The sequence below is a fragment of the Prinia subflava genome, chromosome 8, assembly GCF_021018805.1.
Source record: "Prinia subflava isolate CZ2003 ecotype Zambia chromosome 8, Cam_Psub_1.2, whole genome shotgun sequence".
NCBI classification, from domain to species: domain Eukaryota; kingdom Metazoa; phylum Chordata; class Aves; order Passeriformes; family Cisticolidae; genus Prinia; species Prinia subflava.
Window position 1 is genome coordinate 24,838,462 of NC_086254.1, and position 288,358 is coordinate 25,126,819.

Below are 288,358 nucleotides of genomic sequence, written 5' to 3' on the forward strand. Positions count from 1 at the left end.
TTAAGCAAAACAAAACCGAGACATTAAACTGAGTGGAAGTTGCTGCTGGAGCCATCCATAACCTGACAGGCACAATTCAGTCACGCAGGAGGGGCTGCAGGAGTGAGCTTGCATTCGGGGAAAAACACAGCGAAAGGGGCCTCTGCTTGTATCAAAGGAAAATATTTTTCATGTCACTCTTCCTACTTTAGAAAGGCCTTAAGACTACGGAGCCTGTGTCTGCTTTTTGGACCTTCCAATGACCAGCAGAGGAAACTCTGTGTTTGCTCCTTCCCAGGTGCTGCCCACCACTCGTGCCCGTGGCTGTTGGTCCTGATGCCACAGAGCCTTCCTATCAGCTGAAGCACTGACCTTTAGGAAGTTATAAATGTTATTTCAGCTTTAATATTCTGATTTTCATGTCTCTGGAAGTGATTAACTGCACTAGCTTTACATCTTTAGGTCCTTGCCTATTTGCTCAGCACCTTCTGCTAATGTAACTTCATCATCACATGCTGCAGCACCCCAGGTTTCTATTTCTGCTTCAGTGAGATTGAAGTAGTAATAGGCAGAGCACACTGCACCATCAGTAGGTTTCATTGCCACTGAAAGCAAGAGGATTAAATCAGAAATTCATTTTGTTCTGTGTGTCATCTTTCTCATCTGTACAATGGAGACAACACAGCTATGGCTGGGAGACAGAGAGGCTTCCTCACAACAACAATTACACTCCCATCTGTTAATTTTTTTGTCAGCTATCTTTGCAGTATAGTTGTGAGATTGTTAAATAACCACATTCGTGTAACTAACAAAAAAGTAATCATGGCAAAGATCTCCAGGAATGTGCCGACAGACAGCAGACATGTTTCCCTGATCCAGACTCAGCAGTCAGCAAAAAGAAAAAGAATTGAAAGACAGGGAAGAGACAAGTTTGGATACAAAGGACAGGATGGCAGGCACGTTAAGATGACAATTCAAGAAAATTTCTTGGAACAGTCACAAAAATGGAAATCAGCTGGAAATCCACCATTTCCTTGTGTGCTGTACAAGAATAATGCTTAGACAGTGAGTAAAGACCATCTCGTGGTAAAATGTTACATCACAGCATGAGAAGCCCCGGTCCTTGTGGTGAGGCTGACTGTGCACCATTTCCACGTTGTTGTGTCAACACTTAACTCGGAGAACATTTAAAAGAAATCTACTGGATTTGACAAGCCCCTCCTTTATCAAAGGGCCAGGCCATTCCTCATGGAATGACTTTAAAGCCCTTTAAAGGACTTTTTAAAATTTACCTAACAAGTGTGTTGCTTGTTAAAAGCCCTAACATCTCTTTAAGTAGGGATTTCTTAGATAAGCTACTTAAATTATCAACAAAGAGTAACTTTCTTGATATGTTAAAAAGACTGATCAGCAACAGAAAATATATGAACATGCAGGCTCCCTGCACCTGCCCTGCACTGGTGCCCCTCACCTGACCTTCCATGGAGCCAACTGAGCCAAGGAAAACACAAACACAGCAAAGGCAGAGCGGGGCTGGAGATGTGTCACAGTCCATGAACGTGGAGGGACCAGCTGAGCCTCTGCCAGCCCCACCGGGAGGAAATTCCCATTCCAGGCACAAGGCAGCCCCGCCCCATCCCATCCCATCCCATCCCATCCCATCCCATCCCATCCCATCCCATCCCATCCCATCCCATCCCATCCCATCCCATCCCATCCCATCCCATCCCATCCCATCCCATCCCATCCCATCCCATCCCATCTTCAGAAGATATGGCAGCAGCGCACTCTTCATCGTCTCTCGTGGTTGGGGTGACAACACTTTGCAGTGACATTGGGGCTTAGGAACCGGCTAAGGGAAAGAGAGAGCTCTTTTTGTATCGCCTGGACACGGCCAAAGCGCTGGAGGGAAGGGCCGAGGGAAACTGAGGCAGCGATTCCCGCACCTCGGAGCGGCGTCCCCTGAGCTCCCGCGGCGGCTCCGTGCTGCCACCTGCGGGCAGCGCCGGGAATGATCGAGCCCGGCACGGGAGTGACCGCTCCGGGAGCCGGCAATGACCGCTCCGGGAGCCGGCAATGACCGCTCCGGGAGCCGGCAATGACCGCTCCGGGAGCCGGCAATGACCGCTCCGGGAGCCGGCAATGACCGCTCCGGGAGCCGGGAATGACCGAGGCCGGCACTGGAATGACCGCTCCGGGAGCCGGCACCGGGAATGACCGCTCCGGGAGCCGGGAATGACCGCTCCGGGAGCCGGGAATGACCGCTCCGGGAGCCGGGAGTGACCGCTCCGGGAGCCGGCAATGACCGCTCCGGGAGCCGGCAATGACCGCTCCGGGAGCCGGGAGTGACCCCTCCCGGATCCGACACCGGGAATGACCAGGGCGGGCAGTGACCGCTCCCGGATCCGACACCGGGAATGACCAGGGCGGGCAGTGACCGCTCCCGGATCCGACACCGGGAATGACCAGGGCAGGCAGTGACCGCTCCCGGACCCGCACTGCCCCCGAACTCCCGCAGAAACACCAGAGCCAACTTCCAGTCCTGGTTCCCTCTTCTCATCTCCTTGGCAGAGTCCAGGCTTCTTTTGAGGTCAATTCTTCCAAATTTCGGAGTGCGATTCATTCTAATTGTCGCATTGCTTCCACAACGTCACACCACATTTTAGCTTCATTAAAGGTACTCCTGTGTCAGGTCGGTTTTATTATAGAGCCTAAATAGTAAAAAAAAAAGTATCCACAGGTCTGGTTTTACTCTTTTCCTCTGCTTTTTATCTGCTGGATTGCTGCAAAACTGTATTTCCTCACATATTAACTATTTAAATCATAGACAATTTCAGCTTGCAGAGGAAACTCAGAATGCAAGTTTCCTCTTCTTACCCAAATAACTGAATTATCTCAGAACACTGTTACATAATACAGAACACTCTAGTATTATCTGGTTAAGACATGAATAATTCCTGTGTATTTAACAACTCCTCCACAATTAGTAAATTAAAATATTTTAAATTTGGCATCTGTTCAGAATATGTATTGCTTTGAAAGATATTAATACATATCTACTGGTCGAAAATATGTGAGTAATATAATGAAATCAAATTACCTTTGTAAAATATAAATCAGAATGGTGATGCAAATATTTGCATTTGCATAGTTATGCAAATTCTTAATCATGAAGAACAATCACTTCTGTTAAAGAGCATAAGGCCACTAGGAATGGCTCCTGAGGAGGTCAAAGCATTCTTTCTTGATTTCCAAAATGACACATTTATAGCTTCTAACTACTGAAATAATAATTTGAAAGTTCAGAGATAAAAATATCTTTTATTACTACATTCACATTCCACTCTATGTAGTCTGATTTTCAGATGTCAGCACAGAATGAGTCAGCTTTGTTATTAACAATTCAAATGAACAATATATATTCAGCAAATTGATCAAGGAATTTAAACAACTTCTAAAATTAATTTTGACAAAGCAATCTGCTGCTTAGAATTTATAACACAAATGGAAACAGCGCAACAAGAATAAAGTTAACAATATTATTCAAGCAATTATCATGAACAAAAGTATTCTTCAGTCCTGTCACTGGTAAGAACAAATGAACTCACTGAAATTTTACCAGCACAAAACAGACACAGAGCAATCAATATGAAACTTTTACAAACACTGAAGAAACAGCTCTGTAATGGACAAAACCAATGAGGGATTTCAATGAATTCAAGCCCTCTGACTTCTCAGGGTTTGCTACAGAACCGAAGGAGGTTTCTGGTACTAAAGTGGCAATTCCTGTTCGTGTGTTTGACTGAGATGATCGATGAAGGCCTTGGTGAGGCCTTTGGTGCAGTCTCTATAAATGGGATTATTTCTGTAAGAGTGCAAATATTTCCTGCTAATGCCAACATCCTCCTCCTGTGCTCACAGTGAGCACAGAGGCACAGGGGACACTGCAGTTACCCTGCAGTGACAGTGGCTCAAAGCTCCTGGCCCTGCTGTGGGTCACAGAACAGCTGCTGAATTAAAGAAGTTATCCTAGAACAGGCATGTAGACAGTTACCAGGAACAGGATGAAGATGTTATATTAATTAACTAACTGGCAAAAATTTAAAGCTTCATTTTCAACAGGCTATTCAAAGTAAAAAAAGTTAGAAGCTGCAGCTGCCTGCAGCTCACCTGGGGTGCACAGCACAGGAATTCCCTGTCCCTGACCACATCAGCAGAACCAGCAACCACAGCCTGCCCAAGGTATAAACCCAAACCATTTAACACTGGTCAAATTCCACACCATAATGAAGTTAATTTAATTAACACAGATGTTAATCTTGAAATTGGGGTGAGGGTTTGGCATTTCAATTAAATCTAGTGGTTACATGACTTAGTATTATTAATATTTGTTAGTTATGCTGGTGCTTATTTATAATGAAATGTAACATAAGAATAGCAACATTAAAGATGAATATTTAAAAAGTATTTAAGATTTTATGAGGAGGCTTCCAAGTATTATTTATAAATGACAAAAAAAAGTGTGAACAGTGCATAAATGGCAATTGTGATCATTGTAATGAATCATAAAAATTAATAGTACTTACTGCAATGACTGTAGTAATTATTAAGAGTTAAACCCAGTAGTTCTTACAACCTAAGGAAAGTTAGAGAATTGTGTTTGACAGCTGATTTTTTTCTGATTTTTAAGTATACCATAAACATGAACTTTCCTGAATAACACAGTTGTGCTTTATTGAAGAGCTAATTAAAATCAAAGTCGTGGGTGTGTTTGGATCTGGTGCTAAATGAAGGATCACAAACTTACATGGCAGCACGTGCAAGGCTGGTTGAAGGAGGGATAAAGAAAACAGATCCCACCTGAATTCAAAAAAGAGTCAGCTCAAGGTCACAGAAGGTTCTACATTCCCAAAATGTGGGGTTCTCCACATTTCTCTGCCACTCTATTCCTGCTTCATTCTTGTCATGCAGTTCTGTCTGCCCTGCTAACTGAGCTGAGAAAAACTCAGACAAAAGATTAATTTCTAAAATCTACTAAAGAAAAAATCTAAAAGATCAGTAGTATGAGGCACAAAAACCAGTGCTTTTCCATAAAATTGTGTCTTACATTCTCTTGCATCATGAATTCGATTAGAAATGAAAGTGTTTGCAGAAAGGAGATTCAGTAAATGTACCTTGTACTAAAAAATCATTGCCTTTGATGTGCTCACCTCAGCAAAGTATAAACATTGAAACTCAGGCAGCTCTCAGTGGTACTGAGGGATAGATTTGCCTCAGATCAGTCTGCAGTTCTGTGAGTAAACCTGGGAAAAACCGAATGCTTGGTGGAACAACGCATCCATTCTTCACTAAATGACTCTGAAATCAGCTGCTTTTCCCCATTCTGTTATTTCATGTATGTAATAAACCAGGTGAAAGTTGCCTCTAACTTTCCCACTTTGCAATGGTATTTAGGCTACACAGCAGAAACTTCAGTGAGAAGAAAGGTGAGCACAGAAGAGCTTCAACAGGGCTCCAAGGGCTTCCACCAGCATCTTCTCTGCCCTTCTGACTGGAGGTAGTTCCACATTTTGAACAAGGAGGACCAGTGTCTCTGTGCATTATTTGTCCATCATGTTGAGGATCCATTTAATGAGTTGTTTCTTGCTGTTTCTGCCCCAGCTAAAACAGGAACAATCTCACTGGCACAGTGTTCATTTTTCATAGCAGAGTCACCTTGGAATGATTTCAGGGCAACTTTGGAAAAAAACAATTAAATGTTGGGATGATTAACCAGATAGAGAAGTAAATATTTCAATAAATTTAACAAGTATGTAATTTAATTTACTGGAGAAAATGCTGCCAATATGTAACTACAGCACATCTTTTATCTTGCACTTTACTTGGGGAATGAATATCTCTTCTGTTGAATATTACATTACTAGCCACATTACTGAGTTTGATATTCTCATCAGGGGAAAACTAAGCATTTTTAGCTGGAAATTTAATTATCATATGCATTCTTTTTCTTTTTTAATTATTAGCAACAGCAAATCACTGACAGTCTCAGTCTCACCAGTCATCATCTCCAAAGCCACACTGAGGATCCCACAGGTCCCTTCAAGTTGTGCAAGAAGTGGACAGTGATATAGAAATATTTGTAAATGTCAGGTTTGGGGAAAACCCTTCTGGAACAGCACAGAAACTTCCAGGGTTTGTGTGAGTCAATTAATGAATATTTGCATGAACAACATCTGAAGATACGTTATTACAGCTCTAGAAAATCAAGCTTTCAGATGAAGGTATTTACAAGATACCAAAAAGAAATTGTTTGCATGTAGGAAAACATTAATAAAAAGCAAAATCTAATTACTGCAAAAACATAAACACTGCAGCTGTAACACTTCTCTCTAACCATACCATTACAGCCTCACCAGTGAAAACAGAAGTGTCAATGCTAATGTAAACTCAGCTGCTGATATATATTCATTAGATTCAGAAAAGCTCCAACATTTCTTCTTCTCACCACGTCAAGTTTCCTCTCAGTGCAGATAAAATCTGGTACAGCAGAAAGAGAGGTTTAGGGATACCTAGGCCCAAGGTGCATCTCTGTTCTTGTCTCTTACTCCACAAAAATCATCTGAAAATTTGCTATAAAGGGAGTTTAGGGACTCGATTGCAGGAGCAGGGAGCAGCCCAGGATGGTACCTGTGCAGTGACCCAACTCACATGACAAGAATTTCTGACACACAGTAAAGCCTATTCTGAAGTGTTCTTCCATTATTAGCCTCACTGTGAAACAGTAATTAAGCAGCAGGGAAGATTCACTGCCTTAGCCTTTTAGTCTTGATTCTAATTTACATGATTAAATTCTAACTTAGTCACTGATCACCTTCTGGCTTAGCACGCTTCGGGTTCTCATGGATTTTATTTTTGCTTTTGCTTCTTTTTCTGGGTGTAGCAGTTTTTGCCCTCACCAATCCACAGTTTTCAGCATGCTTACACATATTACTCTGTTAGCATAATGAAGAACAAAAATATCAATCAAATATTAATCTATGTAAGCAATTTAACACAAAGAAAATATGGTTCTGACAGGCAAATTCTGCAATACTGTGTGGAAGACTGACTTAGTTAACAACTTCCATAAAACTCCTGAAGATTTTCCAGAATATATATTAAAATTCTGCTTTAAAAGAACATTGCCATTTGGTGGGTATAAAATAAAATTTATCATTTCCTGGTTCCTGGAGAAGCAATGAAGTTTTACATGTAAAATCTGTATATGGAAAAAGGGTCACATTTACTTTAAAGTGTGCACAGTTAACCCAAAACGAGAATATGTTCTCATTGCATATGGTTTTCAAGTGAATAATAATTTCTTACTTTCCTTGCAGAGCTGGCTCTAGCTATCCTAAAAGTACTCTTTAAAATAAATTTTTCAGTTCAGACTGAATTTATTCTGCATCACCACTGAAAATGACATTTTGAGCTGAAATACTACATTTTGCTCTTTATCACAACACCCCTGAAAGTGATTGCACCTACTTTACACTCCTAAGCAGTCCACGCACAAAAGATTTACAAAGAAGGTAGACTCATCCCTCCAGCATTTCAATTTCACTGTTTATTCGTGAAGGATCTGCTCTAGAAATAAGCACCACTACACTATTTTAGTTGGACTGCTGTCACCAAAATTCTTATTTTCTTAAGGTAAATAAAACCCCAAAGCCAGCTGTGCCTTACACCACCACCACCAGAGTGAGCAGTATTTTCTTGGGGATCTGAAATACCTGTGTGCAGCTGCACTGAGCACATCTGAATCTTTTCTCACCCCTGTGAGTCTTCCTGTGCTGGAGGAAAGCGTAGCGCTCGTGGAAAGCTGCCCCACAGTCCCTGCACTTCACTGCCTCCTCCACGTAGGAATGCAGATTCCTCAGGTGGACACCTGGATAATTATTCAAAACAACTCGTTTTAATGGAAAGGTTTTTATTTTCCCGGTTTTGAACAAGAGTTGGGCTGTGTATAGCCCTGAGGAATGCAAATCTTGTAGAGGAAAACACAAAAGAACCGTCCGTGCTCTCTGCAGTAGGGGTAAAATGGACAAATTAGTTTATGATTAAACAAAAGCTGCAGCAAGATGTTGTAACTTCCCAAAGAAATCAAGCAGTTATAAGCCTGAATCTCACTGATTTCAGTGGAAATTGTTTAACAAATCAAATACTTCTGAAAAATCCAGTTTTAATCCAGCATTTTTGTGTATTTCTGGAAACTTAAAATTCTATTTACTGGTCAGGTCTACTGCTGCCAACACTTCTGAAAAAACAGAAGCTCACAGTGCCAGAGGTATCAAGCAAATTTAAAAAAAGAAAAAGCTAAATATTTGCCACTTTGCATTTTAAACAAATTAAAACATCAACCACAAGATGTCACCACATCTCCTTGCAGGAGGAACTTACCTGTAAAACTACAAATGCATTTGACTTAAAATATTCTGTGACAATATGAAGTCAGCTATAACATACTCGGTAAAATTTTGTGAAAATTAGAGATTTCCCCTCTACTTATCTCTACATTTTATTTTCAGTGTTTTCCCTTAAACTCACCCAAATCACTTTTTCGGGAGAGGAAAGTACTACAGTGTGGACATTGGTGTTTTGGCACATTTTCTCCATGCTTCTGTAACATATGGTTTTTCATGGTTCCACTTTGAGTGAATCTGGCTTGGCAAACGTAACATTCATAGCGTTTTTCACCTATTAAAAAGAAATTCAAATAACATATGCTTAGAAACTCTACTCATTTGATATAAATTCCAATTCCCACAGAATTCAACATTGACGTTCTAACAGCAACAGTTTCCAGACCAACCAAAAGTTAATATTAATTGACAGTGCACAAAAGAGCAAACAAATCTCCAGAAGTTTACATAACTGATTGCAACACAAAATCTTGGCTTTCCTGAGTCCACAAGTCAAACTGCTGAAGCATAAAGCCACTTATATAATTCTAAACTAGCAATCAGAAATTATTTTAATTATCATCTATTCTTCCTTGACTACTTCATGTACAAAAATGCAGAATTATCTTTAAATATGCAAGGAAAAAAAGTCAACAGCAGTAAAACATCATGATAAGAGTGACACCAGCAGCTATTGATAATGGTGGGAAGGGAAATTAGTAAGTTATTTTCTGGTCTTTACTCCCCAAAAAGCCACATCAGGTGTGACTAGCATTAAAAATGACATCAACACTGGAAACTGGCACAGCTTTGAACCAACTCCAGACTGGTTCTGTGGAAGAAGTGTCGCCATTAGTGGGTAACACTCTTGAACTCTTCCAGCTGGGCTTCTGTGTCTGACTCTTATAAAAAATAATTCAGTTTAATTGCACCAAACTGTCTTAAGATATGAACCAATGCGTGACAAGTGGGGATATTTGGAAAATTTGATTCAAACCACACTGTCACACTCTGATTCAACCTAAAACATTAATCAGAGCACAAATTACATAACTGAGCCAAGTTAAACCCTGAAGTAAGGGATTGATACCCACTGTCCCTGAGAGGACCTGAATGTTACAGTGTTATGACAAGAACACACTGCTTTCAATATTAAAGCAATTTAATTCTTTGTTGACCAAATTAGTTGCTGGCAATCTGGGGTGACAATAATATCCATGTTCTGAACAGATATTTAAAAATCTCTCATAGGTACTTTTCCATGTAAAGTCTACTAATTGAGAAATAAAAGTGACAACTTGACCCACAGAAAAATGAAGTATTTTTCTAATATAAAAGAAGTTTAGGAGGAACAGCAAGACTAACTACCAGCACTGCTGGGCTTCCCACTGCCAAGGCCAGAACACTGAAAGAGAACATGTTTTTACTCCAAACCACGAATTAAAAAAGGGCTCATTTTGAGGCTGAAATGAGATGGCTCTAATTCTAAATATTAAGGAGCTGAGGCCCTGGATTTGATCATTCCCCAGACTCCTACCTGTGTGGGTTAACATGTGCCTTTTCAGCTTGTAGGCATCTCTGCTTGCATAGCTGCACAGGGGACAGGGGTAGGGCCGCTCCCCCGTGTGTGAGCGAACGTGGCGCCGCATCTTGCAGGCCTCAGACAAAAATGAGACATTTTCTAAAGCAACATCTACATTAGAGACACATTTCATTAAAATATAAACAATTTTACATGCTACACCTGCTGCAATTTAAAACATTGAATTAACCTCAGAATTAGCACTCTCACATCCGTGTTTTTCCCTGCACAATCAGCCTGTTGTGGTTTCAGGACACTTCTCCACTCCTTCCCCACATTACCTTACTTCCATATTTAGTGTCCACGTTAGCAAAACAGGAAATTTTATAGTAAGAACAAAAAAGATAACATTTCAAAAAGAGCATGTCCACTGTCAGGCTACTTGGATACACCAAACATAAAATTCTTTGAAAACACTCAGGAAAATAAATGAAAGACCAAATTCATTATCTGGAGTCTATTCACCTTCAAGTCCCTGTGAAGCACCTTAGTTACAAAGTTTAATCCAATTCTACTTTTTTATGCTGTTTTTATGATATGTTCTACATAAATATTGTAGGTACACGATTAGGAGTTATCAAATGTTCAGTTCCTCCATTTACAAACACAGTTAATGAATTCACTGCTAGATTCCTTCAAATCTATATGACTATTCACTTTAATTAAATTAAACATGACTGCCAACCTTTGCTACACAAAAGTCAAATAATTTCTATGGCAGTACTGGAGAGCTTCTTCAGCTTTCCTCATTCAGGTAAAGCTTACAGGAATGAGAGTCCTGTAACTGCACTGAATGCTGAATAACTCCTTATTGAAACAAGGGAAAAACCAGGGTAATTTAGTATCAGCTGTCAGGGTTTTTAAAGATGCAAGCTATCAAAAATCTAATTATTAAGATAAGGTGTGTGGAGTAAAGTTCAGGACTGTTTACAGCTTTAGATCTGGACACAGCACAAATTCAGATATTGACCATCCACTAAACTGTGACAGTGATTCAATCTCAGGGGCATTTCTGAAAGCCTGTACATCCAATTCAATTGCAGTTTCCAAGAGCATCCTTAAGCAGACTCTAAAGTATTTTGTTCTTGACAAAGAAAATTCTAGTCCTGGGGAAAACCCCAAATATCATCAAGTATATAAACACAAGACATGAACTTCTTTTTAGACATTAGCTAGTATTGTCCTACAGTACATGGAACGTAGTGTAAGTGAGGACCAGGAATGCTTTTGTAGGACTAAAATCACACAAAAAGATTGTCTAGAAGAAATTTTAGCATAACAAAAAAGAAAAAGCTCTTAAAATGCAACTAATTAAAAAAACACCTAAATAATTGTATGATTATTAATTTGGAGTAACACATCTGCAAATATCACATGGACAAATAAGGATTCCAGGAATTCAGGTTACTTGTTCCTTCTTTGTAGGATGATGGGGATGAAAAGATTTGCACTGAAATGAAATGAAATGAAATGTAATGAAATGAAATGCATGGCACCATGAAGTTGTAGCCATCAGCCACCTTGCATAAACACTGCAGCAATGTAAGAGATGAACAAAATCCATCAGTGTGTCCCAGGCCATCAGCAGAGCCTGGACCTCTCATGGTTACAAATCTGGGCAAAAATTGTATGTACGTTAAAATCTTGGCAAGTGAAAACCTTCACACCCTCCCAAAAGATTCAGCAAGGCTGTACTTACTTCTACACTGGAGTATTCACAAATTGTGCACTTGAAAGGCTTCTCCAAAGTGTGTTTGTACCTCCTGTGTCGTGAAAGCTCCCCTCGGGTCACAAAGGCTGTGTCACACTCACTGCATTTATGGGGTTTGGTCCCTGCAACAATACACCCTGAGACTTTTATTTAACACCACAGCAATGTGATTTGTCTGCCTTAAATGAACATGCAGAATTTTTTAATAGAACCTTTTCTGATATTCTGATTTTTTACATTGAATAAATCATAGAACGGTTTGGGTTGGAAGGGACCTTAAAGCTCACTTTGTTCCACCCCCTGCCATGGGCAGGGACACCTTCCACTATCCCAGGGTGCTCCAAGCCCTGGTCAGCCTGGCCTTGGACACTGCCAGGGATCCAGGGGCAGCCACAGCTTCTCTGGGCAACCTGTGCCAGGGCCTCACCACCCTCACAGTAAAGAATTTCTTCGATACATATGCACACAGTTGGTTTTTTATAAACACAATTTATCACTTTGCTTTATATGTTTATATAGCAAAATGAAAACTCCACAGAAAATTCTATTCTGCGTGTAGGAATGAAGCAGAGCTGAAGTCACTGGTCAGCTGACAAGAATTGTTAGAATGGTACTTAACAAAATAAACAAAATAAACAAAATAAACAAAATAAACAAAATAAACAAAATAAACAAAATAAACAAACACACACACGCAGAGCTCCTAAGTACCAACCATGCCTGCCTGGAATGCCACAGAAAATCAGAGGAATTTCTGAGCATAAAATGATCACAGAACACAGCTCTAAGGCAAAGCCCCTGCCTGTTAATTCAGTTTTGAAGACAGCGTGGAACAGAAGTATTTCCAAGCATCAGGTACCTGTGTGTGTGTTCACGTGGTTGTGCAGCAGGGTTGCTGTACGGAAGGCCTTCGGGCAGAGGTGACACACGTGACGTTTCTCCTCTGAACGGGTTTTCAAATGATGCCTCAGACCTGATAACTTGACTGAGGTGAATGTGCAGAAAAAACAGTTTAAAAATTCTTTTTCTCCTGTTGGAACAAAGATGCATTTACGCTGTACATGCCACAAAATAATGGCTTTACTTTTCAAAAAATGGTACCAATTTCTAAAGAGTCCCTCTAGTCTGGGTAAAACTTCAAACATCTACATCAAAGGATTCATTCAGACTTAAGTGATTTGCCCCCAAAATTGTGTTATTTATTAGTGATACAGTTTGGAATCTAATCCCAGGAAATCTAACTCCTACCCTTGCTCTCACCTCTAAGACAGGATGAGACTTCCTCTCTCAATACCATCATCAAGACTTACATCCTATACAACAAACTTCTTGATAACAACTGTTTAATTAGCACTGAGTAAGTTTATGCAAAGATTGGGAAATGGCAGGTTAAGCTATTCCCAGCTTTCTGGTGTTCCTGAATCAGTAAAGTGCATATAAAAAAATCATAATGTAAAAGCCTCTTTAAAATTTCTGGTTGAATTTGAGGGGGAAAAAAACCAGTTCTTCAGAGAAGCCATAGAATACAGTTCGGGGCACAGAGTAATGAATTTCTTTTGAGAGTAACAAGTTAAGATTAAATGTGCAACACTTTCAGTTATGAAGAAGATTTGAAACTGTGAAATGGCAAATACGTCATATTTGAAGAGTCTTTCCAGAACAGTTGTCTCAGCTCCCAAGTGTGCTCTCTGTAATGATTTTCATGCTGAGACCAAAATGCATTTTATACAATGCTTTATACCACACAGAGATGTGCAGATAACACTTCACTTCAGTAACAGCAAACAAAACCACTTTATTGTCATTTATTCATTGTGGATTCGTGCCCACACAAAGGAACATTGTTAGCTTTGTTACAGCTGCTCAAATGTGCTTCCTATAAAGGCTGTAACTGAAACAGGGGACATTAACAATTTGTACAGTATCCATAGAGAAGCTCAGCCAAGATACCTTAACTTCCAGATAAAACACACACATTTACAGACTCAACATCATTGATGTCATCCAATTTTTACAGTACACACACAGTTTCTAGGGAAACAGATGCTTATCTGCTCTCTTCTGAGCCAGTCTTTAACTTCTGTAACATACTTTTATGTTTCTAACATCTTAAATCAGCCATTTTCTGTTACTCTTATTTAGGTTCTGGGAAAGGCTTTGCTGGCAGGTATTGATTAATAATTGCCCACCATCCTCTGCTGGCAAAGTGGAACCACTCTGAGTTCAACCATAAACCCTCAAACACACATATTTTGAAGCTGAATGAGTGAATCAAGACACTAAATAAATTACTAGGTTTATTCAAAGGCACTTATACAATATTAACTTTGAAATCTCCCTGGAGGTTTCAAATACCACACACTGTTCAAAAGACCATTAATTTATAAATGCCATCCAAAATGTCTCTCACAAGGCAGATGACATCAGCCTGAACAAGATTTTCAGGCACCTAGGGCTGAAGGTATTAGTTCTTCTTCCAAATTTCCACAGAATGTTGAGACTTAACCTAATCTAAACTTAACCATTACTACTGTGAGTATTTGATCTAAAACTTCAACCTCAGTTCAAAATTTTACTTAACTAGAAAATAACTTGCCTTATCTAGAAATTAACTACAAAGACTATTATTTTTACCTTTTTCCTGATGTGGAGCATGAGCCACAGATTTTAGATTCTTGAGATTTGTTACATCTGTTTGTTCTGATGCAGTTGGATATTCCTGCTCTTTACTTTCATTGAGTAAGTCTGACAAATCATCACCCCCTTTGCAGCTCTGACTCTTTGCTTCCCCAACAGAAGAAAAAACTTCCTTTCCTTCTGCCTCTTCAGATGGGCTCAGTTGCTGGATGTTATTTTCAAATGCAGTGGTATCATTATCTCTGTCAATCTATTTTTAAAAAGCATGTTTTACAACTTTCTCCATTAAAGGCAGTAGCTAGTGGCAAATCAACTGAGCAGTCTACAAAATGCAAGCCACAAATTCGTTCTGATTTTCAGTCTTACAAGTGAGGGACAAAATTGCAACAAAAAATTGGCATTTAGCATAAAGCAGCCTAACTGGTAAATTACAATTAAATATGAATAATTATTAAAATTATGCCCCCCTTCAAAATTTTATATAACATTTCAGAGCATTATTTTAAGATTGCAGCACTGAAACCTGTATCTATATTTTTAAATAAAAGATTTAAAATTTCATTTCAATATATTTACCTTTTAAAAGAAAGAGAGAAGTATGCTCTGTTTTTTGACAAATTTAGGATTTCTGCAGGCTAATTATAATGCTTTCTTTGTCATAAAGCAATTAACCAGGTTGTGATACTTCTTGCATTAGCTAGACTCAAATATGGCAATATTACTTATCTCAGAAATTATCTAGTGATGCATGAATTTTATAAGAAAAAAGGTAATATTTTATTGTAAAACCAATATAATAGCTAGCACAGAACAAAACAGCAGTGTTTGCATGCCCTTTTTAATAAAATTAATTTCAAATGGGACTGTGTTACATACCCAGCTTTAACAACGACTGCAGGATTGAACTAACTGAATTAAGGAGAAAAAAGGAAGTTTTGTAATGCCACTTAAGAGATGGAGCCTATCAAACCAAATAGTACCAAACCGGTGAACTAAATTAAAAATTCGTCTGAATTTCAAGTTAAATATCATTTCAATATCATCTTGATAATCTGGGTTTCTTCCAACTCAGAATATTCTCCAAATCTAGAACATCTAAACTTCTACCTTGTCCCTTTAAAAATGAGATGAAATTATAAAAATATGTACTGGGGACTTAAGCTGTACAGATTGGAATAAATAATACTAATGCTTAAGTTAGAATCAAATCGGTGTGATAGAAGCTAGCAAGGAACAACGTATCTCTACTTTCACCTTATTCGGGACTGGCTCCATCAGGAGCGTGTCTGGTGCTTTCTCTGTCGCCTTGCTTTCTGCACTCTTTTCTTGCCCTTCTTCTTGCAAAACATGGATCTGGGCCAGCCCCCGGTCATAGAACACGCAGATGCCGGCCCGTAGGGTCAGGGCCATGCCCGGGCACACAGCGCTCCCAGCCTGCCTCAGCCCCGGCAGCGCCCCTGGTTCGTCCTGCTGCCTTCACATCCCGAGGGTGGCTCGGGGTTCTTCACCCTCCTGGGGACACAGCGCCCAGCCAAGGCAGCCTGGGCCCTGTGGGCTGCCTGCCCGTCCTGCTCTTTTTACATCCCGAGGGTGGCTCGGTGTTCTTCACCCTCCTCGGGAGACAGCGCCCAGCCTGGGCCTTGCGGGCTCCCTGCCTGTCCTGCTGCCTTCACACCCCAATAGTGGCTCGGTGTTCTCCACCCTCCTCGGGAGACAGCGCCCAGCCTGGGCCTTGCGGGCTCCCTGCCCGTCCTGCTGCCTTCACACCCCAATAGTGGCTCGGTGTCTCCACCCTCCTCAGGAGACAGGACCCGCTCCGGCGGTCCCGTGTTCCGTCCGCACTGCGGTCCCCGGCTCTGCTCCTCTCCTCTGTTTGGGTCAGCCTGGCCTCGTCACCCTTTCCTCTGCCAGCCTTGGTTTCCCTGCAGCCCTGAGGCCCCGCACGCTGCCGAGCGATCCTCGAGGTTAAACACGAGGGCAAACCACGCCGCTGAGGCCCAGCCCTGCCCTGCTGAGCCCTCGGACGCCGCTCGCCCCCTCCTCGCCCAGGGCTCCCCGGCCCAAGGCCTCTCACGGCCGCTGCGGTTCCCCAGGGCTGCTGGGCGATTGTGCCCGGGCTGCCCCTCGAGGAGAGGCGGCAGGGATGGGGCTCAGCGCCTGCCGTGCACCTCGGCATGGCCTCCCCGTGCCGCTCCCTCAGCAGCGGCTGGAGTGGGACCCCACTCGTGGTAGCAGCTTTAGGGAACAGCTGCTTCTCTCCTGTTAATTCCCTACAAAACACAAAGCCCCGAACCTGCCGAGGTTTCCCTGCCAATGCACCGAGTGCCCGGCGCTCCTTGGTCCCCACACACGGCAAGGCCTGGCAGAGCAGCTGCCATTTCCTCGCCCTCTCAGTGAAGACGAAGATCTCTCAGCCTTAATTGTAGGTCCTTAACCTTCTGCTCCCACTTGGCTGGAGACCACGGGGCCGAGCTCAGTTGGTTTCCCCACTTGAGAACTATCTGAAGCACTTGCCATGCTTCTGCAACAGAAAGCCTCCAGGCAGGAGCCTGCGCTGGAGTGGCGCTGAAGGGCCGCCTGATGCTGCAGCCACAGAAGTGTTGTACAAAATTGGCTCAAGTGGCTTTGCAGAGGCGGTGGAGCTATGTATAAGCATCATTACACTGTACCTTAGGCCAGGATTGGTTATTCAGTGAGAACAAGTTGAAAGACTTCTCCAAAGGCATTGTGAAAATGCCTTTGAGGTAAACTTGCACAGTTTGAGTGACTTAACATTTAATCTTGTGTACCCTTCTAGACTAGTAATTTCCAGCCATCAAACATTTTATAAAACCCACTTACTTTGAATGCTCTATTATATGCCAGTGCAGAGGAGACATTTGGAGCTTTACCTCTAAATATTAGCTCCGTGCATTGCAGGGTACAGTACATTGCACACGGACTGCAGTCCAGTGTGGTCTAGGTCCTGTTAAACTCAATTACTGAACACTAATCAAAGCCCCAAAACAAGTGGTGGTTTTCCTTATCTGTTTAGGTAATCCACTACAAGTGGCATTTGTAAAATATCTGTAGCACAAACAGCAGCCCACACCACTGGCCTTGGAGTGGTACCCTCACATGAGGTGGGGTTGTTGGACCTCATCCTCAGAGACATCATCTGAAAATCCCATAAACGCCCTTGACAATAAACACTCTTATCCACAGTTCTGCAAAATCTTAAATGCAAAAATAATACACCATGTTTACATTTAACAACTGCAAGTTAGTCATAACTATTCTTCTGCTTGGAATCAACACAAATCCAAAGCAATTAGTCAAGGCTGAATATCTATTCCAGCAATTTAGTGCTGATATTTTGTTTAGACACCACATTATTCATGATCCACGAATCCATGGGCTCTCAAAACTAAAGAACAGGATGCAGAGTACACAATATATTCACATAATTAGGCTGCCAGTAACTGTGGCCAGAGATTTTACTTCTTACACATTTCTAAATCTTTTCAAGTCGCTCCGTATACTGTGCAATTATGATAGCTGAAGGGCACTGTAGGAAAAAAGTTTTTATAATAATACAACATCCTTTAGGTTATTTTAATGAGGTTTTCTGCGCTTCAACAGTCATCAAATTCTAAGAGCTGTCCTGCCTTGCACTTCTGCATTATTAATACCAGCACCATCCATGCAGGTACAGCAAAGGTCTGTCATTATTTCCGCTATTAACCGATATTTCCAAGGATTTATAGCTCAAATGCAGAATAACCCTTCAGTTCATTTTTTGCTGAATTTAAAGGAACCACTTGGATCAGCAATCTATGAATTCAACCAGTTTCTGAGTAGGTTTTGACACACTAGAGGTTAACAGCTCCATAATGGCCATTATGGTGTGTTGTGTACAGTCTCCAGTTACTGCTGCTGCTGCATTGTCTATCTCTAGCTGCAATCAAGCTTCTACCCACTCCTCTGGGAGTCTGGTTCTTTCTAACACATCAACAGCCTGCATGAAAAGTCTATCACGAAAAGAATAGAGAGCCGTTTTATATTTTAAGTCATAATTATACTTTGGGGGGTAAACGTTCCAAGTGAATTATTGTTTGTCAGGAGTATTTCATAAGGAACGTAAAGAATTTAATGTAGGCACATTTTCTTGTGCTAAAGTAATGTTACACAAAGAAACAAAATTCAGTCACAAAATTGCAGATAAATTGCTGATAAGAATCTACCAGTGCATGAAAGTGAATACACGGACAAGTAAAATCCTCAATCAGCAGAGTTTCCTTGGCTGCACTAAGGAAACACAGCAATATTTGTTCTGATCTGCAGTTTTCTACCCAAGTACAAACAGTGCAGCTTTTTTTTAAAGAAGTAAAATACTGGGTTATATGTTCAGGTTGTCAGTCTTAAATCTGAATAATGTCTTTTATAATATTAAAGATGTTTAATGCTTGTTAGGTGGAGCTGACTTTTTTAAAAGCTCCATTACCATATACATAAAGCATATTTGACCTTGAATGTAGTTTGAGGTTTGCTTCCCTTCCTGTGTTTCAGAAACTCACTTTGGATGACTGCAGAGGCTGTTTATGCATCCTCTCTGGTGATGCTTTGCACCTCTATCACAGGTTCCAAACTGCAGTCCTCCAATGCCAATGGAAGGATTGCCATCAATTTAACAGGGCTTGGAATTAGGCCCAGAATAGATAACTATGTGAAGCAATGACAGTGGGATTTATTTACACATTTTTGACCTGTCCACAAACTGTAGAGTAAATCAGGAATGCTGCAGTGCACTTGAAAGAGAAAAAGAAAAAATAAAGAGACCAAAGCATAAAACCCCAAAACAAATAGGTTCAAATTTAACTTCCAATGCTCATAATTGTTTCATTTAGGACACTCCACCTTGTAGTTGAAACCTCCATTCCTCTCCAGAACATGACTCCTGTTAGTCTAGGAGAAAACCCAGTCTTTGTTGTGACTTATTTTGACAGCTTTAATATCATTTCCCACCTGGCATCTGGAAAGCTTTCCATTTTCACTTTCCACCAATGTCTCACTTTTGTTTCCAAGTATGTGTCGCGTTCGCGCCGCACCTGTCAGCGGTGTGTGCGCCTTAGCACCAGGCTGCAAACACGCACGCCTTCCCTTTGCTCCTACCCCAGGGACAACCACTACCTTCAGCACCTCTTTTGCAGTGAGATATTGCCCCTCTCAATAATGACAGCACCAGATAACCTCCTTCACACCATCACCTGCTTCAGAGAAAGCAGAGATACTTTTACAGCCTTCTAATTCATCTGGCTCCTTTAAACGTTGCTCAGGTCTTGAAGCTGTCACTAAATGGTTGAAGAATTTTTGCTGTATTTTCTGGTGTTCCTTGTTCCTTTGGTGTCCCACTTTCACAAATATGAAGCATTTCTTCAGAGACCACCAAAAACCTTAATTAAAAAAACAAAAAGAAGAAAGCACGTCAGCTAATGAGTGAGATAAAAAGTTATGTTCTTTTTGATGCTGTTCTAAGCAACTGAATCTTGCAGATTCAGAATTAAGTCAGTGCTTCAGTGCTGGCCTCGAATATTCTCAGGAGAAAATATACAGTTTGATCATCTGGAAAGAAGAATATTATTAATTTTTTATTTTTTTCCCCCAGACCTCTGGTTCAGAGATGGAAGCTACAGTTTATTTTAGCAGACATCACCTAGAGATTCAGATTTGACTTGGATTTCTTGCCCAAAGAACACAATTCTCTGCTCCCTTTTGCTATAGTCATATAAAAACTAGTCAGACCTCACACCCAGGAACATCAGAACATACAGTCCTACTTGTTTCCTTGCTGAATCCCCAAAGCAGAGAGAAGATGGGAGCACAGCAAAGCAAAGCCAGATGGAAATCATGCTGGAGGGTATTGATTGACTAGTGTCTAGGCAGGCTATAAATTACCACTTCTCATGCAAAGAGGAGGGTGAGCAGAGCTGCAGAGCTGTCTCAGGGCACAGTGCTTGGACTGTGCTGTTCATGCAGGATCAGCTAAATTCGGGTTGTGCCTAAGGCACAGGGAAAGCCAGGCTTTGCTTTCTCTCCAGTGCTCATCTTGACTTTGAGGAGACAAATCATCTCTTTAAATATGAGTGATTCTTGCAGCAGAACAAAAGCAACTCTTATTAAGTTAAAAGACTTAATGCTTTCAAGTATTGTCTATGCTCTTAAAATCCTGCTTCATACTGTAAATGATTATAATTATATAGCATTACAAAAAAAAAAAAAAACCCAAGACCTAACAGAGTACAGATGTGGGATATATAAAAGGGGAAGTATTTAACATAAGCTTACTGGAGCTGAAAGTACCAGGGATGATTGATTGCTTAGACACAAGTCAGGGAAGTGGTCTAAAAATTATTAACCATAATTGCAATTTGTCTATTAACTGTTTCATCTAACATTATGATATATTTAGAAACAGTCCTGCCATCCACTAATACACAGTTTGCTGCTTGTGGCAAACAGCCGAGCTGCGTGCCTGGATCTGTTTGGAAGAAGGATGTTTATTGGGAAGCATATCACTTCTTCCATTGCAAAAGACATTAGTGTGGTTATACACTTAACTACACCTCAGTGACTTCCACTGTTTTTACAGAATACTCTTTAATCCAACAGATAACAAAGAAAGTTTTTAACACAACTGCCCTCAGTTAGTTATTACAGGTTTCTGTTGCTGTTTTTGCAAGGGTCGAAGAGTTAAGAGTTTAAAAGGCAGAAAGTTTTCCTCTTGTTTTGACTAAACTGGGGGAAACGTGCTGGAGCTGTGCAGAATTTGATTGCCAAACACAGAGAGAAAATACACAGTGAGAAAAGATAGTAAAGGTTTAACCCAGCTGATGTAAGAAACAAACTCCAAGGATGCCCATGTTTCCTTCTTTTATCGCATCGTTAATCTTTAATCAGGAAAACAGTTCTGAGAACAGCTCTTTGTGCACAGCTGAACAGACACCTAAACTTGGAAGTTAATAGGATCACTGAAGAATGAGACTATTAAATGATTGTCCTAATAAATCTGTGAGTGAGATGTACGAACCCAGAGGAGTTCAAATTCTGCTTCCACGTGGATGTGCAGCAAGTCCACGTTAAACCTTGCAAAATCAGCAGTAGGGAGGTTGTTGGTGGGTTCAGAAGAGCAGTGGGTTCCTGTGCACTTTTTTCCCAGCTCAGATAACAATTCCTCTTGGGCGTTAAATTTTCTAAGGAGTCCAAATCAACTTCTTAGTTCAAAACTCCAAAGAAATCAAGAAAATTTAAGGGAATATTTAACAACTTCTATATTAATGTGACTTCACTGAACAACAGATGGTGTAGTTTGTGATATTTATCAGCAGAAATACCTTAAATCTTCATTTTCTGCACTGCTACAATGTTGAACCATTACTTAAAGTCCTCAACCAGATAGCCCCAGGCCTCTCCATCAGGAACTGGTAATGGAAATACAGTATAGCAGGTTTAGTTGTAAATCTTTTCTGCTCCTGTACGAAGAAACAAAATCAGTCTTATAGTCCTTGTAATCTTAAACATCAAGATGAGGCAGTGTCTAGAAGGCAGATGAGAAACCTTGGTGACACGTTTTGTGAATCACAATTATTACTGTGTTCAGAGCTGCCTCTACAAACTGAAAGTCTCTTGATCTGTCATTCACACCCATCTTTTGTTTAAGATCTTCTGGGCAGAGCACATTTATGCTTCACCCAAAAAAAGGTAGTTAATGCTGTTTAGAGCAAATACCTGAACTCTACAAGGTTAGCAAGTGAGGGTGTTTTTTTTATTTTATTTGCAGAATGCAAGTTGGTTGCTGTACATTTGTATTAGTGGTTTAAGCACACACATAAGAAGCTTCTCTTTACATAAACAGTATTCATATGCATATATATCATCCTGAACCAGTAAATTTGGAGACAGTTACAGATGGTCAGTCAAAGATGCACATACAGCAGTCAGAATTCTGTCTTCCTAAAAGCATAACAAAAAAAGCATGATTTCCAGAGTGCAGTTGAACTCCTGATCTCTTTACGGAGTGCTGTTTGTAGAAATAATCATAATTGTGGCGTTTGTCTGGTAGGAACTGTTTACACTGACCAAACAAAAGTGCCTTTACATTGAAAAAAATCCCACTGTGGTCCACTGATGTTGCCTTACTCCTGTTAGAATGGTGCTAAGCAGACGTGTACAGTATATAGGATTTCACCTGACCTGTTAACACTTACATAAGAGTTTTCCAGTAAACAGAGGATTCGTTACAGGGGTTATTGGTTTTTGTGCAATGTTGATTTTCCTCCAGCTGCCAGGTTCAAGAACCAAAAGGTATGTAGTGCTTGACATAGGCACATTTGCTTTCTGACCTTTAGATGTAGCTTGGCTTTCGTTTCTGCATAATCAGCTTTTCTATCCTGTTGTTTAGTTTTTAGTGTTAAAAAATGCTTGAAATATTAATCAAAGCTGTTTTTCTGGGGAATAAGTATAGAACAAATCTCATTTGAGACAGAAAACACGATTCAGCCCAACTTGCTGCTTTTGTGTTGCTATTGAAGGAGAAAACACTTTATAGTAAATGCTTTTCATTGCAAGTAAGAATTTAGTATTTGCATTACAGTAACCTAGAGAGAACCCAGCAGAGACTGTCTGTGGCACAGACAAAAATGAGAAGAGATAATGATCATGTCTAATTAGGTTTTAAGCTCCTCTAGCTGAGAACTATCAACCAGACTAGGAGAATTCATAAGAACAGGGAGAAATTTGCATTATCACCTCCCAGCCCACTTCATAGGAGCAGATAAAGGCTCGGGGATGTAGTTACATGCCCAAAGTCAAATGGAAAATCCATAGCAGAGGAAGAGACAGAACCTAAACCTTCAGAATCTGCCCACACTCTTACTGGTTAAAGCCATCCTTCTTCAAAGGAGTTGGCTCAAGAAGGATGCACAGAACTGTGACCAGTGGCTCAGACTGCATGTAACAGGGACTGAAATGCTGAGGGAGAACACAGGTACATGGGAGGATTTAAAGAAAAGAGAAAAAGCCCAGAATTGCACAGGTAGAGCTGGGTAACCCTGAAAGGACAACTGCCAGCACAGTGCTGCTAGGAGGCAAAGCATCACAGAGAAATAGTGAACAGTGTGCAGGAGGAGGGAGCAAGGGGAGCCAGGGTTGTCTCATGCTAGAAAAAATACACAAATTCAGAATATAAACAGGCGCTTCCATGTCATTTCTTCAGGCCTGAGGAGGTGAGGTGTCTGTAAAAGGGCACAGTCAACAGAACACCAGTCATCCACGGGAAGCCAGAAACTCTTGAACAAGAGGTGCTTGAACTCACGTGCAAGGATTTGTCTGTTCCCTACCCAAGTGCGAAGCAGGAAGTTCTTGACAGCTGCAAACACACACCTCTGTGGTAAAGAGATTTCAGTCCAGCAAGGGTAACCATTTGTGTTTGCTGGATTAGGAGACATCTGGGCTTAGATGAGAAGAGCTCCCAAGCTAACAGAATTACACATACCTGTCCACTGGTCAGGTACCAGTGCCTACACAGCCCATTACTCACATATTCACACTGATCTTTGACAGTTTTTGTTGTTTTTTTTTTTTTTTTAAAGACAGAATTCCTTTAGGAAATAGTCCCCATACTAGAGTCACAGCTCAAGAAATGGTTCCAGAAGGGTGACTGCTTATCAAAGGTAAAATTACATGTCTCAATCCCATCTCCAGAGCTGAGTCTGTAAAAGTGAGCTCAAAAATAAAGTAATAGTCATAACAATAATGACTATTCTATCTGCCAAAGCAGAGCAACAAGCAAGAAACCAGTGTTCCCATGGTGTATTGTCAGTCTTGCCATGTACTGTGGCACAACCAGGACTTTCCTTAAAATATATCTCAGGATTGAGCACTTGAGCTGATACTAAACTCAGCATTAAAGGTTGGTCTCCTTGTTTAGAGACCTTAAACATGCACCAGCGTATCTTCCTGGCTGCTGAAATTTGCTTCCATTTGTTTTGAGAAATGGCTGTTGTCAAGCTGAAAATGCTGGACAGGCCAATGGAAGTACAGTCTAATCGTGATAAATCTGGGTATTTTTTTCCACTCCTCCACCATCAGAACAAGCCACTTCAGTTTGAACACGGGCCAGAAAAATTACACTGCCTTTTGTAGGGATCCACAAACATGATATCTTACAATCTGCCCAACCTTGTATTGATTTGGGTTGGAAAGGAGGTAAGAAGGAAGTGCAGCACCGTGCTGGTCCCAGAGTGAGCTCAGTCTCCGGTCCCAGAGTGAGCTCAGTCTCCGGTCCCAGAGTGAGCTCAGTCTCACGGTTCACACAGCACACGTGCAGAGGAGTGTGCAGCACATGTGGCAGGGCCCCCAGACCTCCTGCAGACGGGTCAGTGCCCAAGGGCTGCCTGCAAGGAGAGGGGCTGTGAGGCAGAAATGTCGCACGGGGTTCTGCAGGGTCTGGAATAAGCACTCGTCTTGCTCACAGAGTCTTTTGCAACTGCAGACAATTTGCACGGTTCATGTTTTCTTTTGGAAGCTGAGAGAACGATCCCTGCCCTGCTCTCTGTGAGCTTGCAAGGGCTGCCCTTGGATCTGTGGCACCCAGGCCAGCAGCTCTCAGAGTATCAGCTGAGCACAGCTCCACCAGAGAAATAACAATCCAGAGGCAGTGCTCTTCCGTTAGTAGAACAGCTCAGGGAATCTTTTAAAAACCCTAAAATTTTATAGCAAAATACCCAAGTGACAAATTCTTTGGAGGTGACAATATGTAGGAGAATTAGCAATGGGAGGGAAGCAGAATTTCTGAGTGTTATTATATTGCCATTAACTTTCAGATCTCACTGTGAGTGCTTTGTTGCACCTTGGTTTGTAGTGATGAGTTAAGCTTTCTAATGACACTTTTTTTTAAGCATCTAAAAACCTTTACATTTTTTGACTTCCAGTAAGTCTGTAAAACCTGAAGTGCTCAAAAACTTCTGTTTTGAACAACCTGAATAGTGTCCATCAAAGCAAACATCCTAAAACTCCTCCTTTTGAGGCACTTGTTGAACACTATCATCTTGAAATGTCAGATTCACACATATTTAAATGATTTGACAGCTTCCAAGAAGGCACCTGATAAGCATCACATTCAAGTGTCAAGAAGCACAGAGAAAAAGTGCCAAAAAAAGTTCAATCAGAAGAAATCGTATCAGCTATTAGATGAGCATTATAATGCAGTTACTACTAAAAAAGACTTCTCATTTAAATGGAAAATAAACTTTCCACACAAGACAACTATTTTTTTAAAGGTCTTACATTTCCCCATAGCACCTCCCATGTTTACCATTCATGAAATCTTCCAGAAGCTGAATCCAGACAGCAGCGCCCGCCGGTCCTGGGTGAACACCTCAAGACCACTGTAACTGAGCCATTGGAAGTGCCACATTTGGGTTTTTGTGTGGGAGACAGTGGGTGTTATGAGAATTCACTATCCTCACATAAAACCTTTAATGCCTTCTGTCGGCTGTCTAAAAGCTGAATCTCTAAATGGGAAGATTCTTGAAAAAAAATCCTGGCCTTGATTTGCATATGCTCCAGTTATTTCATTGCAGCAAATACTATGTGTGTTTTATATAGGGGCTTGAGGCTTACTGTGTGTTTGTGATATGCTTTGAGATCCTCTGATGGGAGGTGTTACCTAAATACAAGTAATTTGATGCTGAAGTGTCTAGAATTCCCAGTGGACATCTGTACTCGAGCCCTGCTGCCATCACAAATGAAAAACATTTGGAATCCTTAATGTGATTTTTAATGGACATATGTTCATAACACAGTGCCACCAATTTGGCATATTTAGTGTCTTCTCAAGAGAAGCCCACAGTTTGTATAGCAAGATTGTGGGAGGTTAGGATTGCAGTGTTAGAAAATTTGCACAACACCTGCCTGACTGTAATTTAATTGGCAGAAATTAATGCTCTGGGTTTGGGAATTTTTCTCCTCCTCTCAAAACCTAGAGACACTGGGACTGAATCTGCTGTACTATGATGTTGTATGTAAGCTTTTATATTGATTTTACTTGTGCTGCAATATGATAATTTTCTGGTCTACTGTCTTCCTGACAACTGAGAATTGCTGGCTTAATCTCAGTTATTTCTATGTACACTGAGTTACCTGGCCAGCAAAAAGCACTCAGTATTTCTATACTTCTCTGAAAATGGGGTCTGCTTAATATTACTAAAGATTATGCTTCATTTGATTTTTAATGAAGGTACTTTATGATGTGTTTTAAAAGGAAAATATTTCTGATCAGCTCCACCAGCAAGACAGTATATGGACTCTGAAGTCAAACAGCAGCTCTGTCATTATTAAATTGGTTTTGGATTTTATCTTTGCTTACATCACAGCCCTATCTGGAGCAGTCTTTAGCACCTCTTATCCTACCAGATTTTTGTTTTCCTTTTCAGGAATGTTTGGCCTTGCCATGCATCAAGGACAGCCCCTCTTACCTCACTGTTTTCTTCCCTTATTTACAAAACATAATAAAAGGCTTTGCGCAGGGGATAGAGGGTACAGTCCCAGGGGGTGTTCCTGCAGTGGGAGAGTCAGCTCTGCAGTATTTCAGACTTGCAGGGTGGGAAAGTGAGCTGCAGTCCTGATCCCTACTGCTCTGCCAGCCTGGATTTTTGGGGGTTGCAAGTCACTGCTGGCTGCCTCAGCAAGAACCTTGCCTCACAAACCTGAGCACCAGCTGGGTTTGAACACCCTTTATGCAAGATAAGTGGATTTTGTTGCTTTAGAGAACTCCCTGAAATTTAACTGGGAATCCCAGGTTTCCTGTTCTGCAAACTACCAATGACAACCATGGTAAAACCCCATCAATACAAAAAAGTCACAAGTGGGCACAAAAGTATCACCTTATCCAGGCTCCAGACTGGGTATAGATAGAGTGAGAGAAATGGCAGCAGAGTTATTCCTACAGTTCTATTTGACTGAAATACTTCAGTCTTCACACACCCAGACTACATGGACAAATAGACATAAAGACCGCCTTTCTTCATAGTCACAATGGTCTAAAATGGAAAAGGGGAACCTAAAGACAGGCCTGCAGAAACAAAGACGGGCTGAAAGTGTCTGAGATCACACTCAAGTGTCTGATATCACACAGAGATAACCCTCAGAATTAGAGGAGTAGTAGTGGCTGTTGATATCAGATAGTGCCACAAGTGACACAGATGCAGACTCAGGTCTGTGTGTGTGCACATGCACACACTTCACCCACAGAACAAGAGTGTGCAGCCCCAGTCCTCAGCAGTTCTGTGCTTTTGCTCTGAGTACTGATTTAGGGATGGGTTAATATTTTATGACACCTCCTCCCCATACACCTCCCAGTAAAATAAAACATAATATTTGAAAGAGGAGGTTAATTATTGAGACACTTGTCGCTCTGCCTCTCCTGATGTTGTAGCAATAGAAAATAACTCTTTCGTTTGCAAGAGCCTAAAACAAGCCACAAGCAAAACTTCCTTGCCTACGCTGAAGGAACCCCAACACTTAGATTTCTGTTGCTTGGGATTTTTTTAGCATTGCATAGACAAAAATAACAGCTGTGGGCCTTGTGTATGCCGTGGTTATTCAGGCCTGTCAGTGCTCACTGTCGAACTTTATACCCAGATCAGGCAATGTTCCCAAGGTGAGTAAACACTCCTTGGACGAGCCTCCACTTCACAGCCAACTAGTGACCATCTGCCTACAAAATGTGCCAACTGCACTTTGCCTCTGTGCGTGACCTCTGTGTTCCTGGTTCCAGAAACTCTTTGTACTCAACCTTTCCCACACACCGAGACGTTATGACGTTTTTGATTTCAAAGCCAAATTGGATCGAAGTTTGGTTAAACTGCTAAATTTTGTAACTGCTTCAAAACATCAAACCCAGGGGCTAAGAACCTCTGCTTTCAGCATTCATTAATCAGGCCTGTTAAATGATTATCCCGCCAGGGCTGCTTTGTTGACAACTCTGCATGATGACAATGTCAGTGGCACTGTCCCAAGACACATCCAGTGGTGATGTAAAGGACAAGCCTCCCTCACCTCAACTGGTGGGATGGGCACTACCACGAAGAATATTTAAGGAAGGAGGTGCATCCTTGGAAAGCAGCAATTGCAGGAGAGCTCCAAGGCAAGTGAAACGGGCTCAACTGAAAGGTACGGCAAAATCCTCTCTGGAATACATCTCCACCTTACATAGGCAGTAAGTAGAATTGCCTCTATTTATTCCACCTTAAATTAGTAGAATGGCCTCTATTTTTTGCACCTTGAAATTAGCAGTGATTCAAATTCCCTAGCTTGATTTTAAATCAGTACATAATCAAGTCCACTGCAAATTCTTTGTGCTACCTGTTGTTAGGCTTTGTGACACCGGTTAGAACATAGAGTTTGCTAACACGCCTAATCTATTTGATTTTAGATTGTGATCAGTATTTTACAGCCAGCAACAAGATCCACAACAGCTTCAATAATGCCCCCACAGCTGAAAGCCGAGATGAACGTCATGCCCAAGGTTGTCCAGGGGGATTTGGAGAGTCTGTCTCCAGAAGCAAGGGAATTCATCGAGACGAATGCCAAGCTGTGCCAGCCCGAGTGCATTCACATCTGCGATGGCTCGGAAGAGGAGAACAAGAAACTCCTGGACATCATGGTGGAACAAGGCATGATCAAGAAGCTGAACAAGTATGAGAACTGGTGAGTAGCCTAAATGAAGTCAAGTATCATCTCAGAATTGGAAAATTCATTTTCTGTCCTGTTTACTTTAAAAACTTCTTATAACTCTCCAGTATTTGCTTTCCATGAACATTTTGGAACTTTAGCTTACATAGGTGAAATATTCAGGAAAAGCAAACTTTTTCCTCTAAAAATTAGCATAAAGCATATTATTCAATTGGACTATCAAGTGTACATTTTCTCTATTGATTAGTTACATCAGGGAACTGAAATAATGTCATGAGACTTACTCAACTTATCATTAGCAATGGCTAAATATTACTGAGCAAATCTTCTTTTGAAGAATTCTACTGTTTTAGCCAATTAGTTTATTCATCGCATACTTTTTTGTGGCATTCAAATAGGTCTGTGGGTGTTCAAATATTATTCAGTACAGGCATTATTCATATCGTGCCGATGAGCTTTGACTCTAATGTATTCTGCAAATACTTTTTTCAAATATTTCATCATTTCTCCCCACTAACTGAACATGAAAGGAGAATATTAACAACAAGTGCATCCTCGAGAATTACGTGCCAACCACGAGATCTCCATGGGAGAAATCTGCAAAGACTTTTGAATAACTAAGTGCAGGAATTTGGCAATCTGTTTGCAGACTATTTGGGAGAGAAAAGGGCAAGATTCACCAGATAAATTATTCATTGTTAATTATATGCTTAGCTGTAGTGATGATGGTTATGACAGCCCAACTAGAACATTTTTATACTCGTGGAAAATTTCGATGCACAGAGGTGAAAATGTAAAACAATCCCCTCTATTGTAAATAGATGGCAAAAATTCCTTGGAGGGAAAAAAGAATCCCCTTTAATAAACTCCTTCACATCTCATGATCGTGCCTATACTCAGGATTTCCTTCACAATGCCTCTAACTTAAGGGACTATGCCAATCCACTAAGCTGGGTTCTGATCCCTCTGGCACTTAGACCAACACTTAAACTACTTTCCTTGGCATCCACTTAGCTTGAGGCATCATTTTTGTGGTCCCCATACAAAACAACTTCACACTGATAAGAATGAGAATTAAACAAGATTAACTTTTCCCTGAAAGTTAGCAACACAGAATAAGGCTGAGATAAGAGGCAAAGGAGTATTAACATGTAACAACAATTTCCTGGGCCATATTATTTGTTATTATTACTAGAAAGTCTTCAAAGAGTTTGTGTGAGAGAAAGTTTCTGACTGATTATTGAGATTATCTGTTATACTGTTTTGTCACTAATTTTTGCCTTACAAAGCATTGTTTTAGCAGCCTTTTGTGCTAGAGTGGTCCTATAGAAGAGTAGAAATGCTATAATGATCATTAAAGTCTAATTTCCTGATTTTTGGTGAAATGCAGCTGGTTGGCTCTCACTGATCCAAGAGATGTGGCAAGAATTGAGAGCAAAACTGTCATCATCACTCAAGAGCAGAGAGATACCACTCCCATGCCTAAAACTGGAACGAGCCAGCTGGGGCGCTGGATGTCTGAGGAGGATTTTGAGAAAGCCTTCAACACCAGGTTCCCAGGCTGCATGCAAGGTAGGCAAGAAAAAGATGATTGACACTGAACTTTGAGCATTGCTGAGACACTTACTACAGTTGCAAATTACTGTAATCTTTAAAGAAGAGTTTGAGCTGAAGCTTTATACCCCCAATAGTCACTTCACTGATTTCATACAGATCTTTGCCATAGACCCAAAGAGCTGGGCAAGGACAGTCCTCAGTCTCCTTCCAGCACTCTTGTTTTCCTAAAGAGTGTCAAAGTAGGAAAATTTGTGTGACTTGGTTCAGGAAGTCACACAGCAACTGAGGAGCAGATAGGAAGTGAAATGAGAATGAAGGACCCTCCATCCACAGCAATAATTTCAGATTCAGGGATTTCCACTAACGGAGAACTTGGCCTTCACTCCCCCTCACTCCTAGACAATCTGTCTGAACTGCTGCTTTCAGCATTTAAGATAAATCTCCTTGTTACACAATTAGACAAACAGAAAGCTGCGCCTCTTTAAACATCATCAGAAGCTCTCACAAGACAAACAGCTTTTAAAGGACTGAGAAACAACCACCATGTTAATAAAGGTTACTTCAGATGTTCCTTGTTTTGCTCTTGACCACATCTTGCTGCTCCCTGTTTTCCAGGACGTACCATGTATGTCATCCCCTTCAGCATGGGACCTATCGGGTCACCTTTGTCCAAGATTGGGATCGAGCTGACCGATTCACCCTACGTAGTGGCCAGCATGAGGATCATGACACGGATGGGAACAGATGTTTTGAAAGCCCTGGGCAACGGGGAGTTTGTAAAATGCCTTCACTCAGTTGGGTGCCCTCTTCCGCTAAAAGGTAAGAGCCATAAAAAATCCCAGGAGCCATTAAAAACCCCAGGAGCCATTAAAAACCCCTGGAAATTCCCAGGGCTGTGCTTTGGAGCCGAGTGCCTGTCCTCAGCACACGGGACACCCTCATCACAGAAGACCAGGGTGGTTTTGTAACAGCATTAGGTTCAAAACTCAGTTAAAGGAATCAAAGCTCAACGAGAGTTATGATGGAAAGCAGATTATTATCCCTAGTACTTACCAAGGATTTCCTTGAAGCATCTGGTGTGGGTTGCTGTCAGAGGCTCGATGCTGATGAAACAACAGCGTGATCAAGCATGGAAATTGCTGCATTCATGAGTACAACATTCTGTTCTGCAGAGCCATTAATCAACAACTGGCCGTGCAACCCGGAGCTGACGCTGATCGCTCATCTCCCGGATCGCAGGGAGATCATTTCGTTTGGCAGCGGCTACGGGGGAAACTCCTTGCTGGGGAAGAAATGCTTTGCTCTCCGAATTGCCAGCAGGCTGGCCAAAGAGGAGGGCTGGCTCGCAGAGCACATGCTGGTAAGAGCTATTAAATCTCGTGTGTTTGAACAGCCGTTAAACCCCAAATTAGAGCCACGTAAATCCATCACCCGTCTGGCCGTCAATGAAATTAGTCTCATATGGATAGTCCTGTAACTTTAGACAGAAATCTGTCATGTGCCAGGCTCGTGAGGAGTAGAAAACTGCTTGCAAGGCCAAGTACTAAACATTTAAAGTAGGACCTCTAATGGCATAAAACAAGCAAGATTTGGAACTTCTGAGAGTGACTGCTTGTAGGCAGACCCATGTACTTGAGCAGAGCCTGAACATCATCACTGGGCCAAATTATAAAGAGGTCTGTGCACTCAAAAACCTGAAAATACCTGATTTTCTAAGGGAGTTCTGCTGTGTAACCTCCCTGGCTTTTAATTTCTGCTGTCCTTTAAACATTCTACCACCATAAAATACCACTGAAAAAAAAGAATTTCAAAATGCATAAGAGAGCAGCCTTAGACAAAATATCTGTGGTCTTTGAGAAGAGCAGAAAGTATCCATGCACAAAGTGCTTTCCCCTCACTCCACTTGTGCAGCCAAAAGAATATTGCCTGGTTTTCTTCTGTCTCGAAAGAAAAACACAGATGTATGTAGTCTTAAATCAGCAAAATAAAAATAAATGTTTATGATATACAGACCTAACATTTAAAAAAATATAAGAATTTCTTACAGATATTCTAATGGCAAAAAAAATTGACTCTCTGATTTAAAAAATACAGCTTGAGTTATTTGTCAACAATATTATGTGGTATTTCTTCTGTAGGAACAAATGTGCATAATTTCATATTTTATCATTTCCACTTGATGGGAGACAATCTCCAAAATGAAAAGTGCAAGAAAAAAAGACTATGTTTAACAGTTGCATTAATTTTTCAATAGATCCTGGGAATTACTAATCCAGAAGGTAAAAAGAAGTACTTTGCTGCAGCATTCCCTAGTGCATGTGGAAAAACTAACTTGGCCATGATGAACCCAAGCCTGCCAGGATGGAAAATTGAGTGTGTGGGTGATGATATTGCCTGGATGAAATTTGATGAACAAGGTATGGAAATTAAATTGGAATGTTTTACAGGTTGCTGTAGGTGCAGTAAGACATGCTACAAACTTTGGAGAGAATTAAATCAGTATGATTTACTTATATTTTGTCATTTGACTTCCAGGCAACTTGAGGGCAATCAATCCTGAAAATGGCTTTTTTGGTGTCGCCCCTGGAACTTCAGTCAAAACAAACCCCAATGCCATTAAAACCATATTCAAGAACACCATCTTTACCAACGTGGCAGAAACCAGTGACGGAGGGGTTTACTGGGAAGGCATTGATGAGCCCCTGCCAGCTGGAGTAACAGTGACCTCATGGAAGAACAAGGATTGGACCCCAGACAACGGTACCTGGCCCACACCACGGCCCTCTCTTGGCTTTCTTTGAAATTAATGAACAAATTTAAATTAATTCATGACCTTTCCATTGTGTTCCGTGCAGGAGAACCTTGTGCTCACCCCAACTCCAGGTTCTGCTCCCCAGCCAGGCAGTGCCCCATCATGGATCCTGCATGGGAGTCTCCCGAGGGCGTTCCCATCGAGGGGATCATCTTTGGAGGCCGCAGACCAGCTGGTAAGAGAGGCAGCAGCCACGTTTCCAGGCTGAAATGCTGCCCACAGAAGGGTTAACACACAGCTGGGCACAGACACAGGTTTTGCTTTCACAGCTGCAAAGGCAAGGAAATAACCACATTAGTCCAATTTCTCCTTTGGCACACACACTGCCAGCCACTGGTCTTTCAGTGTCTGAGTTGTTTGATGTTAACACTAAACAGGTAATAATAGTAAAGGGCTGCAGGGAGATCAGGACCCACCAACATGGGTAGTAGACACATAGAAAATAGCTGTACTGGTCTCAATATGCCTCTAGTTTAAGTAGTTTAGTTAGCAAATATTAGAGAAATGAATCCGTTTTAGATAGTTTAAAGAAAAGGAAGTAAATTAAACTGTTCTGCTAAAGGTCACCTAAAGTTGGAAAAGAAATAGAAGTAATGCTATGTCTGAGGCTAATATGACCACAGGACCAGATTCTATTTCCACTAAAATCTGCTGGAGATTCTGATGTCCCAGATGTCTCCCATTGGATGTGTTCAGTAATCAGTAGCCAGTTTTGAAAACATTCATTTAAACTTCTTTCCTGTAAGAGGGCAGGAAATAAACTAAATAAATAATAAAAAAAATTTAGAATACATTATCCAGTAATATGCATTTAGCACTATCTCAGCAAAACCTGTCATAAAAATGTTTCTGGACCTCTAATTACTGAAGTGATTTTGTTCTTTATAGGTGTCCCTCTTGTATATGAGGCCTTTAACTGGAAGCATGGAGTATTTGTAGGAGCAGCCATGAGATCTGAAGCAACAGCAGCTGCTGAGCACAAAGGTAAATCAAAATTTAATCTGCCTACCTGTATTAAAAGCAAGCCCCTCTGGACTGCCTGCCCTCTCCTTCCCCCTGCTCTTTCACATTTCAGTCTTGGCAGCTAATTTTGCAACCTGTGCATTTTCACAATAGAAAATATTTGTACTGGAATTAACAGCCAAATTCTCTGTAAAAGTCAAATTAAGCAAAATAATCCCTTAGGTGGCAAGCACACAGAGCAGGATGAAGGCCCAGGGTTGCCAGAAGCCTTGACAGGGAGTTCTTGTTACAGTCTGGGATAAACAAATTTAAATTTTCTCTTCTGCTAGAGCTCAACATAAATGCATGAATGATAACCATCTCTTGAGGATCTTCATTTAAGCTGCTTGACCTGAGATTTAAGAAATTTAATAACAAAAATTAATTTAATTTGAACCGTTTGTGCATCAAGGATAATGCTTGTGTTGTTTCTTAAAGCTCTTTGGTTCAGAAGGATGGTGAAGGGATCATGGGTACTAAACCCTGGGAGGATCTGATCCTTTGTGCTTTAGAATAAATGTGATATTTATTCCCTTACCTTCTCCATCTGTGTTTGGAACAGGCAAAGTCATCATGCACGATCCCTTTGCCATGAGGCCTTTCTTTGGCTACAACTTTGGCAAGTACTTGGCCCACTGGCTGAGCATGGCTCACCGTCCAGCTGCAAAACTGCCCAGGATCTTCCACGTGAACTGGTTCCGGAAAGACAGCCAAGGGAGATTCCTGTGGCCTGGCTTCGGAGAGAACTCCCGCGTGCTGGAGTGGATGTTCAACAGGATTGAAGGGAAAGCCTCTGCCAAAACGACTGCCATAGGTTACATCCCTACTGATACTGCTCTGAACTTGAAGGGCTTAGATGATGTCAACCTGACCGAACTGTTCGAGATCTCGAAAGAGTTCTGGGAAAAGGAGGTAGAAGAAATCAAGCAATATTTTGAAGTGCAAGTTAATGCTGACCTTCCCTATGAAATAGAAAGGGAATTGCTTGCCTTAGAGATGAGGATAAAACAGCTGTAAGCTGATCAAACTCACAATTATTTATCAATTCGCACATGCTAAGACAGGGCAGACACGTTTTACCAAATCACCACTGGAAGCATAACAGCACACTGATGGGCAGGGGGTTATAATGAAAGTAGGTCATAGCTTAGTTAGGATATGGACACAGAGACATTCTAGAAATAACTCCAGACCTAATGATTTATAACTGCATCGGTTGTTGTGAATAGGTGAGCAGCTGTGGGAGTGCACGTGTGCAGGGTCTGAAACCCCTGCTCTGTCACTTACATGCACACAGAGCCATGATGGGTGTAAATTATTTGCCTAGTTCTGCAGATACAATCCAAACCAATCCAGCCTTCAAGTTGTAGCACATTGTTTCCATCATAGAAACCTCTGGAGTCTCAGACTCCGCTCGAAAGAGGAGAGAAAATTAGATGCTGTATATATGTATTACCTAAACGTATTTCATGTCTTAAATACTTTTTAGAAAAATGAAGTTGTAACTTCTATCAGAGTGAAAGATGACTTTATATTACTAATGCATATTTAAGATATTGCTATTATATATTACTCATGTTCCTGTGATTTCCAGATGTTTTGAATGGCTTGTTCTTAAACTATAAAATAAATGTTTATACAAAACATTACCTCATTTCCAGTATTCTTGCTGTTTATAAACTGCATGCATATAAATTGAGGCTCCTGTCAATACCACAGCACAGGGACAGATGTACATGTGGAAGTTAGATGTTGACTAGAGTTGATCTGCTACTCCTGAGCCAAGTTTAAGCCACATACTGTCTCTGCAGCTTTGGTTCAAGCCAAAGGAGTGATCCAACAATTATGATACCAGCTGTGAGCAGTCATCCAGATGGTGACACACTCTTCATAACTGGGCACTGTTAGTTACTGCAGGCATTTATAAAATAAACTACCCTCTAGGAAAGCCCCATCTTAGGACCTTGCTCATTTGTTAAAGTCATAGGATTTGTCCCTGTTCCACAGTACCTTGGCTTTTGCAAGAGTAATGAGTGCAGCTGTTGAAGTAAAGAGAATTTGGGAAAAAGTTTTCCAGATTTGTCGGGATGCCTAAAGCCTTAGAGCTCAATGAAAATCAGGGAGGGAACCTGTGTTGGCTTCCTTGTTGAGCCAAGACACTAAAACCAGCCTATGTTCTCCCAATTAGAGGTGTCATTTATGTGCTTCCCATGTCCCTGGCCAGTATCCTACTTTTTCACTTTGAATGCTTGATCTCCCAAACATACTGCAAATATTTGCTTAGCAAAAAGAAAATCACTTACATTGTGTAATAAGCCTTTTTACAGACCCTGCTTCCTTGCAGAGCAAACAGTGCCAGGGCTGGTCAACAACTGCCCTTCAAAGTTTGCTAGGAGAGGTCACATAATCTGAAAAGGCTCTAACTACCCCCTGACCCCATGTTTAACACTTAACACAAACATCATCAGTTCTGAAATGAATAATAGAGCCCAAGTCAATGCATAGGTCACAAAAGAACAGAGTGGAAAGCTGTGATGGAAGTGGAGGAGAGTGGTGCAGAGGTGATCAAAATCACATCTGCATCTCTTATAGGGTCATCTATATGTGTCCTCTCGAGTGAGCTCCAAATTAACAGAAAAATCAAGGTGGAAGTGAGTAAATAAGTCAGAAGAAGTGAGCCAAGGAAGACTGGAATGTGCACTCCTCATATTCAATCATTATTATCAAGTGTATAAAATAAAGCTGCTAATAAAGTAATTCTGCAAATAGCTGATGAAAAGCCTGGGACATTCAGAACTGGAGTGACAGTTCTGGGCTGGTATTTGGATACGTCTAAGGAAGAACAAGGAGAGCTGAGCAAAATCATCACGGTGATACCAGCGAGTTATGGCCAGCTACAGCCTCAGGGTTTCTCATGGGCCTCGAGAGAGGATCCCAGCCCTGAGCAGTGCAAACGTTCCAGGCACAGCTTGAAATGCTGCCCAGGAGAGGTACAGGAGCCTGGGGCTTTCCAGAGCTCTCTGAGCACTCCCAAACACAACCAGGCTCAAAAGAGTGTTCCAAGGAAACGACTCCCACTCCCTGCCAGAGGGATCCATGCCAGGGGCCCAAGCCCAGTAGGCATATGGACATGGGAAAATCAAGTGACACTTCTCCCATGAAATGCTGCTCCGTGAGGAGATACAGATGCCATCACTGAGGTCTTACAGCACACGCCCAGCTCCAGCAACACTGGTTATAAAATGCTAACTGCCTTGGGAACATCTTACAGCCCAAAACACTGACTTTCATATTCTGGCTAAACCCCTGCTTTCTCCTCCTCACCCCAAGAAATCAGGGAATTTCCCTTCCTTTGACCACCACTGCCCTCAGGTTCTGCTCTGGGTGTTTTTTCCGTGTAACACAACACAATTCATGGACAGTGCCTATCATGAGCTCCTCTGGCAAAAAATATTTAAACCATTTGTGGTTCTCCCATTGCACACACTTTAACCACATGCATCTTTTCAAACACTGTTCAGAGACACAGATCATTCCAGAAACCAGAAAATGGGGGGGAAAACCTGCTGTACTGTTAAGAACGAGAACAAGAAAATGAGTTTTTGCGTGAGTCATTCAACAGCTCCTTTGTATGTAAATATATCCTCAACCCATCAGCATCTATGGGGAGTACAATTTACATTTTGAATGATCAAAATGTTTAGTATTGGCAGAGAAAATGTTTAAAAAGAGAGAAGGCGGTGGTTTAAAATTTAGAAACTTAGTCAACTGTGCCAGATTATGATCTCAACTCTTCTCCCTCCAACAAATACTATGCTCCATAAAAACAAAATGCTTTTAAATTGAAATTTGGAAGTTCCCCTGATTTTGAAAAGAAAGAGGGGAAGGCAATAAATGCAATAAATTTCAACAAATTAGTAGAGAAATATAAAACTTGGCCTATTAAATGCAATTCAGAGAGGGGAAGAACAGGCAAGACTAACACATGAAGTGTACAGAGACATAACATTTGCAGCAGCTGTGTTATGAAATGCACTTGGTATTCTGGGAAGTGAGAAACAAAATACTTTGTTAAAACACTTGTGGATGTACCGGTGGCTCAGAACAAGAGAGACAAAATTAAAATCACAGTTTAACCATTAATGCTCTTGAGGACACGATCTCTGGTACTTCGTGCTGTGATTCCCTGGACAAGAGCACTGTGGTGAATGCACCACATCCAGGGAAGCTTGTGCTCAACAGCCTTAAATTTAGCACAGTCCCTCGGGCAAAAAGTCTGGCCTCAGTGCAAGTGCTCCTGTTAGCACAGATAAATCCAGAGCTCAGATCTAGACCTTGGCTCAATCCTTGCACAGGTTGAGAAGCCTCCAAGCCCGATGCCATCCTTTGGACTCATTTCTCATGTTTAAGGTCAAGTTTTGACTGTGTTTTGTCTTGTTCCTTCAAATCCCCTTCTCAGATGTCAGTCTCAGCAGTAATTAGCTTGAGTATATAAGATATCCAGGCACCTGGATTCTGTCAACATGATGAAGGTTAATCCAAATAAATAAATAAACCTGAAAAGCAGCGTCCAGCTTGCTGCAGAACTCATGTTGGAAAATAGTGAAACCCAACTTCAAACCTCTCACAATTCTGCGATGCTATTTTCAGGAAAAGAAGCAAAATTCAGAGAAATGGCATTTGCGCTCTGGGAAATGCTGTTTTCCAAAAACCTTGGCTACCATAGTAACATGATTTATTCCATCCTTGCGGCAGTATAGTCAGTCAGCTCCCCAACTGAACGACAATTATTGTAACTAGAGATGTACCTGGCTGGAAGAGTGTGGGAATGCTGCTATGGATGGCAAAGCAGAGCACTCTGAACTCCAGATCAGTAATTGCTAGTGTTGATCGTGGAGGACAGTTCTGGCAGAGGTTTAACCTCAGCAGTACAAAAGGGCACATTGGTCAAATGAGAGTTGGCAAATCCCCCTCACCGAGATTCCAAACCACGTCCCGCCCCATCTGTGTGTCCTTATGCAGAACAGCTAGGTGGGGAAAATGAGAAAGAAAAAAATCCTAATTGCTATTGTATCCCTTTACTGCATTCTGCAGCCACCACGGTTTTGTTGGCTGCAGAACTTTACCAGAGAAGGATTTTGTGAGCAAATTGCAGAAATCCACATATATTAATATGCAAAATTCAGGCTGTGTCTGATCCTTGCAAACAAAAACATGGTTATGGTGCCTTTGCTGTAAGAGGCCATGCAAAAGACCTCTGAGTTGTCCCTACCCAGTGTGGAGGACTTTGTTCTGCCTTTGATGCCATCAGTGACAATCACCTTGAAATTTGTTTTGTTCCTCCTCACACTGGTGCTTCTTGCCATGCCTTTTCTCCAGTGTAAATTGACCAGGCAGGTTCTGAGATGATTCTGTCTTCAGCTTTCCTTCAAGCTGATAAGCTGTAAGTAGAACATTTTCTAATACACATCCCAGAAATGTTCTTTGTGTCTTCTCTGGAAATGTCAAATGCTGGCCATTGGAAAAGGGAGAACATCTGGTTTAATCCTCCCGAAGGAACATATCAAAGTTTTTGTGCTGTTTTTTTATGCAGCCTCAAGGCCTTTTATTCAGCTAAAAAATCCTTTTGTAAAACTGCTGTGTTTCATTTTTGTTGTTTTTGTTCTTTGTTTGAACCAAGAATGTAGTTTTTGTTCCTTTTCTTGTAAAGCATCACAAGGCCATTTCCCAGGTTGAGATGGCCAAGGAACAGTCCCTCCCAGAAACTTGATCCTGATAAACAGCTGCTCTCCAGCACAAACCAAGCTCATGCTCCACAGAAAATAGCTGCTAGGCTCACAATAAATAGATCTAACCCCTGCTGTGTATAGATTTGTGGGCTTTGAACTCAGCTGATAGTCTGAACTTGTCATCCTTCCCATCTCATCAGAAATCCTAGAAAGGCCTGTCACCGTGGAGGAGGCTGGCACAGCAACAGCACAAATGCCAGCTCTGAACGTGAATAGAACAACAAAACCTCGTTTTACCCACTGGAAACCATCACTATATTTATCTGTGTCTTCCTGAACAGATGAGAAACTTCCCATGGTGTTCTGGAGCTCCAGATCCTGAGAGCAGCTATGAATAGAGGCTTTAAATTTATCCGAGGTTGGAAAGAGACTGAAGCCTAAAGCTACAAGAGGATGACAGTTCAGCTGGCTGGGAAGCCAGCAGAGCCTTGCAAGGGGCATGGAGAGAAATTCCCACCCACAGGGAGAACAACATCACCACCCATGTCCAGGAATGCTGCAGAAGTGGGGGGACTTTGAATGACGTGGAATCATGAGGGGTACAGCTCTCCCAGGAGTTATTCCTGCTGGCAGGAGGCAGAAAGGTGGTGAGACCCATGGGAAGCTTCTGCCTTGACCCTCACTGAGCACCCTGCCTCTCCTTTTCCTATAGCTCATTCAGGCTAAGGTAAACGTGCCTGGACTTTTGTGACACCTCTGTCCCCGGACTGCCTTAAGTGACAACTTCATGAGGAGCCACGCAGCCAGGACAGTGGAGATGGACAGCTGGCTTTGGTGGTCACCAAAAGAATCTGCACAAAAATAAACCCCAGAAAAATCCCACATTCAGCTTGGGTTTGCCTCTCAAAGTGACATTACCAACAGTTACATCAAGCTCCAGAGGTAACCAATAGGGGGGAAAAAACCTATAAATTAGCTATAAATTTAAACTAGGACAAGAATTGGGAAAGGGAGGGGGAGGCTGTTTGAGAGCTGTGGGTTGACTGGTGGTCTCAGAGTGCAAAAACAATAGCCTTCTGACACTAATAAGTAGAAGCAAGCCTTGGATTCTGTGGAGTTTTCTTGGTCTTTATTCTATAAAGACAGAAACCTGGCTCTATTTCATCATAGTTATCTACACTCAGGCACCCCTCCACCCTTGAAGGAGATTAGTAGTGATAATGCATCTGGTACCTGCCCCAGCAATAACAGATCTATGTGGAGAAGATTACAAGAAATTGTTTGGACTTCTGCCCAGTCCTACAAGTCCCACCAACCATTTCCAAAAGTCCCATCAGTTTTTACGGCTTGTCTCTCAAGAAGGCTGCAGAAACCTACATGAGGGAGAGACTTTAAAAAGATTTTTGCAGACATTTATTTCTGGCCAAATTATGATTGCTTGGAGGAAAAAGAAGCCACCATACAAATCTTGTTAGAGACTTCAGCAGGAACTCACAAACCCATGCAGAACCAAGATAAGCTAAAAAAAGCAATTGCATCCAGGAAGGAAAGACAGGCCAGCCAGCCAAATGCAACTCTTAATTCCAACCCGTGACAGACCCCTGGGGCAGCTCCAAAGCCACTTAGCACAAGTGTGGAGCTGGGCCAGGAGGAGTCGCTGGCACCAGACGAGCAGCTCTGGCAAGTCCCCGCTGCAATCTGATGATTTGCTGAGGGGGACAGACTCAGACAGGCTCGGTGCCCTCAGGACCAGTCCCCTTCCCCAAAATCCCCCAGGCTGAGAGCTCCAGGGACACGGTGATCCCCTGAGCTCCCTGCTCATGGGGGAAAGCAGGGTAACAGCACATCTGTCAACAGCACAGGAACACTCCGGCCCGGCAGGAGCCTGGCTCAGCCGTCTGCAGTCCAAGGTCTGAAGGGCAGCCTGCCTTCCAGGGATCCAGCAGCTCCAAGGAAATGTGTCCTGGAGCAAATGTCTGCGACTAGGCAGCCCAAAGGCCCCCTGCACACGCCCTGCACACACCGTGCCCACGCTGTGCTACACGGGAGGTGAATTTCCCAGGGAACCCAGGGGATAAAACAACACGCAGAGCATCTTGAGAGGATAAAGGTTAATCCTGTGCCCCTCAGCCTCTCCAGTGGGCCTCACCAGATGGACTGCCCTGCCAGCATGACACATGGCACTCCAGCACGGAATTACCAGGCACTGGGAATATTCACAACAGCGAGGAAAGTGCTTTCTTTTCAGGGACACGGTGCACAGAGCTGCCAGGAAGGTGACAGGACTGATTAGTCTTGTGCAGGGCTGCGGGACTGCTGACAACTGCCTGGCCTGGGGGTCCCCGAGCAGCACTGCTCAGTGCTGTAGGAGGAAGGTAAAGGAGGGGGACCAGATGGTTTCTAGCAATGACAGCTACAAAACTCCCTGCAGGCTGTGTCACACTGCTGCTCCACCTCCAAACAAGCAGCTCTCACATACAGCTACACCCTTAGACAGTGGAACCTGGGAACTTCTTCTGTTCCAGGTGTTGGGGAGCATCTCCCAGTCTCCTGGTCCAGGTGAGGGTGTTGGCTGGTTGCTGTCCCTGCTGCAGGCACAGCAGGAAGGCCCTGCTCCCAAGACATTTATGACAGCGCCAGTTTTTTAAACTATGAATTTGAACAGAAATCATGTGGCACCCCAAATGTCACTGCCAGGCAGAAGGGAAGTAATGAATCTCCAGCAATATTCCCAACATCATGATTTTAAAGCATAAAATGAATATGCACCAGAAGAACTCCTACAGCTGTGGCTGCCTTGGTGAGGCCATTAACAAATGCAGTTTAAGCAGCCAGCCCTGTCTGGGGGGGCTGCCAGGTCTTTCTCCCATCCTTCTCCCCCCATTGCTCTGCTTATTGTTTGCTTCATTGTTAATCCCACCTAATTTAAAAATAGGAAATTGATTTCTTATGTATCCATTACAAACCAAATCATTTCTTTATTACAGCGAGGATCATATTTCATAAGCAAGTCATGGAAAATTAAAACCATGCCTGTTGCTTTGATGAAATAATGGAGAAAAGTGCTGGAGGGGAAGGCACAGACAGCTGGGGGCTGTCATGCAACCAGTGGTGCAAGTTAACTCTTTGCTTTCATCCAGGGCTCCCAACACTGCCTGTTCCCTCCTCCAAGCTTCTGGTTATAATGCTAAGCACTCCCTTATCCCTGAACCTCCAAAGCACCTCAGAGAAGGAATGCAACCCCTCTGAACAAAGTGTGTCAGTGGTTGTGGAGGTTTTGTTGTTAACAGAAGGTTTGCAGCCTGCCTGTGTGCAGAACCAGATTCCTCAGTATTGACACTCCTGAAATTCAGGGTTTGTTGTTGCACAGAGTGCAAAACACGGGACAAACACCAGCCACACTCAGCCCTTGTAGCATAAATATTTCCAGGCCTTGGGCATATTAGACTGTGCTGCTGGGAAGGGAGACTCAGACTGAGAGAGCCACAATTGCCTGGAGAGGTCTCAGTGTCCATTGCACACAGGTTATGTCAGTACAGCAGGCACCACATCAACAACAAGTTAGCAGTGTACTCTGGCTTAGGGGGGATTATAAATTAAAACAGAGCCATCGTGTGCATTGCTGAGGATTTATGGACTGTCCTGTGAACCTCCCTGTGGAGCAGACAGGACATGGGTCCTCTGGAGAGTAATCCAGATAAGTGCTACAGCCCGAGGACATTGCAACATCCAACCCAAAGTTCATTGGCTACTTCATTAACGTGTTGATCTCCAGGAATTACAGCCAAAAACACCCTCTGCAATTTCCCCATCAGGAGCAGAAAGAACACTGAGCTGTCACTGCAGAATTCTTTTCCTAATGTATCATCTGTAGATGTATCCATATAAAAATGCCATTTCTGAGGACAAAGAATAAGCAAAACTGTCACGACAGACCACAATCAGGCTCCACGAGAGTGAAGAATAGCAGAAGAGATTATCCTAGAGCAATAATTCATGTCTAGCCTGTTCAGCTCTGAGCGTACCCTTCTGAGCAGGTTGGTTTCATTTCTTTGGGGTAAGAGTCTCCCATTTTGAAAAAAAGACCCCATTTTTATGGTGTCTTGCCAGTCTGTGTTGCTCTCAAAGCATGCCATAGAATCACTCAGGTTGGACAAGACTTTTAAAATCACTGAGTCCCCATGGCTCAGGGACTTGTTGTTCTTCCTGGAAGTCAGGGCCAGAGAGATTACCATCCTAAAGTAATCCTTACACCAGGTAAGAGGGCTGGAAACCCTCACCTGATCCTGCTCCAGCTCTGGGAGGAGCCCAGCCAGCCTCCAGCAGGTATTTGCCAGTTCCCTGCAAAGAGCTTCCTTACAGCTGAGCCAAGGGAAGTCCTTTAAAACTCTTTATGGTCCCTTTGTGCTGATGATTCTCAGAATAGAAAAACAAGTTTTGTAACTCAGTGGAAGTGAAGGAAACGAGCTCTTTCCAGGAACATCTTGCAGTGGCCCTGCAGCCCCCACCTCCCTCCAAAGGGCTCCTTTGAGGGACATACCATGCCCCTTTCTACCAGTTTTTGTACTGGCTGCTACCACGTTCAACCAACTTATTTATGCAATAAATAAAGAATTATCTGTATAAACTACTATAAGTTATGTCCAAGCAGCTCCAAGATCAACTAAAACAGCCTCTGTAAAGTTCTGCTATGTGAGAAGAATTCCAGTTTCCTCTTAGGGGGTATTGAGTCTTAATATTTATCAAGTATATACAGAATTATTTTCAAAAAGTTTCTTCTTCCGTCTTACCATGTATCACCCAAACAAAACACTCATTAGAACCCTTGGAGGATAATTTCAAAGTGATGTGATAAGTCACCAAAAAAAATTCAGGAACATTCATTTGCACTTGCCCGGCAGAGCCGACTCACCAGGCTGATATTTTAATGGAACCACGGGATGTTTTCATTAGCTGCATTTGCCACAATGACAGCAACAATAACTCCCAGACAGAAGTCGAGACAAGACTCAGAAATTGGGTCAAACCTTCGGGACAGAGCTGTCACCACAGACACAGTGTAAGTTACCCTCTCACTGCCCAAGCTCTGCAAGATGTGCTGTTCACTGGTTTGTCTAAACATGATAAAGAAGGGGAAGAAATGAGGGTCATTCTGCCTTCTGCTGTTCTTCACAATTACCCTGTGTTTAATTGATCTTGATTAATTATTTAAGGTAAAGGGAGCTTTCCTGACCTAACGGCAACATGTAAACTGATTAACTTTACAAAGCCAGCAAAATGATCTGCACGGTGAGATCAGCTCTTGTAATCCATTATTTAGGCCAGGTTATCCTGTGTCAGGGCCAAGGAGGTGCTGCCAGGCACGAGGCAGGACCGTGGAGGTGTGATGGGGATGAGGGTCAGACTCCCCCAGCCCCTCGGCAGCAGTGGGAAGGGAGGAAGAGCAGGGATATGAGGAAGAGGAGAAGCTGCCCTGAGCAGGAAGGCAGGTTTGAGCAGCCCAGCAGGACCCAGCTGCAGTTTGGCTCACAGACCCAGCACTGCAGAGCCCAGCCCCAGAGGCAAATGCAAACTGGCCCTCTGCCTGGTTTTATTTTGGCAGCCCTGTCTGTAACATCACCATGGGTTACAGGGCAAAAACCAATTTATTTTGTGCTGATAATGCCTATCTTAGCTGAAAATCAATCCCAGATAAAAGCTTCCCAAGAGATCCTGCTTAGATCCGCGTGTGAACATTGCAATGGGAGCAGCAGTGCCCTACCCAGGCTGATAAGCAACCTGGTACCACTGATTCCTTGTATAACTTAGTAAATTATGCCTATTGGAGGAAGGTGATTTGTTTGGAGATCTACAGTATCCCCCATCCCTTCTGGCCAATCACTAAGGCAGGCACACAGATAAATGAGAAGAAAACACTCCTCACCACTTTGTCTTCAGGGCAGAAGCAGATAAGGCTGATAAGGCAGCAAGTGAAATTCCCCTCCAGGCTCCCACACAGATAAATACCTACTTGGGCAGAGGCTGCTCTGCTGCAGCAAAAATTCTGCCCTGGTTGTTTGAAATAGCAGCACCTCCAGGCACAAACAGAGCCATAACCTCCCTCCTCCATCGAAAGCTGCTTGTCCAGAGAAGTTATGCTCAAAACAGGTGAGACAGGGCAACTGGGAGGAAAAAGAGGCACCCAGAGTCCTGCTTGGAGGCACAGGGACAAGCAGCCTTCCCCCAGGCTGGCTCTGTGTAAGGGTAAGGGTGCTGTTAGTTCACAAAATACAGAGGCAAGAGAGATGTGGGCACCACAAGCCACTCCCAGGTCTGTCACCTGAAGGTGACAACTCCCATCGGAACTGCCCCGTGCTGCTGCCACCAGCCAGGAGAAAAAGCACAGAAATCAGGAATATCCCCAGCCTGCAGGATGGACCAGTCCCTGTCAACTGGGCACAGAAACCCTCAAATCCTTCAGTCAGTGAGAATTTCCTAAATGACCTGGCTGTGCCACCAAAGGCTTTGACACCAGCTCCCTCCTTTTTAAACAGAGATTCATGAAGTCTCATAAGCCATATTAAAAAAGAGGCTTTCTGCCAAATTGCTGATACTTCATGTTTTGGGGTTTTTTTCCTCCCACCCCAGTTTCTTTTACATCTCATCAGCTCCTTCCCCATATTTATTTCTATTTGGTTTTCTACCTCTGGGAGCAGAGCAAGCCATCAAACCTGGATTAAACATGCAATAAAAGAATTCAAGCCTTGACATGGCCAAAATATTGGTTTCCAATGAAACAAAACAAAAGACCAGGGTGAAGTAACTATTTCAGCAGCTTGTGCAGCCGTGTAAATAGATGTTGCCAAGGGAGACTGAGGAGAGATAAAGATCCACCATCCCTCCAGAGCTCCCAGAGGAAATGTTCAGATCCAAACTCCATTTCCCAGCAGCATTCACCAGTCCAGCTTAAGCCAAAATGGTGGATAAGCCACATTTTAAAAAATAAATGTTTCAAAAAAGGACAGCAAAGTTCAGGTCTCCCAGCTGGGCACCAGGAAGGCATTTCCTCTCAGGGCAGTTTCATTTCCGAGCCGTGGGGCATCAGCAGTCTCCTCCCTGTGAGGAAGGGGCTGGGCAGACCTCAGGGCTGACCCAAGACAGAAGTGTTTGTTGTTTTTTATGGAAATACAGATTTCTTTGGAAAAATGTGTACCTCACTGGCATCCCCAGAGTTACCAGGCTGCCTAACTCCAGCTGCTGCCGAGGGGGGACAGGCAGGGGGGGCTGGCAAGGCTGCAGGAGCACAGCCCCACGCCCTGGGGTGCCAGGGATGTGCCTGGGGAGGTTCAGGGTGAGCATCAGGAAAGTTTCTCCTGGAGGGTTGGTGCAAGGCAGTGACACTGCCAGAGGGGCTGAGGAGGCTCTGTCCTTGGACATGTCCAGGCTGGGACACAGCTGACCCAAACCAGCCCTGGCAACAGCTCAGAGACCAGACCAGAGCCCTCCCAAGGCCCCTCTCACCCAACACTTCCATCAACAGGATGGGAAATCAAAGAGGTGAGTACAAGACTGACCACAAAAATTCAACCAGCAGCTCCAGAAAAGAGGCAGCTCTAAAACAAGTGACTTTATCCCTGCGGGTTAATTAACACTGAACCTGATAAAGCCTAACTACGCTTTTATTTTAATTAAGAGAAGGAGCCCCTGGGCAGCTCCCCCTCCACCCCAGGGACAGCCAGGCCAAGCAAAAACACCGAGGAATGCAGCTCCAGCTCACCTGCTGGCGTAACGTGTTTGTTGTCCCAGTGCTGGATTCCTGCTGCCCAGGCTGCACTTTGGTCCAGGAACATTTCACCTGTGCACGGAGCCAGCGCTGCAGCCAAGGCAAACACTCCTCTCCCAGGGCAGCACACACCATTTGCTGAGCAAACCCAGGACACATCGACTTTGTTTGTGTTCAGCCTTTCCTGCAGATCCCCAGGGCAGACTGTGCCAGTTTTGCAGGGATCAGAGGGGTTGTGCTGGCCTGGGGGGCTCTGCTGAGTGAGGAGGGGGCTGCAGAGCAGTCCTGGCTCAGAGGGTGGAGGTGCAGAGCATCTCAGCAGCACTCCAGGCCCAGGAGCTCCCACTGCCCCAGGGGCAAAACCAGCTGATTTCAGTGGTGGTCTGGGTTTGGAGGGGCTGGGGAGCAAGGAAGAGGCAGGGCTGGCTCAGGCTGTGGTGGGCAAGGATTGGCAGCCCAGAGGAAAACTTCTTGGGAAGAAAGAAACGCAAGCAGAGCTTGCGAGCACTTGTGAGTCCACACACTGCAGACACATTGGGAAATGCTTCCTAAACCATCAGATCCTTCCCAGGATTGCTGCCTACGGGCTGAGGGGTGGCACAGGGCTTAGGGAGTGCAGGGACCAAACACTGCACACACTGCCCCAGGTGTGTCTGGTGGTGCTCAGGACCCTGCAGGGTTTCAGAAGGCTGCAAGGAGACCTGTGCCTCCAGCAGAGACCCAAACACCCTCCAGGCCAGGCCAGCAGAGGCACAAAGCAGCACCAAGTCCCTTCCCAGGAGCTGGAGCTCGCCCAGCCAGGACAGACAGTGCATTAGCACAGGCTGGCTCGGGTCGCTTGATCTCAACCCTGCACAAAAGCAAGCAGGGTTTGGGGGTTCTGTAACTGCTGCTCTGTTTGTTTTACAGGTGGATCCTGTTTCAGGTAACCACTGAAGGCAAGTTCAACGTGGTGCCAGCAGCCCCCTGTGAACACACAAGCATGCACCCGTTCAGGAGGGACACACTTTGATGTCCCAGGCCACAAACCTGCTTTTGGCACAGCCTGTAGAACCTAAACCTCCTTCACAGGAGGCTGCACTCCCCCAGCACACCAACAGACAACTTTCTGTGGCTCATTAAGCTGCAGTGTCTTGCCCATGCACTGGAGCCCTTCTTGAATGGATGTCTAACCCCAGGAACCTCACGGGACACAGCAGAGAGGTGCCTCACCTCTGGATTCCTGCCCAAGAGTTTGATGCAAGCCTGAACAAACTTTATCTCCAAGGTGAAGTTGGCATCATCTGCACTCATTCCAGCCAGGGATCTCCTCCCACCCAGGCATCCTCCCAAGATAAAGCTGTCCCAGTTAGTATCAATAGATCCAGTTCACCACATATTGTCTGATTGTTTACATAATATGGGCCTTATCTCTTACTGTACAAACAGGGAAAGCAGGGCAAAATAACACATCTCTCCACTAAAAAGACAAACCAACCAAAAATTCTGTGCACAAAAAAAAAATTAAATCAAGATACTCTGGGCTGACACAAACTGTGCAAACAGGTCAGGGTGCCCTGGGAGGGGCACTGGCTGTGTGTTGGAGCTCTCATAACCACCCTCATTTGTCTCAGTAGAGCAGCACAGTAATTGCTGTGCTCCTGCAGGGTAAGGGGGCTCTGCTGCCCCAGGCTTGGCTCTGGGGGTCACAGAGCAGCCAGACCCTGCTGAATGGCAGCCGGGCCAGTGCCACCCATCCCAGCACTGGGGAGGTGTTCCCACAGCCCACATCCAATTTCTGTGCTCACATATTTAACGAGAAGCCCTTTTAGTTCCTGCAGACATCTTTACCTGTGGATCTCTGTGCTGGTTTCCACAGGAAAGTTTTTCAGCAGAAACATGCAGGGGGGAGTAGCTTTGCTGACCCTTTTGCAGACTGGGGCTGATGGGAACCACTCTCAGGGATGGCCCAAACCCTCCTGCCAGGTCAAACCCTCCTGTTCCAGGCAGGAACAGAAGCCCCACAGCCTAAAGGCTGGGACTTATGTGCATGCACAGGGGCAGAGCAGGAAGGAGTCACAGAAAATAATGGGATGAGCAAACCTCAGCCCTGCTGCTCTCCATCCTCCTGCTCATCATCCCCACCTCCCTACAACAGGGCTCACCAGAGCCTCCCCATCCCCAGGCAGAGGCAGCCCCAACACCCACCTCCATTCAGCAGCACTCTCCATCACCGCCAGGAAAATCCCTTCCTGCTGCTCCCCCTGCAGCTCCCAGCCCTGCTCCTGCCCTGCTCCTTATCACAGGGCCTGCCCACCCCCCAGGTGCCCCTCGTGTGCCATTCACCCCTCCCGCTGGCTCTGCCCACTCCCCTCAGCTGCTGGAGCAGCGGGTTATCCTGGCAGCAAAGGGGATGGAGAGGGGACCAGGCATCCCCCTGCCCCTGGAGATTCGGCACGGCAGAAAATGGGGATGCTCAGGGGGCACGAACAGCCGCAGGCCGGGTGGCCGTGATCCCCGAATCCTGCCCGGACAGCTTCGAGCATCCTTCTTCTCGCCCAGCCTGGCCGCCCACGTCCCCATACACGGTCCCCACCCTCCTCTCATCGCTGGAACCCAGGCTGAGCCATCCCGTGCCTCCGAGAGCCGAGCCCCTTTCTCGGGACAGCCCTGCCGAGAGGCTCCTTCGCTCGCCATCTCGTGGTGGCAGCAGGCAGCCTGCCACGGCCCGCGTCCCGCGTCCCGCATTTCCCATCCCGCATCCCGTATCCCAACATCCTGCATTTCACATCCCGTATCCCACATCCTGCATCACCGCATCCCGCATCCCACAGCCCTTGCAGGGGCCCAGAGTGCTCTGGGGGTGGGTAGGGGCTGGGCCACCCCCGTGTCGCTCCTGTGCCACCCCAGTGCCACCCCCGGGCCATCCCCGGGCCACCCCCGTGCCACCCCCGGGTCACCCCCTTACCACCATCGGCACCCACGCTGCTCTGTCCCCCAGACCCTCCTGAAACAAGTCCGACCCTGCTCTGGGGGTGTCAGTGATTTTCCACCCGTGTAACCCTGGCACAGATTTGGCTCTGCAGAGTCACTCACACGCAGGGCTCAGTCCTGCCCCGGGAATTTCCCCTGACTCCCATGGGAGATGCACCAGGAGATGAACACATGATGTGTGGGACGTGCAGGTATTTCACGTTCCCAGACTGTGAAGGGTTGGCTCCTCACACCCCCAGCACACCGGGCACTGCCCACCCTCAGGGAACCCAAAATTGCTGCAGTGTCACAGCCCAGGAACTCCCGGGAGCACCAGAGAGTTGGGAAGGAAATGCCAGGAGAGCTCTCTGTGACAGGGACACCAGGGCAGCTTGGCACTGGCACAGCTCTGCAGGACCCAGAGCTCCAAAGGCTCCAAAGGCGAACTTCCCATCTCCAACCCTTTTAAATGCTTTTTTCCATGGAGCCACTGCAGGACCCAGAATTGTCCCTCTGCCCTGTGCAGCCCCAGGCTGCAGGCTGAGCTCTGCCGTGGGGCCAGCCTGCACCACCACTGTGCACACACTCAAATTTCACCCTCAGCCAAATGGTTTTCTCTAAACTGACACAGGGTAATTTGTCCCAAGAAGAGCAAATGCCTGGAAGCCCTTCCAGACCTGGATACCAAAGTGATGATTTCTGCAAGGTGCCCCTCATGCAGATTCTTCCAGGACCTGCTGTGCCACCCCAGCTCCCCCCTCCAGCACTCCCAGTCCCCCACCAGGCTTCCCTTTTTCTGGTTTTCCCCTCTAATTTGGGTAGAACAGCACAAAAGGAGCAATTTTGCTCCCCACCCCCTTTCCATCCTCCCTCCTCCCCTGTCTGGCAGGTCTGTGTTATTATTAAGACACTTGAGATTATGGTTGTCTGGAAGTCAAAGAATGACAGGAAAGAACCAGATGCCATCCACTGATAAATTACAAGGGCATTATGTAGAGGCAGCTGTACCATAGAAAAGCCGGGGTTTTATACCACACCATGATTTTCCATGTGGCATCGTGTGGTTCCAGCATCTGGGCGTCGCCCTCAATGCCTCCCATCTATTTTGCTGAGCACTGTCATTATGATAATGAAGAAATTGCAGCAGACGTGTTAATTGTGGTTCCTGATGGCTATTGAGAGAACTTGAAGGTATCGGAGTGGGCTGGCAGGGCCTCTCTCACCTCACGGGGGGTTTCTCCACACTGTTGGCAGTGGACAAGGGGAATTTGGATGGCTCTGAGTGCTGTGAGCACCATCCAAGCCCTCCTGTCCCAGTGGCTAGCCCTGATCAGGACTGGTGGGTGCTGGTGACTGTGATGAGATAAAGTTGCAAATCTTTGTTCAGTTCCCACTGCAGAGATTTGTAAATTCCCTTCCCTTGCTTGATTTTCTCATTATTAGCACAGAGCAGCCGCGGGCTGTGCTAGAGGAGGGGTGGCACAGGGGCAGGAGGGTTTGAGCCTCTGGTTTGTCTCCCCTTTGCTCAATCCTTAGCTGGCAGAGCTGTTGTACAGGCGATCCAGCCCTGGGTGTGGGGACAGGGACACTGAGACAACCCCTCCCAGCCCGGGGTGATTCACAGCGATATCTCACAGTGCTTTCTCTGGGGGGTGGTTTCCCTGCCTCAGGAATCCACCACAGGTACGTCCTCCAGGTGGGACGAGGATGGGCAGAATTGCTGCCCTGTGAGTCACTCTGGGAAAGCCCTGTCAGACACCAAACCCGACTGCTCCAAATTCCTGCATTCCTGCTCCACTGCTGGTGGCAGTGGAAGCCTCGGACCCACCAAAGACTTGCAGCAAGGCAGGGGAAGGGTGCAGCCCCAGCCTCAGAGATGGGGGTTGGATCAGAACAGCTTAAAAGCCTCCCAGAACTCCACTAAAGCTTTTATGAGTTCCACAAAAGCAGGTACCCCCACTTTCCCCTTCTTGACCCTTGCCAGACACGGTTTCTTTCCAAGCAGCTCTGTAAAGGTGGGACTGGCTCTGCCAGGGTGAGGATGGTCTGACCAGCAGGAGCAAAGCTCAGGAAACCCTCATCTTTCCTTTCCAGCTCTCTGCTGAGGAGCAGGAGCTGGCAGCAGGGTGTGCCTGTCCCTGTGCCTCCTGCTTGGGCCCCAGAGTGTCCCAGGGCTCCCCTGGCACCCTGGGGTGTCACTGCCAGCTGGGAGAGCTGCAGAGCCGACTTGGGAAATGAGCTCGTCCCACCCTCACCTGCCCTGCGCCTTCATTGCCCACCCCTCAAGCAGCCCTGAGGCAGGGGGTGCTCCCCACTGGACCCTCCTGGTGCTGGTGCCAGGGAAGAGCTTTGCTGGAAGGCCACAGGCAGAGACACCAACACAGAACTGAACCTCTCCCTCTCCGAGGGCAGCGCTGCCAGCAGGAACATGGCTCTGCTCCCAGTGGGCAGTGGAAAACACGAGGAGCAAATGTATATGGCTGCAGCTTCAGTGGAAAACTCCTCTGGGAGCCTGTGCCTGGTCGTCAGCCTGTCCCACGAGGTGCAGCGTGCCAGGCTTCAACATAAACACGAAATTAAATGTGATCCAAGAGGTGCAGTGAGATTCCCAGGGAAAGGACAGAGGGTTGGGATTGTCCTGTGCTGATGCTGCTGACACTGCCAGACAGCGAGGGGAGCTCCAGTGAGAGGACACTTTGTTCTCTAGCCTCAAAAGCATTTGAGATCACACTGAAACAAAAAAGCATTTGTTGGGATCAAACAGCGTCCGTGCCAGTTATTGCCCAGCCTCCAGGACAGAATGGAGGAGCTGAGATGAGCACTGGGCATTCCACCAGGGACAGCTGGAGCAGGGGACCCTCCCGCAGGGGTGGCACTGTCCCTCCAGGGGCATTACCTCACTGCCCAGGTATGGCCAGCCCGGGGCTGGGAGTGTCCCTGCCTGGGATGGGGACAGTGACACGGGGTCTGACCCTCCAGTCCTGCCCACACGTGGGACCTTTGGAGGTGCCACAGGGTGGTCTCCAGTGGCAGCTCCTGCTCTGGGCTGGACACAGCCCCGTCCCAGGGAGGGTTCCCACAGAACTTTCTCTGAAGTTTCCTCTTTGCTGTAGGTGTCAGTGGGCTCCTGCCAGAAAGCCACCAGTCAGCAGCACTGCGGGGTTAGAAATGGCCAATTCTATGGGTGTTCAGCTTTAAAAATCTCCCCTACCCATATGAAAACAAAAAAGGACGCACCTCACTTGGGTGTCCCTGTCCCCAGAGTGGAGCCCTGGCAGGGAGAGGGGCAATGTGCCACCCTTGGAGCACCAGAGCAGCACCTGGGGGGCCACTGATGACGTCCAGAACTGCCTGTGTGTGCCCTGCCTGCCCTGCATGTCCTGCAGCCCCACAGGCTCCTGCACAAGCTGGGTGCCATGGGCAGCCCCTCACGGGCTGGCACTGCTGGGGGTGGGAGTTCAAGCCGTGCCAGCATCCCTACACAGATCCTGGCAGTGCCAGGAGCTGCCCCCATTGCCCCTCGTGGGGACAGGCACATCCAGCAGCCCCCACGGAGACCCCACCTTGGAAGCAGCACATTGGCACGGGCTCCTTCTCCTTCCTGGCAGAAGCCCTCAGCAGAAAGAAAAAGCCTGGGGAAGCAGGGGTGATTTTCCTACAGAGGGGGGAAAGGAGAAAAAAAAAAAAAAATAAAGGAAAAAAGAGAAAGAAGGAAGAGGGAGGCTGCCCACCCCAGCTCAGGGCTGCCTGGCACCTGTGTCCCGGGGCAGGCGTCCAGGCGCTGCCGCGGGCGCGGTGCCACGGCAGCAGATGGGCACCAAGGCAGCAGCCCTGGGCCCCCATCCTGCTGCAGCAGGGAGGGGACGGCTGTTTAGGGCAAATTTCCCAGCTGAGAATGTCAAAACAGCTGCCAGTCTGGAGTTTATACACCTATAATTAAGGGGGTATGTGATCTCTAATCCAGCTCAAACGGAGCTGGATTAATTGGCGGACCTAAAAATAGCATCCGTGACCATGTAAGGCAAGCTTTTGTGTGTGGTTTAAATTAGGAAAGTGGGCTCTGGCTGTTTGCAGTGAGCCGGCAGAGACGGAGGCATCCTTCTGCCTCCAGACAGCCTGTGAGGGCCTGATCCTGCCCAGGGACAGGGGGAGGCTGCAGCACACTGAGCTGGCCCTGCCTGGAGCCAGGGAAGGAGGAAGGGCAGCACCGGAATCCCAGGGATGTGTCCTGGGGGAGAGAGACTGCCCTGCTCACAGTGAGCCCTGACAGCCTCGGGTAGAGCTGCTCAGGTTCTCCTCCCCACACACCCCAGACCCAACTGCTGCCCACTTTTCCCTGTCACATCATTCATAAGAGTCCCCAGCAAGCTGGCTCGCTCTGTTTGTGATGCCCAGAGGTTTTGCCTGGTGGAAAGGGACTTTCTGAATTACTGGAGCCTGCAGGAGACACCTCCACTTCCCCACACTGCTCCTGACCAGCTTTGAAGAAAAGCCCCTTTGACTTGTGCTCCCCTTCTCAAACACTCCTCTACCCACACCCGGACTGCAGGGTTAAATTGCTGTTAATTTTTGTTTAATTATCTGCAGTGGCACAAATAACTAACAGCATCGATTTGAACTTGGCACACAAAGGAAGGTTCCAAATGGCAAAGCATATTATGAGATCGAATTATTAAATGTAGCTAATGAGAAAAATAATGATGTGATGCCAAGCTATAAAAGGTTAGACTTTAAAGTTGTCACAGTTCATGAGCAAGAAAGATTTAATCACATTCTTAATCAAATATTTATATGATAATGTGTTTTAATCAGAATAATAGCAATTAATTTGGAAAGGAATATATTGTACGCTTCCTGTTCGTGTTTTACAGAGGTTTTTTGTGGTGAGGTTACAGAGCACATATTTCCTTGCTCAGCAATAGTTCCATCCCAGTTGGAAGGTTTTCCAGCTGCCTGTGATGGGGACAGGATGGAACAAGGATCAGGAGCACCTCAAGAGCTGTGGGTGCCCTGCTGGGTGCTGGTTCTGCTCCATCCCTCCCTGGCACTGGGCAAAGCGGGACCACGCTGGCACCACCACTGAGCCAGGGCCCCTCGCTCTGCCCTTGAAGCATTTACTCTTCACAAGTGATTTAACTGCTGCCTCTTTCCCTCTGGATCCTGCCAAATCTCCCAACTCCCCTTGGAAGCTGATGCTGTCACCATGATTTCCATCCTAAAATGTTTGCTGGGACACGGTCAAAACTCTGCCTCTGCTGTCCCTCCTGCAGGGCCCTGCCTGGCAGAGCTCAGGGCTGCAGCTGAGCACTGAGTTCTGCTCTGGGCTTTGGTGGGGTGTGTTAAAATCATAAAAATGGGCAGATTAAAGCAGCAGCAGACCCCACCCTCAGGGTTTGATCCTGAGTGCTGAGGAGAGGGGAGGTGGCTGTGCTGCTCAGTCCTGCTGAGACACCACCAGGGAACACCACAGGGAGGGCTGAGGAGGCTGGACAGGATGGGAAAATCTGCCAGCTTGAAGAAAAAAAATATCCAAAACCTTTCCCAAAAACTCAGAATGAGGCTTGTTTGAGATTGAAAGCAGCCTGGAGGATTATTTCCAGCAGGCACTGGGCAGCCAGAGCACCATGAGGAGACATCACCTCTGAGGGAGCTCACTGAAGTCCTTCCAGGTAGGTGAGAAAGCACCCACAGAATCCCGGGATTTGTTTTAATGGAACATCCAAACCACCAGTGTTCACTAAACATGGGAAAAGCGCTTCAAAACACAGTGCAGAGTGAGAACTAAAGGGAGCATCCCTCACCCCAAATCCCCGGCAGGGACATTTCACCACTCCGTGCAGGGTTCAGTGGAGCTGGGGAGAAGGAGGGAGGAGACGAGGGCTGCCAGGACAGCAGGGACCCCTCACCACTCACACAGCCCAGTGGCATGAGCCTCACCTGTCCTGGGTGCCAAACTCCATCCAAAGCCCCTGGGAATTCCATCCAAAGCCCCTGGGAATTCCATCCAAAGCTCCTGGGAATTCCATCCAAATCCCCTGGGAATTCCATCCAAATCCCCTGGGGATTCCATCCAAATCACCTGGGAATTCCATCCAAAGCCCCTGGGAATTCCATCCAAAGCCCCGTGCCTGTCCCAGGTCAGACCAGCCTCCTCCCAGCCCTTGGCACAGACCTCATCCTGTGCACAGCCAGGGCTCTCCCTCCTCCTCCTCCTCCTCCTCCTCACAGCCCTGGCCAGGGTGGATGTCTCTGCACTTCTCCCTCTCTCACTTTTTTAACACTTCATCAGAAGCTGGAATTTTTTTTTTTAAGTGCTAAATTTGCTGTTTCTGTTGGAGTCGAGATGAAAAGCTTTCACTGAACCACCTCTGATTGGAATCACTTCTGTTGCCTTCAGTTTGGCCAGATGTTTCCTAATTACTTATCTGTCAAAACTTTTTTTTTTGCTTTTTTTTTAAATGCACAGACATTTCCTCTAAGTGAGAAAGAGCGTAAGGCTCTTGTTTAGTGTCTTTGCCCGAGTGAAATAAGCCAGGCTAAGCTTCATCATCAAGGCTGGATTTTATGCTTGAACATGCAATTTCAACATCAAAAGCTTGATCTTTTTCATTATTCAGTGCTGCCTTTTTAGACCAACTTCAGCAGGAGCCAAATGGCACATCCTAACTTGGGATTTAAAACTTTTATTTTTTAAAGCTGGGTCTGAGTCACGCAGCTTTCTCCTGAGCTTGAGCTGGTTTCATGTAATAACTCAGGGCCAGAATCTGCCACGATTACTCACGTCAGTGGAGGCTTCCTTAGATGAGCAGTCTGATTGAACTGGTGCTCCTTGGGCTGAGGAGTGATCGCAGAATCAGGCTTCATCCTTCTCCCACCACAGAAATATTTTTGCTGCTTTGAGTCAGCTGCTGGGTCCTGCAAGGATGTCCTGTCATTGTGCAGAAATTTGGAGGTAGGAAGATGAAGGAGGAAGCCCTGAGGGCTTGAATTGCCCACACTGAGCTCAGCTGGCCCAGCTGGGATCCTGATCCACTCTGAGGAGGCAGAGTCTCCTCATGTCAGTCACTCAACACCTTCAGCACTGATTTGCTGATTTTCTGCTGTCAGGAATCTTTTGTTTTGGGTGAAGGTGCCAAGGATCCTGAATTACTGAAGGAAAGAAGGGGAAAACCAGCAGAACTGAACCCAAATTGCTCCATGGGTGCTTTAAAGGCTTTGTTGTGTCCCTCTCCATGAAGAGAAAACAAACAGCCAACACCTCTCAAAGTGCCCCTGAATAACACACCAGCACACCAGAAGGGGACCGAATAACCCAAATATAAACCCATACAACAATTTTTCAAAAGCTTTAAATGTCTTCAAAGCCAAGTAGCATTCTTTAATGAAAGCAGGATCAAGCCAGAAAAGCTTTAGGAGTTTAAAGTTATTTGATAGCTAGTTATTTTCCTTCAAAAGAGACTAAGTAAACCTCTGCCTGTAGCCTTCATCACTCCACCAGAAATGCTTTGTCAGGGTATTTGTGACAAATTAATTATAGCGATAGAAAATCTCAGTAGAAATGAATATTCAAAAAGTTTTTTTTATTATTCTGTTGACTTCAGGGAATGCTCTCCTGTTTCTAAAGCTATGTGTTTTCCTCATTAGCTCTCCCCCCTCCCCCAGTTCTTTTCAGAAACTTTCAGAAGTGATTAGAAATGGTTTTATTTTCAGCTCGCCTGGGGAATGGCATTTGCAGTGGAACAAACCACTGATGCTGGAGCCTGGCTGGCAACAAGAAATGGCCCATCAGCAAAGTTTCCAGAGAAAACATCCTGAAATCACCGTGCCAGTCCTGGCCACCTGGCACTGACACACAGCAGGAGGCTGTGGGGCTGTCCCACAAAGCCTGGAGGAGCTTGTCCTCACAGCAGCTCCATCCTCAGTGGATCCTGGCCTGGTCCTGCAGACAGAAGAGCAGGGATGGGGCAGAGCCAGGGCAGCTGCAGAGCACCAGAGAAATGTGGTTCTCACTCCCTGCAAAGGCTCTGGCAAAGCCCAGAGCTCCTCATCACCTGCTCTTGTTGTTGTCTGTGAATTGCAGACTTTTCTTAGGCTAAAGGCATTTCAAGGAGCCTTCAAAATGCTCATTTGTGCACCTCTTTAAGACTGAGAAAAGCAGGAGGACACTGCAATCCATCATCACCCCCAGCTCCAGGTCACCTCCCTGCCTCTGTCCCCTGGGCACACTGGTGCTGTCCCCAAGCTTACCCAGCTTGGTCCTGCACATAGCACTGAAATACTGGGCTGCAAGTCCTGGAGTGTCTTCTTGAAAGGTTGTTTTGGGCTGCCAATAAAGAGGAATAAACGTAGATAAAGCTTCTCCCAAGCTGTGACTGCCTGACCCCACTCAGGGGGCTCCCACCACCAATGCCCCCACATGGAGCCACATTTCTGGCTCTGCTACAGGAACTGGGCAGCAGAAAAATCCTCCTCTCCATCCTCCCTTCCCCCTGATAACTCAATTAACAAGCTGCCTCATTAGCATCCTATACTTAATTAACAAGTTGAATTAATAAGTAGCCTGGTTTGCTTAATTAATAATTAATTAATCCTTGGTTAATAAGGACAACAGAAACTAGTTCATAAGGGAATCATTTCAATAGCTGGCAGTGAAATTGAGGATCCAGGAGGAGGTGTTAAACGGCTGCTGGATCCTGACACAGAGTGTCCCTCCCTGGGTCCAGTGGGGGCTGTCACCTTCAGAGCTCTTTCTTCCTCCTCCTGCCCCAAATCCAAGCTGGAAGGGTCCAAAATTCTCATTTGGTTCCTGCCTGCACTGCTGATGCTCTGCAGAGGTGCTGCAGCCTGGCTCCCCTGGCCCTGCTGGGGCTGAGATAGGTTTCCCACCTGCTGGCACTGGCAGTGCAGAAGGGGAGGGATTTACCTGAAACCAGCAAGAAAAAAGGGAATGTGTTCAAAACACAGTCTCAAACATCCCTGCCCACACCCTGCCTGGTACATTATTTTCAGGGAAAACTCTGAATGCATTTTCGTATTCAGGTTTAAGCCTGCTCCACAAAACCATCCAACCCAAATGTGCTGGGGCTGGGTGAGAGCTGGCAGACCCCTGCCCAGGGCCCTGAGCACAGGGCAGGAGGAGCAGAGCCCAGGAGGAAATGCTGCTCCTCGGGCTCAGGCTCAGCTCATACCCAGCTCAATATGTTGCCCACAGTTTGACAACATATATTTGGCAATTTTCACTAGGAAAGTGTGAAGAATTATGTTGATGTTTCCTTCTCATCTTGATACAGCAGGTGTCTTGTTTCCATATGAATGGTCTCAAGGTGTACATACATATATATCCATATATTAAAAACACTCATAATATCACGTAGCATTTCAAATTCAGCTAAATAGAAGCAGCTGATTTTTCCTGATGGTACTGATTTGAAATTCTCCCTCCACAGACCATTTTGGAATCACAAACAAAAGAAAAATCAGAGTTATTTCCCACAGAACAGATGCAGTGCACCCATCTCTAGGAAAATGAATTTTTAGTTTATTGTTGCTTATGGTGACTTCTGGTTTCAAAGAAGATATTGAGCGTAGCAACAAAACACGTTTGCAGACAGATAATTACCATTATTTTCAATTATAATGCTGTCATTTCCAATCCAAGTATTTCAAGACTGGGAAATACAAACATTACTGTTATTGCCATATTGATAAATTATGTTGTTGATTTATTCTGAGAATGACAATTAATGGTGCTCAGTTCCAAAATTTGTTGGACAACCTGAAATGAAACACAACATAAATTTGTTACTAACAATCACAGTAAGGAGGGGGCTGGGGCAGGAAGGTATTTATTGATGAAACACTCCAGACACAGAATCTATAAGCAAAATTGGACTGGAAATTGTTTCCTTGAAGAAAGGTGTGAGGTTGTATTGCACTGCTTTGTGAAATCAGTGCTTTTCACACCTCTTATTTAGATTTTTTTGTGTCTGGTGTCTCAGTTATTTTCCCCAGTGAACTTCATGGAACCAGGACGTGGAGCCTGAACCCCCTCATCACTTTTAAGACAAGTGAGAGACAGGTGAAGCTCCTTTCTCAAGGCTTCCAGCAGGCCAGTGGCAAAGCAGATGTGCAGCACATCCAGCAGGGCATTTCTCATGTGGGTTCCTCTCTGTGTCTGCTCAGCTCACAGAGCTCCAGGGCAAAACCCAGCAAGGGCTGAGTGGGATTTGTGCCTTGGCCAAGCTTCAGCTCTTTGGTGCACCAGGCAGGAAAGGATGGGGAGAAAGAAGAGAAGGAAAGCAGAGGTGACTTCGTTCCCTCTGGGTTCCAAATAACAAATGGAGCTAACTGAGGTCAAGGACTCATCCAGGGCAGCACAGGCACAGTCTGAGAACAAAATCCTGCTCCCAAGTGCTTCCCACAGTCAGTGCTGCAGGAACAGCCTGGAGAGGTTTTCAAGGTATTCCCCAGTTGCTGTGGCTGCTGCCTGGCAGGGGAGTTCCCTCTCTGTGTCTGCACAATCCGCTTGCATTCCTCGCTTGCTTTACCTGCTTTTTGTTACATTCTGTCTGTGGGCTGCTGGCCTTGCCTTGCAAACAGCAATAACCACCTGGATGGCATCTGGGGAGGTTTGGGCTTATCTCAGATGGTCCAAAATCCAGCAGTGATGACCCTCAAGGCAACTTAATATTTTCTGTATTGCAGCAGATTCCCATTTCCTACCACCCTCACCCTGAATTTTGCCTTTATGTGGTTACGCAGCAATGATTACAGATTTGGGAAAGAACTGCAGTCAGAGAAGGCACAAACCAGAGAGAACACACCACTCCCATCCCTCTGAGGAGCTGGGAGCTGCAGACAAAACTATAAATTCCTGTCCAGTGAAAACTGTATTCACCATCCCAAACAAATCCACGTGCATCACCACTGCCCAGGGCTCGGGTCCTGGCTGGGAGCACAGTGGACCTCAATGATTCACACACCTCCCAGACGCCTCCCCAGGAGCCTGGGCTTGCTGGGGCACTGATCCTGGCCCTACAGACACAAGCCTAGTTCCAAAGAACAAGCAGGAAACTGCACAGGGAGTCCTGAGCCTCCTGACTGGAGGTGTCCCATGGGAATGGTCACAGCACTGTCCCCTCTGAGTCTGCAGCTGCTGATTGCAAGGCTCCTGCTTTTGGATCAGCCGTGGTGTGTTTTACCCAAACTTCACCTCCCACAGGTGCAGCAGGGCATGTGATAAAGCCCACGACTGATTTTTAACCTTCTTGTTCTGTCTTGACACATTTTTCCTTTCCCCCCACCCCTATTTTTCATTAAATCCAGGCCAGCAAGGAGGAAGGGAGAGTTCAGTGCATCTGTTCATCACTAACGTTGACAAACAACACGTAAGAGCTTCGCTAACCTGAAAAGTATTGGCATATCTAACCAAAACCCACTTGATTTGCCCTGGAAAGCAGAAACTGTGAGAGGCCATCACTAGCAGGTTGCCCTTGCATGGGAAGTAATTGAATCTGGAAATGGGAAATATGCGGCAGGAGAGCTTGGCTGTCATTTTACAAAAACAATTAAATGCATGAAATGTGTCTTAATGATATAATTAAGGCAAAATTCCAATCCTCCATTAGTGGTGGCATTAATTATTGCAAGCACATTACGTTCAGTATCGCTGAAAATGATGAAATCCTTTGTTATACAGCTTTATTAACAAACAAATAAATAAATAAAACCTGATTATCTGCTCCCCAAGAGAAGCTGTGATGCAAAATTACTTTTGAACAAACCTTGATTAGTTTTGCCTGTTCAGACTGATGGGAAGAGAGGTCAAAGCACCTCGGGGAAGCTCCAGTAAAGCTCTGCACGATGCTGGGACCCATCACGGTGTCACTGGAAGAGGCAAAATTGATTAATACCATCACACAACTCCCCTAAAACACACCCATTTACACACCAGCTGCATGCAGGACTTGCTCCCAACCCTCCTGAAATCTGTTGTCACCCCCAAGACCTGGTTTGCAGCAGGGCAAGATCTCACCTGCCTTTACCAGAAGCAGTGAATCACAGCCCTCCAGTTTCAAAGTGATTTTACACTGCTCTGCTCTGCTCCCGCTCCCTGGGGCTGTCTCTGGGAGGGTCCTGGGGGTTTGGGGTTTGGCACAGCAGAGCCGGGGCTCCAGAGCCAAGCCCTTCCTGCCTTCACTGCAGAGGAGCCATGGATCAGCTGCTGAGGGGCTCCTGGGAGCTGCTCAAAACTCTGTTGTACCTTAGGACAAATGGGATTACTGATCTCAGAGGTGTACAGGTATAAAACCCACCTTTCCAAAGGAGGAAGCCATCAGTAACATTCCCTCATGGGTACCTGTTTGGGATTATAACCAAATTTATTATATATGGAAGCCTGTTCATGGTGATTTTCAATGTTGAATCCAGCACAAGGAACAAAAACTGGAGAAATTAGCCCCCTCCAGCCAGCCATGTGACTCCTAGGTGATATCTGCCAGAGGACAAGCAAACACATCAGCTGAGTGATTATGTGGATACCTGCTGAAAGAGGGGGATTTTCAATTATGCATGGTTGAATTTCTATGTGTCCAATTCCCGTTATGCAGGGGAAAATCAATTAGTGAGAGTCATTTGTTTCTGAACACACTGGTCGGAGAGAAACATTAGTTCAGAAACATTAATTTCTGGACAAATGTTTACAATTAAATTGCAATTTTGATTCCACTCGAGTTCTAGCCTGTCACCCTGTGTCTCAGACAGAAATTACAGTACCCAGGAAAGGCAGGTGGGGGATCACGGCGGGGGGAAGTGTCACCCCAAAGACCTTGAGATGCACTGGGGACAGGGCTGGGGCACTGGGCTGTTTGTGCAGCTGAGCCTTGGCCCTCAAGCCATGGACAAATCCTGGGCCAGCAGGGACCCAGGAGCAGAGAGACAGCACAGAGTGGGGATGGAGAGCAGCAGGATGCAGTGCCTCAGGGTTCAGGGGGAGTTTTTCTGTGTAAGGCTGATAAAACGCAGCATTTCCTTAAAATCGACACACACCCGTGCTGGATGAGATTTGTCCCATTTGCCCAAGGCCTAAAGCCAGTCCAGAAGCTGAGGACCAAGACAGAAAGCAGCAGTGAGCAATGTCCTGGGGTGCCAAACTCCCACGCACACGCAGCGACTCGTGGCTGTGCTTTTACCCACACAGGGAGCTGACAGCCAGAGCACAAAAGGAAAACCACTGCCTTTTCCCATAAACCAGAACTTTTAGAGGAGAGACGAAGCCCATTTTCCAAGCTGACATTTGGTTCCAGCAATTACTCACAGGCAGTTGCATTTGCTCATGACTCAGTCCCAGATCTCGGTTCCGAGCCGAAACCTCACCGAGGACTTGGGCATGTTCTGACGGATGGGAAGAGCTGAGTAAACCTGAGCACATTTCTTTGAGTTAATCTGCTTCCTTAAAGCCTTACCTCATACCAGCCTTTTCTACAGCATGAGGAATCTCAGTTAAATTCCTTGGTGCTGCCCCTTTGGTCTCTGACACAGCTACTCAAACACCCCAGAATGGATTTCCTTTGAAGCATTGCCAGGCTCTGGGTACCACATCCTCCTGCAGATGGAGCGTGCTGGAGATGCCTCACCTTCCCTGAGATCCCCTGCCCATAAAGCACCTGCCTGCATCACCTTCCAGAGGGGTTTTCTGCAATCAAAGTTGCTCCTCTGCCACAGGTTACTCATCAGATCTAAATTCTCAGCAGCAGGGTGGAAGTGCGTCCAGGCACTGAGCAAATACACAGAAATTGTTTATATAAATAGCTTATTTGGGCATTTACAGTAAAACCTGGCCTGGAGGAAGTAAATGGAGTTCCAGTCTCATGCCACTCGTACAACAGCACTGTAAATAGTTGGTATTTTTTCCTTCAAGTGCAGGAATTATGCACCCAGCTGACCTTGCACTGGCACAGGAGGGAAGGAAGCGTTCCAGACCTCCTGTTTGCTAAGCAATAAAACATTACAGGGCTCAGAGATCAGAGGGAAAATAAACAGATCCTCTCACTCAACCTCCTCCAACTCCCCCTGTTTTCCCCTCCACAGCTTCTATTTGGCTCAGGCTCCTCCATGCCCGCGGAAGGGCTGCCCTGGGAGCAGGGAGGCAGAGCAAGGGCCAGGCTCGTGGAGAACCTCAGGCTTTCCTCCTCAGAAGAGAAAATCTACAGATCTGCTCAGCAGAGCAGAGAGAAGCAGCAGCTCTCGAGAGAAAAATAGAGATGAGATAGGCAGTGGGGCCCACCAGGGTCATTCAACATTTGTTTGTTAACCTGGTTCTGCTCATCTGAACCTTTCAGAGCCTGGGTTTGAGATTCAAGGAAAAAAAAATCTGTGTGTGCACATTAATAAATTGTCTGGAGCAAACCTGTGCTTGGAGCCCATCATCCTCCCTGGGAAAGCCCTTGGTGTGCACTGATCCCAAGTTAAAACCCAACCCAGCTCCCTCACACTCACAGCAGCTCTGCAGAGACCCTCCCAAAACACCACAGAGCACCCAGAAGGGGTTGGTGTTCCAGCACTGCAGCTTGCATGACTATTTTAGAGCTGGTTTGTTCTGGAGGCTGAATTCCCATTTAAAGGGCCCAAATGGTAGAAGCCCATCCCTTGCTGGGAACACAAAGAGGACCCGGAGTGGCAAACTGGGAATTCCCACCTGTCCCCCTGCAGGGACTGCCTGGGACGTGCAGCCACTGCCCACAGGCCCAGGTGCACCCACCTGAAAGGTCTCTGAAGTTGCCCAGCGGCTTCTGTGGTATGAGGAAACAAGATGGGACATCTGTGCCACACTTCCACTGCAGCAAAAGCCACCTCTTCTCTCCTTTTCATGCCCCAACAGCAGCGAGGGCACAGCAGGAAGGACAGGGTGGGATCCTGGTGCTGCCTGCAGGGAGAGGCACAGAGGGGTTTTATCTCCCACCTCCAGCCTCTCTGCTTTTAGAGCCAGGCTGCTGATTAGCAATGCACAGCAACACCAAGCAATAACTTTGTACTGCAGTTACTCTCTTAATCAAATGCAGCTTCACAGAGCCACGCTGATCTAATTGTTCAATGTCCAAGTTCCCTGCCTTTGCAGAGATAAATACTCTGAGGAGCTGCATTTTGACTGGCATCCAAAACTCACCACTGGCTGCTGTGATTGTGATTTATTGCTGCTGATAACAATCAATCCCAAGGCAACTGAGTGCATTTGAACTGGTTCAGGACTGAGCAAGGGGGGAACGAAAGGGAGCTCCCAACTGATGGATCCTGCAGCCAATGCTCTCCCCCATTTCTGCACTGCAAACCCCACTCCAAGCTCACTGCATGGAGGGCTTTGTGTCACCTCTCCTCTGCTAGAGCAGAGCCATCAGTGTGGCCAGCCAAAGCTCTAAATTTCATTTATGCACCTTTCAGTCTTACCTGGCAAGAGGCTCTCTGTGGGCAGGAGACAGGGAGAAAACTCAGAATTGGTGCAGCCAGAGCCTGCCCTGCCAGGGAGCATGGGGATATCTCCAGCAGACAGCAAGCCCTGCTCACCCAGGGAGCAGGACAGGTTCCCCAGGGGAGAGGGCAGAAGGAGGGGGGCCCTGGAGCTGCCGTGATCAATGGGCTTTCAGCCACAGGGGGAGAAAAATATACCCACAGCTCTGGCTGTGTGTGGCTCCAGCACAGCCTCAACCCACTTCTGGGTACCCTTAAAAATGCCTTCAGTCCCAGTCTCACCTCCAAAAAAGGTGGCTGCTGTTTCAGAGGATTTATTCTTTCTTCATCCAGGCAGCATCAGAGACCCGGTGAGGAAAAACTCTGCCAAACCTCCTTTAGCTGTGACTCGGCAGAGGAGCAGAGAAACCCCAGAACAAACACCACCCTCCCTGCAGCTGCTGAAATTTGCCTCCTGGGCAGTGGCAAGATCGTGCCCACCTGGGGCACATCCCCCAGCTGGGCCAGCTGCCCTGCCTGCCCGCCCCTGCCCCTTCCTGCCTGTCCCCTTTGCTCCCTCACAAAGCCCCTGAGTGCTCCTGCAGTGTTCCAGGGAGATGGGAGAGTCTGCAGGGCTCCTGAGCAGGGGACAGAGGGAGGGGGAATCAGTTTTGACCCCATCAGACCATAAATGAAAGGCCCCTTGGGCAGTTCTTTTCCAGTCTGAGCATGTCTAGAAGCCCAAGGCAGGAATTATTTGCTCTTCTCTCCTGTCTGGTATTTTGCTTTTGTTACTAATACTGTTACACAGTCCTGTTTTATGCCAAAGCAGTGGGAATTTCTACACTTTTTATTTATTTTTTAATAAAAGGGATAGCAGCAAATGTTTGGAGTAAATTCCCATTACAATTGGGAGAGTCAACAGCAGGATCCCTCTGAGAGCACATTGCTTTCCTAACAAATCTCAGTGAAACCCATCACTGCAGGGAGAATCTGTTTCCAGATGCTTTACTCAGGGTTTCTGTCCCTGGTCAAGGCTTCCCCTCCCTCAGGGGTGAGACAGGGCTCTGCCTGCACAGCAGGGAGAAAAGAAACTCCAATAAATCAGCCCAGGGAAATGCAGCTTGAGCAGGTTAAAAAGCCAGGCTGACTCCAGGTTTCACACCTTCCCCACCTCAAAGCACCCCAAGGCTTCCCTGTCTCTCCTGGGAGGGAATCACTGCTGGGACCAGCCCTGAGCACCAGCACTGGAGCTGGAGGAGCCCCAGAGGGGTTTTGCTTCGTGCCCTCCAGGAATAAACCAGATTAAACTCAGACATGAGCTGAACAATGAATCACCTGCCAGGAGAGCAGGAGCAGCATGGGCAGGACTCCCGAGGATGGCAGAGAGGCAGCAGCAGAGGGAGGCGTTAGATCAGGACAAACAGGGAAAAAAAAAAAAAAAAAAAGGTGCTTCTATGATGTTTAAATTCTCTGCAGTTGGAATTTGCACCTTCCAGCCAGTGCTCCATGGAGGCCCACAACAGCTGCAAGAAGGGCTTCGATGCTGGAAGCACAGGGAAAATCTGAACCTGATTTCTTAACTCCCGTTCCATTTGCAGCACAAATGTCTGTTTAAAATCAAAGGCTTTGCCACCTGTGGTTTCCAAAAGTCACAAAATTGTTTCTTCCATTGAAACCCAAAAATTTAAAAATAATCTTTTGCCAATCAGTGATGCTGCAGTGTCCCCAGATCTCCTCAGCAGACATGGAAAGGTAGCTTAGTAACAGCTACCTCTGCCCATTCCCACGCACTGCACTGGTTGAACTTGATTTCTTTTCTTTTTTTATTTTTTTGTCATTTAAAAAAATTCCCTTTAGGAAAATGTGGTTTCAGCTGAGTTCTCTTTTTCTGTGGGAAGATGTTGGTTTCAGCTGTGATTCCAAAAATGTGATTTCGAAACAGCGATTCAAACCAAACCCAGCCCTTTCCCTGCCTCTCCATGCCTGGGGCAAGGTGGATGTATTCCACTTGGATATTTGTGATCCTGGGGTTGCCTGCTCTCAGAAATTTTGTGTTCTGGCATTTCTTTGGGTTTGAGATGGGAAAGAGGGACTGGAGCTGCTCGAGCCAGCGCTGGGGTCACAGCATTGGCACAGCCTTAAAATCATCTGACTTCCTACCACAGGGAGAAGTGTTCCACCCGAGGCCAGCTGCTTTCCAGCACTGCATCAGCCCAGGTTGTCCTTCCAGCAGCAATGCACAGAGGACACCAGGAATCCCACAGAACAAACCACAGCAGGGAGGTGAGTGGCAGCATTCCACAAGAGGATTTGGGGTTCTCCTCCCCGGGCTGCAATCAAACTTTCATTCCTTACAGATTCTCTCCCAGCTGACCATCAGCTGGGGCTGTGTTACAAAGAACTGGGGAGGCAGAGCATCCCAGCATCCTGCTGGAGCCCACAGGAGCTCCTCATGCCCAGATCAAAGCCGAGTCTCTGCCAGTTGCCCACCCAAAGCAGCTGGAGGGGCTGCCAAAGCCAAGGGTCACCTTTAACACTGCTGCCACCTGAGACTGAGGGTCGTGACCAGCCAGAGAGAAGGGCTGGGGACACCGAGGGCTTGGGCAGAGGTGGCAGCAAAACCCAGGGATTAGTGACTGCACATCCCTCAGCCCCAGTGGGGAACCCACGGGTGAATCCACAGGACACCCACCCTGCAGACACACAAAAGAAAACCCCCTGCAAACAGTCAAGTTTTCAATCGCTTTAATGTGATCACTGCAATCTGACCACAGTTTCAGAAAGGAGGAAAAGGGAAAGAAAAAAAAAGTCACACAAATTCTCTGTGCTTAGGATTTGAGTCAATCCACGCAGTTCTTGTTGACTGACGTCGTTCAAGTTAAGAGCTTCTGACTGTCAGGGACGCTCTCGGCTGAAAGGCAGGAGGAGAGTGTTGGGCAGAGTGGTGCAAAGCAGGAATTGCTTCTTCTGGGCCAGAGCTGTGCCCCCTGCTCCCCCCAAAAGGCAAAAGGACCCAGCTGTGCCTGCACTCACACACACAGAGCATGCAATGCCCCAGGAGGCAGCCACAGCTCCACGGGGACAGCACCGGTGACCACACAGAGGTGGGGCCGTGCCTCAGAACCAGCAAGGGGGAACCCCCACAAATATCCAAAACTGAGCAGATTCATTTTCCAACATTCCAGAAGAAAATAGGAAAATTGAAATTACATTGTGTTGACAAAGCCTGATTTTTCTTTTCTTTCTATTTTTCTTTTCTTTCTATTTTTCTTTTTTTTTTTTTTTTTTTTTTGGGTAACAAAGCAAAAGGTGAAGGCAAATTTTCCAAAGTATTGTAAAATTTATTGTATAAGTATTGCAGCTTTTAGAATGACATATAATTGCCACTATCAGTTACTGGTACACAAGAAGCGTTTACAACAGATTTTTGTAAATTGGCATCAGAGTACATATTCATACTAAAACAGCAAAATATAGATAAGTACTGCATTGCATGTGCTGTCAATAGTTTACATAAGTTTAAATTGAACAGAACTCAGGATACAGGACTGCCTATAACAAACTCCAAAGCCAACACAATGCAACTGGAAGTTTAAGAAAATATTAATACAATGAAATGTGTCTATAAGGCAGGCAAATTAGGACTTTAATGTTGTCCTTCATGAGCTTCTATAGTACAGCAAAAATTTGAAGCGCGGCTTCTGGAAAATTTCTTTTTGTTTTTTTTTTGTAGCTTTGTGTTGTACACAGAAAATCTCTGAGCAGTACAGAAGAGATTAAAATTCATTCTGTTCTGGCCTAGCACTGTTAATGCTACACATCTGATTCAGTCTTTTCCCAATCCTTAGGAAAAAACATTGGGCTTTGATTTATTCTTTTTAATATAGCAGTTAGTGCAATTTTATAATTCAATACACACACAAAAGGGTGATTCTCCAGAAAGCAACCAGATTTCCTTAGACCCCACTTAGGACAGAATGAATTTTGTAACACTTATGGAAAACAACACGCTGGATTAGTAAAGCTGAATCTTCAAACCAAGGGTTGTGACGGGAACACGTGTGACCGGTGTCAGCCCCAAATGAAACCCATCCTTTCTCCCCACCAGAATCAACAAAGCCATGTTCCCATTCCAGGCCAGTGGGGTTTGGGGGCCACTTTAAGGATGCTGTTTGCCGTACTGTAAGCTAAGAAACTCTGTAAGATGAACAACCCCTTTTAAAGCTAACGCGACATAAAACTCCGAGCAGAAAGGCAGGCTAGGACGTGAGGTTGCTAAGCATCAGCAATGCCTTGATTCTTCTGTATTTCTTTAAAAATAAATCACTTTTAAGGGGCCTGAATCTCTGTGCTGGCAGCTGCAGGACACTCTAGCACCGCTCTCCACTGAGCTGCACCAAGGCCAGAGGGAATGGGGCATCAGCAAGGGTGTGCAAAGCAAATTCCCTGCCTTGGTGGCAATTTGGGATGAGGGAATGGGGGAGAAATGGAGCCCGAGGCGAAAAGTAACATTAAATAGTAGTAATAATAATAATAACAATAACAGCAACAATAATAATAATAAAAAAGAACAGACCATTATTTCTAAACACCCACTCAGAACTTGGAGTTGATCTGGGCCCCAGATCTGGTATCCGCACTTGAAATACGCAGTTCTCAGGACTGCAAGGAGAGGGGTGGACAGAAGAAAGACAAAAGGAAACAACAACTGAGCTCTGCTGAGGAGCTGCACCCACGGCCTGCGACCCGGGGGTCTCCCCACTGGAGCTGCAGCAGCCCAGGGAAAGGTGGCAGCTTGGGGTTTGTGCATGGAGGGGCTGAAAGGCATCGTTCAGAACAGAAATTTGGTGTTGAGGAGCCACCCCGTTCCACACTCATCAAGCTCCCCAAACTAGAGAAAGAGGTAAATGAAACTGGACCCAGGAACTCAACAAACTGCTCGCTCAACTGCAGAGCTTGGGGTGATGCTACACAAATAAAAGCTCACACTGGGAGAGGATTGCGGAGGGAGGAGAAAAAATAGGGGGGAAAGAAAAAGAGAATTGGTTGAAATTTTGAGGACTTTCAAGCATGAGAGCTGGGTTCAATTGCACTGCATCTTCAGACCCTCTCCCACCACCCCTCTGTGCCTATCCAGCCCCTGCCCACTTCCCTGACTCTTCCTCGGGGTTTGGTGGCCAGGTGACACCCTGTGACAAGACAATCTCGCTCCTTAACAAACTCTGGTCCCCACACCACCTCTTCACTCACTGCTCCGTTTTAAACATGTGATGCATATTCCACCCAAAATCTGCTGAGGTAACCGTATTTTTTTTAACAGCAAACAAAACTAGTTCAGATCACTGAACAATCCCCCCCTCCCTCCCCCAAAAAACAAAACAAAAAAACACCCCAAACACCCAACCCCAACAACACTATTCACGCATTTTGGCTCAAGAGGGCAGTAGATATTATATTTCGCTTTCTCTTTTGGTTGGTATCTCATTTACAATATCCACCACAGATTCCTACCTCCCCGGGTAGGATAATGTGCATAAAACGTGTTCAAGTTCCCTAAGAACAGTCGGAGCAGAGCAGCGGCCAAGGGAGCAGCAGGTGTGGCCAGGCACAGGGAGCTGCTCCGGGAAAAGGGACTGGAAAAGTGAATGCAAGGTCCAAAGGAGCAAGAGACCAGACGCTGGTTACTTGTAACACTAACGATGATTTCAAGTCCCCCTCTCTAATAAGGGAGGGTTACCATTTCTTTAATAAGGCACTAAATAGACATGTTACATAAAGGAAAGATACATTTTAAAAACTCGTACAAATTCATCAGTTTTGTACCTTTCGTGACAAACTAGATTTATTCCTTTGCGTTACTTTTTTTTTTTGTGGCTTTTTTTCTTTTCTTTTCCTTTTTTTTTTTTTTTTTACGTGATCAAAATTTAGGTTATGTGACTGTAAAACTATGAAGATTTCAAGAGCTGTGGAAAAGCAGTTTGAAGTACTGAGAAGGTACAGGACTATTTCTAGGCAGAAATTTAAAAAAAAGGCAAAAAGCAAAAAAAAATAATGATCAAACTTCAAGTTCAGCTATTCATCATCTTCTTTAAAATATATATAAATATTGTTCAAATGGTCAGAACTTCAAAACCGTTCTCATGGTTACGCTTTTTTTTTCTTTTTCAAGTAATAAAAAAGTTGCTTAAAAACAAGAGTTATTGCCTTTATATCTTTCATTTATGTCACTCTACTAGATAGCATCCTGCAGGAAATCAAATCACACCCCCTTGTAAATCCCTGGCTGTCTGTGGCTCCCTTCCTGGCGCTCGCAGAGACGGGACCCGCGGGGGGAATTTTCCCTTTCTCCTTCTCCCCCTCGCTCTCTCGGGTTTCCCACTCACTCCCTCCGTCACCTACGAATTCACCGTGAGGGTGAGGCCCCTACCACACACCGAGGTGACAGAAAATGTAAACAAGAGCAGAGCAGGACAGAACGCTTCCAAACCAAGAGGAATGAACCGCGCGCGACGCCCGGCGGCGGGAGGGCAGCGGGACCTGGGGGAGAGGACGTCCCAGAAGAGGTAAAGGGGGGTTGCTTCTAAAGCCTTAAGCATTATTTTTGTAGCCTTTAATGAATACAGCACAGGAGCAGATTCATTCCCATCATTTCTGTACCTGGCGCCTCTTTAGCTGGATAACAAACGTAAAAAATAGCGACAACCAGGGACGGCGGCGCCGCGGGACACGGCTGCGCCCGTTTATCCCAAAGTGAGGTTTGGGAGGTTGAAACAAAATGAAAATGATGTTCACCACCACCACACTTTCCACCTCGTCCTTTCAACGAGACATTTAAACCCAGCTGAAGGGCAGCCAGTGGGTGCGTGACCAGTTCCTCACGTCGGCTTCCACAACCACCGCTTTGGCTCCAACAGGGCCCTTCAGTTGAACATGGAAAGAAATAAACCAAAAAACACTTTTGTTCCTTCAGACACAGAAGTTTATTCTCAACCCCCACCACCCTCCCCTCCAAAAAGTTAGAGGTTGTCCAAAAAAAAAAAAAAAAAAGGAAAAAAAAAAGAAAAAAGAAAAATCAAGTAATTTTTGCCTGCTTCAGTCACTCTTGACTGCGGGAAGCAGGGAGTTTTCATTTTACCTTGTTACTCCAATAATCCTACCGGATGACAAACAGACACACACCAACTCCTCTTGCTTTGTAGGGAATGTATAAAAGCCGTGGCTGTCGGCGGCCACGCGCAGGGACTCTGGAAATTAAGGATTTGCATAAGCTGCAGTCTCGCTCACCGCTCCTCCCGGGGCCGGCATCTCCACTCCAGCCATCCTCCTCCCCTTCCAGCTACTTTGTTCTTCACTTCCACATAGATCCCTTAACAGGTTCATGGTAGACATGATAGAGGCTTTGACCAACACAAGCACTGACATATTTATATTAAAAAATAGTGCAAAATTTCAACATTTATATAAATAACTCTAAACCCCTGCTTTTGATTTTTTTTTTGTTTTTTTGTTTTTTTACAATGTAATACATGCTTTTTGAGTTGGCACTCAAAAATTGCCATTTTTCTTCTAGTTCAGAAAACAACTTTTTTTTTTTTTGAATAGGCCTCTTCTAATACAAAAATACTCCTGCTCCTTACACATACACTTTCTCTTATTTTTAATATATATTTATATATTTATATTGCAGATCTTTAAACAAAATGGTTTTTGTGCAAATATTTTGTTTTTAAAGATAAGTGAAATAATCAAACAAAAAAAAAAAAAGCATTCACACACAGCCCAACTAGAAACAAACAAAAAAAAAAGACTACAGTTGATTTTTTTTTCCTTTTTAAACGTCTAGACACAGCTCAATAAAGAAATGTTTTTGCAAGCTTGGTAGGCTTGTGCATTCAGACCAGACATAACAAGTAAATATTTATACACGGAGAGATGGGGAAGGGCTGCTTTTTTTTTTTCTCTTTGCTCATCTTCCTCAACTCTCTCTCTCCTTTTTTCTTTTAACGGGAAGTGCAGAGTGTTTCATTTACTTTCTCGCCTTTTTTCTTTTCTTTTTTTTTTTTTTTAAATTTTTTTTTAAAAGGGATGCCCTTTTTGTTTCTCTTTCTCTTTGTTCCACGCCGTCGTCGTCGTTGTGCTCTCAAGGCCATTGATGTGTGAGGGATGGAGTCTGCTGCCCTCCAGCATGGGGGGCACGGCGGTGCTGTTCTGCTGGTGCTGGTAGAAGGTGGAGCCGGGGTAGTGCCCGATCACCTCGCTGTAGGTGGGCGGCGGCCCCTCCATCCTGCCGCTGCTGCCGTAGCAGGTGGCGCTGATGCCAGAGTTACTGCTGGGGGGGCACGGCCCCCCGAACACCGAGTTCTCTATCAAGTCGCTGTCGAAGATGGTTCTGTTCGGGGGCGCCCGCACCGACTCCCTGTTGAGCTCCATCTGCTGCTCGGGGTCGCGCAGCTGCAGCGTGCAGGGTCCCTGGTACGGCGGCGGCTCCTCGCCGTCCGACAGCGAGATGGTGGGCGGCAGGTCGATCTCGTGCTGCAGGTACGGGTACGTGGGCTGGAAGCGGTTGAAGCGGTCCCTCTGCAGGAAGGAGGGCACTGCCAGGCGCTCGCTGGGCCGCGGGGTGTAGATCTGCTGCTGGAAGGGAGAGGAGGGAAAAGAGCGTGAGAGGTGCGAGGTGCCGGGGTGTGGTGGCACAGCGGGACAGGGACACGGCCCGCGGCGCCCTCACCTCCGTGATGCCTGTCCCGGACACGGTGCTCTCCGAAGGCCACAGGCTTCCCTCCTGCACGGGAAAGGAGAAGAGCAGGGTCAGTCTGATGCCAGGGTGTTGCCATGAGATTTTCCTAGTTTGCTGAGCGTTCATATTAAAGTAGAAGGTTTTCACCTTCTCATGCTCTTTCATGTAAACAACAGTTATGTTTTATAAGCATTATCATTGTTTCATGTTCTTCTCCTTAGAGAGGAATGACTGTGAGACAGTCCCTTTGACCAGTGTGGGAATACCACTCTCCCATCCACGGTCACCTTGCTAAAAGTATATAATAGGAGGTAATAAACAAAGCGGGGATTCTCCCCTGTTGCTTTCTGCTCTCCCAAAACTCCTGACTCTGTGTGTCTTTTCAAGCGAGGCTCACAGCGACACCAGCGAGGTGAAGGAAGCTCCTTCTGCAAACAGCTCGTGCCAGGTGTCACCTGGAGAAGACACTGCCACCAACTCCAGCCAGCATCTCCAGTGTGTGCTGGGCATCGTGTGCATACACCATGCTTGTGTCACCCCATCACCACTGGAAACACCCTCTGGATCAGAATTTCCCTCCCCTTGCATCTCCATCTCCATTTAATGGATCGTTTGCAGAGTGAATGATGAGAAGGGTACCAGCAAACCCTCTCCCCTTTGCAGACTTCCCCCCTGCCACCCCCACACCCCCAGCACGGTTCTTTCCTTGGTTCAAACGTGCCAGAGGAGTATTTCAATTTGTGATCCATGAGCCGTGGGTGATTCACAAGACATCCAAAAAAAAAATGCTCCATGAAATAATGACAAGATTAAAAAAAAATCAACAAACAAAAAAAATCCACTTCACACCCACATTCTGATGCTCACAACCACGGACATCATGGGAAAAGAAAGATAATAAGTGAATAACTAAATGTTAAGCCTAATTTTGATTTGGCTAAAAAAAAACCAAAAAAAAAAAAAAACAACTCTGTAGCAACAGGATGGTTTCAGAGTATTTTTTCCCCAAAGAGTAAATGGTCCTTGGCTTAAATAGACTGAGAGACTGAAGAGTAGAGACTTTCTTACACTGCAAGCATCACTCTGATCCTGAGATCCAAACCTCAGTGCCAACAACCCCAGGCACGGTGAAGCCACAATTTCCCCCAATCCCTGAGACTAGTTTACTATTCATGATCAAAACAAACAAACAAAGGTTCTTCCCATCTGCTGGTGATACTCTGAGCACGCACAGTTCACCCCAGACTTTTTTGCCTTAGGAACTGCAATATTTAAATATTGCTAATATTCGCATATAGCAACATCCCCCTGGCAGGCAGAGCTGGAGGAAAACAGCCAGAAGGCTTGTAATTATAACTCAGAACTTCCCAGTTCCTTGCAGGTGAATCTCCAGTTCTGGCACTACTAAGCCAGGCACAGGCAGAAGTATTTAGCACCAGTGGGGAAAAAAAATGCCAGGGGAAAAAGAAACCCCCTTTTTCCCTTTAAGTATTGCACTGAGAGTCTGGTCTGAGCAAATCACACACCTTCCTCCTGTGAGAACTCCTATTTCTCTACCTGCCCCAAACACAGCACCAGCACATTGAAATCTCCTCAGAAACCACCCATTATATCCCCCACCCTCCTGTTTTCTCATTTTTCCCCAATGCTGAAATGCATTTTCTCCTTTGGCATAGCACATGGTATCAGGTACAGAGAGTATCCACCAGGTTCTGGGTTTTTAAGCCCAGCTCTGCACACAAACCTCAAGGCAGGGCTGGTGCCAGTGCAAGGAAATCAGGGATTTAAATGGAAATTAGACTACCCAGGGTCTTCCCCCTTCTCCATGGCTTTTTCAGGGGCATCTCCTTGGCGCAGAGGTGAAGTGCCACAATGCCAGCACCTTCCCTGGCCACAGCTGAGGAATGTGCTGGCTGAGCACATAAGCAAGACAACCCTGTTTCATTCCAGTCCTCGAGACTCCAACACGCAACTGTTTACACAGTTTAGTCTGGCATCCACTGTTTAGTCTGGTCCATTTTCCATGGACTTGTGGCCCGCAGGGACAGTCTGCAGTCAAACTCCCCCAGCGGCCAGAAGATCCAGGAGGAACTGCCACAGGACAAATCCTCACCTCCAACTCTGCTCGGGCACTGACACCAAAGGGCCCAGGGAGGATTTCCAGTGCCACCACAGGTGCTGCCAGCCTGTCACCTCATCCCAGAGGACGCCGAAGCAGTGGGCAGGAGCGGGAAGCACTCCCGAAATTGTGTTTACTTTGCCATGCCCCCGTGGCAGACTTCCTGAGCAGCGAGTACCCTGCTGCCTTCTGCTGGATGTTTTATATTTAACTTGGCAGTGGGCAGTGCCATGGCAATGTCCCATCTGCTCCCCGCTTTCTCGGGAGTGATGTCAGGCAGCTCCCACGGGGGTGGCTGCAGCCTGGTGCTTCCCAGCCGTGCCAGGCTCAGCTGGGACATCCCACGGTGGCAGGAGAGGGGCAGGGCTGCTCCACCCAAACCTGCCCTGCCCCTCGGTGCCCCCAGAGCCTGCCCAGGGTCCTGCCCGTGTGTCTGGAATCAAAGCTCTGGCTCACACACCGCTCGTCTGTTTGTGCAGATGAAGCCCAGCAATGATGCCCTGGGCAACACGTGGATGCAAGGGTAGCAAACCAGCAAAAACAGCATCAAAATGGGACGTGCAGAGAGAGGAGGAGCAGACCTGTTTTCTGGAGGGGCTGATTTCTGCAGCCTTTATTAACCACCTCTCCCAGGACTCCTGGCCAAGCTCCTGTGCCCACGGCTGATCGACCACAGCACCCAGTGCCCCCCAACACCGACCCCTGCCTCACACACAAGCATGAAACCCATCTGGGGAGCAGCTCAGCTCCCCTAGAAACTCCATAGCAAGATTAAAACTGCGGCAAATCAGTAGTTAGAGGAGGGCAAAGCCTCAAGGACAGAACACATCCCTGCTTTTAGCCTTCACTGTGGCCCAGGGATGGCTCCACAGCCCCAGTGAGCCAAGCAAAACTGCAGGAGCAACATCACTGCAAACCCTCAGCCTCTCCTCACCCACCTCTGATTTTCAGAGCATTTAGGACTTGAATCCATCTCAACAATGAACAGCCTAGAAAGCTACAGGCTTCTGAAATGAAAGGTAAGATTCTGCTGTCTGCTGAGCAACACAGCTGTAAAAGCCTCCACAAGCATTGCAGGACTTGCTGCAGAACCTAAAATTACTTTTAGATTTCTTTTTAGACATCAATCTTCAACTTTTTTAGAACTACTTGTTTTAATGATGTCAGAGAATTTTCTCTGTAAAGCTGCATGGTACAGATTAAGTCTCTGAGCCTTAAGGAAGAATAATTTTCTATTTGGGGGGACAAATGTGTGCTTGGAATTGCTCTTACACTGCTTTTTCTTGGGGGAGAGGGTGCAGGGACAGGGCCATTCTTACAGCAAAAGAAGTTATCAGTAGCATTTCTTAAATATTCTTATTTAAAAAAAATAAAAGGTACTTGTCATGAGGAGACAAGAGTTTAAGTACAGCAAGAACGGTGATGGAGAAACGCATGAAGTAATACAAAAACTGCTTGCCAGCAAGAGCCGCATTAAAAAACCCTTTAGGGAAATTAATTTCTCCTTCAGCTGTAATTTTTGAGCTGCAGCAACAAAAAAGGACGACTCCAGCAGACCCAGCAGCATCCTGACCATGGGATGAACTGCTTTAATATTTCAGCAGATGAAAAGCGTGAATGCAGCTCCAGTGCCCGTCTGCGGTCACGACACCAAAATGAAGTTTGGGATTTAAAATGCCCAACACCAGTTCAGTGCAAGTTTAATGGATTGCACAAACCAGTATCCAGCCCAGTGTGGCCTGTGCCTGCCAGGCTCCAGCCCTCCTTCAGACTGGAGCTGTTTTCCAGTGACACACACGCTGTGCTGAGCCTGAGAGGTGCTGCCTTTAAGGTCTGGATTATTCTGGTCCCACACACGAGGGGCTTCTCTGTCCCATCAGGAGGGTGCTGGGACCACAGGGAATCTCTGCTGCCACTCCAGCAGTGCTGCATGTGCAGCATGGACAGGGCAGGGAGATGGGGAACAACCATAAAGGTGGGAAAAAATAAAAGAACAACCAAAATTATACATTCCTATTTCTCTCCTTAGCTCCAAAAAAGGTTTTGAGGACTCCACATCCTTGCTGGGGTTGAGCAGAGGCACAGATGTCAAACGCTGCTGAAAAGCCATTTAATCACTGATGTGTCTGAAGGCTGAATTAGTAACAGAGCTGAGCTAAAAAATGGCTGGAAATTTTGGCCTGGTAAAATTTAAAATAGAAAAAAAAATAAAGGAATTGTTTTTTAAAGAGTCAATTTTTCATTCAACCTGAAATTTTGGGTCAATCACCATGTGATTTTTCTCTTTTCTTCCCATGTCAGCCTTCTTAACTCTTTTTAAAGAAAATAAAAAGCAGCCCACTTAAGAAAACCGAAATTACTGTGTTAAAATAAAGAGGGCTTGATCTGAACTTTGCTTTGAAAATGCAAAACGACACATTTGGCATTGTGCAGGTGAAGCACTCTGGACACGATAACACAGTGAAAGAATCTGAAAATGGGAAAACAATGTTTCTGCTATTTTAAATAACTCATGTGCTCCGATGCCCACGCTCTGCTGCTGCTGGAAGTGGGTGCACAGGACCTAAGAGGAACGTAAGAGTTCCGGGAGGAGCTGGGATCTGTGTGGGGAGCTCTGATCCCCAGAGCAGGGAGGTGCCTGAGCCATCTCCACCCTCACACCAGCTGCTGAAACGTGGGATCAGGCATCCCTTGGGATCAGGCATCCCTTGGGGTCAGGCATCCCTTGGGGTCAGGCATCCCTTGGAATCAGGCATTCCTTGGGATCAGGCATCCCTTGGGATCAGGCATCCCTTGGGGTCAGGCATCCCTTGGAATCAGGCATTCCTTGGGATCAGGCATCCCTTGGGATCAGGCATTCCTTGGGATCAGCATCCCTTGGGGTCAGGCATCCCTTGGGATCAGGCATCCCTTGGGATCAGGCATCCCTTGGGATCAGGCATCCCTTGGGATCAGCATCCCTTGGGATCAGCATCCCTTGGGATCAGGCATCCCTTGGGGTCAGGCATCCCTTGGGATCAGGCATCCCTTGGGGTCAGGCATCCCTTGGAATCAGGCATCCCTTGGGATCAGGCATCCCTTGGGGTCAGGCATCCCTTAGGATCAGGCATCCCTTGGGATCAGCATCCCTTGGGATCAGGCATCCCTTGGGGTCAGGCATCCCTTGGGATCAGGCATTCCCAGCGCTCTGATCCCTCTGCACTGACAGCCCCGAGCTGGGATCACGCCCTGCCCTCTGCAGAGGAGCCCCACAGCCCATGGAATGTGAGGGGGTTAATGGGGCTGGGGTTTGCACAGCTCTGCTTCCCACGGGGCATCCCCCTCACAGCGCAGCCAAGAAGGGACCTCTGCCTGCAGCTCGTGGTGTGTGACACAAACAGCAGCTACAGGGACAGCCCTGGGCAGCTGCAACTGCACTGAAGGCTGGCTTAGGGAAAGAACCTAGATATCCCTCAAAAAAAAAAAAAAATAGAGGAAAGAAAATGGAAAAATAGAAGAAAAAAGCCCCAAGCAATCCCTGCATTTGATCTTTTTCCTACAGCAAGTATGGGTTTGATTCAGGGGAGCACAGCCCCACACAGAGCACCCCACAGCACCAGCAGTGTGCCCAGCCTGCCCTGGCAGCCTGCAGAGGAGGGGACATGCAGCAGTGACCTTGGGGGAGCCCTATTTAAAGCCCGATTTAAGACCCTTCAGGGTGAATGCTAAAAAAGAGAAGGATCAGTACAAGACATCCCTGCACTGAAGACAGAGCCACGGAGGCAGCAGTGAACAGTACATGCTCACCCTCCAAGAAAATGTGATGCCTTTTCTCTATACACCCTTCTAAGTCTCTCTGAGCCACTACATTTGAGGAAAGTGCCTGAACCAACATCTGCCTCGAGGCTGGCCAGGCATCCCCTCAAATCCCTGTCAGAGGCACAATCCACACGTTTCTCCTCAGGTTTTTATGAAACTGGGAGTCTGGGTTACAGAGAGCCTCTGCACAGCCCCTGGGAGAGATCTCTGCCTGCCTGGCTGACAGGTATTTCCTGCCCCTTCCACTGCAGTAACCCAGCAGCACTGGTGGAAACTGGAGCAGTCAGTCAGGGTTTCCTGCTCTCTGCAGGGCAGGCAGAAGTTTTTATACAGTCACCTGAGACCCTAACTGGAGCCAAAGGACAGGACAGTTTGGGACTGCTAAACCAAGGCAGACAAACCCCAGCCAGCTGGGGGTGGTGGTCTCAGGAACAGGACATGCCAGGAACAGCCTCGTGCAGTGACTTTACTAACATAAAATCTGAATTGCAAAGCTCAGGGCAAAGGCAGAGGCTGTGGCTGTCCATATGTAAGCACACACAGCACCCTAAAGAGCCAGAGGCATCCCTAAAATGCCCCCTCACCCCCAGAAACAGAGACAGATGATGCCAAGGCCACCCAGGGCCTGGAGGAGCAGCACTTACTGAGGAGAGGTTCTCGTCCCGCCGCCTGCCCTGGCTGTGCCGGCTGATGAAGGATCGCGCAGAGAGTTTGTAGTGGTTCAGCAGACACGTGATCACCACCACCATCACCATCATCACCACCACGATTATGATTATCTGTACAAACTCCAACTCCGCTGCAAGAGAGACAGACAGACAGACTTTGAGCCAGCAGGACAGCAGCAGGTAACTGAGCACAAGAACAGCTGAAGTGGCTGAGACATCACTGACGACACCGCGCCTTCCCTGTTACAGATCTCACACGTGGGCTCTGTGTGCCCTGAGCCCACAAAAGCCTCATTCATTCACTTTTTCAGTGTCACAGAAGAGTCTCCAGGAGGGATCTTTGCAGACAATCTCCACTGCAGTGTTTCCCAGCTACAGCACAGACTGGGCTTCCCAAAGACCTCCTGGGTGTCCCCAGCGCTGGGCACAAAACCAGGAGCATCCCAGTGCCTCTCTTGGGGCTGCAGAGCCATGAACCAACAAAATTCATGCTCATGGAACAGTTCAGCTAAATGCAAGCTGAATTTCTGCAGTTCTCTTCCCATCACCTCCGGGGAGGACGGGACTGCGCCCTCCTCAGCACATCCCTGCACAAGCCCACATCCCCTCTGTCCCAGGGGTCACACAGTGGTGGCCCAGGGGACAGCACAGCACAGCGGGCAGTGGCAGCCCCCACCCACCCCAGGAAGCAGGCGGGGAGGCCTCCTGCTTTTGGGTGAGACGCCAGATGGGTGCGATGCGTCCTCCAGACAGCCCCGGCTCGGGGCTGGGCCAGCTGACAGCAGCAGCTTGAACTGGCAAAAGGAGAACTGCCAAAAGCCCTCCAAACAAACAGGAGCAAGCAAACAACAGACTGACTGCCCCGTTAACTCTGCAGACACTTGGCAGGAGGCAGCCGCAAGTCGCTCCTAAAATTTCCTAAGGAAATAATTCCTCACACCTCTCCGAGGCTTAGGAAAATTGAGCACTGGAGGCAAACATTGTGCTGGGTCATTATTTCCATGAATTTGGTGCCCAGGGAGTACATGCCATTCCCAAACTGCTCAGTCACTCCCCCCAGCTCCCTTCAGGCCAGGACTGGGCAGCAGCAACTCCCCCAGCAAAAAAGAAGGGCCAGACAGCAAAATTCAATCATTCCAGGGATTTACACTTTGTTTGCTTCTCAGCAGTGACAGCTATAAAATCCAGTTCGGGAAAGCCATGCCCTAAGCTATCATGGATGTTGCCATCTATATTTAATCTATGCAGACACACATATATATCTGCAGACACACAGCAAGGCCCATCAGACCTCAAAGGGCACCACTCACACCAGCTGGGGTGGCTTCTGCTGAGTCAGACAAACTTATTAGGGTTTTGGTTGGATTTTTGTGTTGTTTTGTTGGGGTTTTTTTTTTTTGATGGAAAGTTTTCTCCTGACAGGTGGCATTTGAGCGCCAGTAAAAGCAAATAAATGTCAAGAAAACAGTCCAGGTGGTGAGCGCTGCCAGTTACCTTGGATTTCTTTCTGCTAAACAGCAGCTATTTCTGCCACTGCCCAAAATGCTCCACCAGCTCTGCCCACTGCCTGCAGAAAGCAGAATTATGCCTTGAAAGCAGGAGCCTTATCTGGCACTTCAAGCTGGATGGATGAGGGACTTGGAACCCAAATCTTCCCCTAAAATGTAGCTGCCTCTGCTCTGGAAGGTTGCACATGGGGTGGGAAGAGAGGGATTAAAAAACAAACACTGTACAGGAGTTTTGCCTTAAAAATGGTTTTTAGTTAGAATAAAAGACAAGCTCTGGCTCTTTCACAGCAACCCCAACAAGCTGCCCAGTGCCAGTGTGAGAGGAAGAGCATGGAAGAAAACCACATTCCCAAAAATTCCATCCAGGCCCAAAGCAGCACAGCTCATCTGTGGGACCCAAAAGCTGCCCCTGCTGCTGGAGGAAGTGGCTGGAACAGGAGCTCGTTGCCTCTGAGCAGAACCCAGCCTGACCACAGGCACAAACACACCAAAACCTGAAGGGTTGGCAAAGGGGACGATGCAAAACCATTTCCAAAATGCACAGTGACTCTTCCCATGTCACCCCCACCGTGTAGGGATGTCCCCACACATCCCAAAGACACGTCCTGGTGCCAGCTGTGACTGAACACTGACAGAATCTTCCCAGTCCCCACCAGGGTGAAGCCCCAGCACCCCACCAGGCACAGGGCACCCCACAGCTCCCCTGGGTGCTCCCCATGTCACCTATGAAGCCCCTGTGTCTGTCCTCTCCATGGGCAGCCACCCAGCCTGGGTGCAGAGCCCATCTTTTGAACAAATCACTATGGAAAAGAAAAAACTAAAGCAAAACCAAAAAATATCCCCAAATGTTTTTAAGAAGATGAGTCACTTCAGCCTCAAAATGCAGCATGTGCTTCGGCCACGGTAAGAAAACACAAGAAAAAATATATAAATGAAGCTGGTGATGGAAAACTTCCTTTTCTGCTACAAGGGGTTATATTTCTAAAGAAAAACAAGGCCAAAGCAGTAGTACAGAAAAGTTCCTTCCCTAGGACAAGAAATCCCTTAAATGAACCAAACCTTGCTAAATTGGTCCTGGTGCTTCAGTGACACAGGTGAAGTTTTGGGCACTGGGAAGTGCTGCCCCAGCTCCTTCCCAGGAAGGAACACACAAGATGTGTCACTTCCAAATGACCCAAACCAGGCTCCCTGCACACACAGACACAGAACCAGCACAGCCTGAAGCAGAACAAAGGGTGGGAATTCCATCAGCATCTGGGACAACACAGCAGTGTCTCACCCATCCCTCAGAGCTCTGGGACTGCTGTAATTGGGATTACACAACGCTCAGAGAGGTGCAATAGGAAGGCACAGGATGATCACCAGAACAAAGGGGATGCTCCTCCTGCCCCATCTCTACCCCAAGCCCAGCTCTGAGGAGCAGCCCAGCCTTACCATGCCCAGGAGCAAACCCATCCCGTATGCAGAGGTGAGCTTTAATCCCAAGAACACTCAGGTTGCCCAATCTGGCTTTTGGAAAAAATAAAATAAAAGGCAAACTAAACCAGAAGAAAACCACCAAAAAACCCCACACACTCAATTTGTGCTTTTCATGTTTCAAGAGACTCATAGCCACTCGAGGCACCAAAGTTTCTGCCAACTCTCCCTCTGCTTTAACTTGTCTTCATGGGCTTCTTTTCTGCAGAAGGGAAAACAAACCCAACACACTGGAAAGCTGGATATACTCAGTAAGATTTTTATCCAAGCAGCTCAGTCAAACTAATGAAGAAAGATCATTAAAAACCCAAAGTTTGAGTTAATATGTTATTATACAAGTGCAATTCAGCTGCTATGCTAATAAAAAGCCTTTGGGGAATGAAAAACAAGCCAAACTGCAAAGCACATAATTTATAATTCTACTGGTATTCTTAAAAACACACACACAACAAAACAAGAAAAAAAAATACTCAACACATTTTGTATTTGGCTTCCTAATCATTGTCACTTTTCAATTAGAAGAGACCTCATTCCATTTCTCTCTGTAATTTTCCCCAAGGGAAGTGTTATAAATGCACTAGGCTTTACAAGATGGGCATATTCCGCCTCCAAATGCAAAGCAAGGTCACACTAATTTAATTTTGCATAATTTTTATTCCAGAATACATTTCAAACTAACAGGTTCAGACATCACATTTAAGTGACACAACCTGCTTTTCCGTATTTCCCGTCTAGACGCGGCAGCTCCGGGAGCCGGGCACTGTGCGTGCAACCCTTTTGCAAGTAAGCAGTTTTTCCCCCAGATTCTCACCACCCAAAACGGGGCATTCGTGACCAAGGAGAAGCTCTTGTCACGTCCCATCCTTCACCTTCGCTGCTCGCTTGCCACTTCAAACCACGCGTGGCCTTGAACAAGGGCTTCCCAGGGGATTACAGAGATGTATTAATGAGTAATAAAGATATTCTGCTTCCCAAAGACTGTGGACTCCACTCTCCTCTGTTTAAAAGCTCATGCCCACCCTGCTGCCCAGTCACCGAGACCATAAAGCTCTAAAGTGTCTGAAATTTATGGATTTATGTGTGGGTCCCACACCGAGGTGCTGGGCACACTCCTCCCACTGCAGACTGCACTCACGGCTCCACAGAAGATTGCTGCAGGAAGGTGCATCTGGGAGCTTCCTCGAGTGCTTAGAAACAAAATCCTGCAAAATACAGGCACCCACAGGTTCAAAATAATTAATAGATTTACAAGGAGGGAGAGTGATGTGAGTCAATGGTGATGCTGGGAGCACCCTCACAGCCGTAGGGGAGGTGAGGCTGTGTTACACCTTAAAGGCAATGCCTTGCCTTTTACAGCTACATTTCAGTCCATAAAATGCTTCCTATAAACTTTATTGATGCTCTTCCTTCCACACTGAGTATGTCTGCAGAAGACAAACTCTCCAAACCACCACAGGTATAAAGGAGAAAGGAAAAAAACCAACAAACCAAAGCCTGTATTTTGCTGCAATCATTTCAGACACTCCAGCTATCATTTACAGGTGGACAGAACAGCTTCTAGGCAGGGTCTCAGCCAAGATGACCTGTGCTGTCAGCCAGGTATAACACACATCTGCAGGTCAAACCAGTCATCCCCCAGCTCCAGTAACAATTTCTATAGGTACTGGAACTGTGTATCATGTGAGAATGATGAGAAGTGAAATTACTCAGGAGATAACAGCTAAGATGAAGAAATGTAGCCATAACTCCTAAAGAAAAAAGTTTAAAAATTCTCACACTTAACACACTCACACACTCTCTGACTCTCCTTAAAGAGTGTTCTCCCTCTCAGCTGCTGTGTGGACAGCAAAGAAGAGATGAAAGAACAAAGAACTTCAGATGGCAGATGAACTCACCCTCGCTCATCTGCTAGGTCATCTTAGAAACAATCAGAGCAGGCAAAGTCATTACTGCACTATTTTTGTATTAACATCTGCTACATTTATCTTCTAAAACCTCCATAAAACCAGATAGGAAGGGCCAATCAGACTGTCAACAACTGTGTTTGTTTACCAGACAGCACGGGAAGTGCTGCAGATAGATACAGAATATGATCTCAATATTGATAGTGCTGCTGCTGGCACTGACTGGCAGCACCTGAAGCTGCAGCAGCACGGAGGCATCGAAGGGACCAGGATCAGGGACACCGGGCAGGACAGCTGGGACGAGATCATTTTGGGCCTGCTGCACACATCATCAGCACAGTTAACAGCTAAACTTCACTCCTGGATTCAGCACAGCCAGTTCTGGTGCAGAGAGCAGAAATGACGCTGTGCGAGATGGGGCAGGAGGGCAGGGAGCAAGTGAGACTTGGAAAAGGAGCCAGCTGAAAAAAAATACACTGCTGGAAAACAGGGGATAGGGCCTCAAGAAGTCCTGTTCATAGCACCAAGCCTTGAGTCGTAACTGTGCTTAATACAGTTATTTTTCTTCAGGTGCCACCCCAGGTAATCAAGCATCACATCCTCTGAGTCACTGGCAAATGACGGCCTCATCTCTTCACCCCTATTTTTGTTTGTTTTAAATGAAACAGCTCCATTTCATGCTTAATAGTCACAGAAATACCAGCCTGGTTGGGCCTCAGAACATTTTTTCAGTGCTTAAAAAACACAGCAGCTCTCCTGGGTGCACACTGGGCCTGTTTTCAGAGGGTCACCTTCCCGAGGTCACCCGGTTTGGTGGCAGCTCTGGGGAGTGGGACACACACCCAAGGGCAGAGAGGCAGGATCAGCATGGCAGAACTCAGCTTTTACATGGAAATGACAAATGTGAGAGCTGGGGTCAGCAGCTCTGTCAGCCAGGACGTTTCCCAGCTCGGGGCAGAGTCCTGTCAGCCGGACACTTGTGTAGAGAAACTCCCAAAGACATGAAACAGCTCCCTCAGAGCAGTGAGGACTAACCAGGTTCTGTGGGACACACAGAGTCTCTGAAATCCTGCAAATGCCAACCCCTTCTCTCTTTGCTATGCCTATTTCTCTCATCCTCTCCTTTTCCAGGGTTTTTAGACAAGGTATTTCACACACAGTCAGGCTGATCCCAGCCTACCGAGATGACTGGAAGGAGTACACGGCTTTTGAAGTTACTCACAAGGGTGAGAACAGCTGAACTGGATTAAAAGAATAAAGTCATTTTGATTTTGTACTTAAAAGACAGGTAAATTTGCTTGCTCACTAAAAAATGTCGAGCAGGGCTCACAGCCCCCACCAAACTGGGAACATCTGAAATATCTCCTGCTTCCTGAGAGGAAGAACAATAGCATCAGGCCTGGATGATGTCTGGGCAGGGGTGAGGGCAGAACATCACCCACCTCTTTCAACAAGAGCACCAGGAGAGAGGGACACGAGAACAAGAGTTCACCATCTGCAGTCACAAATAGCCTAAACCAGGAAAAACATGTACCAAATAATGAGTGAAAAAACACAGCACACAATATCCGGATCAAACCCCACCAGCTGATCCTGAAACACCAAACAGGGTTTGTTTGTCAGGGGTATTTCTAACAGCCAGTAAAAATAAACACATTAATAAATAAGTATTTTTGTATACCCTGGAAACACTCCTGATCAATATGTGGCTTGCTACTGTAGAGGTTTTTTTCCCTTCCACCCAGCAGAAACTCATGACAAAGGAAAGCACATCTCATTTATGAACTTAGCTATAAATACTTTTGCTAACTGCCATTTAGGAATTTCATTTCCTGCTTGAGCAAGTCCTGTTGAAAGAGGCAATTACCAAATTTGTTTCTAGTTATAGAAATAGATGTTTGTCGCTGCCCACATCTGTTTCGACAGACAAATTGCCAGACGCGGACGCTCCAAGGAGAGCAAGTGCTCCATGCAGGGAGGGCTTTGCCCCCTCTCCAGAACACTAACAGCAATTACAGGGATTGGGTTTCTGATTCAGCTTCCTCCCAGCCCTGTCTCCCACTGCAAGGGAGCTGCCTCACGCTGACAGGGCACTGCAGCTGAGGGAGCTGCATCCACCTGCACTGCATCACGCAGCCTGCTGCCTCCTCCTGCTGCCACCAGGGAATACGGGATGCATTTGTCACCCAGGCCAGCACAACGAGGCACCCTGAGCTCTGGAGGTCACCAGGAGCCAGCAGGCTGCCCTGCTGTGCACACAGAGGGGCAGGCAGTGCATGGGCATGGCACAGGCTGTCCCATCCGTGCGGGACGCCGCAGCGCAAGGCAGCTGGCGGGGGGTGCAGATGGGGTCTGTGGATGTCATCGGCATCAACCACGGCCTCTCCCAGCTGAAAAAAGGCTCTCTACACCAGCTTTAACCAGGGGTCTCTCCATCCTGGCCGTCCCTCAGAAAGTTTCCATTTCCACTTATTCTTGGGGAAACCATCCACTGGTTGAACCATCAATTCCCAGTGCGCTCAGCCATGACCCTGTCAGGGCCCAAAGCAGCTGCAGGTGCCCCGGTGCCACATCCAACCCCTGTCACCAAGTCCTGTGGCACCAGTGCCCGCCCAGGGGCACCTCGAGTGGGACAGCAGCAGTGCCTGAGTCTCCCTGCCACCAGCATGGCACCCATCAACTCACACCCAGCACCCAGCTCAGGGACACGACTGAGGTGCAGAAAAGCCACAAAACACCCCAAATTTTGGCTGGGTATTCTGTGCACCTCCAGCATTTCTACTCTGTACCAGCATGGCTCCCTCACACCACCTCACTTATCAACCAGCACAGCCCCGAGGTGCCTCTTGACACTTGGGAACAGTGCTGGGTCCCTGTCCTGAGGCTGCAGCTCCCCCAGGGGCTCCAGGACACGCAGCAGTGCCACAGGGGCTGCCCTGGCCCGCAGACGGTGTCGAAACCCACATTGAGCAAGCTGGCCAAAGCCACACAGGTCACGACAGGGCTGGAACTGCGACCGGATTTCCTCAGCACGGTCCAGGGCCAAAAAACGGGAAACGCTCCCTGCCCTGCCTCTTCCCAAGCACTGTTATCATCTGTGCCACTCTGCAGCTCCAGCTCACCACAGGAGTGACCCTTCACAAGGCAAGTTGGTCCCGGGGAACAAGGACAGTCTTAAGTTACAGGCAAAATTATGCATTGCGGGGAAAAAATATGCAAAATGCATGCAAATGCCCAGACAAGGCTCACTGTGTCTGGTCACTGCAGGATTCAAGTTCAGTTCTTGAACTGGTCTGAACTGGTCGCTACCACCAGATGGGAGCGAATGCATGTGCACACACTCTCACAGAGATGTGAAAAAAAAAATCGTATTTTTATATATATATATATACACACACACCAGAGTGAATGGGGGAGGTGAGTACAACCGCCCCAAATCTGACAAAATTAAAGGTAATAAATTTACTTCCACCTCAGCTGCAGCAACAGCCTGAGAAAGGTTTTAACTCCCACAGCAGATCTGCTGGGAAGTCTGTTTTGTGGGGGGGTTCTGCATGTGCAGGTTTTAGGGTGCACACAAAGAGAAGGCCAGGCATAGATGGGGTTTGGAGCCAAGAACGGGGCTGGGGTCACCTGCCCTTCCTGAGCACCCTCATCCTGCTCTTCCTGAGCACCCTCATCCTGGGCTTCCCTGCCCTTTCCAAGCAACCCAATCCCCATCCTGGGGTGCTCTGCCCCTTCCCAAGAGGATCCCCATCCCAGGGATCCCTGCCCTCTCTGACAATCCTCATCCCGGGGTGCTCCTCTCCTTCCCCCGAGCATCCCCATCCCCATCCCGGGGTGCTCCTCTCCCTCCCCCGAGCGTCCCCATCCCAGGGATCCCTGCCCTCTCTGAGCATCCCCATCCCGGGGTGCTCCTCTCCCCGCCCCGAGCATCCCCATCCCGGGGTGCTCCTCTCCCTTTCCCGAGCATCCCCATCCCCATCCCGGGGTGCTCCTCTCCCTCCCCCGAGCATCCCCATCCCCATCCCGGGGTGCTCCTCTCCCTCCCCCGAGCATCCCCATCCCCATCCCGGGGTGCTCCTCTCTCCCGACCCGAGCATCCCCATCCCCATCCCGGGGTGCTCCTCTCCCTCCCCCGAGCATCCCCATCCCCATCCCGGGGTGCTCCTCTCTCCCGACCCGAGCATCCCCATCCCCATCCCGGGGTGCTCCTCTCCCTCCCCCGAGCATCCCCGTCCCGTCCCATCTGCGTCCCTCCTGCCGCCCCCATTGTCCCACTCCCCCGTCCCATCCCCAGCTACCCGGGGCAGGGGGGCTGCGGGGAGCCGACCCCCGGGTCAGCCCCCACAAAGGGCCCGTGGGGAGGCGGTGGAGCCCCGGCTGGCCCGTCCGGGCCGCGGTGGGGCCGGCCCTGCCCCGCCACCTGCCCGCCGGGGTGCGGGATGCGGGCGGCAGCTGCCCCGCACCGGGCGCGGGGCGCTCGGCGGGGCGGGAGAGGGCACAGCACCGACGGGAGGATTATCCACGGACACAGCCTGTCCCCTTTTCACTGCATTTAACAATAAAGCAGTAGCTATAGCAACGGGGTTAATTAATGCATCGATTTGCATAACTAAAACTCCGCACCCATTCAAAGCCCGCCCGGTGCGTTCGCTCGGACGGGGACCCGCACCCGCGGCGGGGACACCCCCGGGCAGCGACACCCGAGAGCCGCTCCCTCCTCACACCTCCATCCCCACGGAGCGTTCGAACGGCAGGAAAAGAGCAGGAAAACGGGGGCCGAAGTGTCCTTCAAAAAACAAAACTGAGGGGAAAAGTGATTTTCAGGGATGGAGGGAGTAAAGCGCATTCCAAGGCAGAGGGGGTAAGGAGATAGGGAATGTAAAGGTTTCAGACTATCGTATAACCAGAGGGGGAAATGTCTTCTCACCACAAACATGCATCTGCATGATGTCTAGACAGTCATAAAAAGGGCAATTAAAGTACTGCAGGCTGCAGTAAGCCAATGTCTCCTCTCCCAGTCTAAACAGTTGAAACATACTGCACGAACTTTCGGAGGAAAAAAAAAAAAATAGGACAGAGAGAGAAAAAGACGAGTTCGTAAGAAAAAATGTTTTGAAATTCAGCTTTAAATAAGCCAGTAAATTAATTCAACCTTGTCACATCTCTGCCTTATAACATATCAAATATTCCGCCTGCGTCCTGTCTAGACTGCGATAACAAAGGGCATTTAAAGCCCTGCAAGATGCGCTGACAGAGTGGCCATTTAAAGACGCAGTATTGCTTTCTCCATCTAAAACGATTTGTCAGATGGAGTTAAAACGAAAATGATAAGTAATCACTCTGGTTCGCAACCATTTCAAAAGGAAAAAAACCCACCACAAACCCCCACAGCTCGTACATCTAAATCCCACTAAAATCATTCCAATGTATCATTCCGGTGGGATTTGTCTGGCCTCTTTTTTATGGCATTTGCTTTTTTTTTTTTAATTTATTTTATTAATCTGAGATGTCAGGAGCTTTCTGCAGCACATGCATTTCTAAACAGGAGTGTATTAAGTTTGAAAAAGCCAGCTCCAAGTTTTAACTGATTTATTGGCATAAAATGATGACTCGTGGAGAAACACTACTATAACCCCAAGGGTTAACAACACTGAAAAGGAATTTTTTGTTTTTATTTACTTAGAAACAAAAGACTAAACTGTATCACATGAGAAAAACTGGCCAGTCCCCATCACTGACACAGTTGAGCCTGCTCAGTTCCAGTCCTCAGGAATGCAAAAAAGAAAAGAAAGTTAAAGCAAACTATGTGGGTGTGCAGAGTGTTGTTTTTTTTACTGAGAAAGGACGGTTTTCTGGAAAAAGCAAAACAAAATATAATCCTGTATTACACAAAAAACACTCCCTTGCTCTCTGAGCTTTATCAATCGTTGAAGAACCAAAAAACTTCAAAATAAAATTGCTCACAGGCAAAATCGTTGATCTGCTGAACAGGAGGGCAAACACTGCCCGTGACAGGGCCAGGCCACAGCCACCCCCGAGCCAACACTTCCACCCCAGTGCCAGACTGGCCTGAGACTGTTTTGTTGTGACGTGGCACGAGCACATGTCCCTGGCATGACCCTGTGCCAGCCCCGGGTCCAACCTCACTGCCTGTCCCCTCTGCAGGGAAGGGTCACAGTGGAGTCACCCCTGGAACTCCAGAACCATCCTGAATTCAGTTCTTCTCTGCTCCTCACCATACAGCATCCCACCACCACCTCATCTGCACCTCCCTCTGTCTCCCAACCCTTGTTTCTTAATTATTATTTTAATAAGACTGTTTCCAACTTCATTGTTCATTCCGCAATAGCCCAAGGGCTACAACTGTTCATTAGACAGAATTTCTGCTTTAATTGCACTGACACAGATGTGTAGGTTATCTGGAAGAAATTACTAAAATGAGCAGTAAAGAATGGAGCTGGATGCTTTTCTCCCCTTACGGAGAGTTTAATTTAATATTATTTCCCCCCACGCCCCGTACAAGCAGCATCGTTCACTGCACTGCGGGTTTGCAGAGGAATTAACCCCAAACTGCTCCCAGTGCACACAGGTGCAATGAGGATTCCCACAGGGAAAAGGAAAAGGGACAGGTCTGGGGGTTCTGGGGGTCTCCAGCACTGCCACTGGGATGGTCTGTGTCCCCTCGTGTCCCCCAGGCAGCACAAATCAATGACATTCCCAGAGAGTGGAAGCATCTGGATAAAGCTTTGGGGAAGAAGTTGGGTCACCACTGCTCAACTTGCCTGTCCCTGCACGTGCCAGGACTGGGTGGGAAATAGGCTCCCTTGGTCTGCCCTCACCCTCTGAAAAGAAGAAACACCAAAAAATGTCATCACTTCTGCTCAACAGTGCCTGGCCTTCGAACCCACCATGGCTGCGCAGCTGTCAAATCAGCCATGGAGTTCACATGAACTTCCTCTGCAATTCATGCTGGCAAGAGCCAGACACATAATAGCCCTGGATTCAGGGAGAAAGTGCTGCCAGCATTATTTCTATTTAAAACCTCTATTTGAGCCTCATAGACTCATTCTTCACACATGATACACACACGCACACACACACAAAATGCAGAAGTGAGCCAGATCCAGAAGCATTTCACTTCACCAAGAGCAGTGCCTAAGAGCAATTTCAGGTTTTGGCTCTCTGTGACTATTTAATAGATTTTAATTCAATATTAAAAAGCATGAACCTGCCAATTTTTTGTTATGTCTTCTTGCCAGGAAGAAGAAAAAAGTTGTTCCCAACTTCTTTATCAAACCATTCTCTCCTCTGCACGTCTCTCTTCCAGACAAGGGGCTGCAGCCCAGAGGCATCTCCTGGCCAGGGCAAGGCTGACAAGGGTGGGCTGGGGCAGGGGCAACATCACAGGCTCAAGTCCCATCCCTAAATATGTCTAAAAGCCACTAAAAATGTCTCCTTCAGCCAAACTTGTCTTTAAGGGGGAAGGAAAATTTCACAAACGCTTCATGTTAAAAAAGCTCGCATTAAGGGAAAAACCTTCCCTTTGTTGCTAGGGGACTTACTTGCTTTGTATCTGCTGAAAACCTTTAAAATGCCACCATTGTATTTAGAAAAAAAAACAACCCCGAGACTGAAGCACCTCGTGCTAAAAATCAAGAGACAGAACACAGACAGTTCCATCCTCCCCTTGCAAGTGCTTTGCTCAGGCCTGACTTCGTTTTGTGTCTTGGTCCTCGATGCTTTTTGGCACTTTGCTCCAGACTTACTGGCAAGGGCTAAAAGGTTTCTATTTAGCTGGTGTCAGCTGAGCATCTGTGCCGGCAAGAACTGGAGTGGGGGTGATCCCGGGTGCCTTTCAGAAGCGCATTTCTTGCTGGGAGCTGTCGCGATAATTTTCAGTCTGGGTGTGTTTGGGTAGCGGGGTGACTCCCTCCGGAGGGGCGCCCCGGCGCAGCGCTCCGTGCGGTAGCGATCCCTGAGCAGCGCAGGGAAAAAGGAGCTGGGAACGCTCCCTAACCTGTGACCCTGACAACAAAAGGCAGGGAAAGCGTCTAGACCTCCAGTCTGACGCGGAGTGAAGGGAGCATTGTGCTCCGGCACACTGGGGCTGCTCAGACAAGGCGGGCACAGAGGCGCTGCGGGGCAGGAGCAGCGCGGCAGCCCCAGCTGCAGCCGCAGCATCGCCCCGAACGCTGCCGGGGGAGGGGGACGCACAGCCCGCCCTTCCTCCCGCCCTTCCTCCCACCCTTCCTCCCCAGCACGGCCTTTGCAGGGCAGCTGGAACCCGCCGAGGTGAAGGAGCCCATCGGATTTCCAGCCCCGGGTTTCCCTTCGCCTCCGCGTACTTCGCACGCAGCATCCTCACGCTCCTGAACGGAGCGATCCCGCAATTCCAGCCCCGTGCCCACTGCCAACAGGAAAGAGTAAAAAAGAAATACATGCTTCCTTTCACAGAGCCTTTATTTTCTGCTTTCCCTGTCTGGCGCAGTTAAAAGAGGACAAACCAAGATGTTCCCTCTCTGCCAAGCCTAGAGGTCAGCTCAACATTCAGAAAAAGCCGAGGTCCCAGCTTTAACACATATTTCGTGTGTGACCCTGATGAAACCCCTTGGCTTCCCGGTGTTGAGGTCCCCACACATAAATATACAAATACCCTAAATAAATGCTGGAGCTAATGGCAGGTTACTGCCAGGGAACTGCACGAAGAGAAAATAAAGGACCTATTAAAAGCCCTCGTTCGTCTCTGCCAGAAAGAAAACACTATTACCCAGTACTTAAAAAGATGCATTAAAGGAGAGAGGGCAGCCGGGGGGGTTAAGGACACCCCTGGCAGAGCACTGAGGGGAAGCACTCCCAGCCAAGCACCCCCACGTGCCCTCAGGGTAAGGTTTTGGGGTGATCCCACGCCCCGGCTGTGCCCTGGCCATGCCAGCACAGGCAGCAGGAGCAGCAGCTGCCCTGAGCACACCCAGCACAGAGAGGGGCCACACACAAACCTGGGAACGCACAGACCTGAACTCTGGGCAAAACAAAACTCTTTAGTTTCACTGTTCCGGAAGGAAAGGTAGATAGCTGGAAGATGTGCTCCAGCCCAGCTGTACAGATGGAAAACCAGTGTGGCCCACGGTGGCACTGGTGTGGTGCCACCCTGGGCATCAGGGACACTCACTGATGGGTCCACACGGGCCCTGCAACCCTGGGCACAGCCAGCAGCCACCTCAGGCAGCTGCAGGAACCCTCCCTCCTCCTGCCAGCTCCGGGCTGGAGCTCTGGAGTTACAGCCTCAGACCAAGCAGAACCAGACCCAGCAACTGAGATCATTTAAACAGCTATTAAATCCCCACCGACTTCTGATGAGAGGTGATCTGTCAACAGCTGATGGTGAATACAGTGAATTCAGAGCAAGAGAGGAGTTTTAGTATCCTGGCAGCCACCAAGGATACCAATCCTCCACCAGCACACCCCATCCATACCTTACACAACAAAACGGGGAGGGACGAGGACTTCCTTCTCCACCTGCCTCTGTTGCTTTCTACTCCACCTCCAAAACATCACCTGTCCTGGCAACTCCTTCCCCAGGTGCTCCAGGTCCCTGGGACTACTGAGGCACCAACAGAGCCAGGAGCTGTGGCAGGACACCAGATGGTGGCACTGGGGCGAGATGCCACACACCTGCAGCCCCAGCAGGGTCCAGCCTGGCACCTGCCATGGCAGCAGCTCATCTCCTGACTGCTCCTGGGATTTATTTTTGGTGCACACGCACAGGGAGACTGAGAGATCCCACACTGGGATTTTATCAGCACGGCGCAGCTATGGAAACAAATGCATTTAAGACTAATATAACAAAAGGCCCAAACCCACAACAACAACAACAAAAAGAATGGTGCACATTGGCATTTGCACAGGGGAGCATCACAGTGAATGCAGAGCGGGACCCAGCTTCTCTCAGAATTCACCCAAACTTTTCAGAAATCACACATTTTCATGTACTTACATGTTTAGCTATGTGAATTTTGCTTGGTGCAAACCCTCCACCCTTCCCTTTGATTTTACAGAGTTCAAGGAATGCATCTTCTCCTAAGTAAGATGAATAGCCTTTGTTGAGGGCATTCTCTCCTTCCCCCCTGTACCCATTTCCAAGCCACTCTCTGTGAGAAGCAGGAGAGCTGACACAAAATCCACAAGAAACTGCAGCACCTCTTCTTTTACTCCCCATGGAGGGGACACAGCGGTGCCTGACCATGTCCCAGGGCACAGACCTGGCCAGAGGCTGCAGCTCAGCCAAACTGCTCCCTCTCAGCAGGACGAGAAAAACCCACAAATAATTTACAGAAATCCAGGAGTCTGACCTCCACACCATAGAAGTTAACGGGGAGAAGGTGAAATACCTTAAAAACCAGGAAAAAAAGCCAGTGAAAGCCAAGCCTCCTTTGTGGGAGATAGTGCTGCTCCCTGCCCAGGTTTGGTGTTCTGAGGCACCACGTGCAGGGCTTTATCCCAGGTGGCACAGGGATGGGCAGGGGCATCTCTCTGGGATGGGCAGGGGCATCTCTCCGGGATGGGCAGGGGCATCTCTCTGGGATGGGCAGGGGCATCTCTCCGGGATGGGCAGGGGCATCTCTCCGGGATGGGCAGGGGCATCTCTCCGGGATGGGCAGGGGCATCTCTCCGGGATGGGCAGGGGCTTCTCTCCCGGGGTTCTGGCTCTGCAGGCAGCCCCAGGACGCTCCGGGAGGACGTGGCTGGTGGAGGTGGTGATGTCTGGGAATGCCGGCCCAGGCTGGAGCTGCAGACAAGGACCCAGACAACAAAGGCGAGGCAAAAAGCCGTCTGATAGAGGCAGCCCCGTCTGACAGGCCGGGCTTTCAGAAGCCCGGGCATGCAGTGATGTCTGCAAGCACAGCTCTTCGCTGGGCGCACAATTAACCCCGCAGCAAGATCACTAAAGTGTCCTGCAGCACACTCCAAATAGCATCCATCTGGTAAGATGAAAAAAACCCAGAGAGTACAGGAGTGCAGCAAAGGAGCAAACAACTGGAGACTGCAGGGAATGACTGTACAACAAACAGAAATTACACTTGATTTTCTGTTATTTATATTCCAAGAAAACCGCATGTTTTCACTTGCATCTCTGCCTCCCTCCCCGAGGCACAAACACACAGACACACAATGGGAAGACCAGGGAAAGCAGGAAGAGCAGCACAGCTCGAACACATCCCTGCTCACACGCTTTCCCAAATCACAGCACAAGAAAACGGGTGTGAGTTTTACAACCATGGAGCAACAGCCAAACACCTTTTGCTGGACCGAAAACACCCCGAGCAGCCACTCAGAGCACTGGGACACCACAGCTCCTTCTGCCCGCCTGATCTGCCGAGATCTTAAGGCATTAATGCAAAATAAATGTAAAAAAAGCATTGGCTGCTGCAGGACAGCCTCCCCAGGGCTGGTGTGAGTGTCCCAGCTCCGGGGCTGATCCCAGCCCCAGGCTCCTGCGGTTCCCTGCCTGATGTCTGCACCACGATAACGCTGCCGGGGGACCGGTGGTGTCTCACAGCTTTTTTGCATAAGCAAGGACTATCCTGCTGTGCAACCAAATTGTGCCACCAGGCTCGAAATAAAGGAACTGAAATAATTCTTTTTTTCCTCTTATTTTAGATTATGACTTTTACTAATTGATGCTTGATAAAAGCCTAATGAATGATTTGTAGGCATTATAAGCATGTTAAGGATCTGAGTGTGGTTATAAGCCAAGGTCATAAGCTCTATTGACTTTCCAGGCTCTATAGCAATTGATTTGCCATTTATTAAAATCATTCATTCATCACTTGTTAACAATTTATTTAGATAGTTCTTCCCCAGCAGGCTTGGGACATCACATTTGAGCAAAGACACCTTAGTTTTAAGGTACTGTCATAAACTCGATTCTAATCTGAGAGACAGACCCATAAACATAATAACAGTGTCTTTTTAAAGGCTCTTTTGTGAACAGGTTAGGCTCAAATCCAGGAGCCTGGTTTAACAGGGCTTCCAACCCCTGGTTTTGTCTGTGCTGAACATGGGCATCTCTGGCCACATTCAGCAGAAGTCCCACACCTCATGACTTAAAATGGTTCAGGATGTCAACTACTTTCATAAAACAGAGTGAAAGTCTCTTTCCTCAATGTACCACTGCTCATCAGTTTGCCAGAGTAGCAGCAAATACAAGAGTGCTTAAAATGACACTCAGCTTTTGAACACGTTTCTACACTGAACAGAGGAAGAAGAAGGAAAAATCCCATCCAGGATTACCAAAGTGCAGCCAGACATGGATAAACATCCATCAGGTTTGCACAGTCAGGCTGTGAAGACACCACTGCATCCCCCCCTGCAGCAGAGGAGCAGGTCCCTGCTGCTCTCGGGGCCAGGCAATGTCCCCCCGTTCGTGGAGCAGCAGCCGGGGTGTTTACGGTACAGCAGCTGCAATCATGCAATCAGCCTTCGTAATTACATCTTGGCAACTCTTGAAATACTTCACTTACCCAGTTTACCTGGAAAGGTGCGACCTAAACATTCAGTGCCTGGAGACATTTGAAAGAAAAACAGAAAGGATCCGTCAGTGATGGGAGCCACGTCCAAGAGGCTGCACACACACCCCAGCTCCCCTCCTGGGGACTCGTCCTGGCAGAGCTCCCCTGGCCAGCAGACACCTGCTCCCACCATCTCCACAGGGCCAGCAGCACCAGAGGTGCCACCACTCCTGCTAATGACCCCACTGCTTTTCCCACACCAGACACTGCCACACAAGGTGCTGTTCTTGTCTCCCCTGCTTCCCCAGGACTGCTCTCCTGATCTCGCCTGACGGCAATGCCAAAGCTTCGCAGAGCTTTGTGAAGTTTCTGGGATCCCTCAGCCCACCCCGGGGACCCCCCTGCCACATGCAGCAGTGCCAGACTGCCTGTCCATGGCCCAGGGCAGCACTCTGCACTTCAAGGCACTGCTGGACTGTTCATCACATTGTCTGCTCTGCAAACACACAGAGCTGAGCCCCGCACGCTGCTGAGCCTGGTGACAGCTCAGGATCTCCTGATACCCCATGCCCACAGCAGGGACAGAGGCTGTGGAGTGTTGAAGAGGAAGAGCCACAGCAAAATCTTGCACAACCCCCCAGGAGCAACGCCCAGCAGATGTATTTTGTATTTTCAAGTGAGGAGAACAAAGCAGCGAGAAGTTTGCAACTAAAGACACCTCATGACTTCTCTCTCTCCACCAGTGTGTGACTGCCTGCAACACTGAAGGGATTACGGGACATGGATCCTCCCCAGTGCCTGGCAAGCTGAGACACCCAGGGCTGGGTGGGAGCTCTGCATCCCGCAGGAGGTTTGCCAGAGAAACACGTGTACACAGGACTCTTTTATGAAGCCTGTAAGAACTGTCTGTCACTGATAATGGTTAATTGGTACTAATTAGTACAGTCTGATCGGAAGGAGTCCTACTGGCCTATAAAAGTGGCCTTTAACCTGAGAGCAAGGGAGGCCATTGCTGCCAGACACAGCACGCTGGGGCCACGGACACACCGCCTGCTCCTGCCTCTGCAGCAGCAGAGCAGACTGCAGGCTCAACAGAATATACCAGCACATCACTGCTCTCAAATAAAGCCTTAAAAAGTTACTTTCCATGCACCTGGGATGACAGAGAGAAGCAACTTTTTAATCCCAGGAAACGATTCAGGATCAGAGAGTCGCTGGAAATTACCGCAGCAGCTGAATAACAGCAGGCTGGGCTCACTGATGTGAAGTCAGGCTGGTTGAGATGCTTCACATGCAGGTGCTCAAAAGTGGGGCTGCAAACCTGAGGTGTCACCTGGATGCACAGGGGCAGCTGAGAGCCTGCAGGCCTGTGTGCACCACCACCCTGCTGGAACGGGCACCGACACCGAGCGTGACAGGAAAGGGAAGAAAGGAATTCTGCCGAGCCAAACACCAACGTGTGGCAACAAGCTTGGACCTCATCCTCCTCCTCCTCCTGCTCAGCCAGCTCACTGCACAAAGCCTGAAAAGGGGTGGGAGGCTGGGAAGGAGTGAAAGGCCAAAAGAAGACTGGAGGCCAAAAAGGGTGGGAGTCCCAAAAGTAAAATGTAGAGTCTGAGAAAAAGCGGATGCCAAAATGGCTTGGGAGACCCAAAAGAGTGGGAGGCCAAGGGAAATTTAAAGGTTGAGAAAATGAGACCCTGTGCATGCAGCTGGCTGGATCAGGATCAGCTTTTCTCTGGCTAAATTTCCGAAAGGGTAGAAAGCAAATGTCTCTCCCCTCCCTGCTCCACAGCCCAGGTGAAGCAGCGTGACAGCCTGTGCACGTGTGGGCATGTGCTCCCCATCCTGTCTCACCCAGGATGTTTGGCCATGGTCTGGGATGTGTGGGAGAAGCCAGCCTGAGCCCTCTGAAGTCAGGCAAGATTTCGGGATGTTGCTTCTCCCTTCTCTCTTAGCACGCCTGCCTCTCCCATGCTCACATCTGCCCTTTAGGTTCAGCCATGCATTTGCCAACTTTTTAAATGCAAATGAGAATTGGCACATAAAGTCGGTGCTTTAAACCTGACCAGAGCCACCCTCAGCTCTCCTCCCTCCCTCCCTACATGCATAAACTTTTTTTATGCAATCAGCAGCCGGGAAGAGGTGCAGGGAGTGGCTGAGCCGTGCCCGGAGCCCTTCTGCAGCCGCAGCCAGACAGCTCCATGGGAAGGGTGGCTCGGGCTCTCTGCCTACCAGCAGCAGCATGGAACCAGTAATTACCCTGGCTGGACCAACACCTGCTCGTGGTTTTGTCTTACACTGTTTGTGCAACCCAGCAGGCTGCCAGGAAAGCAGGGATGTGCTCTGCCTAAACAGGTGAAAACATGAAACAGGCAAGGGAGCTGCTGTGTTGGTCCCACAAAGCCTCAGTGCAACACATGGGGGAAAATCACTGCTGCCTCAGCCTGCAAGGCTGCAGAGCAGGGGCAAGCGTGGCATGCACTGGAGAGGCAAGAGAGGAGGGAAAAGGGCTGCCCATCTGCAGAGCCCAGCTTCTGGATCCAGCCCAGCACTGGTGCAGGGCACACGGACGTTCTTTGCTGGGCTGTAACACCAGCACCAAAAAGCCTGGCTGGACAGGAGAGTCCTGCTAAGCCAAATATCCCACGTGGGACAGCGCAGAGGACACGGCAGCCTTCACCCAGCCAGGGCTGCCTGCAGAGCAGAGCTGCTCCAGAAATGCCCTGTGCCCGTTTAGAGCAGAAATGCCCATTCCCATGCAGGGATCTGAGCCCTGTGCCTGTTTAGAGCAGAAATGCCCATTCCCCTGCCAGGGATCTGAGCCCTGTGCCCGTTTACAGCAGAAATGCCCATTCCCATGCAGGGATCTGAGCCCTGTGCCCATTTAGAGCAGAAATGCCCATTCCCATGCAGGGATCTGAGCCCTGTGCCCATTTAGAGCAGAAATGCCCATTCCCATGCAGGGATCTGAGCCCTGTGCCCGTTTAGAGCAAAGTGCCCATTCCCATGCAGGGATCTGAGCCCTGTGCCCGTTTAGAGCAGAAATGCCCATTCCCATGCAGGGATCTGAGCCCTGTGCCCGTTTAGAGCAGAAATGCCCATTCCCATGCAGGGATCTGAGCCCTGTGCCTGTTTAGAGCAGAAATGCCCATTCCCATGCAGGGATCTGAGCCCTGTGCTCACGGAGCAGGAGCTCAGCAGCGCTGTGGGAAGGGCAGCGTGAAGAGCATGAGTGACCAAGGGCAAAGACCCCAAAGGAGCACCTGGGCCAGCCTCAGTCTCTGGCAAAATCAGCTCTAACCCCACCAGGTCACACCCAAAAAATGCCCTCCCCCACCAGCAGATGGGATTTGTTGTAGATGATTTGTCCTGGAATAAAAACACCAGCCCCACCTCTTGCAGCGTATTTACTGAAAGCCACTAAACAGAGGCAAAAAGTGTATCCCAGCAACATCTGGAATTTATCCCTTCTCCCTTTTGGAAAAAAAAAATCACGCTCTATTCTTTTAGAGAAAGAAAAGTGATTATATAGAATTATAATGCTGGAAGAAGATAGAGAAGAGCAGAGATTTTCTTTGAAACACTGCTTAGACAATTAAAAAGGGATAGTTTCAAAGAAGCAGCAAATACTATCTCAGCTTTTTTCCACCCTGTCTCGCAGTACCAGGCTTCTTCCCATGCCCTGGCTAAGACACTCCAATGAAAGCAACGGATTTTTTTCATCCTTTCAAGACCTTAGTAAGCTAGAAAGGAAACCAGCTCTCAGGCCTAACTGGTTGAAGATAAACCAAATTTAAAAAAAAAAAATTCTTCCAATTCTTGCCAACAGGATTAGAAGGCACCTTGATTGGTATGAAGAAAACCTGCTTTGGGACGAGCTTTCTGAAAGAGGATGTGTCAGTCTTTACCCAGGAGAGCCAATACTCTGCCTCCCCAGACAGAAGAACGGAAGGGCTTTAAATATTAAAACAGGAAAAACCATCGGGATTAATATGAGGATGCAAGGTCAAAATGTGATATCCTCCACTTCCTGAGGCTCCTGAGCCCAGAATGGCTGGACAATGACCCCACAGCATCACCTGTGCCCAGATGCAGCTGGGGAAGCCTGGCTTCAGAGGGAAACCCTCCCCAGCCCTCCCGAGGGGGGAAGTGAAGCAGTCGCTCTCACGCCAAGCCCACAGAAGTGCCTCCAGCTACTAAATTACCCAACGACTTAAACGAACTGCATTGATCTGGCTGGAAAACAAAGCTGCAGCTCTTGGCATGTGCCCAGTTACAGGGTACAGCTGCATTTTTCACCTGCAGGCAGTTACAAGCACAGACAGAGATGCCCCTTCCCCTGACACAGGGCGGCTGAGGAGAGAGCGAATGGCAAACGCAGGTGAGAGGGAATCCCCACTCCAGACACCTCTCAGACACTGCAGAGCCTCAGCACACGACAGGTATGTCCAGTTTTGCAATCGAGGGCAAGGCTGTTCCTAGAACAAGTCCCATTACTCAAGCTCCTCAACCCCCATCTCCTCGGCTGCACGTGGACTGGATGCAGGATTTCATCAGGACATTAAACTCAGAAGCTGTAAAATCACTCTGCAAAAACCCAATTATACCTATTTTCGTAACAGCCAATTTAAGCTTGTATTTAGGTCCCCTCACATACCCCTATGTTACATAAAGCATTTCTTCCACTCGAAACGTAGCTTTCTAAAGGCCATTTTGCTTAATTTAATGGGTGCTTTATGTGGGCCTGCAAATCTCTGGAAACGCAACCAAGGAAGACACATGGCTGCAAGATACAGCACAATCCCTTCCCGAGCACGCAGCAAGAACAGGAGGATGAAAGGCATCTCCAAATCATGAACCTGCTGTGACTGGAGTGCACTTGTGCTCTGAAGAGCAGCAAAACCCCACGGTCAAGGCAAAAGAGGAATTCCAGGACATCTGCAGGCGCTGTTAACCCATTCCAGACCGGCCAGCGCCCCGCAGGCTGCGCAGCAGGACAGATCCTTCCCTCCCTCCACAGCCACCAGCTGAACTGAGCCCACTCAGGCATGCTTCCCTTGCATTTGCAAGAGCTGCTTTCTGCACTTCAAGTAAATAAATGCAGTCATCTCTTTTTCCTTCTTTTTTTTTTAAAAAAAAAGCTGCACTAATAAAAAGCTCATAGCGAAATCTATTAAATTGAGTCCGTCCATTATGTTTATTGTTCCTTACAATTCAGGCCTGGATGGCAACTCAGTGGAGGTTGAGAAGTGTATTTATCAAGAAAACCCACGAGACAACGAGGATTAAAAGCTATCAGCAGTATAAAACATGTTTGTAACCCTGCAGTTTATTCTGCACCTCGCACAGGATCCCATCAGAGACCTCTGCCCCCTCTCCTTGTTTTTGAGCCCATCTCTGGCTCATCAGCTGACAGGACAAACAGCACCTGCATTCCCAGAAAGAGCTGAGGAAAGTGCACTGTGTTTATATTACTATGAATAAGTCACACTGGAGAAACATAAACTCTGATTGCATTACACACCAGTGATCAGTATCATTAAGTGTTGCACACCTTGAGTGTGTCTGAGCAGTTGGAGAGGGAAACACTGAGTACAAAAACACATCTTCCCATTCAAGCAAAGTCCCATTACAGTAATGTAAGTGTAACAACAAAATGAGATTCCTGCTTATTACGTGGGAAATAATTGCAATTTAAGGTCCTTTTTCCCTGAATTGTGTGAAGCAAGTGCCCATCAATCACGTTCTTCAGTGTCCTAAACACAGCACCTCACAGGACAAGGTACTTCCAGAGCTCGGGATGAACAGCCTAATCTGTGTATGCTCTTCTGAGGTATTGAAGCCCAGAGACCACCCTTGGTAAAGTGGAATAATGGTGAAAATAATGGAACCAACACAGAAAGAGCAGGACTTGCTCCTCCAGGAAAGACATCTGCCCTCAGGGAGCCCTTGCACAGAGGACACCGACACCACTGACTCTCAAAGTCTGATGGCACAAATACCTGTGAAGAGCTCAAGGAAATCCAGCCTGGTTTCAGGCCTGGAGCAGGCACCAAGGGACAAACCCAAGGCTGGGTCATTTCAGCTGCTGAGCTGGGGTTTCACCCCGTGGGGGTTTCACCCCGTGAGGAGCCCCGTGTACCCTCAGCACCACGGGGAACAGCGCGGGAGGGTGCGGGCAGCATGGGGCTGCACTCTGCTTTGGGGGGATCTTCTGTTTTTGTAAGAAATAACATTAATCATAACATTAAACAGAAACCACTAAGGGGGAGAGTTTCCAAGCTTGCTTAGCACAGAGTCCAGCCCAGGGGGAGCTGCCAGCCAGCGTCCACAGCCGGCAAATTCCCTGGGACTCGTCCTCGGCAGCCAGGGATGGAGGAGGTGATGAGCAGACTCAGGAGGACTCGGGCCTGGAAATGTGAGTCTGAACGCCCAGCGGTTAGATGTCTCTTGGGAATTCATCCAAATGGCACTGCTCCTCTCCCACTTGCCCTGCAGGTAAATCTAGCATGTGGCTTACACAATCTGTTGACTTAAGTAAAGCAAGGGCAGGAGAAGAAAGCTGCTCAGACATCAGGAGAGGCTCATCAGTCCTTTGGGCAAAAGTCTGGGTCACTTCCCCCTCCACAGAGAGCTCAGGGTGTCAGCCAGGCTTGTCTCCCTTCTCAGGAGCATGTGCAGTGAGGGTGCAGCAGAACACAGGGCTCAAAACATTAGTGAAAGGACAACAACAATGGATTGCCAAGTTCTTCCATATTTTTGGCTGGTGCTGATGCTTAAATCTGGTTTACAGAAATTGGGAGTCTGTGAGCTCTGTGTTCCAGGCAAGTCCTCTGCAATCAAACTGAGCAGTGACTTAGAGATCTCCCAGGCTCGGGGAATGAGGCCATGGCCACTTCCAAACCTCATCACGAGTAACACTCGTCCATCCTGAGGACACGGGACACTTCTAACGCACTGTGAGACCCCTCCACGCTCTGCAAGGGCAAGATCTCGTTGGACACACGTATCTCAGGTGCAAAGCAGCTGCAGTGTGCCAGGCTGATGAGCAGGCAGGCTCTTGTCCAGAGGGAGCCACCAGAGACCCTCAGCCATCAGCCTCTGCAGTGCTTCTCGCCCTGCTGTTCCCTCCTGCTGGTTTCAAACTCTCTTCTTCCTCACAACCAACTCCAGCCCTGGGCCCAGCTCCTCCACCCCTGAGCAGGGCAGGAGCAAATGGCCTCCCCCAAAGCAAAACCTAAAACCTGACCAGAGCAATTCTGACACAGCCTCAGCCAGCGATGTTTTGTTATTGGAGTTACAGAGGGAGAATTAATTGTCACAATTAGTGAAAAGGGAGAGAAGTAGAGAAAAGCCACCTTGTAAGATGCTGGTCATCTTCCCTCAAGATTTTAGGGCACTGAAGATGCATTTGGAGGGAGAACTGACCACCTGACCAGCACTGTGAGATGTTCAGCCTGGTGTGCCATTGGCAAACCCTACCCTGATCATCAACACAAGTTAAGTGTAAGGCCAAATTCTGTGTGTAAAGCTTGACCAAGGTCTGCAACAGCAGAGACAGACTCTGCCACTACAAATATTCCCAGTGCAAGTTCTGATCCCTGTCTGAATCTGAAGGAAGGCAGAGGAGCTGTGAGCATGGCGAGCTCCTCAGGAGGCAGGCTAGACACTCAATCCATCTCCCATATCAGACCTGCGTTAACATTTAAACAGGACCTGCTGTTGTGATCTTTAGCAAGGAGCAGATGTGGTTTTGAGTAATGGTGAGCGTTACTTAACCAGTTATAGTCACTAATGTAATTGACACCTATTCCATCATCCTTAATACACCCACTTCTTTCTCTGATACCATAAATAGATTAGAAAAGTTTCTGCAGATGGCCATGACCCCATTTGTTTGTGCACTTAGCCATGTATGAATCACTCTTGGCTTGTAGCAGCACTCTGGAATTACTGAAAGATAACTAGTCGGCACAGACACCAATAAATGAATCATGCTTTCCACAAGACCAAACCTTTGGGCTTTTACAGACTCCAATTACAAAGTAAGAAGAAAAGAACAAAGAAATTACTCAGTCTATTTGCACAAAGTCATGCAGAGTTGATTCACAGTTTTACAGAATTATTACTGACAATCATTTGTAGGGGGTTAGAGTAACAAACCAGCTACTTTACATATTGGACAGAATGAAGAGATGGAAAAAAATCCCCAAGCCATGTCTTGCACATATTCTTTGAAAAGTAGCCTTGATTTTTGTGCCAGTAACTTTTTTCATCCTTGGTACGCTCCAGGCCTGGGGGTTAATCAGTTTTCATTCGCCAAGGCTAAATTCTCCTTTGCTGGGTTGCTTGGGCCAAGTTTGCAAATGTGGGAAATCCTGTTGCACCTGCTGAAGAGCACAAACCATCACAGGAACAACCCCTCAGCTCTGCAGGCATCAGCAGGGTCTCAGGAATGCTTCAGAACTGCCACGTGCAAAAGCAGTTTGCCTTTCTAACTGCACGTTTTTGAACGTATACTAAAAGTGAAAAATTACCCAGTCTGAGGTGTTTTATTAAAGAGATGTGCGAGACTGAATACACCACACACAAATGTGTGAGGCACTTGAAAGCACTGTGGACATCCACCAACACTGACAACTCGTGAGGCAAGTTTCCAAAGATGTGCAAGGTGTCTTTACGTAATGCCACAGTCTGGGACACGCTAACACACACCACACACAGCGAAAAACACACCCTCCTCTAAGTGGAGCATTAGCCTAGCCCTGCATCAGTGAGAAATGGCAAGTCTGACTACCTGGAGAAAAAGGGGACACTGAAGCATTACAGCCTTAGCACTGCTGCCTCACTGTACACAGTGAAAAAACAGCATTTAGTTAAAAAAAAAATGTAAAAGCGAAGGTGGACTTGATGTCAACCTGCGCCTGAACACAGGCAGTGCCCTGGTTGTAGCATCTCTGAGTGGGATGGATGATTGACGTGTCTCAGGGCCACATGCTCCAAATCAGCACCCTGTACCAGAGAGCTCCAAAAACAGGGATAACGCCCCACTGAGCACAGCCAGCGACAGTCTGGGAGGGATGCAAGTCAGGTGTACACACAGCACAATTTATCTAAGGCCTACCAGTACCCTTTGCATGGACTGAAGACCCAACTTCCTGGGCGAATTTACCTTGCAAATGAGCTCTGTGCCCTGTTTGACACACCTGCTCCACAGGCAGAGAGCTGCCAGCCTGGTACAGCTCATCAGAGCCATGGAGAGCACAAAACCAGCACCAGGGAGCTGCCACACAGCTCTAACCCAGTCTGGGAAAATCTGCTTATTGGTTCTCATGCTCAAGGCTGCTGATTTCCAATGACAGGTATAAACCTCTCCCCAAACTGGACTCAAGATGTTATGGAAAATTTAAATTCAATCCTTAAAAAACATTCTCAATTCCTACCCCTCTCCATACTACAAAAAAATAATGCAACAAGCTCTCCTGTATAATAATATGCAGGCACCAACAACCTTCTCCCTCCAACAAGAGTTTATCTGAGGAGGTGCTGTAGATAGGAGGGAAGGAAAAAGGTTCCCAGTAGGGTTATCTTTAGAAAGCTCAGGTCATTAGAGCCAAGGCTTCAGGTGCAATGCAAGACTAAAAGGATGCATGTGCTAAACAATAGTGTTTCCTTTCCTTCAGAAGGAAAAAAAAGCTAAATCAGGAACCTGCAGTATTAGGTGGATGCTTGGATAAACACCGCTCAACACTCCACAGCAGAATTGCTAATGCAAGTTTAGTTTTCACACCAGAGAGATTTCAAAAGATCTGCAAAACTTTGATAATATTTAACAACTCTAATAATTTCCTTTTTGGTGCAATCATAAATTTACCACAGTAGCCAAAAGATCTGGGATGAACTACAAGTTCTAGCTGGCTCCAAAGCCAACAAGAATAATGTGTGCTGTTACTATTTTCTCTCAAAACATACCTCTGCAAAACTGACTCAAAATGAGAAAAGAAATTGTGAAACTGTCATTACAAAGAAGCATTTAAAATGCAGATCAAAGTGCTGCCTTAGAAGCTGTATTCCTTGCCAAATCATCAAAGCTCTCTTTACTCTCAATAGCTCCCCAAATCCTCTGATTCGAACGATAAATTCTTACAGCTGAAATTTATCTGCTTTAAAAAAAAATAAATTAAAAAAAAAATTAAAAAAAGTCCAAACCCCACAACTCCTTTCTCTGGCTACCAACCACTTCATTAACCAGTCTATTTGGAGCCACTTTCCTGCATTACTAAATAAAGTTTCACGGATGTGTTTATGCCTGCGTGTGCGCACATAGACACACACAGAGCACCCTGAGAGCCCCTCAAGTACTGAAAACTTGTCAGCCCTTGGTGGTGAACGTGTGCAGGGTCTCTCAGCTCTCAGTGTGTGTGTGCAGGGTCTCTCAGCTCTCAGTGTGTGTGTGCAGGGTCTCTCAGCTCTCAGGGCTGTGTGTGCAGGGTCTCTCAGCTCTCAGTGTGTGTGTGCAGGGTCTGTCCAGCTCTCAGTGTGTGTGTGCAGGGTTTTTCCAGCTCTCAGTGTGTGTGTGCAGGCTCTCTCAGCTCTCAGGGAGGTGTGCAGGGTTTTTCCAGCTCTCAGTGTGTGTGTGCAGGCTCTCTCAGCTCTCAAGGAGGTGTGCAGGGTTTTTCCAGCTCTCAGTGTGTGTGTGCAGGCTCTCTCAGCTCTCAGTGTGTGTGTGCAGGGTTTTTCCAGCTCTCAGTGTGTGTGTGCAGGCTCTCTCAGCTCTCAGTGTGTGTGTGCAGGGTCTCTCAGCTCTCAGGGCTGTGTGTGCAGGGTCTCTCAGCTCTCAGTGTGTGTGTGCAGGGTCTCTCAGCTCTCAGTGTGTGTGTGCAGGGTCTCTCAGCTCTCAGTGTGTGTGTGCAGGCTCTCTCAGCTCTCAGTGTGTGTGTGCAGGGTCTCTCAGCTCTCAGGGCTGTGTGTGCAGGGTCTCTCAGCTCTCAGTGTGTGTGTGCAGGGTCTCTCAGCTCTCAGTGTGTGTGTGCAGGGTCTCTCAGCTCTCAGTGTGTGTGTGCAGGCTCTCTCAGCTCTCAGTGTGTGTGTGCAGGGTCTCTCAGCTCTCAGGGCTGTGTGTGCAGGGTCTCTCAGCTCTCAGTGTGTGTGTGCAGGCTCTCTCAGCTCTCAGGGCTGTGTGTGCAGGGTTTTTCCAGCTCTCAGTGTGTGTGTGCAGGGTCTCTCAGCTCTCAGGGCTGTGTGCAGGCTCTCTCAGCTCTCAGGGAGGTGTGCAGGGTTTTTCCAGCTCTCAGTGTGTGTGCAGGGTCTCTCAGCTCTCAGTGTGTGTGTGCAGGGTCTCTCAGCTCTCAGTGTGTGTGTGCAGGGTCTCTCAGCTCTCAGTGTGTGTGTGCAGGGTCTCTCAGCTCTCAGTGTGTGTGTGCAGGGTTTTTCCAGCTCTCAGTGTGTGTGTGCAGGGTCTCTCAGCTCTCAGGGAGGTGTGCAGGGTTTTTCCAGCTCTCAGTGTGTGTGTGCAGGGTCTCTCAGCTCTCAGGGCTGTGTGTGCAGGGTCTCTCAGCTCTCAGGGCTGTGTGCAGGGTCTCTCAGCTCTCAGTGTGTGTGTGCAGGCTCTCTCAGCTCTCAGGGCTGTGTGCAGGGTTTTTCCAGCTCTCAGGGAGGTGTGCAGGGTTTTTCCAGCTCTCAGTGTGTGTGTGCAGGCTCTCTCAGCTCCCAGCACTGTGTCCAGGTTCCAGGTGCTGGCACTCCGGGAGCTGTTCAGGGATCGCCCCTGCCCCGCTCCCCTACACCCCGCACTCACCCACGGCTCCTGGAGGAGCTCCCAGACCATTGCTGCATTTCCTGCAGCAAGGAAGCAGCAACACAGCAGCCACTGCTCAGCTCAGGGAGATGGAGATGAGGGTCAGACCCTGCTGCCACACAATTCCTTCCTGCTCCTCCCTGTGCCGGACTCGGCCGCGCCGCTCACAGCCGGAGCAGGTCTGGGATTTCCTCACCCGGGACCTGCCCGAGTGACCTACCTCCTGCCACCCGAAATAGTTATAAAATAATCACCCAGCAATTCAGCCACACAGACAGGAAGAGCACTGCATAAAAACATCCCTGTTGACACCAGTGATTCCTGTGCTTTATGGACGTCTGGGAGTGTGCTCACGGCGTGAACCAAGTTTCCCCTTAATTGCCAGAAGTGGCCCTTGTACCTCTCTCCTCAGCAGAGCTCTCCAGCCAGGCTTTATCACTCTGATAAAACCGTGTATCAGAGAACAGGAGGGATCTGATAACACCAACCACACACGGGATCTCCCTCCAGGAAGCAAACTGGATGGCAGTTTTCACATGAGACACCACTGCAAATAAATGACTTTTTTTTTTTACACTCATTAGGCTTAGCAAATTCTGATGGCTGCTGCTACCTGAATGAAATAATATCGACAGACGTGGCTGTACAATGAGTTACTCAGGAAAGGAGCTGGACTGTAATTACCCTCTATTAGTGACACCATGTAGTTTGGTACTTCCCTTGGAAAGGTCTCCTCACGTCTCTACACTTATAATTTAGGTTTACAAATTAATTCCAAAACTGGATTTATCAAACCACCAACTTCAGCCTGGGAAATCTAAAATTATTAGTATATTTGGTAAGCAACAGCAAATAAAAGTAAGAACATGTGTTTGTGGGTGCTCTTCTCTCCATTTGCAAAGGAAGCAGTGGTAGCAGCTAACTCAATATTCCAAAAAATTGGAGGTAATCCCAGACCCTACCTTGGGAATTCCTGGCTTTAAGGAAAAGAATATGGTTGCTGTTCCCCACACACCCTTCAGTGCCAGTGCTCTCACAAGCAGGATCTGAAAACACACTACAGAGACAAACACTCAGGGGGTGGAGGATGCCTCACGCCAGAAGGTAACAGGACTCACTGCAGCAAGCACCCTTCTCTGAAAACACCCTGCCACTGAATGAAAAGAAGAATGAACCTGTCTTGCCTCCACTTGGCATTATAAACGATCACCTCCGATTATACAGGATCACCTCTGGAGCCATGTGCCCATCCTGCTGTGTGGCACAGCAAAATCCAGGTGTTCAACCACGGGAAAAAAACAAAGTTTGACTATTTTCCCTGCATTTCCCCTTCTGTGTCTTTTCATTCTCCCATTTGACATCGGTTATAAAACAATAAGGCTGAAATCACTGCCTGAGGGCAAAAAATAAACTGTAATTTTAGTAAAGACCCCTGTGCTGTCCAGGCCGAGGGTATGAGACACACGACTGGGACTGCAGAATGTCTGGATCCCCTGGGATGGCCAAGGGCACACACAGACAGCTCTTGGGCCACCAAAAGCAAAAGGCACCCACGCTCTGCTCCCCCAGGATCATACCTGGGGACGCCGATCTCAGCAAAAAGCAGAGCTCATCACGGACACACGGCTCAGAGCCAGACATGGGGAACTCCCCGGTGTGGCTGAGGTCAAGCTGAGATGCCACAAACTGAACATCCTCTGTGCAAGCACTTTTGGGCTTGCTGAAATGCTGGGAGCAGCTCTGGCTTCCCTCTACAAGGAAAACTTTGGGGTGGAATAAAGCAGCACGTGGTTCTTATCCACTCTGCCCTGGAATAAGCCATAACTGCCGATGGCAGAGCGTCAGGAAAGAAACGCATTCGTCAGAAAAGCAGAGTGAAAATGGAAAGGAGATGCGATCCCTGGCTGAGCCATATGCATTTGGTTTGTTATTAAACCAGAGAATGTGAAAACCCAGAAGCCTTGGCTTGGACAGGAACCTGCTCTCAGGGTTCGCTCGGCCCAGCCGCAGTTGTGGGGATCAGCCTCACTCCTGGGAGATGCAGCAACACCTCCCAAAAACCCCAAACGCCTCGGATAACACTCCTGGCACGAGAAAAGCGTCTGCAAAGCCTCTGCCGAGAGCCAGCCAGCCCGGAGCGAGCTGCCCTCTCCTCCCGCGGGATGCCCGGGTGCCCGCGGGCCGGGCAGGTGCCGGTGCCCGGCGGGGACAGGCGCGGCGCCTCGCTCCGCTCCCCGCGCAGAATAATTAGTTATTTACAGCCTCTTCCGCCACGCCGCTCACCCCTGACCTCCTTCAGCCAGCCGAGGCGATTAGAGCCCACTGCTGCAGACGTCTGGCTGCTTAGCACCGCCCGGCGTATTGGCACTGCAGCCCGGCGGCGGGCGAGACTCGCGCCCCCGCCCCCAAAAAACCCTTTTCTAATCCTAATCTGGGAGCGCCACACACAGAAACCAGCTGCTGCCTCCACCGCAGCGCCGCAGCCGCCATACGGAGTAAAGCCTGCGAGGAAAAGGGGTTTGGGCATCGGGTGGACAGCTAACCTATTTAGAGGGCTGTGAATCAGAGGAGTTCGCGTGTTCCTCCCCGTGCCACTCTCCCGAAGAGTTCCTGCCTGGTAACTGCAAATTTTGGCTGAAAAATTAAGGAGCATCTGGTGGTAGCTGCTCTGAGGTTCCCTCAGAGTCGTACCAGAAAGATACACAAAATCGAGCGCCTGGAGGAGGAACAACGCTGCAGGATGAATTCATCTCAAGGGAGGCTCAGCTCTGCCCTTTCCACCGGAGCCAGGTGAAGGCAGCGATCAGGTAACAGCCCCTGTGGTGCCACCAAAGCGCTCCTGTAGCACAGAGGTGAGCGAACGCTGCCCGCCACCAGCAGGAAATAAATAATAACATTGGCGATAAGAAACCTACTCCAACACGAAATAAGGAAGGGCAGCAATCAGGGAGCTCAGTCCAAGGCTCCCGGGAGCTAATGGGGACTCAGCACCCGAGTGTCAGGACCCCAGAGCTGACAGAGGGCCGGGGACGAGGCAGGGAAGGACCTCGGGAGCATCAGGCACGAGGCTCCCACAACACAGATCCCAACGCAGGCAAGGTCTCCTCCGGTGTAATTCACTGCTCCCTGTCTCCCACATCCCCATCCACAACCAGCACCTGCCTCTTACCAAACCTTTCCATATGCTGAAAAAAAGGGGAGAAAAAAATTATAAACTATGCTATTTCTAAAAAGTCAAGGAGTGGAATTAAAAGCCTGAGTTGTTCCAACAAAACCTCATGCCAAGAGTTAGACAGGAATAGAAGCTTTTTCTTCAAAAGACATTACACATTTTAATTCCCAACTTTTATCATAACCATGAGCCTTGATCAGACACAAAGTAAAGTCTCTCATGCTTGGGGTTCTGTGGGACACAGTTTATGTTCAGCAACTGGCTGACACAAAAAAGAACTGTATCTTCATTATTTATACACTGCTATTGGTATGCACATCTAGCCCGGCCTGTTAAAGTCAGGGAAGAATAATGGTCTATTCAGTACCGGTAGTGTTAATAAAATCAGGCAAATCCAGCTTAGTTTTGTCTGAACACGAATGAGATTAAATCAAGATTAAAAGTGCATACAGTACAAAGGGTATGGTTTATGCTAAAATTCAGAATGAACACATTTTAGTACCCAGTGTACAAACGCCTGCAGACCTTCTCCGGGACTTAGACACGTGAATTAAACAAGGATGAAGCTGGAGAAGGAGAAGGCAGATGACACTGGATAAAAGCCATCCAAAATACCAGGGGACAGATGCTCCGCAGCCCCGCTGGAGGTAACGGGGCAGATCCTGTGCTAGCAGAAACAGGCACGGCTCAGCTGGCTCTCCCTGCACGCACTGAGCGCCAGCCTGCCCCGTCGCAGTGCCAGGAATATATGCAAAATCCAGACTCTTTCCCAAGTTTTCCTTTTGGGCCATTTTGCATTAGTCTGCGCAGGGTTTGGATTTCACGGCACTGAACAAGGCGCTAAGCAGGGCACAATCCTGACAATCCTCCGGGTCTGGGATGCCTTGAAAACCTTCCCTTTACAGAAAATACCATTTACTTAAAACTGCCAAAGAGCCCAACACATTCCTCTCCCCTCAGCAGTAATATTCCTTCTCTCTCACCTCCATGCACTTCATTTTCAAGAGGGAAAGAGCACACAGAGAAGTGGTGGATATTTAGGTCAGGCACTGCCCTCACTCCTACTCTGCGAGGGTTGAAAAATATTAATGAAAAAACCCAAATCGCCCTTCGGAACAAAAACCCCTGAGGGGCGGGAGACGGGGGGCACAGGTTCCCAAATACAAACCCCACTCGGGTGTCCGGACCGCGGTGCCCCCCCGGTACCGAGGGTGATTTACACGGGGGTAGGGCAGACCCCCGGAGGAGGCTCGGGGACCCCCAAGCATCACCCCCGCAGGAGGGGCAGGCGCGGGGCAGGGACACCGGGGCACCGCGGGGAAAGGGCGGTGATGGAGCGGCGATGGGGAAGAGCGCGGATCGCAGCCCCGGTGCCGGCGGGGAGCGGCCGGGGGAGGCAGATCCCGGGCAGCTCCGCCAGCCCGGCCCGCGCCGTGTCACACCCGCGGCGACATCCCAGCGGCAACAGATGAGCGAGAGGGGCTCGCACCGAGGGGGAGGAAAAGCACTCCGGGAAAGCGCATCGCAGCCGAGGGTCCCGGGCGCCGCCGGGAGCCCCCGCGGGAACTTCCCCGCCCGCGGCGGGGCCGCCGGGCGCTCCCGCACCCCGGGCACCTCCCGCACCCTCCCCGGGAGCAGCAGGACGGGTACTTACTGATCTCCATGCTCTGGAACAAAGACCTTTTGCAGTTGCATGTGCAGGACACATTGGGCTGAATAGCTACGGCCGTGCTGTTCAGCCCCATGAAGTTATACATTTAAACACACACACACACAAAAAAAAAAAAAAAAAAAAAAAAAAAAAAAAAAAATTTAAAAAAAAAAAAAAAAAAAAGGAAGGCGACGGCGACACAAAGAACTTCCCGGCCGCCGAGCGCTCCCCGGGCAGCACCACATAAAGCCGGGGCTCCTCCTCGGCGCGGGGGGGCGGAGGGAGGGAAATGCAGCTGCGATCAGAAATTGGAAATAAAAAACCCGGCGCGGCGCAGCGCCCCCGGCAGCGGCTCCGCTCGGCCCCGCGGCTGCTCCGCGCCCCTCCGGCCCGGGAAGCGGCAGCGCTGGGCCCGGCCGCGGCAGCCCCGCACTTTTGTGGGGCGCGGCGCGGTGGGAGCGCGGTGGGAGCGCGGCCCGCCCGCTCCCGCTCCGCTCCGCTCCCGCCCCCCGCGCTCATTCACGGCCACGGGGACGCGGCCGCGCCGCCGCCGCCGCGGGCGGGACCGTGACGTCAGCGCCAGACGGGGACTGCCCTTCCCTTCCCTTCCCTTCCCTTCCCTTCCCTTCCCTTCCCTTCCCTTCCCTTCCCTTCCCTTCCCTTCCCTTCCCTTCCCTTCCCTTCCCTTCCCTTCCCTTCCCTTCCCTTCCCTTCCCTTCCCTTCCCTTCCCTTCCCTTCCCTTCCCTTCCCTTCCCTTCCCTTCCCTTCCCTTCCCTTCCCGGCGCTGGGGGCGCTCCCCGCGCCCCCCGGACGCGCCCAGGCGGGGCGGCCGCAGCTGCCGGGGCCGCGGGACCCCCCGAACCGCAGAGCGGGTCAGGATGGAGGGAGCACCGTGGGTAACCTGGTGTTTCACCTCCCGGCTCAGGCAGGGTCATCCCAGAGCACAGGGCACAGGATTGTGTCCAGACGGCTTCTGGAATATCGCCAGCGAGGGAGACTCCACACCCTCTCCAGGCGATCTGTTCAGTAGTGTTCGTTCACCTGCACAGGAACAAAGTTCTTCCTCATGTTCTGGTGGGAATCCGTGGCCTTCAGTTCTGCAGCCTCTTCTCCTGTGGTTCGGCACCACCGAGCAGAGCATGGTCCATCTTCTTGGCACCCTTCCTGTAGATATTTACACACATTGATGAGGTCCCCTCGCAGACATCCCTCCTTGAGCCCGAACAGGCCCTGCTCTCTCAGCCTTTCCTCAGCAGAGATGCTCCAGACATATCACTGCACCCACCCAAAGTACCACCTGCCCTGAGCCCACCCAGGCAGGTCCAGTGGCACCCCCAGCTCCCAGCCTCCAGCAGGACCTGGCAGAGCTTTTGCAGATCAGCTCCAAATGCACCTGGATTTGTGTATCCCGCTGGAAAAGCATCCAAAAGTCAGGTTCACCCTGCTCACCCACCCAGCTGTGGGGACCTCCAGCACCGAGCCACAGGGCTTCATCCTCATTTCACACAGCCAGTCCCCAGTGCAGCATTTCCGACAGAAAAATGGGAAAGACTGGAAAAGAAATGTGGGAGATAAATCTGTAGGGGCCAGGCTGGCCGTGGCTGAGCTCAGTGAAAATTCTACCATTAGCTCCCATGATAGTGCCAGTGGTGCTGCTCAGAGCTCAGGAACTATTCCTGACACATTCCCACTTTTGTTTCAAACCACACACTGTAAAATGGAGTGACCCCGTTCACTGCAAGACAGGTAAAATGAAAAAACATCATCTCTTCCCTAAGGGCTCAATGTGCTAAGCTTTAGTCAAGACAGATTTTTTTTTTTTTTTTTTTTCTGGGAAATAAACCTGTGAAAACAAAGGTTTATAATGAAAATGCTGAAACAAGCTTAACTACAGTGGTGTGAAGTAGCTGCTGTAATACTCGGTGAATCCTGCTACTGGGAGATAAAGGCAGCTTCAGTTATCTTCTGAGAAAGCACATTTCCCCATAAGTGTTGATAGCTCTGATTTAGGATTTGGGAGTGTCTGAGGCCTGCATTCCCCAGAGATGCTGCTGGGAAGATGCACCGAGGTGGGGACGGGTGACCAAACAGCAGGAATGCTATTCCTACAAAGCTGAAGCAATCACAGAAGATGAATGGTCTCAAAATTTGGGTCAGAGACGGTGGCACTCATTGCTAAATAACCTTTATTTTCCTGCCCATAAAAAGAATTTATTTTTACGTGACTACAAACTAATGTTAGATACCCACCTGTACTTTACTCCTGCAGCCCCATCCAGTCCCGTGAAAATGCCTGGAGAGAAGGAACAAGGAATTCCCAGGTTGTTTAATCTTTTACTCTTTGCCACTCAACAGATGGCAACTCCCAACAATTACTAATCCAAAGGAAACACAGAAGAGGATCGTGTGCTCGGATAGAAAGGAGCCTTGGGAAGTTTGTGCTTCCCAGCACTGGGCAGACGTGAAATACCCAACAAGTGCCATTCCCAAAGGCAGGGGAAGGTGCTGGGGTGACACCAGAGGTGGGAGGTGGTGTGCAGAGAGATTAGGGACAATTACCTGAAAAAAAATCTGTGCTAGAACTGGAGATAAAACATTTCCAATCCTATTTTGTATTTTGTTCCCTGCCTCAGTTTCCGCATCAGTAATGCAGGAGGGGCAATCCTGATTCCTTCAGGTTATTTCTAGGGGCTCAGTTTATTTTGTGGCAGTCAGATTTTTAGAAATGCTTTGTGAAAATGTGAAGAAACATCACCCCTGTTACAGGGACACTGGGCCCAGCAGCCCCAGAAAGGATATCAAGAAAGTTAAAGCCAGGCACATACACGGTCAAAATTCTGAAGACAAATTCCAGTTCAGATATGCTTTATCAATCAACCCACTTTTATTATCATTTATCTGGAAATATATCTTTATAATATGTTCAAAAGTTGAATATTAGCAACACTTTACCAAAGAACCTTGCTTGACTGGCCAGAAAAGGTGGCTGGAAGCTTATCTGAGCCTACCAGCTCACAACTAACATCCTTTGCACTTACAACACGTAGCACTGCCATAAATAAGTTAAGGTGAAGACTGCACGTGTCCCCGTGTCATGTGAGGTCCCAGCTGGCAGCACCAGCCCTGCCACCGCTGCCCAGCCCTCGGAGCTCTGCAGCCTTGAGGATGTGGCCACAGTTCACATTTGATTCAGAATTCTTGGATTTTAAGACACCCTTAAACAGTGTCAAGAGAGTGAAGGCAGCTCCAAGCAATGGATTATTCTTCTGAGGCAGTCAGTTTTGAGTGGAGGGTCCCTCTCTGCAATCTTTGCCTTTGCAAAGGCGTCCCCCTGGGCACAGGGACAGGAGATGGCTGAGCAGTGGCACTGCCAGGACGCGGTGCCCAGGCTGCCCTGGAGCTGTGGCAGAGGCAGCTCCAGCGGGGAGAGGCACCTGCCCTCACCCTGTGAATCAGCTTGTTCTGGGGGGAGTTTTTACAAGTTCACAAAGCTTTGGTGGATAAAGGCTCTCGTTTCAGGTGCAGGCTGCTGCAAGTTCACACATCTTCCCAACCTTCTTTAAAAATAAAGAAAAAATAACTGTTTGCAAGTCGATGCTGGTTTAAAAATGCTGTTTACCACCATCCCCATTTCGTCTGAACGACTCATGTGGCTTTAAGAATAATCAGCATTTTTCCACCATGATTTAAGAACAAATAATTAAAGTCATCCCAGATGGGCTTGTAAAAATTAAAAGTACATCAGTTAACTTAAATGCTTCACCCTGTTCTTTGTAATGACACCATCCAGCCTCCAGCCCAATGCATTTGTCAGAGCTTCTGTCCCGGCAGCGAGTGCTGCTCATCTGTGGGACATTTCCAGAACACACTGTTGTTGATTTTGGCTCCTGTACTCTGTCACTGATCAGCTTTTTTCCACTTCTTTTTATGTTTTCCCTGGAGACACCTCAGACGGCTCCAGGATGAGTCTGGAACGCTGAGATCTCCCTTTGCTTCCTGGGTTTGCTGTAAAATTTCATGGGAAGCCAAGGCTGCTCCCTGGGCCACGGCTCTGCAGCCATGGAAAGGGAGACACAGGAGCTCTGAGATCATCTGGGATGCTTGGACAAACCGAAGGACATGGGCACATCAGTCTGCTCTGGCTGCTCGGGATTGTAACGTAATTTCACTCAGTGCCAGACCAGAAGTCAGGCATTGCCTGTGCAGTCACATTGAAATCTTTCCTTTTATTCCTCGCTGCAACACTCCAGCATCACTTAGGTCATTATAGTGCAGTGCTATGGATAAATGCATAAAACGTAATGGAAAAGCAAGATCCATCTGAGAAATAAGTAACCTTAAGAGTCAAATCGTGTTCAAGACAACCTAAGGGAAAACAAAACAAAAAAACTCCACGACTCCCCAAAGCTTTGTTAACTAAACACTTGTCCGTTAAGGAGTCCAAATATTTCACAGCATTAGTCTTTGGATTAATGTTAAATCGATACGCACTAACGCAATAGGGCAATAGTTACCATGGTGAATAATTCTATATTTATTTTCAAGCAAGCCTTATTTCTAACAAAACCAGACATGGTTTCCACTTTCTGGTGACTAACCTTTCAATTTATTTTTTTAACTGCTTGGTACCAAAAACTCGGGTTTTCTCCCCAACAATTAGAACAGGATCTCTGCTGCCACAGAGGAGAACAATGCCACGGGGACATGGATGCTCAGCAGCTTTAGGTAAGGGTCCCACTTAGGAAGTTTTGTTCCCAACTAGGGGGGACAAAAAGTCAATGATTATTAGTTTGTAATGAAATTCCAACCCATTCTGTCTCATTTGGGGCCTCCTATAACCCCGTCTGACATCACTGGAAAGACTCCACCCTACCTTTACATTTTATTGAGGCACTTGCAGGAAACCCATCACCCTCTGAATGCACAGCTCCCCACCTGGGCACACTGCATTTCCTTGTGCTAGAGAAACCAGGATGGCACGTGTGAAATAAAACAGCGCCCAGGGAAGAGTTCTAACTGCATAAACATAAATATAAATAATCCCTGACTTTTCTTAAGGGAAAAACAGGAATTTTGGAGAGGGGAATGGCGCCCTGGAAAGCAGAGAAAGGTGACCCTGAGCTGTGCCAGAGCCAAGTGAAGACTTCAGGCTCACCCGAGGAAGCTCTGAGTGATGCTGGGAGGCAGCTCGGAACCACTCTGTGGTGTTTTGGAAGCCGAGCAGCTGTGAACAGCCCGTGGATTGAACTGTCCTTGTTTGATGCCCATCTACACCCACCCAGTGCACTCGCTGCAAAAATACTACACACGCACACGCTCGTGTTTGTCAAAACACGTTTGCTGCGCTTTGCTGCTTTTGTTTCTTGCATGAAAGGTGAGCTCAGACAAACCCCGGCTGTGCTCGGCGTTTTTCTGCCTGGACACACACGGCAGGGCAGGCCCCGCTCGCTGCCCCGGCCCGACGCCGGCGGCAGCTCGGGACTCATCCCCGGAGCCCCTCCGCCCCTGCCACAGGGAAATTCTGCGAGGAGGAGGAGGAGGAAGAGGAGGAGGAGGCTCTGAAGATGCCTCTGCTTTAAATCGCCATTCAGCGGCAGCACAGGGCGAGCCCGAGCCCTCCTCCCGCCATCACCATCACTCGCGGGGTACCACAAGGGTATCCCCACGAGTGCGCCCTCGGTCTCGCATGGAAAACGCGGCTGGACCGTGTCCACAGGACCGAACGCGCCTCGCCCGTCGGGGCGCGGCCCCTTTAAATCGCGCGGCGGCCGCGGGGCAGCCCCAGATGGCCCCGGTGTCACGGGCAGGCGTTGCCCCGCCCCCGCCGGGAAAGGCCGCGCGGGATCAGCCAATCAGAAGTGACGGCGGCGGCCGCGGGGCGCGCTGCAGCCAATCAGCGCGGGGGGCGTGGCGCGGGGCCATGCGGGCGGCGGCGCCACGTGGGGCGGGGCCGTGACCGCGCCGTGACCCGGGGCCGTGACAAAGGCGCAGCGCGCGCCTTCCCGCGCCGCCGCCTTAAAGGGACCGCGCGGGCCCGGGGCCGCCGCGACCCCCGGCGCCGCGGGCTGTGTGCGCCTCGGGTGTGTCGCGACACCCGCGGCGCTGCCAGCGCCTCCTGCCCCGGTCATGAACCGGCTCGGCCGCACGGCGGGCAGGGACATGTGGCACCACCTCTGCGGGGTGGCGAGCGGTGACCGTGCCGTGCCCTGAGCTGGGCACAGCCGCCGTGCGCAGCCGGACGGACAGACAGCCAGGGCTAGGCCAGGCAGGACAGACCGACAGGCAGGCGGGGCTGGGCCATGCAGTCCCCTATTCCCTGTGCAGGCCCGTGCCCTCACACTGCGCTTTCCTGTAGGCTTCACTCATTTCACACCCTCCCGGTGCCTCTCCGTGGCATCCCCGGTGGGGCAGCCCCGAGGCGGGAGGCGCTGCTGGGGATGGACGGGCAGGACGGGCGCTCCGAGCCCCTCTGCCCGCACAGGGCACGGCCGGCACCGGCACCGCCGCCTCGTAAAGCTGCCACAGGGGAGGCTTCGACACCAGCGAGACAGCAGAGCAAACAAACGGCAGAGCTGGGAAAGAGGGAGGGTCCTGGAACACAAATGCTCCCATAAATGTCTTTTCCGTAAGTCTATTTACTCAGCTGCTGAAATGATTTCAACTGAGTGATCAGTCTTACGTGCTAAAACCAAGCCATCCGTTCTCTGATGGTCCAAAATCCTACATCTGGTACTTTATCTGCAGTCTGTTCCCCCCTTTTCTTTCAAAGAGAGTGTTTCTGCAGTATTTGATCCCCAGATGCACTGTATCATCACAGTTTGGGCTCAGAGGTGAATTACAGATATTAAAAGTGGTTGTTTCAGTCCCACTTGGCTGCAGAGAGCTGAATCCTCCCTCACAAAGAGACAAAATTGATAATTTGAGAGCCTCCTTTTCAAAGAGAATGAAAAGAAAGTGTTTTAACTTCTGATGAGAACATCCTTAAGATGTACATTTGACCTCCTGTACTGCCTTGGAGTGTTGTAGCCCCAAACCTGACATGCTGTTCCTGGGCATGAGGCTCTCTGGGGGTCCGCTGGTTCCTAAAATATAATCCAGGAAAAACAGAGGCCTTGAAGACATTTTGTGAGGGCAGATCATCATCAGCAGCCTCAGTAATTCCCTGAGCTTAAATCAATCTGTGCACTGTATATTGTACATCCAGGTGATGCACAATAAAATAACTGAACACAGGATGTAGATAAAACATCACACCCCATCCATTACCAATAATCTCTGGTTTTACTGGAACGTTTTAAAAAGCCAAATTTTTTGCACTTCTTCCTCAAATCACGCGGAGTCTTGCCTGAGCCTGGTACTGTTTGGCACAAAGAGAACTTACAGGCACATCTAATTAAATTGTATGAATCAGGGATATTGAATTGTTGAAGGGGTTTTTTTTCTTGTTGTTATTGCAGTTTTGGATTTCTAATGATTCCGATAATCAACGAAATTATAAATTCTAAGGTTTAAGAGAAAACACAAAAAAGACACCGTCTTGGTACTCCAGGGAGCATGTGTGAATCTGATTTTCCAAATGAAAAGAGTTATAACATCAGTTAAAACCTAAAGGCTTCACTTTCTCAAATCTTTTATGCTAGATTTTATACAGCTAATACATCGCCAATGTTTCCAAGGAAACCAATATGCCCTGTTCTTTCTGAAACAAATCTCACTATTAAAACAATTAAAAACTTAATCTGCGTTCTCCTCCCTCCCTCTCCCTCTCTGCTTTTAGTATTATCGCATGCATTTTAATTAAAAACATGATTGCAATAAATTTTTTACACATACGTAGGCAACAGCCTAAATTACCTAAAGGAACCTTGGCTCCAGAGTGTAATAATCGGGAACGAAATATATCACAACAATTGAGCAAAGCCCAATTAACAGGAGCCCTGATGAATCAATTACAGCCCCTGCTCATCTCCGAAGGGCAGAGGCTGTAGTTCATGGTTTAAAACTCAGCCTGGCTGTGGGAAATGCGGGTTCAGGTGTTGGATGTGGCTGCACAAATCCCTGAGTCTCATCCAGGGGACAGCCCTGGCTGGAGGAAGCTCTGGCCAGCCGGAGAGGGAGGGCAGCTCCCACAGGGCGCCACAGGGAAGGAATGATCTGAGTTTTTCTGCGGGTGACCGAGCTCTGGGGTTTGAGGTGACGGCGGCTGCAGGATGCACCCATTTTCCATTCTGCTTCCACAGCCTGCACCTCGTGTAGGCACCAGCACTGAGCTGGGGAGTGCCAGGGCATGGAGCTGCCTGGACACGGCTCAGAGGGGTCTCCTGCCTCCTGCTCAGTGTAAGAGATGTGTACACGTGGTGCTTACAGACAGGGCTCAGCTCTTGGTGGCCTTGGCAGCACTGGGGGAGTGGCTGGACTCAATGAGGACTTTTCCAACATGAACCATTCTGTGATTCTGTGAAATGAATCGAGTGAGAGCCCCCAACACCTCCACCTGCACCCACTCACTGCAATGGAAGAGTGCCTGGAGAAAGAGGGGGCTTGAAAATCCAACACTGAGAGCACGCTTTGAAAATCTGACAGGGATTTAGAGCAGCTGTCAGAGCACCTCCCTCCCAAGTTGGGTGGCTTGGCATGGATGGGTCGATTGGAACCCCTTCTTTTGAGGGAGTTGTGTGTTCTGCCAGGTTTCTTTGTGTGAGATTTGGGGCGTGCAGGCCTGAGCTGACAGCCCCGGTCAGTGCAGGAGCACAGCCCAGTCCCAGGGATGGCAGCTCTTGGCTAAGCTCTGCTGCACTGCCCGAAGCCTCTCCTGGTTTGTTTGTATTCGCTCCGAGAGCACCACTGCTGTCCCCAGGAGTTGGAAAACAAACAGAACCCCCGGTGCCAGCGCCAAGGAGCTTAAAGCCGGGCTCTGTGTCCCGAGTGCTTCACTGGTTTCATCTGAAGAGGCATTAGGATCCAGGCTTTGGGGTCTGTGTGCCGAGGAGAGGGAGCTGCAGGTCAAGAGGCTCCTGAAGAGAGGAAGCGGGCTCCGAGCAGGAGCAGTGAATGGCCCCGGGAAGGGAAGGCAGCAAACACAGCCCCGCTCTTTGTTTGCCCCGCATTGTGTTCGGCCCCGGCCCCTCTGTTCCCCTTGTGTGCGCCACTTCCACTCCCGTGACGAGAGCCCGAGCACGCAGGAAGGGAGCAGTCGGCACAGGAATGCTTCATGTGGATCCAAGAGCTAAATCTGGCCCTGCCTTGTGTGCTCCCCCCGGCTCCCCAGGGAGCAGAAGGGAAATGCAGCCAGAGCCGCTTCCTCCACCATTGTCTGAGCACTGGGACATCCTTCTGCCAAGGGCAGGCAGTGGGGACGGGGTGTCTGAGAAGCTTCCAGTTTGCCTCACGCCTCTGCACAGGGCTGGACAGGGAAACTGGAGTGGGGCCCAGGCTCTGTCCTCCCTCCCTGGGATTCCCTCAGGCTTTGGGTTGCCCAGAAGATTTAGGGAAATGAATCCTGCTCACTCCTTCACACACATCTTTTAGGGTACTGCGTGTTGCTGTGTGCTCTTTGCAAATGCAGTTTCCTGTGAAAAAAAATCCCAGCCTTGCTAACATCCCACATGTAATGTGATACATTCCCATTCATACACACTTCCCACCACTCCGACACGCTGCACTGTACAACCAGAGAGACAGAGAGTGTACGGCACGTCTGCACTCACAAATACCAAATTCTGCTGGCATGCAGGGGGTGACTTGGGGTTATTTGGGTGTGTTCCCCCCCACCCCCCACCCCGTCCTTTTCCAGAAGAGTTTGGATAATTACTTTCCACCATCTGCCCTGCCAGAGCTAGGAAATATTTGGAATACGTTCCATTCTCCTAATGAACACGCAGCAGCAGGGGTGCTGCAAATGAGAGAGACAAAATCTTTCTAATGAACAACAAATGAACTAGAAATCACATCTACATAGCTTCAGCTTTTGTTGCCTATAGCTTTAGAGTGATTCATGGAGACAAAAATCAATGAATGTGCCGTAGACCCAGGTCTAGCACGCCGTGTAGAAGTCTTGTCGTGACCCAAGCCATATTTGTTTTGGATACAAATACAGACTCTCACTAGCTTCCTTTTCCTTTAATTGACAAAAAAGTAGGGGAAGAATTTAAGTATGGTTCCTACAACTCTTGTTAACGCTCTTCAGAACGTGTTGAATTTATGGGATACCATCAAACACATATTAGTATTCATAACACAAATCACTTTGCTTCCAACTGGTGTATAGAGCTGTATCATGCTCTTTTGTTAAAAAAATAATGTGCTCCAACTGAAGAAATTAGTGGTTCTTTCTCAGAGGAGAAGGGGCAAAAAGCTCTGCTTGATCCACATTCTTCAGAGACTGGGGGTGGATGTTGCTGAGCATGGACAGGAGTGAATTTCCAGATCCACCACAGCAGAAATTAAGGGCTTTTCTCAAGTATGTGCCATTATGAATATGCAATTAGCTGTTCTTCCTTTAAGAGTTTTGCCTGCTGCCAACCAGCCAGACATAAGCAAGTTTCCACCCAAGGCTTTTGGTGTCAGAAACTTGGACATATCAAGGGGAAACCTCAGTTCAAGGCTCGGATGCTGCACAGGACAGCGTGACCCATCCCAGCTGTCCTGAGCACAGGAGAAGTGTGAGGAATAAGGCATTCCTAGAGCTGCAACTGATCCCATCCTTAATAGCAAAGCCTCTGATCAGATACTGGGACTTTTCTCCAAGCCTCCTCAGAGGCGGATTTATTTTCTTACACCAGACCACAAGCTGTAGCCCAGAATACTCAAGGAGTGACAACTGCCAGCAGAGAACTCAGTCAGCTCCAGAGCTGAGGCATCTCTCAGCTCCTCCCTTACAGGAAAAGCCATGGGAGCACAGGGAATGCCTCCAGCCTGCACTGAAACTCATCCCAGTGGCCGTGGCAGGGCAAAAGAAGCATTGCCAAGCCAGCAGATGTGAGTGCTGGAACAGCTTTGTGAAAGTGTGGGCAGAGCTGCACAGAGCAACCCCGTCCCAGGGGATAAAACACTGGCCAGGTAGGAGGACAGCAATGCCTGCTCCTCTCTGCAGGTTCTGCGTCCTTCCTGGGCCGCAGGAAGGTCGGGATAGGCGGCCTTGCCCTGGATTCCCTCCCTGCCCCTGATGTGCTCACCTGGTTGTGTGCTGAGGTGCTGATTTTTTGGTGTGCGCCCTCATTTTCTGGGAGCCTGACTGTGCAGTTCCTTCAAGCATTTAATCTGCAAGAAAGTCAGCAGTTTCCCCAACAAGACCTTACATGACCAGGCCTCTTTATTTAATACCATCTTCCACACCTCTTCACCTTCCTTGTCTCCCATTCCTTGCAGTTTCACCCTCTGAAAGAGCACCTGGATTCACCACCTCAGACTCATTAAATGGCCACTTGCTTTCCCCATGTTCCTGGTTTCTTACATTAAAGTATGTATTAAAAGGAAGAAAAAAAAAATTAGGAAAAAGAGAGAAACAGAACGTTCCTACAAAAAAGCAATTTCTTGGCTGGCCATTTTTTTTTTAACTCCCCTCAATATGGCAGGAGATATTTATGTCTGAACAAATCCTTCTCCCTCCCAATCAATCCAGCTTCCCTTGCTTCTGCCGTGCAGTCACACTGTTTGTATCAGCCTGTTACTGTGAAAATTAATGTGACAACACAAAACGCAACATAATGACTAAAGGTGTGTGAAATAGTCCTGGAGAAATAAGAAGTGACTTCAAATGCAAGGTATTTCCTCCTTCCCCTTTCTCCCATCCTACAAGCTTCTGCAGTTCTGAAAATGGGACAGTTTTCAAAGAGACTATATTTGCAGAGCAAAGATGGATGCTATTTTTGTTGCAAATTAGCAGATTTTTTAGCAGATCCAACCTCATTTGCAAGTGAAAGTGACTCTACTTACCATGCAGATATAGGTCTTATGTTGGAAACTCATGGAAATTCATGTTTTGAACATACTTAGAGAAGAAAAATATAGACCCTGCCTGTATTTCTGGCTGTGACTTGCTCCAGTGAAGCAACACCAGTGGGGCAGCACATCTTGGCTGAACTACTACATTCTGTGAGCAAGTGGGAATGAACCTCAAACAGTTTTTAGCTGTGCTCTGTGAACTTCTGGGGGCTGGGGACTTCGAGGAGCCCACAGAGAAATGAGGAAAGGTATTCAGTTGTTAGAGAGAGAAATTTGCTATCCAGGGATCCACAATTCCCTTGGAAAGTTTTGAATAGCCTGCATATATATATATATATACATATATATATATGCCCATCTGGGGTTGTCCATGGTCTGCACTGATGTGGAAAACTACAATTACAATGTAGTAAACAGTAATAGGAAAAAACAATCAGTTATTAGTCCTGCAAAAAATGCCCTTTCAGAATGCCAAAACTTTTCATGAAATTGGAAAAAAAATCTGGTGAATCATTTAAGCCAAGAAAAACAGTCGAAAAAATAGGGAAATAAAGCACTGTATTTAAGTGCACTGAATCCAAAAATTTTCAGTGGGTTTTGATTCTAAATGGGATTTTTTCAATTAGAAGTCAACCTACAACTTGAGAAAGGTAAGGAAAAGCTAAAACAACTCCCAAATAAACCAGGAGGAAAAGTCATTACATCCCAAGTGAGGCCAGTTGTGTCAGGTCCAAATCCACCTCACAAAAATTACCAAGAAAAAAATTGGGGGAGTGAGAGAAAGAACTGTGCACACCTTTAAAACCCTCATACAACATCGGGGCTGAATTCCCAGAAGTGCCAGTTTGGATTTGGTTACATCCCCACCATGAAAACGAATTAAGATTAAAAAAAAAGTTATAAAAATCTTCATTTTAATATGGGCATTGCAAGAAGAAAGCGAAAAATAGAACAGCAGGCAGGAAAAGCAGAGAGCTCCTATTTCAAGAAGTGATTTGAAGAGAAAAATTCCTACCTGCCAGATTTGCACATGCATTCCTTCAAGCCCGAGCTATGCAGCAGGTGTGAACCTGTTTGTACCTGACAGCAGCGCGGGGGGAACCAGAGGTGCAGCTATTCAGGGATGGAACAAATCCTTCTGGCAGATGCCAGTTTTGCAGTGCTCTGCTGTACATGGAAAAGCAGAAGGTGAGTGTCAGCCCTGCTGTTGTGCTGCAGCCTGATGGGCTCAGCTCTTTTCTCCTCACATCCCTGTGTATTTTTGGGGGATACAGCTCCTTTGTCCGTCGTGTCCATTAAAACAGACACACATCACATTCCTGAGCGCTGTCAATGTGGACTTCAGTGAGGTTATTTTCACAAATGAGTTCAAAGTCAGAGGTAAAACATGTTAAAAAACACCTAAATTCATCTTACAAAAAGACACAAATATCTGAAGCTGAAGTTGTACAAAAGGAAACAAAGAAAAAAGTCCCAGGGGCAGCATCCCCAAGCTCCTCTGTGAATACACATTTCACATCAGGTATTTTAATGCTCCATACACCTGTCCCAGACACCAACTCATTCTCCTTGGATTGAGGACACCCTTGGACTGGGATCGTGCTGGTTGCACTTTTACCAAGACAGGCTGCGGTACTACAGCAGAAATTACATTTTGAGAACTGAAAAACACATTTCACAGTCCTTACAGTCCTTATTTTCCTCAAGATAGGTACAGGGGATATATTTCCTTATTCCTGACAGAAAGATCAGAGTATTCTTTTGTCAGCACAAGGCAGCTGATCATTTGTAGCAGGCATGAATTATTGCAATGTCTCCATCCAAACAAGTGAACATCTGTATCCCATTTTCACTGGCACCACGAGATACCTGGCGCAGCCCCAAAAGGGAATGTTTAGCTACAAGGGTTTAAAATATGCATTAATTTGCTGTTGTGTTATCTTCTGGTATTCTCAGCTTTTGAAAAAAAACCAAAAAACTTTATCAGTGGAGTCCTCCCACTGTCTACTTGCCTTGCTCTAGCCCAGAATGAAATGAAGTAAGTGAAACAGCTCTGAAAGGCTCATTTGTTTTCCCTCCTGAGGAGCAATGCTCATGGAAGCCAGGTGGAGCAGGACTCTGGGGAGGATGGGACATTTCATGTCCCTCCCTCTGCTGCTGCTTCTCTGCAGAGAGGGACTGTTAGTTTATTCAACCCTCCCAAGGACAGCATCACCGGGAGAGAGATTTTCAACAATCCAAGGGTGGGGGGTCTATGCAAAGGAAGTCTGGAAGCTCTTTACGTCCAGTGTTGCATCCTTGGCTTTAGAAAATCTGTTTTTGTTGAAAGCAAGGTGTGTTTTCCCAGCAGATCATTATCTCCAGCACCAACCGACTGCAGGGTTGGAAACTGCAGGGCAGGAAAGCTCCTTTTCAAGGAAAGCTCCTTTTCAAAGCTCAGGAAAGCCTGAGCTTTCAGCTCAGCCTTGACCTTATATCCAGAATCTGCCTGGGCTGAAAAAACCTTCTGCTAATTAAATTATGTTTTTCTTAGTTGCTTAAATTTACCTGGTCCCTCCTCTCTGCAATCCCACCTCAGACAGAAGCTCTGGGGTGATCCCCATTCCACCATGACTGGCACTGGAGGAAGTGGAGTGGGGATCACCCCGCAGTGTCCTCAGCTGCTGGCTCCAGTCTATCCAGCTCAGAAACCATCCTTCACCCTCCACCCTACCCCAGGCTTCAAAAAAATCACAGATACCTCCTTTAAATCCTTTCTTAGCACTCCCAATTTCTAATGATTTTGGTTTAAAAGGGAAATACACAGCCTCAGCACCAGTGTGTGCTGTGATTTCCACACGTGCAATATTCCTCACATTTTACCTCATATTCTTTGGCTGTTTACACCCACTTGTAGCTTCCCATTGGGGCTATGGGGAAGGGAATGCCCATTTTCCCTGCGTTTGTACAAGCACTGAACAGCAGGGCTTTACTCCAAGCTGCTGGAGCTCTTAGATGGTTACCACCAGTTGTACTACTACTACTGCTTTGGTCAGTCCTGATTGCTGCACTTCTGACTGCCTTTCTACAGCCACCAAGAGCTCAGTCACCACCCCACTCACTAGAGGGACTCACGAAATCAAAGCCACTGTCACCTCAGTCCTCAGTGACAGTTTCATTAACACCTTCCCATGTGTGACTGCATCTCCATTTTAACTCCCTGGGACAGGTGACTTAGGCAGACGGGGACATTTGCCCTGGTAGATTAAAAATGTTCTGGGTCACTTCTCTAATGTTTTGCTGCACATGGAAGTCACTCAATCCTTCAGCTACTCTGAGAGTGACAAAATGTGCCTGGCACAGGCTGCAGTGCAGGGGGAGCAGGGTCCCTGCTGAGGCAGCTGTTCCTGCACATTCCTGCTGGGCACCCCCTGTGCTGGCCACACAGGAGGAGTCTGCAGAAAACTCCTCCAAATGAAGATGAGAAAAGTCTTGGAGTAACAACTTGGCCTTTCTCCACAGCCGGGAAACTGAGGCAAGATGATTGTGTCTAAGCCACGGATGGCCAGAGGGTTTTGGGCAAAGCTGAGCACTGAGTTTTGATCCGAGCTATTCAGACCACACATCATGTCTAATGACTGAAATGATGGCATTAATACTCTGCTTCAAACTCTCCTTGGCTCTGGAATAAGAGACAATTAAAATGGTGGGAAAATTCCTGTTATTAAATGTCCACAGGGAAGCTGAACTGACAAATAAGAAACAAATTCACAAATAGCAGTAAACAGCATGTTGAGCTATAGAAATAGAGAGGAAAGAAGTAAACAAGGCCATGTCTCCATAGAAAAACAAAGTTACAGCAGTACAGCTAGAAATGCCTGGGAAACTTCTCATCCTCTATAACTTCTCATCTTTTGGGCCATGGCTTCAGAAATTAGGTAGCCTGCAAATAGTCTTGCTTTTAAGTGCCTTCACTCAGGAGGATATTTAAAAAAACAAAAACAACCGTATCAATTTAGAGTCAGCCCTCACCTAATACTGAGTATTTTCATGGACAAAGTGGAAGCCTTACCACAGCCCCTGTGCGAATAAACTCTGCATTTTTTTGGAGGATTCTCCTTGCAAGATCCGTCTCCAGTGCTGCTCCCCGGGTGTTTACTGGTTGTTAACTGTGCTCCCTCGCAGCCTCCAGTCTCGGAGAGCATCAAAGGGGAAGGAATGCCACTTGCCTAAACGTGATAGACGATTGCTGCAGGCAGGAGTAACTTGTGCTGTCAGTGTTCAATTAGCACCAAGTTAAACTAAATGTCTTGTGAATATTTCATAACGATCTGCCAGCATCGTATCTGAACTCTCTGGCTTTTACCAAGCCATTTCCCTTCCAAAGTGACATGATGTGGAATTAAAGAGGAATGATGAGCCAATCTCGCTTGTTTGAGTATCTGCTCAAGAATTACGCTGTATAACTAAAAAGTAGTAATAATTTTAAAAAAAGCACAAAATACCCCAGCAACAACTGTCACCTAAAATTATCCTTTGATAATAAACTGTCTTTGAACAAAGTGAGAGTTTACACACAGTTCTTTTTCTGACTGTAAATTTATTGCAGCTTTCCCATTCACTTTGCGAGTCGCAGGAGCTGATGTAAGCTTTTATATTCCCCATTTGTTTTTCACACAAAGCCGAGGAGTTAAATGGGTTGGAATAGACCTTAAAAGCCGGGGCTAACTTTAACTTGAACTGCTGAATCTGTGTTAGGTGAGCTGCAGGAGCCAGCCTGGGCTGCGCTGCGTGCGAGAGCTCCGAGCGGAGCTCGCCGCGGGATCTGGGGCAGAAAAAAACCCCAAATGCACAAATGCAAATGACTCGGTGCTGCAAACCAGCCGCTATGCAGACACGCAAATCCCAGGCTGCAAAGGAGCTGTGGGATCTGCCTCGCCTGCCTGGGGGTCCTGGCTCTGCCCCCGGGGAGCTGACTCAGCCTCACAGCAGGGATTGGAGTGTCCGCAGAGCCCTGGCACAGCAGGAAGAGCTCCAGAGGCAGCAAAATCTCGGGGGTCACTGTGCTGATGGCTCACAGCCCCCCCTGAAGGGCAGAGGACTTCTCCAGAGAGGGAAAGGTACCACAGGGCACCGAGAGTCTTTCCAGCTGAGGCTGCCAACAAGGAGATCAGTTGGTTCCAACACTAATGGAGCAAAGCCACCAATTCTCATCACCTCATCCATCACAGCCCAGATGATGAACGATGCTGGGTCTGCACCAGCCTGGGCTGATGATGCTCTGCAAAACAAAGCCAAACTGTCCAGCTCTGCTCGCTGAGGGGACGGTCCCCTCAACCGAGGAAGGACAGGCTGAACTAGAAACTTCTGCTGGCCTGGCTACACAGGCTGGGGTGGATGTTCCAGGCAGCTCCTAGGCACGAGCAGAACAAGTGCTGAGACAGGGTTTAAGTTAACTCAGCAGGTGAAGAGCAATGGTGAGTCTGAAATAACCACAGGGACTGGACCATTTCCCATGGCTAACGCCAAGTGACCCATGGCTACTCTCCCCCAGCAATGCTGCTTTTGGGTCTGGAGTCTCATCACCCCCAGAGTTTACAGGACAATAGTTCCCATTTATTAGCTATCGGTTCATAAAGAAAAAAAATGGAAGCCACACCTCTTTTGGAAGTGAAGGCTTGGTAAGAAAAGCCACCTGGGAGCAATTCTACAGCACTGACTGCAATCGTTTGCTGCTGCTGCAACTGTATTGATGTAACAGGTAAAACTTGCTCCTGTAGGCAGGATCTGGGCTTTGCCTTTTTCAGAACAGCATTATATAGCATAATATATAAATGTATAGCAGCTCTTCCCCTTGGTGCCCAGTCCTTGGCACCTTGGTCACTCACTTGGCTGGCACAGCCCCTGCAGGAACACCAGGCCCACACTGCCCACGGCAAGGGGAGCTGCTGCTGGCCCTGCAGGACACTCCTGTCCCAAAGGGACACCTCAGGCACACAGGCAGCCCCAGCCTCCCTCCTCCCCGGGCTCCTGCAGGGTACACCCCATGGCCCAGGTGCCAAGGACACGGCCCGGCCCCATCACCACGGCTCAGCTCCTAGTGAAGGGCACTACAGCACACAAACATACAAAAATAGCCTTGAAAAGAGTGGGGGAGATGGAGGAAGGGAGGGCCAGGGAACTTCAGAGATACCCAGAGAGACAGACCCAGACCTGGGGGAGAAAACCAGACACAGCTCTATCCTCAGGGCTGTTAAACCCTGCACCAAGACATGCTAATTAACCGCTCTCCTTCCCAGATAACGAGGGAGTTTGCTCTGCTGGAGGGGGGCACTGGCAGGAAGCCCCATCCCCTCCTCTTGCACCTGAGCGATCTTTACGCTGCCTGTGGGGGATGAAGCCCAGGGCAGTGATGTTTCAAGGCTCCCATAATTTGTTTAACAGACCTGAAGACCCACCAGCATTTAACTGCTGCAGACATGGATGTATTACAAACAGCAAACCAAACCCAAGCGTGGCTGGGCTGGAATATTAATCCATCCCTTCAAGGGCAATGGAAACGGGGAGGATCCCACAGACCATGTAGGAAGGGGGGATTGGGCTGTGGACAGGCAGCCTCGTTAACACAGAACGCCCCAGCCCTGCCCAGCTACAAACACTGACATTTACCCTCCCCAAAAGGCTGAACTAATATCCTGATAGAGCTGCTGGCACCCTTCCAGCAGATGGTTTTATACATAGACCTGTTGGGGTTTTTGACACAGTCACTTGTCTGAGTGCCAACATCTGAAAAAGAACTCAGGAGGCCTTTTATGGCTCTAAATTTGAGGCTTTGGGGACTTTTTCCATTTTTTTCCTTGTTAGACCATTACAAAGAATGCAAATACTACTAAAGTCATGGAATAGATTTCCCTGATTGTGTGTTCAGCTGTACAGCAGTTGCCAGGGTAAATTCAAAGATGTGCTTTAAAATGCCAAAATATATTAGTAACACTTGTCTATGAAAATAATGATTATAGGAAAGGGATTTATTTGTAAACCTTACAGAGAAAACACAATTCATCCCATATTTTGCTGTGGAAAAGTCCCACATGAATTGAACCTTCTGCTGGTGAGCTGAAAACTGCAGGAGCTGGAAAAACTCCAGGGGCTGGAACATTCCCAATGTCACCGGAGCTTTTCCGACCCACCCAGTCCCACTGGCTTTTAGCAGGTTGTTAGAAATAATCAGAAGGCTGTAAAAAATAATATTTCTGCCTTGATTAATGTGATGTTCCAGTCTGCTGTTGGGTTTTGTCCTTGATAATCAGAGGGCAGAGGCAGATGCTGAGTGTGCCACCACCAGTGTGTGTGTCAGCCCCCCAGCATGGACAGAGGGGAAGAAAGAAAGGAAAGGGATTCAAGGGGAGAGTCACAGGAGAAATAATGATTAAGTTTAAGAGGGAATGGCACAGGTGTAACTCCTGTGGACAAGGGCCCTGGCAGGACAGGGAAGGAAGGAGGGCTTTGCTGTTCCCTCACCTGTCAGAGGTGCTCATCCATCACCAGGCACAGCGAGGAGTGGGACAGTCACTGAATTAAGGGCCCTCAAAGCCTGAGCCATGGCATGGACACAGCAGAGGTGCCACAGCACCCACGGGGACACAAAAACATTCCCAGGGCTCCCACTGCCCAGGCAAGACCCCTGACCTTCATCTGCACTTGGACTCCAGAGAGGACTGGCCAGGGATCAGCTCCAGCTTCTCTGCACAGGGAGGTCTCAGTGTCCCTCGTGTCCCTCAGCCCCTGCAGAGGGTCCTGCAGCAAACCCAGCTTGTCCTGCCAAACAGCAAACCCAGCTTGTCCTGCCAAACACTCCCCTGGCTCCCTCTGGAGCAGGCACTGCCAGCACTGAGGTGGGCACCCCTGTGCCTCTCCTTGCAGACCTCTGTGGTTGGAACTCATGAAAAATCCCAATTTTTTTTTTTTAATAGTTCACCTGGTGCCTCCAGGTTTCTGCGAGATATTTTATTGCATTAGTGTTGTCAAATGGTGACATTTCTGAGTGTAAGTCATAGGGTTGTTGTTAATGCCAATTTAATGGTGCTAAAATGATTAAATATGGCAGGCTTTTAAATAATGAGGTACATAAAAGGTGTTAATAACCTCTTAAGTGCTTTAATAATATTCTGTGCTATCATAAAATGTTAGTAATTGGACCTCTTAACTTTCATCTGCCATAAAGTAATGAAAGAAAAAAAATCTCAACAGAGGCGCTGAATGGCTGAAGATTTTGCTTAAATAAAAGAAAAAAAAGTCGAACAATGGTAAAACTGAGCCCTATTTGTTAAAAAGAAAAAAAAAAAGAGAAAGAAAAAAGGAAAAAAAAAGGGAAAGAATTAACTGGAAAGCCCAGCGGAACATGCATTTTAATATCATGCAAATTCTTAGCATTTCCAAAAAACGTGTTTAGTGTAAGGTACTGCAAGAACAAAGGATCCCAATGAAGCCACGATGGCTCAGTGCTACACCCAGCATCGGAGGAGCTGCTGAGTCTGACGTGAGACAAACCTGGGTGTCACTTGTGTGAGTTAGAAACAGCAGCTTTCCTGTACAGAGCATCACAGGATCTCCTGAGCTCAGCCTGCGCTGCTCCTGCAGCTGAACAGTTTCTTACACAGGTTAAAACCAGCAGAGCTGCTCCTGTGAAAACTCTTCTGGGACAGGCAGGGCTGCAAACCCCAGGATTTCAGAGGAAGAGTGATAAAGGCTGAAGGATCCTTCAGTGCCCCCACAGGTTCTGAATTCTCAGTGCTGAGGAGCACCCACTGAAGCACAAAACGGGATTGACGGCATGCGGAACAGCCAAATGTAATTCAAATTCCAAACAGGGAGGCCAAATAGGAATATCTAAATAAAATTTGGACAGGATCCTGGGCAGGCAGCAGCCTCGACAGAAAAGGCCAGAGGTCTGTAAAACCCCCTCCAGGTTACTGCTTGAATCCCATCCAGCAGTAGCCCGAGGAGCTGCAGCAGTGTCCATAAAATGTGCTGACACTGGGCTGGTGTTGCCTTGAAAGGTTGCCCAGGATAATGTCCAGGGATGTTCCTGAGGTCCCCTCCTCCCAAACAGCATCCAACCCAATCAAATTATTGTGAGAAACCTGCATCAGCAAAATAACTCTCATTAATGGATATTCACAGGTTCCTGGCTCAGTGGCTCTCAGGGAAGCCTTTTAAGGTCTCTGGAGCTGCTGCCTGACGTGCTTTGCTTTTCTTTACTGCCTGTTAACATTGCACCCAGCTCTTTTAAAGAACAGGTGCTTTGAACTGACTCTAAAAAAACGGGAATCAGAATTTTGGGGCTAGCCATGTAAGAGTGCTGTAACAGAGCCTGTGAAACACGGGGCAATGTGATTTTCCCCAGCCTCTATTTATAACATTTCGTCACCCAGCAGGGAGGGGGCACAGGCCCACGTGAGCCAGGCAGCCAATGCTCAGCAGGAACAACAAAAGGGAACAGCAGAAGCCAAGAGTTTGCCCATAGGCATTGAAAAATTATAACGAGCAAATCGATTTTGAGTAGTCTAAATTTGCTTGGAGATAAATCATCAGGAGCCGAACAAATGCTCCATCTAACAGAGAAATGATTCACCAAGTACAGTGTTCCTAGAGCCACACAGAATGCTCTTGGCTGCTCTGAATGCTGGCTTTTTTAAAAATTATTATTTATTTCTCAGACAAGACCATTATTATTTTCTTGTTGCAGGTCTAGTGCTGATCCCAGTGCAGTCAATGACAAATTCTCCATTAGTTTCAATGATAGACTTGGTCTCCTGAAAGCAATTTTTCATCAATACCTAAAGTACTTCCTTGTCTCCCATATTTAAGAGTGAGAATCTGCTCTCTACTCATCAGCACCTCTCCCCAGCACAGCTACAATTTGCAAAGTCCCTCCATGTCCCACTGTCGGCCCCAGCATCCCAGAATAGGATCGTATTTCTTCTTAGAGAGGTGCTCTCTGCTTCATTTGATGTGCCCATTACTTGAGAACTGCCTCTCCTTTTGTCCATTAGCTAAATTCTGGATGAGCTTATTATTCTGCTTTGGTTTGTAACAACCCCGCTGGATCCATCTCTGTGCTTATTAGGATTTTAGAAATGCAATCTAATTTGTGCTAAAGCATACAAATTCAGCTCCCCGATGATCTGTGCTGTTCAACGCCCCACTCCTCTGTCTGCAGCACAGCTCTGATCTCTGCACATCAGTGGAAAAAGCAGTGATGGGTACAGGGCAAGCAGGGACCACCACGGAGAGAAATACCTGAGCTCTGGTGAGCCAAGGGACCACAAGTGAAACCAGCTGGTTTATAGGTAGCTCTATTAAATTCCTTTTCAGCTCCCCATGAAATACTCATTTCTTCAGCTTGACTGGAAATTATCAGGCTCCTTTGGTGGCCCTGAGAGAAATCTATTATGAACAAAGTTCCTGGAATCAAAACATGGGTGAAGCCAAAAAGATGCTCATGTGATTTTTACACTCATTCTCTGTGGGTTTTTTTTGTCTCACACCAGTTCAGACTGCAGCCAGTGCAAGTCCCTGCCCTACTCTGAGCACAAAGAAACACTGCCAAACAGCTGGAAGGGACTGGTTGATGGTGAGATGGTGTTGACTGGGTAAATTAATTAGGAGCAGAAGTTATTTCAGCTAGGAGAGGATAAAAAAAAAAAAAACAAAACCAAAAAAACCCCAAACCAAACCAAAAAACACCTCCAAAAAACAAAAAACAAACAAACAAAAAAAAAACCCAAAAAAAAACCCCAAACCAAACAAACAAACAAAAACAAACCACCACAGAGCAAGTGTTTCATTTTGTGATTTGGTAGCTTTGGTTTCTGGAGAAACATCACACATTACACTGAGCTTCAGTGGCTGCAGCACGGCACAGACACGGCACAGACACTTCCAGTTTCTTCCTGATTTTCCCTGAGAAGTCACCCATGCCACCCCAATGCCTGAAAAGTCACCTCCTCTGGTTCCCCACATGAGCTTTGTCCCGTTTTATCAGGGATCATTTTTGCCCCGAGAAGGGCCAGGACACAGGACAGGGTGATGCCACCTCAAGGAAAAAGCTTTTTCTCCCTTCATTAGGGCAGAGTCCAGAGTGGCTCTGCAGTGCTCAGGGATGGCCACCAGCAGCTCCTGGGACACTCCTGGAGCCACAAGAGCCACCATGGCAGGACAGTGGCACTGCCACAATGACAGGGCCACCCTGGCCACCAGCTTGGGCAGCCCGGGCTCTTCTCATCAAGGCTGAGTAACAAATACTTGGTTTCTCTAAACTCCTACTAACTTCTACAAGCCTTGTCCTCCTAAAGACTCTCTGAGTGCCATTTAGTGCTTAATAAATACTCTGCCTCCTGAAAAAGAAGCAGATAAAATCAATAAAGTGCCTGCAAAGTTGCTTTGTACCGTCTCACATGCATATTTAGAAACCCTCTCTTCCCTGCCACTCACCTCATGGATCTATTCTTGGAGAATAAAAACTGGGATATACTTTGCAGCCAAAAGTAAAGTCATAAAGAAGTTTGCTCACGTTCCTCGACACATGAGATATAGAGTTAATTAAAAATTGTTCTCTGTACAACAGGTTTGTTTCACTGGAAAATGTCACTGATGTAAGGCTGTTCTACTCTTGTTGCCAACTACATTGAATTGACTCCATTATAAGCTTACTCCTCCCCCCTCCCCATTACTTTCCTTCCAATAATAAACCAGAGAGGTCTTAGAGCCCACTTTTTTATTGGAAAAAGTGCATTAGGATTAGCTGGGTTGGAGCAGTCATTTTATGCCCCTCCAGTCCCTGTTTATCTGTGGCTCTACAGAAGCAGCAAATACTTGCTCCAGTCCTGCACGGTATAAATGAGATTTTTGATCCTACAGGCATGGTGCTGTTAAAAGATTTTTAATTAGATAAATACATTTTATAAAAAGATTTTGCAGAATAGTTGCCTCTAGCAACTGTAACAATCTTGAAGCTTCATCTTCTAAAAGGAAAGAAAACTCTTGCAGGAGGCTGGTTGTGTTATATAAAAATGAAAAATGGTATTACAGAATTAATAGGAAGGGGCCAATGGAAATGCAGTCCCACTCCTGGAAACGGGAGTTTGTTTCATGACTGACTTCAAACAGCACATGGATTTGTGCTCTGATTTTTCCAGCCAGGTTGCCAAGTGTCAGCCCAGGGCCAGAGGAGAGATGTGGTGAGCACTCTGTTTCCACAGAGGGCTCCGTGCAGACCTGGAGCCCGAGGGGAGCCCCAGCTCCGGGGCAAACTTACCCAGGGGATGTCACCATAACCCCCTTTGTGGCACAGAGCTGGCTTTCCTTGCAAGCCATCCTGGAAGTGTCCTTCAGACCAGGGAAAGCCCTGGCAGCAGCAGTTCCTCCCTGCCTGAGGATGGAGAACCAGCACCACCCCGCAGGCTGCGCATCCCCAGGGCGCCCTGCCTGGAGGGGACCCCAGCCCTGCTGACCCCACCAGCTGCCAGTGCCAGGAAAGAGCAAAGTGAAGGGTGGGCATGGGCCCCGTTCATGCCAAGGTGCCAGGGGCTGCTCCCATGCCCTTTGCCCATCCAGGTCCTCGCTGCTGTGGAGCAGGGGCTCCACAGGACCTTCCCTCTTCCCCTTCCACACCCCAGTGAGTGAAGCCTCACAATACTCCATCAAGGTGAGGAGTTTTATCCCTGCAGGCTCGGTGCAGGATAGCAGCTGCAATGGGAACTTTTCCATGCTCACCCCCATAGTCAGTATATTTAGCCCTGACCTAGAAAGACCATCCTTTCTAGGGCTGAGTTGTGATTCAGACAGTCTGCTTGCTGAGCAGAGACTGCCAACTGTGCCGAATCATAGCTGATTAGAGGTGGGAGAGAGCCTGAAAAACAATACACCCAGGCAAATGCAGTGGGTTTGGAGCATTTCATGGAAATTATATTTAACACCATTCTGGTGACTTAAAGAAAAGTTAAAACAAACAACCCTCGCACCTTCCAAAATAACCCTACCTGTCTCTGGTGGGAGAGGAGAGACTGGCAAAGGGTTGCTATTTTAAATCACAGTGGAACAGGGTAAAGAAAGAATATACATGTAGGTAAATCCATACATAGGTATAGATACACACACATCTCCAGATGAAGCAGAGGACTCATTGTCTGAGAAAGGAAGGGTGGACAGAGAAGCACATCCTTTTTTTATTTTTTGCATTTTAGGGGAAATTCTACCTTGAAGCAAAACAAATTCAATTGTGTCTAAGGGGAAACAAGAACAAGAGAAAAAAACCAACAAAACCCATGAGAAGATGTCTGGAGACGTTGTGCTCATACAGAAATGTCTGCTGTCAGGTCAAAAAGTGTCCAATCAGCCCAGCGTGGGACTGGAGCTTGTATCCCACAGGCAATTCCCCTCTGCCTGCAGACACTCTCAGGACATCCCTGGGATTTGAAGGAGAAATCTTATCTGCAGGCCTGTGAGAAAGCAGAAGGAGGCACATGTTGTCCTTATGCACCAGTAAAACAACCAGAGAGTTAAACTGGAAAACACTGCCCAGCCCAGGCTGGAGACAGCAGAACAGGAGACTAAACAGTTTAACAAATAATTACAGGTTCTTTATACAGCCTAGAATTTGTAATCCACCTTCATCCACTTCTCTTTGCACAGTTTAGAATTACAATGCCAAAGGGATCACAGGGAATCATGAAATAATGTCCTGCATTTGAGTGCAGAGCAGGCAGCCTCGCTGGTTTTAGACACTCTTTTCATGAAACATTTACCGTGTGGCACCCAAGTGTTCCCTCCATTGTACCTTGGCAAACACAGGGACTCGCTGCTACAGGCACTCACACAGACAGGATGTTTGCAGACATTAAAAGTGATGAGGGGAAAAAAAACCCTACCCTGACCTGGATAAGTTCTCCTCGATTTAAATTCAGTAAAGTGTGGGCATTGAATATTATCTCCATAATAAATTTGGCACACCATAAAACAGAGTGGGGAATCGAGGAGCAGTATCTTGCATTTCAACAAACGTGCGGTCTCTGAGGACCCCCACCATCCCTTGGTATGTAGGAGTGCAATTTATCATCTGTATTTTTCATCTTAACTGCATGAAGAAGAGGGTATTCTGACAGTGCTGCTGGACTGATATCTGGGGGACTGTGAATCCATTACCTGCCGCAGACTCCCTGACTCCTCAGTAAGCCTCAGCTGCTTGGTTTCCCATCTGCATTTCCACTTCAGAGAAACTTTAAATGATTGTCAAAAATATTTGAGAAGTCAAAAAGGAAGCAGAAAATATCAGAGATCAAATAAAAGATACTGTTTGACTATAAATAAAAAGGGGGGATTTATATTTTAAGTGGGTTTTAAACAGTTATAAATAATTCTGTGAGAAATTGCAAACTGGCAGCTTGCTTAAAAACACCTTCAAGAACATTCCACCTTTTAAATATTTTTTTCCATCCACAACTATTTTGTTAAATTGACGCTGGTTTGGGAAATACTGCAGGATTGCCTACTCTGCACTTTTTGCCCCCCATAAATGACCACCACCATAGACTCAGATCTAACCATGAAGATTCTTTTAACAAAGTATGTAACAAAGGCTTTAATTTAAGCACAAGCTTAAATCGTTTGGTTTTAGCGAGTTAAGCACAATTAAGGAACTGCCAAGTGCTTTGCTGGGGGAGTCTGGAGTCAAGCACCAAGCGAGCACCCAGGCTGAGTGGGGTGAATACGGCGAAAACTGAAAATAAAGCATGAATAAACAGAAAATAGGCATGGCACTTGGAGACTGTGCGCTTTGCTGGTAGAGTATTTCTAAGGTGTGTTTTGTATGTTTGAAAAAATCCTGTTATTCAGGAGCCTGGAACTGCTCTTCCATCCCCATTGCTGATGAATAGCGGAGGCACAGCGTGCAGCCCTTTATTCCGAGGGAACCTTAATCACTCCCCTCCCGAAACTGCTGCTCCATTTGACTGACAGAATTAGAAGCAATCCACATATTGGAGGGGAAAAAAAGCAAGGCAGACCCATTTGGTTGTCAGACTGTGGGTACATACACAAAGCTTTTAGCAAAAAAAAAAAAAAAAAAAGGGAAAGAAGAAAAAAGAAGAGAAAGTTGTTGCCCTCCTAAATGACATCTATATTAATGACATGAATGACAGGCTTAAGGGGAAAATTATAAATCTTTCTTTCCAGCTTTTCTTTTATTGCCCAACCATATATTTCATCTTTCCAGGGAGCAGGGCCATTAAACCCAGAGCTGACAGACGTGAGAGCTTTGAGAAGCTGAGCCAGGAGCCAGCAGCAGCACCCTGGGGCTCTGCCCCGGTGACACCACGGGGCACCAGCAGCACCAGCCCAAGCCAGGCCACCATCCCTGCATGGTGGAGAGCACCAGGCTCTCAGGAGGGGCTGAGCTCTTGGCCAGGGATCCCAAGAGCCCTGGAACTCCCATCCTTTGGGACTCCTCACTGCCCTGTTTCAGAGGGAATAAGCAGAGGGATGTTCTGCCCCTGTTTTTACAGCAGAACTCTGGGGCTGCAACCTGCCAGCAGCACCCAGGGTGACCCCAAAGCCCCCAAAGCCCCCAAAGGATTCTCTGTGTTGGCAGCAGCAGCTTTTCTGTCTCTGTGAAGGAGCTTTGGACTCCTGATGGAAAGAAGAATATTGGCTTTCCTTTCCCATGCCATACACGAGGCTGCCTCTGTCTCCAGAGTAGCCACAGATTTCTGCATTTCTGCTTTGTTCATTTTCCTACGCTGTCTCCAGGGAAAACAAGAGGAAGACAAAGAAAGCCCAGTGTCTTGTGGGATCACAGACACAGATGTAATCATCTTCAGTTAAAAATAATTCCTTGAAATGTCCCTAGGCCAAGTTCCATTTTCCCTGGAGGTGATACATAACTAATAAAACTGATAGACCCCCTCTGCAGTTGGGTGTTTGTGTGTACATTCATTTTCACACACACATTTAATTTTTCTTTTTCCATGGGAGCCTCCTGTGGAAGATCATTGTGGTCATGTGGAACTGCCTGTGCTCAGACACACTGCAAAGATACTTCCTTGGGTTTTATTGTCTGTGACCACTGTGCTTATATTTTATAGCAGCCTAATTACAGACAATCCCCTTTAAATGCTGACATGCAGTGCTAAGTTATTCTGCAGGTGAATGAGTAGATGTAACATTTCTCTGTGTTCTCTAAAATTGTGTAGTAGTATTGACTGAATTTGTCAACAGCAGGACTGTCTGGAGAAATTATTCCATTTAAAAGAGGTTGTTGATTTCCCATCACCAGTAGCACTGAATCCACAGTGTTTGGGGAATGGTTATGTTATGGAGGAAGTGGAGGATTAAAAAATGAAATGGGTTTGTTTGAAACCTCCCACACTGCTTAGTTTATAGCAATAAAAGGCAATGATGGTTCTTTAAAAATCAATTGAGGGGATAGAGTTAAGAAAAAAATAAAAATTAATAATCCAGGTGGGGCCAAGTCTGGCTCTCTGGCTCTACCTGTGCTACACAGCCCAAACAGATACGGGTCCAATCTTTTTCCTAGTACTGCTACCATAGATAATAAAACTAATTTAATTTTCTGTCACTCTTTTCATTTTAATGGACACCCAGAGATTTCCCAGCCACAGGAGAACAGTGCACAAAACCACATCTTTTCTGGAACGAAGAGACGTGGAAAAAGAAAAACCTTGCGTGGCAATGCCAGAAGAAACATTGTCATGAAAAACAGGCTTTAAATACAGAAAACTTATAAAGGGCAACACAGAGCACAGAACAAACAGGCTGAATAAAACATGCTGCTATTAAAGCCCTGGAGCTGGGTCCTGGAGGGATTTGCAGGTTTTTTTGTGATTTTTGCAGGGATCCGAGTGCCGCTGGAAGGCCATGGGTCTGCAGAGACGCCGCGCCTGCAGAGCAGTCCCCGTGCTGTGACAGGTAGCGAGTCCCTCCCAGGCTCAGTCTGGCACATTCAAACCCAACAGGATCTTTCTTTTTTCAGCTCGGTGCCTCGGAGGCTCTCACACGTTACCCCCTGCTCATCCCGCCCCGGCGATGAGCGCAGTATAAATAGCTACCAGTAGATGACAGATAGAACATGGACATGACAACAGTGTCCTCCCCCTGCTCCCACAGTAGGCACAGCAATTTCTGTCGTGATCTGCTCCTTGCTGGGGCTGTGGGAGCACAGTGGTGCTGGCAGGAATTGAGCTGACTCCAGGCAAACTCCTCACGCTGTCCCCGAAACCCCAGCCGAGGTGAACGTGCAGGTGGATATTTATCTGAGCAAAGTAATAACCTCAGGGTTAATGAGGACTTGGCATAATTTAAGAGCTGGTCATAACTAGGAATCAATGTCATTTGTTCAGTGCTTCAGCGAGCTCCCACTTTGGCTCTTTTTTCCCCTAAGCCCCTGCAGCGCTGCTCTCCAGCTCAGGGATAATGGAGGGGATTAAAAATCAACTCTTCATCTCTTGCTAATTCTGCTGCCTTCACTGTCCTATATCCAAAGCAACAAAATAGGGGCAGGATGTCCAGCTTTGGGAACCATCATTTGGTTTGACTGGCAAGAGGCCAGGGAAGAGAAGAAAGGAGTGATAAGAGATGTGGAAAACATGACCTGTAAGGAAAGGTTGTAGGAATTGGGTTTGTTTAGTCTAGAGAAGAAAAGAACGAGGAAAGGTTTGATAAAAGGAAAGATATGACAAAAGCCTTGCAATGTGCAGAAGTTTGTTATAAAGAGAACAATGCTCTTCTTGTTCCTTCAGAAATCACCTTATTTGCAGCAAAGACAACTGGGGTTAAGGCATTAGGAAAATGTCCTTCCTACATGCAGGAGCAGGGAGATCCTGGACAGGCTGTTCTGGTGTCTCCTCTGCACTGGGGCTTTCAGGACAGGTTATTGAGGCAGAGCCCACGTTCCTCTGGCTGCCTCCTCCTGGAGACTCAGCCCAGGCTGTGCCTTTGGGGATGTGACCGTGTGCAGGTGCCACATTTTGGCAACTGCCTGTGCACTTGCCATGGACACCCAGAGCAGTGGCAGTGTCCTGGTAAGGAGATGAGCCCTGGCCTCAAGTCAGAAGAGAACTGGCTTGCAGAAGTCAATCCCCAGTCCTGCAGAGCTGGTAAATATTTCACAAGGTTCACACAGCCTCAAACCCCACAGGCTTGGCAAAGCCTGCCCAGCCACTCTCCTCACGAGCTGTGAAGAGTCTGGATTCAGCTCTGAGCTGGCAGTGTGTTGAAGACACATGGGGCAGAAAAGAAACCAAACTTGCTCTGTTTAGACTGACATTGGCTCCCCACTGTTGACAGCAGTCCAGATTTGGGGTCTGGTCTTTCTCCCATTGAATTCCACAGGGAATTTTTCCATTGGCATCAATGGGGGCAGTAATAAGCCATTGTATCTGTCAGTGCAGATTGCCACTGGAAGACAAACTGGAACTGCTAAGTGCTGTCTGTAATGAGAGATCAATTTTTCCCTCCCTCCTCCTCTCTCTCAAGTCCATTTTCAGACCATAACCACATTTTAATGAATAAAAAGTTGTTGTTTCAAATCCTTGCAGAACTGCAGTCCCTGCCAAGCCTGTTTTTCTTCTGGAAAGACAGATGCATGTGCTCATATTGTGGTAGTAGTTTTTTTGCATGCCATATATTTTCAGTGATGTTCATGAAACTAGAATTAGTGACACTAATAATGACAAATCAGAGGGCTAATATTGTTTAACCCTGTTAAAGAGTGTTATTACATTTACATGTTCCCACAGAGTAAATGCTGTTCAACTCAGACATATGTCTTGCTATCTGTTTATTTTTATGAATCAGAAATGAATCAGCAGTCAAAGAGTGTCCTGTAGATTTACTTGTCTCATATACCATTGTAGAAGGGAAAAAAGCCCCTCTGCCAGGGCTCACAGAATCATTTTGTATTCAGTAGAGGCATAATAGTAGTACCAAATTAATTCTAATCAATAAGAGAGAATATTGCAGGTCTGCACAGACTAACCCCAAAATGCTGGGCTCCTGCTGATGTAACATTCCTTCCTATTCTGAGGGTCAAGACAAAACTGCACCTTCAAATCTGATCTCCTGTGTGCAGCTGACTGCTTTTCACTGTTTGTGAGCAGATACAGAACTGCCTTTTCCTCAAGCCAAAGAGTCTTTGCAAAGAGCAAAGGCACAGTGTGGTCTGCAGCACTTAGGTTCTATTTGTGGACAAGATCTACAGTAATTTCAGAACTGAAAAGTGATTCTCTCTCTGCACTGCACTCAGCAGATAAATAAAATAAAATGACAGTCACTAATGTGATGTTCCTGTCCTTATCTTTCTTCGATATTCAGGTACTTTTGAGGAAAGTGTTCGGATGGTTGGATAAGACTTTGAGAAGAATCCCCTGCTCTTTGAATTGTTAGTTCTCTAACATGTCCAGCCCTTATTTTTAAGAAACTGCTAACTGGCTTGATAATCTCTGCCTTAAAAAAAAATAAAATCAATACACTGCTGCAGAAATTTGACCAAAAAAAAGTTATGTAAGAGGTAAGAAAAAATCACACTTTCCTAAAGCATTAGATATTCCAAGAATTACAGAAGGTAATTTAAATTCAACTCAGCCACTACTGTTGCAATATTGAGGTTTTAAAGTCAGTTTATTTATATTTTAACTTTGCAGTTTCCCATAAGGCATGGTCAAAGTCTTTAACAGAATCACTGACATTAGGAATTCTCGTCCTCCTTTTCCCTTGCTCCTTATCAAGTGTACTTTGTTTCCTGCAATGGTTTATTGGGACCATCTGCATCTCCTCCTGTTTTCTCTCAGGCATGGAGATAAGATTTCACCTTTGGATGTCTGGTTGAAGTCCAGCTGGCAGTGGGGATGTGTTTGGTGGCGGTGGCTCCGTGCCTGTTGCATGCACGCGCCAGTCTCACATGGTGGCGACAGAAAATCCCACGTGAGAGCCACCCTCCGTGTTCAGCACCAGCTTCACTTCCCTCCTCCAGGCCAGGGCCAAGAGCTTTGAATCCAACTACCTGAAAAATAAACTGCTCCAGGTCCTTACCTCAGTGATTAAACAAATGGCCAGGTTTTACAGAGACTGAGCCCTCACTGATGTGATGGCGAGGCCTGGTGGGATGACCCAAACTGCTCTCCAGACTTGTTAAACTGCTTTTGGGACAAATCATGTCCTTGCAGCTGCCTCCCACTCCTGTCGTTGCTCTCCTTTCTGATCCCACTGCCCAGCCTGGGAACAGCCGATTGTCTCTGCGTCCCCTCAGGGTTTCAGAGCACAGACCCACGGCAGCCAGCACCAGGTAACAGCAAAAGCAGCTGTAACCCACCCAAAGCTGCCCAGGAAGAGGGGATTGCCACAGGAAGAGGCTCCATCCATCCCACACAGCTCGGGGAGATTTTGGATGCCTGGCCATCCTACCCTTCTCCCCTATTTACTGCTTTCTGCTCTATTCTGTACTTGAACATGAAATGGAAAACCTTGATTTCAGCCTTTGGCAGAGGTGATTCTCTTGCCAAGGCCAGCCCAGCTGGGAAATCTGTTTTCTTTGCAGCCAAGGACTGGTAAAACACACCACAGCAAATGGCTGGAAAGTGAAATCAGCCTCCAGCAGAAGGGGTGCAGGACAGCACGTCCCGGAGCAGGGGGAAGGATGGGAGAGCTCTCCTTCACCATTTATCTAGAAACCCTGCAGAAAGGTTTCAGTCTTTGAAGATAACAGAAGCAAAGACAGTTCCTTTCTTCTCCCTTGCCTCCTCCTTTTCTCCCTTCATTTTGGAGACACATTATCCACTCGGAGGGTCAAGTGCCCAGCAAATGAAACATTTTTCAAAAGCTCATTGTGAGCGTTTGCAATGCAGAAAAACAATCTCCAGCCTCACTGCACATTCTCCCAAGAAATCATAGGAGCACCTTGTGCACTGTATCTTTGTTTCTTTCTTTTGTTATTCTATAAATATTTTTATTCTTTTTTATTTAGCACTTCACAAAGGAGAAGCAACTCCTCATCTTTGTTATGCCTATTTGATGTTTAGAAAAGCCAAGGAAACAAATCTGTAAACAAGTTTTCTCTGTTTGTTAGATTTTTTTTTCCTTCTTAAATACAGGCTGCAAGTCTCAGAAAAAGTCAAGGACTCGAGTTTCTCTTTGTTTTGAGTGTCTGGCTGCATCTACTGTGCTAAAGTGTCAGCTCCAGATAAATAAGGGAATGAAAACAGAGGTCTATTTAAGAAAAAAAGTCTGTCCTTCAAAGTCTGGAGAGATAGAAGTGGATTTATTGTCCCCTGGGCAACATCCAGGGAATGTTTTGGAACCTTGAGGCAAATTGTGGACACTGAAGCCACAGTCTTAAGTGGTTTTGTGTGTCTTTAATATTGCACTGAGATCTGAAATGCTTCAGATCCAGAAAAGTGAAATAGTGGATTAAAACCCTAAAGGAAAGGGGCACAAGGAGGTCCCTGCACTGTGGCATTCCCCATCCCTTTTCTGGGATATACTGAGGAGCTGATGTACAATTTCTGGACCTTGGGCAAAGGTGGGCTTTTCTAAGGCACCTCTGCAGAAATATCACAGCTTATATAATCATTTCAATTAGTGCAGTGCAGTCTTGCTTATTTGGACTCATGTGATTACCTGAGAACCAAGGCTGAATCAATTTAAAAGAAAAAAAAAAAAAAAAAAAAGAAAAGTAGCTCTGTCTTAGAGCTGTGGAGAAAAGTTCAAGGGAAACATGGAGTATTCCACTGATTTTCCACAGAAAGAGTTCTGATGTGTTCTCTTCCTTACCAGCTCTTTATTTGAACAACGTATGGTGAAGCAGCTCTGCCTCAGTGGGGATGTGCAGGTCTCACTGAGCTGTGCTGGCTCCCTGGGCTGGAGACAGCTCAGAATATTTTAAAACAACAACATTCATAATTGCACTACATGAGGAATCAATACTAATACAGAAGAGTTACCATAACGACAACACCTCGACGTGGTGCAAGCACAAATACTTTACACATCCCAGGGAATGATTCAGTGCCATGTTGGGTGAAAAACATTCATCCTTTGAAGAACAGACCACTGAAAATGGTGGTGCCTGAGTCATAATTTTGTAGCAAGAAATCTGTCTATGAGGAAAGGCTTCAGCAAATGAATTATTAGAGTTTTATTGTTGTTTTACCTAGCAGTGGCTTGTTAGCTACAGTAGAAATTGTCATCCACTTGCTGGCTGGTGAGTCCTACAAGTCACATGTAGAAATGTTTCATCATACAATGTATGGAACAGAATTGAGCTTCCAGGGGCTCAGCACTGCACAAGCAGGAAAATTAAAAATACCCCATCTTCTAGAGCTAAAGCTAAAGATGACCCTAACATACAGTAGGAAGGGAAAGAATACACAAGTCATAGTGGCAAAATATGGATTATTTTAATGAATATGTGCTTTTTTTGAGGGACAAGTGTAGCTATCAAAAATGATCCAGCTGAAGAGAGGTGGTGGCAACAAAGATTAGGGGGGAATAGGGCAGGGAGGAGAAGGCAACAGGGATTTTATGGAAAATGATGAGGATGGACAAAGGGAGGTGACTCCACCAGATGATCTAAGACAGACCTGTTCTTCCATTCTCACACTCACAGTGGCAGCTGCCTTCACAAACCCCTTCCTGACTTCCACGCTCCAGTGCCGCTGCAGTGCTCAGATAAAACACCACATTTCAAAAGACCATTTGGCCTTTTGAGGTGTTTGGAGGGTAGAAGTTCTTCATTTTTTTTAAGTGAGACTTTTTGTTGGTGTTCACCATTTTGCTGTCTTTAGAAAGCAGGTAGTCAAACAGCACAAAGCTCCTTCCCCTTTCAAGTTTATCCTTCCACCTCCTGGGCTGTAACGAGGTTTGCTGCTCATCACACTGAGCTGCACCAAATATTGGCTTCCACTAAAGAATGGCCCAAACTCCCCTCTCCAACCTCTGCACCTTCATCATTCCTCTTCCTTTGCAAAGTATCAGGCCTTAAGTTTCCTCTAAGATTCCATAAGTGTTGTTTGAATGCAGATCCTGCTTTTTTATTTATTCCCAGAAGAACTGTGCTTCATTTTGCTTACAGTCCTTCACTGCTATCGCAAAAAAGAGCTCAAGTGATTTCTGCTGTGCTTGCTTTGATAGTGATATTCAGCAACGAGATTCTTTGTGTGAAAGAAACCCAGGAAAAGCAGTTTTTCCTAGCATTATAATTTGTTATAGTTAGGTGTTAAAGTTTTCAGCTGAGCTGCTGGTGATAAACACTGCATATGCTCCAGGCTGTGTAGGTTCCCCTAGATTTTCTTTGTCCAGGTTAGAAACACAGTAGTTTTAGGTTCCTACTGGAGCTAATGGAGAGAAAAAGGGGTTTTAGGAGCTGTTATTTATCCCACTTAAGCTCCAAATCACTGTGAGGTGTCTCTCTTCACCACTGAGTGCAAAGGGCTCACAGGGCAGGGCTTTGCCAGCTGACACAGGTACATTTTAGGTGGGATGGTGCCTGCCCTAAGCTGCTCAACACCTCAGCAGAGGAGAAAATGAGTGAATAGGAAAGAAAAGCAAGAGCAGGCAAGGAGGCTTGGAGAGATGAGGCACTGGGATGGAAAGAGAACCCAGATCTCTTTAGGAAACCCCTTTTTGTGCATTCTGTACCACGGGGCTCTTTGCTGTCTGACAAAAAGAACGTGACCCTCTATTTCCCTTTTCTCCCTTCCTAATTTTCCCCATTTCTTCCCTTCCAATAGTTGCATGTTAATTAAGCACTTACATTTTTCCAGAGTAACTGTAAGACCAGAAACTGCTTAAGTAAGATGGAAAGAACTAAACATTTCAGCCACTGTGAAGCAGCCAGAAAAACAAGCATGTGGGAGAAAAAAAAACAACATTGTGCAAATAAAATTGCTGAGGGGAATACAAAAATCACATGAGAAGGGCAGATAGGGGCATTGTGTGAAGGATAAGGAAGGGGAGTTAGGAACAAGGGGAAGTTTCTAATTTTGTTTTGTAAGCACAGTTGGTGAACCATTGTCATTGCCACTCCTGCCCTGCTCCCCAAGGTTTGGGACACAAATCCTTGGTTTCACTCTCTGCACAAGCCTGAGGGTCCCACGACCTTGGGCAGCCAGGCAGGGGGACAGGAGGGAAGATGGGACTCAGGGGTGGGAGCCTTGCCAAATGGATCCACCACAGACAGAGAAATGAGCTCTCCTGCCCACGGCTGACCTACCTCAAGAGTTTCTTGCCTCTGTGTTCCTTTTGCTCTGGAGCTGGAAATTTCTGCCTAATTCAATGTGCCAAAGGCCAGATTAGCTCCTTGTGTGGCTATGGAGGCAGAAACCTCTAAAAATTATTATCAAGAGCTAAACTGATTATTTTATATGACCTGATCTGATTTTGAAAAAAGCCCTTCCCTAAGCACACAGCCAGGCTAGATGACCCCCACATGTCCCTTCCAGCCTAGTAAAAGCTGTAAAGATTCAGGAAAAAAACTCTTTTATCCTGTGGACTACAAAAATAGCATTTCCAACAGTTTTTCTTTCATTATGAGAAAAAGACCTAGACAACTCTCAGGGGCTCAACAACCCTGAAACAAAGAGAGGGTCTCTACAGACACACCACCAAGCTCTTCGGAGCTAGCCCAGCCTTTCATTCCCTGCCCTTGCTGTGGGATGGCATCCCAGCTTCTCCTCTGAAGAAAAAAAGCCAAAGCCAAATGGAAGATGAGCTGTGAAGGTGCAGACCTTGCTGCTGCTGCTCTCCCACAGCAGTCAAGGAGAGCTGGTTGCAACACCAGACCAGTAGAGTTTCTTCACTTGTTTTGAACCTGTCTCAGCTGGGAACACACCCCAGGCTGCTGTGTCATTCCTTGGCTGGGTTTATAAACTGCTCTGCTGGGACCTACAGGTGCTCAACACCTCCACAAACAGAGCTGGAACACAGCAGATCTCTGCCAGTTTGTGCACTTGAGGTTGTTTTCCCTTCCAGCTGCTTTGTTTTAAACCCAACCAAGATGGCAATGCCCCAACCCAGCCACGGTGGGGTGACATCAAGGTCCCCCTTTAAATGCTGTCTGGTGAGCTAAGTCCTTAAAAACACCCAGAAAAGGATCTCCACACCACAGAAGAACAAACTTTGCTCCGAAGAGGTTGTCAACGGGACCCCAGGAGACCAGTCACTGTGAAGCTTTACTTCATTCCAGAAATGTTTTGGAAGCAATTACTTCATCTTGTTCTTTATTCACGGGATTCACTTAACTGATGACATTATAGCTCAGTCCATTAAGTAAATGGGTTATATATTTTCTCCAGGTTTTGAGGAAGTAATGTTGCAGTGTGTGTCACTATCATTGTCAGCAGTCAACAGGGACAGGGACTCTTCATTTGTTTAGTAAGGTTTACCTCCGCTGAAATCTTAAATATGAAATATCTGGCTCAGGATCTTTCATATCGTTTGAGCAGGATTTTAAAAACATAAAAATAAAAAATAAGAAAGCAAGTGTTATTTTCACAAAAATTCCTGGCAGCTGTACCGCTTATTATGAGAGGAAAACGGAGCAAGAAAAATTGGCATGTCATTTCTTAAATGAATTTATATCCTCATTTCCTTTAGAAAATGAATCCCTGCTCCATCTAGCCATTTTCCATCCGTCTGCAGAGGCAAAGTTTGCAGAGCACAATGGAAATGCTCCGTTCTAGCACAGGCCATGGTGCCATACACGCCTTTGGTAATCAGATCCTTCCCCGCCACTGCTGCCGGTAGCACTTGTAAAGGTTTTATTTTCCATTGCAATGGGTCTTAAAAGTCAGCAGCAGCTCAGAAAATAATCAGGGACACATGATCAAAATTCTGGTCACCGGGGCCAAAATGTCCTTCTGAGAGGAGCCCATCTGCTGAGAACTGACCGGAGCTGCCTTTGTGTCCCCGTGCCAGGTGTTCCCTTTTCCTTTGGTTGGTTGTTCCCCAGTGTCCCAAGGAGGAGAGGCAGCAGGATGGGGAGGAGATTTGCCAAAAGATAAGAGAATTTGGGAGCCAGTGCAAAGCACTGCTTTCAGGAACTGTCACAGAATGCTGTCACTCAAAAGAAGTTTTGCACAAAATCTCCAAAACAACCTCCTCCTCCTCCACACTCATCCGCCTCCTCTGAGGGGTGGTGGTTAATATACTAAATACAACACAACCACTTGGAAAGCACTTTTCATTTTGAGTCACCACCTTGCTATTTTTGCAGCCAAAAATACAGACTGGTGGAGCTGATGTCATTAATCTGGTACGCACAGGAACAACTTGGGGAGCCGGGGTTGGAATTCTGAGGAAAAGGAGGCTCCCGGGAAGTGTCTTCTGGGGAAGTCAGAATTGCAAGCAGTGCAAATGCATCACAGCCAAGGAAAGGAAGGAAAAAGAGGGTAATAGCACTGTAACATCATTTCTGGTTGTCTCCAGTCTGTGTTTTAAACCAGTATCAAATTAGGAAAAAGGAAAGAGGAGGAGGAAAGAAGGGGAAATGTTTCATTTGCCTCCAACATAAGAGGGTTTTTTCTGAATACAGATTTTTTATTCTTTTCATATGAAATCTTAAAAAATACCCAGGAAAGAAATTTAAACCCCCAGAGTTAATTCAAAATAAAAAAAATCAAAGGCTCCTGTTTCAGCAGAAAGCTCCCTGGGACTGGGTGGCAGACAGGGTGGGAACGCCAGACATCAGTGCCTGGAAGCCTGACAAACACAAGGGAGGGCCTGAACACAACAAAGCTGGGACAGAAACCCACAGAATCTCCTGATGATTTGGGTCAACATATGGCTCAACACAACGTCTTTGGCCAACCTCGATGTGTTTCAGTCTCCAGGGGAGCACATGTGATTTTCTCACATCAGAGAGGAGGAGAGCACTGATGGCACTGGGGAAGGAAAACCTACTCTCATCGTACCTGGTACTGTTCTGTATAAATGGGGTGCTAAAGTGCTCTTTACCCAAGCAACACTTGATCCACAGCCCCCTGGATGTGCTCACAGCTCAGAGGGAGTGTCCTCATGGGTATTTTGGCTGCTGCAGAGGAAAGCAGCCCCACTGGTGCATGTCAGGGTCCCCCAGCCAGGACAGTGTGGGTGATACATTTCCCCTGCCAGGCTGCCAGGCACAGGCTGGTGTCAATGGGACTATTATGATTTCACCCAGCCTTGCTGCTCTGGCTGCATTTTCCCTGATTCCCTGAACAGCAGGGAAGGTCTAGACTGGAGCTGCGAAGATTTCCACACACACAACACATACACAAACACTTCTTTTCCCCCTTGTCCTGCCAGTTTCACCAACCATGAGAGCAATCCACAAAGCACATGAAGACTTTTCCCTGACCTGCTTGGCTGGCTTTTCTTAGCTGGTCTGAATGGCTCTGCAAACCATGAACATACAGAAAACACGTTTTAGCCTCTTGTAGAAGAGTTAAACTCTGGGGGAGAGGAAATGTCGGTATCAAAGGAGCAGAGTAAAACAAATACGTCCGTGCTAAGGGAGAGAGGAACTGTGGGATGGAGAGGGATAGTTCAAGGCTGGGACTAGATATGCCAGAAGAGAAACTTGCCCAAACACCAGTTGTTTTTTCTAAACAGCAGACAAATGTCTGCACTTGTATCTGAGCTCCCCTCCTGTCCTTCTCACGAGACAAGGGACACACAAACACTCCAGGGCCAAACACAGGGCACTGCCAGGGCACACAGGCCCACGCAGGTCCCAGAGCTCTGTGCTGCTGCTCCCCTGCCATCCCTGGAGCAGAGCACGGGCAGGAGCTGCAGTCAGGGGCGATGTATTCAGCCAGAAGAGAATGCAGCACTGGCTCTGCTCTGTGCTGGGTTGGGATCCATCCGTTCTGCGCCATAGGAGCACACAAAGATTAGTCAAGCGTACAAGCCCTGCACAGCACTCCCTGTAGGCAGATGTTCTCCTGCTGTGTACTTTGTGTCTGCGCTGGTGAACCAGAAGCATTTGAGAGCTCACAGTTGTGCTCTCAGCTCCCTCCTCACCCAGGGTCAGGACGAGCTCTGAGTTTGCACAGCAGCTGCTTCCCCCAGGGAGGGGACCATGGGGAAGACAAGCCCCAGGGGGAGGTGGGCCAGGTGGGAGCAGAACTGCTGCGTTCGGGTCCTTGAGCAGAGCCTCTCAGTCTGGTGAGCTTTACTGGGCTCTGCTCAGAGAGCCCTCGTGCACAGACAGACACGAGAACCTGAGCCAGGACATGCCCAGGCACTGCTGCTCTGGGTGTTCAGGATGATCCATCGGTGACCTGCTCCAGCTCCAGAGGACTCCCAGCATCCCAGCAAGAGGCCACGGAGGCAGCAGGAATGAGGATCCCAGGGATGTGAGCCCTGCAGGGCCCGGAGCAGCCCCGGCACTGCACCCTCTGTGTGCCAGGTGTGTGACTGGGCAGCCAGGCTGTGCTCTGGTGTGAGACATGATATTGGAAATTAGAGGATATTAATCATAGAAATTATCTGCTCCAGGGACCTGCTTCAAACCCCAGAAGACAAACACAACAAGCAGCAAGGTCAGAGGCAGCCAAAGAATCCTGCAATGGTTCCTGTACCCACAACCAGTCCATGAAACACAGCCATGACCAGAGGCATTTCCAAGAGACGACACCATGTCAGCAGACTTGGCTGCTTTTAAGATAATTTCCTTAGAAAGGAATGATTTTGGTGTAGGCAGCCGCATAAACAATTTGAAAATAATCTGACTTTTATCAGTCTCAAGGTTTAAAAAGAAAATAAAACAAGGAAAAGGAACAAACACTCCGTGCACAGACGAGAGGACCTTCAAGAGGAACGCAAACAACAGCTGCATTTGTTTGTGTTTGATTTTCAATTTTTCTTAAGAAAAGTAGGCATGTAAGAGTGAGTCTTATTAATGAAATATTGATTCAAAATACTAATGCACTGTAATAGGAATAAACCATTTGATCTCCTGCTGCCCCTGCTTTTAATGAAGTACTTTTCTGTTTTCAGACTCTGAAGTACAAAAGCAAAAATCAAAGATTTCTTCTCCCTGCCCTACTTGGTGTGCCATTTCAGACCAGTGCAGTTGTTCCAAAAATACCCTAAACAAATCAAAATCCCGTCAGAAAATACAAGTTAAAAGAATACTCATTTCTTTTAATGATCCCTCCTCTCTGATAGGTTCAACATATTTGTGTCAGGTGTTACAGTTGGCATCAGCTGCCATTGTATTGGTGAGTATTTGCTTTTCTATTTCAGTTTGCACAATCCCTATCTCACAATGGTCCATGCCAACAATTTCCATGCTGGAAAATACAGAAATAAACACAGGAACAACTGTTCTGCATTACTGCATAGCGACCAGAGAAAATTATTTTTCCCCCCCTCTTCTTTCCTAATGACTCACACCTTCCAAAATCACATAATCTAGAGTCCATGTAACCTGCTTTCTCTCTTGAAGTCACTTCTCTCTTTTTCCCTCTCCAACTAACCAATATAGTAAGAAAAAATTTGCATCTTGGTCCTTTTTATTCTCTTTGATAAAAATGACCTGATCTCCATGAGGTGCAATGGAGAAAACCTCCAAAGGTTTAAATTCATTTATTTGAAGCTTAGCTGAACCTTTAAACATCCCACCCTTCTGCCTAATCCCTCAACAAGCTCACATTTCCCCTTTGCCCTCCATGGGCTTGCCTGCAGGGAAATACCTTCCCAGAACAGCTGTACTAGAATAATTAATCCACTGCAGAAAGGCCAGTGAAATATCCAGCCTGGATATTACTCTGGAACAAAACTGACATTCTGGAATCGTGTCTTTGTGCAGCCGTGGCTTTTATTCCAGAATCTGGGGCGGGGTTTATCCAAGTGCAGGTGGCACAGGGCAGGTTCTGTGCTGTAATTGTGGAGGGACATTTCCCTGCACACGGGGAAGGACAATCCACACAGTGAGGCTTTGAGAGAGTGAAGAACATCCTGGGATTAGAACTGGGGGTGTTCTCCTCCCTGGGCACTGGGATTAGAACTGAGCCCATTCTCTTCCTCCATCACCTCTGCCTTTTGGCAAGTTCTTCTCACCCTTTTGCTTCGGTTTCTATTTTTTTTTTTTTAATAGAAATCTAATACTGCTTTGGGGATTAATTAATTGATGAATATAGAGAGCCTGAAAAGTGTAAAGCACTACACAGGAGTTAAGTGTTATAATTAGGAGCAATTCTGATCTTGATTACAATGAGGTAAAGCTGGAAGTCCTATACCACAAAAAGATTTAAACTGATAAAAAAAAAAAAAAAGATCAGAATCAGGGTCTTATGATTTTAAATGTAAACTTGGGTAGATTCCCTGCTGAGTTACATCTGCAACTGTAATAAGATCAAGGAACATGACAACTTGTCATTTCAGTAACAGATATAGGGAGAATGCCCTTTAAAAAAATTAAACAGGAAGGAAATTTTTAAAGTGTTTTCTTTGGCTCTGAAACATATGCCCAGGGAGAAACTGTTCTCAGCAATGCAGTGGATCTTGAAATATTTACTGGGTCTGGCATTTAACATAATCTTTCTTGTATAAACGATATAGAAAAAACACATATTATCTTAGACTGCAATCTAGTGTGAAGATGAGATGATATTTTAATAGAGCTGCATTCATCAAGTGCAACAAGAGAGGAAATGTGCTCCAATCCAACATGCCCTGTGGGCAATGTAAATAAGAGTGACTTCGACCACCAGATAAGTGCAGCAAGGGGAGCAAACAGAGGGACAGAGGCTGCCAGGGAGGGAAGGCAGAGTGGGCAGGGGGATCTGGGCAGGGAGGGAAGGCAGAGTGGGCAGGGGGATTGGCCAGGGAGGGAAGGCAGAGTGGGCAGGGGGATCTGGCCAGGGAGGGAAGGCAGAGTGGGCAGGGGGATCTGGGCAGGGAGGGAAGGCAGAGTGGGCAGGGGGATCTGGGCAGGGAGGGAAAGGCAGAGTGGGCAGGGGGATTGGCCAGGGAGGGAAGGCAGAGTGGGCAGGGGGCACCCACTGCCCCTCACACCAGGATTCCAGCCTCTCACTCCACTCATCCCAAGGGTCCTCCAGAAACCTGAATTTCTCACTTGGCTTGCAGTGGGATTTGCATGTCTAGCCAGTGACACCACTATTTTCAGAAGTAATTAAAATTTTAATTACGCTTCTTAATAGGGTGTAGCTACTGCTTTGGAGTTCTGTTTCTGTCCCTGTTGGATGGAGCAGTGCCATGAAGCTCCAACTGCTCTTCCAAGGGGTCAGGGTGTGCCCTGCTGAGCTTACAGCCACTGGAACCACACTGGGCAGCACCTTTCAGAGCCACAGGAACATCCCTTCAAGATTTTTCCAACACAAGTTGGGAGAAAGAAAAGTGAAGACTGAAAGGCTCAGATACTCAACCATTTTCAAACTTGCAGACAGATTATTCCTGAGAACAATATCACAACTTTCCTTCAATCCAGGTCTTCAGGTACACTGGTAATTGTAGGGAAAAAAGGGGAAAGTCATCATATACAGGCAGTAAAACTGCAATATATCCTCTCCAGAGAGGATTTGTGCTGGAGCACATGCTGTATTGAAAACCATCAGGGAAAGACAGTGAATTATTTGTGACCTTGGGCAAGATGTTCAATGTCTTGCTAGTTCAGACAGGCAGAGTCACATTCACACCAAAACCACAACAGGCTCCCCATTCTCCCTCTGTGCAGAAGGGGACAGGGCTGGGGAAGAATGACTGAGTGTACATGTTTGAAACAGATCCTAAGGAAGAAGAGGTCTAAATAAAACAGCAAGAAGTTAAAAGGCAGCTCGTTGTTTGACTTGTCTTCAGACAGGACATCTGAGCAAGATGCAGCTGGAACCCTCAAGCTTTTGGTATTTAAAGGACCCCTGACCTTCCCAAAGCAGTCCCAAGACTCCCTTGCACCCATTTGCAGAGAAAACAAAAGACCCTGAACACTGACTGCTCATTGATTTGCATTTCTGCTCCTGGAGCCTGCCAGCTTGTCTGCCCCTTGAGTGGGAAGACAGGCAAGGGTTTTATTATTTTCCACTTACTGCTTGATGCACCTGCTGCAGGGGCCATGGGCAGACGATGGAGCACACGCTGAGCACCACTGAGCTCTGATGTCCCTCAGCACAGTGTCAGGCTCTGTGTCTGTTCCCAGTCCCTTTAGTGTCATTCTCTCAGAGACAGCCCTCGCTCAGCACGTTTCAGATGTCCAGCAAACACTGAACACCTACAGCAGGGCTGATATTGCCCTCACTGAACCTAAATCTCTGCCAGGCATCAAAGCCCTGCCATGGGATGGCTGCCACTGCAGCTGTGCTGTTCTGACCCAGCTCATGAGGGCTGAGTGGGCTCAAAGGCACCTTCCCATTTCCCTGTCCTGGGACACTCAGCAGCCAGGCCACTGCCAAGCATGGTTTAGCTTTAGTTTGAGCATTCATCATCCAGCTGGGCCTGTCCTTCCCTCCTGGCATGGCAGAGCTGTGCCCACGTGCCCTGCCCCCTGTCCCCGGGCACTGCCATCCCTCAGCAGCCAGGACTGCTGGAGTCCCACCTCTCCCAGCACTTCTCCCTGGACCTGCATCACCAACCAGGTACCAAAATGCAGCACTGGGGCTGTGATTGGTCTTCCAATGACCATCTCAGCACTTCAGCAGTTTTCAGACTGCTGCTAATTGCTGCTAATGCGTGGAGAGTGCAGCCCAGCTGCATACACAGCCAGGGGACAGAGGGCAATGCCTCCACTGCGGGTCCTAAATTTATCTCGCTTTTTAAAGCAAGGTCTGAACCTCCAAGGTTTTGACTTCTTCAGATTCCCTTGTTATGAAGTTATGAGAAAACATTTGTGGTCGGGTGATTTCCTTTTGCCCTAGACAGCTGTCAAGAGCAGCAGAATGGCCCAAGGCAAAATGTGATGTGGGTGTAAGGAGTGTCTTAAGCCAGTAAGTTAAAGCGACGGGTTAGAAAGCCTGGGGAAAAAATGAGCCAATAATTGCTGAAAATCTTCCTATTCTGCTACGTTTATTTAGTCAAATTCAGTGGCCCCTCTCCAGGCCTTCAGCCTTCTCCATGCCTTGGAAAAAGAACCTTATTAATAATTTTGCTTCTGTTGTTTAATTATCCTGAACATCAGCAGAGCAGATCAACGCTTGGCTCTTGCACACAAATCCCAGCCCTCTCAGGCTGCAGCATCCCAGCAGCTCCCACTCCATGGACAGCAGAGGCCAAAGTACTGAAAGTATTTGCTGCCCTTATGTTGTTTGGAGTAAAGAGGGATTAAAAATGACACCCTGCCAGGGCTGCTGGAAGACTCATTTGATGAGTAGTCTCCATCGAGAATGGATGAAAACTCTCTACCAAATGTTAAAGGAAAAGGAGGTGGAAAAATGGATTAGCAACTCAGAGACAATCACCACAGATCGTGTTTGTTCTTTTTGAAAAAAAAATTCAGTTTTAATGAACACATGCACATCTCATCTCCAAAAAAAATATTACCAACTGAGGGAAAATCTGTTTGAACAGTCACTACTTTTAGTGGTATTTGGGGAGGAGAGGGATGTTGGCTGCCAAATTGCAAAGTTGGGGGACAACAGGAAAGGAGGGAAGGGGCATTCAGAGTTAACCCAACATTTTTGCCAGCAGCAGTGCCAGTGCAGAGTGCCTGGCTCCGGGCAGAGCTCCATCCCTCGCTGTGCACAAACATGAACCCACACAGTGTCAAAGTGCCTGTGTTTGGATTGACAGTGGCCGTGGTTCAGAGCTGCCCTGGAGGCCTGGGCAGTGCCTGCCCACACGAGATGGGGCTTCAGTTTATTATTATTATTATTTATAACAAGAGCAGATTCACTTTTTTATGTCTACATAAGGACTCTTAAAATTCAGCTTTTGGTTCCCTGCTAAATGACTGTGCACTGACCTGTCTCTCTTTGGGGGCCTCAGTCTGAGTCTTTCGTGAGGCATTCACTGAATAAGGCTGCTTGGTTATCAGGTAATATTTTATACCAAGGCTGAATCTTTTTTTAATAGGCAGTCTTCTATTGATTCATGCAGCCAGCAATGGTGACTAAGAGAGTTGTGAATCATTGACACCTGTTGGGTTTGAGGTTTCTTTTCACTCTTTACAACCTCTTCCTTCTGCTTCCCTTAAACACACACTTTTTTTCTACCTTTTCTTTTTTAATACAAAGGAATAAAACAAGAAGGCTACTTTCTGGCAATATCTCCACAATTGTAGTAAAATTAATACCTTAATACATGTCATACGTGCAGCTATTTTGGACTTGTCTGCAAATCCCCACAGCCATCCTATTTACCTTCATTTTTTTTTAATCAGAGAGGATATATGAGGTGAAGCCAAGCATATGGGCTACAAGAAAACAGTGTCTGACTCATGACAGCCACTCAAAATTCAGCTATTCCTTGGCCACTTTATACATGTACATATACAATACCCTGCCTAGAAAAGATTCATCTTTACCTTTAGCAGGGGTCTCACCCTTTGATGACCCTTTAGGAGCTGTGCATGGCAGGCAATGAAATCCCAGACCTCCCTCTCCCTGGGGAGCCTCCCTGGCCCTTCAAACCAGCTCTGCTGCTCTCACCTTCCCTAATCACCCTCCTGCCCAAGGAGATTATGAGCATCAGGCATGAAGCCACGGCCTCGTTAAATCAAACCTGACTTTTACTGTTGGTGTCAGTGGGGCCAGGGGTTCATTACGGGCCCTGTTTCCCAGGCCTGGCTAAGGACAGACAGCTCCACCTGGGATAAAGCTGGGTGATTCCAGGATTTAATTCATTAGTGGGTCATGATTCCACACTACTGATTGCTTCTGTGGAACTGTAAGACAAATAAAACCTAAACATTTGAAATTCAAGATCTAAAGCCACTCAGACCAAAATGACTATTTCTTTTTTTTTTTTTACTGCTTTATCCTTTTCCCTCACTATCCACCTTTAAAATCTTTTCCCCTTGGAGCCTGTCAAAGCTGCCTCCCCAGGGCTCTCCCCTATTGTGTCTGTCCTCATGCAGTCCCTTTGTAATAGCCAAGCTGTGCAGTTGATGCTCAGGCTGAATTAGAAAGCAGGTCTGTGTCTGATCTGCAAACATACCTCCAGCCTTATTTCCCTTCTCTTAATGTATTCCAGTCTATGCCTCATAGTTAAAACCTTCAATTCTGCCACTCTCTCCTTTTTACATGCCTGTTTTATTTGCACAGTCATTTCACAGTCCAGTTGTTCTTTCTGGTCAGGTGGCCTATAAAATATTTCTATTACCAGTTTACTCTCTGAAACATCTCCAACTGCAGCCCATAATGACACAGCAGCCCCATTCCAGTCTCTCTCAGATCCCCACTTTCAAAGGCTAATAAATCCTTTTCCTTCTCAAATAGCTCTCTCTCCTCTCATTCCTTTCTCTTGCTCCCCAAACAATCTAAACAATCTCTACTCTTTAATGTTAATACCTCTGTTATCTTCTAAGGAAACTACAGCTCCATCCATACCCATTTCCCAATGGGCAATGCCCACGAGCACAGCCCAGCTCCTGGTATCCTATGATTGTTCTCCTCCTTCTCCGATTCCCTGCACAAATAAAACCTTGTCCTGACCCCATCTGGGAGTGGCACCTCGCTGTTCCTGAGCTGGACAAGCAGGGCTGGTTCTTATTTCTGTCCATCACCAACTGCTTCCAATTTGTCTGGAAGGGATGATCTGGTTAGAGGCAGGGATTTCTACTTTTTAATGCATTTCTTCCACTGTAAATACATTTAACTGACTTCCCCACTCCTATTCCATAGATTACCCTTCCATCTGCAGTGTGCTGGGAAGATGAACCCAGTGCTCAGGATTGAAACTGTCCTTGAGGTTTTCACTCTGCACCTTGACCTCCAAAGCCTAAAATTCCTCCGGCTGCATTTCCTTAGCACACATTTCTTCCTCCTCCTCCTCCTCCTCCTGTGCAAACCCTGTGCAAGGACCCTGCAGCACTGACCCTGAGCTGTGCCCTGCCCTCCTGTTTGGCCTGCCAGGAGCTCCACATGGGGTGAGCTCAGCAAGGTTTTCTAAGGCAGCCAAATGAGGCACAGAGCTTCCCAAATGGAGCCCAGAACGCCCCTGGAAGCTGGGCTGTCCATATTCTTTTGTCATCACTGATATGTGAAACCATGGGAAGCAGCAAATCCCCTCACACTGGGGAAAAAGAGGAGCCAGGAGTGGCTTAGGGTTTGCTCTCATGTGCCAAGGTGTTTTTAAGCATCAAGCCAAAATTTGAGGAAATTTACTCTACACTAAACTTAACTATGTTGAAAAGGAAATTTGGCCTCAAAATTATTTGGTCCTAAGGTGATTGTAAAATGGGATTTAAATGTATTTAAATGATCTCGAGAAGAGCTTGGGAGAGATGCAGAGGGATAGAGCCAGCACAGTTCACAGCACCCAGCAATCCACCCTGCTTCCTGCTCCAACTTCTCATTTGCCAAAAAGGAAGAGAAAAGCAATTTCCTTCCTTTTCTCTTCTGCAGCCCTGTGACTGGAGTCTCCAAAGAGCCCTGTGGGGCTCCCTGCAATCCAGGGAATCAGCTGCATTCGGCACCACAGGAAAGCTCTGCTAAGGCAATGGGTGTTACTGATACAGGCACCCACACCCACCACTGTCACAGCACACACACCCAACCAAGCAGCCAAGTGTCCCCAGCGAGCCTCTGACACTTCTAGAAAGCACAAAACCCGAGTGATACTCCAGGATCTTGAGGAGCATGGCCCTGCAGGAGATGTCTGTGACACCCTTGGCTGGAGCAGCTGCTCTCCACTGGAATTAGCAGCCTCTTGGCCCACTTGTGAGCAGTTGGGAACATCCAGAGCACATCTCTTCCTGTAAATCTTGGGAAAACTCCCCTTGTGGTTTCCCCATCCCCGGTGTTGACACATGTCCTTGGGCCTTAGAGCAGTTGGACTTGGTCTTAACTGGGTCAGACGGATCCCACTTCTGCCCCAAGTCCATTAGTGTAACACTTTAGTCTCTCCTCTTGCAACTTCCAGTTGACATTCCTAAAATTCTGGGAATCTGTTTTCCCTGTAAGCCCTGAAAAAAGGCTTGGAAGAAATTTAGAAATTTCAGTAGAAGTTGTCTTAGGACAAGGACTGATCTGTGCCTCCCACGGGTGCGTATCTTGCATTAGGGGTCAAATACAAGACTGGGAGTTAAGAGCTGTTAAGGGTTTGATCCTGACACTGATTTTATATGTGACCAAACCAAATCAATTTTACCTCTTTAGCTACAACTTCTGTCATCTGGCAAACTGACTACTAAAGATAATCCACACCCACACATTTTCTGATATCGAATTTGCTGACAATCATGCAGTACTCTCAGGTAGAAAGGTGAGTTTATCAGCACTTATCTTGTCACCCAATAAAGTAAAATTATTAAAATGTGTTTCTTCTGTCCCAAACAGAAGTTTCTGCTGTCGTTTACAAGAACAGAGGCAATGCACCAGGAGAGGCCATGGAGCTGCAGTGCCCTACAGCGTCCCCACAGCTGTGTGTGACACGAGGAGGTGAACCCGGGCTGTTCCAGGACACACCGTGCCCTTTCCCAGCTCACTGCACAGCCTGACTCCATTCCAGAGCACTGAACCACAGCTCAGCTGCTGCAAGGAGTCGTCCCAGGACACTGCCAGGAGGAGGTGCAGGGCTGAGCATCTCTGCCCACTCCGTGCCCTGCCCTTTGCCCTTCTCCTGTGCAAAGGGTGCAGTTCACTGAAAAGCACAGCACACTCCTGCTGGGCAGGGATTCTGTGCAGGGACCCCAGCATTTATGGAACACAGGATATAGACACAGCTTTACTGGGTAAATGATCCAGTCAAACAAGGTAAATCAACAATGAGGGAGAGGATGAGAAAATTATATTGACTGTAATGTTTACAAACACTCGTCACTTTCCAACTCAGTGATGAATTGGTAATAGTTTTGCTGGAAGAAAAGATCCCTCTTGCTTTAAAGACAGCTATTTGATGAGACACGAGGGAGGCAATTAAACATTTAATTCAGTTTGACCTGCTCTGTCATTACAGCTCTTTGTTTTCCATCCCTTTCTTTTCCTCTGACCTTTAGGATGCAGTACTTGGTGGGTTGTCTTTATTTTTTTTTTATTATTATTTTTTTTATTTTTTGACCAGGTCAAATCAAACAGATCCTGTTTCCCAAAGATAACATGAACACAGAATATTAATGCAGCTTCCCCCTATTGTGTCCCTGTGCCTCCCTTCCCCCTGTGCCCCCAGCCCACGCCCCACACACCCCCTGCCTCACACTCATTTGCACAAAAGCACACCGAGTCCCCTCTCAGCAGCCCACCTTGAACAAAACACTCCAGGACTCTCGAAACAGCAGAAGTGCTAATCAAGCAGGGCCCTGTGCTCTGTGCTTCTGCAGTGGTTGCCTGGCATAGAAATGGGCTGTCTGGCCGCAGCTATGAGGTAACGTCTGGCTTTTTTGCCAAGCTGCAGAACTAGTCAGACACTCCCTGGAACAACATTTCTTCAGGAAAAAAAAAAAAAAGGAAAAAAAAAAAAAGTTAGGCAAGAAATGATCTTCCAGAAACTTCCCTGCATCTTTTTGTGTGCGGGGATTTTTTTTTTTTTTTTTTCTTTTTGGAAAAGTTATATAACCAAATTACTTAGAATGCAATGGGTTTCATCAGCTGATTTTTGGGCAGTAATCTTATGAAACTGATTTCTCACACTTACTAGGCAAACTGGAAATTTGGAAAGGGGAAAGAACACACATACTCAAAATATATACACACACAGATGTACCCCACTCTTTTTCCTGCAACACTGTCTAGATCCACCAGCTATTTTTGGATGCAACCTGAAATAGAGCAATACAAATTCAAGCAAGGCAGCGCTAACCTGCATCTGCAGCATCTTTTTTGCAGCGCCAGTGATTAATCTAATTAACTACTTAGAGGAATTTTTTCACACTGCAGCAGCAGCAGCAGCCCTTCTATTTCTTGTATAAATTCCTTATTTACCGATGTTGCATAGTATCCTTGATTCAGTGTATTCTCCTTTTTATAACAGCACTGACAATCTGATTTTTTTTTCCTGAAGGGCAGAAAATACACAGTTCATTTTTCTGCAGTGAAGGTTGAGGAACAATCCGAACTGCAGAGACACGGCTGCTGCTTTGCAGGTTCAAGCTAACAACACCTCTTGTATTAAACACTGTCTACGAGCATCAGTCAGAAATTCAGATTATCTCAAGGTGATACACTTGGAAGAGTTAATTCCTGAGAAGCAGCAGCTTTGGAGAGGTGCAGGAAGGAATGTCTTGTCCTCAGGGTAGGAGCAGCCAATGGAGCCGGGTGCCGGTGATGTAATGCCTCAAACCTGGTGCATCATTGGTTCCACAGATATTAGACTTGATACGATTTTGGAGAGTTTGGCGAGAGGAATTTTTGCAGAGGAGCCTGTAAATTTCCCTGCACCAAGGACATTGCGATTCAATCCTCCAGTGCTCCTTGGCCAGGAAGAAGTTTGTTTTAACAACACTTCTGTCCTGTGTCTTCCTGGTGCCGTTTAGCTGTCCTGTATCCTGCTATCTGGGAGGCATTTCTCTGAAGTCAGACTCTGCTGGAATTACTTCTCCAGCCTGCCCATGAAATTGAAATGAATTTTTAATAAAAAGCAGTTGTTTTTTCTCTGACTCACCTCTGAACTCTTAATTGTTTCAGGCACCAACTTCCATTCCCCCAGCTTCTATTACCTTCCTGGGGTTTTCATCTGCCCAGTCTTATTTCTTTAGCTGCCTGCTGCATGAGGAGATGGCTGCTGATGTTTTAAATGAGCCTCGCCAGTCTGGGCTTGCTCTGGAGGAATCTGCTCAAAGCTCCTGGGTGTCAGTGAGCTCAGAACACGTCGGGCTCCTGCTGCAGGACTCGCTGCAGCTGCAGCCCCCGAAGCTGCCAGACCACTCCAGCAGTTTGTTTGAACTTGAGCCATGACTCAGTCACAGAACCCTCTGAGATTCTCATCCTTTTTCCTCATCCTTCCCTAAATGAAATAAAGATTCTCTCAAAACCTACAGGGGCGATTAAAGCCTCTGTCAAAGCAGGGAAGAGGAAGCAGGAGCTGCAGGAGACGTTCCCAGGCTGGAGCTGCAGGAACTGGCCATGCTGAGGTCAAGGCAGCAGCGCAGGAGGCGCAGTGCAGCCCACGGAGCTCTGGAATCTCTGAGCAGAGCAGCCTCCCCTGGGCACCCCGAGGAGCCCTGCCAGCTGCCAGGGGCCAAAGATCACACCAGAGCTGTGGAGAGCAGAGCTGTTCCAAGATACAAATGACTTAGAGCTTCTGAAGTTTGCTCCTTTTCCAAACAAGAACAAAACCCCCTAAAATCCTGAAATTTCCCAAAATAATATGGATTTTTTTTTGGTCAGGTTTTTACATTTATTTTAGTAAACTCAAAATGTATGTTTTGATGCAGACATTTGAAAACGTGTAGAAAAAATATGTGATTTACTCTGGAGAAAATTAAAAGGGAAATAATTCCAGAAATGAAACTTTTCCTATTGCCTCCCATTTCTGTCCGAAATAAAATAAAACTTTCAATGAAACTGGGTCAGGTTAGTGGCTTGTTTGAATACACACCTTCCCTAGGCCAAATACCTCAATTTTTTTGGACAAGAAGAGCACAAGGATGAACTGGAACAAGCTTTGCATGTCCTCTCCTCATGCTGTGCAGTCTCAGTTCTACACAGGGATCATCCCTGGTGTACCACTGTCTTCTGTGTCTGTGTAACACAGCCTTAGAAACCTTTCAGAGAATGAGATCTAAAACTAACCTAGAGAATTTCTTCCACCACCTAACTCTCTTGATAAGCAGAAAGGTTTTTGTAATATCCAATCTAAATTTTTCCCCGGCAAATTAACCTGATTTCTTCCTAAGGTGATGTCCCAGCTCCAGTGGAGAAGGGAAACCACTAACCATCACCCTCCTTAGATTAACCTTCTCCATTGCACTCGGCTGTTATCATGCCCACCCTCAATCTTTTGTCCCACACAAAACCAATCCACTTTTTCTTCAATCTTTTCTTCTTACAGTATTTAATTTCAGATAATTCCCGTTGTGCCTTCCTTGGGCTACCTAGTCATTTGTGCTGGCTCTTCAGTACGGTGCAAAGTCTCTTAAATGTTGATAAGATTATTGTCATTGCATGGTAAAGAAGAGAGAGACTTTGTAGCAGCCCAGTGAAACACGAGGAATGAAGAGCACAGTGCATTCCACTGCTGTTCCAGTGCATTGCACACTGTGGCTGGGTGAAGTGCTACCAGGTAATTTCATTGTTCTGCATGCATGGGATGCAGTCTGTCCCTGCTCATCTCGATCATCCTTCCCAGCTGAAGCCTCTGTTTGCATCTGTATCAAGTTGGTAGGAATTTGCTGCCACCAGAGAACAACGATTTGTGATTGCTTCCTTTGCTCTGCTGAGCTAAAGGAGGCTTTGTTTTGCTACCTCGATGGAAACAGAGCTGCATCATTTCACTGCTGCCTCAGCACAGGTGTAAGTGTGAAGCTGCTGTACAATCAGACAAGTTTGAATCTAAAAATGCCCCTAAAAAGCCCCAGTGAGCAATCTGGTCTGACATTGTGCTCGTGGAGTTTGACAAGGGACATTGGAATGATGGCAGTGACACCTCTGTTCTGGGAGCCACAGTTTCCTCCCCAAGAGGCAGCAATGCCTTTTCTCTTCCAGACCTTTCCAGCTCTCAAAGAGACATTTTTGTGCTGGCTTTGGAAAATTGCTGTTGCCACAAAGACTGAGCTGTGCTGGAGCCCCTGCTCTCCCTGCACAGAGAGCTCAGGGCTGGCTGTGCAGGGTGTTTGCTGGGTGTTTACAGAAATGCATCTCGCTTGTGACGGCTTCCCAAACCTCTGAAATAGCAACAACAGCTCTGGAGGGGTCTTGTGCTGCTTTGCTGAAGAGAGTCCTTCCATTTACTGGAGGAAGTTTGAGAGGAGCTTTTGGTCTAGAAGATATCTTCTGCAGCGGCAGCCAGCAAAACACAGGGAATATGCACGAACACGGGGAACAAAAGTGAACTGGCAATTTGAAAATGTGACTCTTTCCAAAACCCCTTCCAGTGTGGCACTGCAGGAGAACTGAGGGCAGTTCCAAATGCCCGACCAAGGACTTGTTCCTCCACAGCGTATTTGGAAAACCACAAAGCAGCCATGCAGAGCTGTCAGCCTGTTCCCAACCCTCTCCAGCCTCGTCCCAAAGGTGCCTGAAGAGCACCTGCAGCTGCCTTAGGGTGACACACAAACCCTTACTGAAGCAGCCCTTGGAGTTGGCCAGCCCCATCCTAAAATCCATTCCTGCATTTTTAAGTGTTGGCAGATCCAATCAGCCACCAGTGCCAGCAAACCCTCCAGGAGGATGCCCCAATTTCAGAGGTTGAGATGTTTCACTGCCACCATCTTTCTTTACAAATTGCTCACATTTGGGAATATAAAAATTCCACTCCGCAGGACATAAAGTGTCAATTTAAGTGTTAATTATATTTTCATATCAGAACATAAGCTCGAGTTTGTAAGAACATGGGTGTCCATAAAGTATGTTGTAATAAAAAATTGAAAACAGCTAGCGTTCTTGAATCAATTTTCACATTTATAACTTTAAAGAATAGTTCCCTCTTCTATCTCATTTTGTCAGCTCTGTATGCCTTTGTGCTTGCCTTGTCATTTCATCAAAAATATGTCAGTCAGTAATTTGCAATGTTTCTTTCAATTAAAACCAAAATGCCCCAAAATAACAACAATGAAGAAAAAACAACAACAAACCAGAAGCAAAGTCTCAATGATGTATTAAATTATGTGGGGATAGCAATTTGAAAAAATACATATATATATTTTATCAACTATAAAGAAAACTGCAAAGACTCAAACTATAATTGTGAAGATAATATCCTACTGCTATTAATGGCTGCTAGTGGTGGCATATACATTACTTCTAATTTTCACAGCTCATTTGCATCATAAATGAAACACAGAGAGTACTGTGGAAGATACTTTAGATAGCACATTTATCATAATATCTGAGGAGTTTCTCTGGAATCACAGAAATTGAACCTTACATATATATGATTTACTTGATTGGACTGCAAAATTTCAAATCTTTCCAAGGTCATTACGCTAATGGGAGGCACAAGATTAAAAGATGCTGACTACAGACTTTGCAGAACCTTTCCAATACCTTCTAAGCACTCATTTCTAATTCCTAAAATTACTGACTTCTTATTTTTAAGCTTCTCCAAACTCCTGCAAATCCCAGGAGCATGTAGCAGCCTTCCAAACCTCTAGCAGTACATTTACTTTCTTCTGAGTTAACTACTAGACCTAATTAAACAACACTGTCTCATCTGAGTGGATGATATTCTTACAGTCTGAATACAAATTAAAATTCCAGTTCTGTTAACATTCAGGTCAGTTAATCAGAATAAACCTCTTTAAAAACTGGAAGACTAAAGTAGTTTCAAAGTCAATCAGGCTCTTAACTCATTTTTAAGGATGTCTTTTGTAATATTTTCTATTGGTTTCCTTTAAATAATAATAATAATAATAAAATAAAAGAGATCCCAGTTCTCAGGTCAGCTTAATTCAATGACAGAAAAATAGAGAATTTTCATGAAGGGTTGCTAAAGAGCTTTGGTTTCCAAAGGGCAGGCACGCAGTCCTGCGTGTTCAAAATTGCACAGACAGTTGCCAAAACAGCATGTGCAAATTAGACATCGTTCACATAATGAACTTGTTAGAAGACTAATTCAAGATTTGCATGTGGAAATCCAAATGTGGAGCTACAATATTCCTGGTGAATGCAGATGTATCTATTAGCCTGTGTATTTTAGCAGATGTTATTTTGAAAACAAGATCCCAGGTCCTCACAGTACAGAAATTAATAACCACAGACTGCAATTTCGTGGAGGGCTTTTCTCTTCCATAGGACATGATACCAGAGAACCAGAAATGTTGAGTGCTCCTCTCGCCCTCATAACAGATTTTCTGTGTGAGCTCAGGGAAATTATATTCCTTTTACCTACCCTTGTTTCCCTATCAGTGAAATGGCTTTAATATTCTTTATCTGCCATCGCAGGCGCACTGTCAGACTCAATTAGTGTTTGTAATTCTCTTTAAGCTCTGCAAATGATCGTGTGTTTTGGAACAGAATTCAAACTTGAATTGTTTAACCCAACCATTTTCTTACGGCAAATGCAAATCACTTGGCAACATTATTCTAGTGTTAAAGAGGGGGGAAAGAGTGAGAGGGAAGCAGCCAGAGATCCAGGTACCCTGGAAGGCTCAGAGGCTCCATGGCTGGAGCTGACACTTTGCTGAGTAAGGAGGCTTTAGGTGAGGGTGTGCAGGAGAATACAGAAAGCAGAAGCTGCCCTTTCATCCACTAAGCAAGAAAACACACTTGGTTTGGTGTGGTTGGGATCGTATCCCTCTCACTAATCCTTTAAATGGTGAGTTTCAAAATGGGCATGCCATGGGTGCTGGGTTTTGGCAGTGAAGGAACGACAAATGCAAGGCTCTGCTCAGCATTCCATTTGCATATTGCTAAAATCCATATACCTCACTGCCCAGGGTTTAGGCCCTGTAATCACTCCTTTGAAAGTGCAGCGCTATTTTCAGCTTTATCTTCATTTTATTCTCATCAGAAATAATTGCTGTGATTTAGAGACTGTCTAATGCCCTGTCGTTATCTCCAAATCTCTAGTAGTATGCTGGCATCCAAGAGTGAACCTAAAAGCTGCAGATTTTCAAGTTGCAGCATGTTAATCTCTCTGAGTATGTAGAATGATCTCTCTAATTGAAAAGATTACTGCAGCCAGGTTTTATGTGTATGTTTGCATCTACAATCCAGCAAATGCTGGGAAAAAGAAAAAGCCCCACCACAACACCAAAATAACCTTGATGCAAGTATTGGTTTTGAACTCAACAACCACATTGAATTTGGCCTGCCCCAATGTGCTCTCTTCATAAAAACTGAAGGTGAACATTATTCAAATCACCTTGTAGAGAAAGAATGTGTTCGGGGAGGCTGGAGTGTAAGGCCAGGGAAATCTTGATTTTGTCTAAGACATTGGTAAGCATTTTCTTGACTTCATTAAGAATAAGACATCACTGCTGGGTGGTTTGTGCCTTAACTTGCTACAGTGACACAGGAGATGAAAAGCAAGATGCTAAGCCTGACTCAACTCTGATTGAAAATTAACAGAGACCTTAACTTCTGATGGGGCAGGCAGCAAGAAAGCAAGAGGAAAATGTATTTTACAATGAAAACCCATAGGATGTCCTTGTGCCCATCAATAATTTATTTGTTTGTTGCACCTGTTTTGCCAGCCCTTCCTACACTTTTTGTACTCTCCCCTTCCCAGAAGACGTCTCCTGAAGGGTAGAAAGTACAGCCTGAGCCTTCCTGAGAGAAGTGTCTTGCACAAGTAATGTGGCACAATGCATTGCAATAACTCAGAGCACGCTGAGCCTGCTTGGTGGAAGAGATGTCTCTGTGCATCCCACTGACTCCTGCTTCCCACATCCAGCCAGGGAGGAGACCTTCCCAAGGACTCTCGTGTAAGCAGTAAAACAGAAATGCTGTAATACAGTTTTGGAATGGGGCTACACATCACACATTCATGTGTTTTCACTTATTCTGCTCCTACTCTGCTTTCAGCTGGTTGGCAATACCCAAGGGTGTGGTTTGCGTGTGAGATTAGACAGGTTGAGAGGCAGGCTTTTATCATTGCTCCTGCAGTGCATATGATTTTTTTTTTATGTGTTCCTACTTGTAATTTTATCACTTGGTTATTATTTCACAGTGGTTTTTATAGCACGTTTTACTACAGAAGTCTTGTGGGTATTGGTGTTAGCAATTGGAGAGCAGGATCCTGCCACTGCAGCCTGCCTGTGATAAACAGGTACGTAGGTGGCCAGTGGAAGTTGGTATTTTCCATCTGTGGTGGTGAAATCTCAAAAGATGCCTCATTTACTCAAGAGCCACCTGCATGATCGGTTCATGCATGTCCTGAAGAAGTCTCCAGCACCAGCCCAGGCAGACGGTGAGTGCTGGGAAGAGCTTACGGCAGGTTAGCTCTATTATCCGAATTGGGTCACTCATTCCTAATTATTTATAACCTCTGTCTGCAGTGTATTGCACAGCGTGAGGAGTGCTCTGAAACAGGAAACCTCTTGGACATCAAACTTGTGCTGTTTTGTCTCAGGAGGAGTCCCCACGCAGAGCCCCCCTCGGGCACCGCTGGTCCGCTGGGCCTCGGGGCAGGTCAGCATTGTGGCTGTGCTCCCTCCTGACCTCCACCAGCCTCAAGAATAACATTGGCAGGCTCCTCGTAGAGCTCCCGATAATGAGGGCTCCCTCATTACCAAGTCTAATTATCAGAGAGTGATTGTAGAGGACACAACCTTAACATCCAGGCTTTCCTGACCCTTTTCTTTCCCTGGTTTCTCTGGATGCCTCCCCAAGTCGAACTGGCAGTGTGCAGTTAAACATCCTCACTGAGCATTTCCCTTCGGTCTCACACCAGCAGTCAGTTGAAATCAGTTTGATGAACCAGTGGGCCAGCAGGAGAGGAAGACAGCACATTAGTCCTAAATCTTTCCTGGATAAAATGTCCCAGCAAACTCCAGCAAAAAGAAGAATCTGAGTGGGACCCTGAAGTTAGGGGAGGGGAATTAATGGATATTTGCTGGGTTTACTCTAAGGAAATCAATGGACTTGCTGGAGACTGGGTGATGGAACACAGCTGGTGCAATGGACAGCCAAAGATCACTATTTTTCTTTTAAGCAAATCAATGTGTTAATTGGGATTCTGGTGGGATTCTGAAGCTGCTAATGGAGGTGGGGGCCAGTGGAGGATCATTAGTCTTTATTGTAAGCAGTACAGTTACTTAATTGGGGTGTGACTGTGGTGCCGAAAAAGAGAACAGGAGAAGAATGCAAAGTGGTTTTTAAAAGCTGTCCCTTTAAACTTTCCCTGATGAAATGAATTTATTAAAAAAGCTAAGGGGAGATACAAATTGTTACTCCTTCAGGTCTGTGAACTTGGGGAGATCTTCACTTTGATGAGGCCATTTTTTATAAGGCAGGTTTTTCCAGCTTTCCAACCCATCTTAGGGAGAAATTAAGTCATGCTTGGAAAGTTACAGTTTATCAGAGCCTTCTGACGCTGGTGGCAAGATGAGCTGAGGTCTCCTCCAGACACCCATATGGACACAGACACAGCTCCATCCTTTATTCCAACTTGGAATTTTTTATGACTGCACAGTTTCATGGGGATATTAGGGCTGTGCCTCAGACCTAGATTTCCTGCCTAATTGACAGATATCCCTTTGTCCCACACTATTGAAACCTTCAGGATACATTGGCCAGTAAAATGTAGAGTGTGCAGAAAATTGAAACAGCATTATTTGTGCCCCAATGTGGACCAAAAGAGCTAGACCCAAACCTTTATGAAACTTTCATACTAATTATAATTTCATGATGACCTTTCTGAAATTTTACTTTGCAAACAGAGAGTTTCATCTCATTTCCAAAAATCCAACCCCAGTTTAAGGCCATCACAAACTTTTTCTTGTAATTTCCCCCCAGCTTATCTGCCTGTGAGAAGCTCTGAGCATGTCCATGCTCAGGGAGTCACTCAGGGAGATGAACAGAGAGGAGCTGGTTCGTGCCAGCCCTCAGCCCTCACAACTCCAGCAGCTGGGACTGGGGAAGAGCTGGGTTATCCTCACTGAAAGGGAGAAATTTCCCTTGGCAAGCAGGTGGAGGAATGGCTGTTTCTGTGGATGCATTAAAGGATTTCTCACGAAGGGGATGGGGTTATTTGAAAAATTGTGGAAGAAAACATTCAAAATTGAATCCCCCCCCCCCTCCATTTTAATGAAATTAAGAGAATCATTAAGGCTGAGTAAAATCTGTCACTTCGTTTCATGTAAAAAGTGTCATTTCACTTGTAAGCATTTAAAAACTAAGCCCAGGTACATTTCTGAAAGGTGTACTGTTTCATGTTTAAATGTTGAAAGGGAACATTTTGACTTGCTTAAATTTTAAGAATGAAACAACTTGTTAAGCTGAACATGAATTCACAAAATGTTTCAGTTGACCCAAATCTGTTTTCTTTAGAGGGGGATGTTTTATCAGAATGTTTATCTGAATGTTTATCAGAATGTTTATCTCCCAGAGCTTGCAATAAATCCCAGAAGTGCCCTGTTTACCACATGGAATTAGACACAAGTTTTTCTCCAGCCACCTCTGTGATCCCTGCTCAGAGGGTCTTTGCTTTCTGTTACTCTACAAACCCTCACTGGGCTTCTCATGGATTCCCAGTTTTTAGGGCAGCTTTTCTTCCTCCACTGAAGCATGCAGTATCCTCGTTTACCATGATGTGATTCCCTAATCGTCTTGTTGAATGTTGAAAGGAAAGCCGGCAGACTTTCTGGTGTTGCTAAAAGCCCTCGGGCCAGGCTGGCAGATAACAGCTCTCTTATTTATTTGTCTAAATAAGCATACAGCATGATGGATAAGCTGTCAAGGAAAAATCAAATCAGTGGGGACATAGCTTCAAGGGAATTACTCACTATCTCTGCCAGTTCTGCTGCACTTCTCTTAAAAAATACAAAAATTAACATAGTTGGTGGTAAGCGCCAGAAATTACATTTCAAGAATAACAGTGATATTTTCTATGGAATATTTCAGCTGGAAGGGTCCTGAACTACAGCACACAATAATCACACAGATAATTTTAGAGACTTATTTAGCCCAGAAGTGAAAGCAGAGTATGTGTGTGAAACTGCAAATGACTCCAAGTAAGTGAGTGACAGGAGGTGAAAGCAATTTAATTGTTCCAGATTATTATATACTTTTTTTATATATTTGTGTATGTGTGTTTGAGAAGAAATACGGGGGTTCCTGAGAACCTGAAAGCTTTTCACAAACTCATAAAACCAGACACTGTAGGAAATGAACTTGATCCAAAAAAGAAAAGCTACTTTTAGAAATATAGCTCCATGTCTGGCCACAAAGTAATTAAGGTTCTTACAGCTTTCCTGTCCAGATGAGTGGCTGGCACAAAAATAATAATACCTGTACAGTAATAACAGCAGTGACTTGTCACTGAAGGGAAGAGGCAGCAGTAAACAACTTCCAGAGAAGGGTCACAGAAGGGAGTGGTGGGAGTGTGTGGTAGGGGAAGGGTAGGAAGTGCATGTGCCTCTGAGTGGGTGGGTGTTGGAGGAGATGCAAGGGAGCAGAACAGAGACTTCTGAACAAAACAATGCAAAACATCTTGTCTTAGCATTCAATTCATAAAAAGAATATAATTGAGTCATATTCTTTCCACTATTCAGTGTGTGTGTGTGACATAAGATGCAAATTCCATGTGTGATTCATAGAGTTAAATGTCAGTTTTACAAAAGTCTACATGAGCCTAAGAGCTGGTTCAGGTCAGAACTCAGCCACTGCTGGGAGTGACTTTTCTATCTTGTCTCTCCAAAGCAGAGCTCGGGGGCCTGGCACAGAGCAGGGTCACCCCCTCCTGCAGTTTGTTTAGCACTTTCCATTCTTTCTGGCATAAACGGAAGAAACTCGTCACGTTACGGAACCGGACCTGCAAAACTCATCCTGCTCAGCTGGAGTTTTCCATGAACACCGACGGGCATTGCACCAAGCCACAGAGGACAAAAAATGGTTCAAATATGAGCAAAACTGCAGAACATCTTTTCCCAAACATCTGCCAAAATTCTGATGCCTCTTTTTAGTGAGTACGTGTGGCATGACTAAAACGCAGAGAAACTGCAAGTTCAAGTAAGGTGGCATCTTCCAAAAATCCAAAGTGTGAGACTGAAAGTCCCTCAGTATAAATTATTTCTGGGCTGACGTTCATCTCAAATTGGGTTGCAGTGCAGTTACACTGTCAGTGAAAACACGAGTGATGCCTGCTGCCCTTGGATGGAACATTTAGCGGCGTTTTTCATAAATTTTAGGTTATTTCTAACTCTGATGCTGACTAGAAAATACTCCTTTTTCTCAAGAAAATGTCGATGAAAATGGAAATAATTTTTCTTATAGTCATATTTTCTATTCAAATATTTATCTTTAAACACATTCACACATATATATGTTTGTTGTCTGAACATGCATTCTGTCTTCCCCTCATCATATTCCATATAATCCAGCCCTATCCTGGTGGCATGGGGAACTACTTTATCAAAATATAAACAGCTACAAATGATGTTAAGAGGAAATAATAAAGTCACACAACCTCCCTGCTTTGGCAGTTTTGCCCTTGAAAGATCCTTTTTAGGAAAGCTGCTGCTAAGGCCATATACATTCATTCAGTGCAGGAGCAGAATGGGGACATTCAGAAATCCATGGACATCACAGTCCCAGCCAGGGGCTCAGGTTCTGCTGCGTGTTTGGATCTCTCTCTAAATCATTGGAGGACATGGAGAGAGGCTTGGAAGAGCCTCCAAAGTCCTCAAGCCCATCTGCTGCTGTAGGTGAGGGCAAAAGGTACATTCAAGGAGCAGCCAGGGCAGTGCTGGGAGGCTGCTCTGCTTGGAAACCTCGAGTTCATCTGCCTGGATGAACCCAGCAAACCTTCAACGGCCTCTTTATTTCAGCCATGAGAGGGAAACTATTTCAGGTTCAGCTCATGGGCTGCATTAGTAAAGGGCACCCTGAGGAACTCACGCTGCCTGGAGAAGCTGATCCACAGCCTTATTTCTCTCTCCTTTTGTTTTGGCTCCTGCAGCCCTTGCTTGGTTATGATTCACCCTCAGAGGAGGAAATGAAAGTGCAGTAACTGTTGACTTTTCAGCCAGGGAGGCATACAGTTTATGGAGCAAAAACTCCAGCAGGAACAGAAGTGGGCTGAACTATAAACCGACTTCAGATGGAATAAACAAAGGAACAAAAATATCAGCAGCAAAGAGCAACAGCAAGGTTGAGCTCCAGTTTGGTGTTTGGTTACAATCCAAAGGAGTGTTTGTGTGAGGCTGCAGACAGGGACTGCAGTAAAAGTATATCTAGGAAAATACCCTGATGGCAAAATCTCCTTCATTTGTCTTTCAGTTTGAGTCTGGGCATAATGAGGATACTTCATCTCAAAAAGCGAAAAAGAAACTAAAACTTGCAAAAGAGAGGCCTGCTGCAATCTGTGAAAGACCAGTAGACTACCAGAAGGGAAGAGGACAAACTTTCAATGGCTGCAGTGTTTTACCAGCACCTTGAAATGTTTGCATGCCTCCACTGGCTTTTTCTGTTCTATCAGCTTCAAATGGTGGCTAGAGAATCAAACAATTCTTACTGTGTATTTCCACTTTCCCAAACTTTTACTGTGTTCTGACAGAACTGTTAACTCACGCTGTCCCCTCAGGTGTAAAGGGGAGCATGGCACCATCACTGGTTTGAGATGCTGAGGAATAAGAGGGTGGCAGGGCAGCTCTCTTCATCTGAGGGCTACCAGCTCCCAATGAGCCAGCAGAGATGGAAGGTGCTTCCTCCATGAGGGCAGTTTGGCATCAAGAGTCTGTCCCCCAGGGACAGTGAGGAAGCTGTCTGTGTGCTAGACAGCAAGCTATCAGGAACCTGAGCAGACAAAACAGCACAGAATGGATCAAACAGAGTCACCTGCTGAGCTGAGATCAGCAGCTCTCAAACCGGCTGCCTCTGAGCCTTGAGATAAGGGGGGAAATAACCCCTTGGGTATCAATAGATATTTTATTTTTAAAAAAGAAATGTGATGTACCTATCAAACTGAAAACTGCCCCACAGAATGATTGGGAATATCCTGTACATCTTTAAAGGCACCTAAGCAAGAAGTGGTAAGTCCACATCTAATGCTGTCCTCTATCAACACTGCAGTCCAAGTGATATCCATCCACCTCGTGGGGCTGAACCAAGGAATGCCTGCCCACGCTCCTGGACTGCCCAAGGAATCCCAGCAGAGGAAAAGGAATCACTTGCTGTTATGCTTGAGAAGCACAACCTCGTAATGTGTAACCCAACAGCAGCAACAGGCCCCAAACACGTCCCACCCCCAGAGCCCACCACGACCACGCTGCTGGTCTCGGATCCCGCAGGCACTGAAGGCCCTGTCTGCTCTTACAGCTGCTGGATCTGTGCATAAACCAACCCATTCATCTCTCCCACAGAATTTAGGGGATATTACAGTTCCTCGTGGCACCACAGAGAAGTATGAAATCACTGTTTGCCCTGGCTTAGAGACAGAGAACTGAAACACAAGAGGATAAAGTGTCTGGATGACAGTCAGGCGGGAAGTCCCTGGCAGGCCAAGGGACTGAACCCACTTCTTCCACCTCCTCCTCTGCTGCCTGACTCCTGGCTGCCTTCCCCATGCAGAGGGAGACTGTCCCAAACCCGCCACAGATCCCTGGCAGAACTGGGGTGAGCTCAGGGGGCCAGTGCTCAGCTGGATGCCCCCAAACTGAACAGGGCTGAACCTCCCACTCTCTGCCAAGGCGGCAGGAAAACACTGCCTGACTTGGGTTTGCTGCTGGCTAATTACAAATGGGAGAAGTGAAATACACTCATTGCCCTTAGCATCTGATTTAGAGAGAGGAAGGTCATTAAAATCATGACTGCAGTAGATCAGCCCTGAGCACAGCAAGAGATCTCTGACATGAAACGAAGCCAGCAGCGCCTGCCCAGGTGGCTCCCCCGGTAATGCTGAGCTGGGAGTGCTCTGCAGGCTCAGACAGTGCCAGAGGCACATCTTGGCCTGGGGAGGGAAGGGGAAGAGAAGGATGAGATTTTTAATGCAGACAGGAATAGGATTCTGGAAGATGCCTCAAGCGTGAGACAGGTAAATGATACGGCAGAAAGTCAGAGACATAGGTGGGTTGAAAAGATACTGGGACCCTTAATTCTTCTAAGCATCCCTCCCACCCCCACAATTTCCTCTCCTTAAACTTCATTTCATTCCCTGCCTCAATGGGAGACACCACTCAGTTACAGAGCCCACAGCTCAGAAGTTGCATGAGAAGCTTTGAAATCCTGGGAATAATAGTCTTATACCGTCATCTGGAAGATATAGGCAGCTTTCTTTCTTGAGCCCACTCACTTAGAGTAAATAGGATAATGGGAAAATTCTTTAGTTGTAGATCTACAGGTAAATCAGAGAAAGTATTTCTCTATTTAGTTTGTATTTTGGAAGGTGCTCCCATTTAAAAATACCACAATGATTGCAGCAATTACAGAAAACCTAAGCAAATTCTATGAAAAAATACAGAATTACTCAGGGGAAAAAAAGAAACTCCTTCTGGTCTAACTTAGCCTGAAATTTCATCTTTGTAGCAGTAAGCTTCAACAAAACTTGCATTTCCATGACATTTTGTCGTAAATTCCAAAGGGGAGGGAGGAGAAAATTTAGAACAAAGATTCTCTGTAGTCCTTGCTTTGTGAGAAGAGATGTGAAGCCTGAGAATCTCACAGTGAGAGCGACTTAAAGCCAGCCAGGGTGGCTGCTGCTGGGAATTTCTGTTCCTCCAAAGGGATGTTGCTCCCATTGCTCCCTCCGGTACCTTCCCAGCAAAAGGCCAGCAAGCAGAGGACGAAAGCCTGGAGCAATAATTTCTCAGAGCTGGGTTCTAGGAGGTAATTGCTGGAGCCTGGGCACACTTGCCTGAACTCTGGTCAGCCCAGGGCCTGGGGCTGGGCGCTCTCCAAGTGGCCGAGAGCCAGGGCTGCAGCAGGACCTCGCTGAGGTCAGCCCAGCCCGTCCCAGCTCACCTCGGCCGGGAGCCTGTCCCAGGGTCATGAGCTCTTGGCCAGCAAAGAACTGCTCACAGTGCCCTGCAGCAAAGAGCTGAGGGAGCTCACAGATGGGAGAATGTGGAGGGTGTCCTCCAAAAATCAGCTGAAAATCCTGAGGGGTCCCTCTTCAGCAACAGCATCCATCTCCCTCTATGGGACCTGTGGCAGAGTCGGGGACCGGTGGCAGAGTTAGGGACCTCTGGCAAAGTTAGGGACCTCTGGCAGAATCTTCCCAGCTCAGAAGGCATAAAGAAAGCAGGCATAGCCCATGTGCTCACCTGTAAACCAGGAGAGAGGGTGGAAGGATTTTTTTCCAGTGAGGTTAGATTTCTTTTCCTCAAATTTTTTCATATATCAGAAGTATTTACAAATAAATGTGAATTTATGGCACAAGAAGAGAAGAAAAATTTGAGTTATTTCTGCTGAACACACAGCAGCATACACACATAGAAGAATGGACCCTAACACAGATGCCTACCCCATCCAGATCCCCCAGCTGGGTGACCTTTCCTATGCTCTGTGTTGGAGCAACAACAAGTGGTGAGTTCCACAGGGTGTGAGGAAACCATAATTCTTGGAAAACAAAGTCAGGCTGACTGATGCAATGAAATGGGAACAGGAAACATGGGACCTAAAGCTCCCACCACACAGTTCACGTTGTGTGCCTTGGTTTGGGAGACTTCTTCAAAGATCAAAAAAAGATTCTTGTAGTCCTTGCAGTCCCTCCAAAATATTTCAATTAATCCAAACCCCATTTTTCTGTCCCAAAAAAAGAGATTTTTCAGTAAGTCCTAGATAGGACAATATTCTGACTTTAGGAAATTGATGCTGAAGTTGAGTATAGAATGTAACACAACACTATTTTATAGTGAACAGGATTCTTGCCTTTATGAAACTTCTGGTTGTCTACTACTCAATCAGATGAGAACCTCATGGCTACAGTTTGGGTAAGATAGCTGGAAGATTTTTTTCACATAAAAAACATCCTTACAGTTGAGTTCCCCAAAAGACAACATCTCTAAAAGTGTTTCCAAGAAATACACGGACACTGAGGTATTCAGCAGGAGCTTTACTTGACTTGAAGTATTATTTTAAAAGTATTTGTTAATACTTATTTGGCAGCAAAGCAAGGGGTTCTGATAAGCACCGTGTCAGAACCACCCCAGCAAAGGCACAGCCTGGGCCCCACATTGGCATTTAGTTTAGTCTGGGGTTGGACCATCCAAAACCTGCCTGAACCTCTTAAAAGAACATTTCAAGGACACTTTTAGGCAGATTTTTAATCACAAGGGGGGAAAAAACCCAAAGTATTTGAATTATTTATCCCCGCTAGTGTATTTTTAGAGAGAAGAAGTTAAAATAAACTTTATCTGTAGGAAGCCTTAGCCTGATTGAAACCCTCTCCATCCATTTGGAGTCCTGTTAATAAGCCATCCAGACAGAGGGAGCATTCTTCTGGAAAGCCCGTTTGGCACAGCAGCCTGCAGCAAGAGCTGAGCAGGCAAATCCCACGGCAGGGGAGAGACAGCACTTTTTGACCCAAACAATGTCTAGACAGCCTGAAAACAGATAAATTAACAGGCGAGCAGCAGCAGCATCACCCAGCAGCAAAGCAGTGGATATTTGTCACCTCAGTGATGGGTTAAATGAAGACTCAAGGTCCCGGTATAGTCTTTATGAAACACAATGTGCTCCAGCTGTCTCCCTCCCTCCTCCTGAGCTATTTACTGTGTTAACAGCTCCATGCAGAAAGTTCACTGCCATAGGACACATTTCCCATCTTTTACAGACTGCCCTAATGAGGCAGCAGGATCAGAACAAATTAGTAGCAGAATTCCCCCGTCCCCTCACTCACAGTGAAGGAACAAACATCCTCCCCTCCTGCACATGCTGCGGAATCTGAACCCAGGGCAGGACACGGCGATTCAGGGCAGACGAGAGGAGCTTGCTCAGCCTAATGGTGTAACAATATTTTTAAATGCCATTCCTGCTCGAGGATGCTGCGTTTGCTTTGCAGCCCAGCTCTCCTGTTGGAGAAAGCACATGGTCTGCTATATATAGAGGGGCTTGAAAAATCACTTCCGTTACTAAACCAAGCACAAATAGTTTCAGATGACACTTTTGGTAGAGAAGATCCGTGATTTCGTGCACTGTGTTTACTGAAAATTATGCGCACACAAATTACCTTAATGAGATGCAAACCTTGTCATCTGCATTTAGTGCACCAGGAAAAAAAATCTGGTAGCTGCAACGATAGTATATTTAACATACAGAAAATAAATAGTTTGTTACATCAATGCTGTCAAAATGAAACAAGCCAAACTGTGATTAAGGCAGTTATCATTAAACCAGAGGCTGACTTCCAGAGCTGTTGTGAAAACAGCAAAAGAGCAATTTTCCTAAGTGCATTTCAAGTGATTGAGTAAAAATTGAACTTATGGCAGCCTATGTTATAGAATACTACTTAAAGTGTTTGGATGATGATACTTCATAACACAGAATCCTTCATGCAGTACAGTTTTAATGTTTTTTTGTTGCTGAGTTTGAAAGCGTATTAAAGACTGTAAGACTTGGGGGGTGAGAGACTCAGCCCCATCATTCTCAAATGTGACAGTGAGGAAGTTTTGTCCCTGTGAGGTTCCTTGTGTATATAAAGGGATGGAAGGGAGGGAGGCAGAACTTCTTATATCACACAAGATGCATGTCTTGGCTCCTGCCAAGCAATATTCTGTGCGTCTTCAGCATGGCAGGAGCTGTAAACATGTTGTATAATCACATAACTGGGCTGTGACCCATTTGTTAGCAGCATAGGAAAAATACATCAAAGTCACAGAGAGTTTCTTCAGACAGGCCTCGACAGATACCCATCTGCTAATAACCCCACACTGTGAAGGATGCATGATTTACAGAGGTGTTAAGGAACCCTTATTTTTATGTGTGTATAAATCCCTCTTTAAACTTTGTACTGATTAACTGAAGTGAAAGGAAAATATAAGGAAAAACAATGCATTGTTTTAGAAACAGTAGAGACTTGAGCCATGTGTAAGAAAAGATTGTGCCCATATTAGAGCCACATGTAGTGATGAGTATTCCTGAAGATCACAGGATGCTAGAGTGGCCTGGGTTGGAAGGGACCTTAAAAATTATCTTTTTCCACTCCCTGCCATGGGCAGGGACACCTTCCACTGTCCCAGGTTGCTCCAAGCCCCATCCACCTGGCTTTGGGCATTTCCAGGGATCCATGGGCAGCCACAGCTTCTCTGGGCACCCTGTGCCAGGGCTCCCCATGCTCACAGTGGGTTATTCAGTACAGAATGTGTCATTATCAGCAAAGAAGCCCATTTCATGCTGGAATTTTGTGCCATTTTTGTGGCAGGCACATACAAACACAGGACAGCAGCCCCTTCCTTAAAGAGTCTGCAATCTCAGTATCTCAGTAATTTAAACAAGGGTGAACACTGACAGCTGAGTGCATGTAGATATCTTTTCTTGCCATGAGTCCAAACCCACAGTGTGGAGTTTTTTTTCATGGCAGTATATTCTGTTTATATTAATTGCTTTGCTTGGGGCCCTTCCCTTTACCGAAGCTCTTTTGGGGTTGGGAAGGATACATTAGTGTTGATGTGTATCTTCTGGAGTCTAGACTTGTAAGTTCCTACTCTATTGTTACACTGCTCCACCGGACGGTTTGTAAGTCACACCACTTGTCAAAGTTATGAGGATGCTGAATCATTTTTATTAAGCATCAAAATCTCCCCCCCCACCTTTCATTTCTTTAACTGAAAGCTTCATTAGATTGCAAAATGGCACCTCTGTGCTCAGACAGGGCTGTGGGCAAATCAGGTTCTTTCCTTTGTTAAATCTGATTGATTTATTGCACATATAAAATGAGCAGTAAATGTTCAAGTTCTAGAAAGTTATTTAACAAGTGTCTGAGTGGAATGAAAATGGCTTTCTAAAATAGTGCAAATACTTATCATAAGCATATTAAAGAGACTTTTCATTTTCAGACGTTACCAAATGCCCATAAATTCTTAGATATCCAAGCAGTCAGGCACCTGAGGAAGCTTAGGATAACAATTAATTATGAGACACGCTGCTCAAGAAGCTCTTTGCAACCCCGAGTTCTGCAGCACTTTAAGAAGAAGGAAGGCACCATTCTGCTTATTTAGTAGCAGGAAACAAGAGCTGGACAAGGTTTGACCAGCATGAAATGGAATATTACCTCAATATTACCTCAAGTCAGGAGGCACATACTGGACATCCCTGGACCTCCAGATGACTGCAGAAGGACTCTGGACCCTTCTTCAGACAATTGTCAGTGATCTCACTGACTCAGGATTGTGTTCTCTCATTGGCACTGGGTGCCTCCATCATCTTGCTGAGCTCAGTGGGAAGAGAGGGCACAGAGAATCCCATTCCCTATCCACCCCTGCAGGGTGCTGCCTCTCTTGGACAGGCTCTGGGAGATCAGATTCTGCCCCTTACCTGGACAGATCCTGGAGCAGGAGGCTTCCACCAGGCTGGAAGTTGGGTGTGCACCTGGGGCTCAGCTGAGACCTGCAGGGAGGAGAGGAGAAGAGTCACAGCTTGTAAATGAGCAGAATGTGCCTAACAGAGACTCAGGGAGAAAAGCAAACATGAAAGTGCAGCTGAGCAAAGCTTAGTTCCTATTTCACATAAGTTTTGCTACTGGTGCCTTGTCCAACTTCAGAGTTACTGTGCTCACAACCAGTTTCTTTTCTAATTTCCAGTGACTACATAATAGAAGATGAGACGAAAACAAAAAGGAGAGAAGTGTGTCAGAGATGAGAAAGGATTGAAGAAAAGAGAAAAATACAGTTGAGAGGTGGCAGAGGACATCTAGGGATTATGCTCTGCAAAAAAAAAAAAAAAAAAAAAGAAAAGAAAAGAAAAAAAAAGCTAAGAGCAGAGACTTTCATAGCAACTGAAGGGAAAAATAATAATAAAAAAAGGCACAACAAAAAACTCTGTCTCCTGTGGTGAAACTTCAGTGAAATGCTATTAAGGATAAATCTTTTATTGTATTGTCCTGCAGGCAGTCTGGTAAAACTGTATTCTCAGCAGAAACAAACTCTCCCATTATAAAAAAGGAAAATCTGTCTGCTTTCAGGACTGGCTCCATGTAATGGCTGCTGAGGTACCCACAAGGGAATATATGGGAGCTGGGGCAAGGAGAAGTAGGTCCAGATATTTCCTGCTGAAATGAGGTCTTCTGACTGAGAAGAGACATCAGATGTGTTTGCCACCAGCTTCCCATGGGCTGTCAAAAGGCTGCAGCTCACATAAAGGATTTACCCCAGGGAGAATATTTAGAGAGGAAATAACTCCCTTTGCAGTGATTTGTCAGGACCTCTTTTAATTGGGTCCTTGGATGAGAGATAGGGAAAAACATCAGCCAAATTAGCTCTGGTGGAGCAACAGCAAGGAGAGATTTGACCCCCAAGCTGTGGAAGGGAGAGAAAAGGTTTTCCAATGGAAAGGGAAACAGAAAGCTTTTCAAAATGTTGGTCCAGAACAGGAAGACTCTGTACCAAGAAGAGCTGATGCAGTGAGCTCCTGATTCAGCCCATCCTCCCCAGCAATGGTACCTGGAATAGCCAGGAGCCACCAGTCACCCTCTCCCACAAGGCAGCACAAACAGCACATGGACACGGGCTGGAGGCTCACACAAACAGCACATGCAGCCACAGAGAGAACCACAACGTCATAAAATCCCAGAAGAAGACCCAGGAGGGGCTCTCTGGAGCCCATTTGCTCCAGTAGGGTTCCAGTCCAGCTCAGGGCTCTGTTCAGCTGAGTTTGGACAAAGCTGAAGGGTGGAGATTTCGCTGCCCCTCTGGGAAGCCTGTCCGGGTGCTGCCCCATTCCCAGCGTGGGCCATCCTCATCCTCCAGAAGAGGTGGTGAAGATATTCAACAGCACAGACAGAAAACCCCTACATCAGAAACCCCTACATCAGAAAAGCCCTTCTCCAGCTCAGCAAGTTAGACTTTTAACCCTCACTGTCCCCACTGAGAAGCACATCTTACTGCCTTGTGGTCAAACACTTTAAATCACTTCATTCTAACTTCAAGCCCTCGAGACTCCATGACAAACACACATCTGTTTGTACCAGTTTATGCCTGTGTCCTATAACAATCCTTCTTTTCCCTGGGCAATGTGAATTCCTACTGCTGTCAGAAATTGGCACTTTCAGACTTCAAATAGCCCCTCTTAATCACCCATTCCAGGCCTTTTAAATGCATTCTTCAAATTATAGGTTTTGCACTCTCAGACTTTGAACATGTGAGGAATTTACCTGAATCAGTTTTTATCCATTGCCTCATAGTTCCAAACCTTTCCATTATTTAGGTCAATGTAGCCTCACTCCCTCCTTCCACTTAGATGAAAGATCCATTTTCTCACTTTATTTTTTTTTAACATCTCATACCTGAGACACTTTTCCTGTTGCTATACTGAGCAAAGAATTGCTTTATCTTTTCAAGGGAATAAAGACCACTTTTAAAATCTTGTGTTCATTTGAAATTGCAGAGCTGCTTTGTGTTTGTGTGCATTATTATTGCATTACAGAACAGGCTCAGATCATGACTGCAATCCCCCTGCAGTTGGAAGTGTTCAATCTCAAGTTTCCACACTTCTGTGAACTTACACATTTCTTTCCATATGACATGGTCCTAAAACCTCCTTTGCAGATTATAAAATGCTATTCTGATTGAATCTTCCCATGTAGGTTTTGGGTTGGGCTTTTTTTTATTCCTCCTTTTTTTTTCTTTTTTCTCGCCTTGGACAATAAAAATCATTGTTACTTTTATAGCCTGTTTCATTTTTAGGGGTGCAGCAGGGATTACAAAGCAGGATGTTGGGTAAACTAGAATTCATAGTTTATCCCAAAGTAGGTTCCCTGCTGGAGCTGGGTTTAAATCTATTTTTCTGTATTCTGTATGATTAATTCTGATGCCAGGGGACTCTTGGTACCTTTCCTAAGGATAAATCCATGGGAATTGCAGTCACTTGCTTAAAGATGATTCTTCAAAGTGCAAAGCACTGGGAAAGAGGCCTAAAAGTAAAACATGATCAAAATTCTGCTGTAGTTGTATCCTGCAGAGATTTAGGGGTCCTGGATGTTTTGGAAGCAGAGCTACAATAAAATGAAACCTGCCTCCTAACCCAAAATAAACCGGGACTGAGTAACACACAGTGGCAGGCACAGACTGGCAGTAATGTGCTATAATTATATACAATTTCCTGCACAGAGAGGGATATTTCCAGGTAATTTCTGACTAGCCTTTAAAAACTGTATTTTGGGCATTAAAAAAAAACCCTCAAATTTTATTTTAATGAACTTTAAAACTATGTGACACAATAAAGGCAAACTAAGTCCCACTTGGCACAAGCAGTCAGGTGGAATGGAGGAGAGCAATGGGGCTGTTCCCAACCTGTTCCTGCAGCAAAAACGTGGCAAGAACAAAGCTCCTGCTGCCATGGGCTGCAAGGAGCCCCTGATCAGGGGTGTGTCAGCACCCTGATGCTGCACAAGGATGAAGATGCCACTGAGGCAGAGCCAGCTGCTGCTCCCAGCCCTCTGGAACAGCTGGCTGCACTGCAGATACTGCATTCCCTGCTAAGGAGGAGCCTGGTAAAAGCCTGCAGAGGGGAGACAGCAGCAAGGAATGACGCTGGCTATGGCTGTGTTAGCGTTTTAGGCCAGGGCAGGAATGTGCTTTCAAAGCAAATCAAAGAGGAGGAAGGAACTGAAACCAAGAAACTTTTTCCAAACCTCTGCTGGAACGGCTCAGTGGATGTGCACAGCGGGGCCTGAGAGGCTGCTCCTGTGTTTCCTCACTCTCAGCACAGCATTCCAATCCCCAGCACTTGAGTTCCCTCCTCAAGATATTCTGGAAGAGCCAGGCTAAGCCAAAGAAGCCTTTGACTAAATGCTGGAGCAAGACAAGAACATTGTTCAACCATTTCCTGAACATTTGCAGAATAACCTGAGTGCACAAAATTAGAGGTGGTTCATCCTCCTACTTGAAGGCTACTTTAGTCCCTTGTAAGCAGTATTTATATTTTTTATATGAGGCTTTAATAACAACCTAGACTTACTACTGTGTAAGTATGAGATGTAAAAATCTGTAGGTGCACATTTTAAATTGTAAGAGAATTTGAGATAAATGCATTGGTCTAAAAATGAATTGTCTAAAGTCCAGGCACTATCAGAAGCTTCAGTGTGGCCTGACAGAACTGCAGATTCTGAATTCTTCATCAGTATGGGGGCACAGACACTGGAAGTATGTGCAGCATCAAGCACTAAAGGCCATTTATCCCAAGCTAGAGCTATGCTGCAGTTAGTGAAGTTATCAGAATTTTACTGCTCATACAGGTGGGAGAAGTTAACCCCCATGGTGTTGGAATTATGATTGAGAAATCATGATAAAGTAAATTTCACATCTGAAAGAATTTAAGGCACGGGGACCAAACTGGCAGCTTTCCTCTTACTCAAAATGTTCTCAGAAAAAACTTTTAGGTACTTTCAAAGATACATTTGCTCCCTTCACGCTAAAGTGGTGCCAGAGCACACATTACAGTCTTGGATTTACCCATAGTAACTGATGAATTCCCTATTAGGAAAAAAATCTTTTCAGTTCCATCAGAATTAATACAATGAAAAAATCTGGGTTTAAATGGAGAACACAGGCTCAGAGAGCTGGAATATCCTCTGAAAGTTAAGCAAGGGTATTTTTTTTTCTTTACTTACAGCTAAGGTGGATTAACAGAGGCATATGGAGAAGATCAAATATACCTTGAAATAATGGATGTATAAATCTGCAGACTAAATCTCTCTTGAGTACTGGACAAGAGAGAATACAAAAATGTGGAGATCATTTACTGAGGGGATATAACACTGCAAAGCCAGAGGGGTTCTAGGATCTTCAATATTTTATAAGAAGGAGCTTAAAGCTATTTTAATAAAGCATTGAGGCCAGTTTTTAAAAAATGTAAATGTACAACTGTGCACACAATCTGCATATGCAAATCACCACAAGTGGACAAGCAAATCAGATAATTGCATGCAAATATGCCTACTCACTCCATGCCTGTGTCTACAATGGTAGTAACTGTGCATGCAAATTAGGTACACATTTTGTACACATAAAGGTGCAGCTTAAGTGGCATATGGCATGGAAATATGGCACCCAATGTAACAAAAGAGGGAGAAGGAAATAGCAGGGGATAGAGTTAGCTGTAAATAATAACATGGAGAGAACACAAACACACACACATGGATCTATAAACACAACATTATCAAAAAGAAAATACATGGGTCTTTTAGTGCTTGAGGAACTGAAATGACACACGTTGTGTGGAAAAGGCGTCTGTGCAAGCTGAAACAGCTTCCCAAGAGACCCAGTGCCCGTTCAGAGCACAGTCCAGGAGGGCTTTTCAAAGCCACACCAGCCTATCCCTGGTTTGACCCAGGGACCCTCTCCTTGAAGAGGAGATGGAGTTCAGTGTCTCTTAGACTGACACAGGCTCAAGACTCAGCTGCAAATGCTGCCAAATGAACATCAAAGGTGGTGGCGGTTTCTCGTGACACATGGACAGATGTACTCAAGGAAAAAGGCTTTGTAACTCTTTTATCTTTCAAAAGTATTGATTCTGCTTCAACTGCCTTCCTTTCTGCTTTGAAGCTAACCCAGTGTACCATCCTGGCCCTTCTGCATCAGGCTCATTTGGATGCAAACTGCACGAGCGTGAGATGACTGGCAGACAGGACGGATGGATGGAGCGCAGGAAAGGATTCTAACCTTAACTGTATCCTTGAACTTAAAACCTATGTTACATTTTTAAACACACTTAGACCTTTAACTTAGTAGTTAGCAGATTAATGAGATGCACAGACTGACATTTTATTTGAAATTTTCCAGGCAGAGAAACACAAAGTGCTCAGCATGAAGAGCAGGCTGAGTCGCGATGACAGCAAGCCCCCTCAATCACTCCAGGCTTCAGCATGCTCAGATATAAAACAATGAGCACAAGTTGGAGAACAGAATAAAAGTGTTGATTAAATTTTGATTCGGTCCCTTTTATGTGTGTGATTCCACATTTGTGCCACACTCAAAGCCAGAACAACAAAGGTCACTGCCCAGTCAGTGCCTTCAGCCCTGGGCTCATGACACTCACAGCTTTGAAAAGCTCTTTGGACGCTCAGCCCAAAAAGGTTTTCATGGTTCAAGCTGGACAAGTCACAAGGATCAGCCTGGCCCATGAACATCTGAAACACATGGCTGCATAGGGATCTTAGAGAGAAGGGGGCAGCTGTCCAAAATCTCCCATCTCCAGCTTTTTCCGTGCTTTTGTTGTCTGGCTGACCTGCACACCTCAGAAACCCAGGTGAGGTTTTGTCCTTGCCCACAGCTCTGCAAATCCACTGCTCAGTCTCCCCACGTGGATCCTTCTGGCCATGCTGTTTCTCTTATGAACACAATTGCCTGAGGAAGGTTCCAGAAGAGGAACCTTCTAGGGGAAACACAGATACTGAAAACAAGGGAATGGCTTTCAGAACCCATTGGGCATCCTCCTCTCTCCTACATTCAGAAAGAATTTTTCCCAGCAGATCTCATCCCTGTTTACCTTTCTTTCATTGTTCAATGCCCTAATCTTCTAAAAGCCTGAGGCAGAAACTGTGGAGGTGTTTGTGTCATGTGCACCACTTGGCTCAGTCCATCTTGTGACACACTGGAACGAGCAGCACTGTCTCTAGATGACTAATTTCCCAACTGTTTTACTTCGGAGCAACTCAGAGTTTTAAAGTCTTTAAGTCAGCTTTGGCCCAAGTTCAGAGCACATATTTTCCCTCCCAGTTCTGCACAGCCTTACAAGCCACAGCAACAGAAAGTTGGAGCTGCTCCTCACCCACTGAGCCGGGGTGCCCATGCACACATTAAGAGACTATTCACCTTTCAGTACATATCTAGGCTAAACTGATTTCACTTTCAAGAAAGAGGAAAACTTAGTGCTTAATGGATTTTTACTAAACTCCAAGGCAGTTTGGAAGTACATTCTGACATGCAGCATTAAACACTGCTGCAGCTGCACTCAGAGGAATGGGCAAATGCGTGCGAGCTCACAGAGCAGAGCTTTTACCTCACCTCAAATTGCTGCCTGAGCCTTTGGGGGCTTATCCCAGCACCCAGTGGAGCTAATGAGAGAATAACCAAAGGGTTTTGAAAGATTTGAGTGAACTTGTACTATAAATTTGCTTATGGAAGCAGCTATGTTGGTAAAGATGGATATTCCCAAGCTAGAACAGGTTAATTTTACATCATATCCCCACCCCCTTCCAAAAAATGTAGCAAAACTTGGTGAACAAATTGTTTCATTCTGATCAGATTTTGTGCCACTTAGTGAAATCCCAAATTCATACAAGGCATGCTGGGTGACTGATAGCCAGGTGGGACTTGGAAATACATCTTAACAAATATGTTGGGCATCTTTGTCACAGACTTGTATGTGTAGGAGCTTTGTCTTGGCTGACAAAATACACTTCTTTTTCCCAGTCAAATGTAACAGTCAGGTATTCAACTCATTTGAGCAACTGCAGGCAGTAAGAATTGCACTTTTTAAAAAACTAAAACAAAATCACATAAACCAAAGGCTATATCCAGCTTGTCCATTTCTCCCTGTCCATGCAGTTTCCCACTCCTGCATGTATGTTGTATTATTTTTCCTCTCTTCACTTTATAGATGCACACCCTTCAGAGCAACTATTGTCTCTTTACATATTCATAATCTCTAAAATAAGGGCATCCTGGTGTCTGTAGGCATAATCCTGAGGGAAATAGTAAAATTCTGTGTTAGAGGCACACAGAGGGACAGCCAGCACAGTGACACCCACCTCAACCTGTTTTGGAATTGGGCAGACAGCCCAGGAGCCAACACTGTCACAGCTGCCACATGTGCCCATGGAGGACAAGTTTTGATTAGGAAGAGTCTTATTTTATTTTAATATTTTTTACAGGCTTTTCCTCTCAGCTGGCTTTGATACCATTTACCCTCAGGTACTTTGGAAACAATCTCAGGAGTGGTTTGCAGTTGTTTTTGAGGATTCCTAAGGGACAGGGAAGGGCCAGAGTTGTGGCAGAAGCCCAGCACAGCACCCACCAGAAAGCAGGAGATAAAGAACTGGGAAATTACTGTCTGGCAAATAAATTCCAGCTTCTGCACAGGTACCAAAAGAAAAGAATGAAACCACTTGTAAACCCACAGAAGATAACAAGAAAATCAGCAAGCACAAACATACAGCTACTGGGAACAGATGATGTCAAACCCAGCTCTATTCTTTCCATGACAGGATTACAGGCTCAGGGATAGAGGAGAAACAACAGTTGTCATGGCTTGTTTTAAGCAAGTCTTTTGACTCTGACTCATGAGACATTCTTATAGGAAAGCTCAGAAATTTGAGCTTCAAGTAACTCAGCAGTGGATGCAAGAGGCTGAAAAACCACGCAACAAAATATTTAATAGGAAATCATTGTCAAATTGGAATCATGTTTTGAGTGGATATCCTGAAGAGCTGTTCTCGGTCTAGTTCCATTATTTCTTTTAATGTCTCAGAGTGTAATAGGAAAATTTGCAGAAGACAATGGAAATACTTAAGCAAGGTTGGGCAAACATCTATCAAGAGTGATGTAAGTAAAGCTGATCTTGCCACAGGGCACAGTTGGACTGGGCAACTCCTTCAGTCCCTGTTCTTATGCTGTTCGTGCATGTGGGCAAAAACCTTTGGTCCCAAAAGCAAGAGATGGGAAGCTAGTAGTTAACAACTTGCTTTTTTGAATAGGGCAGCCACAGAAACTCTGAAAAATATTTCCACCTACCCCTTCCCATAGTCCTTGTAACCTTATGAGATAATTAATCATAGCAGAAGGTTGCCCTAAAGCCAAGGACCAGGGGGCAGGTGAAGATCTCAGTGCATTTCCTGCACAGCATTGTTGCCCAGAGCCAGCAGAGGTTGGGGTCAACTAACTTGGATTATGCACCAGTGTCTTTTAATTTTGTCTGCAATGAAATATGGACGTGCACAGACTCCAGAAGTGCCTGGCATGTAACACCCAGTTATCATGGGCTTCATAAAGCCTAGGTTAAATCCTCTAAGAGATCAGAGAAGATGCCTTGTCATCACAAATCCTGAGCCTGCCAGCACAGAGTGAACAACGAAGTCCTGCAATGCTTTACAGCCCAAGCCCCTGTGGGATCCCTTAATTATCCTTTGCAATAATTAAGGCACAAACAATTGATATAAGAATCTCCATTTGTTTAGAGTGTGCGGATTCCCTTCCCCCAAGGCTGGAGAAAGCTCAAACACATTTATACTCCGAAGCTGCTCTTCTCCAAAGGGGGATTGTTCTGCTTGGCTGGGAATGAAAACCATCTCGGCACGGTGGCAGGTAGGGCTGTGTCAAGGCAGCAGTTGGGGGCCCACAGGAGTTACTTGATTACATGTTGGAACAGCTTCATTCTTCAAGGACTGGCATCAGGCCAATTAGTCCTATAGGAAGACTGATGTTTTAACTAAGACACATCCATCTACACTGCAGCTCTATAAACACACTGTTTGCTAAGTAGGGACTGCCTGTGCAGTTCTATTTCTGATTTTCTAGAAAGGTCAAAGGACGTAAGGCAGATGTAGTGGAAACCTGAAAAGCACATCAGTGAAATTCAGACGAGTAAGATCTACAATTATTCAGTACGGCCTTCACTTGACAATCTGCTATGGATTTAAACACTAGGAGCAAAACAGTTGCAGTTTGTAAGTATCTTTTATGTCCTCTCTACCCAGAAAATCCAGCCAGAGAGAAAGTAGCCCCTCAGGAACCTGCAGACACTCAGCAAGGAGGGAATAAATGTACAGCAGGCAAAAAGCAGCAAACCCAACTACCTCAGAGAAAACACAGCCCTGGAGGCACATCCCTGGACACGTTCAGCCTCACAGTGGAGAGGGAAAGTCACACAGCTGGCTCTGGTGGCAGCTGGTGGTTACAAATACACATCCCTCACTCCCAGCCCTGTGCCAAGGCCTCTGCCATGGCACAGCTGATCCGACAGATCCCACGCTGGAAGCGGGAGCAGCAGCGAGGGGCTGCAGAAGGATGCTGCCTCTGAGGGCTGTCAGTGCCACCAGGCTGGAACTGCTGGTGGCTCTCCAGAGCTCCCAGGTCTGCTGACCCTTCCCTTTCACCTTCCCACCCCTTCCGTGACCTGATATGAGACTTGTGCCCTGGGAAAGAAGGAACCTGAGAGGCTTTTTTCCAGTTGTTGACTTGACTCACAGGGTGTGTTCCAGCATGGAAGCCAAAGGCCACTCCAGGTTCACTGGGAATGGGAGGTGCAGACTCTCAGTAGAACCTTGGCAGGAAAGCTGCTTTTGTCAGTCTGCCTTGCAGCCAGCAAATGGGAGGGAACGGGCCTGAGATTCCAGATTCTTCCTAACACACACACTTGTAAAGGAGCTTCCAACATTATGCAATCAGTTACATTAGGAAAAATAAATTAATCATCACCAGTTTTAAGATCTACAGTAAATATTAAAAAGATAGTTTTAAAATACCCTAATTATATTACAAAATGTAGTCCTCTTAATACCAAGCTATAAAAGTTGGTTGCAGATTGTAACTGGGCTTCAGTTTTACAAGTATGACTATAAGCTACAAACTTTGCCTCTTCAGAGAAGCATGAAGACAGGATGGGGAAGAAATTCTTGTTGCTGCAATGCACCAAAGCTGATCTGTAGCCAGGAGAAGGTTTGGACATTATGTATTTACAGCACCAGCACGTAAACCAGGAGTCAGCCAGGGCAGCCCTGCCAGGCTCTGCAGAACTCTGCTATTCTTCCCTCCAGGGATAAGCTCAACACTCAGATCCTAAGAGGGAAAATATTCCTGAAATTCACACCAGGCAGCTTTGGAGGTGTCAAACCCAGGTCTGCCACAATGCAGCATCTGGGCCATTGCACCTCTGAGTATCACCCACTCGAACGAGCAAGGTCCTGCATGCACAGGCACCTAAGGAGGGTTAAACAGTCCCTAATTTCAGATATATCCATCTGAATTCGTTGGCTGGACTTCCTTTATAGTCCATAGGCAATCACATTTGCAGTCTGATTCATCCAACCTGTTTTAGTAGCCAGCTGCAAGTCCAGGTATCACCCTTGAAGTATTTCTTTGTCTTCACTGTGTGCAAAAGAAACAGAAAGACTGTTTCATACAGGGATGCCACATTGTGGACATCTTCCAGTAGGTGAGATGAATCCAGACAGGCTGTGTAAGAGCAAGGGGAATATTGCAGACCCGAAAAACTGTTGAAAAGGATTTAGCAGCATCCTGTGAGTTTAGTCTTCTGGTTTTGCACAAAGTCCTCAAAGATCCTGAAGTCAGGTCTGATTTTTAAATTACTCAAATTTTCTCCCTCTGATGGCAGCACTCTGTTAGAAGAACTGCAGAACCACAGTGCTTGTTCCCTGGACAAAATTTTTAATAAATTACTCCCCAAGTGGCATTCTCTATCATCCGTTTGGTAATTAATTTCCTCATTAAATGTTGACCGTGAGCTTACAATAAAAAGTAACTAAGAGAGGCCACAAGCTGCAAAGGTTGGATGAGCTTTTGAGCACTCCCTAATTGAAGGCCTTGCTGTGTGCCAAAGATGGAGCATCTTTCCAAAGGTGAGATCAACAACTTGCAGTGAAATGGCAGCAGTCAGGACAAGAGCCTCGTTAACCTCAGCCCACCCAGGGCTGGCTGAGCTGTCCCAGCACTGCCAACCCATTTCCTGCTTGTCACACTCCAAATGGCTCAAGTCCCTTGGTAGTCCCATCTTCTAATTAGTCACTGGTTACACTGTCAGGTATTTTATCTCCACAGCTCTATGGAGAAATGAGGATTAGCTCTTAAATTCTCCAAAAAGGAATGGTGAGCACTGATTCTGCACCTCCTTTTCTACCCACAGGAGTCTCTGTTACAGCAGCATGAAAACATTCTAGAAAGCACCTGAATACCTTTCTGAATGTCTTTGGTAAAAAACCTCACATTTGTAGGGAAATGTGCCTCGATTCAAGAGAGTTTTCACACATATTCCCAATTATTTTCACTTTCTTTTAAAGCACCAACCTCTTGTTTACTCACTGATGTATCTCGACATGAGAATCTCCTAAGTTCAAAGCTTATCTGCTATTTTTTTTGCTGATACAAGTATTCCTTCCAGTGTTTACCCAGCTCATGCAAGCCCCTATAATTTTTTCAGTGTTATCTTTTCAAAGGTATTTTGTCTGTTCAAACACACTAAATGTAAAACAAAACCAAAGCCTGCATGCAGTTTGAAAAGAAGAATGCAAAAGGCAGTAAAGCAGGAACAGCCCTGCCAGGACCTTTCCATGAAGGATTCAGAATAGCTGGGGCTTCATTCTGACAAAGGCAACACTGCGAGCAGTGTAAATAAAAACACTCCAGTGGGAAACAGGTGTAAACTGGTTTTAAACTGCAGTGCAATACAACACCTTTGAGCTGAGGGCTTAGTCCAGACAGTACAAGACTGACAGATAAAAGAATATTCCTCCAAATACGTAAATAGCTGCTGCAAAGGGAAAAGGAATTATCCATCCTCCGGTGGGAAGGATTGGATACTGGGCTACTACTTAACAGGTGAGGTATGAGGGAAAACTCTGCTGGAAAGATGAGGAGTTTGTAGAATTTGAGTAATGGGAAAGGGTCAGAGAGACAGTGTTGGAACAGTGTGGACTGTCTTGGGACAGCTGATAGATAAGATAACAGTATGATGTGCAAAATATTTTCTAATCACCATCTCTTCAGAAAGTCAGAGTTTGACATATTCAAAATGTGGGACCAGCATTAATATCCAAAGCAATTCAAACCCTCCTCTGAACTGCAAGTCTCACGATAGTTCATGGGTTTGCTTTTTTAAAGCCCCAGCTGCCAGATTCATGCATTGCAAAGCGATCTCATCTTTCATTTTAAAAAGTTATATTTCCACTTCTCAAAGCTGTGGAAAGAAGCCTGAAAAGATGAAGTGCCAGTATCCTTAACAGCTCCAAAGAGAGAAGGCAAATAAAAGGAATTCAAAGTACATTGGTTTAAGCCAAACTCATAATTTCTTTTTCCCAGGCCTGGCTCATGATTTTTGAGAACTGGCATTTGGAAATGCTAGAAACACAAAACTCTTAATAAGGAACAGGGGGGAGTTACTAAGAAGCTTGAAGAAAGCAGTAAGATTTGTTCACTACAGTAAAAACGTGAGCATTAAAGAATTGAAGAGGGAGATCTGTTAAAGGCTACCAAAATTCTGTTACTTTCTCACACAACAATCAGCTCCACAGCCCCTGGTGACTGAGCTGTGCCTCTCTTTGTTGCAGTGTTTTGCCTTTAATTGTGTGTCAGCCTGGTGGCTGCAACGTGACAAACTCATTTTGTTTCCTGGGGAAAGAGAGGGGCCTTTGGGGGCCACAAAGAGCCTGATACCTGTGACCAAAACAGTCAAACAAATACAGACAGAGGACAAACCCAGCCTTTGTACTCAGTGTTCATGGCCTGGTTTCTTTTGCTCTTATCCAGCATCTTTGTGGTGAATGTTGCTATCAGAAAGGCTTTTTTCCTGACTTTAGGAAGTATATTTTTATGATAAAAGAACAATTATGGAATTAATTTGTTTTTTAAACAAGCTTTTCTTACAGGAGTTTTTCTTTTTTAATGAGCTTGAATAGCAAAAACATTTCATCAAGCTTCTGTTGATGTACTTAAATATGTCCAAATAAATAGCATATTTTCAAGTTAAGTAAATACACACATAGCAAATCTGGATCCTATTTAAGCCCCAAGAAAAATAATAATATTGTCTATCCATGCTGAAGAATATGCTATAATGTATCATATATGCTTTGAGATTGCTAGACAAAAACCTACATATGTAACAGAATATGACTGAAATTCAGTCAGGCATGTTTTCCATTCCTTAGAAACTGAAAATCCACAGCAGATCTTCAATTCTCCCACTAGAACAAAAATATTTCTTTATTGCCTCTTGCCCATCCACCAGCTGAAGGGAGCTAACTCCACATGCACACTCTTATCTCCACACAAGCTGTACACTTTGGGGAGCATATGCTGAATAGATTAAACCAGAAAACAAGTAGTTGCAAATATTTTTTGCCTTAAAACATCCCAGGCAGTTTTTGATTTAAGATAACCTTGCATTTGAGTAGAGGAAGCATAATTAAATAGATTTATTAATTTTCATGAAAGAAGTTTAGTATTTTGCGATCGATTTCAATTTTACTGTAGGTACAAAACTCAACTTCCCTAAAATTGATAATACAGAGACAGAGACCATAGATCAAGTGATTCCTTTACCCAAGGTGTTTCTGTGCAGTGGTGGGTATCCATATTCCTAAAATTTCCTGCCTAGCCTTTTCAAATAGACTGTGGAAAGGAAAGAAATGTGTAAAATTCAGGTGGACACCGCTCACATTGCTGATGTGATCACCCTGTATGTGTGCCCCAGCACTGTCCCCTTCAGATGTGCTGCTGCATTAGAGCTGAAATACAACAAAATGCAAAACACTGAAATGCTTAAGAGGCTTTTAAAGAAAATGCTGTGACAACTTGGCCTGCACAGAGTGGTACCATGTTTGACTACCTGAATTAGATTTAATCTGGCTCCCCCAGCGGTAATAATAATATAATATGCTGTAAAAAAAGGAGTCTAAAAATCTTAAATTGAATCTGTATGTTTACTATGAAAGTGGCTTTGTCGGCTGTACATTAAAAAATTTTAATATTTTCAGCAGGCAGGCAATACATCTTGTCTAGACACTGGTGAAATTTTCAGACACAAAATTATTTTAAATTCTAAAACAAATAATGCAGACTTCACCCCCCCATCCCTAACAGATTGTGGAATGTCATTTACTTTAAATTTGCAGCCAGACATCACATAGCCAGAGAAATTGCCTGTAAGAAAAATAGGCTGACACTTATCACTGCATTCCAGGGGGACCAGGGGGTGATGTCAGCTCTCTCTGTTTCTCCCAGACAATTGAGCGTCCTACAAATCAATAAAAACAAGGTTTATTGGTATGTTTGCTTTATCACACTTGAGCCACTTTCATTGTCCTAGTGACAAAGTCTTCACAAATTGAATCATTAAACACAGTAATTGTGTTTCAAATACATTTTAGAGAGGAGGAAGGGAAGGGAGGGTGTAAAAGATTATTTGCTGCAGTATTTATGGCTGCGGAATTTAGGTTTGTAACAGTTTTGCCGTACCTATATTTTATTTTTCAATACGAAAAGAGGACCAGGGGGAGGGGACAGGGGAGGGACCCCAGTAAGTGGAACAAACAGTCGCACTCAAATTTAGCCCGGCAAAGCTTTTAATATTTCGCTGAGCTAATGTTATATAAGGAATTTCTCAACAGCTCCTAGCGCAAAATGTCAAACTTATTTTAAAATTATTTTTGTAAAAATAGATGGTCTTGGAAAAAAAAAATTAAAAATTGCACCCTGGAGCCGGGATCTAAGGACTGTTACCATCCTGGTGGTTAAAATAATTCCTTCCCGGGTGTTGCTCAGTCCCTTACGCAAGCCTGTAAACTCATTTCGCCCCAGCACTCTTTAAATCTTTGTCGCTCTTTGCATATGTGGTTGTGATTTACATGCCACCCACATTTAAAGAGGTATTGACATTTTCAAGGCGGCTATTTTAGCCGCTGGATTTTTTAAATGGAATCAATCACACTTTATTTCTGCCCTCAGGAGCGCAGCCCGGGGGCGGCTGAGGCGCGCTGTGAGCGCTGCCGTCCCCTCAGCGCTCCCGGCCGCGGGGCGCTGAACCCGGCCGGCCCGGGTTCATAGCACGGTTGCTATGCGGGCCGAGCCGGGCTGGCAGAGCCCCACAGAGGCGCGTTTCACAGGGGGATCCAGCATTATGCAGCAAAATGGGCTGTGACTGGCGCTCGGGGGCCCGCGGAGCTCCGTGTCAATGGCATTGTTGGGCCTCAATGGCGCTGAGCTGCGCCGGGCGGGCCGGGGTCAGCGCCGGGCCAGGCCCGCGGAGCTCGCACAGCTCCACACGCTCCGAGCCTGCCCCGGGACTGCAGCAGCCACCGCTCTCCACAATGGCATTTGGTTTATTGTCTTAGCACCCCTCTGGAGCGGGGAGGGGAGCGGGGACAGCAGAGGCTCTTGCTAGAAAAGCCGGGCTTAGCTGTGCCCACACAGACGTGAGGCTGCCTAAAGAGCCACCGTGCAGGTGACACGGGGAGCGCTGGCCTTCCCTGCAGGAACCGGGGAACGCTGCTCCCTCCCCTCCTTTGATCTTGTTGCATTTTTCTTACTCAATTAGCCTGAAATGGAACACGGTCATGCTTCCAGCTTCAGTTTCCTTCAAGCACAGTGGTATCAGACCTTTCCACACATTATACAAATTGCACTTCATCGCTGAAGATCAGATCTAGGAGGCAATGATATCCACATAAAAATACTGTAAGGATGCACAAGTGCTTCCTGCCCTGCACCGTCTCCTAAGATGAATGGAGGAATGTCAGTCAGGAGCTCGGGCTCCTCCAGTAGCCCTGTTATTTGTACCATATCTACCACATTCCTCTGATGCTGGTGGGAGCGCCAGCAAGGCAGCGCTCCAGGGAAACCCAGCAAAGCACACGCAGTGCCCAGCACACATCACAGCACTCATCTCCAGGCACAGTGTTTGCAGACTCAGTCCCGTCCTGGCCAGCAGCAGAACTAGAGCTGTGTCCTGATGATGGCAGGGTTTAATTCAGGCTTCCTTCATCTCACACAGAAACAGCCTTGCATGGGCCTTGCCAGAGGTTTGTTATAAAGACAGTCAATGGTTAGTGATGCACTCTGATCCTGCTGAGTAAGGGTGGACAGGATCAATGGACTTGCTTGGTGACTCCCTTTCCCTTTCTGAGGTAGTTGTTGAGGCAGGAAAAAGCTCCTGCTGTGTGTAGAGAAAATATTCTCCAGGAGTGCCCTGGTACCACTTCAAGTGTAAGGCAGAGCTCCTCCAGCCCACCCTGCTTCCACCCAAACCTGCTGCAACCAACTGCAACCCAGCGGTGATCCTGCAGTGATTCTGTTCCCCCTCTGCTACTCACAGCACTGCCACTCTTGGGCACTAACTATGATAAAAGCCTTCTTGAAACTTAGAGGGGAAGGAGATACACACATTGTTCATGTGGGGGAAAAAAATCACCTGCATCTGGGTCATCCCTCCCATCAAACCACATAAACCAAACTCAGCAAGCTCACAACAGACACATGGGCTCACTGATGGCTGCACCTTACGTTTTAAAAAGATCCTTTTGCAAACTGGCTCCCTTGGCTGTATTATACACCATTTATCTTAGAGAAGGTCTGCTCCAAAAGGAGAGTCTGGGTTTGGTGAGTCTGTCAGTGACGGCTCCATTTCCCAGTATATATTTACACTACCATCCGACGTGGTGAGTGGGTTTGCTGTCAAACTTGCGAAGCACAAACCTGACAGTTTGGTTTGAAGTTCCCTTCCCCACACTTGGGTCGCACGAGAACACTGAATAGATGCATTTGCTACAGGTTATAGCAATCCTGACAGTAGTGAATGAATGATTGCTCCTAAAAAGTACAGCTTGTTCTGACATTATCGCTCCATTGCGTTCTAAAAGTGGCTAAATCAGAGACGTCCTTCCCTGTCTCTCCCCACCCCGCTGCCATTCAGCTTCTCTTCTGGTTCTTCTGCATTTCCACACTGGTGTGGAGGGGCTATGGATTTACACCACTGGGACACGATGCCCAGTGGTAACATTTACAGCATAACAACCATTTATTTTTCCAGAGAAGTGTTTAGCTTATTGATGAAAGAAAAAGTAGTCTACCCTCTTGTGTGTCTAAGTAGTCAACATCCCTAGCGAAATGAATAAAATAATCTGTTCCACTGGAGACTATTTCTGTTATAACTGAGAGCAGGAAATGTTGCTGCAGACTTCCATGGGAGCAGAGTTTGCCTCATGAAGAAGAATTGGTTAAACATTGCATTATTTAGTAACTCCTGACTTAACAAAACTCTGAGACACTCACCAAGAAAGCCACACTGTAGCTGGGAACAGCCTGGCTGGATCAGCAGCACTGGCAGCAATGAAAGGCTCTAAAACAAAGATATGAAAAATGATTAACTGATCATGTGACTATTTGTGCTTAAAATTAGGGCAGGCACTCGAGAACTCTGCTGAATCAGGGCCTTATAGGTATTGGTATGATTATTGGTACCAGTAATGAATGCAGACATTTGGGAGGGCATGTTTCATTGATGCCATCATGTTTTATTTTTGGAGATATTAAAGAAAGATATCAAGAAGATATAAAACAAGTAATTAAATTTCTGTTTTGTGTAGTGCAGAGCAAATACTTGCTTCAAGTTTTATGGGCATCTTGCAAATCAAAATTATAAAGGCAGATGAGATTTGGTTTAAAAAAGTCACGCTGATGGCTCAGCAGAAAATAATAAGAGTTTGGTTTTGGAAGAAAAAAAAACCCCGACATGAACCACAAATACATTTCATTAGGTGACACTAATAGGGGTTGTCAGGTGCCTTTAGTAACAGCAAACATCCTCTCATGTCTCAAGTTTGTGTGATAGTCAAGAGCACAGACTTAGCTCAGATAAGATATTTAATTTGTGTTTGCTCAGGAAAATGCTTTGACAGCTTAGCTAAAAGGAATTTGTATCAAATTGGAGTAAAACTTGGACTAGATAACAGCCAAGAGAATACCGGGCCTGGGCTGGACCCAGCATTAGACAATGGAAAAAAGCTGGTGAACAAGTTACTGGGGAATATTTACTGAAGCACATTCTTTCTTTCTTTCGTTCTTTTTCACATGGACCTTGCAGAAAGTGAAATTCAAAATGCCAAAACTGCCTGGTTTGGACACAGTAAAAAAATCAGTTTCCAAAAAGTACAATCCTACCATTTTCTTCTTTCTCTTCTATTTGTATTAACACTTTCTTACCCCTCTGAAATCTGCCTTGAGTTTGACCTAGTCAGAAATCAAAGGAATACAAAGCAGTTATTATGGTATAGTTTCAATACTAATTTCATGTTTTAGGGGAGGGAGTAAGGACAAACAAATACTTGGGTGGTGGAGGGTTTGCTGAAATATTTTTTTTATTTGCTCTACTTCAGATTATGCCCACATTAGATTTTCACCTCTCTGTTGACATCCCCAAAGCAGAAACCAAGGTTGGTATTGCCATAATTTTGATATTTAACATACAGTTAGGTGCACAAGGAAGATCCTATGAGCAATAAATTCTTTTCCTCAGATAAATTAACCCTGTGGTGGAGTACAACACATCCCCTCTTTGCCTCTGAATTCAGCACTGTGGATGACCAAGAGAAAAGGTGAGGTCTATAAGAAGAGCCAGTGCTTTTATTAGGGCAGCTAATGCAGATGAAAACAAGGAAATAAAACCTACTAATATATTTTCTGCTGCTCTGTTCTCAGGCAGGGTTGAAACGATGAAATAGCCTAAGTAAAGCACAGAGCAGACGTGGATTTATAGCTGAAACACCATCCTTTACCTGGCTGCACGGGCTGCACTGCCACCAGTGCACTCCAAACCCTGCTGCAGATTTCCTCTCACACATCACAGCACCCCAGAGTCACAAATCTGGCCATTAAACATCCTCCCACCAGCACAGGAAATGCTCTGCTGTCCCCACGGAGCAGGGAAGACAGACTCCCTGCCATAATGTCTTTTAGCATATGGTCAATGGGCAGGATTTGGGAGAGTTCCAAGGAAATTTGTACTTCCCTGGCTTTTGCCATTTGTAACACCGTAGCACTGTGCCCTGGGGGTAAATAATCAGCCCCATTTTCCTAATGAGGAAATTCATCCAAGGTCATATGCTAAGTCAGTGGCACTGCAAGCCATGAAATTCAGGTCATGGGCAGGAATTACCTCTGCTGTCTCTGCAGCTTAATTGCATTTCAGCAACTCCATTTATTTGGTATGATAATACACCAGCACCTGTTGTAACGAGACACTACAAGAACAGCAGCCAAAAAGAGGCAGAAATATGTCAAAGAAATATGGTAAACAGTAGTAACTAATAGGAACTATAATAAGCCTCAGGAATTAGTAGCTAAGAATATTTCTGGGAAAGAGTATTATGGCGAAATATTACTGATCAAAGCCTGTAGACTCTAATCCTGCCAGTGCTTTCTTCTATGTAGAATCATCTTAGAGGAGTCTCAGCAAATTCAGTTTAGTCCCAAATTATAAGGTTATAAATAGTCTTTCAGAACTCTTTGTAAACTAGTCTAACTACACCTGTTCCAAATGTGAAGCTACCAGAGGGGCAAATGATCCTGAGTCAAGACAAGAATTGGTCTTGTGTAAAACCAGGGATTCCTTCTTCTTATTTGGACTTTTTTTTTTTCATTTGTCACTGATTTTAAAACTTTATTGTGAATGTTATCTTATTAGTCTTAAATTATACAGAGCTTTTGCAGTGATTTTTCAACATGGATACCCAAATTCTGCTTTTCTCAGTGCTCACTTTGCCAAAGCATCTAAGACCAAGAATGAAATGTATTCTAAATCCAGGAGCAAATTCACAGAAAAGAGGTGGGAAATGGTACTATCAATATCAGCAAATTTAGTGCACTCAAAAGGTGGAAGCTTTTTAAAGGCAGTATCTGGGTGGGTGTTTGCCCTCCAAATAAAAGACAGACTATCATTTGAGCTATGTCACAAAGTCAACTAAGTATATACTAAATTAATGATGCCTAAGTGAGTTATTGAAAAATATTGTAAAGCAAATCCTGGAAGTTCTTTACCCTCCCAGATAAGGCATATTCAATATCAGAGCTACTCACCAGTTTAAATGCATTTTGCTGCTCTCACAGAATCTACTTACCTTGCAGAATGCAATTTAGTTTGTCTGGGAGTTGAGTTTATTTTCTGGAATTACTATTTTGGTATCCTAATGGGGAAACACCCCTCCTCAGCCAAAAAAAGAACCCAGCAACCCACATTTTTTCTGTCTAGCTACAAGTAGGCCACGCTTCTGAGCTTCCCACCACGTCCTGGCTCTGGTGCCTGGAATGATCTTTCAGGCTGCAGGTACAGCTACATTTAGCTCCTGACCCCTCTGTACTCAGAGTCTTGGTTTATTAATACACCTATTCTTCTCTTTCCCGCTGGCCTTATTGATTTCCCTTTACTGCGAGACACTGAGGTTATTTTCAAACCTGTCTTACACCAAAACACTTAACTTTTCCCACTTGCACTGTACCGTGACAGACCTGCAAGTGTGAGATATGAATTAAAAATCAAACCCGAAAGATGTACTGCACTGAAAAACAAAGAAAAGTAAAACTCTCATTATAGAATGTTTCTCCTGAAGAAAAGCTTTAGAGTAGGATGCATGCTAAGTTCATTTTCCAGCTCTTCCTCTCTCTTGCTTGTAACAGATTTTAGGTAGATGAATTCTAAGTTTGTTAGAAGCAACAGTCACAACCAGAGTAGTTTGATGGGAATAAATTTTTGTTTGTTACTGGAAAGGGAAGGGATGAGAGGAAACCACAGGAATAAAACCAGGCACCAGATGTTTGAACCTGGAGGTTCAGCTCATGGTAACACCCTGTCCAACTGCAAAATTTGCTTTGAAGAGAATTAAATCCTACTCAGACCAAAATGAAGACAAGATACAAAATCATGAAGGCACAGTCCAGCTCAAAACTTTCTGGACTTCTATGTGGATTTGATAAATTCCAAGCTTCCCTGACAGTGATTACACTACCAAGGGTAATCAGATTTAACTGATGTCCTTGTGCTGGTGTTCACATTGGAAGTGACCTTTTTCTCAGGAAAGAACACTTGTCAGGCTTTTAGGACAAATGTGCTCTTGGAAAATTGTTATCGCAGTTGCGAAAATGTCATTGTTCCTGAAATAACAGGTATATTCCATGGAATTTCTCCTTGGCACCATAGATCACTGCTGCAGGGGGCCTCTAAGCTGAAATGCCATTGCTAGTTTTATTGCCTGTTTTAAGTAGAATTTCACAGAACTCTCTGTTCTGGATATATCCCACCTGCTGGTATATTTTTGTTCCTAATGATGGGAAGACTTGCAGCACATTAACCTTCCAGAGGAAAAGTATTTCATCTTTCTGTAAGACATCAGCAGCAAGACTCGGGACTTACATAATTTCTCTATCAAGAAGAAGTAAAAGCAGTGGTATGGATTTTAAAAGGTTGAATAATTGCAACTGAGCCACTATGGTTACCATCACAAGATATTTGTAGCAATAAACGTCACCTAAACAGGGAATGTTAATGGATTAATTGGGATTAAAGTTGTTCCATTCCTTGGAATACTCACAATATTGCACAGATTTCTCATCTGCTCACATTAAAACCGTGCTTAAACCCAGCTGTTCCCAGCTCACAGCCTGCTGCAGTCCCACCCAGCAGTGGGATTTAGCCCTGGACATCAGGAGAGCAGCTCGGATGTGCTCCCCAGGACACCCTGACCCTGCAGCAGGATCCTCCCTCTGCAGGGGCTGCGTGCTCCGAGCCCGGAGCGCTGGCTGAGGCTGGAACGCCGTGGCTGCATCCCCGAGCAGAGGATACTGCAGCATCCTCAGAGCCCAGCAAACTGCAGAGCCCATTCAGCAGCTTTGTTAAACACAGCCATTTATCTGACTCATTTTCAGAGTTACCAGTTGCTTTTTGCTTTTCTGTTGTCGTGTGTGTGTCTGCAGTTCCTTACTGTGGTTGCAGAAAGAGGCTGGAAGCTGGGACCCCAGGGCTCTCCCTGCTGTGCCTCAGTCTGGCTGGCTATTTATAGCCTTTCTCTCACTGAATTGCAGAAGTGTTGAGAGTTTTGCAACTGCATTTTGGGGACAGAATCCTGAAATGTTTACTGACAGGCAAAATTTGAGTGAGTTAGAGATATTTTTTTGTCTCAGCAGGAGTATACATGAAAGTAAAAATTTAAAAAGCCTAAAATTATTTTTATCAAGTTTGAAGATGCCTTTCATTCTGTTAAGTAGTAAATTTTCTGAGGAAAAATTGCTTTTTTTTTTTTTTTTTTTTTTTTTTTTTTTTGCTATTTAGTATTGCTACTCTGTAAGACCAGTCACTAAACCCATGTCTACCAGTCCAGAGGACATAACCCACAGGGCTTGCAACTGCTTTCCATACTGCTATGTAAGGAGAAAAATTAAATATAAGAGAAACTGAGGACACTCTGCAGTTAAAATTCTCTAATTCTGCTCCATCCCCATCACACCTCCCATTGTGACTGTTGTATCCATAATCAGGGTGTTTCTTTTCCTTAGCTCCACTTTGCTATTATCCAAATCTAAAGAAATCTGAAGTTTTAAATAACAGGGAGGACAAATTGTGCTTTCAGAGAAAGGGAGTTGGGACTCCTGCTTGAACAGATGTTAAGAATGTTTCTGAGTGTGCTAGACTCATTTACGAGTCTCTTTCACACATTTGGATCTTGGGGACATCAGCAGTTTGTTCAATATTTTCAGCCTCCATCCTAAATGCCACTCTGGGAAATGGGAGAGGGGGGTGGGGAAAGAGAGAAAAAGAAAAAAAAAAAAGAAAAACCACACACACACACACACACAGAGCTAATCTTCCATCAGTGTGACAAACTGCAAGCAAGAATCACGGCAGAATAGTCAAGCCAGACCGTTGGTAAGATATAATCAGGCTGGAAAAATAGTGCAGGATGATTTTAACAGACAGATGAGAGCAGTCACCTTCTGGACTGTGCTCCTGGGGCGAGTTTGCAAACATAAGGCTCTCCCTTCCGAGGGAGGATGGAAGTGGCACTGGCTCAGCACTGCTGGGGCTGTCTGTGCTCTCTGCAGACATGACGTAAAGAGCAGCCTGAGCAGCACCTCCAGCTCTGATTTCCCGTTCTCCCAGCAGATTTCAGTCACCTTTAGCAATGCACTCAGGGTTCCTGGGCTGGAGATGCAGCAGGAGGAGAAAGCAGCCTGTTATACCAAGTTAATAGAGGGCACAGAAGCGTGGGGGCTCAGCTGTGTTCAGAACAGTGATGCAAAAAAATAATTAATGACAGGGCACCAGTTTTGAATCAAAAGAGTGATCGGGTTTAGCAGATGATAAAACTCAGCCACTTGAGTCCCTCCAAAGCCCACTCTAGGAATGGACTAGCCAAGCACTGAGAAGGTTTTCCTCTTGTTAAAAATAGCAAAAGGAAGGGAGAGAGGTCTCTGTGGAGGTTTTGCAAGACTTGGTTTCTTTCCTGTTCAGCTTTTCTTCTGTCCATTATTGATGCAAGCAGTTAGACTTGTAAAAGTTTTAATATTAGCAGTTATTGTGGAATTCCTCATCAGATTACTATGGATCCCAAAAGACCAGCTGTACTTTGGTGTTTCCACTGAGCAGACCACAGCCATCAGCATTGTCTGAGTCTCTTTATGCTCTGCAGGGTTCTGTGCCTCAGCAGAAAGAACAGAAAGATAATCAGAAAGCCCGAGGACCATTCCTGGTTTCAGGCAGATAACTGACCTGTCTTTTGAAAAAGTCACTTCCCTCATCCTTACTTTGTTCCCCTTCTCATATTCAGTGTGTTTTGTTTCTAGAGTAGTTTCCTGGGGTAAGCATTTCTCCACCCATGTTCCTCTAGAAATGACAGTTCAACTTTGCTTCTGTACTGAGCTACTGAAGAAACATTTTAGTCAAGCATCCTTCTTTCCTCTCCTTCTGTTATAAAGCCTTTTGGTTTATACTAGAACACTAATAAAAGTCTCCTACCACTGCTAATTTCAGAAGGCTGAAGCTGGCGCACAAAAGGGACACTATCAGATAATTTGCTCTCCCTCCCACATTGACAAAATATAACACCAGTTTTATTTGTGTACGATTTTCTGTTTTCAGATGGAAGCATTTCACCAAATTTAAAACACACCAAAAGAACTTTAACAAATATTTTTGTTTGGGTAGAAGGTTTCTTATCCCTGGTGATTTTCCATCCTACTTTGAGGGCCAGCCCTTGAGCAGTATATTATCAGTGACAAGGCACAGTGGTTGTGGATAATGGGGCCAATTTTGCTCTCAGGCAACCCCAGTGACTTCATTGTCTGGTCTATCTGATGAGAGGGTAGAGGCTGGTAGAATGACTCATCAAGAAAAAAAAAGAAATGGGAAAAAAAGCAAAGGCAGCCAAGTAAAGACTCAAGGCTGTCTCCTAAGAATAATTTAAATAGCAAGAGAGCTTCAAAATGCAGTAAGGAGCCAGAAATCTGTGCAGAATGGGGCTCAACAAAGAGCTGTGGTGCTGTGATCCACAGTGTGGAGCCCAGGGTTATTTAGCTTTGGGTTTTTTGTTTGTTTCTTTTGATGGGGGAGGGTGCATCTCTTTTTGGCTTTTATTTCAATAAAGGCAGTCTCTTCTTTCTTCTTCCCAAAGAGCCAGATTCTCCTCTTTCCTCTGAGCACCCAGGCCAAGAAAAAGGAGTTGCATTTAGCCTCCTTTCTGTGCTTGTTAACTTGGGGCGACAGCAACTCCTCACAGGCACTGCCTTTGTTAGAACCAAGCTTTTAAAGCTCTGCTTCATGAGCAGCAGGGGAGGGGAGGGCTCTGCCCCTCTGCCCTGCTCAGGTGAGACCACACCTGCAGAGCTGCCCCAGCCCTGGGGCCAGCACAGGGGGGACCTGGAGCTGCTGGAGCCAGGCCAGAGGAGGCTCCAGGATGAGCAGAGGGATGGAGCAGCTCTGCTGGCACAGCTGGGATTGTTCAGCCTGGAGAGGAGAAGATTTGGGGTGACCTCAGTGTGGCCTTGCAGGGCCTGAAGGAGCCAACAGGGAAGATGGAAAGAGAGAATTTCCAAGGGCCTGGTGTGACAGGACAATGGGGAATAGCTTCAAACTGAAAGTGAGGAGGTCTAGGTTCAGTAGTAGGGAGAAATTCTTCTGTGAGGGTGCTGAGGCCCTGGCACAGCTGTGGCTGCCCCAGCCCTGGAAGTGCTCAAGGCCAGGTTGGACAGGGCTTGGAGCAACCTGGGATAGTGGAAGGTGTCCCTGCCCAGGGCAAGTGGAACAAGATGGGCTTTAAGGTCCTTTTCAACCCAAACCATTCCATAATTCTATATAATGAGCCTATTCTGTTATTACTTCATTCTCAGGAAACAGAAGGCCCCAGACAAGGTCAGGATCCATCCTGCAATGCACCCTGCAAACCCCTGCAGGGAGAGAGCCCCAGTTCTTGAAGCATTTAAATAGATACATCAATGAAACAGAGAGGAATAAAATGGCTCACAGCCAAATTAGATGGGCAGGACATTTAAATTCCCAGTGCTCCGAGTCTCCTGCCCAATGGACTTGGATCCAGCTCCTCCTCCAGGGGTACAAGGCAACCTGGTGAGAGAAGCAGCCCAGGAGAAACGATTCTGCCTGTCTCTAAAAACATTTTAAAATGTCTTTAGTCAGAGCTGGCTGGGAGTTGTCTGGTCACTAGGATCAGCAAAAAAAACTTAGAGAGAAAAGCTGCAATATTTTTCCCCTGAGATTGGGAAAAATTCTGCAAGTCTTTCGTTTTCTCAGCTCATCCCACTGCATCTATTTACTCAGCTCAGGAAGATTTGAAGGAACATGAGTAAAAGGACTGGAAAATTACACTGAAAAAGAATCAGAGTAATTAAGCGTCAGGAGAGCCAACACCACAAGAAACAACAACAAAAAAGGAAAAATACTTGTGGGTACTTAGACTGATTCTAATTAATGTTTCAGTTTCTGAAAAACATTCCCAAGCTAAAAGTTTGTAATGTTACCTCAGGCCCACTTAAAATTTTTACAGTACCTTTACAAAATCCTGAAAATAGAGATTTTTAATGGGATTAGGAGTCAGAACAGAGACAACACTGCTGAAAAAGATCGACAACAGAACATTCATAGTCTCAAAGTATCTGAAGAGTCGTGCTCTAATGTACGAGATGCTCGAGAACATACTGCTGGTATTCTGCAGTTATTTAGATAATGTTCTGATTGTGGCTTGAAGTCAGTAATAACAAGCCATATGTTCATTTTTTCTCAAAAAAATATTTTTTATTAATTCTATCAATAGTTACCCCATGAATTATAAGGCGAAAAGCATCTAATTTGTGTCTATGGCATTTGAATAAATTCCAGTTTACTTTAAAGGTCAGATAATACTATAAGGTCTCTTCAGAAGATTTCTTACTATAAATCTGTTGGATACATCTCCAAACTTTATTCCATTTATTATTTTATGTACCAGTAATAGATACATAAATCTGCCTTGATTTAACTTGAACAGAGATTTCCCTCTACAAAAAGGAGAGAAAATACTACATAAACCCCACAGCTTCTGCCAACCCAAACCCTTACCCATTGGTTTTAGATTGAATATCTCAATTAATGAAGCTGGAAGTCCAGCTGTCCATTACCTTGGCTTTCATATGCAGATAAAATCATCCTAAAGGATGAAAAGAATCTATCCCAACATCTGAGAACCCAAGCACCTGGGCTGGGTTTGGCCGTACTGCCAGCTTGGGGACATAAAATCACGATAGCCCACGCAGGGGATTTTCCTACATCTCGTTCCACCCAATTTATGATGAGAGGGGACCAGGTGAAGTGGTTTGACATATTTTATCTTATCCTCAAACCAGAATTCTACTGTAGATAACTACATTCAGTTTGAAACAGAGTCCTTTCATTCAGAACAAAACCCAACAACAACAACAAAAAAAAACTCAAATAAAAATGCAGCACTTGGTGATAATCTCTCTCTAATCATCAAGGACACTTAGTGTTTGAAAAATCTTGCATACCCAAAGTAATGATCCATGTAGGACAGAAACCCCAATGTTCTCAGCACAGTAAAAGACAATGCTTAACAAATAATAATAGCTATTACCAAGTCTTATGCACCGCTGCACTTTCTAATACTGCCTTGAAGTGAAAAGGACACGATGATGTGATAAGAAAAGCTGTTCCCAGGCTATTTCCCTCTCTAATGGAATCCCCAGAATCCAGAAATATCAGGCAAAACCTTGTTTGGGGATATTTCCTATTCGTTCCTCACTAAATTAATTTAAAATTTATTTCAGAGATGTAACTCCTCCCATTAATGTGACTCACAGAGGACACCGTGTGCCAAGCAGGACTGACACACTGGAGATTCCCCTTCATTCCAAATCTCCAAGGACGAGGGTGGTGAGGCAACATGGGGAAACCACAGCTTTGTTCATTATTGTGCAGCCAGGTACCACAAGAACTCATTATTTACAGGACAGCAAAGAGATTTGATTCAGCAGGAAAATGCAAATCCTCTCAAAGAACTTGGGATGCAGGAAAACCAAGTGCACGTGTTCTACCGGCACAGACATTTGGTTATTGGATTATTGGGTACCTTCTGACAGACTGGGGGAGTGATGCAAACCTGGCTGAGCTGCCTGTGAAAGCAGCGGGTGTGACAGCGCCGTGGTCCCTTCCAGGGGACAGCCTGGCCCTGGGGAGAGCAGGGAATGTCGTGGGGCTGCTCCAGGCTCAGCTGCTTCCAGCATGGACACACGGACACGGCTGGACAGGCAGCAGAGGGGCAGCAATCGCCGGGATCACAGCGACACTGCGCAGTCACAGGGACAGGAACAGCACCCACAGGTGACAATGGAAGTGACAGTGGCAGTGGAAGTGGCAGTGGCAGTGACAGTGGCAGCGGCAGCGACAGTGGCAGCGACAGCGGCAGCGGCAGCGGCAATGGCAGTGGCAGTGGCAGTGGCAGTGGCAGTGACAGTGACAGTGGCAGTGACAGTGACTGGCAGTGGCAGTGGCAGTGACAGTGACAGTGGCAGCGGCAGTGGCAGTGGCAGTGGCAGTGACAGTGGCAGTGGCAGTGGCAGTGACAGTGGCAGTGACAGTGGCAGTGGCAGTGACAGTGACAGTGGCAGTGGCAGTGGCAGTGGCAGTGGCAGTGACAGTGGCAGTGACAGTGACTGGCAGTGGCAGTGGCAGTGACAGTGACAGTGGCAGTGGCAGTGGCAGTGGCAGTGGCAGTGGCAGTAGCAGTGGCAGTGGCAGTGGCAGTGGCAGTAGCAGTGGCAGTGGCAGTGACAGTGACAGTGACAGTGGCAGTGACAGTGACTGGCAGTGGCAGTGGCAGTGACAGTGACAGTGGCAGTGGCAGCGGCAGTGGCAGTGGCAGTGGCAGTGGCAGTGGCAGTGGCAGTGACAGTGACAGTGGCAGTGGCAGTGGCAGTGGCAGTAACAGTGGCAGTGGCAGCGCACAGTGGCAGTGACAGTGACGGTGACAGTAACGAGGGCTGAGCGCTGAGGATGGAAATCCAGAGCCACGCGCTCGGCAGCACACGGGAGCAGGGTGCAGATTAGCTGCAAGGTCAAATAAACATCATAAAACATTGCCTAAGCTGTCAATTAAAGAACAAACAAGCTCATCGTAATTATACAAGATAATTGTTATCTGCTGGGTGTTAATTAGATACATTTTATCAGAGCTGTTGTCACTGAATGAACAAAACTGGTCAAAGTTATTTTTTAATTGAAATTATTTCATAACTAGTTTTGTTCTTCCTTGAGATGAGACTAACATCTTGTTTTCCCTGGGTATGTTTTCTTAACTGTACTCCTAAGAAGCTTTAAATTTTCAAAATAAAATTACATTACTGTGTAACTAAGTTTAGCAAAGAAAAGCATGTGCAAAGGAAGATATAAATATAAAAATTCTAAGCAGTATTGTCACTTTAAAATGGAAATAAAAATAATTTTTCCCTATGCAGTTTCAAAAAATAAAATGTCCCATTTAATTATTTTTAATTTAAAATGATAAATAAGGACTAAAATGCTTGAGAGGTCAGTGTGCAGGGATTGAGCCATGCAGGGGTAGATGTGACCCCATATCCAAGGCAAACACTTTCCTGAAGGGTTTCTCACTGCAGGAGAAGGGCCTTGGAGCAGGGGTGTGGAACCACCTCAGGAGCACAAGGACAGAGTAAACACACACAGGAGGAAGCTCTGATCAAAGTCTGATTAATAAAAGATCAGGCTGAAATAAAAGTAAAGGCAGAAGGAGAGGAAGAACCTTGGAATGCCACACATTGGCTTCCCCCATTACAGCAGGTCTCTTTCCATGCCTAGTTCCTTCCCATCCTCGGAATTCACTGTTTATCTCTCCAGGAAACAGTTGCCTTAATGGATCACTTTCTGGTGAGAAAAGACAAATGTCCAATATTTATTCAATCAATAGAAATATCTAAACTTTCAGCCATCAGGGCAGGGGCCTTTTGTTCTCTATTTGTACATCACCAAATATAACAGGAACTTCCCGACACTATTGTGTGGACAGCAGCAATAAAAAGGAGGGTCAGTAGGCCAGCACAAATACCAACCTGCCTCATTTCAGAATTGATTCATTATCAAGATAACCAACATTTATTTCATAAGATAAAGAGCTTGATACAATTTGTATTGGTTTTAGTAAGAAAATACCAGAATTTTTTGAGGAGAACAGTGGCACAAAGGTTTACCACACACAGCCTAAAATAGTGTGAGAAAGGAACTGACTTCAGCTTGAATAATAGTCATTAACTCAAAACACTGGAAAATGCATTCCTTGTAAGAACAGAGCCACTGGAGCCTTGCCCAGTCCTAAACAAAGAGTAGCAGTTCACAGCTGTAGGGGACCCACATATACAGTGGGTATGCACTAAGCTAAGGTTTAAAATGGACTTGTGGTCTGCAGCAAACCTGGGGATTCCAGGGATGCTTGTGAAACAACATTTCAGGTTGCCCTCATTTCTCTCCTTGATAACAGCATTTATCTGGAGTTCTTTTATCATCTCTGCTTAAGTTATAGAGAAGTTGCATGGTTCAGATTTATACTGAAAAAAATTAGGAATTATAGGAAAAATTAGGAAGATCTTCCATAGCTATATATGCATGGAAGAGTATGTGCACTCACAGACTATTCCAAGCAACAGGGAGTGTTTTCATGGCAAAGGTGTTGTAGACAAATTCCAAAAAGTGTTCCTCCAATGCAGTAACAAAGTTCAACGTGACTCATGTGTGCATGTAATTGATATTATTAACACAAACAGAAAATTTGAGGTCACTACTGGCAAGCAGTATAAAAATCAGGTTTGTTTTCTATGAACACTGAAAAGGAATTACAAGAAAGGAAAACTGAACAAAGATCAAGTTAAATATTTAATATATACATGTATATTTAATATTCATCTAACAATGCCTCATTCATAGCTTAAGCAACCCAAATGTATCACAGGTTGAAGACATTTCCTCTTGTTTCACAAGCTAAACATTATTATACAATGTCCTTTTTTCCTTCCTTCCTACACTGAATGTCTGTTATTGGTAGCAGCAGATACAGCTCACACTCAAGTGAAGAGCTGAGACCTTTCATACCTACAGAGTTAAACGAACTCAGAAAAACTGGATAAGAACTTGGAGTAGAGCCTGTAAATCCTTTGAACTGTGCAGAACCAGACCCAAAGCTTAAGTGAAGCTAATGGCATGATCCAAAGATTATTGAAAGCAATGAGAACCTTTCTCCTGCTGGATATTGAGAGATTTTGCATCAGCAAGATGAGAAGCAGCCAGACACTCAGGTTAAAAAACTAATCTGGAGAGCAGACAGCAGAGGAGGGGACAGAAATAACAGCCAGCAGAGCCTGTTACCTTTCCAGATTCTTTACAAGTTTGGTCTAAAACAGAATTGCTCCTTCACACTTGGGCTTCTTGCCAAAGGAGATTTTCAAAGCTATTTGAGATAAGAGGCAGCAGGCATCTGTCACAGGGCACCTGGAGGTGCCCTGGGATGAGTCACTGCCAGCGAGGCTGAGCAGGGCACTGAGGGAGCTGCCACGAGAAGGGAGGGAGCCAAAGCCACCACTGATGACTCTGCCTCCTTCCTCCCTTCCCTTCCTGCTTCTGGTGGCCCAGTCTTCCAAAAGAGCGACACTGAAAAATGCCCTTTCTCCAGAAACAGCCACATTTTCTACCAGAAACATCTCTGACAGGCAACACTCCTCCCATGACAGCCATGAGCTCTGCAAAAGGCAGCTGAAGGACTCCTGCCTTCTCCACAGAGAATGGCACACTCCAGGGAGATGGGTGCACTCTCTCAGGAGAGGATTTTGTGTGCAAAAATTGCTTTGAGAGCCAGTCTGGAAGACAATCTGTATTTTGATATCCCAGCTGGAATAATGCAGGCAACTGAATTAAATTCTTTATAGCAGGAGACCCTAAGGTGTTTTAACAGCAACAGTTTGTTCCCTTTTTCTCATCCTATTTAAAACACTGGACTTTATTGCCACCTCTTTGACCCACTCAAGAAAAGATCTGCTGTCCTAAAAATACACCTATGTACCAGATTTCTGGAAATTCTGTCATTTCAGAAACACAACAACATGCAAAGACAGAAACACTTGAGCTCCAGAGCTCACTTGGAGAACCTGACATTTGCAGAAGAAGGAAGATGCAGCCGTAGCCACCAGTTTTGAAGGCAGCATCAGGGAAATCAATAGCAGACATGAGATGCACTGTACATACTGCAACGATGAAAAATCACCTATTTACTGCTGATGGGAACCTTTGCAACCTAAATAGTATAAATGTGGCTGCCTTTCTGCTGATTGAACAGCAGCAAATCTTTCACGTGCCTGTGACACACACGGGACATCAGACCCTTCCCAGAGATGCTGTGAGTGGAGTTCTGAGTTATCATTTGCCTGCAGTGGGCTTGGAGCCCCTCCACTGTGCTGCTGCTCCAGTTGAATTTCTCCTTTCTCAGCAGCTCCCAGGAGAGCAGCTCCAGTGCCTGTGTTCAGGGTAGAGAAACTCTTTGTTTTGACATCAACCCAGCCAGGCTGGGACAGGTACAGAGCAGCTCGAGGAGAGCAGAGAGATCTGGAGAGTGTCACACCCAGCCCTTGCTGCCCTGGTTGGTGAATAATCCCCAGAACTGGTTAACAAATGATGTAAGGGTTATTCTTGTCTCCTGAAAGTGGGATTGTTGCAGGTTAAGTTTTACATGTAACATTTCAGTCCACCTGTGCAGCGCTGTTCATTTTTTTCCATTGGATGTTTAACATAACACCTACCTCATGCTCCACTAATTATGATTTCATTCACGTCATTGCCTTCCCATTCATCATCACTGGTGGCCATTAACGTAATCTTTAGCATGGCCATGCTGTAATTAGGTAATTGTTGTTATTTTGGAATGCTACTGGAGGGCTTCCCCACACAGAACTTATTATTGCTGACTATTTATGCTGACTATGGCAGCGACCTAGCTGATGATAAGGTGTCTAGGCCTCTTTACAGTTTACAGACCAAGTTTACAGATTTAATTGAACATTTCTACAAAATAGAAGAATTCAGTGCATTGTACAATAGATATTGTTTAGTCTAGTGCACTGATTTATGCTCAAGTGGGATAAAAATCTACATTTCTTCTTCTCTATTAGAGTTTCCGAAATACTGCCAAGAACTACTTCTTGGAATAAAAATGAACATTTGTTCTCATGTTTGTAATTTTTTTTTATTCCTTTCACTAGCAAATCATCTGGCTATTTTATTTAATTCTTTGTTCTATTTTTAGGAACATTGACAGAAAATTCAAATCATGTAAATATTTCTCCAACTATTCTCCTCATTATATTTGCTTTGGGAATGATTTGTCTTATTGTCTTTATGACCCTTTCTCCATTTCTTCATAAAAGCTACAATTAAGCAGGCACAGAATAATAAAAAAGGCAAGAAACCAAACCAAAAGGCCCATATGGCTAAAATTGAAAACTGGATGCCATAAAGGAGGAGAATGTGAAGAGCTCCCGACCAGACCAGTGATTTCAGTACATTTGCATGAAGAATGTGCCAAACAATCCAGCAGAGGAAAAACTAAGAAAATCCAGTCGTGGGAAATACAAAAGCAGAAAAGGGATAAAGCTTTTGAATAAAGAATTTAATACACCCAGTTCATCCAGTTCTGCTCCCTCTTCCTTACCCAGAACCAAGGCCCATTCAGATATTCTGAATACAAAATGGGCTTTGCAGTTATTTTGAACCAGGCTGCAGAATTCTAAGGACTGTAAAACATTTTACATATTGGGTGTTTACTGTCTTCAAGGTTTCTCCTTTGCCTGATGAAAACATCATCAAGAAACTTTTCACTGATGGTGTTTTGGCACAGGGCATGAGTCAGTGCAAAGGACATGCAGAAATGAAGAAATTAGGTAGACAGAAAACTCCAGGTCCTCCCCTATCAGACCACAGTCCCATGAATATAAACATTCAGTGAGCAGAATCTATAGAGAATATTTATATACTAAGTTGGAACATTTTTCTCTTTTCTCCAAGTCATAAAGTATCTGCCCCAAAACATAATGTAGAGTATGTAGTTTAAATAAATATGTTTATAAGTATACATATTTCATTTGCAATGAAAAGGAAGTAATAACAACAAGGCTGTGTGTGCTGCTCAAAAAGAGATTTGAAAGAACTCATTTTCTAAATCTAGACCCCAGGAAAATATCTGAATAACCAGAAACAGCTTTTGGATGGTCCATAGCTCAAGAGATGGATTCAAGGTGCAAAACTGGTATTTGAGTCATCATGTCCAAAAAAAGCACATCTGAGGCATTTGGAGCTTTAAGCCTCATTTAGGGTCTCCCCTAAACAATCCCAAATTTCAGTCAGCTGGTTCCAGCTCTGACCTGCCTTTACTGAGGCAGTTAATGTGTATATAAGCACGTTCCTCATTGCAACTGAGCATTTTTGAGACATAAAGGCAGATTAAAACATTGGACAACTTCCTCACTTGAGTTTTGTCCTGAGTCAGTCCAAGTTTGTCCAAAAAAAAAAAAAAAAAAAAAAAAGTTTTTTTTCTGAGTCATAGCCAAATGTCCTTCCCACAGGAGAGGTAAAAAAGGGGTTTCTCATCATTTGCTGGGGTGAGTGACAAGAATTACGTGACTAAATGGGGATTTGCTTTCTGAAAAAGACCCACTTTGTCCATTCCTCCTGAAGGAACAAAGACATGCAAGAGCCTGTTTCTTTGTGCTGTTGCCAAATAGTGGAAATTTATCATCATAATTAAAGAAACAAATTGGCAAAAACAAATACTATTTTCAGATGGATTTCTCTCTCTTCTGTGAAAATTCTCTTTTACATTTCAAATGAGTAGAAAAATCAGATTATATATTTGAAAAAGCCCCAGGGCAACTATTAGGAGAGATAGTGAAGTTCTGAACTTTCTCCTGCAAAACACACCTGAAAGACTTTCTAATTTCTCAGCATGTTGACAGTATTTAAATTCCTGTCTTACTGACCTATAGGCAAAAGCTGAAGTTCTAGCCTCCAGAAAATAAACTCTTGTTTAATAATGTGATGGGTAAATGTATCCAGGAAATGTCACAAAATAAATCTGAGAAAAATTAAACAAAACTGACTTCCTTTCTATGTCAGATGCCTCTAATTTTGGCAGTTTGGGCTAACAAAGGAAAGCAAGCAAGTACTTAGGAATGAAAATGTCTATTTAGCAACAGAGCTACAAAGAACAAGTAGCACATTTCCAAATCTGTAACAGAACACAGCAACACCCGACCTGAGTCCTCTGGCTGCACCCCACAGAAATCCTCCTTGGTTTCTGCCAGAAGTACATTATTATTTCTCATTATTTACAGCATTCCAATTGCTCATGAACAGGGGACAGGAGGGCTGTGCAGAGAACACCAGAGGTTGTGTTCACCCTTCCCATTCCTTGCCAGATTCGTGCCACCCCCTGTATTTCAGAGAAGTTTCCTACAAACCATCTGCTGAAAGAACAGAACGTTGGGGTAGAAGATAAACTGTCACCAACACCAGATGTGTGGAGTTACAGATCACAGAACCATTAAATCGTGGTAGCCATGGTTCTTCATTAGCAGTGAACGCAGAGAATTGGCAATCAAGACTCACGCAGGCTGCTGATAAACAGCCTTTAAAAATAAAACAGATTAATATAATATATGGGGAAACAGAAGCATTTAATAGGAAAGGTAATTTGGAGTCAGAGCAAAATATGGACGATTGAGAGTGCAGTCTTTATCTCTGAGATAACCAAACTTCTCCTGCCCCTTGTTTTGTCCTGAGGTGCCCTCCCTTTGCCCAGTGCTCTTCACTCTGGGTCACACAGGCTTTGTCTGAGCGGGCTGGAAGCCACCAGAGCTGCAGAGGTGGGACTTGCAGGCTGCTACCTGAGCCTGTCACCTTTTACAGATGAGCCTCCCAGATGGCTGAGCAGATGCTGCCTGAAATAAGGAAACAATTATCTTTGCACCTGGCTGAGTCCTTTAGATCTGCTAAGAGACAGATGACCAAGCATGAAAATGTGCTGAATAGTGGCCAAGAATATTTAAAGATTAAATATAAAATTTGCCTAAGTCCTGTGGGTAAAGATGATTTTTATTTTTTTCCAGATTCTCTCTGGATATTGTAGGGATGCCTGCTTAGGCACCACTCTGACTTTACCCACTGCTCTGGACTGGGGTTTCATTTCTTTCCAGCTCCAGGTGCTGCTCTCACCTCAGTCCCATGCCCTTTTGGGTATGCCACACTCAGCAATACATTTTAGGTGAGAGTGGGGAAAAAAGAATCTGTCAAATGAAAAGATAAGTGGGAATTAAGACAAAATACTTACCCATTGAAACAATGCAGGATAAAAAAAAAAAAAAAAGAGCTCTCAGCCAGGCTCTGCCCCTCTAGAGATTTGAGGAATGTGCTGTTTGTGTTTTGCTCACTGCAATTGCCCATTTTCTAAAGAATAATGCGATTTCAAGCCTTTTCCCCACTCACTGCTTTCCTCTAGCATCTTTTTGAGTCTCCACTCTCAGTGCTTCTCTGGGAGCGTAGAGGTGATGCTGAATGCTAAAGAGACAATCAGCACTGCAGTCCTGGACAGACAGGATGCAATTCCAGCCCTTCAGCTGGCAGGTATCTCGTCAGGCACTGGATGATTCCAGTCCAGCCCTCAGTGAGACCCTCAGTGGGCAGTCTGCAGGTAATATTCCCACAGCTCTTGTTTTAACCTGCAGGGCTGCTTCATCAGGACCTTAAACACAGGCATAAATGGGATGAGGAAGATACAAACTATAGAAAAACAACAGCAAATGAGAACAGCGTTTCCAGCAGATTACTTGGAGAGGGAGGGTGAAAAAAGGATCTTTAAAGTAGCATCAGCTTTCCCTTATAAATAAATCAATTACAGCAAGATGCTTTGCTCCCCCATAGCAGCCAACATCTGGTAGGGGATTTTTAAAAAAATCCTTCATAATCACCCTCGAGAAAGGAAATATCACCTTCTTCACATGGATGAAGAAACAAAGGGGGCAAAGAATGATGTCCTCAGGATCACAGAGAACAGAACAAAGACTAAAGAAAAACACCCAGAGTGTGCTTGTTCAGCACTGGAGGAGTTCTTGGAAGCCTGAGATAGTTTCATGTGTTATGATCACAGAGCATCACACGGGGGGAAGGAGGGGATGGGAAAGTCTCAGTGCTTCCCACAAAAACCCCCACAGTAACAAGCCTGGGGAAGGAGTTTTCCCAGCAGACGTCTTCCCACATCACTTATTTGAGAGGGTGGGACATCAAACCTCAAAATATGCAGCTTGACCTGACATACTTGTTTGTGCACAGACAGACAAGGCAGCTGCCTGCTGAAGGCATCCTGTTACTGCCATGCAATTCCAGAAGTTTATTTGGAGGGTTTTCTTAGCCAGCTATCTCCATACCAATCTCCCAGTGTCTTGTTACGGGAAGAGAAGTAGGGCAAGGGAGCTTTCCAGAGGGAGGAAAACCCCCTAAGGCCTGATTAGTGGAAGACATTGCGTGCCCCATGTGGTTTCTTCCTCTGTGGGAAGAGAGGAATGCAGCTGCCTCATGCACCAAAAGTAGGCTCCTGAGGGCCAGGTAATCTGTGTTTATCCTGTGTTTGACACTGACACCTCTCCCAGGAAACAGATCCCTGAACCCCAGGGCAGGCTCTGTTAGAACAGAGGATCCTTAAGGTCCCTTCCAATCCAAACCATTCTCTGATTCTATGACCCTCACTTTTCTCCTTGTCACCTCCATGAGGTGCTTCACTGCTATGAAGAAATACAAGAATAAGGGTGGTAAAGCCCGCTCAGAACAGGAAAACACCAATCATAATTCTGAACTTTCTGTTCAGTTCTGCAGTTGCCCAAGGTAGGTCACAAAACGCCTGTTTCCCAAAGCAAATGAAAGGAGGAAATTCCTCATCTCTTTCTTGAGTAATAACACCAATAAATGCTACGCCATTATGTATTAAATCAGCATAAACCTTCACGGCTCGTGTGTCTTGAAAGTGTTTATTGAACCTGTTTTGAACTGAAGAGGACTGCGACACCCTCGAGAAAAAGAAGGAGAGGTAGAGAGGCCGAACAAATCCAACTTCTTTTAACAAATGACTGCTCTAATCTCACAGTGATGGAAAATTTCAGGAGAAACTCTTCCTGCTCCCTATTTTGGCTCCAAATAAGAGGCAGGAACTTTGAGCGAGAAGGAGCTGCTTATATGAATGCATGATTTTTAAAAGCCCAGCCAAGTGCGTAAGAGAAGCGAGGCAACTTTAGCCTCCAGAGAAATAACCTTCAAATCTCAATTTGACAAACAATATCAAAAACTATCAGAGAAGCAAGAGATCTCGCTGACTGCAGTGTTTTCATTCCCTTCTCAGCAGTGTGACCTCATCACAGTCGCACTCGCACAGAATCCTATTACTGCTGCCTCAGCTGCAGAGCTGCAAGACAAAGGAAGGTTACAGACATCACTCCCCTCTGTGCCTTGCTAATCAATAGTTTTTATCTAATTTCTTTGCTTCAAGATACAGGAAAACAAGGTGCTGCATTTGAAATGGAAGGCTGGGAATAACTGAGCTTTGTGGAAATCAATACCAAATAGAATAGCTGACAATGTCATCCTGCTGAAACACTATGAAGACAGATTTGAAGTTCCTCTAATTATCTAGATGTTTGTATTTTTAAACACTGACTTAACGTCTGCAGAAAAAAAAAATTGGCTTTATTTAATAACCGTTGTGGTTTCAGAACTTTTTGTGCTACTGGTAAGTCTGCTCAATTTCCTTGTATTTCCAGTCTGGATGGAAGTTTTCCTTTTGGTGTCAATTTAGGACTCAGCATGGAGCAGCTCTGTTGGCTTGCTGCATTTAGGGAGGTAATTTACACATGGCAGCACAGTGGGCTGGACCTGGCTGGCAGGGATCCACACAGCCCAGGTGATGGACAGGAGTTACTGCAGTGGACACGATTTTCCCCCACTCACCTAAATTCTGGGTAATTTTTAATAACTTCACATTACTCAATTTCCTCACATTAATAAAAAACATGAAAGCCCTGCATGATTTAAACTAGAGCCAGGAGGATTAAGAAAAAATCAAAGAAGGAGCCCACAGATACTTAACTCCAGCGAGGGCAAGAAGCCAGAGTTAAGAGATGTAAAACCATCTCCATTGTGAAATGGAAGTGCCAACATTAAGCCTACCCTGCCTCTTCCAGAACTCTGAAAGGCCTCTCTAAGCTAAAGCACACCAGAGAGAATAGAAATGGGAGCTGCTCAGCCCCCTCCACTTCCTTTAGTGCCTCCCCAGAGTCTCCACCCAATGCCACCAGAACCCTTCTCCCTTCCCCTCTCAAACTCTTGCAGTGCTCCTGTGGAAGGCACCGATTCCTCCCAGCCCTGCACTCAGGAGAGGCAGCAGGAGGGACCCTGGAGTGGAACCCAGGCTGTGCTCAGCTGAACTCCTCCCAAAAATGCAGTGCAAGCACCAGCTACTGCACGGTGCTGCTTCACTGCAGATTCCCATCTTACTTTGGAATGTGGGGATTTTAGTCTGGAAGGGGTTGTTTTAATTTAACAATTTAGCTACAGCAAACTCCAAAACTCATTCAGGGTTATGGACTTGCTTCTTTTTAATGGGTAAACCATTTTTTTCTGTAATGAACTTCCATAAATCTGCCACTAGACGGGTTTTTAAATAAAAATACAATTTGAATGCAATGGGAAATTGCTCACTTGTTAAACAGTAATCATTTCTCTCTCCCTTATTTATTTGTGCACCATAGAACTGCTATGTTGAAAGCTGGACATTGTGTGCAAAAGTGAAGATAGATAGGTAGGTAGATTAGATAGATAAATAGATAGATAGATAGATAGATAGATAGATAGATAGATAGATAGATAGATAGATAATCACTAAAAACTCCAAATATGAGCTGCAATAAGGCCAGAACTGCTTTACAACCTGCTTGTACAGATCCTAGGCTGATGTTTCATTGCTAAGCTGGCAGGAAGATTAGCTGCTTATCCAGGGAAAACTACTAACGCAAGCAATTCTTATTTTCTAGACAAACAGTAAATTCAATTTAAATTTGGTAAAGTTTCAGATTGGAAAAAGGGAGACATTTTTCAAAGTGTCAAAACATTTCATGTTGTCATTTTTTATCTAAAATGTTTGTTTCAGAAATGCCAAAAAGTTTTCATTTTGACATTTTCCCAATTGAACTTTTTTTTCAAATTGGCATTTTCATGTAAAAGCTCAGGTAATGTTTAAAAAATGAACCTCCTTAAGACAAGCTAAAAAGCTCAAAATTTCAGTTCAGGTCAAATAAAATATTGCCCATTGATCAAGTAGAACTTTAGTGTTTCCCAGAAAAGATCACTTTTGTTTGAACTCACAACAGTTTTTCTCTAGTTTTTTATTCATAAAAGAAAGAGAAGTTTTGCCTGAATTTATAAACACCATGTTGATTTTTAATAGATTCCTTTGGTTTTCATAAATGTTATGGTCAGGTCCACAAATGGGTACTTGCATCTTAATAAATCATTGTGAACTGCAATTATTTTAGAGGTCCAGGTGCACCTTTTAACCCATCAAAAGCATGTGGTAAATCAGGTAATTTCAGCTTCTTTAGTGAATGTTTAGGCACATTTATTTTCTATTTGCAATGGGCTAAAATTTTTGCTAAAGATCATTCACCAGCAGAGGGTTCAATTCACACACGTATCTTGGACTTGGTCTTGGCTGGGGTACAGCCATGATATTTTATTTATGAAGCTTTATTAAAACTTAGGAAAGGATCCTAAGTATTTTTCCTGAAAGAACGTCAGCCAAACAAAATTACGAGCTGGAGATCTGGAGATGGATTAGTTCAATTAGGAGAGGAGCTGGGACAATGCACTGAATGTTGAGATTCTGCAGCTCCAGCAAGTTCAAGATCAGTCGAATATTTCCTATGCATTGTGTCTGATTTATTTTATATTAGGGTGTGTTATGAGCTGGCAAAAGCAATCTGAGAGCTCTTCATGGACACATTGCCCTCTGTGGAGAGTAGATCAAGTTACAGATGTTTGGAAAAGGTCGATCCCAACATTTAGTCTTTAAATGGGGGGTGGGAGGGTGAGGGGAGCCAGAAAATAAGAGGTCAAACATCTTGAATCACCAGACAAATATTACAGTAAACTACCAAATATGCTTTTATAAGCATCTAAATGAAAAAAAGAAGATGAGAGCAAAATTTAACATCATCCAGGGATTTGTCAGCATCAGAGAAGGAGCTCCAAATATTTTCCTCCCTTCTCTGAATTCCCACTGCTTACTTTAGAGTTGGCACATCTCTTATTCATGGACCAGCTCTGGTCCAGATAAGGAAAAGGGTGCCAATTCCATATTTATTTATATTAATAACTTCAATATTTCATATGGTATCTTAAAAATAAATGAGGAAAACATAGTGAAGCTCTATAAAATTAATTTATAACTGGTCATGAAATCTTCTGTAGGTAGTGATGATCAGTGGAACAATAAGTGTGGTGCAATTGTTCATCTGGCACTAAGTCAATGTTTTCATCATTGATTTTGGTGATGAGAATGCACCAAAAAGTGCTGCAAAGACATGAGAATGTAAAAGGATTTTGACAAACTGGTGAAGTGGGATGAACAAACATTCAATAAAGAGAGGTGGAAGGCTCTACACAGGGGCACAAACACAGGTAGAAGACTCAACAGAGGACCAAACAAGCATCCAGGTGTTCCCAGAGAGCAAGAACCAAGAATGTAACATGAATTTTTGAAATGTGGAATCCTTTCTAGGCCATGGGAGGGAATCCCTCAGATCTAGTGATTATTGGAGAGGCCTCAGCTCGAGCCTGCAGTCAGTGTGGCACCTCCAGAGGGCTGTGGACACTGGCAGGGAGCACAGAGGAGCCCATGAGAGAACCACAACTCAGATGCATGAGGAAAAAATACATGGGATGTACAGAGGGTGAGACAGAAGATGCAAAAGCAGATTAAACAAAGGTAAATCACCAGAAGATAAACTCTTCCTCATGTCCCTGTTTAGCCGGATGAGAAGTAAATTGCAGCAAGTGCCACATGAATGCAAACTATTATTAATTAATTCTCATTACTAATTTATTAGTACTATACAGCGTGTCTGCCAACATTCCATTAAACACTGCCAGGCTGTGGGTACTTATGGTTAGTTACCACTCCTCAAGTCCCCCCCAGAGACCAATTCTGGCCATCAGCCAGCTGGTGTAGTCTTTCTTTAATTTACAAGTTGTCCCACTTGTCCAGACCTAGAAGGAAGGCGTTCTACATGTTTAATGTAGGTCTAGGAGTTTGATGTCCCTTTGGCTGGTTATTTACTGAAGGAGAAGAAGAGACATGACAGCTGTAAAATTCTTCAGGAGTCGGATGGAATTGTTTGGGTGTATCCTGGCCAAAGGAAGCAACACGAGTGGCTCAGGATTTGGGCTCTGCTGGAGCAGTGGGAGCAGTGGGAGCACTTTCAAACTGCAAGTTGATTGACTGTAACAAACTGATATTCATTTTAATTAATGGGCAATCTCAACAGAGTTAACTTTTGTTTTTTCCAGAGAATGCCAGTTAAATAAAAATTGGTTATAAATATTTGGCTCAGTGCCTCCTCTGGTAGATGTTTGAAGCAGAGAAAGAGAGAAGGAACAACTCTTTGGGCCTGAGCACAAACAAAGTTTTGGGACACAGACTGTCAGAAACCTGCCTAAGTCTCAGTCTGATTTTAGTGGTAGTTCTGAGCCTCAGGAAGAAGAAAAGATAAAAATCAAAAATCCAAATCCAGGGTTGCATTAACACTCTGCCATATTCTATAATTAACTTGTGGCATACTCTGACTCAAGGAGCCAAGGGGTTAAGAGGCTCTGCAGTGTAACAGAGAACCAGTTCTATGGGTAACACAAACATTAGTCAGGATCAACATCTGTAAGGAACATCTGTTCCAGACACTGATTACTTGCACCTTTCTCCCACACACCATCCTATCCAGAAACAAGATACTCAAAGTGGGAAAATTTTTCATGTCCAACCTCTTTTGTGTGAAGAGGAAGAATCCAGCAGCAATGACACATTAATTTTTAATGACTGTTTCATCTTGAATAAAACTTCAGAGTTCAAAAAGGATCATTACAAATCTCTACAGGAAACAGTCCCCTTTTCTGTTTGAGGTCAGTTTTTTTGTTTCTAAGGTTTGAAATATTGGTTTAAAATGCACTTTTCAAAAAGCACAAAGTAGAACATCAAAATTACACTCTCCAAAGAAATGAAAGCTTAAAAAATATCATGCCAGTGAAAATTGGAAAAAACAATTTCAAAATACCACAGAATTTAATTTCATTCATTTCCCATTCAAGTACTGCCAGGAAACCAAAACCATCAGATTTCTACCATCTCTAAAAATACTGGAGAATTCTCTGTGGTTGTGATTCATTAAGGCAATACCCACATAGCTGTGGGCAGGACTTGTCTCACCTAGTCTGAGACACTGACAGTGTTGAAATCCCTGTCTGAGCGAGTCATCACAACTTCCTTTAACATCAGTGCTAAGAACCTTGGGTGATGCAACTCTGTTTGATGGTAGGCATCTAAAATAGGTCAGAGCATTCAATTTCTCTCCATTGACAATAAAGGGAATTTAGATCAGAGGGAGAACTTCTGCTTGTTGATGTCTTACACTGAGCATTCACGTTTTATAAATGAAGCAGTTTTCAGATTGGGAATCAGACTCAAAAAGGATCACACAGCATCTGTTCAGCACAAGGAAGACAATGTCTACAGGAGACATTGCAGAATGGATTCTCTTCACCACCTACTGAGTGTGACCTGGAGGATCTTCTCCAGGGCACTTGCAAGGCCATCTGCTTTCTCTTCTGTTGTGTCTGCTTTTTATTTGTTGCTCAAGGCAAAGATGTGTAGGTGTCTTTGATAGTTTTGCTTTCTGTAGCCCCAAAGACTTCGGCACAGAAATAAGATTTCACTTAGACACTGAAAAGAGAAAATGTGTGAAAGAGACTGCAATGATGTTCTCAAGGTTGTTGGATTAACTTCCTGTTGCTATCACTGACAATGATTTATCCTGGTTGTTTAAATTCTGCTGGTAAACATGACGCACTGAGGTCGGCTGTGCTGAGACAGAACTTTCCAAAGCCAGGCACAAATCTCTTTCTTTCTATCAGTCCTCTGCTGACCATGTTTTAGTAACACGTCCAAGGAAAATAATCCTTGCTACTTGGACAAATATGTGAAGGTCACCTATTGTTCCACCATACTTCTCTGGTGGAAGTGTTTAAGTTCCTTAAAATCACAATTGGGAGAATACAGCTTGTGCATAGGAAGCAGGACCTCCACTTAATAAATGGGAATGAGTAACGTGGACTCTCCTACCTCGGTCATTTACTTGAGAGAGTGGGCTTGGACTTCCCAAGAAACTGAGGATCCTGTCCTATGAATTTAGCAGCTGGTACCATGGGTTATGTGGAGTCATTACTGAGGATGTATGAAAAGCATTTCACAATTCTATGAAGTTATTTCTTTCCATGTGATGGGTGTTACTGGCTAAAGCAAAAGGAAGGAAAAGCTGTAGTGGGCAGAAATAGACCCTGAGGATGCAGCGAAGAAAAGAACCCAGTGAGTGACGGAGCTGTGAAAGGCAGGAGTTGGCAGTGGAGCAGGACACTGGTTCCACAAAGCACAATACAGTAAAAATGTGTTTATCCTGCTGCAGACACGAGCTGGCTCAGATGGAGACAGGTTGGCCACAGCTCCTCCTGTGAAACAGTCAATCCACCACCGTAATCAAGATTTATTTATCTGACGCCCAGCTCCTATCATCAACAGGAGTAACAGCAACAGCAAGAAGTCAAAAAATCCCTCTAAAGCCTTTTGATGGTTTTATCATCCACAATATCAAAGGAGCTATTGACAAGAAAAACCTTCAATTAAAGCATTGATGTGATACAGGGGCAAATGATTAAACTCATCAAAATAATTCAAAACAGGTTTGGGCTTTTTTTAAGTTTATGAACTATAATTTTTTTAAACCTCTCATTTTTCCTGTCATTGTAGTACTTCTCTCATAAACTCAGGCAGAGACAAATTGCCCTCTACAGGAAACCAGAGCATGTTCTCCAATGATCAGTGCTCAAATAACTCTGGCTCTCAGTAGTGCCAAGGAATCTGAGGGGTGCATCAGAACTTGTGTCCTGTCAAGTCATACAGCAAAATGACAAAAGTGCTCCAAAAATCCTTGTCCTGGAAGGATTCTCTGCTGAGGGATTCATCCTGAATTCAGGTCAAATGGATTATCCAGGTTTCAGGGGCGATTTCTTTGGAATGCACAAGTCCATTTCAGTCTAGTTGTGGTGGTGGGAACTGGACCTGCAAGTCTTGGTATGGCCAAGGTCACGAGGAAGGGAGAAGCTGCTTCTGAAACTTTTAAACCAGAATCCAGGAGGCATCATTCTGTCTTTGGTGAATTATAAATGATATTTGGCACCCTTTCGAGCAGGACTGAGCCTAATACCCACAATCAGCCAAATCTGCCAGCAGACACATCACATGAATTTGCATTGAAGCTTAGTTGCCTGGGATTTTTTTAATGGAGAACATAATCAGCTCACTATACATTCTCCTTGTGTAACCATCTATCCATCATCTACAATATGCACAGCTATAAAAGCACAAACCAGATTGCCATTGTTATTTTTTGAGAAAACATTTCTTTGTTCAAGTGCAAAGCTTTGTCTCCTTCAGTTGTACTGGGTTTTAGTTATTCTAAAATCTGACTTTATAAAAACCTTCTGCAAAAGCAGATAAAATGAAGGCTCTCTCTGTGTAGGAATGATTAGTATTCTGTAGTGTCGCAGAACATTTTCATACTGATTTTTTGTGTGTTTTTCCCCCATCAGAATAGTACAATTGTGGGCTCTACATAGCTTAATATAGATTGAAGGTAACATTTTTTTAAATCTACATTTGGGCCCTTTAATTATCCAACTTTTTTGCAACTTTTGAAGGAGGATTATTCATTTTAGGAAATAAAATATGAATGACTACACAAAATCAAACAGTGTTTGAAAGGAAGGCTGAAAATATTTTGTTTATATATACTCTGCTCATTACAGGTGGAGAAATGCTTGGGAATTTAAACAATGTATGGTTTAATTCTTTCTGTACATTAATGGAAAACAGATATTTCCTAATTATCCAAAATTAACATACTGACAAGGACACAGCCCTGCAGCTACACCCAGACCCCCTCAGTGGTGCTGAGCATCCACTGCCCCTCTCCTGCAGTCCCTGGGAGCTGGGGTTCCTCAGCTCCCTGGAGAATTGGGATTTATTTGCCTTGCAGGGCATAAAATGCCCCAGAAGATGTAAGAGGATGTGCCACAGCCTGGCCCTCCTGCCCGTCAGGGGAGCATTCCAGTGAGCACAGCATCAAGACCTGAGCAAATATTTAAACCAGAAACAACACAAGCAAGTGCACAAAAGGATGTTCAAGTTGGCCTGGGTCAAATGTCAGGGAAGCAAATTTGAAAAGTGAAAAACTCACAAAGAAAAAAAAAAATTACTTCACTATCTTTCAAACTAGATGCCTCCAAAACAAATAATCAGATCTTTTTCTCTTCCTTCCCTCTGTGTTTTATTGCATGACTGAAAAGATTTGTATTTTAATTCTTGTTGCCCTTGATCAGTGACTTCCTTTCTTATTTTCTTTATGGATATTATATACATAAACAGTTGTGTTTCACCATTCCACTGACTCCAGTAGTATTACTAATACACTTAGTGATAGGCACGTGCTTAATTACCAGGGAGAAAAGAGACCTTAAATAGTTCCCTGACATGGGGAAGCTGGTTTAGGTTAACTACAAATGTGATTTGCCTTTTGGGAACCTTGGTCTCACTTCCATGATTGAGGGCAAACCATAATGGAGTAATGGACAGATAATGCACTTAACTCCATTTTTTAAAACAGTATTTCATTGATTTACCTGAAAATCTCAAGTCTATGGATTTGCTCTCTGAAATGCCAGCCAATAACTGTGAAAAAGAAAAAGTGGAGGGGATACAACACTAACACTTCACTCTGAAATTTTAACCCTTTCCATTTTTTTTTCTTTTCTAAACATCCTTTGTCTCAGAAGATGGCACAAAGCAAAGCCAGAAGCATTTCCTCGGCAGACCAATGGGAAACACGGAGAGAGAAGAAAGGCAAAACAGGGACAGCCCAATTTGTGTCACAGCTCACTACATTAGAGCATGTCTGAGCCCTGGATTTTCTCTCTGTTCATGCCACTACTCCTTTGATGATTACTTTATCTGAAAAAGATAAGACATTATGAATTTGATTATGGCATCACTCCATGTGGTTTGACAGGGCCTCAAGCACATTGGTAAATTGCTGTCTGAGCAGTTCCATTATTATTACATGGCATGGCTCGCAGTTAAGGACTAAGCTGGAATAAATATAGAATTTTAAAAAATGATAACAGTCACTCTTAGCCTTTAAAGAAATTACTCCTTTAGAGTTACAGTGTCTTCTCATTACTTTCAATGTCATTCAGTTAAACATTAATAATTGCTGGCCTGTGCATAACCTGCAATCTCAAAGCACTCCCAGAGCCCAGCCAGCTCTACAATGTTGAAATGTCATTTTTGACCATCTTTGTAGAGTTTAATCAGTACTTAAACTGTACAGGACTGACAAGGAGAACTGTTGATGGCAGTTGCTTTGAGACCGCTCATATAATTTTCAATCTGAATTTTATGACTGCAGTATTTTAAGCAGAACAGTACAGTAACTGTAATTTTAACAAGAGGAGAGTTTTACTGGGGTTTTTTCCTATGCATTAGTCTGGAATTCTACACACTTAATAGTCTCTTAGTTTAAAGACCTCAGTCTTTGTACAAAGAAAAATAATGCACACTACAGTTCAGAGTAGGTCATCTGAAGAGCAAGCAAATACATCACTTCATCGTCACTACAAGTTCAGAAAACCCATTATTATTATCATTATGCCTTAAAAACACAGGATTTTAATCATAGGGGAGACTAGAGAATCCCGAGGTGTGACCATTAAATTTCCTTCTGCCTGCTCAGAGACTTTAGAACTGCAGGCTGGGGAGAAGATTTGTGGAAGACCTTACAGGATAAATGGATTGTGTCCCATTGGAAGAGGGAAAGCTTTGAGAACACTGAGTCAGAGGCGCTGCAGCAGCCTCCACGCAGGGTCCAGTTGGGCACAGCCTCCCTCCCAGAAGTGTTTCTGACCCGGGCACGTTTCCTGGGACTGTGTTTGAGTCTCAGGTTCACAGAGCTGCCCTGGGCTGCCCACGGAGCCGGGCTGGGCTGGTTTCCTCCTCAGCTGACATGGTGTGCCCTGAGCCAAAGCAAAGAGGGGCCCCTGCTTTGATGTGCCTCCCCAGAATCCACGAGAAGTGTATAGAGAGTCTTTTAATAATTAAGAGTTATGGATTTGAAAGCAAAGCTACCACCGCTGCCAAGCTCGGCCGAAGTCTTTGAACAGAACTCTGTCAAAATGCGTTTCTAAGAAGAAATTATGTTATAAATTATTTTTATGGAATGTTCTAGTGTTAAATGAATATTTGGGTTGCAGTTCATGAAAACCTCCCTCTTCTGAAAAAAATGTTTTCATTTTTTAGATTTCTCTTTGTCAGCATTTCTAACAGTAAAAATGACAAACTTTCATGGGTAGGTGCCAATGGAGACAGCTGTATTTTATTATTGAATACTTCTGGTGCTTAGTTTGGCACCAGTCCTGTTTATATTGCTAGTAAGATTTCATGCAAGCCTTTGCAAGGTCTTGTGTTTAAACTTAAATGTCTGATATGGCTTGTAATTGATTCCACCCAGTTCCCTCCCTCCTCCTTCTCAGTCCAGTTTGGAAAAGACAATTTATCACTGTATGGGGAACACAAACCTTCCAGTGCTGCAGATTCAAAGACAAAAATTCCATAGCAAGATCCTGGAAACCTCTGGTTCTATTATGATTTTCTCTTCAACTGCGAGGAAAATGTATTAATCCCTGCTGTTCCTGCCCTCAGATTTTTTTTTTTTTTTTTTTTTTTTTTTTTTTTTTTTTTTTTTGTGTATGTGTGTGTTTTGATGAATTGACTTTGCTCAGAGTTAAATCAAACCAACCCATGTGCTTCCCATCTTGGACCAAAAATGTATTTATTACCAGATTATTTAGTTATTACCAGTATGTCCTTTATTTCCCAGTTTGTCTCTGCCCTTACTGGGTACACCAGGCAGTTTGCTGAGTGCTTGTATGAGAATATCAAAAAACAGCTTCAGAACAAAATCCCCAAACCAGGAAGGTGGATTTGCTTTGGTGCCTTTCTACAAAACACTAAATGGGTGAACTGCACTTCTGTCAGGGCTCACATTACACCAATATGAAGTCCCTAAGATCAGAGGATTTGTTTTATATGAGTGAACTTCAGAAGGCAGCAGAGGAAGAGAAGTTTTTAAAACCTTTCCACTGGTGCTCCATAATGATAAACAAGTCAGGTTTGTCTGCCTTGGTCTGGTCTCTGCAGAGCCAAATATAAACCAAGAACAAAATACCCACGGGCCGATTTAGCATGTAACGAGCTGCTCCTAATGGAAATCAGTGAACCACAGTTGGCCTTGAGAATCACTTGTCATTGCCAAGACCTCTGTGATAGCCAGGCTGCTCACACCTCTTTTATCACTGCCATGTCTTGTAGCAGATCCTGCTGGGCTGAGATGCTCTTTTTGGCGTTGGCCAGTGTGGTCACAATTACAACATCCGTGTCTTTGGCTGAGGTCTTTGGGGTTATTGCAGTACAAGAAGTGACTGTGTGCTCCATTTTGCAGCATTCTGATCCTGCCCTTATCAGATCACACACAGGGTTTCACAATATTTGAAATTCGGCCCTGCTTTTGCATTGTTTTATATCAGAACAGCTTCAAAACTCATTCTGTACGTGCTGCTGATAAACAGATAGATAAATGCAGATAGATAAATCGGGTTATTCACAATCCACTCAGGTCCCCATGTTACTCTGTATTCTGTGGTGGGCTCCTGTTAAAACTGTAAATAAACTCCCTTACCTCATTACTTTAAATTTTGTTACAGTGAACTGCATGTGCAGCTTATCTCACCATAACGAATTTCTCTATAGCCATGGCTGGAAAGACAATGTGTTTCTGTAGAGGAAGAAAAACTATACAGGGCTTTAAAAGTCAATGTTTCTCTCCCACCCACCATTAAAAAAAAAAAAAAAAAAAAAAAAAAAAAAAAAAAAAAAAAAAAAAAAGTCTAGAAACTTCCTGTAGCCATAAAACAATGAAGAGAGTTGCACAGGGGTATGATTGTCCTTCAAGGGAAATGAAAGAATCCTCTGTAGATTTCAATGTGGAAAGAAGGCTATAATTGCATGTTCTGCAGATATCATTCATGACAGAATTACAACAAATATCATATGCCAGTAACTCAGACGAAGAGCTGTCGTGTTTAGCTAATCCCTCTCTCAGGGGGTGAGCAGAAGATGGTGCATCAGTAAATTGGCACCAGAGTGTAATTAGTGCTCTCATTCAGCGTACTAAGTAGGAAGAGATGGCAGAAAAAGTAGATAATATTCAACAAGCAGAGGGGCAGGCAGGCAGATCTGGAGTAATAGAAATTGCAGACCCAAAGGTCTCCAGAGAGTGCAAAACAAAAGCTAAAATTTTATCCAGCTTAATCACAGTAGAATGCAAAACAGAATTCTCCTAACTTCTTTTGCTGCAGTGGATATGAAGCCAAATGAACACAGGTTTCCTCTAACTGTTTATTTCACCTTCTGCTGTGCAGGAAGGAGGGGAAGCGGGGCTGGGGCAATAACTTATCCTGAAACATTTTTGGAGCTAGAGGTCAGGTAGAGTTCCAGGAGCAGCGAGTTCCAGAGGAATGTAGCTCTGAGTAAGAATTCCCATGTCCAGCTCCCACTCCCATCCTGATGGGGATGATTAGCTGAGGTTTCCTGATGAATGTAGGTGTATGTAACCAGTCAGAGGGAGAGAAGTGATGGATTAGGTCATTTAGCCCAGTCTAGCAGCACTGTGTGGATGGGTCAGCCCTGTAGATTTGACACAGGACTTGTAGGCAGCATGAGGCAAATAACACCAGATAATGAAGTTCTCCTCCAGCTGGAAGGTGCTTTGCAGCAATTCCGCATTTGTCAAAGGTGCTGGACAGGATTCAAAACTCCCCTGGTACAAAAGCTTCGCTACAGGTCTGCCTAGAAGCTGATCAGCTTCTTGGTTTTAACATCTGAGGAAAAGAAAAACATGTCAATTCTTGACTAGGGGTAGATAAAACAACCATTTTGCTGGGCTGGGATAGCATTTCAGACTCTTGAGCTGAAGGTGCATCGAGCAGGACCTTGACGTGATGCACATTTTGACAAGAGGCAGGTTTATTGATTGAACACGAGGCAGGTAAATGGAACTTGCTAAGAATCGACTCTGGTAAACAGAGCTTGCTCCAGTGCCAGGCAAGCCTGTGTTGGAATCAATTTGATTTTATGGTTATAATAATCTGCATTAGACTTAGCATCCCTTTAAGTTGAACTTTGATTTAGAATTGTCTATACAAGGGGAAAAGTAAAAGAACTGCTTAATGCACCAATTGGAGAAACTCTTGCAGAAATCACAGTTTTCCCTGCCCACAAATAGTAAAGGCTTTTTCTTCATATCCCTATTGATTAAACACTATTGACAGGATCCTACGGGCTACATCTAAATCCCACTTACATGTCAGCAGGTGGATCTAGAAGAAAACAAATCTGGCTCAGCCCAAATTGAACCACAGACCTAAGAAGTTCAAAACACCTTTACTTTTTCTTTCTTTTCTTCCTTTCTACATTCATAGAAACAAAACAAACCAAACAACCCAGGAAAAATAAGGAACAAATATCCATCAGTAAATTGACCTTCCAGATGCTCAGTTCCAGTCTTGATCCAGCTTTTATGAAAAAGATTACAGAGCCTTGAAAAATCAGGTTTTTAATGGAAAGGTTTGTGCAATGACATCTTTAAGCTAGGCACTGGAAAAAAATTCTGAGTTGCACATTTCAGCAGAAACGCATCTGTTGTCACACGACAAAATGTAAGAGGTGCCATCCTTCAGCCTGCTTGTTTAAGAAAGGCAATGAAAGAAAAAAGACTCATCAACATTAATATCTCCCACAGGGAATACTCTGTGTCCAGGAATGTGATAGGTCCAACCCTTTTTTACCCCAATGGGGAACTAAAGCAGAAAATCATATAAATTTTAACAATCATTAGAGAAACATGGCTTCAGAAGCACAAGGAAAAAACTCTATTGGACATGCTTTGGGGCTTCAGCAGTTGGGAAAATTCCCAAATCGTTCATGTTCATTCAATTATTTATCACTGATTTATACAATTGCCCACCAAAATGGTTTCTTACAATTCTGACTTAGGCAAACGTGACAGCGCTGCTCCCCATCCGTGCTCTTTTCCTCACTGCCTCCCCCGGCTTCCCAGAGATTTACTGCTCTACTGACACAAGTTTTTCAAAATCCACGCTACACAGCATGGAAGCTGTAAGGGCTCTTAATTCATTTGGCAAAGCCCATTAGGATTTTGTGAGTGTTGTAGAAGTTTAAGAGCCCTCCCGAGGGAGTGATGGCTCCGAGGACAACAAACGGCCGCGGTTGTTGTCACCAGAGGAGGCTGCTCGTGGCTGCACTGGGGGAAAGCTCTTAAAAGCAGAGTCAGACTGGATTGATCCTTGATTTTGCCACACACTTTGGGTGACCTTGAGCTTCTGAGGTTCCACCAGACTGGGGGAGGGTGGCACAGATCAGAATTACAGCTGCCAGCGGCCTCAGCATTCCCAAATAAATATCGGGTGCTCTGCTCCCAATTTCCAAAACCCAAACCAAAGGCTGGTCCAGCTCCGATGCAGGGAATCTGCTCTCAGAGAAAAGCTCTGATCTGAATGCAAACTTTAGGATTATTTTACCCATAACTCTCCATAAAACAAAAATTGCTAGGTCTGGATCTAAAAAACAAGTAAAGATCATCCCAAGTAGAAGGAGTTTGCCAACCCTGCTGACAAGGAACCTTTATTTAGATCACTGGACAGGTATAGATGGTGAGTTCATCTGTTACTCAAATCAGTTGATTTTGGTAAACATTTTAATTCCTACAAAGCATTCCTAAATCTTCAGTGCACCCATCAGCAGAAATTCCTGATGACAATTTGTTTCAAATTGTGAAAAAATAAATAAAATTAAGGTTTCAGAGAAACATGGGACAATTAGCATTTCCTCAGCTCCCTTCTCAGTTTAATCTGCCTGGATACTTTAAACTATCTGGAGAATGAGAAACAGCAAAAAATGGAACATTAATTCCAGTGCTTGCTGCAAGACAGAACACACTTCAGTGTTCCTTGCATGCTGAAAGAGCTCTGCATTTTAACTTGTTTGATGCCTAAATTAAGCCCAGTAAAATATTCCTTGGTTTATAAAGTGGGATTAATTAACAAAGTGCCTGATTTCCTTTCTATGAGTAGGTTAAAACCAACAGATTTAAGGGAAAGTTTCATCAGATTTTGGTCCTAAATAGACACTGAAAACTGATAGTGCAACTCTCACATTGCCAGCTAGAACAAGAACATCCAGAGCAGGGACACCAAAATGGAAAGGAATCATCAATGTTTTAATTATATGCAGTGGACTTGAGTCACCAATGCTTTGGGTGCTGCCAAGTTTCTAGGTCCTGGTGACAGATCTGAAGTATTTAAAGAGTTTGTTAAATTGAGTCAAAATACTGTCCAGAGAGAAACAATAATTTATTACAAATTTATAAAAATATTGGTGATGCCTTATACGTTTCTGAAAATTTTCCTGAATAAAGATTGTACTTTGAAGGATCTCTGAGTTTCGTGTCCACAAACACAAAAGTTTAACCTGTGCAAAGTGAGGAATTTAAAGAGATGTTCAGTACCAATAAGGCTGCCTATGGGACAGTGTACAGAGAAATTTAAATATTCCACATCCTTGTACAAGTGAGAGAGAAACTCCAGTCATCTCCCCTCTCCCATCTTGTATTTTTCTGAAGCAGAAGAAATAGCCTCATCTGGATTTAGAGGATTTTTTTCCTAAAGACATCGCTGTCCTAAAGGTTTACAAAAGAATCAGTAACTATCTACTGGAAAGTTTGCCAGACAGAATCCTCAGTTAAATATATGATGTGGTTTCTAGCTACTAGACAGGAGACCACATCACATTTCATTTTGGATAAACCTGCTATTAAAATGGCAATTCTTTTGACAGAGCAGGGATGGAGACTACCACGGAGACACCTCTAGGTCACCTCCAGGACACAGCAGACGAGTGTGCTCTGAGGTTTTGTGCCTCAGAAAGGCACAGTCAGCACTGAAAAGGAAAGCCCACAAGTCAAGAGAAAATTTGGTTTCTCTCGGTTGCCAGCTCTTTGGACTCTGCAAACAGAAATATTCCCTACAGAAAAGAAGTGCATGAAAGAAAGATACTGTGGGCTGCCTGGAGTTGTTGCTTCCATACCACCCACCATACTAACTCTCAAAAATAGGACTGCCTTAAAGCAATCCCTACACATTTCCTTTACGTAATGGTGGTTGGGCACAGGTACCCAAAAGTCCACTCCTCTTCCATGGCATCCTGTTTTAAATTACAGCCACCTGATGTTAATTTTCAGCCCTTGCAATTACTGAACAATTTCTGTATTTTATAGAAGTTGCAGCAGGAATATTCCTCTTGGGGTGAATCAATGTCAGTTTATGCCGAGAAAGAGATTATTTTACAGGAGATAGTTACTCTTTATTTTTTTTTTCTGCCTCATAAAGAGTCATTAGTTCCGTGGGTGATTCTAATATTAAGTGTATATGCATGTGGTAGGTGGGTGGCAAAGACAGTTATTGATTATTATATGGACATATCTGCCAGAGCTCATGCCAGTGTAATTAGAAATCCATGGCAATGAATACTGGAGTATGCACAAAACATAATAGCAGCCTTTGGAATGGCATAGCAGAGCAGATATCCATGGAGAGGGAAGATCTCAGCTCACAAAAGACAGGGTGCAGAACAACCAGCAGCAGAGAAATGCAGTGTGATTGGGTTTATACTGCTTATTTGTTTAGATAAAACTGATGCAAAGCTTTGGGGGGGTTTGGATGTGTATCATCCCAAATCTTCCCCTTGAGAAACAGTCTAAAAAGTTAACAGGGCAAATTAAATCTTTGAGAGTTCCTCACTGCTTTGACTCAAGAGAAATGAAGATCTACTGCCCTTAGAAGAAAGAGCTTTGATGCACTGGACACTAAAGTTTGGGCCAGAGATGATTTTCTGACAGTTCTGGGCTACATCTGGTTAGAAGATTCTTGTTTTGTTACAAATTTCCCAGCTTGCCAATCTCCTTTGCTGTGGGGAATGATTTATACATTTCCTTGCTGCAATTGTGGAATTAGAGATGCCACCAACAAGCTCAGGGAGGAATTGTATTGCCATCCCTACACCACATCAATGTATGTTCCCACTTGCCCTTTAAATTAAATTAAATTTCAGACAGGTGAGAACACACACATGGAAAAGTTGTATGAAGCATAAACACCCTTGGAAAGCAGCTTGGATTGTAACAGCTCTGGAATCTCTGCATTGGAGGGCAAAAATTATTCTTGAAACTTGAAGGGTTCTTTAGAAAACAGATCCTTCCTACAGACGTTTCTCCTCTGCAGAAATTACATTACACAGAAATCCTCAAAGTTACTAAATCCTTCTGAGAACTGTTAATGAACTCCAGTATCCACTGCTTTTGGCAGATGTTCAGGGTACGAAGCATCTCACAAGGATTTTACCTTGAATCTCTCTAGAATGGAGCATCTAAATTAAGCAAACCAAAATTAATTTACTGTGCTGCAGTCTGCAGCAGCCGTCTCATGAGACAGAATCCAACCTCCCAAGGAAGAGCTGGGAAAATGCAGCATTTGGAAACCCTCAGGACACATCAGCAGGGCCCGGAAAAGGTACAAAGAGCAAGATTTGCTAATTAAAATGCTTAAATTATTAGGAAATATCCAAGTACATGCAGTGGCCATGAATATCATAGTTGATATTCCAATGAACTCGGAATTGGGGTATGAGCAGTTGCTTCAATTTTGTGGATGAAAAGCTTGAACAAAAACCAGGGTTGGCTGCAGTGAGATTTGCACTGCATAAAAAACTGGCGACCATGACATGGAATTCTATCATATCCAGCAGTGGAGAATTATGTAAATCCAGGTGAAACTCTGTAGGTGCAAGTTTTTAGCTCTCTTAAATCCACTTTCTAAAATTTCAGCATTTATGTTTTAAAACAAAACATCACAAAACATCCATCTTTGGATGGAAAATTGCTTTTCCCCATTGTTTTTGTTTTGTTTTTTGGGAAAACCTTCATTTAAAAGCAAATAGGGAAATGAGAGTGGCAAATGTTGTTTTGGTTTTTTTTCCACAATAGGGAATTTAATTAAAAAACAGGATAAAACGTATTTTTACCGCAAATATACATACATATTATAGCTTCACTGAAGGCATGAAAGTTCTCTTGAAATTTGGTGCAGGAGAAAAAAAAAGAAAGCATGCCTAGCTCCTGTGTTTGTAAAATGTTCTGAAATCCATGGAGACAGAGCCATATCCTGACAGCCTCCTTCCCACTCTGTGTCACGTAGAGGGCCCTGAGCACGAGCAAGGCCAGGAGTCGCTATCAGAAAATTACAAATGGCTACATGTGCGATTTTAATTAATGAACTGGTGACCTGATGATGTAGATTTCAGGAAACACCAGCTGGTAAAACTCTGTACAACAAACTGAGGCCAAGCAACTGGAAAATCACTGACAGCACAGTGTCTTTTAGTGGCAGCTTCAGCAAAGAATCCTTGTACTTTAAAAAGAAGCACAAAAGCAAGTGTTTAAATAAAAACTATGAGAGAGACATCTTCATTATCGGTCTTTGTCTCATAGGAAATATTCCTTTTCTGCTATACTGAGTTTAATTGCATTAGTGCCAGGGTAAGAAATCTCCTCAAAGCAGTTAAAAACAAGAATGAGTTAAGGCTGGTCCAAGTCTTCACAGAGAAGAAAAGTAAGCCTGCAAACACCAGAGCTGAAGTTGTGTCAATCCTAAAAGCACAGAGTTGTAGGATTGTTTAGGGTAGAAAAGACACTTCAGATGACTGAATCCAACCATTCCAGCCACCACTGCCCCGTGTCCCCAAGTGCCACCACCACACGGCTTTCAAATCCCTCCTGGGATGGCGACTCCACCGCTGCCCTGGGCAGCCTGTTAGAATTTCCTAGTCTTCCATTTTTAAACTCAAATGCTGTTATTTCTGAGTAGATCAATTTTAAATGTGAGTGCAATGTATTAAACTTAAAAGTGGAGTTTAAATTATTAAAATGATTTCTATTAGCTTCAAGCGCCCTGGCTCCATTTAAGCAAATGAATTAAGGACATGCTTAAGTACATTTCTATTGAGTTAAGCTGTTTAGCAAATGCCTTCCCTGCAGGCCTGCTGAAGCCAAAAGCATGGAATCATATGCAATATTTGGGGATAGACTTCACTCCTTGGTTTTAGTAGAGGTGCAACACTGAATTTGATATTAATCTCAGGCCCAGCATTACATTTCATATGAACAAGCAAGTACCTGCATGGATTTGTTTTGGGTTTGCCCTTATCAGTGTAAAAAGGAAGGTAAGGAAAAAAAAATTAAAGATCCTTTCCAAGTATTTACAGAAAGGTAAATTCCAGGAATGATCAATGGGGTGATACCGGAGGCAAACAGATCCCAAAGCAGGGGAGACAAGAAACCCCACAAACACTGGATCATTCCATTCTCTGTCAGAGCATAATAAACACCTTGGGCTTCCAGCCCATAATTCACCAGATTCAAGATTAGGTCATTTAAGAATCCCTGTGTGACACAAATAGAAAAATAAGTTAGCAGCAGAAATGAGATGATTCATTTTACATGTAGCAAAGAGATTTGCCTGTTCAGCTCCCCTTGACAGCAGATTTTATATTTTTAATTTTTTTCTTTTTAGTCTACAACTGACAGACTTGAAATGGGGTTGTCAGGGGGAATGGGTGTCATGAGGAGGTTCCACTGCCCATGCAGCAGCAAAACTGTCCTGCAAAACCAAATCAAACAATTACCTCTTGCATCAGTGCAGGGCAATATTTAAAAATACACAGAAAAGCATGAAGTTAATTGATCATTTACAGTAGCACCAAGTCTGCATCTGCATATTTACTGGTTCTGTGAATGTGAGAACCTCAGGGCCAGGCAGATTGAGGGCACAGCTCGGGTCAGCTGGATCAGACCAAAACAATGCTGGAAGGATGGCACCATGGAACACAATTCCAGTAAATCAGCAGAGCTGCTGATTCTCTGAGAAGCTGGAACAGTTGTGGAGTCACAGGACTAAGAAGTGAAAGGAAATGCTGTGTAATTTAGGGAAATGTTTTATGTAATCTCACAATCCCAAGGAAGATCTGCAGGGAACGAGAGCAACAGGCCTAACCCTGTACCTGAGCACAAGGATGGGAAAATCCCCACTGGTAAAAGGTCGGGGGAAAGGGGAAGGTTTGTAGGCCAGGACACTCTACAGGCTCCTATTGGTGAGAACTTCTCAGCATTGAAGACTTTTAAGTTTCTTTGGCTTGATTAAACAATACAATCATACAATTAACACTAATTACTAAGACTATTGCCTATTTTGAGTAGATATTGTGCTTACTCACCAGCAGCACGAGGCACATGAATATTCTTTCTCTCTGACTTAACATTCTGCCCATTTTGTTCTGAAAATTCTTTTCCTGAGATCAAATCAGATTTTCCTGAGATCAAATCAAATTCATTTTTCCTGCAATCAAAGCCATTCAATTTTATAATGTTTATGAAGGTGGAGTCCTTGATTCCAATTGAAGTTTCAGCTTGTTTTTACAAGGGAGCCCCACATTCCCAGAAGCAGGCTTGCTTTAATTTGTAATCTTTATCCTATGCTATAAAATAAATGCCAGGATGATGGAGAGCTGCTTTTCTAGGTCAAACAATTGTAGAAGAGTCAGGGAAAGGCTGGAGGGGAAATGCCTGTTCAATCAAGAAAGTTCACTAATGATTTCTAAAATGTCTTAATTGCTTCAGCACAATCTACAGGCATCCCTTTCATGCCTCAGACAGGACAAGTAACTGAGTCTAATATTTCAGAATTAGCAACTTGCTGAAGTAACCAGACTATAATCTTCCTAGTCATGGGTTAGAATTTTTGAGGTCTCATCAGCACACCACAGCTTCTTTCTTTAAGTGTTTTGTGTAACTGCAGGCTTATCTTCAAAGAGCAGATGTATGAACTATCATTTTTGATTAAAGCCATCCAGTCGGAATAAAAAAAAAAATCATCTGTTCACTGCAGTTAGAATCATCTATTTTAAATACATTTACATATTCCCCTAGCTGTCCAACTATTTTTTTCCTAACTTTCCCTTCTTTTTGCGGCTTGGAATCCTGCCACATTTATATTTTGTACTAACTACTCAGGGTCCTAATTAGCAGAAATGGGATGTCAGCAGGGTACCAGCCAGCACGGGAGGGGTTTTGCTTCATTGGGAAGATGTGCAGCATGTGGCATGGATCAAAATCTTTGCATCCCATGCAGAGAACAGCATGACGTGAATTGCAGAGCAAGGTAAATGGGAGAATTTGGGGATCTTGGAAATTTGTGAATTGACAAAAGGTACCAGCTCACATGTTTGAGCTGTAGACAAAATGATGGGGTTTTGCCGGCAATAAGGCAAATTATTCCAAAGTTTAGTATTTCAGCATGTAACAGACTAAAAAATAATCTGCAGTTTCCGAGCTCACGGTGTTTGGCACAGCCCAGTCCCATCGACATCTAGGACTGGATAAAAATAAAAGATTTGGATGTAACAACAGATATCACACATTTTTAAACAAACAAACAAACAAATATATATATATATATATATATATATATTTGCTTATTGTAATTAGCCTTCCAGTTTAAAGTCTGTTCTGTTCCCAGAATTTGTTTTATTTCATCTTCTGCTAGTTTTTATTCCTCACATCTGCTCAGCACATCCTGCCCAGCTCCTGATGGGAGCTCAGGAGGCCTCCCCTGGCTGATGCTGAGGGACAGCAGTGGCACAGTCAGGGAGTCTGAGAGGGTTGCACAAGCCACAGCATTCCACCAAGGGCTTTCTGCAGCGTTTTTCTCAAGCTGTGCTTCCAGGAGAGCGTCTGGTCTTGCAGAAAAACTCTGACAGAGAGGTTGTGTCAGTGGTTAATTGCCCTCGTAGTCTGTGAGTAGATGCTGGTTTTCACAGTTGGTCAATAAAGAGCTGGTTTTTCACTGGTTTAAATGGAAGATATTTGTCAAAATATCCAGACTCAGTGGAAAAATGAGTGAATTTTACCACTGGTCAGATGATGGCTTTGGTGCAATTTGCTCATACACACTCTCAAAGGGAAATATAATCCTTGGAATTACAAGTATGGTCCTTTGAAATTAGAAATGTGGTGCTGTCAATGGCTTCCTAATGGAATGTGGAGCATTGTTCACTAATGAAACAAGAGTTACGATAATGGTTGGTAATGATAATTCTTAATATGCTAACTATGTATCCAGTATTAAAATCTTATCTAAGCACTGGAAGGCACTAAAAGGTGTCAGACTGCAGGGCTGAGGATTTAATCTGTGGTGAGGTCTGGTTTTACTGTAGATACAAGAGGAAAAGGAAGAGAAGACAGGATTCTGCTGACAATAAACAGTAAAAATAGAGATTATTTTTTTCTTTGCTTTTGAAAAGTCTTGGGTTTGCTTTACATTCTCTCACCTTCATTTTTCCCTTTTTTCCTCTCTAACTGCAGAGTTTATGAAGTGACAGAGGTTGGAGTGGCACTAAAAAGAAAAAGGAACTACAAAATACCTTACACTCACTCTTCCTTTGTGTTCAAGGGAAAAAAATCAGTGAGAGGGGAGAAGCAAAACTCAAACCAGAAGAAATACCAAAACCTTGAGATCTTTGAATTTGAATAAACCCCTTAAATTAAAGAATTAGAAGAGACTTCACAGTTTTGAACATATGACCCTTTTTCCAGAGTTATTTGAGAAAGTGCCACAAATGCTATTCCACCTTTGAGGCTGGAGCATCCTTGGCTTCAGGCTGCCAGAACACCACGAGGAAGGTGTTACATCTGAGCAGGACTCCCAGTCAGAGTGCACAAGGGTGGGGAATGAGTCATGTGGGTCAGAACTATGAAGGGAAGATATTAATGAACACTCGGAAGCCACGGGGTTTTAATTAAAAATTCCAAATGACATGAAAGCCAAGATTTATTGACCTGAAGCACAGACATTACTCAGCAGAAAGGATTTATTTGACCCAGTTGTGCTGGGCTCGCTTCATCACTTCTCCCTGGTATTGTGCTGGCAGGATATTGTTATCCCTGGCCACAGAATTCCAGGTGATGAAACACTGCTCTGTGTCTGCTGTATTTACATTCAGTACCATCAGCCAGGGTGGGCTGCAAAATAACAGTAGAGGTACCTAAAAAGAACTGGTTCTGTGGTCTCTTTATTACTTTCTTCCTAGTGACTGTGGACACAGTAAAATAAAAGTGGGGTATAAAGATTTCTCTAATTAGAAACTCAAATATTCTGATCAGAGCTGCTGGGCAGTTGTTTTTATCTGCCCAGTGGAATGCAGCTTCCAGCACTGAATAATCTCGGGCACCCTCCCTGTTTCCTGAGCACTTTGTAGGAGGTCAGATGCTATTTTGCTGTCATTGCTCTGCATTACAGCAAAGCTAAAATCTCTTGGATTTTTCATGGAAAAGTGAGTCTGTGGCAGGGGAAACATGTCTTTGGCAGTGTGGAATAATCCTGTGAATGACTAAGTACTTACAGAGAGTAAAGACAGACAAAGCTAAGAAAAGAGAGGCTGCAGGTTGCCTCTCCTCTGAGTTGGGGAGTGAAGGATTAAAGCTGGCCACTGGAAAAGCACCGTGGCCACTGGAAAAGCACCGTGGCCACTGGAAAAGCACTGTGGCCACTGACAGTTCTGGCAATGCCCCACAGGCTCTGCAGGGCCAGCTGAGGACTGGGTGGAGTGAAACTTCTCAGGGCAACTGAAACATTGCAAAATGTGACATTTTGACCAGAAGGTAAGCAAAAAGAATTTGCTGTGGATTAGCAACTCCAGCATAAACTGTCTTTCTTGGAATAATTTTTTGACAATCACTGTTTTTCCCAGGAAAAAGGAATCCCTGGACTCTGCTCTGGGAGGACACAATGAATCAAGAGCACAGGAACTTTATCCTGGAGAGTCTGCCCAGTGCTTTCCCTGTGCAAATGGAGTTATTTCAGTGAATGTCACACTGCAGGAAAACCACAGAGCTGAAGGAAGAGACAGAACAGGTCTTTACATTTATTCTCTTTTTTGTAGAAGTGAAGCCCATCACGCACAGTGCTGCAAGGTGTTCTACACCCCCAATGCCAACCAGAACAAGTTGAGTGAACATCTTACAAGAAGTGTTGGTGTCTGCAGTGCTGATCTCACCGAGGGCTCTGTCTGCTGCCCCAGGGTGTGAATAACTCTGAGCAGCAGCCACGTTCTTGCTCCTGCAGCAGGGAGACGGGGCCCTGCAGCATCACCAGCTCTGTTATGTGCAGTGCTGTGACAGGGGCCATGGGACAAGGTGGCCAAAGGCAAAGCTGACCCTGAAAGTTGTTGTTCCCCTTAACCATTGCACAAAACTGTTTAATCAATAGGTTCCATCCAGAATTATCCACATGTTTTAACTCTGTATCTTAAGGATCTGTCTAATTAGCACAACAAAATGTTGGCGTATTAACCACACTCCAGCAGACTGGGGCTATTTATTACTGAGAGAACTCCTACCAGAAACCTTGGAATTTTTACAATACATTTTTGTCCATACTTTTTGGAGCAATAATAATGTAATACCATACTCCCTCCCCAAATAGCTGCAGGGTCCCTTTTAATGAATAGGAACAAACAAACTATCCAGCTAAGCCCAGAAACATGACCCCTATCAAAAGCAAAATCAAACAATACCCTGAAACAATCTACATATACAAAGAACAAACTTTTCTTGTTCTTCCAAAGATTAACTCAGCAGGTATTTGGCATTCAAAAAATTCTACAACAACAGAAATGATTCTGTGTTTGAAGAGGTTTTCTTTAGAATTATTGTTGCAGTTATTTGGAAAAGAAAATTTAAAAGAGAAAAGGTTTTAGAAAACAATTTTGAAATATTAATCTAGGTAACATTCTGTGCAGGCAGTACTCCTGTGCTCTCTCTCAATGACAGTTTGTAAAGTCTGTTATGTTTTTTATGTAAAACTTTTCTCAAATCTCTTGGCCATCTATTACCAGCTCCTGCTCAACATTCATTTCTCAGTCAACAATGGTGGCATTTTCCATTTTTCCACAGAATAGTATCTGGTGACCCCTGCACTGTTCTGGGCATGGAAGAAACTATATTTCTTTAGCCAATTTTATGGGAGGAGATGGAATGGCAATGAAAATATTAAATAACCTGGTCATCATTCTCAGACATGGAGCTTCAAAGCAAATATTTGCAAATTTTCCAACTTTCTATTGATGGAAAATTCAGCCTCCATGTCAGTAGTTTCCAACAGAAGGATTTTATTTGGCTTATTAGTATCAATATTATGGATATTAATATTTTCACTAGGAAACCTGAAATAACTGCTCAGCTCAGATCCAAATGACCCCAGTATTTCCTCTGATAGAACCTTTCTCTGTACAGGGGCATCATCACAGCAATCTGTCATGAGGCAACTGCTCCCATTCCCTTCACCCCTTTGATCCATCAAAACTTGGGACTTTTAATTCTGTTGTGAAGCCTGTGCTGCTCATGGGTGCTCCTGAGTAAGAGGATGAAGGTGTCTTCAGCTTGAATTGGGGGGCTCGTTCTGTAGAGGATTTATTGATTTGAAACAAGTCCAAACATGAGTCACTGTGCAGAAATGTCACACGGAGATCCTTACTTGCAATCCTACAAAGCGCCGAGGGCCCTCGAGTGTTGCAAATAACCCTGGAGCGAGTTCCTTGGGCGCAGTCCCGACGAGGAGCGGCCGGGGCGGCTCCAGCTGTGCGGGGCAGCGGATCCCGGGCTGCGAGCGGGGGATCCCGAGCCCCGGGCAGGGGAGCGCTGCCCGAGCCCCGGGCGGGGGAGCGCTGCCCGAGCCCCGGGCGGGGGAGCGCTGCCCGAGCCCCGGGCGGGGGAGCGCTGCCCGAGCCCCGGGCGGGGGAGCGCTGCCCGAGCCCCGGGCGGGGGATCCCGAGCCCCGGGCGGGGGAGCGCTGCCCGAGCCCCGGGCGGGGGAGCGCTGCCCGAGCCCCGGGCAGGGGAGCGCTGCCCGAGCCCCGGGCAGGGGAGCGCTGCCCGAGCCCCGGGCAGGGGAGCGCTGCCCGAGCCCCGGGCAGGGGAGCGCTGCCCGAGCCCCGGGCAGGGGAGCGCTGCCCGAGCCCCGGGCAGGGGAGCGCTGCCCGAGCCCCGGGCAGGGGAGCGCTGCCCGAGCCCCGGGCAGGGGAGCGCTGCCCGAGCCCCGGGCAGGGGAGCGCTGCCCGAGCCCCGGGCAGGGGAGCGCTGCCGCCTCCCGACGGCTCCGCTCCCTGCACGGACTATAGATGGGACGGGATAGATGGGACACGGGATAGATGGGACACGGGACAGTGGAACACGGGACAGACGGGACATGGGATAGCTGAGATATGGAATAGCTGGGACATGGGATAGTGGGACATGAGACAGCGGGGACACGGGATAGTGGGACATGGGATAGACGGGACATGGGATAGCTGAAATATGGGATAGCTGGAACATGGGATAGTGGGACATGGGACAGCCAGGGACATGGGATAGTGGGACATGGGATAGTGGGACATGGGATAGTGGGACATGGGATAGTGGGACATGGGATAGCTGAAATATGGAATAGATGGGACATGGGACAGCTGGGACATGGAATAGTGAGACATGGGATAGACGTGACATGGGATAGCTTGGACACGGGATAGACAGGATGTGGGATAGCTGGGACATGGGATAGATGGGACATGGGATAGATGGGACATGGGATAGTGGGACACGGGATAGACAGGACATGGGATAGCTGGGACATGGGATAGATGGGACATGGGACAGCTGCAACACAGGACAGTGGGACATGGGATAGCTGGGACATGGTAGAGCTGGGACATTGGACAGCCTGGGACAAGGGGCTGCTTCAAGGGCATCCTCAGTCTACAGGGATAAATGAAGGGTGGCGATAGGAGCTGATCACTTAAAGCAAGGGTTTGTATTTTTAGTGTTTGCCTGAAAAGAGAAATGCTCAGTCACAGAGTTTACAGCTGCTTTTGGGATTTCCTCAGCACACGAGCAGCGTGCACACCTGCACCACCCCTGCACCATCCCTACATCCCCACGCAGCAGTGCCTGAGCACCAGGAGCATCCTCCCCTTCTAGAGCCAGCCTGGCAGAGCAAGATGGCAGTGCCAGCTGGATACCACAGGGAACAGGGCAATACACGATTCCACATGGGCAAGACACTTCAGTCACACAGCTAAATCCTGCTCTGACCTGCAGCCACCAACCACAGGTAGTTTAAAACTTATTTATACCAATTTTGAACTCAGCTTTGCCTTCTCTACATGTCATCAGCCTGGGCTGTGCATTATTTAGCTCTGTGACTCTGACACACTGTCTGAACACTGCTGCAGGAGGGATGGAGCAGTTGCAATTCTCTAGCTTGAAGCTGATCACTGAAACACAGATTCCTGAACACTGAAGGTGAGAGAGTAACTAATTTTTCCTGGCTGGTTTTCTTTCCATTCCGAGCCCCTTAATTACTTCTCTGCTTTGGTTACCATTTGACTGCACTTGATTAGGCTGTTGGAAAGAGCAGCTATGGCAAAGAAACACGAGGTAGGATCCTCCCTGGAAATCTGCAGCAGATGCATTTTCTGATTGCAGGTGATTGCATAGACTCACGTTGCTTTACACACAGACACAAAGACTGTTTTGGACATTGAAAATATTCAGCATCTGCTTCAGTTTTTGAAGGATGGAGTCTTTTTTTTCCTTAGTTACCAGAGCACACTACTAAGCATATGTCTTTTTCTCATTAACATGAGGAGCTTTTGTGTTGGTTCCAGTGCCCAACTGTCCAGTGTGATTAGAACTGCCAAAAACAGTAACCCCAGAAATTTCATTTTCCACAATATTTTAGCTCTGGCTGACTCGGTAGAATCCCAGCAGTGAGCTGTGAGCAATGATATATGAAGTGAAAAATGTTTGCCTTCCCTCCCAAGCCTCTCTGCACTCTGCATAAACCACTCACGGTCCGTGCTGAGGTCACGGGCTCTGCTGTCAGACCCAGCTCCAAAGAAGATGCTCCCTGCCTGTTTGCCAGGTGGTTTTGATACCACTGTGGCTTGATAGAAAGCAAATTTCCATCTCAGGAGAAGTTCTCCCTATTGCCAGTATTACTTCCAGATCAGAACTTCCCATGAGATAATACAAAAAGACTGGCTTGAGGCCCAGGGTTCAGCCTAATTTGCCTTAAATTTGTGTTTGCTTAGTTCATGTTATAAGGAAATAGTTTTGTATCTAGTCACGGCATATTATGCAGAGCAGCCCTGAAAAGAGCCTCAAATGCCATATTCCAAGGGAAGCAGAAAGACTCTAACAAGGTTTGTCTGGCAGTTGGAAAGTTTGTGAGTAATGTGAAAGTGTGCCTGGAACAGGAAACAAAGGGGTTTAGTGTAGTGGGGATCGGCGCTCAGCGATCCTTCCAAAGGCTGCTCATCTGGAAAGAATGAAAAACCAGAGCAAGGCAGGCAGGTAGAGTTCATAACAAGCCATAACAGGCTCTCATCAATGGCTTTAGCAGCTTTTCGATGCTCAGATGCTATTTCTGCATCCAGAGGTTAGGATATAATGGGATGTGCAGATGCATAGATATTTTCCCTTCTTTTGACTGACAGATTTGAAGAATATGAGCCACAAGCTCTGTGCCATAAATGGGAATGGCAGTTCTTCAGACTTTCATGAGAAGTTGCTTAAATTATTAGTTTCAGCAGTAAAACATTGGCTATATTTATATTTACAGAAGAAAAAGTTGGGTAAAAACTTTCCAACAACTATACAGACTCTGAAAAGTTTTTCTGTTTCCTCCCCCCCTACCTCTGGCATGGCTCTATTTGCTAAATACGCTCTACGTTTATTTTTTATTCTTAAAATCACACAAGAAGGTCACCAATTAAACTACTCTTCCCATATGGAATTAAGCAGAAGCAGATTAGTAGTTAAAGCAGGGACTCTCTTGTGGGTCTTCTCTAGATCTTAATGGATTACTATTTTAATATTTGAAGTTTACTCTGAGTATCCAGTTTAACTGGAAAAAAAGTCACAGACCTCACAGGGTTTTCAAATCGTCTGTGCTTTTTATTTCTCTTCTTTTAGGACACCACAATCCTGTTTATTCAAAGGTCACTGTGCTGAAAGCAATATCTGCAGATAACAAGAAATCCTGAAGACAGTCACAGAAAGTAGAAAAATATGAGTTCCATAACCCTTCACCTCTATTCCTTTTTTGGTCTGTCTATTGGTTTTGCAGATGAAAACAGAGGGAATTCTATTGTCTTGAGTTTGCCTGTGCAAAATAAATTAAATTTTATTCTTGGTTCCCTGCCCCTCTCAAAAGAACACACTAGAAGACTTCGGGGTTGTTAACCCTTCCTTGGCTCCTGCATCCTCAGCAATCTCTGTTCTCTGCTTTCCAGTCACATAAAGATTTCCACACATTTTAAAGGAAAGCACTGTGGGTAGGAGGAAATTTCCTCCAATGGTAAAGAAGCAAATTGATACCCTTTCAAATGTTTTGATTAGATCATAATTCAAAATAAGGTTTGAGTCTCACAAAACCACTGATCTATTAAACAACTTCTCCAAGATCTATTCTCCCATGGCAAACACGGAGCACAAATGTGTATATAGGTACATGTGCAACATCTTTTCTGGGATTGTTCTCAAATTCTGTAAACGTTACGTAATGCTCCTGGAACAGAATCCTACTGAAAATAAATGTCTCCTGAAAGGAAAACTGTCTATCCCTTCAGAAAGAATAGCGAAGATTTACAGACAGAGCACACTGCTAAACTTTTTCCATTCATTACACCAATGAAAAGGTTTCAAGAGAAGTAAAATTTCGGCAAGCCCTGAGCTTGGAAAGCAGAACACAGGAAGCTGACATGTGCAGCCAATTCAGCAAGCGGAAACGAGACATTAATATCTTCAGACTGGATCTGGGGCCCACAGCTGATAATGTACAATTCAACAGCCTTGGTAACCTGCAGATTTCCAGTGGAAGCCAAAATGTCATATATGGAATTTAAGCAGAACAAAAGCTGTTCTACTGACAAGAAACACATGGAGATTGACCATAATCTCATCTTGAGGCAGCCTTTTCTTTGGGTGTCTCTGTCCCACAGCCTCCTCTGAGGTCTTTAGACATGCCAGGATTTCCTTTGAGGCACAGAAGCAGGGCTGCAGACAGGCTCACCCTGCAGAGGGATGTGGCTCTCCTCCTCTCTAACCAAGGACTGGTCTTCACCACTTCTGTGAAGGACAAGCTCCCAAGCAAATCCCTAGAGCAACCTGCTTTTGTCAAATGAGAACATTGATTTTCTAGGAAGGAGCCTGCTTTCGTAAAACATTTTTGTTATTTCATCACAAAGTAAACAAACATGGTCCAAAAAAGCAAATTATCTTGTGTTCCTTGGCAATCTTTCAGCCAAAACAATTCATAAGGTTTTCAGGTTTTGACCTTTCAAGAAAAGCCTCATTTTCCCATGTGAAGACAACCCTTTTCCTGGGTATTGCTAAACTCACCAGTTAAGTAGCAAACAATTCAGCTGTAAAAGGATAACCAGGAAAATGTGGGTGTGCTGCTGGCTGGGGCAGAGGTCCTGGTGAGGGGGGACTGGAACATCCCAAGGTCCTCCCTGCCTCTCCCATCCCGGGATCAGCCTGCCTGGGGGCTGTGATGGACGCGGTTCTCGTTTGGGCTGCAGCTGCTGAAGGCACCTCCACAATGTGTGGCTGTCCTTTATCCCTGTGAGGGGAAGGTGCTCCCCACAGGCACCGGGATTCCTGAGCCAGAGAGGGAGCAGCACAGGCTCTGGGCTGCCCTCACACCCCACCACGGCACAAACCTCCTGCCTCTTGGAGTTGAGGCTTCTAACACAATGGGGACTACAAAGTTTCAGCACTAACATTTACTAAAATGATCAACACCTGTCTACTGATCACCAAAAATGCCAACTTATAGCACCTATTAAAGCTCTTTTTTTATGCAAACATCTCCCATTTTTAGCCTGAGACTTACAAGAAGCCTGCTGCAATTCTATAACCCAGCCAAACCCCTGCCTCTTTCTTCCATTTGCTCCCTCTCCCTCGCACTTCCTTCCTTTTCCCACCCACATATTATTTACTCGGAATACGACCTAATTACAGTCTGTGCTTATCTGAACGACCTGCACTCCAGCATTTCAGCTAAGGGGGATCTGAGTGAGGATGGACAAACGACCTTGCTAGACAGAGGGGGAAAGAGGGATTGTTAGACTTGGTGGAATAATGAGCAGAACCCCTGGGGGAAGGTACCAGAGGAAAGGCAGTACCTCCTCGAGACTTGGATCTAAGGCTCTCACTGCAGGTCTGGAGCACAGCTTATTGTTTCAGCCAAAGTCAGTCTCTCCTCTATTAAACTCAGTTGGGGTTTTTCCTGGCCTAATCTCACCCACACTGAAGTAAGTGGTGATTTTGCTGGAAGCGATGCCGTGTCCTTTGTTGCTAACCATAATGACAGTGCTTGCTGTGTTTCTAGCCAAGATGCTGAAGAAACTCCAGAGAATTTTTTTTTCCTCCCTGTAGTCTCATAGAACTAGTTTTACTTTTCTCTTTTTTTAGGACAAATTGAAAGAAACAAGCAGAGCACAACGCCGGAAAGTGGATGAAGAAACAAAGCCCTGCCTTTGAAAGAGACCTCTGTGAATCCCTGGCACGTAGCAGCAAAAGGGAGGAAATGGGAGGCTAAGAAGGACAGAGCATCTGCTCACATTGTGACTGTGCTCTCCTCCCAAACACCAGGCTCTGCAAGGCCAGAGCTCAAGTTCTGACTGTGAATATCTTGGCTCACATCGATGCTCTTCCTGCACCCACCTGACTTCAGCTGGATTTTTGCCACTGACTTTTTGGGGGGTAACACCACCAAATTCTATACTGGTTTAGTCTTAATACTTAAGGATTAATAAAAATGATCCCTAGGACCTACTGGAGCAAATGAATTGAGTAAAACATGAGTTAATGTGCTGGCTAACATGTTTTCTATCAGCTGGCCTCCAGCAAGCAGCTAAAGGTCATCACTTGGTAATCAAAGGTGCTGCTGTGCTGAGAAGTTCTGGCCACCAGCAAATCCTCAGCACTTGGTCAGTAGCCCTCTGGGATTCCTGCCAGGTAGGGAAACACCTGCATCTGCACAAGGGTTTATTTGTCCCACGGCTCAATCAGATACACTGATGAATCCTGTCTGTGCTGCATCCATCTCATTGATCACTCCCCTCACACAGACCTCGGCACAACCGGGATGGGGCTGTCCTTAAATCTGAAATATTACTCGGTGCAAAAGTCCCAAGAGGTTTTCACCTTATGGAAATTTAAGGAAATGTGAACTGCCCAGGGAAATTCAATTTGGAGCCCTATGGTGCACCAGAAATCTGACTGCTCAGAGCTGGAAAAAAGTTAAAGAACAATTGGAGATGATACAACTGAAATTCAACCCAGTGGGAAAAAGGAGAAGAGAGGCCGATGGGAATAAGTGAGGATGTGAAGATTAGCACCAGCAAATGTAGAAGTTTTTCAAACATAAACAGTCTGGGAAGGAGGCAGATTGAGGAGAGCTTGTCTGAAAAAAAACAAACCAGCCCAAGGCTGGAGCAAGTTAAAAGAATAGTTAGAAGAAAAAAATGGATATAGAGCTGCTAATAACAGTTCTACATTGTGCAAAAGCTCTACTTTTGCAAGCTTAAGGTAAAAGAGAATGGGTAAGAGCAGGAAAGCCACATGCCTGGCCTGACCATCAGAGCTTTTCCAAAGAGATGGGAAACATCTGCGTGGTAGGGATGGTCATTTACAGGGATATCTGCCCGGATGCAATTTGAGACATATTAAATGTTGTTTGTCAGGTTTAGTGTGACAGCCTAATCTATTATGTGAGTCAGGATGGCTTTATTGGTGAAGGATGACTTGGCTGTAGAAATCTTGGGAGTTTCCATCTCCACAGCTGCCATGACAAAATGGGAGAAATGCAGTGGACAGGAAATAATAAGGGCTCAATGCTGCCTTCACTGATATTTATCCAGCTGAGCTGAAATCCGCAGGTCCTTTGTCTCTCATAAAATGTTTGGGGTCTTTCCCCCAGCCTTCAATAGGCTGACATGGAGTTACCTTCTCAGACCAATGAAGTGCAAGGAGAATTTTGTTCACTGACCTGTTACGAACACATAAACAAGGGAAGATTTTGGCAGGTGGCATTTTGCATTACACTTTATTGGAAAGAGCCATGAGTTGAAGAGAAAAATGCTGCTTTAGGGAATGAAGTATTTCAACACAAAAGTGTTGTCTAAGAAACTGAAATGAGCTGCACCACAAAGTCTTTATGGCCAGGAGAGGCATCTCCCAACTCTCACCTTCATCAGTCACAGCATCTGTGGTGGTGCCTTACAGGCCCTTCAGGAAGATTCCCCCCGTCATTGTGCCTTGGATCTTTTCTAACAGATGTCTGTTACCTTTCCAGCCCAGGTAAAATCCAAAGTTTTGCATTCCATGAATTCTCACAGATTTCATAAATTAATACCACAAATCCCGAGGTAACCTCATCTGTTATCAGGAATTCTGAATGGGGTAAATAAGAATATCAAATGAAGATGTTTGTGTCTGCTGACAGCACTAACACTGCCAATATGAAGACAGTGAGAAAACATAGAATCAGAGATATTCTGGTCTTTTAGAAGAATGAGATAGAAAACTGAAAGTGCTGCTTTCCTGGGGCAATGATCTAAACTAGAAAGGGTTCATTAAATTAGTCAGCTATTCAATTTATTCCTTCAAAGAAAGGAAGATTTAGAGTGCTATAATATGAAAATTTTTGTCTGTCCAGTCTATGGCAGTTATAAAATCAAGAAATACGATGGTTGTGATAAGAATGAGACAGAGAAGGAATCAAGGGAATTATGTTGTTGCTGTATACAAGGCTGTGATTCATTCTTCTAAAGAAGGCTGAGCCATTCAGTTCCAAGTCACAGTGGCACCACTTCTTTGTCCCCAAAAGCTTTCAGTACTATAAAAAATGTGGAATCTGTTTCGTTGGGTAATTTGGGGTTTTTTTTCTTTAAGAAAGTTTATTCCAGTTGTGCAAAAGGTATCATATGAAGCTATTAAGAGAATTCTGTGAATTAGGAGTATTTGTTGGAAGAAAATGTTTGATAATGCAGGTAAGAATTTTTCCAATGGATCAGAAACAGAGCTAAATCTAAAGTGATTTCTTGAGACAAAAAAATTGTATGCTCACAAAGTTCCTACTTCTGTTGGCTTATCTGAGACTGCATCCTAAAAAAGTGAAGAGCTTTGCAGTAAAACAGAAATGTGAAGCTCACAGCAAGGTTTGCTGAAGTTTCCAATAAGTCTGCTAGTTTCCAACACAGCAGGAATAAATACAGGAGCATTATCAGGAAAACCTGCAGGGCCGTGGGATGTAATCACAGACACTCTGCCCTACATGACTCACTCAGGACCAAGTACTGCAAAACCTCCAGGTTCTGGCTGACTTCTGCCAAGGGTAACAAGCCAATATAAAGCTTTTCCAGTCTCTAATGAATAATTTGCATTTTCTATTTGTTATTTATAAGCATTCAAATTGCAACAAATGGTTCTGATGACAATTACAGCACTTCTTTATTTACAGAAACATACAGCATGTAGATAAAAGCCCGGCTCTGCATTGATAGTTAGATATATATAAATCTGGCAATTATCTCTAGACTTGTTGAAAATGCACAAGCTGATCAGGAAAAATGGCACTTTATTGTTTGTTAAAGAAGAATATCTGTTCATCCTTCTGGCATGCCAGATCCATTTAGAGTTAAATTCTCTGACCTGGTGCTTGGAATGTGAAGCCATCCTTTGTCAAGGGAACATAGAGAAAGCCACAGAGCTTTAGAGAAATCAGATGCATGAGTGGGGCAAAAAGTGGAAGAGATAAGCACAAAGCCAAAAGTTTGGAAGGAGAAAGCACTGTGTCAGTCACACACAGGAGCAGACGGAAGGCAGGAATTAATGAAGGGGCAGGAATTAATCCAGATTCTTGCTGAGGCTCTTGGAACACAGATTTCAGTGGGGTTTATTTGGAACATGGATGGGCCTCAACACCACAGCATCTAGTGAGTTATATACCCTCTTAAGCCCTGAAATCAGCACTAAAGGGATACACAGGTTTTATGTAGACCCTCTGCAGTCTGACTCTGCATCACAGTCCAGACTACAAGGCAAACATTCTCTCAAGCAGTAACATTTCTCCAGGCAGGGCTGTTCCAGCAGGACTCAGCCGGATCAGAGCATGAGTCAGTTCAAGTTGAGATTTCATGATTTTTCAAAAAGCAGAGGGTTTGTTCTCTACATTAAATATTCAGTGGCTGGATATTACCTCCTTGCACAGTGAGACAATCCAGTGAGGTGTTCTCTTTGTTTTGTCATTCATTTATAGAACACAGGAGATGGTGGTTAAGGTCCTAGAAATGCTGGAACATGGAATTACTTGTCATGAGCTGCACCATTGTCCTTCTTTTCTGCACCTTGGCTGGCAGGGGAGAGGCGTTGTAAACAGAAAAGAGTGAACAATGTGACTTTCCTCCGGCTGGGGAAAGAAGCAGAAGGTGCTGAATTAAACAAACATCTGCCCTGGCGAAGAGCAAACAATGTGTTTGTCTAGTAAAGTAAGCAAAGAGGACTTGGAAGTCAGAGAGAGGGGAGGATGAGACAGAGGAAGCCAAGAGGACCATTTTGCCAAATGACTTTTTTTCATGCTCCAGCAGTCTTTGTTGTAATTACAAGGATCTCTAGGGAAGTGAGCAGTCTTGATCTTCAGTGCTTTAGAACATCGCCAATAAGACACAAAAAATGCTAATACCGTGAAAACATTCATATGCAATGAAGTTTGGGGGTTTTATTATTTTTTCCATTTAAAATTATTTTTTCTTTTTTAACCAGCAAAATGTCTATTATGCAAAGGAAAAATCCACTGTAAGTTCTTTCACAACACAAAATTCATGCACATCAAAAGGCCCAATTAACAGTGGCAGGAAGCAATGGCCAGTGTCCATTCAGAGGTGAGGCACAGCCATTAACAGGGAAGGTTTTCCTGCCAGCACATCCCAACCCTGCCAGGGATGGCAGATCCAAGGTCAGGTCAGTGACTCTTCCTGGACAAAAAAACCTTTCCAGCCAGGGTCACAACGCAAGGGTGTGAGCAAATGAGCACAAGGCTGTGAGGAACACAGAGAACTTCTCAGCACAGCTGCCTGGGGTTGTGTGCAATTTCTAGATTTATTGCAAGAATCCTTGAGATCAGGAACATCCAACTGCACATTTTATGTTCATGGGGGACACCCAGTTAATGAAATTACACAGACACACACGCAAAACCTGAAAGCTCTGCTAAAGGCTGTGTCACGCGTGTTCTCCACCACGTGTGTGGATGTCACAGGCAAATCTGCACCTTTCTAGGATGAGGTGAGAGAGGAAAGAGCAATTCCCCCATCCTCACACTGGAGAGGCTCCTTCTCCTCTGACCTTTGATGGATCCAGAGCGAGCACATCATTCACAATCAACCTTCAGGTCTCCACATCCACCAGCCCTTTCAGACCTTCCCACTGCAGTCTTAGCCAGGGATCTGCATTCCCAGGGCAGGCGCTTGGCACTGAAAGAAACCAAATTCCCCCAGCCTTTTTTCTTCTTATTTAAAAACCACTTCTATGTTGGGTCACAGCTTTTTCTCTTCTGTCTTCAACTTTCGTGAGAATTTGTGCCTTATTTTGTACTTAGGAGCTCTAAATATGGATGTTTAAATCAGTTTTTAGCCCTGAACTCGGCTCTCAATAAATGATGGCAAGTGCTGAACATATGGCTCCCATGTGCCATGTTTCTGATCCCTCCAGAGCTCCATATAAGGTGCAGTTTGAGACACCACATTCATTCAGGGTGGCAAGAAGCAGCCACTGACCCCACAGACACTGAAGGAAAGCAACTAAACTTGGAATTCCCTGCTTTTATTAAATTTTCCCCTCCCCATTATTTTTGTCTCACAATGATTTTTTTCCACTACTTTTATATAAGAATGTTTCTTTTTCTGTGTTAAAAGCAAGGCTGGGCCTTCAACCATTGTCTTGTCCTTCTCCAGGAGACAGGAATGTGTATTTTATTGAGACAATGAAATCACTTAACTCTCAAAATGTGTGTAAGGCCCTTCCTAACCCTTTAAATGCTGAGCACTGCTGCAGCCTTCAGTGCAACCACTTCCTTCAGTTCTAATGACTGCGATAGTTTTTGTAATCATTTTGTTGCTATGCTTCAATGATTTAAATTTATGCCATGTAGGGGTGTATCTCCCTTGTTTCAGGAAAGCTCTGCAGGCACCTAGAGGACAACAGAATTTGCAAACTGGGGGAAGGAGAACCAGCACTAAAAGCTGGTGGCTGATTTAAGATATTCCAGTCACACAGCGTTTGGTGGAGCAGACCCAGTGCATTGCAACAAAAGGAGAATTTAATTTTGTTTTTGAAATGCTGTTATTACATTCAGGAAATTTGCAAAGGCACCTTGACAGAAAATGATCAAATATCTGAACTTCCAGCGCAACAACATTTACTTAGTAAATGACATTTTAATGCAGAAAGTCAAATTTGCATACTAATTAAAATTTTCCTTTAAAACATTTAGACTTTTTGGCCTTCCCACCTACCCACAGTGACAGAGATTAAAAGATTTTTTTTTATTAAGTCCTGTCAAACAAAACACACTTTCATATAGTGCTACAGTACAAAGTGGCACTTTTAACCTATTTTCTAGTCATTCAGAATTTAGGCAGTGGAAGCATTTCCAAACGCTCCCTGATCTCAGAAAGGCGCTGATGGCAGAGCAATGGGGAAAATGGAGTTTCCTCCCTCACTAAATTTATACATTGTGGGAAAGCAGCTTCATGTACTGCATGCTGGGTAATAAAATAAAAAGTCATCACACTTGTAAAACTACCCCGGTGCTTTACTAAGAGATTTATAGAGGTGCTGCAAGTTGGAGTAACACTTCAGCTGCCTTCACCTTGTGTGACTCCCAGGCAGGGCTGAGGGTGGCACGGGCAGAGCAGCAATAAGGAGAGTGAGGTGGCAGAATGAGGATGACAACAGCAGAGTGGAGCTGGGGGAAGCGCTGAGCAGCTCCTGCCTCTGCTCTTCCCGAGCATCCAGGGCCTCCCAGACCAGCCTTGGGTTGATGTTGCTTTGTTTTTTCTGTGAATCAACCACTGAAGTAAAATTCCTCCCCTGCTAATTTCTCGGCCATGTGGTTTCTTAAGAGTGAAATGAGCATTTCTGTATCTTTTAATGGAAACAAAAATGTTTCAGGAGGATCAAGAAAAACTTGTTGCACCATTTTTTTCCAATCTCGTCTTTGCATGTGCCTGTTAGCAGCAATAACTTGCTAAGATGTGGCCTCCCCACAAACCACGAGGATCACTACAAACAGACAAGAAATTCTCCTAAGCTTCAGTTGTTTTTCACTCTTTTGTTAAGCCAGGAGCTGAAGGCTTTGCCTTTATTTTTGCTTGACATGACAACTTTCAACACTCTTCAAAGGCTGTTTTCTTTGAGAATTTATACATTTCTGTGTATGATCAGGCTGGGCCGTTGTGTGCTGTAATGTGTCAGTAAAAGTACATTTACACCAAATTTACACCTTGACAGGATCATTTCAAAGACACCTGAGAGGCAGATCCTACAAGCACTGAAAGGCTGCCAACATTTCAGTCATTGATGTATTACCTGAACCTCACCCAGCCCCATTCACAGATTCCAGAACTGCACAGGCTTATTTTCCCTGATCTTAAGGATAAAATGATGCTCCTGGTCTTTTCTCCCATGGACACTTAGGCCACCTTTTACTGCTCTGCCAGATGTCTTTAAGTGAAGCTAAATTGCATTTGGTTTAAGTGCCATCTGAGGGTTTCCCCACGCAGTGGAGCAAACAGGGCAGCTCCCATCACATGGAATTAATGTCAGACTATTAATTAATGTCTCATGTGTGGTTTATGTGCAGAAACAAGGGCCATTCTGGACCTGGAATTGGAGTAATTTCTGATTCTCACCCCCACCTAATAGCCTGGGTTTTGCATCACTGTCCTGTGAGTGCACAAATGCCACCAACAGGTGTTCTTGGAGAAAGGGAAAATTCTATACAACATAAAGCACTTTGTAATTTGTGTAAGGACTTACACAAAAGGAGTTCCAGCGATACAAATAATTCACTGAAAATTATAACTCTGAAGGCAAATTATACCCACAAAATACACTATCATAGTCCAGCCCTCAGCTCAAAACAAGAAGAAATTCTCTGCTGAAGCACAAGCTCCCTTAACCAACAGTTTGGGGCTTGTTTCCCCATAATGATGAGCAACCAGTTGCTTTCTTTAAGGTCTTTTTCTGCAAGGTTCTGAATATTCCATTTTAAGATACCAATAATCTTCAGATCCTAAAAAATGCTCAGATAGTTTCATTTGAAACCCTTACTCTGTTTAATTTTTCTTTCTTTCTTCTTCCCATCAATTTGGAGCTCTGAAAGGATATTTCAAACACAAGCACCTGTTCTGCTTTCTTCCTTCCACACAGTGGATTCCTTTCCTCCTCCTCTGTCTCCTCCTTATTCCCCTTTTATAAATTCAATAAAGAAATCCCCTCCACTCTTTGAGGACAGTTGTCTGTCTGCAGGGAACTGTAACTTGCTTAATTTAACCCTTCAAAAAATAATGTTTTGACATGAATTTTTGGCACATCAGCTGCAAGGAGAGCAGGCACAGTAATGGAATAGCACAGGGAAAACCAGAAAACTCTAATTTTTGACAAAGAGCCTAGTTTGTCTTTAAAATAGAGGGAGAGAGGAACTTTGCAAATGCTCCTAAATGTTGATACATTATTTCCACATAGGGGGATGTTCTTAACTTTGCTGTCTCTGGAGGGGACTTGAACATCAAGATCACAGAGTCTGATATCAGTTGCAGCCAGGCATGTGCAACCCTTGGGCCTCGAATCTTAATTATATCTGCAACTGTTTACAGCTTATGATTATTGATGTTAATTTACTGAGGGAAGTTACACTTCTCGCCTCAAGTTATATTTTTGGCATGTTAATCCATTTGCACACAGACTATTGCGTCTGATTGTGCAGACTGAAATTAAAGGATATTTTTCATTTTCATTTCATTGGATTTTACCATGTTCTATATGATTTTAAAAAGCTAAAGTAATTTGAATGTTTCTAGTAATATTATTTATATTCTTCAAATAAGGCTCAGCTTCCCACTGGCCAAGAGCAGCAGGATGTCAGAGGCTATGAAGGACAGCAGAGCAAACTACATTTTTCTAGGATCTTTGCAATCCCTAAAGCAGTGGAATTATGACCATCTGACAGCAAAACCAAATCATGAAGTTAATATTGCTGGGCTTTATTGCTCAAGAGCTGTGTCCTGCCAATACTTGCTGCCACACAAGGTTTAACTCTCTCAGTGTAATCTGGAGCACTTACAGAAGGTTTAATGGGTTCAGTATTAATTCTTTATAGGCCACAGCTTTGTGATACCTCAATTTGAGATATTCTGAACAACCACCGTCATTAAATCAGTGCTTTGGGACCAGAAGTTTATTTGTTCCTGCTTCTTCATCATCCCGGGCCAAACCCTTTCTCTGTTCCTGCCTCCAGGTGGCATGGCAGAGGAATTTGTACAACTACAACAGAAGAAGAAATATTCTTCTGGAAGGAGTTCTAATCCATCAGGTTCTCTGGGAGTCTGTGATGTGTCTGAGCTGCCTCAGCCAGTACCACACATCCGTCTGGGCTGCAGAACAATATTCCTGATGGTTCTTCCTAGCAAACACTCACCAGGAGAAATCCCCCCTCACACAGCTCATCCTGTTCTATCACAGCAATTCTCTGCAGTAACTCAGGCTATCAGGAAGAATGATAATGTTCATAAACCAAAGTATTGAATACAAGTCAAAGGGAATATTCTCGCCATATAGAAGCACAAATTTATTGCACACTCCTACTTCTCTTATCAGGCAATTCTAAGCTGATGTGATAGAAATGCAAGGTACAGGAGAGGGCAGACAACGAAAGGGGGATGTTGGATTTTTTTTTATCTTGTCTAGAGGATTAGGAAATCTGAGTGCTAAGAGGGTTTTTATCTGGCAATTCTCACAACTGAAGACATAAGATATCTCTAGAGTAGGCAAAGCAAAGCTATTCTGAAGAATATGGCATTGGGCATATCCTACCACTCCTGACGCAGAGATGTTTCAGTGGGAGATGAGCATTTAAAATAAAAACACCTCCCTTTGAATCATAGTTATTGGAACAGCAAATTAATTTATTCTGTGCACCCTTTTTTGTTTTCATCTCGAGAAAGCTACTGGGAAGGTTTTATCAATATGAAATATTATTAAATTTTTTAAACCCTGATTTTCTTTGCTAGGGAAATTGTGGTTGTTGCAGTCAGTACATCCAGAATAACTCCCTAAGATGGAGGCACAGATGGAGACATATGTCTCCATTGCATCAGCTTCATCTACTTTACATCTCTCAACACTGCAGGAAGGGTTTATCCCATAATACACGCTTGGCACTTGCTGAAGCAGCAGTTTTGTCATTCCCAGGTGCTGGTGAACTGTGAGGCCCTCTGAGGTGGGGATTTTATGTCACTTAGGTATAAACTGAGGCATTGAACAGCTCCATGATTTAACCCAAAGTCATTAGGAAGGATTGAAAGTGGATCCAGGACCCTTGACTGTTGATTCCTACCAGGAATCATTCCACACAGGAACAGGCCTATGGAAGAGGAGAAGGAAGGGGAACGTGCAGGAGTGCAGTCTGAAAAAATGATAACAAATGTGGATTTCCATAACATTCAGCACTACCCAGAGCTTCCTAAAGCAAATGGGACTGTTACCACTGACTCCAGCAGAAAAACATTTGGCTCAGTGCTGAGTGATTTTGAAAATGCTGCTTTGACATTTTAGGCCTGAAACCAGACATTTTCCCTGACATTATGAAACACAGCGAGGTAATATTACAAATAAGAGTAAAAAATACATCCAACTTGGAAAACATAAATGACCTTTCAAAGCCTGAAATCATGTAATAATAACTGGCCTGACCCATTCTGAGGTTTTATTGTTTGAGCTTCACTTATGTTTCTGCCTTTCTCCCTTGGATAAAGTGAACAGTTGGGGACTGAAATCCCAGAACAAGTGCATGCCTATTTACCAACAAAATGAAAAATGTCTGGAAAGAGTTCCAAATATCTAATCTGCTGGGGGGGATGGACAACATACAAAGGAAAGAGCCCAAACCTTCTCACCCTGCTTCCTCCTGGGTTTGCCTGTATTGTTTGCTTCAGACAGCCCATTTCTAATGAATCCAATAATCAGCTGGAACTTGAACCTGCTCTGCCATCTCTCACTGTTCTTTCAGTTCCAGGAAAGCTGAAGCAAATGATATTTTTCTTGCCTAGCAATAAAAAAGCCATAATAATACTGATGTGTACATCTGGTTCCAAAACCAGTTTTGGGGCTTCAGTCAAAACAGAGATGAAATTTAATACACACAATGTTCAATGTTTTGGGAAGCCATAATGTTTTTTCTTGGTTAGTTTTTCAAATCTTTTTCTTCTAAGAGCTTTTCTGTCTTACCTTACTTTGTTATGTCTGTAACATCTCGTCCTTGACAGTTTCCCCAGGCTGCTCCCACATTTCCCAGATGTTTGGATGGACAAGTAGGACCATCCTGGTTCAGACTGGTGAGACAGAATATGAGGTCTGACCTCCTCTCCAGTCTGGGAATGGTTGGATACAGTTCCATCTCCTTTCCCCTCCATGGAGACCCTCAGGGTCTCCTCCTGTCTCCTTGCCAAGTTCTGTTAACTTTGTTGGAATTTTGTATGTTTGGGAACTCTTCTCTTTGGTCATTTTTCCTCGATAATGGCGAACAGATGAATAAATTAATCGGAGAGGACAGATGCTGACAAACAGAAAGGCAGACAGCCTCATTTCCTTAGGAAACAAGGCTGAAAAATGAACACACTCCCCAGAGGCTTCGGCAGCAGTGACTTAGGTACAGTTGCACAGAGCTACCTTTAATTGAATCCTGTTGGATTATTATGTTCCATTTTTCCTCTTGTCCTGACCTGCTCGTTGAGTAAATAGAGCCATCTGCCAAGGCAATGGCTCCTGGATTAGAGAAGTGCACCTTCCCCTGGGACAGGAAAGTAGGCCAGCGATTCACCAGGGCTTTCTGCAGCTCAAATTATTATTCAGGTTTCCACACTGCAGGAGCAAGGGATCTGTATCTAGATGAATAATCTGGCAGGAAATGTAGCTAAATCATAAAAACATACTGCCTGGGAACCATGGGTATCTTATAGAGAGAGTTAAAGTGACATTTTCAGATAAAAGTTTGTCATTCCCTTTCCCAGCCTCAGACTGATTTTTTATTCATTGAATGCACTTCTCACCTTAGAACAAAGTGTTTGCAGTGGATCCTTGGCCAAATGGAGAAGTTAAAAGCCCTTAGCCACAGGCAGCCCAACTGTACCCTGACTGTTGTTTGAACTCTAGATGAACAGGAAAGCAGTTGTTTATCATAGGAACACATGGTGTGGTTTTTTCCTCTTCATTTTTGTCAATAAAAACTAATTTTGTTTTTACAAGAAGTCCTACAAGCAGAACAGTTTAGATTCCTCCAACTACTGTCTCTAATGAGGAGGATTTGTATTTCCAAGGACAAGGGTTTTTATAGCGAAACAGAAAGAATTTTCCTAGAAAATATATTTTCATGGTTGGAAGTTTCTTGTTAAAGTGGTTTTTTTCTACAATCTCTGCTGGTAAATGTGGTTTGGCTTTTTGGCAAAGACAGGGGAGGACTGAAGTCTGTTCACAACCTCCAGGCATTCCTGTGATGATCTAGAGAGCTCAGAGCAAAAAGCAAAACCAGTCTTAAACCATTTTGGGAGACAAGAGGGTGTTGGACAATTAAGCAGCCACATCTCAGACAAGTTTGTGCCAATGGGAGAGATAAGGCAATGCCTCCCTGCCCAGGAAATCCACACCTCAAAGACATTGCTGGAGAACCAACTCCATTTCACCTCTGAGACCAACCTACTGAAAAAATGGATTAAGATTCAGGTTTAAATAAAATTTTAAGTAAAGATTCAGTCTGCCAACGCATCTCACTCTCCCTTTTTCACTTAAAGAAACTACTCTTCAGTAAAAAAAAAAATAAACCAAGCGATTTGGTCTGGTTTTTTTATTCCTCAGAGAAACACTCCTTTGGCATCCTGAGCACCCTGTGTTCTCCTACAATCATGTCAGACTGTGGGAGGCTGGCAGAGGAGAGCAAGGAGTCCTAATCCCCCTGGATCCCACACAAACAGCCCTGCAGACTCATCTCTGCCTTTTAAGAACAGCACATCCCTGACGGATGTTATTGATGCCTCCACAGTGACTGTCTGGGCACCTTCTCCCTCACAATGATCTTGTCACATTATTACAGGATGCTGTGGGAGCAGCTGGGAAATGATCCCAGCTCCCTGCTTGGATGGACTCTCTGCCCACGTGCAGGGGAGGTTCATACCCAGAACACTCAGCCAGAGCTGGAGGTGTTGGCATCGTTTGCTGTCACTTTGGGCAGCCAGGTGAATTCTCCAGCAGGAGCCTTCCAGGTGCTGCAGCCCCTCAGCAATGCTGGAAAAGCTCAGTTACCCATTTCTGGAATCCAGAACTTAAGAGGAGTTAAATTAATCAGTTCTGCTAAAACAGGACAAAGGAGCTATGAGACACTATTAAATCAATACAAATTTAGATGATATCAATTTAAATGTAATTCATTGGGAACAAATCAAAGACAGTCTAAAATAATCCTCTGCTAAAGCGCAGTAAGAGTGGCTTTCTTTAAACTAATTTAACTAAATCTACTTGAAAACTAATTTAAGGTATGTTTCTAACATCTGTAGGAAAAAACCTGCTGTGAACATCACAAACAGCTACTGAGGGCTCACGTCAGGACTCTGAAGAGAGATGCTTCTGGAAATTAGATGTGTTCAGAAAAGCTCCACATTCTGTGGGTTTTTTCAGCCCTGACTCAAAAAGGACCACTCCAAGATTTTCCAGATCAAATCCACCAGTTTCCACCTGTTTCTGCAAAATTTGCAAAAATTTTGTTCAGTGATTTTTCCAAGACTCCACAGGCATTTTGATTAAAACAAAATAATTTTTTTAAACAGTGAAGCAGCATTTTTCAGTTCAAGAGCAAAGCAAGGACATCAAGAAATGAGCCTCTCAAGAAGAATGAGATGTGAGTCATCAAGCCACCATTTCAAAAGTGAGGGAGCTTCCCACCTCCACCTGCCCTCAGGACACTCAGAAAAATGAGGAAAACTGTGGCAAGAACATCCCAAACCAAACCATTTAGGCAGCAAAGTAATGAACATAAATGTGAAAAGTTCCTTGAACATGAGATGTTTTCTGTCTTTCTTGTTTGAGTCGGCAAAGCACCTAATGGTGTGTGATAAAAGCAAAGCCAGGCAATTATTTTCCTCTGTTCTGCAATCTGTGAAAAAGGATGTGGGCAAACGTCACGTCTGCTTCAAACATTGTGCTGTAAGGTCTGGAAATCCACGTTCTCCCAGCCCAGACAGACGTGAATTGACAAGCACTGGCCATTCCCAGAGCACACGTCAGGTTCAGGGAGCCCTTTCCTCAGAGAAGTGCCCCAGTTTTCCAGGCACACACGCAAACCGGGTCTTGATCCCTGACAACACAACAAGCAAGCACATAAGGAATCTTGAAATGCTGATTTTTCCTCTTTCTGGCTGCTGGACTGGAAGGCCAGTTAAGAAAAGTCGTAGAAAACATTTCAGGAATTAAGTTCTCTGAATCACATGTCGGGATCTTTGGGTTCATGACAAGTATCAAAAAATCCCAGTCTACCAGAAAATCAGCCTACAATAATATTGCTAAGTCTTACAAGAACAACATACTCAAAAAACCAGATTGACTTGTGTGAGAGTGCCAATAGCTGCTCTGGATAATGTTTACTTATTGAATTTTATTTTGGGATAAATTGTCAGACTTCATTCTTTATCAATCCAGAATTATAGTCCAGTTCTCTAAGGCACACGCAGAGGTACAGAAATAAAAAAGAGACCCCCCATTATACAGACAGAATTAAAGAAAAAATTACTTATTTCTGTTAAGTCCTTTAACCTATTCTGGTTAGATTAGGAAGTCCAAAATATTAATTTTAATGAGATATAATGTTGGTGTTTTTAAGTCTGTAAAGCTAAATTTAAATGTTAAGATTTTCAGCTAAGAAATTTCCTAGTTTAACCTCCCAGTTTCCTCAGGATTTGTTTTTACAGTACTCAGGACAACCTTATCTCTGTAGCCATATTCAGAGTATGTTATTTTACTTACTTCATCCTAACCAGGTAATTATCTTGCACATCTTGTTTCTGAGAAATAATGAAATAAAAGATTTCCTTCCCACTACCCCACCCACTCAGAAGCAGTGTCTTCTCATGTTTTGCTTGATAGGGCACATGTGGTCCTTTCAAACAGTCTGATTTGACATCTCAAAGAGATTAAAAGTCATATCAAAAAGCTATCTGTTGAGTGACAACATAAGTACTTATTTAATAAGTATATTAAATACATATGCATGGCGATATACTGTACATGCAAGGTTTTAAATATATACCCTAGTTAACTGCCATATGGATATGTTGTTGTGGAAAAAAATATTTATAAAATGTTTTTTCCAAATGTTTAATCTACAGCAGATGCGCCTTGCATTCATCTGTTTGGCTTGGCATTCACTACAGGGAGATCTTATTAATCACACAGACCTCCTGTAGTAGAGGAAACAGAGGCTATTATGGGATTCATCTGTTTATGACTAAACAGAAAAAAGGATCTTCATCAAATGAGAGATCCCTTTCTGAAATGTAGAAGGCTGTGAGGAAGGCACATGCTGCCTCTCATCTCCCAGCATCGTACCCTCACTCCTCCTCTTTGTGTTACAACAACAAAGCAGGACAGGCTGTGTGGGACTGGGGCAGAACAGAGCAGCAGGAGCTGCTCTGGGGATGGACCTGGAGATATCAGATTTCATTTGCTCTCTTTCCATACTAAGACTGTGGGAGTTTTTTCTCCTGACCCATTTTGTTCCATTATAGGATTTATGGAAGGTGCTTCAAAGTCTCGTCTTACCCTGCACACCTCCCAGCACTGCTTCACAAGGCAAGTCAGTGCCAGCCTTTACAACAAAAATCCTTTGGCTTTACTGAACCCATGTTTTTATTACTCTTCAGTTGTTGTGACAAAGGGAGTAGCTGTCGGTGACCTTTTGAACTGGGCAGGGAAGAAGCAGAGAAAGCAGTGAGGAAAAAGAATGAATCGGGTTCTGCTGAGTGGAGGAGGTCAAGTACCCCGAGCACCTCGGCTGAACGGAAACCAAACAGGAGGCAGCAGAGCCCAGGCCCCTCAAGAGCCTGCCTGGAAACAGGAAAATTTGTTAAGCCCACTTTCTTCTTGCCATATTTCATAAATAAATCATGGGTCTTTACAACAACAGACATATTCATAATTTCTTTCCCTTTTTCTTTTAAACTTTACTGCTTTGCAGATATGTCATTAGAATTAAATATCTTAATTATAACAAATCCCATATCTAACAAATTACCCTTTGTCCTTATTTTCCAGAGATACACTGACAGATCACCATCTCAGCTTGTCCTTTCAGCCATTTGAAGACCAACTTATTTCAGCTCATAAGTGTGTGTACACCTGGAACATCATCATCATAAAACTGGAAATCAAATGTAGTCAGGGGAAAAACACTTAGTTAATTGATCTCCAACAACAGTCTCCAAGTCACTAAATGAACTGTGGTGGTTTTCATATCTCTCTTTTGAGTACAGCAAGCATTACCCCATTCTTAAAAAAAGTGCAACAGTTTTGCTCAGCACAAGATTTGTAAGAATTTGACTGCAATAAAAGTATTTTGAAAATTATGTTTCTTTAATTTTTAGTACAAGATTTCTTTTCCTATTTTGATAATTGACCGTGAAAGTCATGTTAGGAATTTTGTTTCATCATTGGATAAAAATGTGGCCGAAAGGATGATACATGCTCACATCAGTTCTTCAGAAGGAAAAAGCTTCAAAAGGAAAAGTGGGTCCTCGTGAGCTTTGTTGGACAGGAAGAGTGTGAGGCTTGATTTGGAAAGTAAGCAAGCCCTTACCCATTCTGGTGATTTAGAAATACAGAGGTTGGTCTTGTAAAGGCTTGGGAGCTCTAAGGGATCCAACGCCTCTGGTGCACAGCATAATATCTGCAGTTGATTAGAAACTGTATTTGGGGTCACAGCCAAATGACCAACTATTCCATTTTCCTCCCTCAATTTCTTTATCATCAAGTTCTTATCCCTTTAAAGATCGTCCAATAAAATGACTCTCCACAGTTCAGCCCAGCCCCTCGTGCACCCTTAGAGTGCCCATTGTTATCAGGGATCAGATCCTGTGTTTGGCTCCAGATGTTCACTCAGTGACTTCCACATGAACAAACTTTCTGACCCCAATATGAAATTTGGCCCAAATGCTGGCGATTTACAAGTCTACACCAGAGCATATCTCTAAAAAGGATAACCCTAAACCCACTTTGATACAAAAACCAGAGAGTTTTTATCAGCTATCCTCACACAGTAAGGAAGCATGTCAAGTAACATGCCAAGAGCAGGTAATTTGCCGTGTACAGACACTGACAGGTCAAAGCCAATTCAGTATTGCCATGTGCACATCCCTTAGACTCATGTCAGAACAATTCTTTCCCAGAATCCTTTCGGATGTGAGTGAAAACTCTAATGAGGCTCTTAGAAGACGAACTCATCAACAGAAACTGTCATGACATGCCAGCTGTCATTCTTAAGATGCTCAACCTGTTCGAGATGGAAATTAGAGCTTCCACTGTAGCATTAGCTTCTCCAGATATTTACTCTAGGCTCAGTTTGAACTGAAGTAGGAATATTTTGACAGGAAGCATAAGAAGAAAGAACCCCACTAACCAAAGCCTTGGGTACTCAGGCAGGTCACCCTCACATAACCCCCCTCAATCTCAGACTCACACAACACCTACACTATCAGCCAGATAATAAATGTTTATATGTTTTATACAAAAGTATTCAAACACACAAGTTCTTTGAAATGCTGCAGGTTCTCACAAGTGCCAGAAACAGGATTAAACCAAAACTCTGATGCTACTTCCCACCTCCACACTGTTCTTGTGGATATGTTTTTCTCCATACACATGAAATACCATTAAGGCATTCTCTGAATATGAGGCTTTTTTTCTTGACAGTTCATCATTCTTTGCAGGGAAAAAAAAAAAAAGCTAAGGGAGGTTTAGAAGTCATTTTCTCAGTAACATTGGAGAGCACTGGATGAGAATTAAATTGTTCTTCTCCTGGCCTCCTGTAGTCATTGGCTCTTCCTCAGTTTCAGTGACCAAGAGTTAAACCTATCTCCTGGTTCCCAGCCCAGTGCCCTATAATTTAACACTCTGCTTGGAAAGATTTAGAAAAGAACTTCTGTCAATTCGGATCCAAGTTCACAAGCAAAATAATGTACGAGAAGTGGAATCTTATCCCAGAGCATGACTGATTTTAAATCTGACTGTCCTACATAGCATCCTGTAAAACACAGCCCCGTGTTATCAAATGTGGAAGTCAGGAGTGACTGAAGTCTTGAAAAAATCACATTACAAAGAAACAAATTTAAAAGCTTTCCTTTATACTGACAGCATTTGCTGAGATCCAGAACATCCTGAGCATTTCTACAGACACAAATAAATGCAGAACTAGAGGCAAAGTATTCCCATGCTTTGGTCTCTGTGAGGATTTTTACCATTCATGAGCTTAAACTGAAAGCAGCCATGGAAGGACTCACAAAAGCAGCCACATGAAGGGAATGGACATTGTATCCCCAAAGTCTTCTGGAAGGATTTTCTGGTTATTGCAGTGTTGTCTGAATGCTAGGCCAAAACCAGCACAAGTTGTCATCTGCAGTTTTTAATTATTATGGTTTGTTTTAAAATACATCATATATGGGCCAAACACCCCATAAATGCAGCTCAGTGCTTTAAACTGAGCTCAGTGAACTTGCACCAATTTATATTATCAGAGCAGCTGTCCCACTGAATCCAGATTTCCCTACTCGATTTTCCTGCTTTAGACCCTAATCTGCCACTCTCCCAATATTAACTAGATCAAATCAGCTTAATTTGCTGGTAATGTTAATCCAAGCTCATGGAGCATTTTCTTTTTAAAGTGGGTACAATATTTTACAGTATCTGAAAAACGGCTCAGCTTAACAAACTGAGGGAAGAAAATTTCTTTAAAAATAATCAAGGGACAATTCTTGAATCCAGATTGCAGCATTACCCAAAGAACATCTGCACACAAATCCTCCTTCAAGGCAAGTGCTTGCACGACAAGCAATTCACCAACAAAAGAATTCCAATAGTATTTGAAATCCCTTTCTGGCTTCCACAGTGGAAATCTGCATTCTCTACACACGAGAGCTCAGAGCCCAGACAGTTGTGTTCCACGGGGCAGGCACTGATCTCATTCCCTGCCTGTTCCACACACTCTGCCTCACTGTGGAGCATCTCTGTCTCTACCTGCCGTCCCTGTCACCTGGCTGGAACACACAAATGCTGTTCCTGTGCATGAATGAGACTGAAAGCCCACGGAAGCACAGCATCCTTTCAGGTTCATTTCCTGAAACATGTTAATAGCTTTTTTCAGACACTTGATATACACATTTCACTAAAGATGGTTAAAGCCAACACCCATATTTAGACCACTTGTGTCTTTTCTAATTTGTTCACACTCGTGTATTGTAACCCTATATATCATACACAGCATTTAATGCCACATTTGGAACTGCAGGAAGCAAATCAGCTTCAGCTCTGTTTTTCATGGTTCAGACATGTCTGAAATATAATGAGAGCAGGGATTTGTCTGCCCTCATTTAATTACTACAATCCAGATAACTCTGTCAATCAATTTTTTCTCCTTGTGACTCCTGGCAGGGTGAAAAATGCCTTCATTATGAGGACTGATCATTAGTGGATGTGAAGTTGAGAAGATGATGAAGATGGGTTGTTGGCTCTGGCAGAGAATTGACCCATCAGTGTCATTAAGTGAACTCCAGCGATTCCCATGGGGCAAATCATTGAATTCCTCAGGAGCAAAGGTCTGTGTCTGTCTGCACCAAAGCACTTTGAAAAGTACACACATGCAGTTTGCAGCAATCTGATGGAGAACCAAACAATTACACAGGCAATAACTGATTTGTCCTTCCCTTTCCTCTACAGAAACAACTTTTAAGGTACCATATTTTAGATTCCATTTTATGTGACAGTTTAAATAACACCCAGTTGCATCCACTGCCCTTTCAACTCCACATGACAAAAGTTCAGCTCAGAGCTGCATCAACCTCCCAAAGCCCAAATGCTCTATTTCCTACATAAATCGCAAATCTAAATCCATTTCCATGTAAGTATTGAAGGAGAAGACCGAGACACTCCAAGCACTGTATTAGGGTGGATTTTTAATCAGTGTTTTTCACCCAGCAGTAAAGACAGTATTAGCAACATCTCACATTTACAACAGCCCTGAGTTATAAGTAATTCAATGACAAATGAGTATTATCTTCTCAATCCTTTTTTCTAAATTATGCTTTAATTGCAAAAACTAATTTCACATAATTGACTAATTAATCATTAAAAAAATAAAAATAAGATAGATGCAATGATCACAATGCCAAAAAATTGCTAACAGAGCTACCCACACAGAGAAAATCCTGCTGGAATGAAGGACATACCCAAGAGACCTACAGACAACTCTGGTGACCCAACTAGGAACCAGTGTGGGTGTGAAGGTTGCAGGCACAACGCTGCTTTCAGAAAAAGAGGTGAAGCACATCCTGGGGGGATCCAGGCCTGGCTGTGTGTTCAGACCCCAAAGTACCTTGGTGCAGCTCTGCAATTGCAGTTTTGAGGCTGCAGGGTTGTGCAGTCTCACCAGATCAGCTCCCCTGGCTGTGTTAACCTGATGCTCTCCTCAGCAGGGTCTGTCTGATCCTGCAAGTTCTCCCAACCAAGCACCCCTGGACTATATTTCCTCTGCAGGACTACAAATATTAACTGAGCTGATTTGATTGCAAGGACTTGGATTTCTAGCACAGGCTCCAAATTGTGCTTTGAAGGGAATTTAAACACGTAGGTGTGCAAGTAGGGCAAGGTGAAACATGCAAACAACCTTTGGGTACAGAAGGGAACACAGCTTTGGGTATTTTTGTTATTGAAGTTATTGAATCGGGTCTTAAAACTGAGCAAGAAGGGAAGGTGTTACTTTGATGGGAAAGGTGCTGGCTGAGCTAATTGATTCAGCAGTGAGACTGGAGCAGCTTTTTAGTGCTGTGAGTCAGAAGAGCTCAGCATTAACTTCACTAAATAGTTGGAACTTTTCCTCCAGCTTACAAAACCTCTGAAGTATTTTTCCATCTTGATGCCTCAGATGTGTTTAACTACTGAGAAGGCTCTCAGGCACTGCTGTGACACTGACATCGCTCAGGGTCTGTTCTTTCCCAGCCCACAGCTCTGAGAACAGAGCATCAGTTCCTGGACAGGCACAATTTAAAAGAAATTCTCTTTTCACTGCAGAGGGTCACAGCTGGAACCATAGAGGATCTCCTCAAATTGACACAAAGGCTATCCAGGACATGCTGGCCAGTCTAATTATTGATAGTGTTTACTGAAATAGTGAGGGGACTTGTATCAATGTGGCATCCAGGGCCTTACTAAATCACAAAGTAAGAAAAAAATGCTTTCCCCACTATTGTCAAAGCATAATAAAAATGAAGGAAGGCAGAGAAAAAGCAGGGCCATGGAAAAGTGACAGTTAAATCTTCATTTTGTCACTTCACGTAAATCTTCAGCATGACAGGATCTGGGATTTCCACAGCAGCACTGAACAAACACTTCTAGCAGGGAATTCTCCTTCACTCCTTACCACTCCTGCCACATTGGAGGGCAGGGTGGAAAATTACTTTAAAAAGTCAAATTTCATTTTTCTTCCAGCCTTCCTTAACTAATGTGGGTTCTTCACCAATTTTCTTCACACTTTCCAAAGCAAGTGGCATTTTGGCTGAAGGTGGGTATAAAAGGCTTGTTCCCAAAATACTTTTTTCCAGAAAGCTAAAAAAGCATGGAAATGTTCCTTCCCTAACTGAGCCTGGTATTTGGCCTCATGACTTATGTCACTTCCAGCTGTCCACTCTGCACCTTTCTGTAGGTAAAATATTAGAGAAAAAATAACCTGACAGTGAAATGAAAAACAGTCCAAAAATTAAAATATTAATTAATTATTAATTATTAAATTCCAAAGGGAACTAATCCTCAAATCTGAAAATGGAGCTGTGACTCTTAGGCCCAGGCTGCATAAGCAGTTCCATGGAAATCACCAAGGCATTTAAGAGCAGCACCCCAAAGGACTCACACAACACAAAATTTGGGAGAATGCAGACAAAATCAGGAATGCAGAGTGAGCAGTAACAACATGGCAGAGGTGTGATACTTTGTGGAATGTGTGAAAGAAAGAAAGAAAAACTGGCCAAATTGACCATTCCTGGGATTCAGTCAAGACAACAGGCACCTTCCCTATTTCTGCCTGCTGAAATAGCTTGGCTATCCAAATGTGTGGCTGCAATTTGAGATGGCATTCTTACAAAGCTGTTCCCTAAGTCATTCACAAACTGGAAAGATCAGAACCAAGAGATTCTTAAAGCAAGCCAGTAATCTTCAGTAATCATGAAAACTACATATAATTCAATATATTTACATTAAACAAGTCAGCCAAGACAGAGCCATTGAGCTCAGAGCACACGGTGATGCTTCAGGAAGTTACTCAGATTTAGCCGTGGTGTCATTGCACTCATTTCAGTGAAGTTACAGTGGTGATGAACACAGCCCATTTCTGAAGGCACAAAGCCAGTAAGTAGTCTGCAGTGGGATTCTGATAAATGCTGCCATCTGCAAAATGTTGTATCAAATGCAGGGCAGAAACAGATGGAAAAGCTTTTCAATCCAGAGTACCAACTTAAAATAAACATCCTTAAATGTATCTGTTCCTTCAATGGGTATTGAAGAACAGGCAAAACTAAGTGAATGAAGTGAAGGAGGCTTATAAATTCTTTTTTTCACGGTGACCAAAGTAAAACCTCTTGAGCTCACATAAATCTTGTTCATCAAAAGCTTCTTGTTTTCAGGACAAAATGAGGATGTAAGTCATAATGGTTCCTGAAGATAAAAACCACATGTGTGCCCATTCTGGTTTGTTCTGATGAGAACTTCCATTTCCACTCAATCATCTCCACCTCAGCTCCTTCCAGATACCCAAGCTGTTGCCATCCTCTTTACAGTGGCTGCAAAATTTCCCTCCTGAGCCATCACCAAGATCTCCTGGATGGTTGAGGTTGGCCACTGGGCACTGCAAGCCCTCTTTCTTTCCATCAGGACACCCTAATTATATGCTGTTTCTGTGAACCAGGAGTGTAAGTTTGAGCAGCAGAGTTTCTGCTGGGCACTGCAGATATCAGCTCCTAAGCATGGGAAACAGCAGAATATCCAAGGCTCAGTCCAGCAGGCTCTTTGAACAAGAGCAGGGAGGAAATCTGCTGCCAAATGAGAAATGGCTCTGCTTTTTTCTTTGTCAAATACTAAGGGAAGACTTTGTGTACACAGATTGGAGTCAGCTTTGAGCCCAGGAGAGCAAGCAAGCAAATATCAACTATCCCTGGTTTCCAAAACAAACTTTGAGTTTGGTTGCCCTTCATTATAAGACACCTTTTTGCCTATAAAGTCAGGATCATTTTGTTTAAGAGCTGCACGTCTCAGAATGCAAAATAAATGGCTACAGTCACAATGCTGAAAGGATTGACTTGGAAAATTGCAAATTGAATGAGGAGAATTACTTTGGCTAGACACACACGTCATTAAGAATTATTGGCACAGGGGTTTCAACAGCGCTGGATGCCTGAATGAGAGAATTTCAAGCTTAGAGGAGACAGATTTAAAAGGCTGTAAGATAGACTAAATACACTGCAGATTGCTTTATCTGGCAAATCAGTGTGCCATGGAAACATGCAACACACAATGAAACATATGTAACCAAGCCTAATTTTATGGAAACATTTAGGAAGGTAGTTTGGACATGCTTTCAAAGAGGTGGAACTGAGCTGAGGAACAGATGTGGTTTTTTACCTAGCAAATTGTATCCTCAGGACTTAGGAGATAATGAACTGATGGTTGGTATTTGAGTCAGCAAGTCTTAACCTCTCCCAAAAGAAAATGGGATGTTTTTCTCTTCAGCCCTCTTCAGCAACTTTCTCCCTGTGCCATTTGCAAAAAGAAATCTCAGGAAAAATCTTCATTTGGTGTAAAACTGGTGTCTCTCCAGAGCAGTGATCTGTGCTGATTTGAACCAGCTGAGGGTCTGGTTCCTGCTTTTCTTTTGTTATTACAGCTGTATTTTGGAGCTGTCTTTGTGCTGGTGGTGTTCAGGCAGGGCAGTGGGACAGCACAGAGAAACTGGGGTGTAACAGAACTGCACTGAAATAAACTGGAAACTATTTTCAAATTATGACCCAGAGGCATCCAGAGCAACCCTTGGCTCAATGGACTCACACCTGAGAAGCAGCAAAGAAAGCAGGGACAGCCTGTGAGTATCTCCAGCGGTTTCCATTTTATGTTGTCTCTCCTCATGATCAGTACTTTTCCTTCTCTCCAAATTCTGGCATAAATAGGAGTGACTTCACAGAAACCAGTGGCAACATCTGCATGAAATGTGAATCCAAGAGGCCAGGACAGAGAAGTAAAAGGAAGTGTGAGAGCTGAGGACAACAAGCAGGTTTGAGTAAGGAGCATTCAGACTCCTACTGACCCACGTCCCTGCAGGTCCCTCACTGCAGAACATCAGATCTCCTTTTGAAGTCACAACTCCACCAGTGACAAACTGCAACTTTCTGAACCCTCTCAGCTCCTCTTCCTAAAATACTCACCACCATCCCCTTTTTAGTTTCCTGCATTCCTCCCCAATATCTAATAAACATCTCCAGCTCGCTGTCTTTCCCTGCAGGGCTAAACTTTTGATACACTGTCACACATCAGAGATACTCTTCCGTGCTAGCAGTACTAATGGAAAAAACTGTCCTCTTGGAGGAAACTAATGTGGGCCAAATTTTGCTTTTGATTACACCACCATTACTCAAGCTTTTCCATCCTGAAACTGTTCCCTTCATCCTGGCATTTAATATGCTGCTTCCTTTTAAAAAATGTCAGCAGAAGGTGAGAATGGCCCCTTGGACAAGTGCTCATGAAAATCCACGGCCGCCAAGCATCTGCTCAGACTGAGAACTGTTGTGTATCTGCATTGCAAATGCAGAATAACACATTTATTCTGCTGTAACTAAAAAACGGAAGCTGGTTCTGCAGATTCCTCCCACTCCTCCTGGTGCTTGTTTCCATCCATAACGTTTTTTCCAGTAAGCACCTGCCTGACTCTTATTTAATACATCCACAGCTGCAGTTTCCATAGCTGCCTTTTAACAGCACAGTCCAAAATGAATCATTCTCTCTGTGAGGAAATTTCTCCAAAATGCTTTTTCTTTCTCATCTCTTCCTTAATCATCTCTGGATTCCCATTATTTCTAGAAGGTATATGATTAAATTCCCATTAGATGACACCACCCACTCAGAGTCAAATTGATTGTCATGGCACTAAGTTGTCTGGTCCTTGTTTTAGTAGCCAGGCTCTTACAGCTCTCCACATTGCTGTCTCTCATGAGCCATCACTGACAGTTCTGCTACAGTTCCTTTATGGATAAAGTGTGTTTTGTCAAAAAATGCTTTGGATGAAGCCATGGTTTAACCTCAGCCAGCAAAAGCCCCACACAGCCCCTCAGACAAGCACGAGCTGTGTTTTGTCAGGCTCCTTCAATTTGTGCAGAATATTAATCCTGACAAGTATTTTAAAACATTCTGCCAACAAACCTCGGTCTTTTCAAGAGGAAAAAGCAGTGCATGGCAAAATTTCTTATGTTGAAATTTATTTTTGCTATGTGAGATCATCAGCTCATCCTCAGCAGTTGGTATTTCTTCCCTCTGTTTTTGAGAAATCCAGCAATAAACCTTGATCAGATACTCAGGTGGAGGAATTCCACCCTGTTCCCTTCAATCTCATGTTGCACCTTTCCATTCTCAGCTGGTCAGGAAACTTCTACATCACCTAAACACACACAAATCTACACGGCTGGATGGGATCTACCCAAGGGAAGAGTGGAGGCTGGCAGAAATGTTCACAGAGCCACTCTCAATCATTTATCAGCAGCCCTGGCCAACTCAGGAGGTCCCAGTTGACAGGAACTGGTCAAGTGACCTTCACTGGAGGCATTTAAAAGTTCTGTAGATGTGGCACAAAATGTGTAGATGTAGTGGAAAAATGGTTTAGTGGTGAACCTGTCAGTTATGGTTGGACTCAGTGATCTGAAAGGTCTTTTCCAACTGAACAAAATCCATTCTATTCTGTAAGGAACCAACACAAGATCTCAGGTGCAGGCTGGAAAACTCTCAGAAGAGGGTTTTACTTGGTTCTCTCTCCATATTAGTGAACAGCCTATGTTACTCTATGCAAAGGGAGAGATTTGGAGAAGAAATCAGGCAAAAAATAATCAAAAATTAAGAGTTCAGCATGGAGATTTCTCCCAATCAGCTGTACCCATTTCTCCACATGCCACACATTTCCTTAGGAATGTCTGAAATGTCAGTGATGTGAAATGTTCACTAGAGACATATGTTTGCCCAGGAAGGAAATCAGTACCATATTAATGGAAACATCCTCTTATTTATATCAGCGCCCAGCACTGGAAATTAGGAAAAAGAAGGAACATACACAGGCAAAGAATTTGTCCAGTAATTAAAAATCCAGTCAGTAACTACAGCAAACTCATCACCATGGTAATAAATCATTCATATAGATTTGTATCCAGGTGCCACTGTGGGATATTTTTTTTCAGTCTTATAAAGGTCCTTAAGGACATTTGTCAAGGACAGAGATTCCTCTCAGTAGAGAGAATCTCAGCAGAGATTCCTGCACTGCAACCTTCTGTAGTGGTTGAACCAGAGATGAACAGACAGCCCCCCAAGAGCATTTGTTCCTGGCTTCCCTTATGGAGGGTCTGATGCCAATGGCAGGGATGGAAAGGTCATGGCTCCTCACAGAGTTTCCAGTAAACAGTTCTTCAGTGGGGAAAAAAGACAGGTTAAAACAAATGATGCTTTCCTATTAAAAAATCTGATTTCCTCCAAAACAATAAGATTTCATTAAAAGACATATGGCAGAAAAACCACAAATGCTGCCATTTCAGGGATGAAAAATATTAATATAAGCTATGGAGAAAGCGTTACAGTATTAATCAGAGGTTCAAATGCTATATAAATACCATAGTCACTTCCAGCTACAGTGGGTTTGATCCTTAAACCTGGAAGTGAAAGGCCACCACTCAGGGCATTACAGTTTTTAAAAAAATATTAGATCAGAAGTCAAAAATCAGAGGGCCTGATACAACTACCTGCAACCGAAATCACATAAAAGCAAAAAAAGAATGACCAGGAGCAGGAAATCAGGAAGGTGATTCTTGAAATCTCGGCCCCAATTGATGTAGATTCTAAAGCGCTCTTCCATATTGAAACAGCTGGGAATGCAAACAAAGCCATTCTAGTAAAAATATTTCACATACTTAAAAGGATTTCCTTGTGAATTTACTGAACTTCACTTTCCAAATCATTTTCTTAGGTATTTTCTTCCCCCAGCTGAAATAACAACAATGAGCTACTCTCACTAGTCCTTTCCTGTAGCCTTCCCACAATCAAAGCAAATCAGCAGAAGAAACAATATGCAAAGAACAAGGCCTCGGTCATTGGGATACTTTGAGGCTTCCTCTTGCTGAGACAAAAACCTCACCTGGCTGTGCTTTATTCCTCTGGAGGAATAGCAGAAATGGGAGGGAAGGCGTGGGGAGAGAAATGCGAGATTGTGAACTCCTGTTAAATGGCACAATCTGTTCTCCTGCACTGGGAGAGTGTCCCAGAGCTCCCTTCCACCAGATCTCGACACAACACGAGCCACCAGGACAGGCTGCCTCCCATTGTGCTCTGCCTTTTCAAAGCAAACACTGCTCATAACATGCATGTTTTTAAAAGGGTGTGCTCCCTTCACAGAAATGTTTTGGCACATGGATTTGGGCCAGAATCAACACAGATGAGTCTCCTGTGTTTTCTGCCTTAAGAATTGTCACACACATGGCAAATGCTGTCAATCTGCTCGTGAACATCACTCCCTGCTCTCCCCTTTGGTGCCATGGTTATACCAGCATGTAAATGTAGAACACAGAGCACCTCAGATAGGAAGGGACCCATAAAGATCAGTGTGTTCAAGTCCCTGCTCCTCACAGAGCCACCTACAACTAAACTGGAGAGCAATGACCTGCTCAGTGGAGAGCCTTTTCCTAAGGTCCAACCTCAACTTTCCTGATGTCATTTCAATCCATTTTCATGTGCCCATGATTTAGATTTCAGCATCAAGCTCTGCTCTAGATTTGCCCAAAATCTGAGGGAAAGGATTGGATTTGCCCAGAACTGTCATGGGATAGAACACAAGCCCCTGCATTTAAATACATCTTGGTGATTCGAAGCACTCCACACCTGCACAATGAAAATTAATTTTGCTTGTTAGATCAGCTTCTGTGGGCTTGTGGTTGTCTATTCCCATTTCCTGTTCTTGGGTTCCACTGATGAACATTAGGTACTGTGGAGGGCAGAAGGAAAAGCAAATGCAAATAAAGGAAGGGGTTTGTATATATCCCCAAAAGAGCAGACAGAAAAGGTCAGATAACACACATATTAAAAACAAATAGCTGGAAAAATAAACAGGATGCTTTGAAAATGAACCAGATGAGTCAAAAGGGACAGGAGGAATCTAAAAAGAAAAAAAAAAAAAAAAAGGTAGTGAAAGGGAACATAGGAGAACACGGCTAAGCAAGATTGTTCCAACAGGAAACTCAGCTCCAGCAGAAAGCAGTAACACACCTCTACAGAGGAAAAACAGTTGCACAGAAATAACACAGGGAAAACAAATAAGTCCATAAATTCACTCAGATGTCCAAGATTCCTTAGAGGAGTGGTGGAGAAACATTCTATAAACCAAAGATGCTGTTTTCACAAATCCTCATCCAGGGCTGGGGGACTTGGGGATTTCTGTTTCTCACCATTTCTGTTTGTCTCCTCCATGTCCCAAGCCATCTGCATTGCCATATTTGTTTGACAAGGTGTGTATATACAGCAACCTCTCTGGGTCACTGAATACAAGGCAGAGCTGGTTTCCCATGAAACCTTTTACAAGAACTAGAAGATTTTGAATAAATATGACAGCTTGAACAAAAATGTTGCTTTGCGTCAGATATGGAGATAACTGAAGAAGCTGCAATCCCAAAGCTGAAATAACACTCCACGGGACTAAACCTCCCATTGTCCTGTCCCTGGTAAAACACACAGCCTGCTCTGGGGCCTGTATCCATCAGCCTGTCTCAGGGAGTTTTAAAAGGCCTTGCTGTCATTTCCTATCGGAAAATAAATACACTTCAAGACCTCAGAATCTTTTGCTAAACAGAATGGTTGTTTTCCCAGTCCAAGAGCAATATTCTCCTCTCTGCTAAATTCTGTCCTGCTTCGGAACCCCACAGCTTGTTCTCTGGATGTTGATTTTAAACCAGCTTTCCCGGGCAGCTGCAGTAAATAAACCCCTCAGCTGGTTTTCCACTCCACCGGGGGTGGGAGGGGTGGGTCAGGTCCCACTCTGCAGAGATCCTGCCCCAGCAGGGCCAGGCGCTCGGAGCCGCGTGTGAACCGCGCGGATCTCGCTGAGCCGCCACACCAGGCCTGGAAACTCCCGCATGCCTGAGCTGGGTTCCTGCCCCAAACTGATGACACACCAAAGCCAGGGCAGCTGGTGAGAGTGTGAGGAGGTGAGGAGGCACTGGCACAGGAGCAAGACATCTCCAGTGCTGCTGTAAACCAAAAATGAGCAGTAGGTGCTGCATAAAGTCAAACAAAGAGCAGGCAGTCTGTATTATCAGCAGAAAGCTGGAGTTTAATAAGTTAAACCTGTCAGAGCCTAACTATTATATGGCCATGCTGCATCCTGAGGAGTATTTTAATGTTAACATCTGTATTGTTTGCAAGCCTTTAACGTAAAACTATAGTTCAGCTAGGGGTTTATGGCAGAATTGTCACTTTCTGATTGTTTTATTTAGTTTATTTGCAGGCTGCAAAACAGTAAAATCTTTCAAGAAAAGAAAGTTCTGAGATTCTGAAAAAATCTCCATGCTTTTAAAAATGTATTTCATAAATTAATAAAAGGCAAAAATGCAATATACTTAAGTAAAATAAAAGGTTAATGCTGGATGAAAGGCAGTAATTTTGCTCTACATTGCACAAAGACTCACACAGAGTTTGGAACATCCCAGACATGAAGTTACTGAGCTCATCCTTTTCTGCAAAAACCTGTTTTGTGGGGCAGTAGGCAACAGAAAGGTCCAGTTGTGAGAATTCTTGAGCTAGCACTATAACAAGAGTCTGAGCTGAAGGGTTTAAGCATTTAATATGAAAAAATATCCATGGTCAAGCTGAGGTAATATTTTTTAAGTGATCTAAAGTAGATATTGCCCATATTTGATACATGGTGAAGTGACACACGACAGAAGTAGAAATACATTAACTCCAAAAATCTAATCAAAATTATATATTGCTTTTGATGAGAAGTGGATTTAGGGGCTCACAATGACCAGGAAAATGGAACAACAGAAATACACTGCTCTTTTCCTTTCCTATAAACTTACATGGAGCAAATTGGAAAACAGAACAGCCATAGCACACCAGGAACCAATGGTCTGAATAATGCTCTGAAATAATCCTGGCAAATGTCTCAGTCCAGACCAGTTAGCCTAAAAGGAGAAAATCTCTAGTGACTTTAAGTAGTTCTCAAACAAGTTATTTGAATTAGCTGTGATACCATTTGTAAAGTGTCTGTCTTCATGCTATAAAAGTATCATCATTTCAAAATTCAGACAAGAATTGGAGATGTGAGCTCTGCAACTTTCTTTCCAATCTGCTTTGCTTGTGGTCTTGGGGACTAACCCACATAAATATGAATATAATTAGATATTTAGAAATAGCAAAGAGAGTTCATTTGTTACAGAAATCTACAAAGAACAAGAAAGAGTTTTATAATCCAGTTTTGGATTTTAAATTGGATTCTTCATTGTCTGAAGTCTGTTAGTCATTATTCCCTGGGTGCAGTGCTTGAATTGACGTCTGCAAGGGTTTGTGTATGTATATGCCTCTAAGAAAACATTCTGAATAGTAAGATCCCCCAGGGAGTGCTGACACAAATAAAGGACACAACATATTTTATCTATTAGAAACACTTCAGGCTTTTAAGTAGTGCCAAAACCCACAATTAAATCAATATTAGACCCGTAAGAAGAGATGATTCAGAAAAAGTTCTTCCCAGTAATGCACAGGTGGGTATTTGCATTGTGGGAAGAAGCCAAATGGAAATGATTTTAACTCTGAACATGCAGAATGTTTCCTGGGAATGACAATGATCCAAAGCTATCTTATTCCAAAATTACAGCCCAGTTCCAGAAATTCTTAGGTGAAAGTAACTCTTTCCCAGAATAAAGATTTATAATAGAGAGAAAAGCAGTGAAATCATGTTCAGATCATGTGTGTTCTAGGTGTTACTCAGAAGACAGATGTACAAGCGTCTTAGCTCCAGAGAAATGAGGAATCTTTAAAAGGTGTCTCAAGAAATCCACCTTTTTTAACAGAAGGGATTCTTTTCTAAACACTTTTTTGTCTAATTTCCACATTTCACCTTTCAGCTTTTCACTTTGATTTGAGTTTTGATCATTTTTGCAACTATATTCTTCTTCATTCTGGCCATGAAGGTGTCCAGAGGACTGGGTTTATTATTTAGGAAAAGCACCTGAGTACTCTCCGTCCCCATGGTAAGACACCTTTGGGATAGCATTTGGCATTCTATGAAAAAAAAAAAAGCAATCCCAGTGATTTCTGAGAAAGGGAAAATGAAGCAATGATCTGGTCATTATTATCTGAAATATAGCACCTACTGCATTAGTCAGCACTGTCCCAACTCCCCAGCTTGAGCTCTTGCAAATGTTAGTCTGCAGCTCTCTGTGCTCATTCTTTTGTTCAAAGAACAACAGATGTCACCAATAATCTCATATCTCTGCATCAGCTCCTGAAAGCAGGTGCATTTATTTTTTCCTGCACTTACAGTGATACATGCAAATGTGAAGGGACTGGAAAAAAGCATTTTGCAAATTTTACCGATTTAGACAAACCCTGCTCCTTGCAGAGAACTGAAGGAAATAGCCTGTGCATAACAGACATTATGGAAGGAGCTGCTGAACAAATTCCTGTCTCTAACCAGGACAAGGCACAGAGCAATCTTGGCTTTGTTCTGAGAACAATTTGCATCATTATTTGCCCTGAAATGGCGTGTGTCCCCTGGTACAGACG

General features: G+C 45.1%; 3 protein-coding genes and 4 long non-coding RNA genes across 12 annotated transcripts; 2 read left to right on the forward strand and 5 right to left on the reverse strand.

The window, feature by feature from the left end:
* Positions 1-3,280: 3,280 nt before the first annotated feature.
* Positions 3,281-49,420, reverse strand: CTCFL (CCCTC-binding factor like). The gene is made up of 14 exons (XM_063404915.1): positions 47,937-49,420; positions 33,510-33,718; positions 31,691-31,740; positions 21,721-21,858; positions 21,417-21,612; positions 15,599-19,782; positions 14,348-14,555; positions 12,573-12,743; positions 11,702-11,835; positions 9,958-10,078; positions 8,566-8,715; positions 7,704-7,906; positions 6,851-6,971; positions 3,281-5,715 (listed from the first exon to the last, which is right to left on the reverse strand). The coding sequence occupies exons 6-14, from the start codon at positions 15,758-15,760 to the stop codon at positions 5,591-5,593; spliced, it is 1,395 nt and encodes a 464-aa protein (XP_063260985.1). The 5' UTR covers positions 15,761-19,782; positions 21,417-21,612; positions 21,721-21,858; positions 31,691-31,740; positions 33,510-33,718; positions 47,937-49,420; the 3' UTR covers positions 3,281-5,590.
* On the forward strand, positions 28,448-37,200 carry PCK1 (phosphoenolpyruvate carboxykinase 1). Of its 2 annotated transcripts, XM_063404228.1 has the most exons (10): positions 28,462-28,604; positions 28,821-29,095; positions 30,471-30,652; positions 31,253-31,456; positions 31,810-31,997; positions 32,892-33,054; positions 33,173-33,397; positions 33,493-33,624; positions 34,338-34,433; positions 35,014-37,200. In XM_063404228.1, exons 2-10 carry the CDS (start codon positions 28,872-28,874, stop codon positions 35,466-35,468), a joined length of 1,869 nt encoding a protein of 622 aa, XP_063260298.1. In that variant the 5' UTR covers positions 28,462-28,604; positions 28,821-28,871; the 3' UTR covers positions 35,469-37,200. The 2 variants fall into 2 exon arrangements, with proteins under 2 accessions (XP_063260299.1, XP_063260298.1); XM_063404229.1 differs by having other exon boundaries at positions 28,448-29,095.
* A 10,992-nt stretch (positions 49,421-60,412) lies between the features above and the next one.
* On the reverse strand, positions 60,413-64,703 carry LOC134552986 (uncharacterized). 2 transcript variants are annotated; one of them, XR_010080999.1, is made up of 4 exons: positions 64,358-64,703; positions 63,209-63,252; positions 62,678-62,780; positions 60,413-60,669 (listed from the first exon to the last, which is right to left on the reverse strand). It is a non-coding gene; the product is annotated as an uncharacterized LOC134552986 (long non-coding RNA). The 2 variants fall into 2 exon arrangements; XR_010080998.1 differs by having other exon boundaries at positions 64,210-64,700.
* A 4,955-nt stretch (positions 64,704-69,658) lies between these two features.
* PMEPA1 (prostate transmembrane protein, androgen induced 1) lies at positions 69,659-115,847 on the reverse strand. 3 transcript variants are annotated; one of them, XM_063404230.1, is made up of 5 exons: positions 115,690-115,836; positions 99,076-99,114; positions 81,637-81,791; positions 75,067-75,120; positions 69,659-74,972 (listed from the first exon to the last, which is right to left on the reverse strand). In XM_063404230.1, exons 1-5 carry the CDS (start codon positions 115,790-115,792, stop codon positions 74,415-74,417), a joined length of 909 nt encoding a protein of 302 aa, XP_063260300.1. In that variant the 5' UTR covers positions 115,793-115,836; the 3' UTR covers positions 69,659-74,414. The 3 variants fall into 3 exon arrangements, with proteins under 3 accessions (XP_063260300.1, XP_063260301.1, XP_063260302.1); XM_063404231.1 differs by having other exon boundaries at positions 69,659-74,969; positions 115,690-115,835; XM_063404232.1 differs by lacking the exon at positions 99,076-99,114 and having other exon boundaries at positions 115,690-115,847.
* Positions 115,848-116,483: 636 nt separating this feature from the next.
* Positions 116,484-121,120, reverse strand: LOC134552987 (uncharacterized). Its single transcript, XR_010081000.1, has 3 exons — positions 120,843-121,120; positions 117,938-117,980; positions 116,484-116,851 (listed from the first exon to the last, which is right to left on the reverse strand). It is a non-coding gene; the product is annotated as an uncharacterized LOC134552987 (long non-coding RNA).
* Positions 121,121-126,731: 5,611 nt separating this feature from the next.
* LOC134552988 (uncharacterized) lies at positions 126,732-166,192 on the reverse strand. Its single transcript, XR_010081001.1, has 3 exons — positions 166,014-166,192; positions 128,646-128,797; positions 126,732-126,946 (listed from the first exon to the last, which is right to left on the reverse strand). It is a non-coding gene; the product is annotated as an uncharacterized LOC134552988 (long non-coding RNA).
* Positions 166,193-251,328: 85,136 nt separating this feature from the next.
* On the forward strand, positions 251,329-256,525 carry LOC134552991 (uncharacterized). Of its 2 annotated transcripts, none has more exons than XR_010081004.1 (3): positions 251,329-251,807; positions 251,929-251,998; positions 256,178-256,525. It is a non-coding gene; the product is annotated as an uncharacterized LOC134552991 (long non-coding RNA). The 2 variants fall into 2 exon arrangements; XR_010081005.1 differs by lacking the exon at positions 256,178-256,525 and adding an exon at positions 253,673-253,834.
* Positions 256,526-288,358: the final 31,833 nt, after the last annotated feature.

Coding starts and splice junctions, on each gene's coding strand:
- CTCFL (XM_063404915.1), bottom strand. CDS start 15,760: ATGGCCCTGACCCTACGGGCCGGCATCTGCGTGTTCTATGACCGGGGG. Junction 10,079..11,701: donor GTGAATACTCCAGTGTAGAA/GTAAGTACAGCC, acceptor TTTTTGTCTGAG/GCCTGCAAGATGCGGCGCCA. Junction 6,972..7,703: donor TCACTCTGGTGGTGGTGGTG/TAAGGCACAGCT, acceptor TTATGCTAACAG/AGTAATATGTGTAAGCATGC.
- PMEPA1 (XM_063404230.1), bottom strand. CDS start 115,792: ATGTATAACTTCATGGGGCTGAACAGCACGGCCGTAGCTATTCAGCCC. Junction 99,115..115,689: donor GTTCCAGAGCATGGAGATCA/GTAAGTACCCGT, acceptor AAATGTCTCCAG/GCACTGAATGTTTAGGTCGC. Junction 75,121..81,636: donor GGGACGAGAACCTCTCCTCA/GTAAGTGCTGCT, acceptor TTTCCCGTGCAG/GAGGGAAGCCTGTGGCCTTC.
- PCK1 (XM_063404229.1), top strand. CDS start 28,872: ATGCCCCCACAGCTGAAAGCCGAGATGAACGTCATGCCCAAGGTTGTC. Junction 31,457..31,809: donor GTGCCCTCTTCCGCTAAAAG/GTAAGAGCCATA, acceptor TCTGTTCTGCAG/AGCCATTAATCAACAACTGG. Junction 31,998..32,891: donor GGCTCGCAGAGCACATGCTG/GTAAGAGCTATT, acceptor ATTTTTCAATAG/ATCCTGGGAATTACTAATCC.